Source organism: Jaculus jaculus, chromosome 8 (genome assembly GCF_020740685.1).
Source record: "Jaculus jaculus isolate mJacJac1 chromosome 8, mJacJac1.mat.Y.cur, whole genome shotgun sequence".
Lineage (NCBI taxonomy): Eukaryota > Metazoa > Chordata > Mammalia > Rodentia > Dipodidae > Jaculus > Jaculus jaculus.
The window spans coordinates 83,255,901-83,544,258 of NC_059109.1; the positions used below are offsets into that span (position 1 = coordinate 83,255,901).

Below are 288,358 nucleotides of genomic sequence, written 5' to 3' on the forward strand. Positions count from 1 at the left end.
CAGAATGAAGGCATTGCCCATCTCTCTCATCCGAGAGTCTGCAATTTAAGAAGATGGAATAGAAAAGACAGAGCCATGACAGAAGCCACCAGTGGAGCATCTGCAGATGACCTCATTAGCATTAGAATGCTCACTGCATAGCATTGCAAGGCATCTCTTAGGCCAAGGTTTCAAATCCTTCCACATTCCTCTTGAAAATCAGCTCCAAAGGGCCAAAGCCACATAGTCAGGTGTCTAGCCTCTTTTTCTTTTTTAATATTTTATTTGTTTATTTGTTTTGAGGGGGGGATTGGGTGTGCCAAGGCCTCTAGCCACTGCAAACAAACTCCAGATGCATGTGCCACCTTGTGCATTTGGCTTACGTGGCTACTGGGGAATTGAACCTAGATCCTTAGGCTTCACAGAAGTTTGAGAGACATTTTTATGGTACCCACTTAACTTGTCCAAAGAACAACAGGGCCATCTCTCTGCCCACAAGCTTTCAAGATTCTCCTATCTTTTATACCCATTCTGCCTTAGTGTGCTGGGACCTCTGGTGCATACACTATTGCATCCAGCTTTGCATGGGCTATGGGGATCTGAACTCTGGTCATCAGGTTTGCCCACAAGTGCTTTTCATCACTGAGCCATCTCCCCAACCCTTAAGCCTCTTGTTGGAGATTCACTGTGCCCTCCAAGAGCTTGTACTTAGCAGGGTGTGGTGGTGCATGTTTTTAATACCAGCATTCAGGAGGCAGAGATAGGAGGATCACTGTGAGTTCGAGGCTACCCTAAGACTACATAGTGAATTCTAGATCAGCCTGGGCTAGAGTAAAACTTGAAAAGCAAAAAAAAAAAGAGGTTGCACTTAACTTTCCCTTCCCTTCCCTTCCCTTCCCTTCCCTTCCCTTCCCTTCCCTTCCCTTCCCTTCCCTTCCCTTCCCTTCCCTTCCCTTCCCTTCCCTTCCCTTCCCTTCCCTTCCCTTCCCTTCCCTTCCCTTCCCTTCCCTTCCCTTCCCTTCCCTTCCCTTCCCTTCCCTTCCCTTCCCTTCCCTTCCCTTCCCTTCCCTTCCCTTCCCTTCCCTTCCCTTCCCTTCCCTTCCCTCCCCTCCCCTCCCCTCCCCTCCCCTCCCCCCCCCTCCCCTCCCCTCCCCTCCCCTCCCCTCCCTCCCTCCCTCCCTCCCTCCCTCCCTCCCTCCCTCCCTCTCTCTCTCTCTCTCTTTCTTTCTTCTCTCTTTTTCTTTTTGAGGTAGGGTCACTCTCTAGTCCAGGCTGACCTGGAATTCACTATGTAGTCTCAGGGTGGCCTTGAATTCATGGCGAGCCTCCTACTTCTCCAGAGTGCTGAGATTAAAGGGGTGTGCCATCATTCCTGGCTAAACCCATATTTAAAAAAAAATATTTATTTACTGGGCTGGAGAGATGTCTTTAGTAGTCAAGCCACTTGCCTGCAAAGCCAAAGGACCCAGGTTTGATTCCCCAGGACCCATGTAAGCCAGATGCAGAGGGTGGCACATGCATCTGGAGTTTGTTTGCAGTGGCTGGAAGCCCTGGGTGCCCACTCTTTCTCTCTCTCCCTCTTTTTTTCTCTCAAATAAATAAATAAAAATAAAATATTAAGAAAACAAAACAGAAAAACCAAAAAAAAATTATTTATATATATAGAGAGAGGGAATGGGCATGCCTGGGCCTCCAACCACTGCAAATGAACTCCAGACACATGCATCACCTTGTGCATCTGGCTTACATGGGTACTGGGAACGGAATCAAGCCTGGGTCCTTAGGCTTTACAGGCAGACACCTTAACTGCTAAGTCACCTCTCCAGCCCCTAAACTCATTTTGAGTTTTGTTCTCCTAAATTGTTACTTCTTTTTTTTTTTTTTTTTTGTGAAAGCAGTCAAGACTTTAATATTCCTGACTACCTGCACACTGTTGCAAGGTAATCAAAGAGATCAAATGTCATGTCTTCCTTTGACTCCCTTCTCTTCCCTGGCTTTAACCTTGGCTGTCCTCCCATGGTAGCAGTAGCCACAAGAACAGCAGCCACAAATGCAGATGGATCAGTCAAGGAGGCCTTGACCTTTTCAGCAAGTGGGAATGTCTGTCCACTTAGTCTCCTCAGAGTCAGGATTCAACTGGGTAATCCATCTGCAAACACCTTTCCAGAAGTGACAATGCAATCTCCTATGTGATAGGAAGCCCTTCAGGGTTGTGAATACTACTGTTGTAGAGCTATCAGCCATGAGAAGGGGAAAGAGATCCAGCATATTCAGCAACATGGTTCCCCTGTCTTTCATTTAGTCTCCAGTTGTTTTTTTTTTGTTGTTGTTGTTGTTTTTTTAAGGTAGGGTCTTACTCTAACCCAGGCTGACCTGGAATTCACTATGGAGTCTCAGGGTGGCCTTGAAATCACAGCGATCCTCCTACCTCTGCCTCCTGGGGTTAAGTGCTGGGATTAAAGGTGTGCGCCACCACGCCCGGCTCTAATCCACTGCACATCACTCGGAGTGATAACCCTGGAGATTTGAATGGTGATGCTAGAGCCTGGAAGAAGGTCTTCTGAGGCCTTGGACCAGGGATTTGGGCTGCTAGACTTGATGATAGGCAATGGCAAACAGCATGGGAAACACCTGGCACTATATTACTCAGCAGCAGGTCCCTGATCTGTGCCCTCCTTGGTGAACACAAAGCTCACAATTTCCCAAATGTGAGGACTAGTCTCTCAAGATGTGGGTTGTTTTCCACATAACCTTGTATGGCTTTGCACATAATGTTGCTCTTTTTTTGTATGTGGGGTATGTGTACATGTGTTGTTATGTATGTAGTGTGCATGCCCATATGTGTACATGAGGTTGGGTGTCTTCTTCAATGGTTCTCTGTATTTAAAAATTATTTGTGCATGTGTGTATATGATGTGTATGTATGCCACATGTGTGTGGAAGTCAGAGGACAACCTTGGGGGTATCAGTCTTTACTTTCTACCTTGTTTGAGACAAGGTTTTGTTTTTTGCTGCTGAAATGGCCAGACTAGCTGGTTTATGAGCATCAGGACTCTTATGACTCTGGCACCCATTGCCTTAGGCATGTTGCAATTACAGGTATATGCCCCACAGTGTCCAGATTTTTTACAGGTTTATGGATCTCTGGACCAAAGTCAACCCCTCAACCTCATTGTTTGAAACAGGTTTCCTTTTTCTTTTCTTTTTTTTTTAATTAGCTTTTTCCTGTGTTCTGTGTTTATTTTTTATTTTTTTATTTGCAAGGACAGGAGGAAGGGAGAGAATGTGTGCATCAGGGCCCATTGACACTGCAAGTGAACTCTAGATGCATGTGCCACTTTGTGTATTTGGCTTTATGTGGGTACTGTGGAATTGAATCCAGACCAGCAGGCTTTGCAAGCAAGCACCTTTAACTGCTGAGCCATCTCATCAGCCCATGTTTAACCTTTTGTTTTGTTTTGTTTTTCTGATGTGGGGTCTTGCTCTAGCTTAGGGTGACCTGGAATTTATTATGTAGTCTTAGGCTGGCCTTGAACTCATAGTGATCCTTCCATTTTTGTCTCCCAAGTGCTGGGATTAAAGGTGTGCATCACCACACCCAGCCTGTTTAAGTTTTTTTTTTTTTAAATTTTTTGTGTTTATTTTATTTATTTGAGAGCGACAGACAGAGAAAGAGGGAGATATAAAGAGAGGGAGAATGGGTGCACCAGGGCCTCCAGCCACTGCAAATGAACTCCAAATGCGTGTGCCCCCTTGTGCATCTGGCTAATGTGGGTCCTGGGGAATTGAGCCTCGAACTGGGGTCCTTAGGCTTCACAGGCAAGCGCTTAACCGCTAAGCCATCTCTCCAGCCCGCTGTTTAAGTTTTAAAAAAATATATTTATTTATTTGACAGAGAGAGAGAAAGAGGTAGATAGAAAGAGTGGGTTTGCCAGGGCCTCTAGCCACTGTAAACAAACTCCAGACACATATACCACCATGTGCATCTGGCTTATGTGGGTTCTGGGGAATCGAACCTGGGTTCTTAGGCATTTCAAGCAAGCACCTTAACCACTAAGCCATCTCTCCAGCCCCATGTCTAAATTTTTTTTTTTTTTTGAGGCAGGGTCTTGCTCTAGCCTAGGTTGACCTGAAATTCACTATGCAGTCTCAGAGTCTCAGGGTGGCCTTGAGCTCATGGTGATCCTCCTACCTCTGTTTCCTGAGTGCTGGGATTAAAGGCATGCACTACCGTACCCAGACCATGTTTAAGTTTTTTTAAATTTAATTTACTAGAGAGCGAGAAAGAGAATGAGAATGGGTGTGCCAGGACCTCCACCCACTGCATACAAACTCTGGACACATGTGCCACCTTGTGCATCTGGCTACGTGGGCACTGGGGAATCTAACCTGGGTCCTTAGGCTTTGCAGGCAAGTGTGCCTTAAGTGCTAAGCAATCTCTTTAGCCCCCATGTTTAACTTTAGAATGGGTGTGCCAGGACCTCCACCCACTGCATACAAACTCTGGACACATGTGCCACCTTGTGCATCTGGCTACGTGGGCACTGGGGAATCTAACCTGGGTCCTTAGGCTTTGCAGGCAAGTGTGCCTTAAGTGCTAAGCAATCTCTTTAGCCCCCATGTTTAACTTTAGAATGGGTGTGCCAGGACCTCCACCCACTGCATACAAACTCTGGACACATGTGCCACCTTGTGCATCTGGCTACGTGGGCACTGGGGAATCTAACCTGGGTCCTTAGGCTTTGCAGGCAAGTGTGCCTTAAGTGCTAAGCAATCTCTTTAGCCCCCATGTTTAACTTTAGAATAGGTGTGCCAGGACCTCCACCCACTGCATACAAACTCTGGACACATGTGCCACCTTGTGCATCTGGCTACGTGGGCACTGGGGAATCTAACCTGGGTCCTTAGGCTTTGCAGGCAAGTGTGCCTTAAGTGCTAAGCAATCTCTTTAGCCCCCATGTTTAACTTTTTATTGACAATTTTCATGTGTACATAATGTAATTTGATCATATCCCTTTCCATTATCTTATCAAGCCCCATCCTCCTTCAACTGAACTCCTCTTTTTCTTTTTTTTTTTAAATTCTTATTAGCATTTTCCATGATTATAAAAAAATATCCCATGGTAATTCCCTCCCTCACCCCCCCACTTTCCCCTTTGAAATTCCATTCTCCATCATATTACCTCCCCATCACAATCATTGTACTTATATATACACAATATCAACCTATTAAGTACCCTCCTCCCTTCCTTTCTCTTCCCTTTATGTCTCCTTTTTAACTTACTGGCCTCTACTACTAGGTATTTTCCTTCTCACGCAGAAGCCCAATCATCTGTAGCTAGGAACCACATATGAGAGAGAACATGTGGCGCTTGGCTTTCTGGGCCTGTGAACCCCTCTTTTTCCAACTAAGTCCCTCTTCTGTTTTTAGTTTTTTTGGTCCTTTTACACTGGCCATGACGGAATGTTGCTCAATATTGTGCAGGTCTTGTATAAGTAACAACAGTCTATGCAGTCATGAATACAATGGCCACTTCATGTGTGGAAAACAGTGTTCCATAGCACTCCTCCCCATCCTCTGGCTCTTACTCTTCCTATCCCCTCTTCTGCAATGTTCCTTCGACAGCATGCTTAAGATGTCTCATCTAGCACTAAACACTCCAGAATCACTTATTCTTAGCAACAACAAGTTTTGAGTAGCCCCTAATATCTGCAAAAAAGAAGCTTCCTTGACCAAAGGTGAGAGAGAGCAGTACTAATCTATGGGAAGCTCTTTTTTTTTTTTAAAGGATGGAGCAAGACTTGATGGACCATGCCTGTGATGCCAGCACTGGGGAGGATGAAGCAGGAAGATCATAAATTCCAGGCCAGACTGGGCAGGGTTTCTTATTGAACCTAGAGCTCACCAATTTGGCTCTACTAATTGGTCAGCAAGGCCGAGGGATCCTTCTGTCTCTGCTTCCTTTGGATTACAGGTATGCACTGCTGTGCCCCGCTTTTTACATGGGTGCTGGGGATATGAACACAGGTTCTCCTGCTTGTTTGACAAGCACATTGGTAAAGATGGAGCCTTCTCTCCAGCTGCCATCTTGGTGTTCTGCCCATAAGCACAAACGCCTTCCCTTGCAGGGATATGAGATCTTCCTAGAGTCTACATTGTCTGCTTCCACAGTGAGGCAGCTACAATTCAGGTTTTTTGCTTGCCTTATCTTCTGTGGGCATCATGGAAGTGTGTCAGAGATTGTTGTGCAGGGTTTGAAGTTGATGCCACCCTAATGAAGACACCTGGGGAGAGGAGAGCTCATCTTGCCTCTAGGACTAAGAGAGATGTAAAGGGGATGGAGAGATGGCTTAGTTGTTAAGGCGCTTGCCTGCAAAGCCAAAGAACCTCCTTTCTATTCCCCAGTACCTACGTAAGCCAGATGCACAAGGTGGTGCATGCATCTGGAATTCATTTGTAGTGGCTGGAAGCTCTGATGTGCCCATTCTCTCCTTTTTTTTCCCTCTCACTTTGCCTTTTTCCCACTCTCAAATAAACAAATAAAAATAAAATATATTTTTAAAAAATTATAAAAAGAGTGATGTAAAGGGTAAATTGTAACGACACTTAAAACAGACTCCTGACATCGCTTTGATGTTGGAGTGCTTCTTAGTAGCCATGAGATGATGATAATTCTTTCATTCTTCAAGATGATATATCAAGGTTCAGACATGGATGGAAATACCCTCAGGTCAAGAACCATATTTTTGTGGAGCACAAGCAGGAAGGCAGGCAATGCTGGACACTGAAATTTTGTAGAATAGCCCTAGGTATTCCTAGTTCTTGTTGGATCCCCCTGGGGTGACTTCCTGAAGGAGCTGGAATTTTGAGTTAGGAAATAGGGTTTTCAGTTATACATATATTGAGGGGTATTAGATTGGAGACAGCATGGAAATTCAATTTTTTTTTTTTTCAGTTTTTCAAGGTAGGGTCTCACTCTAGCCCAGGCTGACCTGAAGTCACTCTGTATTCATAGGGTGGTCTGGAACTCACGATAATCCTCCTACTTCTGCCTCTTGAGTGCTCGGATTAAAGGCCACCACGCCCTGCCGGCAATTTTTTTTTTTTTTGTCCGAGGTAGGGTTTCACTCTAGCTCAGGCTGACCTGGAATTCACTACTTAGTCTCAGGGTGACCTCGAAGTCATGGCTATTCTCCGACTTCTGCCAGAATTTTTTTTTTTTTTTAAGGCTAAAGGGCTGGAGAGATGGCTCAATGCTTAAGGCACTTGCCTGCAAAGCCTAACAACCTGGGATCATTTCTCCAGTATCCACATAAAGCCAGATGTACAGAGTGGCACACACATCTGGACTTCATTTGCGACTGCTAGAAGCCCTGGTGTGCCCATTCTCTGTCTCTCTCTCCTCTCTTTCACTACAAATAAAGATATAGGAATAAAAAAAAAAAAAAAGCTCAAGAGAAGCTCAACTTTCTTGTTTACCCTGCTACTATCTTTAAGTCATGATGGAATACTTAAAGAAGAGTGGTTATCACCCAAGGGACATTACAGTCTTCTGGGGAAGGTACTTATGACATCTGAGCAAGATAAGCCTACAGTCCATTTCAACTATGCCTTTGTGGTACACACCTGGGTGTGATACTCCCAGGCTCGGAAAGCCTTTGGTAGAGGGAGATGTATGGAAGGTTATCTGGTAGATGAGAACTATCAGGGTCTCATGGCTATTAGAAACCATTTTCTCTTTCCTCTAGGGAAGATGACGAAAAGAAAAAAAAAAAAAAAAACCATGAAGGCGGCTGCCAAATTCTTCGATGTCCTCCAACATTCTACACAAAAGAGGCTCTCAGTTTCCTTCAAAAAGCCAGCCCAATTTCGTGGCACCCATATCCCCTCTTTCACCACAGGAGGTGGATTTATAACCCATCTCCTTCTTTCAGTTACCATGGAGACTAACCCTAGTCCTTACATTCCTCCTGGTATCAGGAGCATCTTTTCAGCGCTTCCGGAATCTTTCCAGCTTAGCTCAAACGCACTAGGGAAGCCGGTGTGGGTACAAAACAGCTTGGGGCCTCGACCGCAGCTGCAGATCCAGGGCGAGGGGCAAAGACAAGGGTCAGGCGTGGTGGTCCAAAGCTTTCCGGTCTGCAAAAAACTGCAGGCAGCTGCTTTGGGGGCTCTGCGGGACCGGAGGAAAGCGCGAGCTAGGAGCTGACCCCACCATGCAACGGAATGGAGCTCGCGGGCGCGTTCTCGGGACCAGGAGCCCTGGATTTGGCAGTTTATGAGGTAGATGGACAGGGAAGAAGGGGCGCGTACTCCCCACCCACGCCATCATTCTTTGCTTACGGATGTTGCTTCCTCAACAGAGATCTGCCCCTCTCCGCCACGCTGCACCCCGCCCTGTCCTGGAAGCTTCTCATTGGATGGAGGTGCGGTCGATCCGTCTCGAGTCAGGAAGCCTATTGGGCAGGAGGCCGCGCGCCAGCTCGGATTGGCCGGATGCACGTTGGCGCAACGGAAGAGGCGGCCGCCCAGGGCCCGCCTCTGCTTCGGCTGCCGCCGCGGAGGAGGCGAGGAGTCCGGCGCTGGGGGGTTGGCTCGGGCGGCAGCGGGGGCTGCTGCGAATGGGAGCGAACCGGCCCGGCGCGCCCATGGAGCGCCACGGCAGGGCGGTCGCCACCTCAGCCTCGTCGGCCGCGGAGTCGGCGTCGGGGGACTCGGAAGGGCGGCAACGGGAGCCTCCGCGGCGCCGGGCAAGCAGCGCGTCGGCGCCGGCGGTCGGGGCGGCGGCGGAGGGTGTGAGGCGAGACCGGCCCGGCTCCTACAGCGGCCCCACGGTCTCCCGCCAGCGGCTCGAAAGCCTCCGGAAAAAGCGGCCGCGTAAGTGCCCGCAGGCGTCCTGCGGCACCCCCAGCCTCCTTCCGGCCCGACTGCCGTTTTTTTCCCGCGCGCGCGGACTGTGCTCTCACAAGGTGGTTCCACGTTGGTGCATGTTCGAACACCTGGCTGGAGATCGCTTTTGGAGTTCGGGTCCCGCTGGGTCCTTTTGACCTTTAGTTTGCGCTACCTGTAGTTGTAGAACCTGGACTGTTCCTCCCTCTACTGTAGCTCCTTAGGCTCCCCCCTCCCCGCCATGGATTTTCCTTGAGAAATTTTATCTTCCTGGAGAAAGCTCCTTTTGACTCATTTCCATAGGCTCACCTTCCCTTCCCCTTAGAAGCCCCCGGTTGCTTTCATACGTGTTAAGTCCTTTTTATCCGGCAATTTCGAGCTTAGTGGAAAATGGTTAATCGCCCCAGGCCTAAAATTCGATTCTGTGCTCCTCTAGAGCTTTGGTTCCTTTTTTTCCCCGTGAGAATTCAGGTCATCTCAAATCCAGATATTTCCCTCGTTTGTTTTTAGTCTCTAGGATTCTGTGCCTTTCTTTTTGAGAGAATGTTTCTGAATTTTGCATTGGAAGTTGGCTCTTCTCAGGAATCAGTTTCTCCATTTTCTTAGCTCCCCCCTACCCCTTGCATTGTATATTTTTTCTCCTTTAAGTTCTTCATTCAGGACTGCTAGTAGCAGCCATAGTTACTGTTGAAAGTATCAATTGTCTTACTGTAATATGAGCTTTACAGTGTACCTGCTTTTTTACACTTTAATTTGGGTAGACTTGGTGGTGGTAGTTGCCAGATTACTATACATATATATATTTATTTTTTCGATGTTTGGAGGTAGGGTCTCTTTCTAGCCCAGGCTGACCTGGAATTCACTATGTATCCTCAGGGTGGCTTTGAACTCAAGGCAGTCCTCCTTCCTCTGCCTCCCCAGTGCTGGGGTTAAAGGCATGCTCCACTACGCCCAGCTCACATTTCTGTTGGAGGAAGGTAAACGCTTAAGTGCACACTGAGAGTGAATGAAAATGGCAGGTGTGTATGAGGTCTGTTAAATGGTCTACCCTAGGCTAATCATCGAGTTGCTTCCATCTGTGATTTGAGCCATTAGATGTAACTATATTTTGCCCTGGGGAGTTTAGGAAAGTTCTTAGTTTTGTTCTTTCCCACTGTCTTCAAGAGATTTGGGAGGTAGAGGCAGAAGGATTTTGAGTTCAAGGCCAGCCTGGGTTACATAATAAGATCCTGCCTCAGAAACACCCCCCTCATTCTCAACCTATTCCATTTGCAGTCATACACCTGAACTGATTAAAAAAATTTTTCTTTATTTGAGAAAGAGATAATGAGAATATGGGCGAACCGAACCTTCTGCCACTGCAAACGAACTCCAGACACATGTGTCCCTATGTGCACCTTGCTTACTTGGGTACTGGGGTATCAAATCTGGGTCCTTAGGTTTTGCAGGCAAGCACTTTACTGCTAAGCCATCTCTCCAGCCCTTTATTTTTGTTTTATATGGAACAGGAACTTGACATGTAGCCCAGGCTGGTCTCATACTTATGGCAGGATTACAAGTGTGCCTGTTCAGGAACACCTTGCTCCCCACCAAGCCATGGGGATTGAACCAGAAGCCTTGCACATACTAGGTCCTTAAGTGCTCTTATATGAGCTATATCCTTGCCCAAGCATCAGGTTTTTGTTTTTGTTTGTGTGAGCCGCTCCTGCCAAGGTGTGCACATGCATATGGAGGTCAAATGACAACTCCGGTATGGATCATCTTCCACCTCATTTGTCACATTGTTTGCTACTCTGTTCCACATTGAGCTTCTAGGAAATTCTTCTGTCCTCCTAATCTTGCTGAAGGTGTGTGGTATTACAGACAACTGCCAGCTTCCAGCTTTTACATGGAGTCTGGGGATTGCACAGGAGCTTTATCCACTGCATCATCTCCCTTGTTCTGATATATATTTTATGTGTGTGTGTATGTATGTATATATATGTATTTATATATATACATACATACATATATATAATACATGTAATATAATGTATAATATATTATATATATGTGTGTGTGTGTATGTATGTATATATATATATATATATATATATATATATACATATATACATATACATATATAAAATTTTTTTGTTTGGTTTTTCAAGGTAGGGTCTCACTCTGGCCCAGGCTGACCTGGAATTCACTATGTAGTCTCAGGGTGGCCTTGAACTCATGGCGATCCTCCTACCTCTGCCTCCCAAGTGCTAGGATTAAAGGCTTGCACCAACACGCCTGGTTTGTCCTAATATTTTTACACCACTTTTTAATTTATTTTTATATTTTTATTTATGTGAGACAGAGAAAGCATAGGCATGCCAAGACCTCCTACCTCTGCAAACTCCAGACTGATGCACCACTTTGTGCATCTGGCTTTATATGGGTACTGGGTAATCAGATCTGGGCTGTCAGGCTTTACAAGCATGCACCTTAAGCCCTGAGTTCTCTCTTCATACCTTTTTTTAAAGGCACTTGAAGCTTTGTCTTATGGCTTGTAACCCTGGTTATTGAAATATCCCCATCCCAGACTTACTGCATGAGAAAATTAAGGTTGAGACTAGGAATGTGCATGTGTAAGAAGGTTTTCAAGGATTTTACATCAGGTGCTGTTGTATGTTACAGGGTGAGAGAAAATACCAAGTAAAGATTGGTTTAAAATGATGGGAAGGCTGACCTGCAGCTTAGTTGGTAGAGTGCTTGCCTAGCATAAAAAAAGCCTGGGTTCAATTCCCAGCACCACATAAGCTGGCGTAGATGTCCCAGCATTTAGCAGGAAGAGGCAGCAGCATCAGAAATTGAAGCTCATGGCCTAGGGAGATGGCTCAGTAGTTAGAACTTGCTTGCAAAGTCTGACAGCCTGGGTTTAATTCCCCAGTACCCACTTAAAGCCAGATGCACAGTGGTCCATGTATCTGGAGTTTGTTTGCAGTGGCAAGAGATCCCTGGCACACCCATTCATATTCTCTCTCTCTCTGCTTGAAAATAAATAAAAAAAAATAAATAATAAATTGAAGCTCATCCTTGGCTACACAGCAAGTGAAGGGCAGCTGGGAATATAAGAGATTCTGCTTCAGAATGTTTGCACGCATGCACGTGATGTTGGGGATGTAGCTCAATTGATACAGTTCTTGTTTGGTAAGGCCCAGATTGATTCCCAGCACTGTTACAAATAAAGTAAAAATTACAGCAACAAAGATGCTAATAATGGTTACAGTGGTGGTTTGATTCAGGTGTTCCCCCATAAACTTAGGTGTTCTGAATGCTAGGTTCCCAGCTGATAGAAATTAGTGCCTCTTGGAGTCAGTGTATTGGTGGGGGCATGCTTTTGGGTATTATAGCCAGTTTCCTCATGTTATTGTCCACCTGTTGTTGGCCAGGGGGTGATGTCCACCCTCTGCTCATGCCATCGTTTATCCTACCCTTCATGGTGCACTCCCCTTGAACCTGTAAGCCAAATAAGCCTCTTTTTCCCACAAGCTGCTCTTGGTTGGTTGATTTCTCCCAGCAATGCGAACCTGACTGACACAGTAAAGTATCTAGGAGTGGAATTGCTGCTAGACACCAGACTATGGTTGTGGCTTTTTGGAGCTGATTTTCAAGAGGAATGTGGAAGGATTTGAAACCGTGGCCTAAGAGATGCCTTGCAGTGCTGTAAGTACAACTTGATGGACTATTCTGGTCAGAGCTGCAAGACCTGAATGCAGTAAGAACTATGGACTGTGAGTTTTGGCTTATGAGGGTGAGAAAGCTTTGCCTGGGCTGGGCTAGCAGTTTGTGTGTGTGAGAAGCTTGCTGTTATGCCTGTGTCCTGAGCAGCTGTGTAGGGTTGCTTTGCATAGACATGAACTGGTGTGAGCAGAGGGATGTGGCACAGAAAGAAAAATCTTTGGGTGAACTGTTGCCCGTTCAGCTGCAGTTGAGAGATAATCTTTGAGATTGGGCCAGCTGACCTGCACTGGGGCAACAGGAAGAATGTATACTCTCTTGAAGGGCCCTGAGTGCTCAAGGAGTGTCCTGTTCTTCAAAGTCTGCTCTATTCCCCCCAGGATTAACAGATTGGCAACCTACTTGGTATTGTGGAGTATAAGAAATGCAGGAAAGAGAGGGTCATTGAGTTTGCAACATGGTCTTGTGTTTTGGAAATGGCCATGGGCAGTGTGAAGCAGGTTTTCTGGAAGCCTGCATGAAGACCCCATGGGGCCATGAGGATGAGCCATGGGTTTCAGTGGAGACCCAGTGGAGATGCCGGGACCATGAGATGGCTACTAAGGAAAGCTGCTGGCCCTGATGAAGTTTTCCAGGACTGTGAGTAGCTTAGCTGGAGGGTCGGAATTGGAACTCCAAAAACTTATTGCTGGTTAGAGTTATCAGAGTTGGAGAATTGTTCTGGCTAGAGTTGTTGGACTTACAGTTTGATGTTTGCCCTGTTTAAATCATGTATTGCTTGAGTGTTTCTTTGCTACACTCAGTGCCATCTTTTGCAGCGTGAATGTTTATGCCGTTAGGGGTTTTTTGAAGTTATTTTTTGGTATTATGGCTCAGTTAAAAGATCTTGGACTATGGGGATGCATGAATATCATCGGAATTGATAAAAACTATGGGGACTTTTAAAGTTGGATGAATGCATTGCATTTTAACGTCTTGGATGTTTATCAGTTTATGGGGGCCAGGGGCGGAATGTGGTAGTTTGATTCAGGGGTCCCCCATAAATTTAGGTTCCCAGCTGATGGAGATTTGGAAATTAGCGCCTCTTGGGTCAGTGTATTGTTGGGGGCAAGCTTATGGGTATTATAGCCAGTTTCCCCATGCCAGTGTTTAGCATACTCTCCTGGTGCTGTTGTCTACCGGATGTTGGCCAGGGGGTGATGTCCACCCTCTGCTCATGTCGTCATTTTCCCCTGCCATCGTGGAGCTTCCCCTCAAGCCTATAAACCAAAATAAACCTCTTTTTCCCACAAGATGCTCTTGGTTGGGTGATTTCTACCAGCAGTGTAAACCTGACTGCAACAGTTACATAGCTACCATCTTCTAAGTGCTTGCTTATTTGTTAGATACATTAATTTATTTTTTTAAAATATTTTTGTTCATTTTTATTTATTTATTTGAGAGTGACAGAGAGAGAGAGAGAGAGAATGGGTGCACCAGGGCCTCCAGCCACTGCAAACGAACTCCAGACTCGTGCGCCCCCTTGTGCATCTGGCTAACTTGGGTCCTGGGGAATTGAGCCTTGAACCGGGTCCTTAGGCTTCACAGGCAAGCGCTTAACCACTAAGCCATCTCTCCAGCCCATTAAATTTTTTTTACAATTAATTAATTTGAGAGAGCGAGAGAACAGGTGCTCCAGGGCCTTCAGCTGCTGCAAACGAACTTCCATTTGCATGTGCCTCTGGCTTATGTGAGTCCTGGGGAACTGAACCTGGTTCCTTTGACTTTGCATGCCTTAACTGTTAAGCCATGTCTACAACCTTGGACACATTTTTTTTTAAAATAAACATCTCATTTAGGATATCAGTATTACCCCATGAACTAAATATTTTCATGAAGTAGATAATTTTTATTTTAATTAATTTGTTTTTGAGGTAGGGTCTCACTGTAGCCCAGGTTGACTTGGAACTCACTTTGTAGTTCCAAGCTTGCCTCAGATCCTCCTACCTCTGTCTCCTGAGTGCTGGGGTTAAAGGCGTGCACCATGCCTGGTGATGTGTTTATTTTAAAATTTTGTTTTAAAGTGTTCTGTATGTGGTTTGTGTGCAGCTGCATATGTGTGTGCATGTGTCCAGAGGTGAGAGGAGTCTTGTGTTTTCCTCTGTCACCTTATTTCTCTGAGATGGAGTTTCTCACTGAACCTGGAATTGAAAGGTTTTGGTCACTGGGATTACATACATGCATGTGTGGCCATGCCTGTTTTTTTTTGTTTTTTTTTTTTTTTACATGAATGTTGGGCATCATACTCAGGTTCTCCTACTTGTGCAGCAAATGTTCTTTACCTCTTAGAGCCATCTTCTCAGTCTCAAGTGTTTTTATGTCCAGTTTGCAGACGAGGAAATGAGGCTCAGTAACATTGCTATTGCCCATCCCATCCCCCTTTAAAATTTTTCTTTTTTAAAAAATATTTAATTTTTATTTATTTGAGGGAGGGAGGGAGGAAACGGGGGGGAGAAAGAAAATGGGCATGCCAGGGCCTCTAGCCACTGCAAATTAACTCCAGATGCATGTGCCACCATGTGAATCTGGTTTATGTGGGACCTGGAGAATTGAATGTGGGTTCTTAGGCTTCGCAGTCAAGTGTCTTAACCACTAAGCCATCTCTCCAGCCCCGAATTTTTATTTTTAATATCATTTGTGTTTATGTGGTGCATGTGCCCACTTGTCCTGGTCAGAGAACAATCTTAGGGTCACAGAAGTTCTCTTGTTGCTGGGAAGGTCAGGCTACCTCCTAGTTCATAGGCATGTTGGGATTACAGATGCATGTGCCACTGTGTCTAGCATTACATGGGTGATGGCTATCCAAACTTGGGTTGACAGTCTTTTGGAACAAGCACTTTTATCTAACCGCTGAGCAATCTCTCCAGCCTCCAAAGAAAATTATTTAAAAATTTTTTATTGAGGTATAATGTATAGAACACACACTTAAAAATAGAACACACACTTAAAAAAAATTATTTGCTGGTGTGGTGGCACATGCCTTTAATCCCAGCACTTGGGAGGCAGAGGTAGGAGAATTGTGAGTTTGAGGCCATCCTGAGACTACATAGTGAATTCCAGGTCAGCCTGGGCTACAGCAAGAATTTCATGCCAGGGCCTCCAGCTGTATGCACCCCCTTGTGCATCTGGCTTTATGTTGATACTGGGGAATGGAATCTGGGTCCTTAGGCTTTACAGGCAAGCACCTTTACCACTAAGCATCTCCAGCCCACAACTGGATTTCTAAGTCATGAAAAATTAGCACAGATGAAGCCCTTTGTAGGGAAAAAAATGCCTTCTACCCCAGATTTGACACTATTCAGAAGATTCTGAGGAATGTTAAATTATCCAATATTAAAAAAAAGAAGAATGAATGAATAAATCCTGCTGGAAAGAACTGTGATAGTGTTATCGTCTGCTAGGCAATCTACAAAAGTGCATTATAATAGATAAACACCACTTAGTTCCATAAGGTGCTAGAACTCTGCAGCTTGTGCACGCTGGTGCTGCCCACCATACCCATGTGCAAAAGGAAACAGAGGGCTGATCCCCATCTTGCTGATCCTTGGTGTGGATGAATGAATATAGGACATCAGATACACAAAAGCTGGATTCAATTACTTGTAAAAATTAGGACAAGCTTTGTATGAATATTTAATCTGGCTTCATAAACTCCTTAACAGTAGTTTTCTGGGTAAACAAGAATGAGGAATGGGGCTGGAGAGATGGCTTAGTATTTAAGGTGCTTGCCTGCGAGACCTAAGGACCCACGTAAAGCCAGATGCACATGGTGGTGTACGCATCTGGAATTTGTTTGCAGTGGATAGAGGCATTGGCATGCCCATTCTCATTCTCTAATAAAGATAAAAGATTAAAAGAATGAGGAATGTGGGCTGGAGGGATAGCTTAGCAGTTACGGTGTTTGCCTGCAAAGCCAAAGGTCCCAGGTTCAATTCCCCAGGACCCATGAAAGCCAGATGCACAAAGGGGCGGATGCATTTGGAGTTCGTTTGCAGTGGCTGGAGGCCCTGATGTGCCCATTCTCTCTATCTCTGTCCCTCTTTCTGTCAAATAAATAAATAAATAAAAATATTTTTTAATTTTTTTGTTTATTTTTATTTATTTGAAAGTGAAGTGACAGAGAGAGAGAAAGAGGCAGATAGATAGATAGAGAGAATGGGTACGCCAGGGCCTCCAGCCACTGCAAACGAACTCCAGACACGTGCGCCCCCTTGTGCATCTGGGTAATGTGGGTTCTGGGGAATCGAGCCTCAAACCAGGGTCCTTAGGCTTCATAAGCAAGTGCTTAACTGCTAAGCCATCTCTCCAGCCTTAGTAAAATATTTTTAATAAAATAAAATTAAAGAATGAGGAATGGATAGGAAAGGCAATAAATCTATGTTACAAAGTCTGGGTTTAAAAAAACAAATGTTACTAAAATATGAAATATATGGAAGATTACTACTAATACCAGTAAGGGAGCTGTTTTCTTCCCTCTCCTCTTTAGTCTTAATTTTGACAGTCTTTTGACAACATACCCTAATAAGATAGTACAGCTCTAGATAATTCAGGGAAGAGATGGTGAGTCAACACATGCATGGGTTTCAAATACCTCTTCTACTTCTGTTTTTACAAACTGTCCTGGGATCTTAAATATAATTAAGAGAATAGCATAGAAGAGGAAAGTAATTCCATCACAGGACTTAAGAAAAGAGACAAATAATCCTCACTGCTAATCAATAGTTTATGTAGCTGTAGCTCTGGTTTTTACATATAGGTTCCCCAAAGGAAACAAACTTATCATATGAAAAACACAAGCAGTTCCTAGGTTTTTCCCAGGATTCAACTAATTTTCATTCCATAAAAACATAAAATAACATGCCTTTCCCTGCACAGTGAAGACTAAGGTCCAAGTGCGGCAAAGAAGAATACTTCCTGTGCTTTTAAATTAGAAATGATGTACTCAAGTCATGAAATATGCCTGGCCTTCAAAAGAGCCATCAATGTTTTTTTCAGGTTCCTGTGGCAGCTGGGCAACAGTACTAAAGAAACTGGCTTTAAGTGTTCCACGAACTCCAGCATATCAAATGGTGTCAATAGATACAGCCATCACAACTATGGCAGCTCTCTGCAATGTGCAACTAAAGCAGTGATCGTCACAAGGACAACAAAGTGTTGAGCTACAGGAAAATGAATAGACGGTTTACCAGAAGAACAAAGTAAACTTTGTATGTTTGTCTTATATCCTGAAAAGTCACCTTAGTGACCATCTGTAAAGTATAAAATGTCCTAAAAATGCTAGGCATGGCAGTGCACATCTATAACTTGTCCTCGGCAAGGATGTTCCTTTGGAACAAGCAGAGATAATACTGGTTCATATTTCTGACGCTCCTCTTTGACATCTATAGCGTTTTCATTCTCAAGATGATAATCTTAGCACTGGGGTGGGAGCATCATCATATCTTCAATGAGGGGCAAATGGAATACTGAAGAATGGGCTGCATGACCCCCTTTCCATGGGAATGCTTTGGGTCATTATGAAGCATGCTTCTCATAAGGTCTTATAGGTGATAGGCTGGAAACTTGGCACTCACCACTGCTTTACTGGCAAGTGTATGATCAATAATAGCAGAACTGCTTGCCTTCCATTCCTGAGATCTGATTGTATCAGTTTCATTCCTGATAATATTTTCAGTAAAATGATTCCAGAACAGCGCAGGTGTATTCTGTATCACTCTGCGGGCCATGTTGGGCCAAGCAATTTTGCAGTTCTACTTCCGGAGCCTGATACCCATCTGTCTGAATATACTTTACATCCTGATTGCCTTCTTATATACTTTTCATCCTGATTGCCTTCTTTGAAGTTAAGCCCAAAGTCAGTGAGTTTTAAAACAGTCATTCTCTGTATTCCACAATATGTTCCCTGGTTTGAGGTTTGCATGAACATAGCCCTCATGTACATAGCCTCCAGAACATCTCTGGCACACTGCTGTATCATACATGTGGAACAACCCTGGTGACTGAAATATAAAAGCAGTTCCAAAACACTGACACCCCTGTGTTCAAGTAACAGACAGCGTGATGGCACATTTGGAGAAAAGGGAGTGTAAAGACTCCATATAAAATCACCATGTTTCTGTGACTCTGCAACTGCTCCAACATTGCCTTCTTTGTGGAAACCATACTCAGTGGCTGACGCAGGGAGAGGCCTGCAGCTACCTCCCCCTAGACCTCAGGCCATCATGATACCAGAAACCAGAAATCTAAAAATATTTTTACTTGAGAGAGAGGCAGAGAGAGTATGGGTGTACCAGGGACTCCTGCCACTGCAAACTTATTCCAGATACATGTGCCACTTTGTGCATCTGGCTTTACGTCAGTGTTCAGGAAACAAACCTGAGTGGCTTTGTGAGCAAGTGCCTTTAATCACCAAGCCGTCTCTCTCATATAAAATTTTATAAAATATATTTGAGTGAAGCTGGGCATGGTGGTGCACGCCTTTAAACCCAGCACTTGGGAGGCAGAAGTAGGATTGCCATGAGTTTGAGGCCACCCTGAGACTACATAGTTAATTCCAGGTCAGCCTGGACTAGAGTGAGACCCTACCTCGGAAAAAAAAATTTGATTAAAAGAGGCAGAGCATGGGCATACCAAGGCCTCTAGCCACAGCAAATGAAATCCATATGCATGTGCCACCTTGTGCATCTGGCTCATGTGGGTACTGGGGAATTGAACCTAACCTGTGTTCTTAGGCTTTGTAGGCAAGCACCTTAATGCCTTAACTGCTAAGCCATCTCAGCCTGAGACAGAGAGAATGAGCACACCAGGTCCTCTAGCCACTACCAACAAACTCCAGATGCACCACCATGTATATATCTGGCTTACATGGGTTCTGGGGAATTGAACCTGGGTCTTTGGGATTTGCATACAAATGTCTTAATTGCTAGGCCATCTTTCCAGCCCTTAATTTAAAAAAAATATGTGTGTATGTATGGGCATATGGAGTGCATGTGGAGGTCATTATTCAAATTTGAAGTGTCTGTGCTCTACTTTCTTTGAGACTGTCTCTTGCCACCACTCCCAGTGAACTGACAGAGTAAATGAACATGAGACTAGCTGGCTCACAAGTGTTGGATTCTCCTGGCTGTGCCTCCCATTGTTGGCATGTTGGGATCACCAATGCATGCACCACTTTGCATTTGGCTTCACATGGGTTCTGGGGAATGAAATCTAGGCTGGAAAGCTTTTCAATTAAGTGCCTTTAACTGCTGAGCCATCTCCCCTGCCCCCTTAATTGGAATTTCTTTTTTATTTATTTGAGAGCGACAGAGAGAGGCAGAGAGAAAAAGAGAGAGAATGGGTGTGCCAGGGCCTCCAGCCACTGCAAATGAACTTCAGACGCATGTGCCCCTTGTGCATCTGGCTAACGTGAGTCCTGGGGAATCGAGCTTTGGACCAGGGTCCTTAGGCTTAACAGGCAAGTGCATAACCACTAAGCCATCTCTCCAGCCCTTAATTGGAATTTCTAATGTGAAGATCATCCTTGAATTCCTGAGTCCCTGTTTATCATGGTCCATTAGTATTATTACACAGCTTGATTCCATTGTTTGATAACTGCTTTTTGCATTTGTTTACAAGATGCTTTTTACTTTTTTTTTTTTTTTTTTTTGAGGTAGGGTCTCACTATCCCAGGCTCACCTAGTAGTCTCAGGGTGGCCTTGAACTCATGGCAATCCTCCTACCTCTGCCTCCTGAGTGCTGGAATTAAAGGTGTGCACCACCATGCCCAGCTATTGTATTTACTTTTATTTAGAATAGAGTCATTCTCTTTAGGCTGATCTGGAACTCACTCTATAATGTCAGGGTGGCCTACAACTCACAGTGATCCTCCTACCTCTGCCCACCAAGTGCTGGAATCAAAAGCATATGCTACCACATCCAGGTATTTTTATTTTATTTATTTTTTGGTTTTTCAAGGTAGGGTCTCATTCTAGTCTAGACTGACCTATAATTCACAATGGAGTCTCAGGATGACCTCGAACTCACGATGATCCTCCTGCCCCTGCCTCCTGCATGCTGGGATTAAAGGCGTGTGACACCAGGCCCAGTTTGGATATTTTTAGTTTTAAAAATACTTTGTTTGTGCTGGGTGTGGTGGTGCACACCTTTACTCCCAGCACTCGGGAGGCAGAGGTGGGATTGCTGTGAGTTCGAGGCTGCCCTGAGATTCCATAGTGAATTTCAGGTCAGCCTGGGCTAGAGTAAGACCCTACCTCGAAAAGCCAAAACAAAAACCTCAAAACTTTGTTTACTTAATTGGGCGTGGTGACTTGAGTGAGACCCTATTCTGAAAAACAAAAAGCAAAATAAAAATACTTCGTTTACTTGATGGAGGAAGAAGGAGAGGAGGGGGGAAGAGAGGGAGAATGAATATAAATGGGTGTGTAGGTGCCAGGGCCTTTTCCTGCTGCAAACAAACCCCAGGTGCATGTACCATGTGGTACATCTGTCTTTAGGATGTGGGTACTTGAGAATTGAACTTGGGCCAGTATGTTTTGCAAGCAAGCACACTGTTAACTGCTGATCTAGCTCCCCATCCCAAGATGCTTTTTTGGTGTGTGGTGGGCTTTGAGCATGTGTGTGTGCCCATGTAGTTCCCCTTGTGCTCACTTGGGGCATCAGAGGGGAATATCAGGTATCTTTCTGCCTGTTCTTGAGTTGTCTCTTGTTGATATTGGAACTTACTTTTTTTTTTTTTTTTTTTTGGTGAGCCCTGGTAATTCTCCAGTCACTGCTCCTCAGAGGACTGGGGTTATAGGCATGTGTGGCCACACCCAGGTGTTCATATGGATCCTGGGGATTGAACACAAGTGTCTCAGGCCTCCTCTGGCCGTCATGCTTGTACAGGAATATATTAACTATTGAGCCATTCCTCCAGTCCCCTTTTCTTGTGTTTTTCAATAGTTTTGATAGGAGATTATGCTAATCGAATGACTGGAGCTTTTTTGATGGTATGTGTCCTAGATATTGCTAAAAAGTTTGCCTGGAAACCAGAAGGGCATGAAATGTTTTCCCCAATAGTAAATTTTTGACCTTTGTTTTTGTTTTTGTTTTTTGAGTGTAGGGTCTCACTCTGGTCCAGGCTGACCTGGAATTAACTCTGTAGTCTTAGGGTGGCCTTGAACTCAGCGCGATCCTCCTACCTCTGCCTCCCCGACTGACTCATTTTTGACCTCTTTTTAAAAAGCTTTTGATTTCTATCTTTTTCATTTTGAGCTACTTTTTATATTGCCTTCTCCCTGCTTAATTCATGTTAATGTGTCTTTCAAACTTTTGTTACGTTGTATATATTATTGTTTTTGGGGAGATGATTCCATGAGTAAAGTATTTGCTATGCAAGCCTGATGACCTGAGTTTGACCCCAGAATCTATGTCAAGCTGGACATTTGATGCTAGTGCCCATAATCCCAGTGTGCCTACTCCTGAAGTGCCTATACCTGAAGGTATGCAGAAACAGCAGAATCCTTAAGCCCATGAGTCATCTAACTGGTGTTGGCAGGGGTAAACAGGAGACCCTGCCTTAAAAAACAAGGTGGAGAGCAAGAACTGACACTTGAGGTTGTTCTCTGACCTCCACACATGCACTATGGCATATGCATGCACCTCCTCCTACCCCAGATAAAAAGAGCAAAGTCCTTTGTCTTTTTCTTGAAAATAGTTATAAAAATCTTTTTTTAAAAGAAAAGCTTTTTAAAATTGTACTACCTATTTATATATGAGAGAGAGAAAGAGGCAGATATATAGAGAGGGCCTCTAGCCACTGCAATTGAACTTGACACATGTGCCACTTTGTGCATCTGGTTTTATGTAGGAACTGGGGAATCAAACCTGGGTCCTTAGGCTTTGCAGGTAAGTGCCTTAACCTCCAAGCCATCTCTTCAGCCCACAAAAATATTTCTTTTTTAAAATGACCTTCTCAAAATTTATTTGAGTGTGAGAATGTGGAGGTCACAGGTACATGTTGGATGTTCTCGTCAGTTATTCTTTGAGACCAGGTCTTTTGCTGGACCTGGAGCTCACCAGTTTAGGTGCCTAGCGAGCCAGCAAGTCCCTGGTATCCTGCTTTCTCCCACCTTCCTTGTGCTGGGATTATAGGTGTACACTGTTGTGCCTAGCAATTATGTAGTTTTGGGGATGTGAACTCAGGTCATTGTGTTTCCAGAGCAAGCACTTATGAACTGAGCCATCTTCCCAGCCCCAAACTTGGCTTTATTGATTGGCAGTATTGTAGCTTTGTACAGAATAGTTTCCTGTTTCCATTTATATTTTCCTTTTCCTTTTATTTTGTTGTGTGTATTTTTTTTTTTTTATAAGGTAGGGTATCACTACTGTAGCCCAGGCTCACTGGAATTCACTATGTAGTGTCAGGTTGGCCTCAAAAACTCACAGCGATTCTCCTACCTCAGCCTCCCATGGGCTGGGTTTAAAGGTGTGCCCCACCATGCCTGGCTCTCTTTTTTCTTCTTTTTTTTGTGAGGGGGTTTGAGGTAGGGTCTCACTCTAGTTCAGGCTGACCTGAAATTCACTATGTAGCCTCAGGGTGGCCTTGAACTCATGGTGATCCTCCTACCTCTGCCTCCTGAGTGCTGGGACTAAAGGCGTGTACAACCACGCCTGGTCTTTTTCTTCTACTTTTTGAAAAATTTTTTTGTTTTGTTTTGTTTTTGTTCTTTTGTTTTTGGAGGTAGGATCTCACTCCAGCTCAGGCTGACCTGGAATTCACTATGTAGTCTCAGGGTGGCCTAGAACTCATGGCAATCCTCATACTCTGCCTCCCAAGTGCTAGGATTAAAGGCATGCGCCACCATGCCCAGCTAAAATTTATTCATTTTTGAGAGAAAAAGAGAGGGAGAAAGGCAGAGAAGAGAAGGGGCGCACACCAGGGCCTCCAGCCACTGCAAATGAACTCCAGATGCTTGCACCCCCTTGTGTATCTGGTTTATGTTGGTACTGGGGAATCAAACCTGGGTCCTTAGGCTTCCTAGGCAAACACCTTAATCACTAAGCCATCTTTCCAGCCCTTTTCTTTTTGAAGGTTTTGCTATGTAGTCCTGGCTGGCCCATGTATCATCATGGCTCCTGCCTTAGTCTCCTGATTCTTGGGATTATAGGTAGGCACTACCATGACTGGCTTTCTTTTGCTTATTTTGAATCTATTTTTACTTTTCTAGTATTTCAAATTATATACGAGATCAAAGCATTATTTTTGTGTCCATGTAGCTGAGACTATCCTTGAACTCATAGTAATCCTCTAGCTTTATACTAAGTACTGCGATGACATGCTTGGGCCACAGCCCTGTTTAAATTTTTTTTTATCTGTACATAAAAATTTATGTATTTATGGGTATGTATGTGATGTTGTATCTGTTTATTAATATTTAATTCTATGTCACTAGATGTACTCAAACAACATTGCTCTGTGGTGAAAATTCACAAAATCAAGTGTATGCTTGCCATGTGTGAGGCCCTTGTAAGGTTTGATCCCCCAAGCCCTCACACAGTATACTGTTGTCACATGGGTCCAGTCATTTCTCTTCTGGAGTTACTGATTAAGTTGTCCCCCTACCCCTGAGGTAGGGTCTCACTCTAGCTCAGGCTGGCTTAGAATTCACTTGTAGTCTCAGGGTGGCCTTGAATTCATGGTGATTCTCCTACCTCTGCCTCCCAAGTGCTTGGATAAAAGGTATGGGATACCACTCCTGGCCTACTGATAGGTTTTTATATTTTGATCATATCCACCCCTCCCCCATTTCCCAGTTTTCAGTCCCATCCCTCTTTTGCTGAACTCCTTCTTCCGAAATAGTTCTCTTCCTACTTTGTGTGTGTGTGTGTTGTGGTGCCGTGTCATGCCAGTATCTCTTGTCACTGCAAAGGAATGCTGTCTGACTTTATTCATGTGGTTGGCTAGGGAGTTGAACTGGACTGACAGGCTTTTGCAAACAAGTGCTTTTAACTTCTGAATTGTTAAAGTGAGACCCAACTTGAAAGGAGAGAAAAGGGCTGGAGAGTTGGCTTAGTGGTTAAGGTATTTGCCTGCAAAGCCAAAGGACCCAGGTTTGATTCCCCAGGACCCATGTGAGCCAGATGCATAAGGTGACATGTATCTGGAGTTTGTTTGCAGTGGCTGAAGGCCCTTGTATGCCCATATTCTCTCTCTCTCTACCTACCTACCTACCTCTTTCTCTCTCAAGTAAATAAATAAATAAAATAAATGTTATAAAAGAAAAAGAGTAGAGGAATGGAGAGATGGCTTAGTGATTAAGATGCTTGCTTGCAAAGCCAAAGGACCCAGGTTTGATTTCCCAGGACCCATGTAAGTCAGATGCACAAGGTGGTGCATGTGTCTGGAGTTTGTTTGCAGTGGCTGAAGGCTCTGGTGCACCCATTCTTTCTCTCTGCCTCTTTGCTCTCTCTCAAATAAGCAAATAAAAAGAAAAAATATTTTTTTTTATATGAGAGTAGAAATGAGAGGTAGAAGAAAAGATCCCAAACTGAGACTCCCCCCCCCCAAACTGGCAGAGGGTCCCTAGAGAGAAAATCCAGGAAACCTGCATGACAGCTTGGATCAGGTTTTTTCATAGATTAGGCATACAAATGGGATGAGGCTCATTGCCAACGTCAAGTGTATCTAAAGGACCTTGGTTGGTGGTCCTGGGAGGAAAGCCAGACCCAAAAAAGGAATTCATTTTGACCCAGGAATTGGGACTGGAACCCCCTCAAATGGCTTAAAATTAAGGAAGCACAGAGATTATTAGGAAAAAAAAAAAAATGGAATGCTTCCCAAGTTTGCATGCCATCCTTGCACTCTTACATATTACTAGTCTTCTGTATTTCCAAAGTTACATGTGTTTTATTTATTTATTTGGTGATCCACTGAGTTAAATTAGGGCTGCTTGCATGATCATGGGTGGGAAGTTGTATACTCTGGAGTATGAGCAGCTGGCACTAGTGGCAGTGGCTACACTACTGAAGAACATGACTTCCCCTCCCCAGCAACCATTAATTGCCAACAACTTTGGGAGGAGCTGGGCTTCATGAGCCTCCCCTCCATCCATGATGGAATGTTGAAGGGCTCAACCTTATGTAGGAAACCATGGTTGCTGTGTGTTCATGAGTGTAACAACTGTGTCATGTCCAAAAGACAGTATCCACAGCACTCTCCCATCCTTCAGCTATTGCATTCTTTGCATTCCCTGTCTCTCTCTCTTCCATCCTATATTGTGTGTGTGTGTGAGAGAGAGCGAGAGCAAGCGAGCGAGTGAGTGAGCACACATGCGAGCATGTGTGCCACAGCCTACTTGTGAAGGTCGGAGGGCAACTTCAAGGTGTATGTGCTCCACCTTCTGTGACCTAGGGTCTCTTACTGCTTCAGAGGAACTCTTAGACTAGCTGGCTGTCTCTCCCAACTTTGGATTCTCCTGGCCCTGCCTCCCATTGTTGGCATGTTGGGATCACAGATGCATGTACCACTTTACATGGTGCTGGCGAATTGAACCCTGGCTGGCAGACTTTGCAAACAAACATCTAACCACTTAGTTATCTCCCCAGCCCAGTACTCATTTTTTTTTAAACTATTTATTTATGTGTGTGTGAGAGAGAGAAAGAGGCAGATTGAGAGAATGGACACACCAGGATCTCTAAGCCATTACAAACAAACTCGAGATGCATTCACTACCCTGTTACTTCTTACTTACGTGGGTACTGGGGAATCGAACCTGGGTCCTTAGGCTTCTCGGGTAAGTACATTAACCACTAAGTTATCTCTCCAGCTCCAAGCAGTCATTCTGTTTTGTGTATTTACATATTGCTTATTTATTTGCATGTGTGTGTATGTATATGGGCATGCTAGAGTCTGCTGCAAACTAATGCCTGTCTAGCTTTATGTGGGTGCCTGGGGAATGAAACGAGACTGGCAGGCTTTATATAAAAGCAAGAGCTTTTAACTTCAGAGCCATCTTCCCAGACCTTCCCAGTAGTTAGTTTCTCTCTCTCTCTCTCTCTCTCTCTCTTTTTTTTTTTTTTTTTTTTTTTGAGGTAGGGTCCCGTTTTAGCCCCGGCTGACCTGGAATTCACCATATAGTCTCAGGCTGGCCTGTCTTGGCCCCCTGTGTGCTGGGATTAAAAGGCATTTACCACCAACCACACTTAGCTGTTTTTACTTTTTATTGATAACCTCTGAACATATAGATAATATACCATGATCATAATCCCCTCCCACCACCTCTTCCCCCCTCCCAAATCCCTGCTCCAGCAAATCCCTTCTTTCCAATAACCTCTGTTTTTGATGTCATTTTCCCCCCTCCTGTTATTCTGGTCTTGTGTAGGTATAAGCTACTGTGAGGTCATCAATACCACAATCCCTTTGTGTCTGGAAGATAATAATGCAAAACATTCCTTCCCTTCTTTTGGCCCTTACTTACAGGGTGTGATAGAGGTGTCTCACTTAGTACTGAACACTCCACTGTTACTCCTTCTCAGTACTTTGTTGAGTTTTGAGTCTTCCCAGTGGTTATCATCATCTGAAGAGAGAAGCTTCTTTAGCCAAAAGTGGGAGTAGCATTAATATGCGGGCATAAACAAATGGAGAGCAGTTTGGTGGGCATAACATATCCATTTATCCAGACAACAGTAGGAGTTTTGCCCCTAGGGCTTAAGATTTCACTACCAGGCAGGAATTTCCTCTTGTAGAGCATGCCTTAAATCCAATCAGAGAGCATTTGGTTTTCCCAAATATAGACATGCCACCATCTCACCAGTTGGTATATTGGCCATGGCTGCCCAGCTGTAAAACTTTCAGGGTCTACTGCTGGTTGAGACCATTGATGACTTTTCTCCCTCAAGGGGCTGCATAGCTCTTTTCCAACATCCTGACAGCTAGTCAACAGGGATAGTGCTATAGGTGGGTCATATGGTAAATCTATTTTTAGCTGTCTCAAAAACCTCCACAGTGGCTGCACCACATTACATTCCCACTAACTGTAGAAACGTTCCTCTTTTTCCACATCCTCACCAACATTTATTGCCATTTGTTTTCTTGATGATAGCCATTCTGTCAGGAGTGAGATGGAATCTCAAAGTAGTTTTAATTTGCATTTCCCTGATGGCTAAGGATGAAGAATGTGTTTTTAGATGTTTATATTCCATCTGTATTTCTTCTTTTGAGAATTCTGTATTTAGTTCCATAGCCCCCCTTTTTAAAATTTTTTTTTAATTTTTTTTATTAACAACTTCCATGATTATAAAAAAACCCCATGGTGATAACCCCCTCCCCACTTACCTCTTGGAAACTCCACTCTCCATCATACCCCCCATCTCAATCAGTCTTTTACTTTTTTTTTTTTTCAGTCTTTTACTTTTGATGTCTTGAACTTTTCCTCCTCTTATGATGGTCTTATGCAGGTAGTATCAGGCACTGTGAAGCCATGGATATATCCAGGCCATTTTGTGTTTGGAGGGAGCATGTTGTATGGAGTCCTGCCCTTCCTTTGGCTCTTACATTCTTTCCACCACCTCTTCCGCATTAGACCCTGAGCCTTGGAAGGTGTGATACAGATTATTGCAGTACTGAGCACTGCGGTCATTTCTTTCCATCACCATGATACCTTCTGAGTCGTCCCAAGGTCACTGCCATCTGAAAAGAGAAGATTCTCAACCAAAAGTGAGAGTAGCATTAATATAATGGTGTGAATATTAATAGAAGTGCTTACTGGGCACTTTGATAAGCATAGTACATACATTTGGCCAGACAACAGCAGACGTTACACCCCTAGGGCTCATGACTACCCCTGTTTTAAGTTTTCTGTATTAGGAATGTATTCCCTTCCCATGCAGCGGGCCTCCAGTCCAATTAGAGGGCAGTTGGTTTCTACCATACCTGATGTGTCATTTGGCTCATTTGGCCTGGCTGGCCAATGATAAGGCTTGCAGGGTCCACTGATGAGTATCTTCACTGGTGATTTCTCTTTCTCCCATTGAACTGCATGCTGAATGGCTTCTTCCAGCTTTCTGTCAGCATAGCCCATTTTTTAAAATTGTGTTATTTTGATTTCTTACTTAGTTTTTTGAGTTCTTTGTATATTCTGGGTATTAATCGTCTGCCAGATGTATAGCTGGCAAAGATTTTCTCCCATTGTGTAGGTTGTCTCTGCTCTGTTCACAGTGTCCTTTGCTGTACAAAAGCTTTGTAATTTCATGAGAACCTAATCTTGATTTATGTTTTTATTTCCTGTGCAGCTGGAGTTCTGTTCAGAAAGCATTGTCTATGCCAATATGTTGAAGGGTTTCCCTACTTTTTCTTCTAGCAGTTTCAGACTTTCTGGTCTGATATTAAGGTCCCGATCCATTTGGACTTGATTCTTGTGCATGAATAGAGACAAGGGTCTATTTTCATCCTCTACATATAGATATCCAGTTTTCCCAGCACCACTTGTTGAAGGGGCTCTCTTTTCTCCAATGAATATTGTTGGCATTTTTGTCAAAACTCAGATGGCTGTTGCTTTCTGGATTAGCATCTAGGTCCTCTGTTCCATTGCTTTACGTGTCTTTGTGCCAATACCATGCTGTTTTTGTTAGTACACCTTGGTATAAGTACCGCGCGCTAACTGATTGCACCACTGGAGCTTCCTACTACGGCTTTGTAATATCACTTAAAATCAGCTATGGTGATACTGCAAGCCTTATTTTTGTTGCTCACAATTATATTGGCTATTTGAGTTTTTTTTTTTTTTTTTTGGTTTTTCGAGGTAGAGTCTCACTCTGGCCCAGGCTGACCTGGAATTCAATATGTCGTCTCAGGGTGGCCTCAAACTCATGGTGATCCTCCTACCTCTGCCTCCCGAGTGCTGCTCGGATTAAAGGCGTGCGTCACCACACCCGGTTTTGAGTTTTTTTTTTTAATTTTTTTAATTTTTATTAACATTTTCCATGATTATAAAATATATCCCATGGTAATTCCCTCCCTCCCCACCCCCACACTTTCCTGTTTGAAATTCCATTCTCCATCATATTACCTCCCCATTACAATCATTGTAATTACATATATACAATATCAACCTATTAAGTATCCTCCTCCCTTCCTTTCTCCACCCTTTATGTCTCCTTTTCAACTTACTGGCCTCTGCTACTAAGTATTTTCATTCTCACGTAGAAGCCCAGTCATCTGTAGCTAGGATCCACATATGAGAGAGAACATGTGGCGCTTGGCTTTCTGGGCCTGGGTTACCTGACTTAGTATAATACTTTCCAGGTCCATCCATTTTTCTGCAAATTTCATAACTTCATTTTTCTTTACCGCTGAGTAGAACTCCATTGTATAAATGTACCACAATTTCATTATCCACTCATCTGTTGAGGGACATCAAGGCTGGTTCCATTTCCCAGCTATTATAAATTGAGCAGCAATAAACATGGTTCAGCATGTACTTCTAAGGAAATGAGATGAGTCCTTTGGATATATGCCTAGGAGCGCTATAGCTGGGTCATATGGTAGATCAATCTCTAGCTGCTTTAGGAACCTCCTCACTGTTTTCCACAATGGCTGGACCAGATTGCATTCCCACCAGCAGTGCAGAAGGGTTCCTTTTTTTTCCACATCCCCGCCAACATTTATGATCATTTGTTTTCATGATGGTGGCCAATCTGACAGGAGTGAGATGGAATCTCAATGTAGTTTTAATCTGCATTTCCCTGATGACTAGTGACGTAGAACATTTTTTTAGATGCTTATATGCCATTCGTATTTCTTCCTTTGAGAACTCTCTATTTAGCTCCATAGCCCATTTTTTGATTGGCTTGTTTGATTCCTTATTATTTAACTTTTTGAGTTCTTTGTATATCCTAGATATTAATCCTCTATCAGATATATAGCTGGCGAAGATTTTTTCCCATTCTGTAGGTTGCCTCTTTGCTTTTTTCACTGTGTCCTTTGCGGTGCAAAATCTTTGTAATTTCATGAGGTCCCAGTGGTTAATCTGTGGTTTTATTGCCTGAGCAATTGGGGTTGTATTCAGAAAGTCTTTGCCAAGACCAATATGTTGAAGGGTTTCCCCTACTTTTTCCTCTAGCAGTTTCAGAGTTTCCGGTCTGATGTTAAGGTCTTTAATCCATTTGGACTTAATTCTTGTGCATGGCGAGAGAGAAGAATCTATTTTCATCCTTCTGCAGATATTTATCCAGTTTTCAAAACACCATTTGCTGAAGAGGCTGTCTCTTCTCCAATGAGTATTTTTGGCATTTTTATCGAATATCAGGTGGCTATAGCTACTTGGGCTTACATCTGGGTCCTCTATTCTGTTCCACTGATCTACATGTCTGTTTTTGTGCCAGTACCATGCTGTTTTTGTTACTATGGCTCTGTAGTATAGGTTAAAATCAGGTATGGTGATACCACCAGCCTCTTTTTTGTTGCTCAGTATTATTTTAGATATTCGAGGTTTTTTGTGATTCCAAATGAATTTTTGGATTGTTTTTTCTATTTCCATGAAGAAAGCCTTTGGAATTTTGATAGGGATTGCATTAAATGTGTAGGTTGCTTTAGGTAAGATTGCCATTTTCACGATATTGATTCTTCCAATCCAGGAACAAGGGATGTTTCTCCACGTTCTAGTGTCTTCTGCAATTTCTCGCTTGAGTGTTTTAAAGTTCTCATTGTATAGATTCTTTACTTCCTTGGTTAGGTTTATTCCAAGGTATTTTATTTTTTTTGATGCAATTGTGAATAGGAGTGATTCTCTGATTTCATCTTCTGTGTGTTTGTTGTTAGCATATATGAAGGCTACTGATTTCTGTGTATTTATTTTGTATCCTGCTACATTGCTGTAGGTTTTGATCAGCTCTAACAGCTTGCTAGTAGAGTCTCTAGGGTCCTTTATGTATAGAATCATGTCATCTGCAAATAATGATAACTTGATTTCTTCCTTTCCAATTTGTATCCCTTTTATGTGTGTCTCTTGCCTTATTGCTATGGCCAAGACTTCCAAAACTATATTAAATAGAAGTGGGGACAGTGGACACCCTTGTCTTGTTCCTGATTTTAGTGGAAAAGCTTCCAGTTTTTCCCCATTTAGTAATATGTTGGCTGTAGGCTTGTCATAAATAGCCTTTATTATATTGAGATATGTTCCTTCTATTCCCAGTCTCTGTAGGACTTTTATCATGAAGTGATGTTGGATTTTGTCAAATGCTTTCTCTGCATCTAATGAGATGATCATGTGATTTTTGTCCTTCAACCCGTTTATGTAATGTATTACATTTATAGATTTGCGTATGTTGAACCATCCCTGCATCTCTGGGATAAAGCCTACTTGGTCAGGGTGAATGATCTTTTTGATATACTCTTGTATTCTGTTTGCCAATATTTTGTTGAGAATTTTTGCATCTATGTTCATGAGGGAGATTGGTCTGTAATTTTCTTTTTTTGTTCTATCTTTGCCTGGTTTTGGTATCAGGGTGATGCTGGCCTCATAGAAGGAGTTTGGTAGAATTCCTTCTTTTTCTATTTCCTGGAAAAGCTTAAGAAGCAATGGTGTTAGCTCTTCCTTAAAAGTCTGGTAAAATTCAGCAGTGAATCCATCCGGGCCTGGGCTTTTTTTAGTTGGGAGATTATTGATAACTGTTCGGATCTCCATGTTTGTTATAGGTCTATTTAAGTGATTAATCTCATTTTGATTTAATTTAGGTAGGTCATATAGATCAAGGAAATCATCCATTTCTTTCAGATTTTCATACTTTGTGGAGTATATGCTTTTATAGTATGTCCCTATGATTTTTTGAATTTCTCTGGAATCTGTTGTGATGTTACCTTGTTCATCTGTGATTTTATTAATTTGTGTCTCTTCTCTCTTTCTTTTGGTCAGATTTGCTAAGGGTTTATCAATCTTGTTTATCCTTTCAAAGAACCAACTCTTTGTTTCATTGATACTTTGGATTTTTTTGTTTCTATTTCATTAATTTCTGCCCTGATCTTTATTATTTCTTCCCGTCTACTACTTTTTGGTTTGCCTTGTTCTTCTTTTTCCAAGGCTTTAAGGCGAAGCATTAGGTCGTTTACTTGCGACCTTTCTAATTTCTTAATATAGGCACTTAAGGCTATAAATTTACCTCTTAGAACTGCCTTCATTGTGTCCCAGAGATTTTGGTATGTTGTGTTCTCATTATTATTTGACTCTTTAAATTTTTTGATTTCCTTTTTGATTTCTTCATTGACCCACTCATCATTTAGTAGTGTATTGTTTAGTTTCCATGATTTTGTGTATGCTCTATAGCCTTTCTTGCTACTGATTTGTAGTTTAATTCCATTGTGGTCAGATAGAATGCAAGGAATTATTTCAATTTTACTGAATTTGTGAAGATTTGCTTTGTGTCCTAATATATGGTCTATTTTAGAGAATGTTCCATGTGCTGCTGAAAAGAATGTATATTCTGCAGCACTTGGATGAAATGTCCTGTAGATATCTGTTAGGTCCATTCCTTCTATGACCTCATTTAGTCCAGATGCCTCTCTGTTTATTCTTTCCCTGGATGACCTGTCAATTGATGAGAGTGGGGTGTTAAAGTCACCCACCACCACTGTGTTTGGTGTTATCTGTGACCTTAGTTCTAATAGTGTTTGTTTGACGAATTTGGGAGCCCCCATGTTAGGTGCATATATGTTTAGGATTGTAATGTCCTCCTGTTGGAGTGTGCCCTTATTCAATATAAAGTGACCTTCCTTATCTTTCTTGACTAACGTCGGACTAAAGTCTACCCTGTCTGATATTAGGATAGCGACCCCTGCTTGTTTTCTAGGCCCATTTGCTTGAAACACCGTCTTCCAACCTTTTACCCTAAGATAAATGTCTATCCTTTGTAGAAAGGTGAGTTTCTTGGAGACAACAAATTGTAGGATCCTGCTTTTTAACCCAGTCTGCAAATCTATGTCTTTTCGTTGGGGCATTGAGACCGTTGATATTAAGAGATATTATTGAAAGGTGTGTATTTATGTTTGCCATTTTTGTGTTTGTGTGTGTGTTACTGGTTCTACCTGTGCTCTCTTCTGTTAACTGGTATTTGAGTATAGTTTGTTTTTTCTAGGTTCCTTATATGTGTGCTTTTCCTTTTGTTCAGCATGGAGGATTCTGTCAAGTATTTTCTGTAGAGCTGGTTTTGTCTTCAAATACTCCTTTAACCTGCTTTTGTCATGGAATGTCTTTATTTCTCCATCTATTTGAATGGATAACTTTGCAGGATAAAGTAACCTTGCTTGACAGTTGTTATCTTTCAGAACTTGGAATATATCACTCCAAGCCCTTCTGGCTTTAAAAGCTTGTGTTGAATAATCTGCTGTAATCCTGATGGGCTTGCTTTTGTAGGTAACTTGATTTTTCTCTCTAACTGCTTTCAATATTTTTTCTTTGGTGTGTGTGTTTGGAAGTTTGATTATAATATGGCGAGGAGAGGTTCTTTCTGGGTTTTGTCTGGCTGGGGTTCTAAAGGCTTCCTGTATCTGCATTGGCACCTCTTTCCCAATTTGGGGGATATTTTCTTCTATGATTTTGTTGAAGACGCCTACTATGCCTCTGGAGTGGAGTTCTTCTCCTTCTACTATGCCCTGAATTCTTATATTGGATCTTTTCATAGTGTCCCGAATATCTTGAAATTCCCACTCATACTTTTCTATACGTTTGTCTTTCTCTTTGTTGGACTGCATTAGGTCTGCCACCTGGTCTTCTAGCTTAGATATTCTGTCCTCTCCCTCATCCATCCTACTGGTGAGATTTTCTACAGAGTTTTTTATTTCATTAACTGTGTTCTTCATTGCTAGTAATTCTGACTGGTTTTTTTTTAATTATTTCTATTTCCCTATTTATGTCTTGTATTGCCTTCTTTATTTCATTAAATTGGTATCCTGCCTCTTCTTTGATTCCTTTGATTTCCTCTTTGATTTCTTCTTTGATTGTTTTCATGTGTTCTTTGACCTCTTTGAACATATTTATAATTATTCTTTTGAACTCTTTCTCAGGCATTTCCTCTAACTCTTTCTCACTGGGGGACATTTCTGATGTATTAATACTTTTAGGTGGATTTATATCGTCTTTTTAGTGTTTCTTGTGTTATAATGTATATATTTTTGCATCTTGGATTAAGTTAATGCTTGGATTTTCTAGCTAGCTGTGTATTCTTAGCTGTATCAATTGATTTGATGTAATATGTTTTCAGGGTAGGACCTTAAGGTATTAGGTGTGGCTCTTAAGACTCTCAGAGTATCTACAAAGATGTTCTTAGGGGTTGAGATTCCCTGCTATAGGAGTATTCAGGCAGGCTGAGTGGAATAAAATACAGGTAGATTCTAAAATTTAACTAAACACTGTACACATTCAATCAAAAACAGCCCCGAGTATGTATGCAAGAGTAGTTATTATAATGACCAGATTTTCTATCAACAAAGAGGTTTAGATTTCTGGTCTGTTGAGGGATCCAAGTCAGCTTGTGACCAAGTGAGACCCTTCCCTGGTGCAATTCCAGTTACCTTGGGTGATTTTGGTCTCAGTCAAGTTGCTGCCTGGGTCGTCGGGCTGTTGTTCTGATTTCTGGAGCTGGGCACTTGCTTTTCCTACGGGGCAAACCGAGCCGCTGCTGCTGCCTCTACTGCTGCTGTAGCTGCCACCACCGCTGCTGAAGCTGCCGCTGCCGTGTCCACCGCCGCTGCTCCCCCCGAAGCCGCTGCTGCGGGATCTGCCGCTGCTGCCGCTCCTGGGTCCGCTGCTGCTGGGTCCGCTGGTACCGGTGCTGGAGCCGCTGAAGTTGCTGCCGAACTCTGTTCCTGCTTGGGTCCCGCTGTCAGCCCAAGTTGGCGTGGCCAGGTCCCGGGCCGCTGCTGTGTTCGCTGGAGCTGGGTCCAGGCGGTGGGGGAGGGGAGGGAGCCGCGGCTGCTCTGGTTGTCTCGCTGCTCCACGTGTTCTTCTATTTCGCGGTCTTCTCCTCCGCTGCTCGCTGCCGCTCTCCCCTCACGTTTCCCGAGTTGCGGAGAGCGCGGTGTGAGGGGAAAATCCCGCACCTGGCTTTTCCTGCAGCTGGAGCTGAGAGTCTGGCGGCTTTCTGCTGCGCCGCGGCTGCGGAGGTTGGCCGAGCTGCTGGAGCCGCTTTTCCCGCCTGTGCGGGCTCTGGATGCTCTATAACTCTTCTACTTCTCCGCTGCCGCCTCAGTTTCCTATACACCTCACTTTTTAGTAAAAGTGTGTATTTTGCTGAGTTTTTTTGGTCTTTTTCCCCCCTAGGCTGCTTTGGCGTGGTACCTACGCCGCCATCTTAACCGGAAGTCTCAGGGTGGCCTCAAACTCATGGTGATCCTCCTACCTCTGCCTCCCGAGTGCTGCTCGGATTAAAGGCGTGCACCACCACACCCGGTTTTATTTGAGTTTTTTTTTTTTAATGCTTCTAAATGAATTTAAGGATAACCTCTTTGATTTCTGTGAAGAATGCTATTGGAATTTTAATGGGGATTGCATTAAATGTGTAGATGTATTTTGGTAAGATTGATATTTTCCCAATATTGATTCTTCCATCTCAAAAACATGGGATGTCTTTCCATTTCCTAGTGTTTTCTGCAATTTCTTGCTTGAGTGTTTTAAAGCTTTCATTGTAGAGAACCTTTATTTCCTTGGCTAGGTTTATTCCAAGGTACTTTGTTATTGTTTTTTTGTTTTTTTTTTTAATATTTTTTGTTTATTTTTATTTTATTTATTTGATAGTGACAGAGAGAGAAAGAGGCAGATAGGGAGAGAAGAGAGAGAACGGGCGCGTCAGGGCCTCCAGCCACTGCAAACGAACTCCAGACGCATGCACCCCCTTGTGCATCTGGCTAACGTGGCTCCTGGGGAATCGAGCCTCGAACCGGGGTCCTTAGGCTTCACTGGCAAGCGCTTAACCGCTAAGCCATCTCTCCAGGCCCTTATTATTGTTTTTGAGGCAATTTTGAATGGGAGTGATTCCCTGATTTCATCCTCAGCCTGCTTGTTGTTAGTATACAGGAAAGCTACTGATTTCTGTGTGTTTATTTTGTATCCTGCTGTGTTGCTAAAAGTGTTTATCAGCTTTTAATACTTAGCTGGTAGAGTCTTTAAGGTCCTTTATGCATAGAATCATATCATCTGCAAATAATGATAATCTGATCTCTTTCTTCCCAATTTATATCCCTTTTATGTGTGTCTTTGTCCTTATTGCTATGGCATAGACTTCCAGTACTATATTAAATAAAAGTGGGGACAGTGGACACCCTTATCTTGTTCCTAAATTTAGTAGAAAAGTTTCAAGTTTTTCCCCATTTAGTATTATGTTGGCTGAAGGTTTTTCATAAATAACCTTTACTATGCTGAGATATGTTCCCCTTTTTTTTGTGGATTTTCGGGGTAGGGTCTCACTCTAGCCCAGGCTGACCTGGAGTTCACTATGAAGTCTCAGGGTGGCCTCAAACTCAAAGCACTCCTAACACCTCTTCCTCCCAAGTGCTGGGATTAAAGGCATGCGCCACCAGGCTGAGATATATTCCTTCTATTCCCAGTTTCTGTAGAACTTTTACCATGAAGAGATGTTGGATTTTGTCAAATGTCTTTTCTGCATCTATTGAGATTATCATGTAATTTTTGTCTTTCAGTCCATTTATATAGTGTATTATATCTATCGATTTGCATATATTGAACCATCTTTGCATCTCTGTGATAAAGCTTACTTGGTTGTTGTGAATGATCTTCCTGATATATTCTTGTATTCTGTTTGCCTATACTTTTGAATATCTTCCCATCTATATTCGTGAGGGAGATTGGTCTGTTAATTTTCTTTGTTTGGTTCTGTCTTTGTCTGGTTTTGGTATCAGGGTGATTCTGGCTTTATAGAAGGAGTTTGGTAGTATTCCTTCCTTTTCTATTTTTTAAAATATAATTTATTTATTTGAGACCTCCAGTCACTGCAAACCAACTCCAGATGCATGTGCCCTCTTGTGCACTGGCTTACATGGGTCCTGGAGAGTCAAATTGGGATCCTTTGGCTTTGTAGGCAAATGCCTTAACTGCTAAGCCATCTCTTCAGTCCACTTCCTTTTCTATTTTATAGAAAAGTTTGAGAAGCAGAAGTTAGTTCTTCCATGAAGGTCTGGTAAAATTCACCATTGAATCCATCTGGGCCTAGACTGTTTTCAGTTGGAAGATTTTATTTTTATATAACTGCTTGGATCTCTGTACTTGTAAAAAGGTCTATTTAAATGGTTTATCTCATCTTGATTTAATTTTAGTAGGTCATATAAATCTAGGAAATCATCCATTTCTTTCACATTTTCTAACTAAGTAGAGTATATGTTCTTAAAGTATGTCCTTATTATTTTCTGAATTTTTTTGGTATCTGTTGTTATGGTGCCTTTTTCATCTCTAATTTTATTAATTTGTGTCTCTTCTCTGTTTCTTCTGGTCAGATTTTTATCCATCTTATTTATCGTTTCAAAGAACCAACTCTTCATCTCATTGAGTCTTTGGACTGTTTTTTTTTTCTCCTGCCCTAATCTTTATTATTTCTTCCTATCTACTGATTTTCGGTTTGCCTTGTTCTTTTTTACCAACTCTTTGTTTCATTGAGTCTTTGGACTGTGTTTTTTTTTTTTTTTTTTTCCTGCCCTAATCTATTATTTCTTCCCATCTACTGATTTTTGATTTGCTTTGTTCTTTTTCCCAGGCCTTTAGGTGAAGCACTAAGTTGTTTATTTGAGACCTTTCTATTAATATAGGCACTTAATGCTAGAAATTTTCCTCTTAGGACTGCCTTCATTGTGTCCCAAAAGTTTTGGTATGTTGTGTTCTCATTATCATTTGATTCTATGAATTTATTGATTTGCTTTTTGATTTCTTCAGTGACCCATTCATCATTCAGTAGTATACTGTTTAGTCTATGATTTTTTTATATGCTCTGTTGTTTTTCTTGTTGAGATTTGTAGTTTAATCCCATTGTAAACAAATAGAGCACAGGGAATTATTTCAATTTTCCTGTATTTGTTGAGATTTGCTTTGTGTCTTTATATATGGTCTAGAGAATGTTCCATGTGCTACTGAGAAAAATGTGTATTCTTAATAGCATTTAGATGAAATGTTCTTTAGATAGCTGTTAGGTCCATTTGTTCTGTGACATTATTGAAGCCAGATGTGCCTCTGTTTATTTTGTGCTGGGATGACCTGTCAATAGATGAGAGTGGAATGTTGAAATTACCCACTATAATTGTGCTTGGTGTTATCTGTGACCTTAAGTCTTAACAGTGTGTGTGTGATGAAATTGAGAGCCCCCATGTTAGGTGCATATATGTTTAGCATTGTCTTCTTGTTGAATCAGTATAAAGTGACCTTTATCTTTCCTCATTAATGTTGGCTTTGATCTATTTATATTTAACAAATATTTAGCTAGCGAAGAAGTAGGTTTACATATGGGCTTGTTCATAACATTTTTACAATTGACCCTTCTACACCTTTCTTTCCATCCCCTCCCCTGACTCTACTTAGGCCATTTCACTCCCAATATTTTGCTCTCTGCTTACATAGTTTCTGTATCCTCTCCTTAAGGCCTCCCTACCTTCTGGGCTCTTTCTAGCTTCCTGGCTTTTACTACTGACTTCATTCCAATCTATATTTACTTACTCATTTGCAAGCAAAGAGAGAAGAGAGAATTGGTGCATACCAGGGCCTCCAACCATTGCAAATGAACTCTAGATGCATCTGGTATTATGTGGTTACTGGGGAATCAAACCTAGGCCATTAGGCTTTGCAGGCAAGTGCCTTAATAGCTAATACCTCTCTCCAACCTACCTTTTAACTTTATTGACAACTTGTTTGTTTGTTTGTTTTGAGGAAGGGTCTCTCTGTAGTCCAGGCTGACCTAGAATCTACTGTGTAGACTCAGGTTGGCCTCAAAATCACGGTGGTCCTTCTACCTCTGCTTCCTGAGTGCTGGAATTAAAGGTGTGTGCCATCACCCCCAGCTACAGTATTGATTATTTCAGTCCATGAACTTGGGCTGTCTTTCATTTCCTAGTGTCTTCTGTAATTTTCTCTTTTAGTGGTTTAAAGTTTTCATTGTAGAGGTCCTTCCTCCTTTGTTAGGTTTATTTCAAGGTGCTTTAGTTTTCTTGAGGCAATTGTGAATGAGAATGTTTCCCTGATCTCTCATCCTCAGCATGATTGTTGTTGGTATGCAGGAAGGCTACAGATTTCTGTGTTTATTTTGTATCCTGCTACTTGGCTGAAAGCATTTATCAGCTCTAACAATTTTCTGGTGGAGTCTTTTGGTTCCCTTATGTATAGACTCATACCATTGGCAAATAATGATAATTTGATTTCTTCCTTTCCTAATTGTATCCCTTTTATTTGTGTCTCTTGTCCTATTGCAATTACAAGACTTCAGTTTTACAATATTAAATAAATGTGAGGACAATGGACACCCTTGTCTTGTTTGTGATTTAACTTGATTGAATTTACCCCCATTTAGTATAATGTTGGCTATACGTTTGTCATAAATAGCCCATATATTATGTTGAGATATGTTCCTTGTATTCCTAGTTTCTTTAAAAAAAAAATTTTTTTTTTTTTGTTTTTTTGAGGTAGGATCACTAGCCCAGGCTGACCTGAAATTCACTATGTAGTTTGAGGATGACCTTGAACTCAGGTGATCTTCCTACCTCTGCTTCCTGAGTGTTGGTATTAAAGGCCTGTGCTACTGTTGCAGTCAGGTTCACATTGCTGGTAGAAATCACCCAACTAAGAGCAGCTTGTGGGAAAAAAGGTTTATTTTGGCTTATTAGCTCGAGGGGGCAGCTGAATCATACCATGACATTCCACCTCTGTCCCCATAAATTGATAACCATACACGATGTAAAATGCAATGCATACATTTAAAAGTCCCCATAGGTTTTTCTTTTTTTTTTTTAATCAATTCCAGTGATGTTAATACGTCCCCGTAGTCCAAGATCTTTTAACTGAACCATAATACCAAAAATTCCCCCCCCCAAACCCATAATGGCACAGAATGAACATTCACACTGCAAATTGTTTGCAAGAGAAAGAGTGACAGTAGGCATTCCAGGGCCTCTTACTGCTGCATGTGCCCATCACTTTGCGCATCTGTCTTTACATGGGTACTGGGGGATTGAAATACTCAATACATGATTTAAACAGGGCAAACCCCAAACTCTGTAGCTCCAAGTCCAACAACTCTCTCTAGTCAGTGACAAGTCTCCAAGTCTGATAATTCTAACCAGCAACAAGTCTCTGGATTCTCAATTCCGCCCCTCCAGCTAGGCTACTTACAGTCTTGGAAAGCTTCGTCCAGGACTGCAGCTGTTCTCAGCACCCATCTCGTGGTGCCAGCATCTCCACTGGGTCTCTACTGCAATCCATGGTTCATCCTCCTGGCTCCATTCGGTCTCCGTGCAGCCAGTTCTGCTTCACACTGCCCATGGCTGTTTCCAAAACACAAGATCGTGTTGCAAACTCAATGACCCTCTCTTTCTTGCATGTCTTATACTTCATAACACCAGGTACGGTACCAGTTTGTTAATCCAGGGGAGAATAAAGCAGACTTTGAAGAACAGGACACTCCTTGAGCATACAGACCCCTTCCAAAGAGTCTACATTCTTCTTGTCGCTCCAGTACAGGTCAGCTAGCCCAATCTCAAAAGTTGTCGTCTCAGTTTTTCACAATTTCAGGTGAACAGATAGCAGTTTAGGCCCAAAGATTTTTTTTTTTCTGTGCCATATCCCTCTGCTCACACCAGTCTGTTTCTACGCACTGCAACCCTGCACAAGTTCTCAGGACACAGGCATAACAGCAAGCTTCTCACACAGACTGTTAGCCCAGTCCAAGCAAAGCTCTTTCCCACCCTCACAAGCCAAACCTCACAGTCCATAGTTCTTACTGCATTCAGGTCTTTCAACTCTGACCAGAATAGTCCATCAAGCTGAACTTATGGCCCTGCAAGGTGTCTCTTAGGTCAAGGTTTCAAATCCTTCCACATTCTTCTTGAAAGTCAGCAACAAAAGCCCAAGCCGCATGGTCAGGTGTGTAGCAGCAATCCCACTCTTGGTATCATTTTACTGTTGCAGTCAGATTCACATTACTGGTAGAAATCACCCAGCCATGAGCAGTTTGTGGGGTGAAAAGGGTTTATTTTATTTTGGGTTATAGGTTCCAGGGGGAAGCTCCATGATGTCAGGGAAAACAATGGCATGAGCATTGGGTGGACATCACTCCCTGGCCAACATCAGGTGGACAACAGGAACAGGAGGATGTACCAAACAGTGGCATGGGGAAACTGGCTATAACACCCATAAACACCCCAACAATACACTACCTCCAGGAGGCTTTAATTTCCAATTGCTATCAGCTGGGGAACCTAGCATCCATAGCACCTAAGTTTATGGGGACACCTGAATCAAACCACCACAATCAATGTTTATCCTTTCAAAGAATGAACTCTCTAATTTATTCTTTGAATTGTTTTAGTTTCTATTGCACTGATCTTTGTTATTTCTGTCTAGTCATTTTTGTTTTCTTTGATTCTTTGATTTCTCTGAACATTTTTTGGTGGGGGGATTGAGGTAGGGTCTCACTTTAGCACAGGCTGACCTTTAATTCACTATGTAGTCCTATGGTGGCCTCGAACTCACAGCAATCCTCCTACCTCTGCCTCCCAAGTGCTGGGATCAAAGGCATGCGCCACTACACCTGGCTCTTAGCATTTTTAATATCATTCTTTTGAATTCTCTGGTATTTCATCAAATTCAGTCTCAGTGGAGGTTGTTACTGTTGGGTTTATAATTTTGGAGGACTTATTGACCTAATACTTTGTTTCTTGGATTATTGCATAGTAATACTTTCATCTTCATCTAAATGTCTTATGTTCTTTATTTTTTAAAATTTTAATTGTTATAATTATAACAGGCTATTTTCTTTTATCCCCTTGCCCCAGCTCCCATTACCCTGGGGGCCCTCCTCAGTCAGTCCCTGTGGAGTTTCCGGGGACCCATGCCTCAGGATATTCCTTTCCACTCTGTGGCTCTTAGGCATAGAGATTTTTGTATCTTGAGTTATGTAAATTTTTGTTTTTTACTTGTCAGCTGTATTCTTTGGCATGTAGATAATAAGTTGTTTCTTCAGGGTGTAAATAAGCATGTAGATAAGAAGTTGTTTCTTCAGGGCTCAGGTTGCCACTTGTGGCTTCTGTATTACTCCAGAGTAATGGAGTGACCCCAGCTGTTGAATATTGCTTGCTATGGAAATGTCTTAGTAGCAAACTAACATCAGTGTTCCTTTTGAGTTCTTTTCATAAGCTGGTGGCTAAATGAACCAGACTTGCAGAAGTATTGCTGGGGTTTTGGTTACTTAGAAGAGGGTGCAGTGTCAGGTGAGGTAGTGTGAGGACTACTATTTACTTAGAAAAAGATGGAGGTGACACCAATATCTAGGAGGGGCAGTTGGAGTACTGTTAGTTTGCATAGATTTCAGAGGTAGTTGAGACTAAGATTGTAGTTATGGAGAATAAAGTGGTAGGGATGAGATGAATAGAATGTGGAAAAGAGGTTGGAAATAGAGGGAAAGTAAGCAAGTTTTGCTTGGGAAGAGTACTAGAAAGATTTCAAAAGTAGGCTAAATGGAGAGAGATACAGAACAAATATAAAATCCAAGTGGGTAGTATACAAAGGTAAACAAAACTAACATGGTGTATTATTTGTAAATGAGGACTAAAACAAGTGGACAAACTAAGCAAACTCAAGGCCCTTCCATTACTTAGGAGGCTAGTGGGATCCAGGTCAGCCTGAGCCAGATTGAGAGAGACCCTATCCCCAAGAAAAAAAGAAGAAAGACCAAAAAAAAGAAAGCTATAAAACGAAGAAATATCAAAAGTTAGCCTCAGCACACAACTTAGTTAAGAATGGCAAAGTAAAATAAAAATATATAAATAAGATCTAACACATCAGTAATTTTGTCTTAGTGGGCCAGGTTTTGATTTTTTTTTTAAGGTGTAATCCAGAACCATGCAGAGCATTTTGTTATATCTTTTTTTTCTTTTTTAAAAATTTTTTATTATTTTATTATTTTTTAAAGTTTTTATTAGCATTTTCCATGATTATAAAAAAAAATCCCATGTTAATCCCCCCCCCCACTTTCTCCTTTGAGATTCCATTCTCCATCATATAGGTTTTGATTTTTTTATTTTTATTTTATTTTATTTTTTTATTTTTATTTTTCAAATTTTTATTAGCAACTTCAATGATTATAAAAAAATATCCCATGGTAATATCCCCCCTTTCCCCTTTGAAACCCCATTTTCCATCATATCCTCTCCTCCTCAATCAATCTCTCTTTTATTTTGATGTCATGATCTTTTCCTCCTGTCATGATGGTCTTGTGTAGGTATTGTCAGGCACTGTGAGGTCATGAATATCCAGGCCATTTTATTTTATTTTATTGCTTTGGTTTTTGGAGGTAGGCTGACCTGGAATTCACTGTGGAGTCTCAGGGTGGCCTTGAACTCATGGCAGTCCTTCCACCTCTGCCTCTCCAGTCCTGGGATTAAAGGCGTGAGCCACCACGCCCGGCTTTATCCAGGCCATTTTATGTCTGGAGGGAGCACGTTGTAAGGAATCCTACCCTTCCTTTTGCTCTTACATTCTTTCTGCCACCTCTTCTGCATTAGACCCTGAGCCTTGGAAGGTGTGATTCAGATGTTATTTGGTACTCTAGTCACTTCTTTCCAGCACCATGATACCTTCTGAGTCATCCCAAGGTCACTGCCATCTGAAAAGAGAAGATTCTCTACCCAAAGTGAGAGTAGCATTAATATAAGGGTATGAATATTAAGAGAAGTGCTTACTGGGCAGTTTGATAAGCATAGTATATACATTTATACAGACATCAGCCAATGTTACACCCCTAGGGCTCATGACTACCCTTGTTTTAAGTTTTCACTATCAGGTATGTATTCCCTCCTGTGGAGTGGGTCTCCAGTCCAATTGGAGGGCAGTTGGTTTCCACCATGATATACGTGCTACTATTGCATCCTTTGGCTCATTTGGCCTAGATGGCCAAATAGAAGGCTTGCAGTGTCCACTGTTGACTATCTTCACTGGTAGTATCTCTTTCTCCCATTGAACTGCTTGTAGAATGGCTTCTTTCAGCTTTCTGTCAGCTTGTCTACATGGAGGAGGTTATCAGCTCAGTTTCAGCAGAACTTCTCAGTGGCCTTGCAGCCCAAGTATGTGGAGTCTCCAGCAATAGGGTCTTACCATCGATTCCTGGTGGGAAACCAAGGGCCTCAGCAATGGCCTATAATGTTCTGGGGGCATCAGGGACCTCCCCAGTCAAAAACTCACTGGGTGTATCCCATCCCTGGCACTGAAAATTTTCTAACAATGATGTATGGCTCCTGAGTGTTCCATTGTCCAAAACTGGAGGATTCCATATGATTTATTTATATCCTCTTAGATTTTGATTAGCCCACCCTCCACCTTCCCTTTACTCACGCTCTTCCCCTCAGGGTTTGAATTTTTATTTGTGGGATTCTTCTGTTTAGCAACCTGCCATTATATGGAAAGGTGCAGTTAGCACTTTCAGTGCAGGCCTATATACTTGGCTTTGGTGTATGTATTGCCTCAGGGTAAAACAGTCCTGTTTCTTTTGGGGCTGGCTTTCTGTCTTACCTATATTTAGTGTGAAGCTGGTTCCCTCTTTGGTGTACTGTGGGCTTGGCTCTACTTATTTTTGGTTTGGCTTGTACTTTTTAAAAAAGCCTTGTATTTATTGATGACCTGTTTCCTTTTTTCCCTTTCCCTTTCCTTTTCTCCTCCCCTCCCCTCTTTGTTTGCATGGCAAGAGAGACAGAAAGAATGGGTGTGCTGGGGCCTCCAGCTGCTGCAAATGAACTCCAGACACATGGGCCACTTGGTGCATCTGGCTTTATGTGGGTACTGAGGAATCAAATTCAGGTCCTTAAGCTTTGTAGACAAATGCCTTAACTGCTGAACCATCTCTCCAGCCGTGTTTTCTTTCTCTCTCTCTCTCTCTCTCTTTTTTTTTTTTGTGTGTGTGGTTTTTCAAGGTAGGGTCTTACTAGCTCATGCTGACCTGGAATTCACTATGTAGTCTCAGGGTGGCCTCAAACTCAACCGCAATCCTCCTACCTTCTGCCTCCTGAGTGCTGGGATTAAAGGCGTGTACCACCACGTCTGGCTTCTAATTTCTTAATGTAGGCACTTAAAGCTATAAATATCCCTCTAAGAACTGCCTTTAATGTATCTTAAGAGTTTTGGTGTGTTGCATTTTATTTTTATTGACTTCAGTAATTGTAAATAATATCCCATGGTAATTCCCTCCCTCCCCCCATTTTCCCCTTTGATATTCCACTCTCTATCTCCCCTCCCATCAGTCTCTTTTATTTTGATATCATGATCTTTTCTTCCTATTATGATGGTCTTTTGTAGGTAATGTCAGGCACTATGAGGTCATGGATATCCAGGCCATTTTGTGTCTGGGGGGAGTATGTTGTAAGGAATCCTACCCTTCCTTTGGCTCTTACATTCTTTCCACCACCTCTTCCACAATGGACCCTGAGCTCTAGAAGGTGTGATAGAGATATTTCAGTGCTGAGCACTCCTCTGTCACATCTTCTCAGCACCATGGTGCCTTCTGAATCATCCTAAGGTTACTGTCATCTGAAAAGAGAAGCTTCTTGGCTAACCAAAAGTGAGAGTAGCATTAATATATGGGTATGAACATTAAGAGAATTGCTTATCGGGCAGTTTGATGAGCATAGTTTATACATTTAGCCAGATACCAGCAGACATTACACCCATAAGGGTCATGACTACCCCTGTTGTAGGTTTTCAGTATTGGATATTCCATTCCATTGAGTGGGCCTTCAGTCCAATTAGAAAGTGGTTGGTTTCCCCCATAACAGACATGCCACTGTTGGATCCACTGGCTCATTTGGCCTGACTGGCCAAATTTAAGGCTTGCAGGATCCACTGTTGAGTATCTCTACTGGTGATTTCTCTCTCTCCCGTTGAACTGCATGCAGTGTGGATTTTTCCATCTTTCTGTCAGCTGGCATACATGGAGGAGGTGTTCAGCTCAGCTTCAACAGGATTTCTCAGTGACCTTGTAGCCCAAGTATGTAGAGTCTTCAGCAGTAGGGTCTTACCATATATTCCTGGTGGGAAACCAAGGGCATTGGCAGTGGCCTGTAACGTTTTGATCAATAGCTCACTGGAAGGTATCCCATCCCTGGCACTGAAAATGTTCTAGTAACAATTTATGGCTTCTGAGTGTTCCATTGTCCAAAAAAGTAGGTTTCCATATGACTTATTTATATCCTCTTAGATTTTGATTAGTCCTCCCTCCACCTTTCTCAATCTCTTCCCCTGACCTCACTTAGGCCGTTTCACCCCATTGTGGTATGTTTTAATTTTTATTATCATTTGATTGTTGATTTTTTTTTTTTTTTGAGGCAAGGGTCTCACTGTAGCCTAGGGTGGCTTTGAACTCACATGATCCTCCTACCTCAGCTTTCCTAGTTCTGGGGTTAAAGGTGTGTGTCACCATGCTTTGCTTGATTCTGGACATTTTATTTCCTTTTTGATTTCTTCAGTGACCTATTCATCATTCAGTAGTGTATTGTTTAATTTCCATGAGTTTGTGAATGTTCTATAGTCTTTCTTGCTGTTGAGTTGTAGCTTTATCCCATTGCCATCAGAGTACAAGGGATATTTTTACTTTTCCTGAATTTGTTAAAATTTTCTTTGTGTCCTAATATATGGTTTATTTTAGGGAATGTTCTGTGTGCTGCTAAAAAGAGTGCATATTCTGCAGTTTTTGGATGGAATGCTTGGTTAGATGTCTGTTTGGTCCATTTGTTCTATGAAGTCATTAATACACATGCTTTTCTTTATTTTTTGCCAGATTACCTGTCAACTGTTATTAGTGGGATAGTGAACTCACCCACCAGTATTGTGCTTAGGGTTATCTGATTTTAAATCTAGTAGTGTTTGTGTCATGAAATTGGGTACACTTGTGCTCAGTGCATGCATGTTTAGAAATGTATTGTTGGATTGTTCCCTTAATCAGTATAAAGTGACCTTCTTTATTATTTGATGGGATGTGGTGGTTTGAATGTATGTCCTCCATAGACTCAGATGTTTATTAAGACTTCTAACTTGGGAGCCAGGTGTGGTGGCGCATGCCTTTAATCCCAGGACTTGGGAGGCAGAGGTAGGAGGATCACTGTGAGTTTGAGGCCACGTGGTCAGCCTGGCCTAGAGTGAGACCCTACTTTGAAAAATAAGCAAACAAACAAAACAACAAAACAAACAAAAACTTCTAACTTGGGTCTTCATCCACCTGGCTTGAGGAGGTGTCACTGGGGAGCTGATCTTTGGAGGAAGTGGATCTGAATTCAAGCCCAAAGGTAGGCAGTGAGATTTGAGTTCTGCTCAGTCCCTGCTTGCTGTTGGTTTTATGTTTGCTGGCAGGTGGTAGTTTTTCTCTGCTTGGATTTATGAATGGGAGCTGTCTTCTTTTGCCGTATATGGAACTTCCCTTAGATCTGTAAGCTTAAGATAAATTCCTTCCTCTCATAAACTGTCTGGTTTGGATATTCATCCCAGCATTGTAGAGCTGTCTATAACACCTTTTTCTCTTCTGACTAATGTTGGTTGGAAGTCTATTCTGTGAGATATTAGAATCCAACACCTGCTTGTTTCTTAGGCTCATTTGCTTGAAATACCATTTTCCATCCTTTCACCTGTAGGTAGTGTCTGTCTTTTAAGGAGAGGTGAGTTTCTTGGTGGCAACAAACAGAAGGATCCTGCCTTTTAATCCAGTCTGCAAGTCTGTGTCTTGGTTGGAGCATTGAGACCATTGATACTCAGTTATGGTTGAAAGATGTGTATCAATTCCTGTCATTCTTCTTGATTTTTGTAGTGCTTGCTGTGTGTGCATTTGCATGTGTGTGTGTGTGTGGCATGTGCATGTTATGATGCATATGTTGAAGTCAGAGGACAACTTTTGGGTCAGTCTTGGCCTCCCACCTCATTTTGAGGCAGTGCTTGCTGTTTTGCTTGCAGTGTAAGCTGAAGAGTCTTCTCCCATCTGCTTGTCATAGACACACAGGAAGTACAGAAGACTACTGCTTCTGGCTTTTACATGGGGCATAGGGATTTTAAACTCAGGTACTCATAGTTGCACAGCAAACACTTGATCCACTGAGATAGCTCTGCCCAGGTCTCAACATTTCTTCTTTAAGCCAGTAGGAAGGAAAAGTTTTTATCTTCAATTTTTGTTTTTTAAGGTTGAGACTTAATATGGGGAGTTCCCTCCCTTCCTCCCTCCCTCCCTCCTGTTTCCATCATTTCTTTTTCTTCTTCCTGCTTTTTTTTTTTTTTTTTTTTTTTTTTGCTTTTCTAGGTAGGATTTCACTCCAGTCCATGCTGATCTGAAATTCACTATGTAGTCTCAGGGTGGCCTCTAACTCACAGAGATCTTCCTGAGTGCTGGATTAAAGGCGTGCACCACCATGCCTGGCTTCTAAAAAAATGCATGTGTGTGGAGGCCAGAAGAAAGCCTTGGTTGTTACCTTCAGGAATGCTGTCCACTTTTTTTGAGATAGGGTCTTTCATTGGACTGGAGCTTGCCAAGGAAGGTGAGACTGGCTGGCTAGCAAGCCTCAGGGATCCTCTGTCTCTCCCTCTGCAGCACTGGGATCAAAAGTATGTGCCACACTATCTGCCATTTTTTTGTGGGTAATGGAGCTTGAACTGAAGTCCTTGTGCTTATAAGGCAAGCAGCTAACCGACTGAGCTGTCTCCAGAGGCCCCCTCCTCGCAGGTCTCTCTCCTACCCAGGTTGACTGGGAACATTTTGTTTCCAAAGTGTTTCATAGTTTAATTTTGGCTTGTCCTTACAGAAAGGACTTTTTTCCAAAAAAAAAAAAAATTTTTTTTTAAATATATGCACAAAGAGACAGAGAGAATGGGCCACTGCAAATGAACTGCAGATGCATGTGCCACTTTGTGCGTTGGCTTTTAACAGTGGTATTGGAGAATTGAACCAGGGTTATTAGGCTTTGCAGGCAAGTGCCTTAAACACTGGGGAATCTCTCCAACCCCAGAAAGGACTTTTTAATATTTTGATATAAGTCCTAGTATTTCCAAATCAGAGGGAATCACATTCCTCCAGAACCTTTTAGCTTAGAATTATATCCCTTGATGACCACTGTGTGAAAATAAGATGCTAGTCTAATAAGCTTAGATTTTAGACAAAAGTTATTCTTTTTTTTTTTTCTTTCCTATAGTTTTTCCATGGTTTGGCTTGGATATTGGTGGAACCCTGGTCAAGCTTGTTTATTTTGAACCCAAAGACATCACTGCTGAAGAAGAGGAGGAGGAAGTAGAGAGTCTTAAAAGCATTCGGAAGTACCTGACCTCCAATGTGGCTTATGGCACCACAGGAATCCGGGATGTGCACCTGGAGCTGAAGGACCTGACTCTGTGTGGACGCAAAGGCAATCTGCACTTTATACGCTTTCCCACTTATGACATGCCTGCTTTCATTCAAATGGGCAGAGATAAAAACTTCTCAAGTCTCCACAATGTCTTTTGTGCCACTGGAGGTGGAGCATACAAATTTGAGCAGGATTTTCTCACAGTATGCATTTTTAGCTTATATACAATTTACGGTAGTTTGATTGTTAAAATGATTTCAATTATAAGTGGTAGAATCATTTCCATTTATAATGGAACTTCAAGTTTCTTGAGTGAGATGAAGATTAAACATAAGTTAGTGGTAGGAGTTGTTATATAGTTTACTGTTTGTCTAATTGAGATGTTTGTATGAAAATCAGAACTACTTTTTAAAAAAATATTATTTTGTGTGTGTGCATGTGTCTATGCATGCATGTACCAGGGTCTCTTGATACAGACAAACATGCTTCTGGATGGGTGACTGGGGAATTGATTCTGGGCCAGCAGACTTCACAAGCAAATATATTTAACTACTGGGCCATCTCCTCAGCCCCAAGAACAGAACTTCTAAAAGATCATTTTATATTGTCCTTTCTTTTTATTATTTATTTATTTGTCATTTCTTAATGAATCTGGGATAAGCAAGAATAAAATACCTGCCTGTGAGGAAATGACATCATTAATTCTCATTAATGACATTGAAAATTAAAAATTGGGTTATAAAATTGTAAATTGTATCCTGTCATGTATTACACAGTTTCTTGTCCCCTCTCAATTGTTGTCTGCTATATCTACTAATAAAAAAAGAAGGGACTCTGGTTAAAAGTGGATTCAAGAGAGTTAGAGGTAATCCCAGCACTTGGGAGGAAGAGGTAAGAGGATCACCATGAATTTAAGGCCACCCTGAGATACATAGTGAATTCCAGGTCAGCCTGGGCTAGAGTGAAACTCTATCTCAAAAAACTAAAAAAACAAACAAATAAGATACACAGAGCTGGTCTGAGATCAGGCTGACAGAGCTATCTCAAAGTAAGCAAAGGTCTACCATTGAGCTCTGTCCCCTCCCTGGGCTATCCTTGCTTACCAAGCCCTCACCATACTGGCCTGTAGGGCTAGTAGTACTTGGTATTTGAATTTTGCTTTTGTTCTGTGGATAGTAAGAAAGGCCTTCAAGGCTAGGTAGGTCCTTTGAGGGTTAATTTGATAATAGGTGTGAAAATTAACACATGACTTGGCCTGGACCATGAAGTAACTTTCAAGGTGTAATTCAGATTTAAAAATACCTTCAGCGACTGTTTTTCTAAATTGTTTTGAGTGTTTTTTGAACCAGGGTTTCATTCTAGCCTAGGCTGACCTAGTACATACTCTATAGCTCAGGCTTGCCTCAAACTCATGTTAAATCTCCTACCTCAGCCTCCCGAGTGGGAGTAGGATTAAAGGCATGCACCATCACACCCGGCTCAGTAGTTTTTTCTTGCATGCATACACACACACAACCTTATTTCATTTTTTTTTTTTTTGCTCCCAGTTTTTGCCTGCAGCAAGGTTTTTTATTCTGTTCTTGGATTTTTCTTGGTTTTTGATTTTCAGTGGTTTCCTTTCTATTTGTGAACTCTGGGGAGGTAGCAGGATAGAAAGTTCTTATCCTTTGTGGGAGCTTCCCAAGGGACTCTAGATTATAACAGACACATACAGGTAAAGAAAGCCTCTCTGTTTCAAGGACCCTTTGCAACATACTCAAAAACTATTCAGGCCATTAACAGAGGCTCAGCAGAAGGTGTAAAATGGACTTTGTTATCTTAAGAATTGGTCTTAAGCTATTGAGGTTTTCCCTTTTAATGGTACCAGTGTTACAGTTAAAACTATATGAAGTAAAGTGTTTATTAAATCTTGTTTGTGCATTAAGAATGACTGATCTTTTGGCTGGGGAAATGGCTCAGCAGTTCTTGGTGCTTATGCACGAAGACCTTTCAGTCTAAAGACCGCCCAGTTGATTCCCCATAACTCAGATAAAAAGCTGTGTGTGGGCACGCATGTCTGTAACCCCTTTTGGGTGGGGGGGACTGGAGAATTGCTGGGACTCACTGGCAGCAGCTCCAGATTGTGGGGGAGACTGTCTCAAGGATGAGTGATAAATGTTCGTCTTGCCTCCACATGCATGCATGTGTGCATCATTACCCATAATACCACACACATCTTAATAAAAAAAAAAATTGAAGCAGGGTCTCCCTCTAGTTCAGGCTGATCTGGAACTCACTCTGTAGCCCCAGGCTGGCCCTGAAATCATGGTGATCCTCCTACCTCAGCCTCCCTAGTGCTGGGATTAAAGGCATGTTCCACTATGTCTAGCTTTAATTTTTTTCAAGTTTTTATTAACAACTTTGATGATTATAAAAAATATCCCATGGTAATAACTCCCCCCCCCCACTTTCCCCTATGAAATACTATTCTCCATCATATCCCCTCCCCATCTCAATCAGTCTCTGTTTTATTTTGATGTCATGATCTTTTCCTCCTCTTATGATGGTCTTGTGTAGGTAGTGTCAGGCACAGTGAGGTCATGGATATACAGGCCATTTTGTGTCTGGAGGAGCATGTTGTAAGGAGTCCTACCCTCCCTTTGGCTCTTACATTCTTTCTGCCACCTCTTCCACATTAGACCCTGAGTACTCCAATCACTTCTTTCCAGCACCTTCTAAGTCATCCCAAGGTTACTGCCATCTGAAAAGCGAAGATTCTCTACCCAAAGTGAGAGTAGCCTTAATGTAAGGGTATAAATATTAAGAGAAGAGCTTACTGGGCAGTTTGATAAGCATAGTATATACACTTATCCAGTCATCAGCAGATTTTACACCCCTAGGGCTCATGACTACCCTTGTTTTTAAGTTTTCAGTATCAGGGATGTATTCCCCCCCCATGGAGCGAGCCTCCAGTCCAATTAGAGGGCAGTTGGTTTCCACCATGACAGACATGCCATTATACCTTATATACATTATACCTGTTGGCTCATTTGGCCTGGCTGGTCAATTATAAGCCTCCAGTCCAATTAGAGGGCAACTGGTTTCCAACATGACAGACATGCCATATATAATATAAATATAAATATAAACATAATATAAACACATACACATTATACCTGTTGGTTCATTTGGCCTGGCTAGTCAATTATAAGGCTTGCAGTGTCCACTGTTGAGTATCTTCACTGGTGGTATCTCTTTCTCCCATTGAAATGCCTGTAGAATGGCTTCTTCCAGCTTTCTGTCAGCTGGTCTACATGGAGGAGGTTGCTCAGTTCCAGCAGGATTTCTCAGTGGCCTTGCAGCCCAAGTATGTGGAATCTTCAGCAATATGGTCTTACCATCAATTCTTGGTGGGAAACCAAGGGCCTTGGCAGTGGCCTATAATGTTTTGGGGGCATCAGGGACCTCCTTGGCCATCAACTCACTGGAGGTATCCCATCCCTGGCACTGAAAATTTTCTAACAATGATCTATGGCTCCTGAGTGTACCATTGTCCGAAACTGGAGGATTCCATATGATTTATTTGCATCCTCTTAGATTTTGATTAGCTGTCCCTCCACCTTTCTTTCACTCAGTCTCTTCCCCTGACCTCACTTTGGGCCTTTTCACCCCCGTTTATCTATTCTACTTACATATATACAATACCATCCTATTAAGTACCCTCCTCCCTTCCTTTCTCTTCCCTTTATATCTCCTTTTTAACTTACTGGTGTCTGCTACTGAGTTTTTTCTTTTCACACAGAAGCCCAACCATCTGTAGCTAGGATCCACATATGAGAGAGAACATATGGCGCTTGGCTTTCTGGGCCTGGGTTACCTCACTTAGTATAATCCTTTCCAGGTCCATCCATTTTCCTGAAAATTTTATAACTCCATTTTTCTTTACCGCTGAGTAGAACTCCATTGTATAAATGTGCCACATCTTCATTATCCACTCATCAGTTGAGGGACATCTAGGCTGGTTCCATTTCCCAGCTATTATGAATTGAGCAGCAATAAACATGGTTGAGCATGTACTTCTAAGGAAATGGGATGAATCCTTAGGATATATGCCTAGGAGTGCTATAGCTGGGTCATATGGTAGATCAATTTTTAGCTGTCTTAGCAACCTCCACACTGATATCCACAATGGCTGGACCAGATTGTATTCCCACCAACAGTGTAGAAGGGTTCCTCTTTTTCCATATCCATGATGAATTTGCCCCCCCCCCCATGTTAGATGCATATATGTTTAGGATTGTAATGTCCTCCTGTGTGCCTTTAATAAATATAAAGTGACCTTCCTTATGTTTCTTAAGTAATGTTGGACTGGAGTCTACCTTGTCAGATATTGGGATATCAACCCCCGCTTGTTTTCAAGGTCCATTTGCTTGGAACACCATTTTCCAACCTTTCACCCTAAGGTAGTTTCCATCCTTTGTAGAAAGGTGGGTTTCTTGGAGGCAACAAATTGAAGGATCCTGCTTTTTAACCCAGTCTGCGAACCTATGCCTTTTGGTTGGGGCATTGAGGCCGTTGATATTAAGAGATAATATTGAAAGGTTTGTATTCATTTTTGCCGTTTTTTTGTAGTTCTTCCAGTTTTACCTTTGCTTTCTTGTGTTAACTAATATTTGAGTATTGTTTTTTTTTTTTTTTTTTTTCCCCCAGTTACTTATATGTGTGCTTTTTTTCTTTGGCATGGAGGATTCTTTCTGGTATTTTCTGTAGAGCTGGTTTGTCTTCAAATATTCCCTTAGCTTGCTTTTGTTGTGGAATGTCCTTATTTCTCCATCTATTTGAATGGATGGTTGTGCAAGATAAAGTAACCTTGGTTGACAGTTGTTATCTTTCAGGACTTGGAATACATCACTCCACACCCTTCTGGCTTTTAAAGTTTGTGTTGAGTAATCTGCTATAATCCTGATAGGCTTGCCTTTGTAGGTAACTTGATTTTTCTCTGAACTCTTTCAATATTTTTTCTGTGGTTTGTGTGTTTGGTAGTTTGATTATAATACGACGAGGAGAGGTTCTTTCCAGGTTTTGTCTGGCTGGTGTTCTAAAGGATTCCTGTATTTGCATTGGCATCTCTTTCCCAATTTGGGGGAAGTTTTCTTCTATTATTTTGATGGAAACGCTTACTGTGCTTTTGGTGTGAAATTCCTTTTCTACTATGCCCTGAATTCTTATGTTTGATCTTTTCATAGTGTCCCGAATATTTTGAAATTCCCACTCATACTTTTCTGTTAGTTTGTCTTTCTTTTTGTTGGACTGTATTAGATCTGCTGTGTAGTCTTCTATCTTAGATATTCTGTCCTCTCCTTCATCCATTCTCCTGGTGATATTTTGTACAGTTTTAAATTTCATTAACTGTGTTCTTCATTGCTAGTAATTCTGACTGGTTTTTCTTTATTATTTCTATGTCTTTATTTATGTGTAGTATTGACCTCTGTATTTCATTAAATAGGTGTCCTGTGTTTTCTTTGATTTCCTCTTTCATTCCTTTGATTTCTTGTTTGAACATATTTATAATCATTCTTTTGAAATCTTTCTCAGGCATTTCCTCTAACTCATTCTCACTGAAGGTCATTACTGATGTATTAATAGTTTTTGTTGGGTTTATATTGTCTTGATTTTTGGTGTTTCTTGTGTTACAATGTATATATTTTTGCATTCTGGATTATTTAATGATTGGATTTTCTAGTTAGCTGGGTATTCATCAGACAGTGTGGCTCTCAAGACTCTCAGAGTATCTACAAAAGTGACCCTAGGTGTTGGGTTTGCCTGCTATGAAGAGTATTCAAGTAGACTGAGTGGAACAAAATACAGGCAGATTCTAAAACTTAACCAAACAATGTACACTTTCAAGGAAAAACAGCTCAGAGTATCTAAGAGTAGGTATTATGACAACTAGATCCTCTAACTGTCCCTTAGGGTGTGTGGTGCCCCGCCCACACCCTTAATCCTGACAACAAGGAGGTTGATTTCTGATCTGTTGAGGGTTCCAAGTCAGTTTGTGACCAGGTGAGACCCTTCCCTGGTTAATCCCAGTTACTTCTGCTGCTGCTTGGGTCTGGCTGTTGGTTCAAGTAGGCGTAGCTGGGTCCCTGGACCGAGCTATGTTCACTGGAGCTGGGCACTGGCGGTGGGGGAGGGGAGGCTGCTGATGCTGCTCTAGTTCTTTTGCTGCTCCACATGTTCTTCTACCTTGTGATCTGGTCCTCCATTGTTCACTGCTGCTCTCCCTTCATGTTTCTGAGTTCGTGTAGAGCTGTGTTGTGAGTGAAAGTGAGTTAAAACTCCCCTCACCTGGCTTTTCCTGCGGCTCAAGCAGAGCCTGGCGGCGTCGACAGATCTGCCCGAGCTGCTTTTGCCGCCCTGTGTGGGCTCTGGATCTCTCCTACTTCTCTGTTGCCATTTCAATTTCCTATACACCTCACTTTTTAGTAAAAGTGTGTATTTTGCTGAGATTTTTTTTGGCTTTTACCCCCCTGAGCTTCTTTGGCATGGTACCTACGCCGCCATCTTAACTGGAAGTCTTTTCCTCCTATTACGATGGTATTGTGTGGGTAGTGTCAGTCACTGTGAGGTCATGGATAGTCAGGCTATTTTATGTCTGGGGGAAGCACGTTGTAAGGAGTCCTACCCTTCCTTTGGCTCTTACATGCTTTCCGCCAACTCTTCTCTATTAGACCCTGAGCCTTGGAAGGTGTGATAGAGATTTGCAGTGCTGAGCATTCCTGTCACTTCTTTCAGCACCATGATACCTTTTGAGTCATCCCAATGTCACTGCCACTTGAAAAGTGAAGATTTTCTGCCAAAAGTGAGAGTAGCATTAATATATGGGTATGAACATTAAGAGAAGTGCTTCCTGGGCAGTTTGATAAGCATAGTATATACATTTAGCCAGACATCAGCAGTCGTTACACCAGCCTAGCAATTTTTAAAAAATGAGTTTCTATTTTAATGTGAATCAGATTTTCTTTATGTTGACTTTTCCTCTTGGTCCCAAACTTAGTGTTCTGAGTAATTTGGGCTAGTGAAATTACCTGTGGATTCAGTCATTATGTCAATTAGTGTGAAATTCATTAGGAATAATAACACAACAGAACGGTTTTGAATAACTTGAATTATAGGAAGGATAAAAGTAGAAATTAGTTTGATAAACAGTGTCAAAAACTTGGCTTCTAACAGCTACCAGTATGAAATTATATGGCTGAGAAATAAAAGTTTTGGTACACAGTATTCATCTTGACATGAGGCATTGGCCAGGTGAAATGACAGTGATGAACACTCCAGGGGGTTGGGAGGTGGCTCAGTGACGAAGAGTGCTTGCTGTACAAGCTCGAGGATCTTAAGTTTATCCTCAGTGTCAACATAAATAGCTAAACATGTCGGCACATGCCTGTTGCCCCAGTACAAAGGGGAGCAGGGGACAGGATGTTGCTGGGGCTTACTGGTCATGTAGTCTAACCAAATTAACAGCATTTCCAGGTTCAGTGAGCTTCTCTCTTGGGGAAATAAGGCAGAAGAGTTATAGAGGAGGACACCTGACATCCTCTGGACTTAATATGTGAAAATTATAGGCATGTGTCACGACGCCTGGCTAGAAATCTTTCTAGGTGGGCACATGATAGTCTTTGGCTTTAGCTAGTTTTCCTTTTCTTTTTTTCCTTTAAGAACTGAGACTTCAACACAGGTTTTTATTAAAAATTTTTAAACAACTTCCATAATTATAACAATAAACTATGGTAATCCCCTCCCACCCCCACTTTCCCTCCACTCCCCATCATATTCCTTCCCTCTCTCCATCAGTCTCTTTTATTTTGATGTCATCATCTTTTCCTCTTATTGTGATGGGTTTGTGTAGGTAGTGCCTGGCACTACGAGGTTCTGGCTATCCAGGACATCTTGTGTCTGGAGGGCATGTTGTAAGGAGTCCTACCCTTCCTTTGGCTCTTAACCTTCTTTCTGCCACCTCTTCCTCAGTGGACCCTGAGTCTTGGAAAATGTGATAGGGATGTTTCCGTGCTAAGTACTCCTCTGTCACTTCTCAGCACTATGGTGCCTTCTGAGTCATCCCAGTGGTCACCACCATTTGAAAAGAGAAACTTCGCTAATCAAAAGTGAGAATAGCATTAATATATGGATATAGACATTAAGAGAATTGCTTACTGGGTAGTTTGGTGAGCATAATAGATGCATTTAGGCAGACACCAGCAGACATTACACTCCTAGGGTTCATGACTTGTGTCTTAGGTTTATCAGTATCAGGCATGTATTCCCACCCCAGGTTCTTGTATATGCTAGTTGAGTGCTTTGCCACTGAGCTAGAGCTCCAGCTTTAGGCTGTTAAATAGTAAGACATGGTGTCTTTTGGTATGATCTTCTCCAAGTTAGATACCAGTCTTCATGGCTCCTGTTATTGTCACCAGGTGCTCTGGAAGTCATGGCCTTAGCTATGTTTCTGCCTCATTGTCCCTGCTGGTAGAGTTTCTGTTTTCTGTTTGATGATGATTCTTTTTTGGGGGGTTTTCAAGGTAGTGTCTTACTCTAGCCCAGCCTGACCTGGAATTCACTATGTAGTCTCAGGGTGGCCTTAAACTCAGTGGTGTTCCTCCTACCTCTGCCTGCAGAGTGTAGTGCTGGGATTAAAGCACCACACCCAGCTGTGTAACAGATCTTTTAAGTACTTAGTTGTTATTTTGGGAAAACTTCCTTACCTATTGCAGTGTTTTGTGTACAATGTATTTGGCTGTGTGAGAGCCAAGTCTGTTTTTGTTTTTGCTTTTGCTGTCCCCAGATCTGTTCTGCAAAGTACGCACATATGATACACATCTGTGGGCATGCTTTTATGCTGCATTGTTGAGATCTTTTTAAATGGAATTTTAAAATTTTCTATTCACCAGGCATGGTGGCTCACACCTGTAATCTTAGTACTTGGCAGATTGAGACAGAAGGATTGCTGTGAGTTTGATGCCTAGGCTTCAAAGTGAGGCTTTGTATCAAAACCCTTCCCCCCAATAAAATTCTGCCAGCCTATTAAAAAGTCTGAATACATTCTTATTTAATTACAGATAGGTGATCTTCAGCTTTGCAAATTGGATGAACTAGATTGCTTAATAAAAGGAATTTTGTACATTGACTCAGTTGGATTCAATGGACGGTCTCCGTGCTATTACTTTGAAAACCCTGCTGATTCTGAAAAGTGTCAGAAGTTGCCATTTGACTTGAAAAACCCATACCCTCTGCTTCTGGTGAATATTGGCTCAGGGGTTAGCATCTTGGCGGTATACTCCAAAGATAATTACAAGAGAGTCACAGGCACCAGGTAAATCTTTTATATTAAAAGTCTCTGTTTATTCTTTTTTTCATCATTATTATTTTTTGTTTGTTTTAGAGGTAGGGTCTCACTTTAGCCCATGCTGACCTGGAATTCACTATAGTCTCACTTCAGGGTGGTTTCTGAACTCAGTGATCCTCCTACCTCTGCTTCCCGAGAACGAGTGCTGAAATTAAAGACATGCACCACCACACCTGGCCTTAAAGTCTCTTATTTATTCTCAGTGTAATAGTTTGACTTTTCAGCTATCAAAATACACCTTCAGGAATCTATTCAAGTTGTGGAAGATTTTTATTTTTCCTGAGATTAAGTACATTTTTTTTCTCTTTGAAAATTCTGATATGACCTACTTTAGTAATCTCTTTTGCTTAGGGTGTTATTATAGTTTCATATTGTTGTATTAACACGCATTAAACCCATACGCCTTGCTCTTAGGTAGTTTATAGGGTGCATGTACAGAGTAGCTAGAGTTACTAGGTAGGCTCTTGAAAGAGAAGGTACTAGCTTTGAAACCTGTGGATTTTACACTATAGACACAGAGACCTTAGAGAATTATATAAGTCTAGCAGGGGATGGCTGGAGGCAAGAGACAGCTGTGGGATGGTACGAGATCTAGAAGTTTAGGTACTGATCAATGGAAAGTGACCTGCAGAGAGAGAAGAGCAGGTGGAGAATAAATGTGTTTTGGTTTATATGTTAAGATGTCAAACAAAGAAAAGGAATTGGGGATTGGGATAAACTTTATTTGAGAGCAACAGAGAAAGAGGGAGAGAGAATGGGTGCACCAGGGCCTCCAATTGCTGCAAATGAACTCCAGATGCATGTACTACCTTGTGCATCTGGCTTATGTGGATCTTGGGGAATCAAACCTGGGTCCTTTGGCAAGCCATTTTTAATCCACTCTATAAATCTTTGTATTCTAACTGGCCACTGCAAATGAACTCCAGATACATGCGCCACCTTATGTATTTGGCTTATGTGGGTACTGGGGAATCAAGCCCTGAACCGAGGTCCTTAGATAAACTTTTTTTAAAAACAAACTAAAAATGAATATTTTTTTGGGAAGGAAACAGATCAGTGGAGGAATCTGTGGGTCTAGGGTACAAAGATACTTGAATGACTTCATAGGAGGAAAGAGAGGAGGTGTTAACAAGGCCCTAGATATTTTGGGCTTGCTCATATATTCCTGGGATTTGATACTTAGCAAGCACTAGACTGTTCTAGGGGGATGGGCCTTACATGTGTTTTACTGCTTTGCTGTTGGTACACTTTGATGCGTTCATTTAAGGAGTATATGAGGCACCTTGTTTTTTGTTGTTATTGTTGTTTTTGTTTTTTGAGGCAGGGTCTCACTCCAGCTTGGGCTGATCTGGAATTTACTATGTATTCTCAGGGTGGCCTTGAACTCATGGTGATCCTCCTACCTCTACCTCCCAAATGTGTGTGTGTGTGTGTGTGTGTGTGTGTGTGTGTGTGTACATATATAAATTTGTTGGGGGGACGGCACACCAGGGTCTCCAGCAATTGCAAATGAACTCTAGATGCATGCGACCCCTTGTACGTCTGGCTTATGTGGGTCCTGGAGAATCAAACTGGGATCCTTTGGCTTTGCAGGCAAATGCCTTAACTGCTAAGCCATCTCTCCAGCCCCTGTTCCTGTTTTTAAAAAGTAACTATAATACTTTATTCTTTGCTTTTAATCACAGTCTTGGAGGAGGAACTTTTTTTGGTCTCTGCTGTCTTCTCACTGGTTGTACCACATTTGAAGAAGCTCTTGAAATGGCATCTCGTGGAGATAGCACCAAAGTAGATAAACTGGTGCGAGACATTTATGGAGGAGATTATGAAAGGTTTGGATTGCCTGGATGGGCTGTGGCTTCAAGGTAAGAGAATATGTGTGTTGTAAGAAATATTAAATATTACACATAAGTATTTTTTAAAAATATATATATATTTTTTAAATTTTTATTTATTTATTTGAGAGCGACAGACACAGAGAGAAGGACAGAGAGAGGGAGAGAGAGAGAGAATGGGCGCGCCAGGGCTTCCAGCCTCTGCAAACGAACTCCAGACGCGTGCACCCCTTGTGCATCTGGCTAACGTGGGACCTGGGGAACCGAGCCTCGAACCGGGGTCCTTAGGCTTCACAGGCAAGCGCTTAACCGCTAAGCCATCTCTCCAGCCCTAAAAATATTTTTATTTATTTGCAAGCAAGGAGAGGAGAGAGACAGAATGGGCATGCCAGGGTCTCCAGCCCTTGCAAAAGAACACCAGATGCATGAACCACTTTGTGCATCTGGCTTTACATGAGTACTGGGGAATTGAACCCTAGTCATTAGGCTTTGCAGGCAAGCACTTTAACTGCTAAACTATTTCTTCAGCCTGACATACATTTTCTTTTTAAAACTAGCTTTATTGAAATAATTATGTACCTTAAGCTGCCTGTTAGAAATGTGCAGTTTGAGTGTTGGGGATGTAGCATAGTTGGTAGAGTATTCACCTAGCATGCACAAAGTCCTGGGTTTAATCCCCAGCACTGTATTGTGGTGGTACAATCCTGTAATAATAGCACTTAGGAGGCGGGAACAGAATTCTTGTCATACTTGGCCATTACTGCCTACATAGTGAGTTATACATGAGACCCTGTCTCAAAAAAAAAATGTGTACAATTCAGTGACTTTCAGTGTATTTACAGAATTGTGCAGCTATTTTCATGTGTTTGTAGCATAGTCTGGCCTTGATCTTGGTATGTAGTGGAAGATGAACTACAATTCAACCATCTTAAGTACTAACCAGGCCTGACCCTGCTTAGCTTCTGAGATCAGACAAGATCAGGAATGTTCAGGGTAGTATGGCCAGAAGCATGACCTTCAGCTTCTGATTCTCTTGCTTCCATCTCTTAAGTGTTGGGAATAAAGGCATATGCCACCATGCCCAGTTTATTCAGAGCTGGGGATCCTATCTAAGGCCTCATGTATGCTAGGCAAGCACTCTACCAACTGAATTACATCCTCAGTCCCTTGGCCCCCCCCCCCCCCCGCCTTTTTTTAAAGACAGTCTCATTGTAAAGCCCTGGCTGGGATTACAGGCATGCACTACCATGCCCCACCAGAAGCTTGTAATTTTGGTGAAGCCCATTGCACTTTTTTTTTTTCTCTTAGGTTTTTGGTGGCACATGTAAGAAACTTGATTTTCTTCTAAGAGCTTTATAGTTTCAGTTTTTACATTTAGGTCTCTTACCCATTTTGAATTAAATTTTAAAAAAACTTTTTATTTTTATTTATTAGAGACAGAGAGAAAGAGGGAGGGAGGGAGAGGAGAGGAGAGGAGAGGGAGAATGAGCATGCCAAGGCCTCTAGCCACTGCAGATGAACTCCAGACACATGGATCACCCTGTACATCTGGCTTACATGGGAACTGGAGAATTGAACCTGGGTCAATTTGCAAGCAAGGATTTGCAAGCAAGCGCCTTAATCGCTAAGCCATCTCTCCAGCCCTTTTTTTTTTTTTTTTTTTTTGGTTTTTCGAGGTAGGGTCTCACTCTAGCCCAGGCTGACCTGGAATTCACTATGGAGTCTCAGGGTGGCCTTGAACTCATGGCAATCCTCCTGCCTCTGCCTCCCGAGTGCTGGGATTAAAGGTGTGCACCACCATGTCCGTCCCAAGTTAATTTTTGTGTGTGTTGAGAAGTAGACATCTTTAGCAGATGTTGTCCGGTTGTCCTGGCACTATTTATTGAAAAGAGTGTTTTTTTCCTTCTGAATAATTTTAAAAAAAATTAGTTATCTGAGACAGAGGGAAAGAAAGAAAGAGGCAGATAGAGAATGGGTGCACTATGGTCTCTAGCCATTGCAAACAAACTCCAGACACATGAACTACTTTGTATATCTGGCTTATGTGGGTACTGGGGAATTGAACTGTGGGTCCTTAGGCTTCATAGACAAGCAGGCACCTTAATCACTAAGCCATTTCTCCAGCCCTTAAATAATTTTCAAAAAATTTTTATTTATTCATTTGAGGTAGAGAGAGAGAGAATATGAATGAAATATGTCTGAGGATGATAGAGTCTTTTGTCACTGCAAATGAACTCCACACTCATGCCCCACTTGGTATATCTGGCTTTCTGTGGGTACTGGGGATTTGAACCAGGGCTTGCAGGCTTTGTGAGCAAGTGCCTTTAATCACTGAGCCATCTCTCCAGCCCTCCAATTGAATTCTTTCAGCCCATTTATCAACACTCAATTGCCCATAGATTTTAGGGTTCTTTTATATATGTACATATATTAATTCTATTACATATAATTTAATATACCATATAAAAATATAAATATTACATACATAATTTATTTATTAGAGAGAATGGGCATGAAAGGAAATTTGACTGTGTGTATGGTGTAATGTATCCCATATGCTTGCCTGCTGCAATGGGTACTCACCTATAGTGGCTGGAGTTTAACGTCTGAAATATAATGGTGAGTGTCCTACCCCATTACTCTTCTACCTGATCTTGTCTTTGAGCTGGAGTCTCTACTGATTCTGGAGCTTTTGGGATTAAGATGATTTTCAAGCCTCTTGTTTCTCTGTGGGACTGGGATTACAGTCATGTGTGGCCATGGTCAGCTGTTTACATGGGATCTGGGGATTTGAACTGGACAGTCTCAGGCCTCTTCAGGCCCTCATGCCTATACAGGAAGCTCACTTAACAGCTGAGCCATCTCTCCAGCCCCCAATTTTAGTGTATAATTGTATTTTGTTGAGAGGGAGAGAGAGAGTGTATGTGTGTATATGTATGTATGTGTGGGTGTGTTTTGAGATAGGGTCTTCTTTAGCTCAGGCTGATGTGGAATTCACTGTGTACTCTATGAAATCACAGCAGTCTTCATACCTTGGCTTCCCAAGTGTGTGCCACCATGCCTGGTAGTCCAATATATTCTTTAAAAATTTTTTTTATTTACTTACTTGAGAGAGGGAGAGAGCCAAAGAGAATGGACATGCTAGAACCTCTAGCCACTGCAAATGGACTCATGCATGCACCACCTTGTATATCTGGCTTATGTGGGTACCGGGGAATTGAACTTGGGTCCTTAGTCTTCGCAGGCAAGCGCCCTAACTGCTAAGCCATCTCCTCCTTCCTTCCTTCCTTCCTTCCTTCCTTCCTTCCTTCCTTCCTTCCTTCCTTCCTTCCTTCCTTCCTTCCTCCCTCCCTCCCTCCCTCCCTCCCTCCCTCCCTCCCTCCCTCTCTCTCTCTTTTTCTCTCTTTCTCTTTTTCTCTCTTTCTCTCTCTCTCTTTCTTTTTCTCTTCAAGGTAGGGTCTTAACTCTAGTGCTGGCTGACCACTATGTAGTTTCAGGGTACTCAGTGCCTCGAACTCAGTGGTGATCCTCCTACCTCAGCCTCTCAAGGCTGGGGTTAAAGGTGTATGCCATCACTCTTGGTTTGCTAAGCCATCTTTCCAGCCCCAGTATATTTGTAATTGTTTATTTCCATCAAAAATGGAAGTGTTGGGCTGGAAAGATGGCTCATCAATTAAAGATGCTTGCTTGAAAAGCCTGATAGCCCAAGTTCAGTTCCCCCGTATCTACGGAAAGCCAGATGCACAAGGTAGTAATGTGTCTGGAGTTTGTTGGCAGTGGGTGCATCCATACTTACACTCTCTCTGCCTTTTTCTTTTTCTTTCTCACAAACAAACATGAATATAAACAAGGGAAGTGTTGTGGCAAGGAGATTGCTCAGTGGTTAAAGGCACTTGCTTGCAAAACCTTGTTAAATTATTTATGTGTGTGCACATGCGCACATGTCCCAGGGCCTTTGCCACTGTGAATGAACATCAGATGTTTGTTGCACTCGGAAACTGAACCCTGCAGGTTCAACTCTGCAGCATCCATGTAAAGCTGGGCACAAAAATGTAGCAATAAGAGTTCTTGGCATGCCTATACATGCAAATAAATACATAAAATTTTGAAATGGAAGTATCTTCTGAATTGCCCTCTCCTTTTTCTGAGATAGGGTTTCTCTATATTTCAATTCTGCTTCAGCCTCTTGAGTGCTGGGATTATAGATATGTTCCATCAAGCCCAATTTGGGATTTTTTTTCTTACTTGAGAGGGAAGATGATAATGAGAATGAGAATGGACATGCCAGGGTCTCTAGCCACTGCAAACGAACTTCAGATGCATGCGTCACCTTGTGCATCTGGCTTACATGGCTTGGGGAATTGAGCCTGGGTCTTTTGGCTTTGCAGGCAAGCACCTTAACTGCTAAGCCATCTCATCAGCCATCGGCCCTTAATTTTTATTTTGAAATTATTGAGGAAAAACATTTTTATTTTGTATCTTGGAGCACATCATTTCTAATAACGGAAAGGGCACTCATGCACACACTTGTTTACCGACTTTAGTTAGGCATGGAGTCAATGCTAAGATTTTATTTTTTGTGGTGTCAGCATTTGTTCCTTAGCCATCACTTCCCTCTTCTGATTGCCTGGGTTTATTTACTGTAGCACTTCTGTTGGTGAAAGAAATTTTAAGTACTTAACCTTCTAGGGAAATCTTTTGCTGGATTTGCTGTTTGCACTTTGTTTTGCTCTGATAAATGAGTTCCCTAGATGTTGATGGGACTGTATGAGTGGGACATCAGTGCACTTGGACGAATTGTTCAAGAGATGTCTTTTTGGAATGGTACTTTGGTGGCTTCAGGGGCAATGTCACCTTCCAGTGGATCGAGGACTACCTAATATCAAAGGTGGATTTCAGCAGAAAGCACATTTAGAATGCTTTTGTTTGAAGATGATTTCTCTTTTTGTTTTAAGAGTAACTCAATGATTGTAATTAAAAACTTGGAAGACTTGAACAGGTTGTTATAAAAGTCAATTTTATCATAGTAAAGTAACACTGAAGTTCTGTTGGACTGTGTGGCCTTTGGTTTAGCAATACTTGTTATTCCCCTTCCCCCCAACAGCTTTGGAAACATGATGAGCAAGGAGAAGAGAGAGGCTGTTAGTAAAGAGGACCTTGCCAGAGCAACTTTGATCACCATCACCAACAACATTGGCTCCATAGCAAGAATGTGTGCCCTTAATGAAGTAAGGGGACATGGGTTTCTGTTGCTCTAAGAAAATTATTGAATTTCCTGAGTCTCACCTTGACATGGAATAATGTCTATCTTAGAATAGTGCCTGAAGGTAGTCATATGGGGTAGACTCTTTCAGTGTAAAGTTAACTCTTCAAATATAGGTTAGTTGTCAAGCACCTGCCAATTCCTACTGAAAGATAAGCATTTTTATTTATTTTTTGTTCATTTGTATTTATTTATTTGAGAGAGAGAGAGAGAGAATGGGCACGCCAGGGCTTCTGGCCACTGTAAACAAACTCCAGACGCGTGTGCTCCCTTGTGCATCTGGGTAATGTGGGTCCTGGGGAATTGAGCCTTGAACTGGCGTCCTTAGGCTTCACAGGCAAGTGCTTAACCACTAAGCCCTCTCTCCAGCCCAGCATTGTTTTTTGCAGAGCTAAAATAACCTCTTAAGGAAAACGTAGAGGAAGACTAGAAAGGAAGCCAGTGTACAGATGATAGGGTCCTGGAAGTAGGATGTGGGGATGGGTAACAATGCTGAATCTAGCCATGCTCATTGGGTGCTCTAGAGGTCTGAACAAGAATCCACAGGAAGCCACTGAAGCTGAGAGAAGACTGGGCAGTCAGAGGAAAGCCCACCCTGGCTCCCCTCCACCTCTGCAGAGCTATATCTTTGTGCTTTCAGCTTCTTTACAGTGCTGCCTTGTAGCATTCAGGTCAAGCAGCATTGTACAGGGCTATGAAAGAACCAAGAATGGGCTGCCCTTAGGGAAAGAGGATCTAGGATCCAGTTTACAGCTTCATGGTTGTCCCTACATTTTTGTTTAAAATTATTCATGTAGCTTATAAAGAAACTTCAAAAGGGACAAGAGGTTTTATTTTTAATTAAAAAGATACTGTATATCAAATAAATTTGTGTGTATGTGTGAGTCTGTGTGTGTGTGTATGTATGAGGGTGCACATGCCCATTTGTGTGCATTCATATGGAGGTTGGGGAACACCTTTGGGTGTTTCTTAGATAGGCTGTCTACTTTTTGAGACAGGATCTCTAATTGACCTTCAGCAAGCCTCAGTGACCTGACTCCACCCATCCAGTGCTGCCACACCTGGCGTTTTTACATGGATACTCCAGGCTAACCTCATTTCCTCATGCTTGCAAGGCACTTTATTGACTGAGCTAGTTTACCAGCCCCCAAACCAAATAATTTAAACTTTCTTCATTTCAAAATTAGAACACTACCTTTTTCTTGACTGCATTTCCCTTTCCTGGCATTTAGTTGGCATGCATACAGTTTTATGTTTTTTACTTAAATATTGTATGGTTCATGTCTGCATATTTGATCAGATTCTCTTGTGTCATAAATTATTCACATAGAGCTGGGTGTTGGTTGTTTGCAGTGGTAACTGTAGTAAGTCCACATCTTTAAGTGTGAAGTTGTCCTTTACTCTTGATACAAGGCTTATTTGTAAGTGACACTTTGACTTAGACTTTGACCATGCATCTTGTAGACTGCTGGATTCTGCATAGGATAGGACCATTCAGATCATGTTCAGCAATGGGGAAGGAATCAGCTTGTATCAGCTTTACTAATGTTGGGGAGGAAATCTCAGGTAGATTTATTGTTAAATAGATCTAAAATTTTTCTTGCTTAAAAAAATATTTTTATTTGCAAGGAGGGAGGAGAAAAAGAATATGAAAATGACTATGAATGAGGAATGAGAGCCACCATCATGAGGTCTTAAATGTTTTTTTTGCCTACTTGTATATATTTTCTTTTATAGTGCTTTTTAAAAATCATATTTAATACAAAAGTTTTTCTTAATCTATTTTCTGTACATTTTGGGGTATACTTGAAATAGGTTCAGAATTGTCTGGGTATTAAAGTTTCTTTGATCTGGACCAACTGGATTAAATTTAATTTAGTCAAGTTGCTGTTAAGCTCTGTGCATAATGCTATGCTAGGTGTAGCTTTTATGAAAAAAACAGACATTAAGATGCAAACTAATTGCCTTTTTTGGTGTGCTTAGAATATTAACCAGGTGGTATTTGTTGGAAATTTCTTGAGAATTAATACGATCGCCATGCGACTTTTGGCATATGCTTTGGATTACTGGTCCAAGGGGCAGCTGAAAGCACTTTTTTCAGAACATGAGGTAAGTGGACTTGTTTCTAGTGGTGGTCACATATACAAAGGGAGGACCTACTATTCATAATATAGTGGACCTTGAAGAACTGAACTAGTCTGTAATATTTCTGTTTTTATTATAATTATATGAGGTGACTTTTAAATTTGATTTTAATGGTTGAAAGCTGTTGCTTAATCTAATACAACACAAGGTAAGTTTTTCATTGATTTAAGCTTTCTTAAGTTTAATGTATAATCAATTAATTTATTTGAGAGAGAGAAAGGAAGAGGCACAAAGAGAGCGAAAGAAAGAGTGAGCGTCAGGGTCTCCAGCCACTGCAAATGAAAATGTTTGGAAACACATGTGCCCCCTTGTGCATCTGGCTTTTGTGGGACCTGGAGGATCAAACTGGGGTCCTTAAACTTCACAGGCAAACGCCTTAACTGCTAAGCCATTTCCCCAGCCTGCCTGCCCTCCCTTCCTCCCCCTCCCCCCTCTCTTTCTCTTCTCCCCTCCCTCCCTCCCCCCCTCGGAAGTCTTATTAGGTAGCCCTGGCTGGCCTGGAAGTTGCTGCATAGACCATCCTCCTGCTTCCACTGCCCAAGTGCTGGTTGTACTTAAAATATGAACCATAACCACGTTGGCAGTTATAAGCTCTTTTTCGTTTTTTTTGTTTGGGGGTAGAGGGCTTGCACATGCTAGGTAAGTATCTTTTTACTGAGATATTCTTCCAAATCCCCAAAGGAAGTTATCTTGGATGAGTATTTCTCTATATTTTTGATGCTGAATTCTTTTCTAAATAATCTATGTGTTTTTCTTCGCACTGTATTGATTTTGTAAGTGTAATTTACTTCCTTCATGTTTTTATTTATTTATTTTTTATTTGGGAGACAGAGGTTGGGGGAGGGGAAGAGGGGGAGAGGCAGAGTGCTCCAGGGCCTCCAGCTACTGCAAATCAACACCAGACACATGCACCACCTTGTGAATCTGGCTTATATGGATCGGTCCTAGGGAATCGAACTGGCATCCTTTGTCTTTGCAGGCCAGCACTTTAACTGCTAAGCCATCTCTGTAGCCCTCCTTCATGTTTTTGAGTCCAAATTTTATGTATGGATATAAATTATATATCAGCTAGGCGTGGTGGCGCACGCTTTTAATCCAGGTGCTTGGGAGGCAGAGGTAGGAGAATTGCCATGAGTTCAAGGCTACCCTGAGACTGCAGAGTGAATTCCAGGTCAGCCTGAGCTAGTGAGACCCTACCTCCAAAAACAAAACAAAAAAACCCATATCATTTATTTAAGATATATGCTCTAAACATGAATAGGTAAGTTAAAACAATAACAATATCCAAACAAGAACTATACTATCATGAGAATTTAGTGTATAGACAGGCTAGAAATTAAAAAATAAAAGGAGTCATGGAATTAATCTGTATGATACCCTATCTTGGAGAAGGTCCTATCTCCTTTTTCCTGTTTGGGGACAAAATGGAAACAAGTCTCATGAAGTGTAATTTTTCTTCCCTTTGGTTGCTGGGCAATTAATAATCTTGTGTTGCTGGGGTTTACATAATGTTGCCACAAATATTTTTCAGAATTAAATGTACATATTTTCTTTTTCTTAAAATTTATTTATTTATTTATTTGAGAGCGACAGACACAGAGAGAAAGACAGATAGAGGGAGAGAGAGAGAATGGGCGCGCCAGGGCTTCCAGCCTCTGCAAACGAACTCCAGACGCGTGCGCCCCCTTGTGCATCTGGCTAACGTGGGACCTGGGGAACCGAACCTCGAACCAGAGTCCTTAGGCTTCACAGGCAAGCACTTAACTGCTAAGCCCTCTCTCCAGCCCTAAATGTACATATTTTCTAAAAATATTTTTACTTGCTTGAAAATGAGGAGGTGGTGGGGGGAGGGAATGAGAGAGAGAGAGAGAGAGAGAGAGAGAGGGAGGGAGGGAGGGAGAGAATGGACATCCAGGACCTCCAGCTGCTGTATATAAACTCCAGATGCATGTGCCACCTTGTACATCTGGCTTAACACGGGTCCTGGGGAATTGAACCTGGGTCCTTTGACACATTGTAGGCAAGCACTTTAACCACTAAGCCTTCTCTCCAGCCCCATATTTGTTTTAGTGTTTTCTGACCTGATAGAAATCAAAGTAATGTTTGAAGTGCTACAAGCATTACTTTCCCCCTTAAAATTGCTGTTTTAAAAATATTTTTATTTACTTGACAGAGAAAGAGGGAGAGAGAGAGAATGGGCAAGCCAGGGCTTCCAGCCAGTGCTAATGAACTCCAGATGTGTGCGCCCCCTTGTGCTTCTGGCTAATGTTGGTCCTGGGGAATCAAACCTGGGTCCATTTGCAGGCAAATGCCTTAATCCATCCAGATTTACATGGGGGTAGGCTAGCAGGCTTTGTAAGCAAGTGGCTTTCACAGCTGATCCATTTTCCCAGTCCTGTCCCCTTTTTTTTCTGAGGCAGGGTTTCACTCTAGCCCAGGCTGACCTGAAAGTCATTTTGTTAGCCCCAAGCTGGGCTGGAACTCATGGCTACCTTAGCCTCCTGAGTGCCACCATGTTTGGCTACCAGTCCCTTTTTAACTTTTATGTTTTAAAAATACTGTTACTTATTTATGAGAAGTAGAAGGAAGGAGGGAGGGAGGGAGAGAAAGAATATGTATATATGTATGTGTATGCCAGGGCCTGTTGCCTATGCAAAACACATATGCATGCACCACTTCGTGGGGCTGGCATTACATGACTATTGGAGAATTGAACCCAGGCCAGCAGGCTTTGTACAAGTAAGAACCTTTAACAACAGCTCTCTTTCTAGTCCCCCTTTAAACTTTTAATATCACTGTATTCGTAAATCAGTATGGAATTGCCATTAAGTCTAATCTTTTGCACACCTCTTGCTTTAATGAGGAGAGAGCGAGAGAAAGGCAGATTGAGGAGCAAGAATAGTAACGCCAGGGCCTCCATCCATTGCAGACAAACTCCATACACATGTGCCACCTTACCCATCTGGCTTTACGTGGGTACTGGGAATTGAACCTAGGTCCTTAGGCTTTGCAGGTAAGTGCCTTCACTACTAAGCCATCTGTCTGTCCTTCTGTGATCTTTGACTTTCTCTTTTTTGTAAAAAAATATTTTCAAGGAGAAAGTGAGGATGGTTGTGCCAGGGCCTCTTGCCTCTACAAATGAACTGGACACATGCTCCACTTTGTGAATAATGGTTAACTTGATTGCTGCTGCTTTTAATATAAAGCAAAGCACAGACACAAGAAGCCACATAAAACAGCACTTAGAGCTTCTAGTGCCTCGGGTATGTGTTCTGGTATGACAACTCCTGAGCACTGCTGAGGCTATCTTATTTGTGCTAGCTACTCCTATAGCTTTAACTTCCTTATGATGCACATAGTGTGACTGCCTTTTGAAAAACTGAGAGAGGGAAAGAGCATGCTTTAGCTAGTCTGTCTGGTCACATTGCATATGATAGGACCTGGAATTCACTCTGAAGTCTGGGCTGGTCAAGGCAATCTTCCTACCTCAGTCTCTCCCACATGTTGAGATTACAGGTGTGAACTGGCATACCTGGCTGTTTTGTTTTCTGATTGGACCTGCTATTTATTTATTTTTAATTTTTTTTGTTTATTTTTATTTATTTGACAGTGACAGAGAGAGAAAGAGGCAGTGAGTGAGAGAGAGAGAATGGGCATGGCAGGGCTTCCAGCCACTGCACATGAACTCCAGACACGTGCACCCCTTGTGTATCTGGCTAATGTGGGTCCTGGGGAACCCAGCCTCGAACCGGGGTCCTTAGGCTTCACAGGCAAGCGCTTAACCGCTAAGCCATCTCTCCAGCCCTGGACCTGCTATTTAGTATTTAGTATGTTCTTCAGAATCTACTGCCTAGTCTTTCAGGATCATTTTGTGTTCCTTTCAGTTCTCCTTCCCTACCAGTGCTGGAGATGAACCTTGGGCCTAGCACATGCTGGGAAATGTGACCCCACTCACTGAGCCAGGCCCTAGCCCAGTGAACTCTTTCTTATAGTGCCCTTCTGTTTTGGAGACCTTGATGTATGTGATTCTCTATAGAAGTCTTCTGATTCCTGTTCCTCTTTTCTGTCGTCTTCTGATTTTTTTTTTTTTTTTGGTTTTTTGAGGTAGGGTTTTACTGTAGTCGGGAATTCACTATATTGTCTCAGGGTGGCCTCAAACTCAGAGATCCTCCTGAGTGCTGGGATTAAAGGTGTGTGCTATCACACCTGGCTGTCTTACTGTTTCTCATCCTGTGGTTTTTGGTTTGACACTTGTCCCCTTTTCAGCTGATGCTCTCTGTCTAGTGTCTCTGCCTTCCCCTCCTTAGATTTTTGTTCTTCCTCAGACTTTGTTTTCTAATATAAGTCAGCCCAATGCTGCTTCCCCTGGACCAGAGAACACTGCTGGATTCAGCCGCTCCTTCCCTGTCTAGTAGGCAACCTTCATCTTGGTCCTGTGTCCTTATTCTCAAACTTTTCCAGCTGCCTTTATCTTTGTTTAGCTTCCTATAGGGCAGTCTTTGATCCATGCCATATTTTGCTTTTCTTTCCTCCCAGCCCATTCAGTCCTTCACCCTCTGTGACACGTAAGTGTCCCTAATAACCTTCAATTCTTAGTTGTCATAAATGTACCAGACCTCTGTCAATGTTCCTTCCTCATTCCTCAGGACAGTCTAAGTATACTCTGTCTTCAGAACCAAGCCTTTCCCACTGCTAAACTGCTATGGTTCCCATTTGGCAGGTTGTACATCTAGCTCCCTCCTGATAATAGAGTTCCTTGGCTTTTACCTACTGTGCTCAGGAAGTGGGTCAGGAGTTAAGGACCATGTTGGCTTTAATACTTGTGAGAACTTAAAGAAAATTGCTCTTGTTTTTCAGGGTTATTTTGGAGCTGTTGGAGCGCTTCTTGAGCTGTTGAAGATACCCTGATTATTGTTACCCAGAGAGCTTCCTGGAACCTTTCACAATAGGATCTATGGACTTGTTTTTTAAGAGACTCAAGTTTTATGATCGTGTACTACCTGAATCAGAATGTGAAGCAACAAGTGTATTTTTCCAAGCTATCAAGATAAATTCTTAAAAATTCTGTATAATCTAACAGCCAGTAAGGAAAGATGCATTAAGAACAAGTAACAGTGGATATTGTCCAGGCCATATGAAGATTTGTTGTCTAAGTTGATCTTCACTTAAACTTGCAGTGTTTTGAAATCTCCACATCACTCGCTGGAGATGCTCTGGGAGAGCTGGCCTGCATTCCCGTCTTCAGCTGGCTGGTTGTGTGTTCTGGTCAAACTTAACCATATACATCGCAGACTGCTGTATGTTGTTAGGATCTTACTACAGTTTTGTCAGTATGCCCTTGAAGATATTTGTATGTTGCTTTGATTTGCATTTAGTCTTTGTTAACATTCTGGAACATGGTTTATTTCAAGGTTCTATATAAACTTAACTGGGCAGGTTTATGCTATACCTGACACTTGGTAAGTGGTTTTGCAAGTGCAGTTCCCCTTACTTTGTACTGTTAATCCTTGGGGAGCTTGTGTGGAAATATATAATTTCTGGTAGAATTGCTTGGGTTTAGGGGGATTAGGGGCTTGAGAGAAGTAGGTACTAGGTGAAAGCACAGTACAGACAACTAGCGTAGCACATGGAGCTGTTTAGAGTTGACATCTTTTCAGAGGGTTGGATGACAGTTACTCCTTCAGACTGGATAGTACAGGAGCGACGAGTATCCACTGAAGAACTTGAGGGAAGCCTGCATTTAGGGTTCCTTTGGAGCAGCGGCATCTGGCATGCTTGTGGAAACATGTTTTAGGAGACTACTTGAGACCGATAGGTTGTTGGTAGGGCTGAGCGTCCTTTCTGCTCTGCAGAGTAATTTCATCTCTTAGGTCTAAATAGATACCTATGTTGCAGTTGGAAGGAAGACCCTAAGCTCTGTGGCTACAAGCCTTTTAGCTGTGGGCTTGGATGCTGTGGTCTACACAGTATGGAGCTTAGGACCTAGCTGGCCAGCCTGAGCCTGCCTGCAGGATTCCCAATAACCAGAGGGACAGCTGCCTTCTAATATGAGCTTTGTCATTTAGTATGGGTGCTATTGGGCTGGGGTCTTGTGCAGTGCAAAGTACAAAGGGCACTACACCTTTTGGCTGCTGCCACTCCAGACTCACCCTTCTCAGATGACTCAAAACTTGCCTTCCTTTTGGCTCCCAGTTGTCTGCTTGGTGCCAGTTTATTCCTCAGAGATGCCCCTACCATTCAACCATTTTGTCTGTGCCAGAGGCGTTCCTATTCCCCTGGACAGGTAATTTCTGTAAACTTAGTACTGGCCTGGAGCTCTGCGCTATGCTGCCTGTCCCCTAGCTTTCTGAGGGTTGTAACCCATGCTCTACATGGGTTGTCTCTTATCTCAAAGTTCCCAGTTCCCACAGTATATAACAAGGAAATAAGCATAGGACAGCAAACTTGCCTAGATCACCCAACTGGGCATGAATCAGACACCCTTCTGGGGCCATTTGGCTCCAGAGTTTACCTGGGAATCCCTACCTGCCTTTACATTTGTTCCATGTACACTCTGAAAAGCCACTCCATTTCCTCTTCCATTTTATACCCAACTTATCCTGTCAGCCCTTGGGAGAGTTTCTTTTTCTTTCCCCTTTCCCTCTCTGTACAGTCTCGTAGCCCAGACTGGCCTTGAATGCCTGATCCTTCTGCCTCTACCTCCCAAGTGTTAGAATTATAGGTGTATGCCAGCATATGTGGCTATGAGAGGGGCTTTTAACAGGCTACCAGCAAATCCCATTATAAAGGGCATCTCAGGGGTCTCATCTTACTCTGGTTTAACATGCTGTTTCTGTTGGCCAGAAGTGATAGTTCTACCCTCAGGCTTAGTCATGGATTTTTCCCCAACTTTCAGTAATGTTCACCTGGACACAGTTCTAGCCAGATACTGTCGTCTCCTCTGTCATCTGTTTTATCTACATGGGTTGTCCCTCTGTACCTCAAATTTCCCACAGTATAACAAGGAAACAAGCCCAGAGCAGCCCTCTTGTCTGGATGAAGTTTATAACATTGCCCAGGTTCAGCTACAAAGATTATGTGGTTAGTCTTGGGAAGTTTCCCTGAAGCCACAGGCTTGAAGCTGAGCAGCAACAATGGTCCTGTGAGAGGTAAGGTGAGGAAAGCAGCAATAGTTATGTTTATAGGATTCGGGACCAAGATTCTTGACCTCCCCCTCACTGATGTCTGATGTTACCAGCATAGCCTGTTTCACCTGTACCACACACAACAGGCCAGAAGCACTCCATCACACTCGACCTGTCCTGATGAATTGTTTCATTTAATGAGGACCACTCAAGTTTTGCATCAGGTGTTTAAGTTGAAAGGTACATGCTTGATACAAAAGTATTTTCAAAGTCTGCTTTCTATTTACATGTATTTGAGTCAGTTACATGCATATTTTTATTAAACAAGTGATTAGCAAAAAAATGCATTAAAGTTATAAAATAGCAATTAAATATACAAAAATATAGCTTACAAAAACAAATGTTTAAAAATATTCTGCTGCAGAATTCTTAGTATACAAACATGTCTATGAAACCTGAGACTCAGAATTTCATAAACTTTATTTTGAGATATATATATATATATATATCTCTAGTGGATAAGCCCCATTGGGCTTCACCTCAAGACTAAAGTGCCTCTTCCTGGCCATGACCTGTCAAGAGACTGAGAAACAACAGTTCTAGGGCACTTTTGGAAGACCTTGCTGTCACCAGGAGGACTCACTAACACTGGCCACCCTGTTCTTCCATACAAGCTGGGCCTGACGGGGTAGAATGGAAGAGCTTTAGTAGAGCACAAATCCCTTGATGCTGGCAGAGCATTATGTGTTCTAAGCTATCAATGTAGCAGTAGCATTCTCTCTGACCCTGTGGCTGTAGAAGCAAGCACTGGGTTAATCAAGTAAGTGTTGAAGCTTGGTTTAAATATGGAATAAAAACTTACCTTGCAACTTGTGTCTTGACACTTAATTGGAAAAGTAGCAATAGATTTATAGAACAGCCCCTTTTCTACTAATGCGTCCAGTAAACAGAAGTACATGGAATCCTTTGTTAACTTGCTAAGGAGCCATGACCGAGCATTTCTCAATCATCAGTTCCGAATGTAGGTATTGGACATCTCTATCTCCTTAAGAATTTCCTAAGTGCTCAAGGGAAGACTAGTCCAGGCCAGAGCCTGTGTAAGTCTCAGAAGGGTCAGCATTCCCACAGTTTAGGTTGGGGTGCATGCAGGTTGGCTGTACCAGGGAGACAAGTGAGCAAGGAGAGTCAGTAGCTTTGATTTTCGTTTTTTAAGAAAGCAAAAAGGAGTTTACTGGGGAGGGGGTGGGGGTTGCTAGCAAGAGTGATTTCTGTTAACCAGAGAAAGGTGGGGAAACTTTATAGGAAGCACTTACTTCTGGAAGTGCCCAGGATGGATGGACTCATGTGGACACTCAGGTTTAACCACAGTTAGCCTTGGAGACTTAAGAAATGTCCACAAAAGCCTTCATTTGCTATTGCTCTAAATCCTGCTTCAAAAAGCAGCCAGACATCCCCCATCCCCATTGGACTTTGACTGGAGTGGTCAAGATGAGGATGACATCTTGTCCAGGTACCTGTCTAGACTGTCTAGACTGCTTATGCCTATCACATCAAGGTTGGAAAACTGGTTGTTCCTTTACTTGGGGGTGTGGGGGGGGGTATAGTTTATGATTTGTATCATTCCAGCAGGTTGAAATCAAGCAAAAACACACCTTAATCAAAAGGAATGCGATTTCAGAAACAACCTGCAATTCTGCTCACTGTTTTACCAATATTCCTACATAAATGAAAGACTACATACACACGAATCTGTGCAAATCCCTGAAAGGAGACAAGGAACAGACTGACTGTTCATTGGAGTAGAGTACAAGGAAGACTTGTGATTGGAGTCTTGTGAACTGCCTGTTGAAACAGCTTTAGCAATGAGCAGGTCAAGATGCATGGTAGCAAAGCAGAGCATGAGAGGAAAGGACAGGAGCAGGCTAACCCGCCCTCAGCCCTGCCCCCCACCCCCACCCAGGCGCTGGGCTGGAGAGTCCTCTGATGAGGTAGCAGGACTACTATTGCAATCCCTGGTAAGGAAATGAGGCTAACCTATAGAGAACCACAGGAGAGTGGTGAGGAAGCAATTCCATTACTCCAAGCACTCCTGTTAGAGCTCTGGGAGGCCTCAGAACAAGTGTCATAGCCATTTAAAGTAACTTAAGAGTCCAATCAAAGCCTGTTGACAGGCTTTGGGGCGAGGCTGTGAAGGCTCTTCTTCAAGGATGGTGTTTGGCAATGATGGGAGGTCCTCTGGGCCCTCAGTCCACTTCCCAGAGACTACCTGTCGCTACTTAGCTGTTTGTTTTGTTCTCTCTGGCTAGTAAACCAAAGCTGCAAGAGACTTAACCACCAGAGACAGGTCAAACCAAATTATCCTTGGCAGAGAAGCAGTAGACACCAACTTGTTATGTTTTTGGCTGACCCAAAGTCAAAGGCTAGGTTTGGTCTGTTTCTAAGGCCAGCTGAATTCATTGTACTTAGGGCAGGGAACATTGAGTCCAGCTGGGGCTGACTAACCCACTGCCCACAAGTGACATCCAGTTGTTGAGCTGTTTACGACAATGGCCAGTGGTCTAAGAGCAGACCAGACAGAATTCCCATGTATCCAGGATGTGGAAAGGGTGTCTTAACTGTAGGTTTGGGCCTGAACTAAAACAGTAAATTCCTAACTTAACCTGATGCACAGCTATCAGGGACAAAGTATTGGGGTTGTGTAGCTAACAGGTGCAGAATACTGGGAGTGGTGCTGTCCTGCTGCAGCAGGAAGTGTCCACCTCATCAGAAACTCCATGATAACTAGAGGCAGGAGGAAGACTTGCACAGCTCTAACTTCCAACTCAGCTTGAAAAAATCAAGGAAGCCTTTGTAGTTGTCACAGGTGCTGAGCAGTCAGAGGCCCAGCAGACCCAGACCTTAGTAGTCACTCTTGGGCTTTCCTCCGACAGCCCTGACTACAGACTGCACACCAATCTCTAGCCTGCCTGGAGCTCTTAACAGATGAATTACTTTGCCTCTGTACAAATACAGCTTCTGTGAGGCAGGTTAAGTACTAAAGACTGAAAAGCGCTACAGCTCAAAGGCTAGGATTTTACAAACACCGTCAGTGCAGTATAGATCATATGGAATTCCTCCTTTCAAAAGAAAAAAAAAAAAAAACACTTTCCATCTGAGCCCCATAACATGCCATGGGAAGTATAGATACAAGGATAGGCCAGGGGCAAACCCACTTCTGACTATCTGAAAACATTTCACTGTAAACTGGATGTTTTTAACATTCAACTTATCATGCTGTGTATAGAACACAGGAGTAGGACATAGATGTGTATAGAGTTCTCAGTGGGCCCATCAGGCTAAGGCATTTATATAAAATAAATGGTTCACACACTCTTCTTACTCCATGTAGGAAGGAGTCCAGTTGACATGCCACATGTTGGAAACAGCCAACTGGATTTGTAATTTTCCAAACTAGATTCTACCCAGAACTTTACTTCCTTTCTCCTTTTATTTGTTTTTGTATTTTCCAGACAGGATCTTACTATGTATCTCAGGCTGACCTCAAATTTGTGATCTTCTCTGCCTTAGCTTCCCATGCTGGCATTACAGGCATGCACTATCATACCTGGCTTCCATAGCAAGTTTTAGGCAAATAGGATTTTTTTCATCCTTATGTGACTCCAACTACTTGAGGCAAGGACAGATTCCCTCTTGTTTTAAGATAGGAGAGGCCAGATTCCAGGGGGAAAAAAAAAAATTATGGAGGCATGAGCAGACCAGCACAACACTTGCCATCCTCCATGTCATGCAGACTGTCCTGTGCAAACCTCTTGCCTGAGGGGTGCAGCAAGGCAGAGTAGTTGACGAGGTGATGTGGCAGTACTCTTGTGATGAGGGGAGAGCAAGCTGTGGAAAAGAATGTTCTGGCTCACCAATGGTGCTTTTCATGGCTAGTTTACACAGTGTTCACAGATCCCAGTGAACTCAGTCATTTCTAGAAAAGTTGGACAGAAAGAGTCAAAGAGCAGCATGCATTTCTTTCCTATAAAGACATTTTCAATTAACAATCTCAAGTCAAATACTGAGGCACACACCAATAGAAGGGACAATTTTGTAGGCGCTTCCTGAAACTATTTGCAACTCCAAGTGGATCACCAGCTTTGGGCTTCAGAATCACAAAGGGAACTTACTTGAGACAAACTGTTAAAAAGGTAAGGATAGATTTTTCTTATTTAGAAACAGATAGTAGGTAAGAGGGAAGCAGGAAAAGGCAAGATGGGGAAGAGGAAGACTGGGAGAGGCAAAGGGGTCAGCATCCTCTTCAACTGGGACAGGTGGATTGGCTCTTTGAGGGGCTCCTCCTCAGCTCGTGGGTTCAGGCCAGCAGCTCTCAAGGAACCAACTGTATGAGCAGCACCCTGAGTTACACAGGGATAGTGTGGGACCAAGCCCCTAGTGGGCTCCTGGTAGGTTTTACTAGTGAATAGGAGGAGGAATGATAAATAGCTCTGACCAAGCCTTTCCAAGTGTACCTAATGTTTCCAGCTTATATGATTTGATAGAAAGTGTTATATACTGGGGTGTGTGTGGATATGAAGAGGCACTGCTGATATTGGACCCAAAGCCTTAGAGGTTCCAATGTGGCCTCCAATGATCATAATGTGAAAAGCCTTGCAGGCACTGCCTCACCAAGTGCTGGCAGCTGGTTGTGCTTCGGCTAACACGAGGGCCAGTTGCACTTGGCTCAGGAAGGTTTGTGGCTACAAAGGCATGTGAGGTCTGCACAGCAGCTAATCAATCCATTCACAGGTGGATGTGGCTTTCAAGACCTACCTCAGTTCCCTTTTCTAACACCTGTATTTGTCTTCCCTTCTGCTTGACATGGAGGTAAAGTATCTGGGAGCTAGCAAGAGATGCTCAGGAAGTTTCTGGAACCAAACCTGCAGGCTCATCCACTTCTCTTGGCATGGGGTAGTGTCAGAGTGCTTTGGTTGTCACAAGATCTAGATGCCTAGGTTCTCAATCCAGCTGGTCTGAGTTCTTGAAGCAAACGAAGTGGCAGCAGGTACCCCAGGCAGAGAGCAGCCAACAGTCTGCTTCTGTTCCTCCTGGCTCCATGTCACATTCAGGAACAGTCTGATTCTTGCAGTGAGCTATACAATGTTCTCTGCTCCAGGAAGGGGGCCCTGGGGTGGCCCATGGTCCTGCTTACTGTGTAATTGGGCCAACTGCAAAACTGGCATGTTGCACAGAGGACACACTTTTCGAACTTCCAGCCACTTAATAAGGCACCTGCAGAATAAGATGCCCCAGAGGGAAGACTTTAGTCCCAAACTAATGCCAGCCCCTGCCCTGATCTGTTACCATAGATTGTGAGCACATTTGTCACAGAGCCAGTACGAGGAGTCTGGTGTGTAGTCCCAAGAAATTCCATTATAGATATAGAACCCACTTCAGTCTTGGAAGAACCAAAGATTTCTATTCCACAGATGACATGAAGAAGCCACAGTCAGCAAGTTATACTCTTAGTCACCATGACTTCTTACAAAGTACACTAAAGAGGGAGATGAGAAGTAGAAAATAAAATTTTCTAATAAAAGTAAGGTTCACAGAGAAGGGGACTTAGAAGGTCTGCAGGAAGAAGGAGGTGGCCCCACAGTACCATTTATATCCAGACTATTGTGATTAAAAAGAAAAACTATGGTTTTGAATAAAATACTGTTTTAGGAGATGGAAACTAATGGAAAGTTCCAGCTAAAAAGCTGTTTATCTCCTGGGCTCCAAATAGATGTCAGCTGGTTGGCTGTCTGCCTGAGCATGCTTTGGTGCTCATGTTCCAGTTCCCTGGTCCCTCCTAATGTCATGTACGTACGTACACACACACACACACACACACACACACACACACACACACACACACACACAGTCTCACCCTGCAGGGTGCTGTCAGCTTTCTGCATTACAGTCATGCATGAAGCCATCAAGCTGGTCTGGTAAATTGGCTGATGTGCCCCAAAGTTGGGTCTCATTAAGCAATTCCAAACCAATACTCACTTTCTGTGGAAGGCATGCTTACATGGACAAATTCCCAACTCGTCTCGAGGTTTGAAGTCTTCGAGACACACTGCACAGAGCTGAAAGGCAAAGTCACAGGTAAGGACAAGTGTTGGCTAGGTACTTGTCTAGGCCACAAAGCCAAGTGCAGGCTCCTGAGGCCTAGCAATACAAGGGGACTTATATGGTGTCCCACAACTCCTTAAGTGAGAAATCAGCAGTCCTGGATGAGGCCTTGTGAAGAAGACTTAAGCTTTTTGTGTTGCATGCCTTAAAGGTGGTGGGTAGCAGGAGACAGAAAACAGGCAGATTTTTTACTTCAGTGCATTAGAGGAATGTGGCAAGGTCACTCACATGCAGGCTTCCTTTTCCATGCACGCAGGAACCAACTGTGTCCAGGAAATACTCTGTCCACCCAGTGTGCAGTACTGACTCTTGTGCACTCCCTAAAAGATGCACTCCCACCTTGAGTGATACCTGGTCCAGCTTTTATGGTGCAACTTGCAGTGATGTACCATTTATAGTTCCTAGGTTTCTCACTGGGCCACTGCCTTTCTTTCAGTCTTTGTCATATTAAAAGATACAAATGGGGCTGGAGAGATGGCTCAGTGGTTAAAGACACTTGTTTATAAAACCTGAAGGCCTGGGTTTGATTCCCCAGTACCCACGTCAAGCCAGGTGCACAAAGTGGCACATGTGTCGAGTTCATTAGCAGGAGCACTAGGGCCTGGCATACCCATTCTCATTCTGTGTCTACTTGCAAACAAACTATTGAAAAGTAAATAAAAGATGCTGATGGAGAGAGAACTACTCCTTGACAGGGGACTAGTTGTCAACTTGGAAGGAGGCTTCTGTTTCAAACAGTAGGTTCTGACACTCCTCCCAAGCAAATCCAAGTGTCCTGGCTATCACACACTGTTACAATTGCCCATTTTATAGATGAAGAAAACAAATTCAGAGCAATAATAAGGAGTGTCCAGGCCTGGCTGGAGAACCAGGTCCCTTGCAATGATGGGCAGTGATGCCACTTGTGTCTCTTGCCAATGGCTGCCCTCCTCTCTGCTTGCTTGCTCGCATATCCCCAAGGGTCCCAGCTGAGCCCATCACTATTTGTTGCCCTAACTGCTGACATGATTAACATATAGTATGTAATGCAGTCTGCATAGGCTACAAGTGCACATGGCCAGTGCCTTGAATGGTGGTCTTGCTGCACTCTGGCTGACCCTGCTCTTGAAGCTTTGTCTTTATAGAAGAAAGTCTCTCCCCAGGAGGAAGAGTGTAGACAATGAGGTCCTGTGAGACTCAGCAGCCATGTTCACAGGAATGGAGAAGAGCAGGGCAAATAGCTGGCCTTAGCTCAGACATGTAAGAAAGCAGGTTCAATTTTGGGGCATTTCTGAGACCTCAGCTTCTTGTCTGTAAAAATGGAAGATGCTGCTCCCTTCTAGACTGTGTGGACAGGCCCTGTGGCTTTTCAGAACTGGCATCCCTCAGTCTCATCTTCTGAAATGCCTGGGCCTTTGGAGGTTCAGTTCTGACCTTATCTAAGGCTGGGGGGGCTGGGGAGATAGATACTCAGTGGCTAAAGGTGCTTGCTTACAAAGTCTGTGAGTTGGGGTTTGATTCCCCCCTATTCATTTAAAAGCCAGATGTATCAAGTGGCACGCATGTCTGGAGTTCGTTTACAGTGGAAAGAGGCCCTGACTCACTCACAGTCTCTCTCTCAAATAAATCAAGATATTTTAAAAAGAGCCAGCAGGGCAATCACTCTTTTTTTTTTTTTCTCTTCCTTTTTTGAGGAAGGGTCTCACTCTAGCCCAGGCCAACCTGGAACTCACCCTAGTTCCAGGCTGGCCTCAACCTCACAGCAATCCTATCTCTGCCACCTGAATGCTTGGATTAATGGCATGCACCACCACACTGGGCTCGTTTGCTTTAAAAGTAAAATTTAGCCAGGTGTAGTGGTGCACACCTTTAATCTCAGCACATGGGAGACAGAGGTAGGAGGACTGCCAGAGGTTGAGGCCATGGTGATACTACATAGTGAATTCCAGGTCAGCCTGGGCTACAGTGAGACCCTTCCTCAAAACAACAACAACAAAAATATTTATTTGAAAACAGAGAGGTATGTGTGCACCAGGGTCTCTTACCATTACAAGTGCACTCCAGATGCATGTGCCACTTTGTTCGTCTGGCTTTATATGGATTCTGAGGAATAGAACACAGGACTGGCAATCAAGCGTCTTTAAACTCTGAGTCATCTCCTTAGTTCCATTCATTTTTTTAAATATCTACTGATTCATTAAAGGGAGGGGGGAGAGAGGGAGAGAATGGGCGTGCTAAAATGTCACCTGCTTCTGCAAAGCAACTCCAGATGCATAGACCACTTTGTGCATCTAGCTTTATGTGGGTACTGAGGAATCAAACCTGGGGTATCAGGCTTTTTTCAAACAAGTGCCTTTAACTGCTGAGCCATCTTTCCTGCACATTTTTAACTTAAAATATTAAATAAATTATTTAAAATAATATTAAAAATAAAATATTAAAATATTTTATTTACTTACTTGCTTGTGTATGTGTGTATGCATGTATAGGCATGTGAGACCTCTTGCTGCTGCAAATAAATGCCAGACACACGTGCTACTCTTTGCATCCGGCTTTCCATGTGCTAGGGTACTGGACCTGGGATGACAGGCTTTGCAAACTAGCTGCTTTAACTGCTTAACCATCACTACAACCCTGACTCATGTTTATAGTTGAATAATACTTCATTGTATAGAGAGATCTAACATGTTTTACTTATTCATTCATCTGCTGGTAGCTATGTGGGTTGTTTTTGCCTTTAGGTTATTGAGAACAATGCCACTATAAATAAATAATCCTTTAGTCCTTTTCAATTCATTTGGCTATGTATGAAGAAGTGGAATTACTGGGTCACAGACTAACTCCACAGGTGCCAAAAGCACATGGACACCTAAACTTCAAACAGCCAAGGGGAATGGATAAAGTGGACATCAAATTGAAGAGCTGTTTTACAAAAGACTCTGCTAGTATGACAAGACTGGGAAAAAATTGCAGACCTTTTCGCTTATAGGCTTTTGTTTGTGTTTTTCAAGGCAGGGTCTAACTTTTGCCCAAGCTGACCTGGAACTCTATAGCTCTAAACTGGCCTCAAGCTCACAGCAATCTTCCTACCTCTGTCTACCAAGTGCTGGAATTAAAGGTATGTACCACCATGCCTTCCGTACTTTATAGACTTTTAAAAAGATTTGAGACAGTGAGAAATAGAGGGAAAGAGACAGACACAGGAAGAGTGGGTATGGGTGTGCCAGGGCCTCCTGCCACTGCAAACAAATGCCAGAAACATGTGCCACTTTGTGCATGTAAACATGGGTACTGGGGAATTGAACCTGGGCTGTTAACTGCTGAGCCATCTCTCTAGGTCCTGTAGGCATTTATTTATTTGTTCATTTATGTATTTCTCAGAGAGAAAAAGAGGGAGGGAGGGAGAGAAAGAGACAGGGGGAGAGAATGGGCATGCCGGGCCTGTAGCCATGGCAAACAAACTCCATATGCATGTGCCACCTTGTGATTCTGGCTTATGTGGGTACTAGGGAATCAAGCCTGAGTTCTTAGGTTTTGCAGGCAAGCACTTTATTTATTTATTTTTATTTTTATTTTTTTGTTTTTCGAGGTAGGGTCTCACTGTAGCCCAGGATGACTTGGAATTCACTATGGAGTCTCAGGGTGGCCTCGAACTCACGGCAATCCTCCTACCTCTGCCTCATGAGTGCTGGGATTAAAGGTGTGTGCCACCACGCCTGGCTCAAGCAAGCACTTTAAATGCTAAGCCATTTCTCCATTTCCCCTATAGGCTTTAAAAATATTATTTATTAGAGAGAAAGAGAGAGAGAGAGAGAGAATGGGGTGCCAGGGCCTCTAGCCACTATTAATGAACTCCAGATGCATGTACCACCTTGTACATCTGGCTTCAGGTGGGTACTGGGCAACTGAACCTTGGTCCTTTAGCTTTGCCAGCAAGTGCCTTAACCACTAAGTCATTTCTCCAGCCCCCATAAGCTTTTTATTACTGGATTCTAAGAGCTCTTTGTATATTCTGAATACTGGACATCAGATGTAAGAGCTGCAAATATTTTCTCCCTTTTTATTTTACTTTTTGCTTCTAAGGATTACACCTTGGGCCTTGCACATTTAGATGCAAGTGTTCTACCACTGGCCTACACTGCCAGCCTTGATATTTTTAGGGCAAGAACTTATCATGTAGCTTAGGTAGGTCTCAAACACTGTCTTCCTGCCTTGGTCTCTCCAGTGCTGGGATTGCAGGTGTGTGCCACTACACCTGACTCTTCATTTGTATTATTGGTGTGGTGTGGTGTGGTGTAAGTTCATGTGGCACCCCATATATTTGCCCATGGTGGAGAATGGTCACCTACAGAAGCCTGAATGGAACATTAGGTTCCATCCCTCATCGCTCTTCCACTAGGTCTTGTTTGGAGCAGGGAGTCTCTTACTGACCTCAGATCCTGACATGTTTTTATGGACTTTGATGATTTTCAGGTCTCTGCTCCTGAGAGACTGGAGTTACAGGCACACATAGCCATGCCCAGCTGCTTATGTGGGTCCTGGAGATTCAAACTTTGACAGTTTCAGGCCCCCTCAGGCTTGCTTAGTAAGTGCGCTTAACCCCTGAGCCACCTCTTCAGCCCTTGTTTTTTTTTTTTTAAGTATTTTATTTATTTATTTGAGAAAGAGACAGATAGAATGGATGTGCCAAGGCCTCCAAGCAATGCAGTTTGAACTGCAGACACATGCACTGCCTTGTACAACTGGCTTACATGGATACTAGGGAATTGAAGCTGGGTCCTTTAGCTTCGCAGGCAAGTGCCTTAAGCACTAAGCCATCTCTCCAGCCCCAGCCCTAGTTTTCAATTTTTAAAAAACATTTTTGATTTATTTTTATTTATTAGAGAGAGAGAAAGAGAGTGAAAGAGGGAGGGAGGGAGGGAGAGGGGCAGGCAGATAGATAAACAGAACAGGCATGCCAGGGCCTCTAGCCACTACAAACTTCGGACACATGTGCATCTGACTTACATGGATACTGGGGAATTAAATCCAGGTCCTTAGGTTTTGCAGACAAGTGCCTAAACTGCTAAGCCTTCTCTCTAGTCCCCTAAGTTTTCAATTTTGATAACTCCAATTGATTTTTTTTTTTTTTTTTTGTGCTTCAGGTGTCATACCTATGAATCCATTGCCTATTCTAAGGCCATGAAAATATATACACCTATCTCATTTCAAATGTAAATATGTAGGAAGAGTAAAAATACAGGGCTAGAGAGAGAGTTCAGTGGCCAAAGGCACTTGCTTGTAAAGCCTGTTAGCCAAGGTTCAATTCTCCAGCACCCATGTAAAGCTGGATGCAGAGGGGCACATGCTTGGCACATGAGTTCCCCCCTCCTGCCACATAAATACACAATGCTTGGCAAACATGTGCCTCCATGTAAATATAGAAATAAGTAAATGTGGTAGTTTGAGTAGATGGTGCCCAATATATTCAGTGTTTATTAGTTTGTAGTTTGCATCTGTAGCCACCTGGCTGGAGGCAGTGTCACTGGGCAGATCTTAAGGTGTGGTGGTGGGTTTGAGATTTCAATATGATCTGCAAAGTGTGCCTGGCTGGAGTTCCTGAAGTGTGCTGTGCTGCGTGGTTTTGGCTTTTAGGCTTGTGCTTCTCTCTGTGTATTTGGTCCTGTGAAAGTGGGCCAGCTTCTTTTGCCATTATGGAACTTCCCCTGGATCTGTAAGCTTCAATAAATCCCTTCCTCCATAACTGTGCCTGGTTTGGACATTCATCTCACCAAACCTGAAGCTGTCTACTACAGAAGTTGGTACTGAGGAGTGGGCTGATATATACCTGACCATGTGGATGTTGATCTTTTCGAACTATTGTTTTGGAGGAATGGGCATGGACTTGGTGCTTGCAACTGAAGATGCCTACTGGAGTGGTAAGCCAAGTTTTATGGACTATTCTGTTATGAGTTTGAGAATGCTAAGTACAGACAGTATTGAACTTTGAGGCTTGGCTTCAAAGGGGAAGGAAAGACATCAAAGGACTTTGTTGGAACTGAGCTACTGGCATAAGGGCTGGCTGCGTTCTGGTGCTCAGGCCCAGTGAGTTTGATCAAGGTTAAATTTGTAATGGTCTAATATGCTCGGCTAAAGATACTGGACTTAAGATTTTAAGTTGGAAAACCTCAAGTAAGCCAAAATTACAGGCACTGAGACTGGTCTTATGTTATTGAAGCTGCTACTGTCAACACATAAGTAATCTTAAGGAAGATGGCCCACCTGCTTTACATTAAAACAATGGAGAGGATGCCTGAGGAAAGATTATCATAAAAATGCAAACTCTTGGAAAGAGATGACTGGAAAAGGAACCTACATTTCAAGGTTACAATTTATTTTGTCCCTGCATTAAGAATATGGCTATGTCCTGCACACCTGGTATTGGCTTTGGAAGCATGAAAAATGCAAGGAGTGGTTATGAATTACACAGCTCCAGGAGCCACTGCTGAGATGTGGCATGAGGTAGGGACTGATGCCCTTGAGGGCTGCCATACAGCACACGGTTGGCCTAGGACGTAAGTGTAAACTGGTCACTCTGCCAAGCTGGAGGGGCAGAATTGGAAAATCTAGAGACTGTCAGTCTCTGGTTATATTGAACTTGAACTGCAGAAGTTTGATGTTTGATGGTGGTTGAGTTTGCATTAGTTTAGCCTCTCCTTGCTATGCATTTACCAGTTGAAAATGTTTACTCTGTGCCTTTATATGTTGGAAGTATTTAATTTGTTTGATTTTATAGGACTCACTATCTTAAACTAGTCAAGACTGTAGGGACTTCTGAAATTGTACTGAGTACAATTCACAATGTGTGATGGTTATGAATCTATTGGAAGCCAGGGGCAAAATGTGGTAGTTTGAGTTAAATATATATACTCAGTGTTTTACTAGTTTGTAGTTTGCATCTACAGCCACCTGAATGGAGACATTGTCACTGGGCAGATCTTAAAGTGTGGTGGTGGGTTTGAGATTTCAATATAATGATCTGTAAAGTGTGCCTAGCTGGAGTTCCTGAAGTGTGCTGTGCTGTGTGGCTTTTGGCTTTTAGGCTTGTGCTTCTCTCTGTGTTTGGTCCTATGAAAGTAGGCCAGCTTCTTCAGCCATTATGGAACTTCCCCTGGATCTATAAGCTTCAAAAAATCCCTTCCTCCATAACTGTGACTGGTCTGGAAGTTCATCTTAGTGAACCTGAAGCTGTCTGCTACAGTAAATAACTAAATAAAAATTACCATTTTTTGGTTTATGTTTTTTCTTTATCTATAAGAGAGACAGAGAGGGGGGGTAGGGAGGGAGGGAAGGGGCAGGTAGGCAGATGCATACTGTAGCAGACCATTCAGGTTCACTGAGATGAACTTCCAGACCAGGCACAGTTATGGAGGAAGGCATCTTTATTGAAGCTTACAGATCCAGGGGAAGTTCCATAATGGCAGAAGAAGCTGGACTGCTTTCACAGGTCCAAGCAGAGAGAGAGAAGTACAAGCCAAAAGATCAAAAGCCATAGCACACTTCAGGAACTCCAGCTAGGCACACTTTGCATATCTTTAGACTGAAATCTAAAACCCACCACCACACCTTAAGATCCTCTCGGTGACACTGCCTCCAGCCAGGTGGCTAAAGATGCAAACTCCAAACAGATAAACAACTGAATATATTGGGGGCTATCTATTCTATTCAAACCACCACACATACATAGAGAGAATGGGTACACCAGGACCTTTAACCACTGCAAATGAACTCCAGATGCATGTGCCACCTTGTGCATTTGGTTTATGTGGCTACTGGGGAATCAAGCCTGGGTCCTTAGGCTTCATAGGAAAGTGACTTAACCATCTCTCCAGCCCCAGTTTTTTTTTTTTTTTTAATATTTTATTTATTTGAGAGTGGGGAAGAGGGAATGAGCACATCAGAGCCTCTAGTCACTGCAAATAAACTTCAGGCACATGTGCCATCTTGTGCATCTGGCTTATGTGGGTATTGGGGAGTTGAACCTGGATACTTAGGCTTCACAGGCAAGGACCTTAACCTCTAAGCCATGTCTCCAACCCTCAGTGTTCTCTTTGTGTCATCGGTAAGAGGGTATACTGAAAACATTTTCAAGTAAAATAAGTGCAAATTCATCTTGAGTAGAACTCATATCCATTTCCTTTTCATATAGCATAGACAGCAAGCAGAATCCCCACTGCTGTGGAATCTTATATTAAAGCTGTTTGTATTTAAAACATGAGATAAAGCAGGGCATGATGGTGTACAATTGTAATCCCAGTACTCAGGAAGCTGATAGCCTGAAATACACAGACAGACCCCTGTTTTACAAAAAGGGAGGTGCTGAGAGATGGCTCAGCAGTTAAGAGCATTTCCCTTGCAAGCATAAAGGCCTGATAAATTGCTGGAGTTTGATCACCAGGACCCATATAAATAGCTGGGCTTGTACTATGGGGAGCAAAGAGCAGATAATTGCTGGGGTACATGAAAAAAGGGCAAGTTCTGGAACCAGTGAGAGACTGGCTCAAATTATGACTGAGTGGAAGAGCGACAGCAGGACACATATTCCCCTCCAGACCCCACAGGCGAGCACACCTTGCTGTAGGTGAGCATATGGGGCCCTGGTGTATACTCCACACATACATACCATACCACACTCATACATATTCCACATCACACACACATGAGAACAGCCAGAAGAACTGAGCTGTGGTATATAGTTCAGTAGAAAAACATTTGCCTAACATGGACAAGGCTCAGGACTCAATTCCCTTTACTGCAAAAGTAAATAAGAGCCAGCTGGGTGGAGCATGCCTTTAATCCCAGCACTTGGGAGGCAGAGGTAGGAGGATCATCATGAATTAAGGCCACCCTGAGACTACCAAGTGAATTTCAAATCAGCCTAGGCTACAGTGAGATCCTACCTCAAAAAACAAAACAAAAAAAAGTTACTGTCTTCAAACCCTCATGTAATTGATTTGTATGTAACTTCCTCCTAGAAGAGTCTATTAGCTGATCAAATAAGCCTAATTTCTTTAAACTTCTGAAAATAGTTAACTGCAGCACTTGTATTAGAAAATGTCTGATATGTTGGAGAATGGAATTTCAAAGGGGAAAGTGTGTGTGGGGGAGGGGGGAATTACCATGGGATATTTTTTTATAATCATGGAAAATTCTAATAAAAATTAAAAAGAAAAAGAAAATGTCTGAAGGAGAGATCAAAATACAAGCAACTTACCTCATGTAAATTCAGTTCTTTTACTTTCTCTTTTAATATAACCTGGAAGATTAAAAAAAAAAAAAGTAAACAGGTAACAACAGGGTTGTAGCTTAGCATGTGCAAGACCTGGATTCAATCTTTAGCACATGCACGCGTGCATACACACACACACACATGCACCTACAAATATTTTATATTCTACTAACAAGTATTTTCTTTCCCACACACATGCAAATATAAGTATTTTATTTTCTTGGCAGTCAATATTAGAGACAATCTTACAGTTCAAGACAGAACATTTTAACAACATTCTTCTATTTTTGGTGGTTATGTAGTATGTTGTGGTGCTTGTGGTGTGCAATGTGTGGTTCCTGAGTGCACTTGTGCAGAAGGCCTCTGCTGCTCTTCTGCCTTATTTCCCTGAGGCAGTCTTATACTTAACCTGGAGATCCTGTTTTACCGGTTAGAATGGCTGACTAGCAAACCCTGGTGATCCTCATGTTTTGCCCCATTCAAAATGGGGGTCACAGTGGCCATGCCTGGCGTTTTTTTTGTTGTTGTTGTTGTTGTTTTGTTTTTTTGAGGTAGAGTCTCATTGTAGCCCAGGCTGGTTTTGAACTCACAGTGATCTTTCTCTCTTTGCCTCCCAAGTGCTGGGATTAAAGATGTGTGCAACCATGGCTGGCAACATTATTTTTAACTCAAATAATGAAATACTTTTTGAAAGCATTTAAAAATCTTTTTAACTTTAATTTTTTGCTTTGTATGGTATGTAGTATGTATGGAATGTGTATGCACACAGATGCTCTTCCACTATATTTCTTTGAGACAGTCTCTCAGTGACCTTGGAGTTTGCCATTTCTCAATTAGTCTGGTAAGTCTCAGCAATCCTGTCTCTGCCCACCTCAGGGCTAGCATTACAGGCATGTGTGGCCACAAGCAGGTTTTTATGTGGGTGCTTGGGATTGAACTCAAATCCTCATGTTTGCAATAAAAGCACTGTTACCCACTAAGTCACTGTCCTAGCCCCTTTCTTTCTTTTCTTTTGATAGAGTTTCATGTAGCCCAGGCTGGCCTTAAACTTCTGATCCTCCCATCTCCATGTTCCGAGTGCTGGGACTACAGGTGTGTACCACCGTGTCCAATTTCAGTGAGGCTTGGGATTGGACTCAGAGCGTCATGCGTATGCACTCTACCAACTGAGCTATATCCTTAGCCCAAATTTGAGAGTAAATTCAATCTTGGAAAAGGTCTTAACACATTCTCATCTAGACTGTGATAAAATGGGTGGAAAGTAATAACTCATTCAGCAAAACAGCATTAGCTGATGAGACTGACTGCTTAGTAATTAAAAAAATTAAAATGTTAAAGTCAGTCTTTTCTATTGCATATGTAGTATGTGGGGTGTGCATGTGCATGAATGTGAATACGTAGAGATGTGTGTGCCTTGTGTGTATAGGTGTGGAGGCCAGAGGAGGACTTCGGGTGTTCTCTTTTCTCTTTTCTGCCTCCTTTCTTTTCTTTCTTTCTTTTTTTTTTTTTTTTTTTTTGTTTTGTTTTATGTTTTTTCAAGTAGGGTCTCACTCTAGTCCACGTTGACCTAAAATTCACTATGTAGTCTCAGGGTGGCGTTGAACTCACAGTGACCCTCCTACCTCTGCCTCCCAAGTGCTAGGATTAAAGATGTGCGTCACCACTCCTGGCTTCTTTCTTTTTTTAAAACTCATTTGTTTATTTATTTGAGAGAGATGTGGGTTCTTGGAATGAAACTCAGGGCCTCTCAGATGTTCATGCTTATGCAGCATGTGCTCTTAACTACTGAGACCTCTTCCCAGCCCTCATTTTTAATTTTGGAAGTTTGCTCAATATAATAATACATCAATGACCATGAAAACTTTAGCTCCATTTTGAGTTATGTTAATGGGTTAAAAATTCAACCAGGTTTGTCTTGAGTCTGTGGTAAACAAACATCAGTTAAAGCAAGTAAGAAATTATAAGAAGACAAAATTCTATTCAAAAGGAAATTTCCTGAGAATTTAACTTAATAGAGTATTTTATCTTAAAGTGGAAAAAAATAGGAAAGTTAACTTTGGAAGAAATATCTAAATTTTTAGTGTTTTATATCTGAATCAAAACCAGTTCTGAAGGCAAATCACATTTTTAGAAATCACAAACAGAAGCTATCATCCATCTATATATTGGGGTTTACTAAATCGCCTGTTCAATTTAGAGATCAAGTTTACCTTCTACCTTACTTACCTGATTCGTTTTCAGTCAAATGCACCTATTAAATGACTACCATGGTCAATTTTACTTTCTAGTTAGCCTACATACAAACATCTTGTATGTCTTTCAAGATTATGACAGAATGAGACAAAAAACAAACACACAAACAAAAAAACTAACTAAAACATTCAACTGTATGAGTCCCACATGAGACCTATGAGAGAAAGCCAGGGGTTAATCATGGACATCAGCGTGTATATACAGAATACATGTGGTGATCTCAAATTTCAAAGTTACCTGGTTAAAAGATGGACAGAAAGGTACATAATCATAAAATGGTGACATGGTCCTGTAACATCAGTGGTCAGCAAGGTTAAAGACCAAATAAGCAGAAGCTGCTTTTTAATCCTATCTCAAAACAAAATAAATCAAATCATCGCCACCACCACCAAAAGCCAAAAGCAACAAGCATCTTATGCTTAGAGCCAAAGAAAACTAAGGGAAATCTAGGCCCAGTGTTTGATGCCAGTAATAAAATGTTAGTTGGATGAATAAATACTTTTATCTAGCCTTCAAGAAAAGACATAGGTCATAAGCAGTTGGGAAGCTAAGGTGGAGGGTAAGGCAGGGAGGACTACAGAGCAAGTTCTAAATCAGCCTAGGGCACATAGCAAGATACTGTTAAAAACTACAAAAAAACTAACAAAAGAAAGCTGGGGTTGGTTATAAAAGCATTAATGAGTGAAAGGCTATTGAAGGCTTCACAACTGTGCTCCAAGTTTTCAGATTTCTACTATGTAACATGAGCAAAAATAACATCTAAAGTACACGGGAGTACAGGAGATCACAACACAGCATGTCTCCTCTGAGGAACTGCTATGTCCACAATGGAGGGACAAAAGTGTACTTCATGGAATCTCTGAACTCTATTAATAGACAAGAGTCACTTGAAGAATCACACACTAAAGCATCTCTTCAGCCAAATATTGGTTATTATTTATCACCTAAACTTTTAAGAGTTTAAAAGGGAAAAGTTTATTTTAAAAGCAAAGGTAAAGAAAGTGGAGAACATAGGCTCTCAGAGGAGGCGATCCGAGCCCAGAGCTTCAAATACTACTACTGAAAGAATGAATGAAAAAGTCAAGTTGAACCATTTTGTGCTGCAAACTGGCACATGAAATGCTAAAAACAAGCTTAAGTTAATCTGATCCCAATGTAAAATATGAGTAGAAATCATAGTTCTCAAAGTTTTAGAGGAAAATATAATCAAGGCCAAATCGAGTTAAGTTTCTCACCTGTTTATAGGCATAAAATTCTTTGTGGGCTTGATGTCTTAGCCTGAAAGACACAAATGAGCAACACAATACTGAGATTTCTCAAGTGACATCTGACCACGCTATGAGAAAGGGTACCGTGAACCAACCATATCATGCTATGTAATGTTACCCAAATGTAAGTTCTAGTGAAATGTCACTGAAACAAAAATCTCAATACAACATATATATAATATATATAATATATATATATATATATATATATATATATATATATACACTTTTTTTTTTTTTTTTTTTTTTGGTTTTTTGAGGTAGGGTCTCACTCTGGCCCAGACTGACCGGGAATTCACTATGGAGTCTCAGGGTGGCCTTGAACTCACAGTGATCCTCCTACCTCTGCTTTCTGAGTGCTGGGATTAAAGGCATGCACCACCACGCCCAGCTTACAACAAATATTTTAATAATGATGACAATTATTTTTCATATTGATGAAAAAGTCTACTTGTTTTAATATTTAATATATCACATTTTAAAGAAAGTTTTGATTATTTTATTTGAGAGGGAGGGAGAGAAAGAGAGACAGAGAGACAGAATGGGCATGCCAGGACCTCTAGCCACTGCAAACAAACTCTAGACTCATCTGCCACCTTGTACATCTGGCTTTATGTCGTTACTGGGGAACTAAACCTGGGTCCTTAGCCTTCGTAGGAAAGCATCTTAACTACTAAGCAATCTCTGTAGCCCTGTATTTTTTCTTTTTTTTCTTTCTTTTATTTGTTTTCAAGGTAGGGTCTCACTCTAGCCCAGACTGACTTGGAATTCACTATGTGGTCTCAGGGGGGCCTCAAACTCATGGCAGTCCTCCTACCTCTGCCTCCTGAGTGCTGGGATTAAAGGCATGTGTCACCACACCCAGCTTCATTCAGCAAAGTCTATGGCCTGGGTTTGATTCTCCAACACACATATAAAATCAGATGGAAAAAGGAGCACAAACATCTTGTGTTCATTTGCAGTGAGCAGTAAGACTGGTACATCTCCCCAAGAAATAAATAATTAAAAAATCAGAATACAGGGCTGTGCCCTATGGGAGACAGAAGTTATCAGTGGAGACACTGCAAGCCCTTAAGTTTGGTCAGCCAGGCCAAATGATCCTGTGGGTGAGATACTGGCATATCTGTTATGGAAGAAACCAACTGCTCTCTAATTGGACTGGAGGCCCACTCTATGGGGGAATACATGTCTGGTACTGAAAACCTAGTTCAAAGCCTAGGGTGGGAAAGGTCATGAGCCCTAGGAGTATAATGCCTGCTGGTGTCTGGCTAAATGCTTACGTAAATGCTACTCTCACTTTTGGTTAGAGAAGCTTGTCTTTTCAGATGGCAGTGACCTTTGGGATGATTCAAAAGACACCAAAGTACTGAGAAGTGTCAGAGGAGTGCTTAGCACTGAAACATCTCTATCACACCTTCCAAGGCTCAGGGTCTATTGTGGAAGAGGTGGCAGAAAGAATGTAAGAGCCAAAGAAGGGTAGGATTGCTTACAATGCAATCTTCCAGACACAAGATGACCTAGATGTCCATGACCTTGCAATGTCTGGTATTACCTATACAAGACTCATAATAGGAGAAAAGATGATGACATCAAAATAGAAGAGAGACTAATTGAGAGGGGGAGGAGGTATGATGGAAAGTGGATTGTCAAGGGGAGGGGGGGGGGTCGGTTAAGGGAGGGAATCATCATGGTTTGTTGTCTATAATTATGGAAGTTGTCAATAAGAATGTTTAAAAAAATACAGGACTGGAGAGATGGCTCAGCAGTTAAGGTGCCTGTTTGCAAAGCCTAACGACCTGTGTTCAACTTTCCAGTACACATGTAAAGCCAGGTGCACAAAATGGCACATACATCTGGAGTTTGATGGCAGCGGCTAGAGGCCCTGGTGTACCCATTCTCTCTGTCTCTCTCTCTCTCTGCTTGCAAATAAATAAAAATATTTTAAAAATTAAAATACATATCTAATAAAGTACAAAAACTGTTAAGTATCCAGCTCAAAAATTTAAAAAAGCATATGCTGGTCTAGTTGTTATACATATTAAGATTTATTTCTAGAACCTCTGAAATGACCTCTCTCAAATACCACCCGGGAGCCTCTGAAATGGCCTCTCTCAAATATCTGCCCACTCCCCCCACCCCACACACCTGACATTGTGTTTGGTTTCTTTCAGTCTAGAATTCATTGTTGGGATTCATACATGCCTTTTAAAAATATTTTATTTTTAAAAAATATTTTGATTTATGAGAAAGAGAGAGAGAGAGAGATTTAGAGAGAATGGGCACGCCAGGGCTTCCAGCCACTGCAAACAAACTCTAGATGCATGTGCCACCTTGTGCATCTGGCTTACGTGGGTCTTGGAGAATCCTTAAGTCCTTCGCCTTAAGCACTAAGCCATCTCTCTAGCCCTAAAAATATTTTATTTATTTGCAAAGGAGGCAGGAGAGGGAGGGAGGGAAAGAGAGAATGGGCATGCCAGGACCTCCAGCCACTGCAAATGAACTCCAGATACTGTGCCCCATTGTGCATCTGGTTTCACGTGGGTACTAGGGAACTGAACCCAGGTGATTAGGCTTTATAGGCAAGTGCCTTGACTGCTGAGCCATCTCTCCAGCCTCTAACACATGCTTTATTTTTTAAAATTTATTTATTTATCCATTTTGAGTGTGTGAGAGAGGCAGAGATAGAGAATGGGCACACCAGGGCGTCCAGCCACTGCAAATGAACTCCAGACACATGCGTCCTCTTGTGCACCTAGCTTATGTGGGTCCTGGGGAATTGAACCTGGTCCTTAGGTTTCACAGGCAAACATCTTAACTGCCAAGCAATCCCTCTATCCCTGATGCATGCCTTTTTGACTTAGAATTAGAATTTTGACTTAGAATTTTACTGTATGAATATAATTTATTCATTAATTGTAGACCAAAGCTGTTATACAAATTCTTCTACAAACTTTTTAGTAGACACATAGATTCATTTTTGTTAAGGATATAACAAGATTTTTTTTTAGTCCAAAGGACTTCTACTAATTTCTACTCCCACAGGTGGTGAATGAGTATTCTAGATCCCACATCTTTGCTACTGCTTTATAGCTTCCGTTTAAAAAGTTTTAAATTTCAAGCTGGGCGTGATGGCCCATACCTTTAATCCCAGCATTTGGTAAGCAGAGGTAGGAGGATCACTATGAGTTTGAGGCCACTCTGAGACTACATAGTGAATTCCAGGTCAGCCTGGGTTAGAGCAAGCTCCTACCTTGAAAAATCAAAAGTTTGAAATTTCATTGTAGTCTAACTTATCAACTTTCTTCAACTAGGTTTGTTCTTTTTGTTGTTGTTGTAAACCTAACAGACTGCCTTTTTTTTTTTAATGTGGGAGTGAGAAAATTGGCTCACCAGGGCCTCCAGCCACTGCAATTGAACTCCACACATGTGTGCCTCCCTGTGTGTATCTCTGACCTTGTGCGCTTGCATCAGTGTGCGCCTGGCTTTTATGGGACTGAGAGAGTTGAACACGAGTCCTTAGGCTTCACAGGCAAGCACCTTCACCACTAAGCCATCTCTCCAGCCCAGTTTTTTCTTTTTGTATCCAGTTAAATAAATTTCTGCCCCATGAAAGACTATGAAGATATTTTTCTGAAGCCAGGTATGGTGGCACATTCCTGTAATCCTAGCCCTTAGGAGGTAGGGGCAGAAGGATCAAGGAGTTCAAAGTCATGCTTGGCTACATAGGAAATTCAAGGCTAAGGCTACCCTCAGCTACATAAAACTGTCTCAAAAAATGTCAAAAGTTAAAAGAAATATAACTCATGATTATTGTGAAAACTATTATTTTACCCATCACATCAATGCCTGAGATCCATCTGAAACTGGGCTTCATGTATGCTGTAAGATTAGGAATCTAGATTCTTTTTGTTCTTATGCAAATTTCTGCTAGCCTCACCATCACTTATTGAAAAGACTCTCCATTCCTCACTTAATAGTAGTACCATGTTTGTTATAAATCAGGTGTATGCAATATGTGGATTTGTTTCTAGTTTCTATTCTTGTTGTAATGGTCTATTTTCCTATCCTTGTATTCTACTTTAAATAGCGTACCTCAAAAGATTCATATTCAATTGAAACCTCAGCATGTAACTTTATTTAGATATAGAATTAGTTCAGATTAACTTGCTGAGGTCCTAATTAGGCTGGATCTAACTCAATGTGAGTGGTGTCCTTAGAAGAGGTTAGGCAGAGACAGGAAACAAAGCTATGTGCTTAGAAAGGCAGAGAATGAACCAGCAGTCATAAGCCAAGGAATTTCTGGTAATTACGAGAAGCAAGGAAGAGGCCTTCCTAGGGAACATGGCCCTAACAACAGCTTTAGAACTTCAGAGATGGAATTTCTGTTGTTTTAACTCACTTATTTATGATACTTTGTTTCAATAACAAAGCTTACAAGACAATATACTATGTGTCAATATTGTGCTATTTTTTTTAAAGCCCTTTTGTTTTAGAGAGGGGAGGGAAGGAAGGAGGAAGGGAGGAAGGGAAAGTGAGAGAGAGAGAGAGAGAGAGAGGGAGAGGGAGGGAGGGAGAGAGAATTGGCTCACTAAGCCTCACTAAAATTGAACTCCAGATGCTTGTACCACCTAGTGGGCATATGTGGACTTATGCTTGCCTCACCTTTGTACATCTGGCTTATGTGGGATCTGGACAGTCAAACATGGGTTCTTAGGATTCACAGGCAAGTGCCTTAACTGGTAAGCCATCTCTCCTGTCCCCTTTTATTTTTGAAATAAAAAATACAAAAAAGTACAAAACATGGTAAATGGGTCACACGTATTTATTTTGTTCTGTTCTGATACAAAGTCCCATGATGAGGCCCAGCCTAGCCTTGAACTTGAGATGTTCCTGCCCCAACCTCCCAAATCACACATTTTTTTTCCATTTTGTTTTGTTGTTTTGTATTTTCAAGTTAGAGTCACATTCTAGGTCAGGCTCACCTGGTACTCACTCAGTAGCCCAGGCTGGCCTCAAACTCAGGTGATCCTCCTACAGAATGCTAGAACTGAAAGCATGTGCCACTACACCTGCTCACACATAAACTTTTAAAAATATATTTTATTTATATATTTATTAACAACTTCCATGATTATAAACAATATCCCATGGTAATGCTGTCCCTCCCCCCACTTTCCCCTTTGAAACTCTATTCTCCATCATATCCCCTCCTCCTCTCAATCAGTCTCTCTTTTATTTTGATGTCATGATCTTTTCCTCCTATTATGATGGACTTGTGTAGGTAGTGTCAGACACTGAGGTCATGGATATCCAGGCTATTTTGTGTCTGGAGATTCATGTTGTAAGGAGTCCTACCCTTCCTTTGGCTCTTACATTTTTATCACCACCTCTTCTGCAATGGACCCTAATCCTTGCAAGGTGAGATAGAGATATTGCAGTGCTGAGAACTTCTGCCACTTCTTCCCAGCACCATGACCCCATCCCAAGGTCACTTCCATCTGAAAAGAGGAGGTTTTCTACCAAAAGTGAGAGTGGCATTAATATAAGGGTATGAACATTAAGAGAAATGCTTACTGGGCAGTTTGATGAGCATAGTATATACACTTAGCCAGACAGCAGCAGACATTACAGCCCTAGGGCTCATGACTAACCCTGTTTTAAGTTTTCAATATCAGGGATGTATTCCCTCCCATGGAGTGGGCCTCCAGTCCAACCACAGGGGCAGTTGGTTTCCAGCATGAAAGACGTGCCACTATTGCACCTGTTGGCTCATTTGGCCTGGATTGCCAAATAGAAGGCTTGCAGTGTCTACTGATGAGTATTTTCACTGGTGGTATCTCTCTCTTCCATTGAAATGCATGCAGAATGGCTTCTTCCAGCTTCCTGTCAGCTGGCCTACATGGAGGAGGTTAAAGCTCAGTTCCAGCAGGATTTTTCAGTGGCTTTGCAGCCCAAGTATGTGGAATCTTCAGCAATAGGGTCTTACCATCTATTCCTGGTAGGAAACCAAGGGCCTCAGCAACAGCCTGTAATGTTTTGGGGGAATCAGATACCTCCCTGGCCAACAACTCACTGGAAGGTATCCCATCCCTCACATTGAAAATTTTCTAGTAACAATCTACAGCTCCTGAGTGTTCAATTGTCCAAAAAAGGAGATTTCCATATGATTTATTTATATCCTCTTAGAGTTTGATTAGCCCTCCCTCCATCTTTCCTTTACTCAATCACTTTCCTGACTTCACTTGGTCTGTTTCACCCCCATTAATCTATTCTTCTACTTACATACAATACCATCCTATTAAGTACCCTCTCTCTTCCATTCTCTTCCCTTTATGTCTCTTTTATAGCTTACTGGCCTTTGCTACTGAATTTTCTTCCTACTCACACAGAAGTCCAATCATCTGTAGCTAGGAGCCACATGAGATAGAACATGCGATGCTTGGCTTTCTGGGCCTGGGTTATCTCACTTAGTATAATCCTTTCCAGATTCATTCAATTTCAAGAAAATTTCATAACTTCATTTTTTTACAGCTGATTTATACCATTGTATGTAAGTCTGCCATATCTTCATTATTCACTCATCAGTTGAGGGACATCTAGGCTGGTTCCATTTCCCAGCTATTGTGAATTGAGCTGCAATAAACATGGTTGAGCAAGTATCTCTAAGGTAATGAGATGAGTCCTTAGAATATATGCCTAGGAGTGCTATAGCTGGGTCATATGGTAGATCTATTTTTAGTTGTCTTGGGAACCTCCACACTGATTTCCACAATGGCTGGACCAGACTGTATTCCCACCAACAATGTAGAAGGGTTCCTCTTTTTCCACATCCTCACCAGCATTTATGGTCATTTGTTTTCATGATGGTAGCCAATCTGGCAGGAGTGAGATAGAATCTCTCAACATAGTTTTAATCTGCATTTCCTGATGACTAGGGATGTAGAATATTTTTTTGATGCTTATATGTCATCTGTATTTCTTTTGAGAATTCTATTTAGTTCCATATCCCATTTTTTAATTGGGTTAATTTCTTTTTTTTTAATTTATTTTTATTTTTAAAAATTTTTATTAACATTTTCCATGATTATAAAATATATCCCATGGTAATTCCCTCCCTCCCCACCCCCACACTCACACACTTTCCCATTTGAAATGGGTTAATTTCTTAATATTTAATTTTTCGAGTTCTTTGTATATACTAGATATTAATCCTCTATCAGATATATAGCTGGCAAAGATTTTCTCCCATTTTGTAGGTTGCCTCTTTGCTTTATTCACATTGTCCTTTACCGTACAAAATCTCAGTAATTTCATGAGGTCCCAATGGTTAATCTGTGGTTTTATTGCCTGAGCAATTGGGGTTATATTCAGAAAATCGTTGCCAAGACCAATTATGTTGACAGGTTTCCCCTACTTTTTCCTCTAGCAGTTTCAGAGTTTCAGGTCTGATGTTAAGGTCTTTAATTCTTGTGCATGGAGAGAGAGAAGGATCTACTTTCATCCTTCTACAGATACATATCTCGTTTTCCCAGCACCTTTTGCTGAAGAGACTGTCTTTTCTCCAATGAGTATTTTTGGGATTTTTGTCAAATATCAGGTGGCTGTAGCTACCCGGACTTACACCTGGATCCTCTATTCTGTTCCACTGATCTACATGTCTGCTTTTATGCCAGTTCCATGCTGTTTTTGTTACTATGGCTCTGTAGTATAGGTTAAAATCAGTTATGGTGATACCACCAGCCTTATTTTTGTTGCTCAAAATTGTTTTAGATATTTGAGATTTTTTGTGCTTCCAAATGAATTTTTTGATTGTTTTTTCTATTTCTATGAAGAATAATATTGGAATTTTGATGGAGATTGCATTAAATGTATAGATTGCTTTTGGTAAGATTGCCATTTTCACAATATTGATTCTTCTGATCGAAGAACAAGGGATGTTTCTCCATTTTCTAGTGTCTTCTACAAGTTTTCGCTCAAGTGTTTTAAAGTTTGTATTATACAGATCCTCACTTCCTAAGTTTATTCCAAGGTACTTTATTTATTTATTTGATGCAATTGTGAATGGGAGTGATTCTCTGATTCATCCTCTATGTGTTTGTTATTAGCATACAGGAAGGCTACTGATTTCTGAGTGCTTATTTTCTATCTTGCTACATGGCTATAGGTGTATATCAGGTCTAACAGCTTGCTGGTAGAGTCTTTAGGGTCCTTTATGTATAGAATCATGTCATCTGCAAACAATAACTTGATCTCTTCCTTTCCAACTTGTATCCCTTTAATGTCTGTCTCTTGCCTTATTGCTATGGCTAAGACTTCCAGTACTATATTAAATAAAAGTGGGGACAGTGGACACCCATGTTTTGTTCCTGATTTTAGTGGAAAAGTTTCCAGCTTTTCCCCATTTAGTAATATGTTGGCTGTAGGCTTGTCATAAATAGCCTTTATTATATTGAGATATGTTCCTTCTATTCCCAGTCTCTGTAGGACTTTTATGATGAAGGGATGGATTTTGTCAAATGCTTTCTCTGCATCTAATGAGATGATCATGTGATTTATATAATGTATTACATTTATCAATTTGGTGAAGTTTGGTCATTTTACTTGAGACCTTTCTAATTTTTTTAAAATATTTATTTATTTGAGAGAAAGAAGTAGAGGAGAGAGAGAGAAAATGGGCACACCAGGGCCTCCAGCTGCTGCAAATGAACTCCAGATGCATGTGCCCCCTTGTGCATCTGGCTTATATGGGTTCTGGGGAATCAAACCTGGGTCCTTTGGCTTTGCAGGAAGGGCCTTAACTGCGAGGCCATCTCCCCAGCCCTCTAATTTCTTAATATAGGCAATTAAAGCTATAAATTTCCCTCTTAGGACTGCCTACATTGTGTCTCAAATGTTTTGGTACATTGTGTTCTCATTATCTTTAGACTTATGAATTTTTTGATTTCCTTCTTGATTTCTTCATTGACCCATTCATCATTTAGTAGTGTATTGTTTAGTGTCCATAATTTTGTGTATAGCTTTTCTTGCTATTGATTTGTAGTTTGATTCCATTGTGGTTAGATAGAATGCAAGGAATTATTTCAGTTTTCCTGTATTTGTTAAGATTTCCTTTGTGTCGTAATATATGGTCTATTTTAGAGAATGTTCCATGTGCTGCTGAAAAGAATGTGTATTCTGCAGCATTTGGATGAAATGTCCTGTATATATCTGTTAGGTTCATTTGTTTTATGACCACAGTTAATCCAGATGCCTGTTTATTTTTTCCTGGAATGACCTGTCAATTGATGAGAGTGGGGTGTTGAAGTCCCCCACTACCACTGTGTTTGGTGTTATCTGTGACCTTAGTTCTTTTTTTTTAAAAAATTTTTATTTATTTATTTATTTGAGAGCAACAGAGAGAGAGAAAGAGCCAGACAGACAGAGAGAGAATGGGCACGCCAGGGCCTTCAGCCATTGCAAACAAACTCCAGATGCGTGTACCCCCTTGTGCATCTGGCTAACATGGGTCCTGGGGAATTGAGCCTTGAACCGGGGTCCTTAGGCTCTGTGACCTTAGTTCTAATAGCGTCTGTTTGATGAATTTGGGAGCCCCCATCTTAGGTGCATATATGTTTAGGATTGTAATGTCCTCCTGCTATTTGAGTGTGCCTTTAATAAATATAAAGTGACCTTATCTTTCCTAACTAATGTAGGACTGAAGTCTACCTTGTCAGATATTAGGACAGCAACCCGTTTGTTTTCTAGGCCCATTTTCTTGAAGCATCGTTTTCCAACCTTTCACCCTAAGATAGTGTCCATCCTTTGTAGAAAGGTGAATTTCTTGGAGGCAAAAAATTGAAGTATCCCATTTAACCCAGTCTGCAAACCTGTGTCTTTTGGTTGGGGCCTTGAGGCCACTGATATTAAGAGATATTATTGAAAGATGTGTGTGTTTATTTGGCCATTTTTTTTTTGTAGTTCTAATGATTTTATCTTTGCTCTCTTTATTACCTAGTATTTGAGCATGGTTTGTTTTTATCCAGGTTCCTTATATGTGTGCTTTTCTTTCTCTTCAGCATGGAGGATTCTTTCAAGTATTTTTTTAGAGCTGATTTTGTCTTCATATATTCCTTTAGCCTGCTTTTGCTGTGGAATCTCCTTATTTCTCCATCTATTTGAATGGACAGCTTTGTAGGATAACATAACCTTGGTTGACAATTGTTATCTTTCAGGACTTGGAATACATCACTCCAAGTCCTTCTGGCCTTTAAAGTTTGTGTTGAGTAATCTGCTGTGATCCTGATGGGCTTGCCTTCATAGGTAACTTGATTTTTATCTCTCACTGCTTTCAGTATATTTTCTTTGGTTTGTATGTTTGGTAGTTAAATATAATAGGGCAAAAAGAGGTTCTTTCCAGGTTTTGTCTGGTTGGTGTTCTAAAGGATTCCTGCATCTACATTGGCATCTCTTTCCCAATTTGGGGGACATTTTCTTCTATGATTTTGTTGAAAATGCCTATTATGCCTTTGGAGTGAAATTCTTCTTTTATAGACCCTGAATTCTTTTTTTTAACAAACTTTTATTAACATTTTCCATGATTATAAAAAAATATCCCATGGTAATTCCCTCCCTCCCCCCCAACACTTTCCCCATTGAAATTCCATTCTCCATCATATTACCTCCCCATCTCAATCATTGTACTTACATATATGCAATATCAACCTATTAAGTACTTTCCTCCCTTCCTTTCTCTTCCCTTTATGTCTCCTTTTTAACTTACTGGTCTCTGCTACTAAGTATTTTCCTTCTCACGCAGAAGCCCAGTCATCTGTAGCTAGGATCCATATATGAGAGAGAACATGTGGCGCTTGGCTTTCTGGGCCTGGGTTACCTCACTTAGTCTAATCCTTTCCAGGTCCATCCATCTTTCTGCAAATTTCATAACTTCATTTTTCTTTACCGCTGAGTTGAACTCCATTGTATAAATGTGCCACATCTTCATTATCCACTCATCAGTTGAGGGACATCTAAGCTGGTTCCATTTCCCAGCTCTTATAAATTGAGCAGCAATAAACATGGTTGAGCACATACTTCTAAGGAAATGAGTCCTTTGGTATATGCCTAGGAGTGCTATAGCTGGGTCATATGTTAGATCAATCTTTAGCTGTTTTAGGAACCTCCACACTGTTTTCCATAATGGCTGGATCAGATTGCATTCCCACCAGCAGTGTAGAAGGGTTCCTTTTTTTCCACATCCCCGCCAACATTTAAGATCATTTGTTTTCATGATGGTGGCCAATCTGACAGGAGTGAGATGGAATCTCAATGTAGTTTTAATCTGCATTTCCCTGATGACTAGTGACGTAGAACATTTTTTTAGATGCTTATATGCCATTCGTATTTCTTCCTTTGAGAATGCTCTATTTAGCTCCATAGCCCATTTTTTGATTGGCTTGTTTGACTCCTTATTATTTAACTTTTTGAGTTCTTTGTATATCTTAGATATTAATCCTCTATCAGATATATAGCTGGCAAAGATTTTTTTCCCCATTCTGTAGGTTGCCTCTTTGCTTTTTTCACTGTGTCCTTTGCAGTGCAAAATCTTTGTAATTTCATGAGGTCCCAGTGATTGATCTGTGGTTTCATTGCCTGAGCAATTGGGGCTGTATTCAGAAAGTTTTTGCCAAGACCAATATGTTGAAGGGTTTCCCCTACTTTTTCCTCTAGCAGTTTCAGAGTTTCGGGTCTGATGTTAAGGTCTTTAATCCATTTGGACTTAATTCTTGTGCATGGCGAGAGAGAAGAATCTATTTTCATCATTCTGCAGATATATATCCAGTTTTCCCAACAACATTTGTTGAAGAGGCTGTCTTTTCTCCAATGAGTATTTTTGGCATTTTTATCGAATATCAGGCGGCTATAGCTACTTGGGCTTACATCTGGGTCCTCTATTCTGTTCCATTGATCTACATGTCTGTTTTTGTGCCAGTACCACACTGTTTTTGTTACTATGGCTCTGTAGTATAGGTTAAAATCAGGTATGGTGATACCACCAGCCTTATTTTTGTTGCTCAGTATTATTTTAGATATTCGAGGTTTTTGTGATTCCAAATGAATTTTTGGATTGTTTTTTCTATTTCCATGAAGAAAGCCTTTGGAATTTTGATAGGGATTGCATTAAATGTGTACATTGCTTTTGGTAAGATTGTCATTTTCACAATATTGATTCTTCCAATCCAGGAACAAGGGATGTTTCTCCACTTTCCAGTGTCTTCTGCAATTTCTCACTTGACTGTTTTAAAGTTCTCATTGTAGAGATTCTTTACTTCCTTGGTTAGGTTTATTCCAAGGTACTTTATTTATTTATTTTTTTGATGCAATTGTGAATGGGAGTGATTCTCTGATTTCATCCTCTGTGTGTTTGTTGTTAGCATATATGAAGGCTACTGATTTCTGTGTATTTATTTTGTATCTTGCTACATGGCTGTAGGTTTTGATCAGCTCTAACAGTTTGCTAGTAGAGTCTTTCGGGTCCTTTATGTATAGAATCATGTCATCTGCAAATAATGATAACTTGATCTCTTCCTTTCCAATTTGTATCCCTTTTATGTGTGTCTCTTGCCTTATTGCTATGGCTAAGACTTCCAAAACTATATTAAATAAAAGTGGGTACAGTGGACACCCTTGTCTTGTTCCTGATTTTAGTGGAAAAGCTTCCAGTTATTCCCCATTTAGTAATATGTTGGCTGTAGGCTTGTCATAAATAGCCTTTATTTTTTTGAGATATGTTCCTTCTATTCCCAGTCTCTGTAGGACTTTTATCATGAAGGGATGTTGGATTTTGTCAAATGCTTTCTCTGCCTCTAATGAGATGATCATGTGATTTTTGTCCTTCAACCCATTTATGTAACGTATTACATTTATAGATTTGCGTATGTTGAACCATCCCTGCATCTCTGGGATAAAGCCTACTTGGTCAGAGTGAATGATCTTTTTGATATATTCTTGTATTCTGTTTGCCAGTATTTTGTTGAGAATTTTTGCATCTATGTTCATGAGGGTAGACCCTGAATTCTTATGTTTGATCTTTACATAGTGTCCCAAATATCTTGAAATCCCCTTTCATACTTTCCTATGAGTTTGTCTTTCTCTCTGCCACATGGTCTTACAGTTTCTGTCCTCTCCTCCATCTATTCTACTGGTGAGCTTTTCTTTTTTCTCAAGTTTTTATTAACACCTTCCATGATTATAAAAAGTATCTCATGGTAATACCCCCTCTCCCCCGACTTTCCCTTTGAAACTCCATTCTCCATCATATCCCCTCCCCATCTCAATCAGTCTCTCTTTTTATTTTGATGTCATCATCTTTCCCTCCGATTATGATGGTCTTGTGTAGGTAGTGTCAGGCACTGTGAAGTCATGGACATCCAGGCCATTTTATGTCTGAGGGAGCACGTTGTAAGGAGTCCTACCCTTCCTTTGGCTTTTACATTCTTTCCACCACCTCTTCTGCATTAGACCCTGAGCCTTGGAAGGTGTGATAGAGATAATGCAGTACAGAGCACTCTGGTCAGTTCTTTCCAGCACCATGATACCTCTGAGTCATCCCAAGGTCACTGCCATCTGAAAAGAGAAGATTCTCTACCAAGAGTGAGGGTACCATTAATATATGGGTATGAACATCAAGAGAAGTGCTTAGTGGGCAGTTGGATAAGCACAGTACATACATTTAGCCAGATAGCAGCAGCTGGTGAGATTTTCTAGAGTTTTTTCTTTCATTGTGTTCTTCATTGCTAGTAATTCTGACTTGTTTTTCTTTATTATTTCCATTTCCTTATTTGTGTCTTATATTGACCTTCTCATTTCATTAAATTGGTTTCCTGTGTCTTCTTTTACTTCTTTGATTTCCTCCTTCATTCATTTGATTTTCTCCCTGATTTCTTTGAACATATTTATAATTGTTCTGTTGAAATCTTTCTGAGGCATTTCCTCTAAATTAGTCTCAGTGGAGGTCATTTTTGACACATTAATACTTTTTGTTGGATTTATACTGTCTTGATTTTTGGTGTTTCTTTTGTTATAATGTACATACTTTTGCATCTTGGATTAATTTTATGCTTGGATTTTCTAATCTGCTACAGTATCTTTAGATATATCAATCAATATGATGTTATATATCATCAAGGTAGGAGCTTAAGTGCTAGGTGTGGCTCTTAAGACTCTCAGAGTAACTAGAAAAGTGACCCTGGATGTTGGGTTTGCCTGCTATGACAATATTCAAGTAGGCTATGTAGAACAAAATACAGGCACATTGTAAAACTTAAGTAAACAATGTAGGCATTCAGTGAAAAGCAGCACAGATTATTTATGCAAGAGTAGGTATTATGACAACCAGATCCTCTAACAAAGTATCAATCTCTTAGGGTGTATGTTGCCCCATACCCTTAGTCCTGTCAACTAGGAAGTTAAGATTTCTGGTCTGTTGAGGGTTCCAAATCAGCTTGTGACCAAGTGAGACCCTTCCCTAATGAACAACAGAAGAGGAAACAAAACTACTATAAATCAGGAAGCAACAAATAACAAGCCCAAAATACAGCTTATTTAAGGATGGCAAATTTGACCTGCTATCAGATTTAGCGTATAATTTATCCTGATATGAAAGGCACAATTAGCACTTCCAATTCAAGCCTATATACTAAGCTTATTTGGGGTGCTGACCTGGTGTAATCCTAGTTACCTTTTGGGATGATTTTGGTCTCAGTTATGCTTCACTCCTTCTTGGGTTCCCCTTTGGTGTGCTGTGAGTTCAAGCAAGCTGGCTGGGTTGCTGCTCTGGTTGCCGCTGCTGGGTGTTGTAATTTCCCTTTCCCGGGTCTCTGGTGCTTGCTGGTGCTTGTGCAGGCAGTGGGGGAGGAGAGGCTGTGGATGGTGGCTCTAGTTCTCCCACTCATCCACGAGATCCTCTACCTTGTGATCTAGTCCTCCACTGGTCACTGTGGTCCTACCTTTACGTTTCTTGAGTTTGCGAGGTGCTCTGGTGTGAGTGTAAAATTTTCTCACCTGCTTTTCCTGTGGCTCAAGCCAAGCCATGCAGCTGTAGCTGCCGCAGACCTGCTTGCTGCTGCTGCTGGAGCCAGTCCTGCCTGTGGGCTCTGGATGCCCTGGATCTCTCCTACTTCTCTGCTGCCATTGGTAATTTCTTATACCCTCAGTTTTTAGTAGAAGAGTATATTTTGCTGGTTTTTTTTTGGGGGGGGGGCTTTTTCTCCCCTAGGCCGCTTTGGCATGGTTCTGACGTCACTATCTTAACTGGAATTCCTTCACACATAAACTTTTAAGACAGTTTCTTAATGTTCATACTTCAGAACCATAATATAATTATCATAACTTTGAAATTAGCATCAACACAATATCAGTACTGACATTATTATAATTGTAACTATAATTAATACTGATACATTATTTAAAAAGTACAAATCTATTTGAATTTTACGATTTTTCACTTGTGTTCTTTTCTGATCTATAATCTAATCTAGGGTTCTACTTTACATCTGGAAGTCTCCTTAGCCTCCCTTAGTCTGTAATGGTTCCTTATTCTTTCAAAGATACATATATATATACACACACACACATATGAAACTATGCAGTCTCAGTGTGGTCTTGAACTCATGGTGATCCTGCTACCTCTGCCTCCCAAGTGCTGGGATTAAAGGCGTGTGCCACCATGCCCAGCTTTTAAAAAATATTTTATTTACTTAAAATTATTTGAGAGAGAGAATGGCCACACCAGGGCCTCTAGCCACTGCAAATGAACTCCAGATGCATGTGGCACCTTGTATCTCTGGCCTAAGTGGATACAGGGGAATTAATTGAACCTAGGTCCTTTAGCTTTGCTGGAAAGTTGCCTTAAGTATTAAGTCATCTCTCCAGCCCCAAACTTTTGATGTATTTAATGACCATCAACTGATTCAGGTTGTGTCTAGATCTCTTACTATAGTTACCACTTCATCCTTTGTAATTGACACATTTCTTGGGGAACATTAAGTTGAAATGATATACCTATCGTTTTTTTTTTTAAGTTTTGTTCACTAACTGTTAGGACCTACCTCATTTGCAGCAATTACTATGACTGCCCAATGGATGTTACATCGTTTTTAGTTCCAAATTATTTGTATATTTATTAATTAGGATTCATATGTAAGAGTCTTTCTTCACTTGTTTACACATCTATTCACTTAGGCAAGTATGGAGTCAAGAATATTTGTTTCAGGGGACTGGGGTGATGGTTCTGGGGTTAAAAGTAATTGCTTGCAAAGCCTGCCTGCTTAGGTTCAATTGCCCATTCACCCACATAAAGCCAGATGGGCATTGTTTGTAGTGGCAAGAGACCCTTGCTTGTGCAAATAAATAATCTTTTAAAATTAAAAGAGAAATCATGTGTTGGTGCATGTCTTTAATTTCAGCACTTGGGAGGCTGAGTTAAGAGGATTGCTGTGAGTCTGATGCCAGCCAGAGCTACCAAGGGTGTTCCAGATCAACCTGAGCTACATGAGACTCTACCTAAAGAAACACAAAACAACAAAATAATGTTCATTTTAGTCTATGGGTTGTAATGCAATATGATCACTACCTGTTGTGCAAACTGATTTAGGCTTGGTCATCAGACACCTTTGTGTGACTTTTCAACATGTCATCATCCTTTTCTATGTGTTGCCTTATTGGCATCAAAAGGTGTTATAAACAGGGCATGGTAGCACACGCCTTTAATCCCAGAACTCAGGAGGCAGAGGTAGGTGGATTGCCTTGTGTCCATGGCCACCCTGAGACTACATGGTGAATTCCAGATCAGCCTGGGCTAAAGTGAGACCCTATCTCAAAGAAACTCTGATAGCTTTTATTGGAGAACAACATTAAAAAAAAAAAAAGCCAGGAGTGGTGGCACACGCCTTTGATCACAGCACTTGGGAGGCAGAGGTAGGAGGATCACCGTGAGTTCAAGGCCACCCTGAGATTACACAGTGAATTCCAGGTCAGCTTGGACTATAGTGAAACCCTACCTTAAAAAGACAAAAAAAAAAAAAAAAAAAAAAAAAAAAGGAAAAGAAAAAGAAAAAGAAAAAGAAAATCCCACTGAGATCTAGCTGTACTCAAAGTGGGTGACGGGGACTCCAGATAGCAGTGAGAATTGAGGACAAACAAAATCTATCAAGACAAGAAAAGACAGCTGATTTCCTGTCAGCAGATGAATCATCCCTAGCACAGCAGCTGTGGCCCAGGTGAAACCACTGGGGAATTGACAAGATGAGCAAGTGTGCTACTTCTACTCAGAGCCTGACAACCTGCACCAGGATGATGGAGACAGACACTGAGGAGACTCAAAATGCACCAAAGAAGAAAGCTGCCAAGAGCTCAACACTAAAGCAGACTTAAAGCACACCCAACCCAAGGCTCAGGGAATTTTGCAGAAGGGGGTGCAGAAAGACTGTAAGAGTCACAGGGAAAGAGGGAATATCCAGAGACATTGCCACCCATCCCATGACTGACTGCTGCTCTCACAACTCATAACCCACAACTCCATGGTCCAGCAATCCCACTAAGGAGGTCCCTGTGGGGGTGAATCATGCTGTGGTTGCAGTCATGGACTGTTAAAAGAACATTTTAGTGCCAGGGTGGGATACTTTTGAGTTGTTGGTCAGAATGGAAAAAAAGTAAATAAAGGTTGGGCAGTGGTGGCACATCCCAGAACTCAAGAGGCCGAGGTAGTAGGATTGCAATGAATTCCAGCTGGAGGCTACAAAGTGAGTTCCAGGTCAGCCTGAGTTAGAGATCCTTCCTCAGAAAAAAAAAAAAAACACCCCAAAAGAGAAATGTCTACCTACTATGCTCGTAAATAAAAGTATCTTTTGGGGATGGGAAGATGACTTAGTGGTTAAAGGCACTTGCTTGCAAAAACCTGCTGGCCTTCGTCTGATTCTCTGGCAACCATGTAAAGCCTGATGGCAAAAGGCTGTAGTGCACCCACACTTACTTTCTGTGTGCAATCTCGCTCTTGCTCTCTCTCTCTCTCTCACTCACACACACACACACACCCCTTTATAGTTTGCTGAGCCAAAAAAAAAAAAAATTGTGACTAGGTATTATGTCTTATCAAATATTTTTTTCTTCCTTTTAATTATGAATATAGGATGGTATGTTGATTTTTACATGTTAAACCATCTTTATCCATGGAACAATGTTTATGATGTTGTGATGCGCTAACCTTGTAATTTTTTTTTTTTTTTTTTTTTTTGGTTCTTCTGAGGTAGGGTTTCACTCTACCCCAGGCTGACCTGGAATTCACTATATAGTCTCAGGGTAGCCTTGAACTCTATGATTCTCCTATGTCTGCCTCCTGAGTGTTGGGATTAAAGGCATGTGCCACCATGCCCGGCTACAATTCATTTTTTAAAAAAGTATTTTATTTTTTATTTGAGAGAGAGAAAGACGCAGAAAGAGATAGACAGACAGACAAAATGGGCACACATGGGCCTCCAGCCTCTACAAATGAACTCAAGATGCATGTGTCATCTTGTACATCTGGCTTATGTGAGTCCTTAGGTTTTGCAGGCAAGCGCCTTAGCTGCTAAGCCATCTCTCCAGCCCTCAGTTTATTATTAGATATGTTATTCTTGTTTTCTATTCCTTTTCCTTCCTTCCCTTCCTCTTCTTTTTTTCTTCCTTCCTTCCCTTCCCTCCCCTCCTTCCTTCTTCTCCCTCTTTCTCCCTTCCCTTCCTTTCTTTCTTTTTCTTTCTCCCTCCTCCTTTCTCCTTCCTTCTTTCCTTCCTTTTGTCTTGAGTATATACCAAAGAGTGAAAATATTGGATCACATAATTTTTATGTTAATATATTAATTTTATATTTTTATTGATTTTATTATAAATCTATTATTTGATATAATTCTATATTATTATTCTGAGCATAAAATTTGCCTCTTCAACTAGACAGTTTTTTAAAAAAATATTTTTAAGCCGGCATGGTGGCGCAGGTCTTTAATCCGTTTAATCAGGAGGCAGAGGTAGGAGGATTGCCATGAGTTCAAGGCCACACTGAGTCTACATAGTGAATTCCAGGTCAGCCTGGGCCAGATGAGACCCTACCTTGAAAAACCAACAAAAACAAAACAAAATAAAAAAGAAAACAAAATCAATCTATCTATCTACACACAAACATGTGCACACCAGCACCTCTTGCCACTGTAAATGAACTCCAAACTCCAAATGCATGCGCCATATTGTGTATCAAGCTTTTTGTAGGTCCTGGGGAAATAAGCCAAAGCTGACAGACTTTGCAAGGAGCACCTTTAACCAGTGAGCAATCTCTGAAGCCCCTCCTTTTGTTTTCCAGCTTCACTAATTGCCATTTTATATCCCCATCCCCCAACAATTATTTTGAGACAGGTCTTGCTTGTCACCCCAAATCATCTAGAACTCACTTACAGAGGGCAGCCTGGTCTTAAAAACTCAAGATCCTCCGTGCCTCAGACTCCCAAGTTTCACCGTTTTAATTTGCATCTCTTTAATGACTAATGATGTAAAAGATCTTTTCATGAGCTACTACACAAGAGGCTGAGGTAGGAGAATTGCTATGAACTTGAGGCCAGCCTGGGCTATAGAGTAAGTTCCAAGTCATTCTGGGCAAGAATGACCCTACCTCCAAAATAAAAAATAAAAATAAAAATAAAGGAAGAAAGAAAATAAAAACAAAAATGAAAAAAGAAAAGAACATGTGTTCTTTGGGGCATTTTTATATCTTGGACAGTTTTTGTTTTTAATTGGTTTACCTATGTGTTCTTGTACTGTAAGAGTTTTCAATGCTTTGAATATTGAACATTTACAGATATATGATTTACAAATATTTTTCTTCCATTGTGCAGCTTTCCTTCCCTTCTTCTTTCTCTCACTCTCTCTCTCTTTGGAACAGGAGCTTGAACTCAGGGTTTCATACATGCTGAGCATATGCTGCACCACTGAGCTATACACCAGCCTTCTACCTTGTCATCTGGCACACAAATATCAAATTAAATTTTAATTAATTTAAGGAGATGAAGTCTTACTATATTGTTCAGGATATCTTGAATGCCTTGGGCTTAGTCTCCTGAGTTACTGGGACTACAAGGACTCACCATTGCTTTTTTTAAAAAAAAAATTATTTGTTTATTTTGTGCATGTAAGAGAGAGAGGGGGGAGAGAGAGAATGAGGCATCTGGCTTATCTGGGTACTGAGGAATTGGACTTGGGTCCTTAGGCTTTGCAAGCAAATGTCATAACTGCTAAGCCATCTCTCTAGCCCATTTTAAATTTTTTATAAGTGCAACTTATTTTTTCTTTGTTTACTTGTGCTTTTCATACCAAACATGTAAGTTAAGGTCTTGAAGATTTGTCTCATATTTTCTTCTTAGAATTATAATTTTAGTTCTTAATATCTAGGCTGGTAATCCATTCTGAGTTAATTTTATTATTGTGTGAAGCACAATTTTATTATTTCCCAGATGAATAAGTTAATGTCTTGGGATCACTAAAGAAATAAGTCTTTCCTCATGTCTGGACTCTTAATTCTAATCTTTTGGTTTTTATTTCTATCAACTTTATGCTAGTACCATCATTGTAGTAAATTTTGAAATCAGATAATAGGAGTCCTTCAATTTTTTTTTGATAAGTGTGTATATTTGTGTGTGTGCATGTTCATAGGTGTGAATGCAGGCATGAGTGTGCCACAATGTGTGTGGAAGTTGGAGGACAACTTCTATTGTTGGTCCTTGCCTTCCGCCTCATTTGAAGCAGGGTCTCTTAATCTTTATCACTTTATTTGCCAGACTGGCTGGCCCATAAGCTTCAGGGGATCCTCTATCTTTACCTCTTTTCTTGCCACAGATGTGCTTTTGTTTCAGCATTCAGCTGTCACATGGATTCTGGCATTCATGCTTCTAAGGCAAATGCTTTTATCCACTGAGCTATCTCCCTAGTACTTAAAAAAAAAAATTAGTTATTTGAGAGAAAGAATGGGTATGCCAGAGCCTCTAGCCACTGAAAACGAACTCCAGACACATGTGCTGCTTTGTGCATCTGGCTTATTTAGGCACTGGGGAATTGAACCTGGGTCCTTAGGCTTCACAGGCAAGTGCCCTAACTGCTAAGCCATCTTTCCAGCCCCCAGCCCTTGTTTTTAACTTTAGTTATTTGGGCCACTGTACAATTCCAAATGAATGTGAGGACAGATTTTTCCATTTCTGTTACAAACAAAAAGTCACTGAAATTTTGATAGGAACTACATTGAAATTTTAGATTGTCTTAAAGAATATTAACATTTTAGAAATAGTAAGTCTTCTAATTCATAAACATGGGAACACAGGTTATCTTTCTATTTTAGTCTTAATTTCTTTTCTTCTCTTTTTTCTTTTTTGAGAGTGAGAGTGAACTGATATATAGAGAGAATTGTCATGCCAGAGCCTCAGACACTGCAGTTGAACTCCAGATGCTCATGTCACCTAGTGGGCATGTGTAACCTTGTGCTTGTGTCACCTTTGTGCATCTGGCATAAAACTGCTAAGCCATCTCTCCAGCCTCTTAACTTTTTTTTGAAGACTTTTGCCTTTCTTTTAAAATATTTTATTTATTATTTTTTTTGAGGCAAGCCCAACAGACTGGCCTTTTTGTTTTTAAGTGACAGTGAGAGAATCAGTGCACTAGAGCCTCCAGCCACATGCATTCCCTTGCACATTTACGTCACTTTATGTGTCTGGCTTACACGGGACCTGGAGAGTCAAACATGAGTCTTTAGGCTTGGCAGGCAAGCACCTTAACTGGTAAGCCATCTCTCCAGCCCTTTTAAAAAAATATTTGTATTTATTTGAGAAAGAGAAAGAGAAGCACGGGGGGGGGGGGGCGGGGAAGGCAAAGAGAGAAAGAATGGGTGTAGCAGGGCCTCTAACCACTGCAAATGAACTCTAGACACATGTGCCTACAGGTGCATCTGGCTTATGTGGGTACTGGGGAATTGAACCTGGGTTGTTAGGCTTGCACCTTAACCACTAAGCCATCTCTCCTGCCCTTCCTTAATTTCTTTTTGCAGAATTTTTTTTTTCAGCATAAAAGTTATTTTTTACTTCCTTGATTAGCTTTGTCCCTAGGAATATTAGTCTTCTGGATGCTACTATAAATGGAGTTGCTTCTTTTTAAAAGAAATATTTTATTTTACATTTATTTATTTAATTTATGAGAGAGAGAATGAGAATGGGCACAGCAGGGCCTCTAGCTACTGCAAATGAATTCCAGATGCATGTGCCACCATGTGCAGCTGGCTTTTATGGGTTTTGGGGAATTGAATCTGGGTCCTTAGACTTTGCAGGTAAGTGCCTTAACCATTAAGATATATCTCCAACCCAGAATGCTTTTTAAAAATATTTTTGTTTATGAGAGAGGGGGGGAGAGGAGGGGGAGGGGGGATGGAGGAATGGGCACACCAGGGCTTTCTGCCACCGTAATGAACTCCAGGTGCATGTGCCACTTTGCATCTTGCTTCAAGTGGGTTCTAGGAATTAAACCTGGTGACCAGGTTTACAAGCAAGCACTTTTGACCACTGAGCCATCTCCAACCCCAGAATTGTTTCTCTATTCCCTTTTCATAGGTAATTATAGAAATATAACTAATTCATGTATTATAGTATGAGATTTGTTGAATTTAATTTATTTTTGTAAACTTTGGTAGTAGGACACTGAGAAATCAAGTTCAGACTGAGCTTAAAAGCTTCCTCCTGCTGACTAGCTGTCATAATATTGGAAAGTTCTATGCAGACAATTTGGGGAGAAAAAATCATCAACAGTCTTAGTCTTATCTATGAGCCGCACAAATGGCCAGACAGGCAAAATATGCTCACTAGTGCCAATAGTTCTATGACCATTATGGGGGTAACAAACTGCTCTGTGACGGAAAGGAATTCATGCCTACTACTGAAAACTATGGCTGGGAGGTCATAGGCCCTAGGGGGAAAGCTTCCACTGTTGTTTAACTAAATAGATATTTTGTGCTTATCAATTTTCCCTCTAAATATTTACTTATGATCATATATTAGTGCTACTCTCACTTGTGGTCAGAGAAGCTTCTTTCTGTAAGTGTTGGTAGCTGCTGGGGAGACTTAAAACTCATCAAAGTGCTGAGAAGTGAAAGTTAAGTACTCAGCACCAAATGAGACATCTTTATCACAGCTGCCATGGCTCAGGGAACATTGCAGAAGGGGTGGCAGGAAGAGATGCTTTGGAATGCTGTCTTCTGGACATGAAGTAGCTGTTGCATTCATGAGCTCACAGTGGCTGTTGTTACCTACACAGTATTAAGTCCATCAACATGTCGTGGATGACAGAGGAAGGTAGCAATGAAACAAGACATCAAAATAGAAGAGGAATAGTTGGAAAGAAGTGGTTCAGTGTGTACGTGGCAAGAGAAGTAATGGGAGGGGATTATGATCAAAATACATTATATACATGTACAGAAATTACCAATAAAAAGTTTAAAAGCCTTAAATTTGTATTTGCCTTAGTCATTCCTTTTATTTATTTATTTATTAATTTTAGGATCCCATGGGACTTTCTTTACAGTGCTGGAGATTAAAGCCAGGACTTAGCACACACTAAGCATGCATTCTATCACTAGGATACAGTTTTAGTCCTCTATGGAATTTTCCACACATAAATCATGTCCTCTGCAAATAGTTTTTCTAAGTGGATGCCTTCTACTTCTACTTCTTTCCCTTGCTTAGTTGTTCGGGCTAAGACATTGCCTTATGGTAAACGTAAAGTAGGTATCCTACTTTTGTTCCTCATCTGAGGTAGTAAGCCTTCACTCCCTCATCACTGAATGATAGCTGTGGGTTGTTTTTAGTACCAGGTGTTTCTTTGTCTGTCTGTCTGTCTTTGACAGTCTCATGTAGCCCAGGCTGGTCTCAAACTTGATATATACTGCTGAGGGTATCTCTAAATTTATTCTCTTGTCTCTGCTTCCCAGGGCTGGAGTTACACACATACATCACCATGCCCAGTTTCTACAGTACTATGGATGGCACCCAGAACTGTGTGCATGCTAGTCGCCTATAGTGACTATCTTGATATACTTTTTTTTCCCACAGGAAAATTCATAATTGTTTTTAAATATATTCATTCATTTGTTACAGAGAGATTGGGAGAGGCATACATATATAGAGAGAATGGGCACCCCCAGAGCCTCTAGCCACTGCAAACGGACTCTAGATGCATGTGCCACTATGTGAAGCTGGCTTATGTGGTTCTGGGGAGTCAAATTTGGGTCCTTAGACTTCACAGGCAAGTGCCTTAACTGCTAAGCCATCTCTGCAGCTCCATAATTGCTTCTTAAACTCCATAAAAGTAAAGCTTATACCACTGAATTTTACTTACTTGCCTAATATATAAATTTAATACAGTTCATTTCTGTATGCTTAACAATTTTTCTGCTATTTTACTAAAAAATATACATAATACATTCTTTTTTCTTGAGACAGGGTCTCACTTTGTAGCTCAGGTTGGCTTGAGTCTCCTCAGTACTGGCAAAATGCATAGTTTTACATTGTCTTTTGGTGGTGCCATATATTGTACTCATGGCCTCTGAGCTACAACCCCAGCCTTACAATATATTTTCATATATATAAGATAAACGTCTTCAGAATTCATTAAATTAAAGCTTGAGCTGGAGAGATTGCTCAGAGGTTAAAGGTGCTTGTTTGCAAAGCATGATGGCAGACCTGGGTTCAACTACCCAGTACCCACATAAAGCCAGATGTACAAAGTGGTGCATACATATGGAGATTGTTTGGAGTGGCAAGAGGCCCTGGTGCACTCATACTCATTCTCTCTGTCTCTCTCTCTACCTCTTTGTCTCTTCTTTCAAATAAACAAATAGTTTTTCTGGGGTGGGGGGGTTCAAGGTAGAGTCTTACTCTTGCCCAGGCTGACCTAGAATTCACTCTGTATTCTCAAGCTGGCCTCAAACTCACAGCGATCCTCCTACCTCTGCCTCTCTAGTGCTGGGATTAAAGGTGTGTGCCACCATGCCCAGCAAATACAGTTATTTTTTAAAAATTAAAAATGCAAAGGCAATACCAAAAACAGGGCCAAGCCTTAAGGCAAAGGTTTTGTGGCCTGTTGAGATCTTAAGCACCTGTTTATTGTCAAACTAGTTGGATATTCAGTGATTATCTGTATTAAATACTAATTATTCCACATTACCAACATTAAGTATACACAGAGGTAGATGACAAAGGAAATACCTCATTTAAAGGGGTAATAGATTTCACCAGAAAAAATTTATAGTTGACTGATCCATAACTTTTTGGTTTTGGTTTTTTGAGGTAGGGTCTTACTCTAGCCCAGGTTGACCTGGAATTCACTATGTAGTCTCAGACTGGCCTTAAACTCACAGTGATCCCTCCCTACCTCTGCCTTCTTAGTGCTGGGATTAAAGGCATGCGCCATCACACCTACCTTGATCCATAACTTTTATTTAATCACTTTTAAAGTTTTTAAAGCAATCAATCAATCTATCTATCTATCTATCAATCATCTATCTATCTATCATCTATCTATCTAAGAGAGAGAGAGAGAGAATGGGCACATCAGGGCCTCTAGCCACCAGAAATGAACTCCATATGCATGCACTACTTTATGCACGTGGCTTTATGTGGGTACTGGGGAACTGAACCTGGGTCCTTTGGTTTTGCAGGCAAGTAAGTGCCTTAACCACTAAGCTATCTCTCCAGCCCATGGACACCTTTTTCTGAGAATGGTCTCTCACTGGCCTGGAGCTTTCCAATGAGGCTAGACTAGATGGCCAGCAGGGTCCAGACATCTCTGACTCTGTCTCCCCAGTGGCTAGAATTACAGATCTGCTCCACCATGCCAAGTATTTTTACATGGGTATTTAGGATCAAGCTCAAGTCAACTGAGCTATCTCCCTAGCCTCCTAAACATTGTTCTCTGATCCTTAATGACTTCAGATAACACTGATGCAAAATTCCCTCTGGAACAGCAATTCTGTGAAAGATTAAATCTTGAGGACAAGCAATGATATAAGTCTATCTGGATCAGGTTCTAATGTGTTGAAAAAATAATGAACACAATTGTTTTCTTACAGTGTAAAACATCTCATCAGCAGAGAGGATTAAAGTCTGCATGAAAGTGGATCGCTGATTATTAACTCCCAGAAGATTAAAATGCTAAGCTGCAATTGACTTAGAAAGTTGGTTATGACTTTTTTAAATTTGAGGGTATAAAATTGAATGTTTAACATGTATGGAAATAAAAGGAAGAAAGAATTGATTACCTAATCAAGTAGCAACAGAAGAGTAAACTAAGAATGAAGACAAATATTGCAGTACCAAAAACCACAATATATATGTTGAGAGGCAGATTCTGGAATCCAATGTTAGGCATCCTGAAGTTGTAATGTGGGAAATCCAAGCTCATGGATGAACTGTAAGGAAAGAAAAGAATGGAAAAGTATTAGGTATGGCTGGGATTAGTAATGTGTGCCTGTAATTCTAGCTGAAGTAGGGGTATGGCCATTAGTTTGAGGCCAGCCTGGATTACATAGTGAGCACGAGGCCAGCCTGGACTACACAGAAAGACCCTGTCTCAAAATATGTAAGTATACATCCACAGATCTAAAGACTCAGACCCAAGATAACATACACAGGTAAAAAGTTCTCTCTTCCTTTTTCTTTTCTGAGGCAGTGTCTCACTCTAGCTGATTTGGAACTCACTCTGTAGCCCAGTCTGCCTCAAACTCACCTCCATTATTCTTCTTTAACCTCCTGGGTGCTGAGATTAAAGATGTGAGCCACATGCCTGGCTGAAGCAAAAGATTTCTAATATGTGATGTCATTTGAAACAAGTAAACTAAAGTATTAAATTCTTGTCATTCATGTATTCATCACACCAAATACTTACTGAGTACTTATTATTAGAGATTTTATATAAGAATTTCAATTTGCATGTGTCCATGGGCACTTCAATGAACATTAAAATATTTACTCAAAATACAAAAAAGAAAGAAAAATACACTAAGACTTCTTTATTTTTTTTAATTTTTATTTATTTTTTTTGAGAGCGACAGACACAGAGAGAAAGAGAGAGGGAGAGAGAGAGAATAGGCGCGCCAGGGCTTCCAGCCTCTGCAAATGAACTCCAGACGCGAACACCCCCTTGTGTATCTGGCTAACGTGGGACCTGGGGAACCAAGCCTCGAACCGGGGTCCTTAGGCTTCACAGGCATCCGCTTAACCGTTAAGCCATCTCTCCAGCCCCACTAAGACTTCTTAAGACTCTTTAACTTTTAACATACTAACCCTTACACTAGCCATATATATATTATTATTTTTTATTATTATTATTTTGGTTTTTCATGGTAGAGTCTCACTCTAGCCCAGGCTCAGGCTGACCTGGAATTCACTATGTAGTCTCAGGGTAGCCTTTAACTTACAGCAATGTGAGTGCTTAAAGGTGTTAAAGGTGTGTACCACCATGCCTAGCTACTAACCATATTTGTAATGGTAAAATACTGGAAACAACTTAGCTATCTGTCACAAGGAGATGGTTATTATAGAGCATCAAATGCTACTTTATGGGATCATAAAAAAACCCATGTTTTAAGTACATTTTAATGTAAAAAGAAATAGAGGGATGGGGAGATGATTCAGCAGTTAAAGGCGCTTGCTTTCAAAGCCTTCCAGCTTGGTTGTAATTCCCCATTCACATAAAGTGGGATGGGTATTCAATTGTAGTAGTCAGAGACCCTGGTGTGGGCGTGTGCCCAAGTAAATAAAATAAAATTAAGAAAAAGATACATGGGAAAAATGAAAGAAGATATAACTGCATATAAAACAGGGGCTAGGTGTAGCTCAGTGGCACAGTGGTTGCCTAGCATGCAAAAGGCTCTTGGTTCATGGAGCATTGCAAAAATAGAACCCAAAACAAACAAAATACAAAATAAATTTTGAAAATATACATGTGTGTGTGAATTATTGGTGTAAAAAAAAAAGCCTGACACCAAAATAGTGATTCATGGTTTTAATGTTTTCCATTTTTCCCACTTTTGGGGGATGATTTTAAGTTAGGGTTTTACTCTAGCCCAAGTTAACCTGGAACTTACTCTGTAGCCCAGGCTGGCCTACAATTTATGGCAATCCTCCTACTTCAGCAATAACACTTCCAGTTTTTTTTTTTTTTTTCTTTGCTTTGGTTTTTTCAAGTCAGAGTGTCATTCTAGCCCAGGTTGATCTGTAGTCTCAGGCTAGCCTACAATTTATGGCAATCCTCCTACCTCAGCAATACCACTTCCAGGTTTTTTTTTTTTTTTTGGTTTGGTTTCTCCAAGTCAGAGTCTCACTCTAGCCCAGGTTGATCTGTATGTAGTCCCAGGCTGGCTTCGAAATCACAGTGAACCTTCTACCTCTGCTTCCCTAGTGCTGGATTAAAGGCATGTGCCACCACTCTCCACCCCCTCCTAGCTTTTGGTTTTCTTTTATTATGTCAGATGCTGGTCTAGCCATTTTATTAGCACTGTTTTATTTTATTTTGGTTTTTCAAGGTAGGGTCTCACTCTAGCTCAGGTTGACCTGGAATTCACTAGGGTAGTCTCAGGGTGGCCTCGAACTCATGGCAATCCTCCTTCCTCTGCCTCCCGAGTGCTGGGATTAAAGACATGCACCACCACTCCCAGCTCTTAGCATTGTTTTATTTAATCCTCACATTAACCTTCCATGGCAGATAAGTCTCTGTAAAATATCCCACATTTCTTTCTCATTTCCACATGCCCTGCTGAGCTTCTGTATGAAGTAACCTGGGCCCCAGGGGCAGGAACTATAAACTTCCATTCAATTCTCATTAACAGTGCTAGAAATTGGCAAAGGACATGCTGATGCAGAATACATTCGAGATAGTTTCCTCTCTTGTTTTGGTAAATAAGATGGTATAGCTACAATTAGTATGTTAAAATGCTAATCTATTTTTTTTTTTTTTTTTGGAGACAGGGTCTTGGTCTAGCCCAGGCTGACCCGGAATTCTCTATGCAGTCTCAGGGTAGCCTTGAACTCATAGCAATTGATCCTCCTACCCCTGCCTCCTGAGCACTGACATTAAAAGCATGCACCAACCATGCCTGGTGAACTTTAGTTTTCTTCAAAAAATATTTTATGTATTTATTTGAGAGACAGAGAGAGAATGAGAATAGGCGCCAGGGCCTCTAGCCACTGCAAACAAACTCCAGATGTGTGTGCCACCTTATGCATCTGGCTTTATGTAGGTATTGGGAATCGAACTTGGGTCCTTTGACTTTGCAGGCAACTGCCTTAACCACTGAGCAATCTCTACACCCTGAACTTTAGTTTTTATAAAAACTTTCACTATTTATATCCAGCTTACAGCATGAAAACTATAATTATTTTTTTTGAGATAGGATCTCTGTAGCCCAGCCTGACCTGGAATTCACTATGGAGTCTCAGGGTGGCCTCGAACTCACAGTGGTCCTCCTACTTCTGCCTCCCAGGTGCTGGGATTAAAGGCATGTGCCACCATGCCCAGCTTGAAAAAACTATAATTTTTTTAAAGTGTTAGGTAGCTAGATAGGCAGGGGTTCGTTAGCAAGTGTGGAGGTCATTGTGGATGGACTCAGTTCTTTATAATCCATTTCAGACCTCACTTCCTATTTTCCTAGTAACACCAATCTTAAGTTTATTATTATTATTATTTATTTGAGGGAGGGAGACAGAATATGAGTAGGCATGCCAGGGCCTCTAGCCACCGCAAAGGAACTCCAGACACATGTGCCATCACTAAGCCATCTCTGCAGCCCTAGTAACACTAATTTTAAGTTGCTCCTCCTTATATTTTAAAATATAAATTTTGAGAGTTGTTGAAAATTGAACATTGACTGATTAGATGATGTTAAGGAATGTTTTACTATTTCCTTAGGAGTATTAGTGGTATTCTGGTTGTTTAAAAAAAAAAAGGATGAGACTTCCAGATTAAGATGGCTGATTAGGAGCCTCACCAAATGAAAACCTGGGGAACAACAGAAAGAAGACAATCCACAATATGTAAGACAAGATTTGTAAACAAACTTGTTAAGCAAGCCAGGTGAGATCTCTGTGGAGAAACACGAGTACTGCTGCTAATGAGAGTGGACTGGCTTGCATATATATATATATGCACAAGCAAATAATAAAAAATAAAAACGAAGGCTGGAGAGATGGCTTAGCGGTTAAGTGGTTAGGCGCCTGCCTAAGGATACTGGTTCGAGGCTCGATTCCCCAGGACCCAAGTTAACCAGATGCACAAAGGGGTGGGGGCACGTGTCTGGAGTTCGTTTGCAGTGGTTAGAGGCCATGGTACACCCATTCTCTCTCTCTCTCTCTCTCTGTAGCTCTCAAATAAACAAATGGAAATGAACAACAACAACAAAAAATAAAAACAAGAAGATATGAGCACAGTATCAACAAGACTGTCAGCAAAAGATATAAAGACAAGACTGCATGAGATTCGGGTCCTTATAGACCCTGAGTCACAGCCAGACATGTGGCAGCAACATTTCTCAAGCCTGCTTGGTAGCCACATTCTTCTTAGCTCAGTTCCTGTTTTAGACAATACCACATCTTCTTCCCAGTAGTTTCTTTCACTTCAAAAATCCTTAGATCGGGCTGGAGAGATGGCTTAGCGGTTAAGCGCTTGCCTGTGAAGCCTAAGGACCCCAGTTCGAGGCTCAGTTCCCCAGGTCCCACGTTAGCCAGATGCACAAGGGGGCGCACGCGTCTGGAGTTCGTTTGCAGAGGCTGGAAGCCCTGGCGCGCCCATTCTCTATCTCTCCCTCCCTCTATCTGTCTTTCTCTCTGTGTCTGTCGCTCTCAAATAAATAAATAAATAAAATTTAAAAAATTCTTTAAAAAAAAAAATCCTTAGATAGGGACACAAACTATTAAATGCCCCATGTTTGTTTCTCACAAAGAATCCAAGAAAAACTGGGACAAAACTACTTTAAGGTTTGTTAATCTTTTCAAAAATTCAAATATGATTTACAACTTTAAAATGTATCCATGTTACTAACTATATTAATAGATCAGCTAATACACATGAATACAGCCTTGTTAATATGACATGAGGATGTGGAGAGAGACATCAAGATTAACACATAAAAGAAGCCAAGTGGCAGAGGACTGAAAACCCTTCCTTAATGTAACAATAGAACAAGTATCCAAAAAATAGGTGGGTGCTATGTAAATGACCAATAAAAGGATCAAGAAACTTGTGGCCCAGAACTTTCAAAAAGTATATACCTTGGGGGCTGGGCAGATGACTCAGCTGTTAAAAATGCTTGCTTGCAAAGCCTGCTGGCCTTGGTTCAATTCCTAAACCACTCATTTAAGCCAGACATAAAAAGTAGTACAAAAATATGGTGCTCCTACACAGGGGTCGGAGGCCCTAGTATGCATGGGTGCAGGCACACAAAAGTATATTCCTGCTGGGCATGGTGGCACCTGACTTTAATCCCAGCACTAGGGAGGCAGAGGTAGGAGGATCGCCATGAGTTCGAGGCCACCCTGAGACTACATAGTGAATTCCAGGTCAGCCTGGGCTACAGTGAGATCCTACCTCGACAAAACCAAAAAGAAAAAAATATATTCCTTATCCCAGCTCACTAGCCCATTCCCTATCTCAGGAGTGCTTCTTTCTAAATTGTCCCTATTTTTATTACTCTACCACGTGTTTCTGGTACAAATCTTTGTCTTGGAACACAAGAACCTGGGAATGTGGGTGGGTGATCTAGAATTATTGTAACAGCTGGAAATCTAGCTAGGAGGTAATCTTACGCTATTGTTCCCTTCTGTACTTCTCTTACCTTTCTTTTCCCAGGGAACTTGAAAATCTTATGTAATGGTGCTCATATCTTCTCTTTCCCTTCTCTCCCACTGTCCCTTCCTTTCTGTGGTCACTTATGGGGTGCCAGGGGCCCAGGGTGTGCCTGGACCATATCTCTTGCCCTCCTGGACCATAATCTGGGGCAAAGACACTCACTCACGCACGCACGCACGCAGCCTCCTCAGAGGAACCAGCACTTTAAATTGGCCAAACTGGGGAGATGCAGGAGCTGCCCACCCACTATGTGGGTGATCACTATGGGGTAACCATGTTCAAGATAGCCCAGATGTCTGCCATATGGCTGTTCTGGGGGCCTCAGTGCATTAAGCACTGATTTCCCCAGCACCACCACACTCCCAGACTTTCCCACGCTGTTGGCATCTGCTCATCCACCCCCACTCTTTCTCCCTTTCACTTTCTGGGATGTCTGTTGAGATGATGGAAATGGCAGACTCAAATAGGCTCTGAAGCAGGCATTGCAGTAGCTCCCCCTGCCCTCCTCACACCCCATATATAATTTTTCTAGGGACCTACCTCTGCCTAGGAGCTTGAGGAAGGGGAGCAAGAAGTGCAAGGTAGATGTTGACTCTGATGCTTGCAGGGTCCTAATGCCCACTGGCTTTGTATATTGATTCTTCCTGGTTATTTCCAAGCTTTTGTTTTTGTTTCTGTGTGGGTGCATGTGTGGTGTATACACATGTACATGACCTTGCCCCATTCACTCACCCATAGTGGCTGGAGTGGAATGTGGGGTGTTCCACTCCATTATTCTTCCACTTGGTCATATTTGGAGTTTGAGTCAGTGTCCTCTCCCTCTCCTCTACCTCCTCCCACTTCCTCTTTCTCCTTACTCCTAAATTTCTCCTCTCTCTTCCTCTCTCTCTCACTGTCTCCCAGCTATTAATATTGGATCTGGAGATTTGAACTCTGAGGCCCCCTCAGGCTCTCAAGATTACGTAGAGCCATCTCTCCAGCCCCAAGCTTATGTTTTTGTTTTCTCTACAGGGCTAATCCCTGGCACTGACAGGGATTTGAAGTTTGGGGTTCCATCTCAATGGCCCAAAGGTTAAAAGAGTGAAACAGGAGCAATGGCACAGTCCAGAAGAACTGTGAGCCAAAGTGAACACTGTCCAAAGATGGAAAACAAAGTGCAAATCAGGCTGAGACAAAGGAAGTTTTATTTATTTCTTTTCCTCTCAGAACTTACAGACCACTATGTTCTTGTTCTATCACACCCCAACTGCCCTCAAATTCTGTGTTCCTATACTGTAGGCAGCACTATCAATGAAGAGATGGATTTGATTGTCCAAGTAACAGGACATGAGTATGAATTCCAAAGAGGAAAAACAAAAAAACCCAAACCCAAACGTTTGCACTTTTAACTTGAATGACAACAAAAACAAAGTCGAAGCCATTTATATAAGCAAGGCTCTTCTGCACATCTAGCAGCCTAATAGCTAAAATCTTAAGGGGCTGGAGAGATGGCTTAGTAGTTGAGGCCTACGAAGCCTAAGGACCCAGGTTTGATTCTCTAGGTACCATGTAAGCCAAATGCACATGTGTCTAAAGTTCATTTGCAGTAGCTAGAGGCCTGGCACATCCATTCTCACTCTCTGTCTCAAATAAATAAAGAAAAATGAATCTTAAAAACAAAATCTTCTTAGGAAAGAAATCGTATTCTACTAAGGTAAAAGAAATAAACTCAGAGATACTCACAGCAGAGAATAATGTTTGATGTAATTCTGGAAAAGAGACAACATAGACCACTGGGTTAAATCCTGCCTGGATAGGAGTAAACACGGAATAATTTGAAATGCAAACCAGTGTCTCTGGTTCTTCTGTAGCTATTTTCAGACAAGCTCAAGGGCACTTGGATTGGGCTAATGGAAAAGAGAGCTCTAACACATCAGACCCTCTGGAGGAATGAAAATATATGAGGAGTGATGTGTTTTTCTATTATAAAAAGCCTGATACTTGTTTCTCCATTTTTTTCTACCTATTATTTTTCAAGTCATCAGTAGAAAAAAATATTAATCTTGATTCATCTTCTGTATTTTGTCCTAGTCATAAGCCTAAATGAAGAGGTACTTAGGAACACAGTACTTTTGTTTCTGTACTGAGGATGAAACCCAGGGCCTTCAACATGCTAGGCTAGACAAGTGCTTACATCTGGTCTATACCTGCAGCTTGTTATTTTTCTTTTTAATAATTTTTTTAAGGTGTGGACAAGCACACCCAGCATAAACTTTTGTTTTTTAAAAATGTTTTTATTGATTTGCAAGGAGGGATGGAGAGAGGGAGAGAGAATGAGAATGGGTGTATTACGGCCTCCAGCCACTGCAAATGAACTCCAAATACATGCACCACTTTGTGCACCTGGCTTGCATGGGGACTGGGGAATTGAACCCAGGTTGTTAGGCTTTGCAGAAAGGGCCTTAACATCTGAGCCATCTTTTCAGCCATTTATTTATTTGACAGAGAAAGAAAGAGAGAGGGAGACACAGACAGAATGGGCATGCCAGGGCCTCTTGCCACTGCAAATAAACTCCAGACTCATGAACCATCTTGTGCATCTATCTGGTTTTATGTGGGTACTGGAGAATGGAACCTGGGTCCTTTGGCTTTACAAGCAAGCACCTTAATAGATAAGTAATTTCTCCAGCCTGAACCTCCCCGCCTTTTTTACAATTTCATACATTTATATAATGCATTTTAGTCATATTCTCCCCTCCCCCATTACCCTCTCTGCTTCTGCAACCAGGTGTATTTAGGGTGGGATGGCCATAGACTCCATTATCCACCCCAGTCCACTGAATGTCTTCCTCTTCCTATTCAGTCCCCTTCTGTTTTGATTTTTTTTTTTTTTTTTTTTTTTTTTTTTGTGATTCAGTGAGTTTTATTTATATTTTTTGTTTCTCGAGGTAGGGTCTCACTCTAGCCCAGGCTGACCTGGAATTCACTGTGTTGCCTCAGGCTGGCCTTGAACTCATGTCGATCTTCCTATTTCTGCCTCCCCAGAGTGCTGGGATTAAAGGTGTGTGCCACCATGCCCAGCTCCAATGTGTTTTATTATGGTTGCTTCCATATGCATGGGTAGGGTTATTGACCAGAGCATGGCCAACTTATCAGTGGCTAAACCAATGAAAGAAATGTCTCCCTCTTCTCCAGCAACCATTAATGGCCACAAGAAGGGATGGGGCCTTGTGAGCCCCTCCCACACCCATGATGGCGACTCAATTTTATGCAGGTAATCACAGCTGTTGTGAGTTCCTGAGTGCAATGGTCATGTGTTGTCAACTTGACAGGATTTAGAATCACTGTGAACACAATTATCTATCTATACATATCTGTGAGAGATTAGGTTAGCTGAGGTGGGAGAACCCACCCAATCTGGAAGCCACCATCTCATGGGCTGGGTTTATACATGGATTGCATAAAAAGGTAAAGACCCTATACCCTATAGATGCCCAAGTATCTTAAATAAGATAGTGCATTTGCACAGAAGCTATACAATTCTCTCATATAATTTAAACCATCTCCAGATTACTTGCATCCAATGTAGTGGTTGTTATACTGTATTGTTTTGGAAACAATGACAAGCAAAAAGCCTATTCATGTGCAGAATAGGTACAATCTATTTTTTCCCCAACAGTTTTGATCAATGGTTGTTTGAATCTAAAGATATAGAAACTACATATGAAGGGCTGAGAGTATCTATTTTCTCTTTAATTAGTCTTCAGCTTTGAAATTCTGACCCTCTTGTGTCTACCTCCCAAGTGGTAGTGTGTGTGTGCCACCACACTTATTATATACAGTGTTAGGGATCAAACCCGGTGTGTAAGCATTCTACCAACTAAGCTACATTACCAGCCCCCTCCTTTTTTTCATATCTGCATTGCCAACCTCTGCCTTTAACTGGAGTGCTCCTACCACTAGGTTTGTATTTATATGCTGTTTTCTATGTCTATGTCCTTTTTCTGGCTTTCTCTCCAGTCCCGATTTAAATTTGCACTCTTTCCCTCCCTCACTTCCTTTCTTTTTCTTTTCTTTTTTTTCCAAGGTAGGGTCTTGCTCTAGCCCAAACTGACCTGGAATTCACTCTGTAGTCTCAGGGTGGCCTCAAACTCTTGGTGATCCTCCTGCCCCTGCCTCCCGAGTGCTGGGATTAAAGGTTAGTGTTAAGAATAAGGTGTGCACCATTATTGCCGGCTTTCAATTCTTTTCAAATTTTACTTTATGTTTTCACTGTGATAAGCTCTTTTTATTATCTGTGTGTGTCATTTTGAATTTTAAAACATATTTTCATTAGTGAAATTTTATTAAGGCAATTGTAGCTCACAGGTAGTTGCAAGAAGTAACAGAGATTCTTTGTACATTTTGCCCAGTTTCCCAGGATAATAACAATTCACCATATATCACAACTACTTATCAGCTACATATAAGTATATCATACCATAAATGGTATGAATGTTGATAGAATTTACAAATCTTACTCAAATTTCTTTACTTATACTTGTGCCAATTTGTTGTATGTGCTTACCATGATAATTAAAACACTGGATTGAAATATCTCCAGCACTACCCTTTTATAGTCAAACACATTTCCAACCTTCACTTTCACTTTTACCTTTATCTTTAGTATCTAACTTCAAGTAACAATCACTGTGTCATTTCTAAAACATTATCATTTCAAAATTGATATATTTAGGGCTTGAGAGATGGCTTAGTGGTTAAGGCGCTTGCCTACGAAGCCTAAGGAAGGACCCGTTTGACTCTCCAGGTCCCATGTAAGCCAGATGCACAAGGTGACACACGCATCTGGCATTTAAATGCAGTGGCTGGAGACGCTGGCATGTCAATTCTCTCATTCTCTGTCTCATAAAACATGCAAAATGAGAGAGATTGTACATACATACATACGTACGTACGTACATACATACATACATGGCTGAGCATTGTGTTGTACACCTACGCGCTCAGCAACTGGGAGGCTGATACAGGAGGATAAGTTTGAGGCAGCCTGAGATACATAGTAGGATGCTGTTTCAAAAAAAGATTTTTAAATAGAATCATAAACTATGTAACTTTCTGGAGTTAACTTTTATCATTCAGCATAAATTTCTGGTTATTTACTCAAGCCATGCATACATTAATAGTGTATACCTTTCATCACTGTAGTATTTTGTGGTATGAATATATCATACTTTAACTACTCATCTCTTGGGAACATCTGGGTTGCTCCTAAATTTTGGCTATTACAAATGAAGTTGCTATGAGAATCCAGGTAGTGTGATATTGAATTCCAGGGTAGAAAAACAATCATACTTCCTGACAGAAAATTCAAGTTGCTACAAGGAAAACGAAAGAACTGTTGGAATTTTGTGTTAGGCCAGAAGTAATATAGTAGGTTTATTATCAGAGAGCCTGGAGTCTACACTTGATCTTGGCAAAAAGTCTGAGAAGCGACTGGGGTCTAAACATCATAAATTTGCCAGAACTTTGAACATGCTATTTATCTTTTCTATGCATTAATTAAAAAATCTCCATAGGGCTTCACAGTAATTAAAGGACTTAATATATGGAAATCATTTACCTGGACACATAGTGTGTAGCTGATAAATGTTAGTTATCATTACTAAACAGAACATTGACTGGTAAAAGATAGTAAAGCTGCTGTCTACTATACCTCAATCAAAAGACAGCCAGGTACATTTTTGACTCCAGAAAGATTGAGTAGACATACTATAGTTCCCTACTTCTTTTATTCTCAACAAAACCCCTGGATATTACAAATAAAACCAATATAGAAAGGCTCTAAAAGGTTGAATGAAGGTGGCACACTGTCTAGGGACATAGAGTCTCAAGGAATAGCATGATAGTGAGCTCCTTTTTTTTTTTTTTTTTTGGTCTAACATTTGGAGCTGGAAAAACTGGCAAACCAGAAATGCCAACAGGTGAAGACCACAAAAAGCACCAATATACCCGTCTTTCTAGCAAATGGCCATAAAAGCACTATCATAGAGCAACAGAAAAATTTTAGGCAGTAACTGCTTTACATCACACTAAACATCTGAGGAAGCTGTGGTTATAGCCCTGTGTAGCCAAAGCCAAATGGAGAGTCTATGGAGAGCATGTGGGGTGCTTTCCTACTGGGAAAGCATTAGAAATGATCAAGTAGGGGGCTAGAAATTGGCTTAATGGATAAAGTTGCTTGCTTACAAAGTCTGTTGGTCCATCAGCAGCCATGTAAAGCCAGATACAAAAAGTGGTATAAGTATCTGGTGTTCACTGTTAGTGGCAAGAGACCCAGGTGCACCCACCCACTCATATACATACATGTGCATGTATGCGTGTACACACACACACACACACACAAACACACACTTGCAACAGTTAAAAATGTCTCAACTAGCGATTATGAATTTTCTTGAAACATGTGAAAACATTGAGAGTTTCAGCAAATAAATAAAAGATAAAAAAAGAACATAGAAATTATAGACACATAGTAATTAGAAGCTTGGTGGATAGACCTAATAGCAGAATGAAGAGGAAACAGGAAAGCATCACTGAACTGGAAGAACAGAAACTGTAGAATGGAAGCAACACAGCAAAAATAGAAGGAAAAAAATGAGCCTCGGGGATATGTAAGACTGGAATAAAATTTAACATTCTGCCCCTAGCAAGCAGACTCCTTCTACAGGGGGTGGATCTGAATTCCAGCCTGAAATATACAGAGTGAATTCTGCCTTGGTCCCTGTTGCTTGCTGCAGTTCCTAGTTTGCTGCCAGTTTTTTTTTTTTAATATATCTTTTACTTTATTTATTTGAAAGAGGAGGGAGAGAAAGAGGTAGATGAAGAATGGGTACACCAGGGCCTCTAGGGAACTGCAAACTCCAGGCGCATGTACCGCCTTGTACATCTGGCTTTACATGGATACTAGGGAACTGAACCTGGGTCCTTTGGCTTTGCAGGCAAGTACCTTAACTGCTAAGCCATCTCTCCAGCTCTGCTGCCAGTCTTTGCTTGATTGCTTGTGGTGCTGGTGTTTTGGTTGTGTCTCTCAGCTTGGATCTGTGAAAGGGAGCCAGCTTCTTCTGCCATCAATGGAGCTCCCCCTCTGGATCTGTAAACTTCAAATAAACTCCTTCCTCCCATAAACTGTCTGGTTTGGAAGTTCATCCTAGTAGCATGAGCACATGAGTATTGCATGAATCTTTATTACCAGAAAAGTTCCTAGCTTTTCTAAATTCCTACAGGAATTTAGAACATCACTGAAAAGGAGAAGACTGAGAAGTATAAACTACATACATTAGCAACAAATCAAAGTTTAGTAAACTATAAACCCTTGTAGAGTAGTGAAAACGAGCAAGTAAATGAAAAAAACTGAAGACTCTATCATACAGTCTTTAAAATAACAGAAAAGAATGTCACCAATGCATTAGAAAATCATCAGCAGAAGCTGGGCGTCGTGGCATACTCCTTCAATGCCAGCACTTGGGAGGCAGAAGTAGGAGGATCCCAGTGAGTTCAAGGCCACCCTGAGACTACATAATGAATTCCAGGGCAGCCTGAGCTACAGTGAGACCCTACCTTAGGGAGAAAAGAAAGAAAGAAAAGAAAAGAAATTTATAGTCCTAAGGGGCTCTAAGCAAGATGCCACAATAGAGGCATTACCTCTGCAGGCTCCAGCTTAATCCCTCCTTACTAGAAATATAGGCAAGTCTCAATTTTCTATCTACAGAATGAGGATAGCTACATCTCTTACTGGTGTGTCTGGCATATAGCAACTGTTCATTACTGCTAACAATGTCTCTTGGTTTTCAGGTGCAAGGCTGGCTTTGGGGGATGTTTGAATTTTCTTGGGTTAGCAACCATTTCAGCCTGATCCACATCTTCCTGGCTCACAAATGGACTTTTTTTAAGGTAACTGACATGGAGTATGGAATTTTGAGAAACAGGCATTAGTTGAGTGACTTTTTTTCAATAACACCTTCTAGATGGCTAATCTGTATAAATTAAAAATCGATGTCTTTTTAGATCTTACTTTTGTACAAGGGAAATCTATGGTCATAAAACAGCATCTAATAGTACTGATTAACTCAACAATTCTCAAATAGTTATGAATCAAGCAAAGTATGCAGTCTGCCTTGTATGTACTTTTACACTTGTGATAATTCCCCTAAATTTCTAGATATTATAACCCTAGGCAGAGCCAGGTGTGGTGGTGCAGTGCATGCCTTTAATCTCAGCACTTGGGAGGCAGAGGTAAGAGGACTGCCACAAGTTCGAGGCCACCCTGAGACTACATACTGAATTCCAGGTCAGCTTGAGCTAGAGTGAAACTCTGCCTTGAAAACCAAAAAAGTAAAACACAAACAAAAACCCTAGGTACTGTCTCAAATTCCTCCTTCTGTCTTCCAGAATCACTTTGTTAATTCATGAAAAATATAGGAAAACTTCATCTGTGTGTGTGTGTGTGTAGGGATCAAACTCAGGGGCTACATGCATGTTAGGTAGGCACTCTGCTACTGAGTCATAGTCAACTTTATGCTTAAGATCATTTCAAGGCTGGAGAGATGGCTTAGCAGTTAAGGCACTTGCCTGCGAAGCCTAAGGACCCATGTTCAACTCTCCAGATCCCACATAAACCAGAGGCATGCAGGTGAAGCAAAGCACAAGGTTGAACATACCCACTAGGTGGTGCAAGTATCCAGAGTTTGATTTCAGTGGCTGAGGCCCTGGCATGCCAATTCTCTCTCTGTCTCTGTCTCTCTAAAATAAAATAACATTGGCCAGCTAGTGCTCTATCTAAGTTAGGCCTGGGCCTTTTTTTTAAAAATGATGATATTTGGTCTCACAAGATAAACTCCAGATATGCATGCCATTTTGTGCATCTGGCTATGCATGGCTACTGGGGAATCAAACCCAAGTCGTTAGGCTTTGTAGGCAAGTCCCTTAACCAGTAAGCCATCTCTCCCACCCCAGATTTTCTGTATTCTAAATAGTTATCTGTGGTACCATAACAGAGCATTCATAGTTATGTATATTACTAGCAAAAAAAAAAAAAAATTCTGAACTAGAATCTGATCTGATCTCCTTAATGTCTGTGAAAACAAAACAATATAAAAATAGTACTGACCTAGATGATCAGTGCATGAGATGGGTTTGGCAATGAGTCACAGAAAACCTAAAACAAGTGGATTAAGAAAAGATAGAGGGGGCTAGAGAGATGGCTTAGTGGTTAAGGCGTTTGCCTGCAAAGCCTAAGGATCCAGATTCAATTCCCCAGTACCCATGTAAGCAAGATGCTCAAGGTAGCACATCCATCTGGAGTTCATTTACAGTGGCTAATGGTCCTGGCATGCCCATTCTCTCTCTTCCTATCTGCCTCTTTCTCTTTCTCTCTCTTTGTCTTTCTCTCTCAAATATATAAAAATATTTTTTTATTTTTTAAAAAAAGAAAGAGGATTGGAGCCCAGGCCTAGGCTTGCAATAAAGACACCTGTTGCTTTTGCATTCGAGTGTCTCGGTTTCTGTGGCAGTTCTCTGGGTGACTCCTGGATGACTGGGAGACTTGGCTCATGGTCAGGGGTCTTGGCACAACATCTTGGGGGCTTGTCCTGGATCCCCAGAGACTCCAACGAACCCGAGACCCTGAAGGTTTCTTCTCCTACCGGTCTGTACATTTTCCACCTGAGTGCTCTCTTTTTCCTTTCACTCTGTAGGCTAGCCGCATCTGTTTTCTGATCAGGTCATATGTCCCAGTGGACACACCATAAGGACAGACCTGGAGGAGGCAAGAGACGTCCTGCCCCTTCATCTGAGTGGGGGCTCTGTCCCTGACAGAGCAAACCTGCTGGGGAGACCTGCTCCCATCTGTACCGTGTTTGGCATTATTGAGCTGTCCCCTAAGGACTCAGACTCTTCTGGCCACCAGGGATCTGAATCTGTAGCGCGCATCTGTTTTTTTTGGGCCCTGTGTGTCTGTAATACTTGTGTGTCTTGTCATTGCCCTAATCCTACGGACGTTCCTCCCCTGACTCAATAACATGGGACAGATTCCTTCCTCCCCTTTAGGACACCCTGATCAAATCCCTTATATTGTAAACTGGAGGAACCTGATAGAAGAGCCTCTCCCCTGGGTGAAGTCTTTCCTCCCTCGCCCCCTCCTTTACAGGTGCTGGCAGTTACACCCAGAAGAGACACCAAGCCCACTGCTGAAGCCTCAGCCCCAATTCTTGTGGGAGCACTGATAAGATGGACAGAGTGGATGAGTGCTCTCCCAGAGGGACTGGGAGACATCGGCCCATGTGGCCTTGCCTCCATGTTGAGGGCTGGCAGGTTTCTCTTCCTCCTCCTTTATTTCTGGTTCACGCCATTGCGTGGGACCAGACACGACAAACTGGCAACTGATGTCTCTTGGCCGAGGCCACTCTTCGGTATTGACTGAAGGCCAGCCGTCCTCTGCCTGGACCCTGACAGCCCGTTGGGTGTTGGCAAAAACCCTCTATCTATTTCTCTCTGACACACACACACACACACACACACACACACACACACACACACACCAGTAACACAATGACCTCTTAAAAGCCTGTAGGGCAGGTCGCCGGCCTCTTAAACTTGTGGACAGGCTCACGCCCGGAGCTCTGGGGAATCCCTGGGGTGCTAATCAGCCCTTGGGAACGTTGCCCTCTGGTCTTGGCATTTCTAATCTTTCTCTGTCATGGGTAACATTGCCTCCCATCAACATATAAATATATATATCTCAGATTCATGGAATAAGAGCTCTTCTGAACGTTAAGGGAATTAGCTCTCCCAGAGGGAGGCAGGCTCCTTTTGGGAAGAAGTCGTCCAGGTCATTTCTGGATTTCTGGGCATCCATGTGGACCCTCATAGCTTATTCTGGCTAGGAAATGAAAAGTTCAGGAAGGAAATTTCCCCTCACTCCCTTTAAGCAGCAAAACTACAAGCCAGTTTTGCATGCGCTCCAAAGTGGCTTAGGTCAGAGTCAGATGGCAGACAGACAATGGCCCCTCTGCCCATGCAGGTGCCATGTCTCCGCCTCCTCCCCCAGGGGGCCCACTCCTTCAGTAGCCTCCCAGTGGGCCGCCTTCATCAGAGGCCTCCTGGCAGTCCTGGAGGTCCCCCCTTATCCCCTCAGGTAGTCAGAATCCTTGGCCCTCACCTCCATGTGTACTAGACCGGACCCCTGGGGAGTGCCGGGAGCAAAGCAGGGCTTATCTAAGGTGATACAAGCCCCACCCAGCGGCAACAGCGCGCCAAAAAGTGGCAAGAAAAAAAGTCACATTTAACTGCAGCCTATAAAGAACTAAAGTTTTATATGTCAATTTTGTTACATGATATCATGAATATAATTACTGAATTTATGTTCTAGGTCAACTTCAACTTTCATAGAGGAGTATTAAAAACAACAGAATTATTTCTAAAGTGGTAATTTAACAGGTATTTAAAAAAAATTGTAATGTACTTAAAAGGAGGAGGCAACAGACCTGACTTCTAGGCCAGCCTTCCTCAAGATAGCAACAATATTTGCCTTAGTTTAATGTCTTATTGGTATTAATGATATAACATTGTCTTTAGACTACTCACTTGTTAGTGAGTAATGAGATTAATTAATTTGGTGTAGTTTTCATAATAGCCTTATAAGAAAGGTGGTTAATAATGGGATAAGATGAATTGATTATAGGAACTGGGAAAAAAATTTTCAATGTTGGGACATAGAATGCTCATTAAAAATGCCTTTTGAGTGGTACTTAGATAAAAATGTTAAAGTAGGTAAATAAAGATGTGCGTATACAGGAAAGAATTTTCAGGCTAAACCTAAACACCATGCCTAAAGTTAGAGATTTTTCAACTGTTTACAGACTCTTAAGGATACCTTAATCTAACTTCATTTTATATTAGACACAGGTGCTGCCTATACTAGGTGGGTCACAAAGTTGTAAGTACAGATGTAATTGGAGGCTTAACCAAGTTAAACATAGACAAGAGTCTATCACCTTGTGTTTTGCAAATGGGTGAATTTTCTATGTAAAAACAACTTCAGAATAGGATAAGGAATGTCAGGATGTTTATCTCTCTGTAACTTCATTTTATCTTGCTTTCCAACATATGCTACTTAAATTCATGGAAAGCTGGACTCTGAATAAAAACAGATGGAACCCCCTTTTATCTCAGACCCCATGCAAGTTTAAGCCATGTGTCCCCCAGACTCTGACTAGAGACAAAATGGCCAATTGTCTCTGACAAAGAAAAAGGAGTACAACATATAACTGTGGTTCTCTTTAGTTCTTCTCTTTTAAACACCTAAAGTCACATCTGTTAGATAAAGTTTCTCACTAGGCAAAATGTTAAATAGGTAAACTGAATCAAGGTATTTGATCAGCTTACAAACTCCTTACATAAGACAAGCATCAGGCTTATCTAATGTGTATATCAGGGTAAGGGCCCTTCACTGAAACATTTAATTGGATTAAATCTAATGTTCACCTGATGCCAAGGTTTTAGTCAGTGGAGAAACTGAGTCTTATGATAAGGCCTCACTTATTAACAGGTCACTGATGCTAATTTGTTATGATTTAAGGGTTATAAAACTGGCTTTAAGACTTGCTCAGTAAATAAATTAGATTCCTCTTTTCATCAAGGTTTTAACTATTCTTAAGATAAAGGCTCACATAGAAGTGATTAATTTCCAAAGGTGAAGTACTCATACCTAAAGACATTGTGACTTTAAAGATAGCTGCTGTCTTATTTATGCTAATTATATTAAATGGTCATAACTAGGTTTAATCACTTAGGTTTGATTTAATTTCAGTAATGATAACCTTCATCTTCCTGGGATATGTTGGGACAGCGTGCTTAAGCTTTATCAAATTTAAGTCATGGGTAAAACATAAAATTGTTTTACGTTAGCCGGGCGTGGTGGTGCACGCCTTTAATCTCAGCACTTGGGAGGCAGAAGTAGGAGGATTGCCATGAGTTCAAGGCCACCCTGAGATGATAGAGTTAATTCCAGGTCAGCCTGGACCAGAATGAGACCCTACCTCGAAAAACAAAAAAAAAAAAAAAAAAAAAAAAATTGTTTTATGTTAATAAAATTTCTGTGGTGCCAAAGTCAATAGCTATCAAGTTTAAGCCAAAATCATGGGTTGTCAAATAATGTTCTTTTTTTTTCTTTCAAAAAGATTTATCAAGGGTTATATTAGAATTTAGATAGCAGTTTGGGTTTTAAATTTTTTTTTTTTCAAGTTCTGTGGTTCTGTTTCCAATGTTCTCTGAGAAATTTGTTCCAACACAGGTATCTGAACTAATCAAAGATGTTTTCAAACACAGGTGCCTTACTTTTCTTTTCTGAAAATTTCTAGGTTAAATGAGTTAGTCTGTAAATCAATTGGTACTGTTTCCAAGACTGGTAGCAGGTTCTGCCTATATTTATAAATGTTAAATATTTAAAATATAAGATATTTATAAATATTAGATATTTAAAATATAAGCTGTGTCTACTCTCTATACCTCATATATAAGACTTATGCTGCCATAGTACAACCAAAATTTTAAAGATAGGGCAAAATGATTTTAAAAGTCCTTGTGCCATTCTTTAAGTCTATTTCAGTAACCAAATGTGCTCTATATGTAGATACATCCAGGGTGGTATAACTTCCTTTCTAAGTGTGTTAATTGCCTACGTAGAAGCCAAAAGCCAATTGGAACCATCAAAGCAAGAGGTGCCAATATTTTGGCCTGTGCTCCCAGGTCATGAGGCCACTGGAGATGATGGGACACTTCTACACTGGCACCCTGGTAAGTCACCTGTCTTCCTAAGCAGGGAGGATATGGAGACCCAAACAAAATTGGTATATAATCTAAAACAGGAAAGTCACAATTGAGGAACAATCAGTCCTCCAGACTTCCCAAAGAAGGGAAAACTACTTGGCCAGCATGGCCCTGACTCATCTTGACAGAAGACACCAATAAGCTATAGGGCTACTCCTGGGTCCCTAAAGTCTCTTTGGAGAGCCATTAATGACCTCCAAAATTAATCCTTAATTAAATTTGGCTATCTACATGGTCTTAAACACTCAGAGAGAAATGTATACCTTACACATATGAATGGCCTATTATTCCAAGAGGGGAAACAAACATTAAGACATACTTTCCCCATAGTTTTAATTCTATAATAATAATAAAAAAAGGTGTCCAAAGGGTTATTTTCAAACCTAAAATATGTAAATAATCCGGGACACTGGGTGTTGCCATCACAGCAAGACACTGGAACCCCGCTGGGAGGGACCCTACACTGGAACGGACCCTAAGTCTTCATCCTGACCACACCTACCGCTGTGAAGATGGACGGAACTGCCACTTGGATTCATCACACCCACCTACTAAGGTGGACTATATGTGGCCTTAGGAAAAAATGTTTTTATATAAACCAATCAGGTATAATTAGAGACTCAATAGTAAAGACAGGAGAAAATTTGGAAAAAAAAAAACTGATAGGGGATGGTTTAAGTCATGGTTCAGTCATACCCCCTGGTTAACAACTCTGCTGTCTGCTTTAGCAGGGCCATTACTTTTATTTTTGTTGCTAATCACAATAGGACCTTGCATCATTAATGGATTAGTTGCTTCTGTTAGGAAACACATTAATACAGTACAGCTTATGGTTTTAAGATCACAGTATATACCATTAGACTCCACTCGCTAACTCAATTGGGATCCAAGATTGGTTCCTCATGATACATAGAGAGGGGGAAATGTGAGACCAAATATAACCATTTAAAAAGAAAGGCCCAGGCCTGACTTAGATAGAGCACTAGCTGGCCAATGTGCTGACCTTTTGCTTCTGTAAACTTTGCTTGCTTAATTGCTACCTTTCCCCCTAACGTTTCTGAGGAATCTCCACTTCAAGGACATTGCAGCAACACTCCAATGCGGTGGGGGGTGGGGGGCTCCGACCACCTGCTTAGATAAGAAACTGAGGAATCTCCACTTCAAGGACAATGGAGATGACTTCATCTGCCTGGAGTGCCCCTAGCTCCTGCCCCCAACTTTGCCCACTGAAACCCCAAGCCAATCAGAACTGTTTAAATCAACCAATCATCTATCTATCCCCTACTTCTTTGTTCGAATATGAACCCCTTCCCCCAAAAGAAAGGTGCTCTCTCCCTCACTACCGCTGTGCCGGACTGTGGGGATGGAGCCCAGGCCTAGGCTTGCAATAAAGAAACCTGTTGCTTTTGCATTCAAGTGTCTCGGCTTCTGTGGCAGTTCTCTGGGTGACTCCTGGATGACTGGGGGACTTGGCTCCTGGTCAGGGGTCTTGGCACAACAATCTGTACTGGCTAGAGGGCCTGGCATGGCCATTCCCTCTGTGTCTTTTCTTGATTTCTCTCTGCTTGCAAAAATAAAAATACTTTAGAAAAATAGAGAAAAGTTGACATTCCAATGTAATCTTAATGTGACAAAGGAAGCAGTATGGGACAAACAGCAATACATTTACTAATTACCTTCAGAGAATCAGGGTTATGACCTTCAGTACTAATTAAATATCACTGTTGGTGCAGACAGATTCAGGTTCACTGAGATGAACTTCCAGAACAGCCACAGTTATGTAGGAAGAGTTATGTAGGAAGCTTACAGATCTAGGGGAAATTCCATAATGGCAACTCTTACCAAAAGAGTTTGCATTTCTATGATAGTCTTTCCTCAGGCATCCTTTCCATTGTCTTAATGTAAAGCAGTTGGGCCATCTACCTTAAGATTACTAATGTGTTTGATAACAGTAGCTTCAGTAACCTAAGAGCAGTCTCAGAGCCTGTACATTTTAAACTTGTTTGAGGTTTTTCAGCTTAAAAATCTTAAATCTCTCAGTCCAATTATCTTTAGCCAAACACATCAGTCCATAACAAATGTAACCTTGATCAAACTCTGGGCCTGGGCAGCAGGACGCAGCCAGCCCTTATGCCAGTAGCCCAGTTCCAACAAAAGTCCTCTGTAGTCTTTCCTTCCTCTTAGAAAGTTCATAAATCAAGCCTTGAAGTTCAATACTGTCTGTACTTGGCATTCTCATGCTCTCATCAGAATAGTCCATAAAACTTGGCTTACCACTCCAGAGAGCATCTTCAGTTGCAAGCACCAAGTCCATGCCCATTCCTCCAAAACAATAGTTCCAAACATCCATATGATTAGGTTCATCTCAGCCCACTTCTTAGTACCAACTTCTGTAGCAGACAGCTTCAGATTCGCTGAAATGAACTTCTAGACCAGGCACAATTGTGAAGGAAGAGATATTTATTGAAGCTCACAGATCTGGAGGAAGTTCCTTAAAGGCAGAAGAAGCTGGCCTTGCCTTCACAGGTCCAAGAAGAGAGAGAGAAGCACAACCAAAAGCCACACAGCACAGCACATTCCAGGAACTCTGCTAGGCACACTTTTGCATATTTTTTGATTGAAATATCAAACCCATCACACATTAAGATCCACCCAGTGACACCACCTCCAGCCACGTGGCTGTAGCTGCAAACTACAAACTAATAAAACACTGAATATTTTGGGGACCATATACTCAAACTACCACACTGTCTAACCAACCACCTCACTATATCCAATATAACATTTATGCTGCAGGTTGAATCTCTTATCTAAAATGTTTGTGGACATAAATGTATCAAGGTTTGGATTTTTTTCAGATTCTTAAATGTGTGTGTATAATGTGAAACACTGGGGATGTGACAAAAGTCTAAACACGAAAATCACTTATGTTTCATGCAACCGAATACACATAGCCTAAAGCTAACTTTATGCATTTTCTGTGTTTTAAATATGACCTGTCCCAAGAGGTACAGTATGTAATTTTCTACTTTATGGCATCATGTTGGTACTTAAAACTTCTCAAGTTATTGGACATCTTAAGGATTTTAGGTTTTTACACTAGGGATGCTCAACCTGTAGTATATAATAGCTGGTTATCTCAAAAGAAAATGTCTAGCTTTTAGCTCATAAAGTCACTTAATAATTAAAAATGTAGCAAGTAAGCTGAGAAATTATATAATGCCTCAGTTATACAAAAAAAGGTCAGCAGAAAAATCAGTTACAGAGAAAACAGCAAATAAAAATGACAGTGGTACAACAGTCTTGTTTACAACTGTCCCATAGAGTTGCATGTTATTTGCTCTATATTGAAAGACATGCCAACAATTAGGACATTCATTATTCATGTACATAAAAGGCGGCTAAAAAGAGTAAAGGGCATGAATCTTCCTAAACTCTATTCTTTAGTCTGCAGCTGTGGTAACAAAGAGCTTTTCTCATCATTTGTAACTGACAATGATCCATAGGACAGAACTGAATTTTCTTTATTAAAAAGAAAAAGTTGGGTGGGGGAGATGGCTTAGTAGTTAAACGCACTTGCTTGCAAAGCCTAATGGCATGGCTTCAATTTCCCAGTACCTACATACTAAGCCAGTTGCATAGAGTGGCACATATATCTGGTGTTCCTTTGCAATGGCAAGAGGCCCTGGTGTACCCATTTTCTCTCTCTTTCCTTACAAATGAAAAAAATAAAAAAGCTGCGCCAGACATGGTGGCATACACCTTTAATCCCAGCACTTGGGAGGCAGAGATAGATAGGAGGATCACCATGAGTTCGAGGCCACCCTGAGATTACACAGTAAATTCCAGGTCAGCCTGGGCTAGAGTGAGACCATATCTGGGGAAAAAAAAAAAGAAAGAAAAGCCAACGCCAGGTCCTGAGAGATGATTTCAGTGACTAAAGGTGCTCAGCTGCAAAGCTTGCTGGCCTGAGTTCAGCTCTCTAACACCCAGAGAAAAGCCAGATATACAAAGTGGCATATTTGTCTGGAGTTTCCTTGCATCAACAAAAGGCCCTGACATGGCCCCCTTTTTTCCTCTCTCTCAAATAAATAAAAAGAAATTCACTATTACAAAAAGATAACAGGGATGAACCTTGAAAACATGTTCCTAAGTAAAAGAAGTCAGTCCCAAATGCCACATATTATCTGATTTCATTTATATAAAAGGCCCAGAATAGAAATAGATGGAAGACTAGTGGTTACTTCAGGTGGGTAGTGAGAATAAGAGGAAGTGGTGGCTTTTTCTTAGGATAATGAAGATGTTCAAAAATTATGGTAAACTTCTGACCAGGTATATCCTGACAACCAGTTAAAGATGTTGCCATAACTGGTTTGATATTCATGAAAAGGAAAGAAATGAGATGTACCAAAGATTATCCGTTTGTGTTTTGCTCCTTCTATTGTTCTATCCTTTGCATAGCAAAACTACTTTATTAAAGGAACTTCCATTTGATGCTAAGACTACAGCTAATAAGTAAGGTCATAACTTGCTCAAGGGGGCTAAAGAAAGATGGCTTAGTGGCTAAGGTGCTTGCCTGCAAAGCCAAAGGCCTCAGGTTTGATTCCCCAGGACCCATGTAAACCAGATGCACAAGGTGGCACATGCATTTGGAGTTCGTTTGTTGTGGCTGGAGGCCCTGGCATGCCCATTCTCTCTCTCTTTCTCTCTATCTCAAATAAACAAATAAAATATATTTTACAAAAGAAAAAAAAAGAACTTGCTTTGGGGACACAACCTGACAGTGTGATCAGGACCTGACTGGGACCAACACCAGGATTCCTTCTGGAATCCTCCTTAATTCACCCAGAGTAGGTATAGACAACCATTGTGATTGGGAACAGCATGGAAGTTTATAGCACCTGGATTCTCTTTAGATTCTTCGTCCCTTCACACTGTGCTTGGTGATCAGGATCTGAGTGGAACTGAGGCTTAAGTTCTAGTATCCAAATTCCCTTCAGCAATCATATCCCTTCACTGTAGGGGCACAGACAATCTCCCATTTGGGTTTAGACCCAAGTTTAAGTTTGCAATTGCAATTGAATTGTGACCACCTTGCCTATCTCACCCACGAAGCAATGCTAAGTACCTCCAAGACTGAACTCTAAGAACTACAGAGCACAGCAAAGGGAACACAAACATTAAGAATCATTGCAAGTACCCAGAAAGACCTAACCAATGCACTATCTCCAGATGGGTCTCAGTGCACAAAACACCAAGAACCTAGTCTCCCCCAGGAAATACCAACTCCTTTCCAAGCAAAAACAAAACAAAAGAAATACCAATCCTATAGTCAAGTACTCCCATGAGAGTGACCAAGAGGAAACACCTGCTAAAAAGCTCAAAAGAATGGTTTTTATGTACAAAGAACTCAGAGAAGACAAATGGATGAATGAAATCATGGATAAATTCAAAGACAATACAAATGCCTGAATGAATTCCAAGAAAACACATACAGCTATATGAAATAAGGAAGTCAAATCAGGATATTCAAAATGGAATTCAATAAAGATAGAAAACATGAAGAAATGTCAAACTGAAAAGCTACACTTATTTCTGATAGAATATAGAAGCTTTGTGAACTCCAAATTACTTTAAGACTATTACATGTCAAGGTGTACCACTTTATAGGTCCCCTTACCCCAAACATACCAACAGTAAAAAAGAAAAAGCCTAGATGGTATGGTCAATACAGAGTGGGCTCTAGCTTTATTAAGAGGATCAGGGCGAGATGGCAACAAAGTGGAGACACAATTTCCTAGAAGGGCTCTTTACAGAAAGATGAGTACAGTCTTTATCTGAATGATGAGACCTATCCTTCTGGTCAGTACTTACAACAATAATCTGCCCATAATAGCTATTCTATAAGCATGTGTTAAACTCAACAAGTAGAAAATGTAATTTTCTGCATGATGCTAGTCATTTGTTTATGATGCTAATCTTTTTGGGAGATGTTTTGTTGTTGGGATGGAACCCCAAGCCTCTTCACGCAAAGCAAACACTCTACCACTGAGCAACACTCCAAGCTTTTGTCTACAGTCTTTTAAGACATACCTTTAAAATGGAATGCTTCATTTTTCAGAGAAGAGACAGTCATATTATTTTAAGTATGCAGAATATTCATATCAGAATATTCATATCAAAGATTCACCTATGGAGAAATCATACTAGCATGTACTTTTTTGAGTGTGTATGAGGTATATGTGTGTGTGTGCATATATACATAAAAGTATATGTGCAAGCAGAGGCTACAGGTGAACATCAGGAATCTTCTTCAGTAAGAGTTTAAGAGCTGTGAATTCTTCTCCCCCCCGCCTCTCTCCTTTTCCACCTGGCCATGCCCAGACTAAGTCTGAGATTGTGGAACTACTTCCTGTTATGGTAATTAAGTACACCTGGGATGAGAAGCGGGCCGGCTACCTTCTCCCAGTTCCCATCTCAGTCATATCATGCAAAGGCCCTTTATCATAGGCCAGTTTCCTTCCCTCCCTTCTCTGGCTATTAAAATACTCCTCTTTCCCTTTACCAAGATTCCAGAGCTCTCTCCTCCCTGTGTAAGTTTCTCCTGGCATGAAATAAAAGCCTTGGAACCATTCAGAAACAGCGTGTCTTCAGTTCCTTCTATCCTGAAACTTGAACCTGACACTCTATCTTATTTGTTGAAACAAGGGCTCTCAGTGATCCCAGGGTTCACTGATTTGGCTAGTTTAGCTACCTAGTAAATCCTAGGGATTTCCTGTGATTGCCTCCCCAGCACTGGTACTGCCATGCTCACTATTTATATAGGCTCTGGGGATCCAAATGCAGATCCTCATGCTTGCATGGCAAGTGCTTTACCAACTGAGCCCTCTAGCCCCCTAGCACATACTTTTTTGGCACATTTTTAATATTAATATTTCTCAAATAATATTAGGTTGTCTAGTGATGGTTACCAAGCTAAGAACTTTTCTCAGAACTCAAGGGTGTAGTAAACAAATAAAAACATGTTAAAGTTGGGTTGGAGAGATGGCTTAGTGGTTAAGGTGCATGCCTGCAAAGCTAAAGGACCCAGGTTCAATTCCCTAGGATCCACATAAGCCAGATGCACAAGGTGGCAGATGTGTCTGGAGTTTTCAGTGGCTGAAGGCCCTGGCATGCCCAGCTTTTCTTCCTCTCTTGCTCTCTATTTACCTGCCTCTTTCTCTCTCTCAAATAAATAAATAAAAATAAAATATTTAGCCAGGTGAGGTGGCACACACCTTTAATCCCAGCACTCAGGAGGCAGAGGTAGGAGGATAACTGTGGGTTTGAGGCTACCCCGAGACTACATAGTAAATTCCAGGTCAGTCTGGACTACAGTGAAACCCTACCCTAAAAAAAAAAATTAAAACATGTTAAAGTGGAGCAAAATAAACAAGGCTTTATTCAGTATTATTTAGTAAAGGAAGGTGAAATTAATCAAGAAATATTAGGAGGCTGTCCGGATGATCTAGCTACGACATCTGTCCCCCCCACTGATACTGATCACCAGGGTTGATTTGGCTGATCTTACTAGGCAGGTGTCTCCTTCCTCTCTCACTACTCCATGAATATCCCTTCTATAGCTGTGTGCTCATTTGAAGAGGACAACCTTCTACAAATAGAGGAGGACTGGTCTTCAGTCAAGGATGTACAAGCAGTACCCAGTGGCAGTCTCTGATATAAACTGTATTTTAGGGTAAACCCAAATTGCCCTAGGTGATGAACTAAAGGCTTTCTTTACAGAATTCTTACTAACAAATATGGAAGAGATGACATAATAACAAAAGTCATCATTTTGCAATCACAGATGAAATAGCTTAAACTGATGTGACTATCAGTGTGATCTTTTAGCAACATAGTAATAAAGATTAGGAGCAAGGTAGCCTTCTTTTTAAAAAATATTTTTTGTTTATTTATTTATTTGAGAGTGATAGAAAGAGAAAGAGGCAGATAGGGAGAGAGAGAATGGGCGCGCCAGGGCCTCCAGCCATTGCAAACAAACTCCAGAAGTGTGCGACCCCTTGTGCATCTGGCTAACATGGGTCCTGGGGAATTGAGCCTCAAACCAGGGTCCTTAGCCCTCAGAGGAAAGCGCTTAACTGCTAAGCCATCTCTCCAGCCCCAGGATAGCCTTCTTATGTAGGTAGTTAGGGACACAGGCCCAAAAGAACATAGATGTCAATTAGCCTTGGTGAGACTAGAAGGCAACTCCAGTCTGGACCTAAACTTGCTTCATCACTAAGATGGCAATCAGACGCAGCTCCCTGTTTTACAGTGGTTCTTTTCATGGGCATTTTTTTCCTACTGAGGGACCCATTCTGAATCTGTGTTCCTTTTCCTGACCCATCAACCAATCAAGGTCCTTCATAGACATTTAAATGTTAGCAGAAAAACTCATCCCAACTCAATGCCTAATTTATATCCCTAAGGCTGTAACAAACCTCCACAGGGAATACCTACTCAGGAGACCTCTCCCAACTTGGGAGCTCTCTGTTTAGTTTCTTGTTCAACTTGCCCTTCTGCCATGCCTGCACTTATCAACTCTTTTTGCATTGAAAGACAACAAACTTGAGGCAGTGGTGTGAGAAGCTCTCAAAACCACAGAAGCTGGGGATAAAGAAAACACACACACATGACTTTAACAAGTTTCTAGAGTTAATACCCATTCATAGGAAACACAAGAAATAGCAACAGAGCATCATGTTTAAGGAAGTAGACAAATCCCAAATGTTGAGTCACAAAACAATGGTCCCAAGTCCCACAGTGAATCAAGGACACAAAACAAAGGGGGATGAAATGCATAGATTAAAGTAGACATATATGAAAAACAAAATGACCAGTGTTTACAATGTACTTCAAAAATACATCAGCAGGGATGAAGAAATGGCTTAGCAGTTAAGGTGCTTGCCTAAGGACCCAGGTTTGATTCCCCACTACCCATGCAAACTAGATGCTCAAGGTGGTGCATGCATCTGGAATTTGTTTGCAGTGGCTACAGGCCCTAGTGTGTCCATTCTCTCTCTTTCTCTCAAATGAATAATATTTTTTTTTAAATAAAACCTTAGCAGCCAGGTATGGGGGCACATATCTTTAATATCAGCACTCAGGAAGAAGGTAGGATCACCATGAGTTTGAGGTCACCCTGAGACTATATAGTGAATTCCAGGTTAGCAGGGACTAGAGAGAGACCCTACCTCAAAAAACAAACAAACAAACAAAATCCAACCTCAGCAAAGGAAGTTAAAAAAGGATAAAAGAAACAAATGTGACAAAAAATGGCATTTAAAAGTTTTTTTTTTAAGTATTTAATTTATTTATTTTGAAGGAAAAAGAGAGGGGGAGAGGGAGCAAGCAAAGCACCAGGGCTTCTAGCTGCTGCAAATGAACTCCAGATGCATGCACCACTTTGTGCATCTGACTTTACATGGGTAATGGGGATTCGAACTTAGGCTGTCAGGCTTGCAAGCAAGCACTTTAACCACTAAGCCATCTTCTCTCTAGCTCTTTTGGCAATTTAAAAAAAAATTTTTTTTGTTTATTTTTACTTATTTGAGAGCAACAGAGAAAGAGGCAGATAGAGAGAGAGAGAATGGGTGCACCAGGGCCTCCAGCCACTGCAAACCAAACTCCAGACGCGTGTGTCCTCTTGTGCATCTGGCTAATGTGGGTCCTGGAGAATCTAGCCTTGAACCGGGGTCCTCAGGCTTCACAGGCAAGCATTTAACCACTAAGCCATCTCTCCAGCCTTCTTTTGGCAATTTTTTAATCTGAGTGAATAGCATATGAAAATATGTTGTACTACTCTCTGCTTTTGAATATATTTATACTTTTTCCTAATAAAGTTTAAAAAGAAAAACCTTACTAATAGAGAAGTGTGAAAGGAAGTATAGTTGTTGGGTAGACCCTGGGCTTAGAGGTCATTGAAGAATATATCCCATTTTCTGGTTCCCTGGTTACATTAGAATGGGAAACGATTATCCTTCCATGGGATTTAAAATGTCATGAGGGCTGGAGAGATGGCTTAGCAGTTAAGTGCTTGCCTATGAAGCCTAAGGATGCTGGTTCTCAAGGCTCGATTCCCCAGGATCCATGTTAGCCAGGTGCACAAGGGGGCCCACATGTCTGGAGTTTGTTTGAAGTGGCCGGAGGCCCTGGCATGCCCATTCTCTCTCTATCTGCCTCTTTCTCTGTCTGTCACTCTCAAATAAATAAATAAAAATAAACAAAAAAAATGAAGGAAGTCTATTTATAAAAAAAATGTCATATGAAAGGGAAGAGCCACTTTCTACTGACCTTTGTTTGTCTGGCTTATGTGGGATCTGGAGGGAGATCAAACAAAGGTTCTTAGGCTTCACAGGCAAGTGCCTCAACTGCTAACCCATCTCTCCAGCCAAAAGCTAGCTTTTCAAGGTAGGGACTTGCTCTAGCTCAGGCTGACAGGCTGACCTGGAATTCACTATGTGGTCTCAGGTGGCCTTGAACTCAGGGCAATCCTCCTACCTCTGCCTCCCAAGTAGTAGGATTAAAGGCATGTGCCACCATACCTAGTGCAAAGCTACCTTTTTAAAAAGCAGTTTTAGGGCTGGAGGGAAAGCTTAGTGGTTAAGGTGTTTGCCTGCAAAGCCAAAGGACACTAGTTCGATTCCCCAGGATACATGTTAGCCAGATACACAAGGAGGCACATGTGTCTGGAGTTTATTTGCAGTGGCTGGAGGTCCTGGAGCACCCATTCTCTCTTTCTCCTTCTCTTTCTCTCTCTCCCTCTTTCTCTGTCAAACAAACAAATAAATATTTAAAACCAGTTTTAGTCAGGGACAAGAGCCTCAGAAGAAAACCAGGTGTTACTCCACCTTATCAGGAATGGAACTCCTCTCTGATCCAGTTTCATCCACAAAAACTATAGCACCTCCTGTTGCCTCCACAGTCTAGCATACTACCTAGGTGGGCTCAGTTTAGCGTACTACCTAGGTGTGCTACCCTTTGGGTCAACTCCCTGAATCTGCGAATCAATCAGGCCTTCCCCTTACATACCTGAGTCTGAAGACAAAATATATATTTTTTGTTTTGTTTTGTTTTTCAGAGTTGGGTCTCACTGTAGCCCAGGCTTTCCTGGATTTCACTATGTAATCTCAGGGTGGCCTTGAACTCATGGTGCTCCTCCTACCTCTGCTTCCCCAGTGCTGGGATTAAAGGCGTGCACCATCACACCTGGCTTCAATAAATCTCAATTTATTCTTCTCAAATTCATTTTTATCAATTCTTTGTTAAAAATGGGGTAAGGACCCAAAATTGAGGTTCATAAGTCTGGAAGGCCCTTCCAGAACTCCAAAATCCTACATCAATACTGAGTCAAGAAAAAAATACAACTGTAGTACATTAATCTCAGAATACTAAGGGATCAAAGAACAAAAACTTACATGGTTGTTATGTAGAAGAGGAGTGAAATAGATGGAAAATATCTGTTTTCTCTTTGTATAAAATCAGAAAAGTAGTGTAATTTTTATTTTTTTATTTTTATTTATTTATATATTTGAGAGCGACAGACACAGAGAGAAAGACAGATAGAGGGAGAGAGAGAATGGGCGCACCAGGGCTTCCAGCCTCTGCAAACGAACTCCAGACGCGTGTGCCCCCTTGTGCATCTGGCTAACGTGGGACCTGGGGAACCGAGCCTCGAACCGGGGTCCTTAGGCTTCACAGGCAAGCGCTTAACCGCTAAGCCATCTCTCCAGCCCTAATTTTTATTTTTTAAAGTAGGTTATTTCTTTTGAAATCAGTAGCACAAAAGAAATTTTATAGAACACACACACACTTTTGTGGATGCAACTATCCCTTTTTTTCCTTCAGAGCTGTGTCATGCTCTTACGTAATTCTGTAGTTCTACATGTATGATGGTAGTAAATTAAAATGGAGAAAATGCAGACACACAACATAGAAGTCATAGCGGTGGTCTGACCTGAACGTGTTTTTCCTTTTTAAAAATCATTTTGATTATTTTATATCGTTTCTGAAATAGTACTTTAAATATTCATCATTCACAATGTATTACACATATAGTGCCAAGACTTCTTGGAGCTCACTTTTCAAACTGTCTTCCCAAATAGTTCAAAGAAATTCAACAGCCTTCCAGAAGCATCTTCAAAGCATAAAAGAAATTCACTCTAATAAGAGCAATGGTTCTTACAGCCCTGGAGATTGAACTCAGGGCCTCCCACATTCAAGGCAAATGCTGTACTAACCAGCTATGCCTCTAGCTCTAGGGCAGTGATTCTTAATCTTTTGAAAAAGAGCTAAATCCTGAAATTTTTTCTATAGGAAAAAAAAAAAAAATCTATGCCAGGAGTGGTATACCGCTCATGCCTATTACTCCAGCACTTGAGAGGTCAAAGAAGGAGGAGTACCATGATGAGACTCTATAGAAGCTAAATAGTTTTCTTTCAGGCAGGCATATTCTAAAATACTCCAAGATGATGACCTAAGACAGCAAGGAGGGTGGCTCACTTCCTAATTATCCTTCCCCTGTGTAAGTGAATTTTCCCACCAGCAGGCTCAGTTGGAGGGCTTTCTTGGATAGGCCCATTGTATGATGCAACACATCAATCAACACCCTCATCTTTGTTTAAGCTGACCAATCATAGACTCCAAACAGGAAAGCTACCCTCATTCAATAAAAAGTCTAGCTTCCACTGGGGCAACAGATTTCCAGCTCTGGAATCCCATCCCCCATGATGAGACTGTGTCCTTTCTGCTTCCTTTACTTTTACTTTAAAATAAACTTTATTCTTCTAAACACTTTCCTGCCTTTTAATTACTTAATTGGCAGAGAAAACAATCCCTCAAAACACTAGGACAATAACATCTTTGGGGAGGCTTTGTCTGTGATTTGCTTTCTGAAAACCACTGACTCACTCAGACTTATCTCAAGGTCAGTAAGAACCTAGCTAAATTGGGAAGAAAGCAGGGAGAGTAACTGTTGAGCTTCCTGGCACCTCCCTTGTTCTCTGAACAGAAGCCTCCAGCCACAGCTAGCAAGGCTGAACTCCCAAGCTGGTTTTCTTTCCCTGTTCATTAAGGCTCCCTTTTCCCTGGGTACAAGTGGCAGGCCTCAATCTCCTGGCAGAAATGGGCAAAGTTCCTCAGAGATCTAGATAGATAGAATGTACTCAGGCAGTGCCAAGGCAACTAATGTGCCTGGTGCAATTCTCTAGGATTCATGGAGTGTGTGCACACTGGACCTCACAGCAGAAATCTGCCCAAGGGCGTGGGGGTGACAACTCCATGGAGCACCCAGACCCTGTAAGGCTGCAACCCACAAGGCAGCATATGGTGGTGGGGTGATGGCAGAGAACTCTCCCTCCACACACACAACAGCCAAACACCACAGGCAAAGACAGCATGGCTACAACCTGTGTATGTTCCCAAATAGCAAGAGCAACAGTATAGTGGGGTGGAAAGCTTTAACAGTGGATATTGGGTCCCCAAGTCTGTCTCTAAGGGCTGAAAGTCCACCACTTAGGAGCTGAAAGGATGGTTAGAAATACTTGCTAGTGACAGTCAGTTTTCTTGTTTCAGATGAAATATAATATTTTGCCTAAAACCACTTTTTGAGTTGTGTATGCATGTGGAAGTTATAGTATGGCTCTCTTAATCCAGGCAGCCCAATAGACTTAAAGTAGACTATTCACCCTAAGTGCTACTGTGCTTACATTCCATCTACTCCAGAGGGTTTTATTTTGGTGGGGGGACGGTCGGGGAGTTATTTTGTTTTTTACCTGCTTGCCAGTACTGCTTTAATGTTTGGCTAATCTACCAGGCAAAATGCAAGATTGTAAGGTACTATTTAAAGTCACATTGATAAGAAGCTAAAACTGTAGGCTCTAGGCTTATTCAGGGTCATATAGGGAAGGGACTAAAATCCTTACACTCCAGGCTTCCCCAATAGTATGATGTGGAAAAAGCCTGCCTTATGTCCAGGCTCTCTTTGGTCTAAAATGCTATGCCATTCAGCACTCTTGGCTGCCATGGGACCACATGTGATGATGACCTCTGGATGGGGGAATTATACTGAGGCCCCAGGGACTTGCTTTTCTAACTAAAAGTGTCACACAAGGCTATTGAGACTTTAAATTAGGGTCAACATATTGAGATTTTGACTCTATTTCCCTTGCTTTCTCTACTGCACTGTAATGTAAATTGTACAATCATCATATGCTGTTTAAATTCATAGGAGGTTGGATTCTGCAAAGGGTTGGTGCCCCTCATCTCAGACCCCAATCAGGTTTAACTATGTGAGCTATAGAACTTGTACTGAGACAGGCTTGACTACCTAGCTCATTGACAAGGGAAAGGATAACAAACAACACATAAGGTGAGATGGTTCTGTATATTTTCTCTCTCACCTTCAGTTACTTAAAAGGCAGCTCTCTGTAAGGGCAATAGAGTTCTGATATATTTTTGCTGGAATACTTTTTATTTATTTTTTACTATTTTTTTGCTTATTTTTTAACTTAGTTATCTGAGAGTGACAGAGAGAGAAAGAGGCAGATAGATAGAGAATGGGCACGCCAGGGCCTCCAGTCACTGCAAATGAACTCCAGATGCATGCCCCACCATTTGCCTTACGTGGGTCCTGGGGAATCGAGCCTCAAATCGGGGTCACAGGTAAGTGCTTAACCACTAAGCCATCTCTCCAGTCCTAGAACACTTCTTTAAACCTTATTTTATTTGAGAGAGAGAGAGAGAATGAATGAGAATGAGAATGGGCACACCAGGGCCTTTAGCCACTGCAAATGAATTCCAAAAGCATGCACTACCATGTGCATCTGGTATTACATGGGTCCTGGGGAAATCAAACCTGGGTCCCTTGGCTTTGCAGTAAGCACCTTAACCTCTAAGCCATCTCTCCAGCCCACAAGAATACTTTTGACATGTAAACTAGAATTTTATAATTTATAATTTTGTAACATCTAAACAGGTAGTTTTAATTTGTTACATGATGTCATAAAAATAATTCAAATTCACTTTCTTTTTGATAGAGAAAAAGGGAGGAAGGGAAGGGGGATGAGAGAGAGAGAGAGAGAGAGAGAGAGAGAGAGAGAATGGGCACGCCAAGGCCTTTAGCCACTGCAAACGAACTCCAGATGCATGTGCTACCTTGTGCATCTGGCTAACATAGGTTCTGGGGAATCGATCCTGGGTCCTTTGGCTTTGCAAGCAAAAGCCTTAACCACTAAGCCATCACTCTTTTTAATAAATTAACAGATTTATGTTACTATATCTCATTATGTTAAGGTTAAATTTCAGTCCACTGATATCGGTCTTCTCATGATTACCAGTTGTAAAAATGGGCTTTAACATGCTCAAACAACATAGCTTTTTTTTTAAGTATCTGTCAGGCTTTTAGCTACAGGGAAACTGAGTCTTACACTCTAGAATTTTCACCCCAAGACTTCCTCCTTTTGCTCAGACACCTTGTTGCTCACTCCTTTATTATGCCCCCCAAAATACACAGCCTATTAATAACCTCATAGTTGGAAAGAAAAACAAAACAAAACAGTTTCTCAGCCAGGTGTGGTGGCACAAACCTTTAATACTAGCACTCAGGAGGCAGAGGTAGGAGGATCACAGTGAATTCAAGGCCAGCCTGGGATTACAGAGTGAGTTCTAGGTCGGCCTGGGCTAGAGTAAGACCCTACCTCAAAAAACAATAACTTTCCCCCGAAACAAACAGCAGCAAATCCCCCAGTTTCTTATGTAGTCTTTATCACCTGATACAAGGTTCGAGGATGTTTTTTTTTTTTCTTTTGCCTCAGCTAAAGTAGGGATTTGCATTCTAGACTCCAATTGGTACTTGTCTCACATACATGAGGAAAAGGTCCCTCCTCAAAGAAAAGTCCTTTTGTCAGCCTACTGGCTTTGTGTCCAACTTGTTTTAGGCTTTCAGCCACTGAAAGTACCAGAGATGACAGGGAGGAGGAAAGCAGAGAAACAAGGAAATACACTGCAAGGTCACACTGGTACGGTGGCCCCAAACCCAGACACACCTTTTAAGGTCCCGTTCCCAGGCCCTGGGAACAGGCACAGAGCATGAAGGGGAGACATCCTCTTGCACAGGAGCCAAGACCCTGCCAGAGATGTTTGACCAGGGTATCTTAGGCTTGTATTTCTCTCTTATCTTATAGATGGGAGCAGTTTTCTCCAAGGTCCCATGAGGAAACCCCCTGGTTTGTCTGCTAAAGCACTGGTAAGAAATGGATCCCCACAGCTTATGAAAATTAAAAAAAAAACTAATTTTCTATTGTAATAAACTATGGCCCAAGTAGCCCTTGGAGAATAGAGAGGAATGGTCTGAGGATGGCATCCTCAAATATAACACCATTCTGCAGCTAGATTTTGTTTGCAAATGTGTATGGGAGGAGGTGGGGAGTAAGCCAAAATACTCTATGTACAGCTTTTTTTCCACTCTTTAGAAGAATGTTCTGATTTGATTAAAGACTGTAAAATAGATAGCCAGATTTTGGCACTGGTTCAGTAAGAAGCCTCAGGGAGTTCTTCTAACCAATCCCAACAGGGGAAGAAAAGGGTATCATGGGTTTAAGCTTTCATCTGCTCCCCCTGTGACTCTTTCCACTCAAGTTCAGTTTAAAAAGCTTAACTCCTCCACAAGAGGTCCCAATGTATGGTCCCCTATAGACTGACCTTTGTCATGCTTATCCATAGGCACAAGTGGTTCCCTAGAATGAAAATAACAACATATCACATTTTGTATCATTCAGGCACCCAAGAGGGCCAATACCAAACCTCTCAACTACTCCTCGCTGTCTACTTTAACTCGGAGAAAATAAGACCCCTGTTGCCTTTCTCCAGTGGCTCTGAGATGTTATAAGAAAACATATTAATATAAAACCAGGGCCACAGGAGGAAAAGATTCTCCTAAAAGATAAACTCCTGCCTCAGTTAGCCTCTGATATTCATAGGAAGCTTCAGAAGCTGGCAGTCAAACCAGGCAAGTTATTGGCCAATTTAATTCAGACGGCTACTGCAGTTTACTGTGACTGATATCAAGAGAAAAAGAAACTGGTTCTAGAGAGGAAGAAGGAAAGAGAAAAATGAAAAGATAAACATTATAAAAATTTGGTGGTGGCCATCAAAGTCACATTTCAGTCTAAGATAGGGCAAACCTTCATATGCGGAAAAGGCAGTTCCCAACAGGAGTGCCCGCAGAGGTACGACCTCCTCTGGGACTTGGCCCTATATGCAGAGGAGCTCAGTGGATGACTCAATGCTCTCAGAAACTACAAGGACCAAGGTTGTTTCCTTATCCTGATCAATGACAGGTACTGGGCCTCCATTAAAGGTTCCTGCTATGCTAGCTCATCTCAAGGAGCTGTGTGCAATCTTGACTATGGAAAAATGCCATAGTTTCCTGGTTGACACAGAGTCTGATTCTCATGCCTTCATTTTCCCCCGGTTCCATATCCAAAAATAAGACTTCATTCATGCCACACTGAGCCAGTCCCATGAATGTTATTTTACCCAGCTGCTTGCCTGATCTTGGAGCAATCTCCACTTCTGCCATTCTTTCTTAATGATTCCTGAGACTTCTATTCCACTACTACAGATTGCTTATCCAAACTTCAGGTCAAACTACTCTTTTCTTCTCTAAGTTGCTTCAATAGAAAGTTTTAAAGTCTCTTCACTAGCCATATCATTTGGGTCAGGAAAATATTTTAACTAAAAGAATGTTTAGGGGCTGGAGGGATGGCTTAGTGGTTAAGGTGTTTGCCTGCTAGGCCAAAGGATCCAGGGTTGATTCCCCAGCACCCACATTAGCCAGATGCACAAGGGGGCGCACAAGTCTGGAGTTCGTTTGCACTAGCTGGAAGCCTTGGCATGCCCATTCTCTCACTCTCCCTTTTTCTCTGTCAAATAAATAAATAAATAAATAAATAAATAAATAAAGAAAGAAAGAAAGAAAGAAAGAAAGAAAGAAAGAAAGAAAGAAAGAAAGAAAGAAAGAAAGTTAGTTAGTTAGTTTATAGGACAAGGCCTTAAAGTCATGGTTCACCAGGAAGTAAAAGGATATGAGGTATGCCAAAAATTAATCCCTTCATCAGTGGCTGCAGCCACCAGAAACCTAGAGACAGAGTATCTAGCCTGGGGATGACTGGCAATTAAATTTCATTCACAGGCTAAAGAGATGGTTCAGCAGCAGTTAAAGGCACTTGCCCATAAAACCTGATGGCCTAAGTTCAATTCCCTAGTACCCACATACAGCCAGATGAACAAAGTGGAGCATGTATCTAGAGTTTGTTTACAGGGCAAGAAGCCCTGGCATGCCCATTCATATTCTCTCTCTCTTCCTCCCCTTGCACGTAAATAAAAATAAATATTAAAATAATTCGCTGGGCATGGTGGCACACACCTTTAATCCCAATACTTGGGAGGCAGAGGTAGGAGGATCACTGTGAGTTCGAGGCCACCCTGAGACTACATAGTGAATTCTAGGTCAGCCTGGGCTAGAGGGAGACCCTACCTTGAAACCCCCCCCCAAAAAAAATCATTCACATGCCTAGAGGTGAGGGGGGCCAACTCAAAGCTCCTAGTCTTGGTAGATACTTAATAGATAAAGGCTTTCCCTTGTAAGACTAGGAAAACCTCAAGATGATTAAGATATTATTCACTGAAATAATCCCTCAATTTGGTTTATCCAAGTCTTCTGAGGTGCAATAGACCTGCCTTTTAAGGCAGGCCATACAGGGAATGTTCCTGCTAGCTTCAGTCCTCAGGAAAAGTAGAAAAAGCTAATGAGCTCTTAAAGAGACATTTAAAAAAGCTCATCCAAGAGACATGATGCTCCTGGACTAAGTTGCTACTGCCAGCCTTAATTAGGCTTAGAAACACCCCAAATTGCCAGGGTTTGACCCTTTTTGAACTTTTATATGGCAAACACTTTCTCACCAATAACTTGATAGTGGAGTTTGAGATGGCTAGATTAGTTAGTGGTCCATGTAACTCAACTAGAAAAATTCCAACAAATACTGTCAGAGATATAAACTGGGTTTTCCTAGGAAGAACAAAAGGGGCTCCCATTTTTTGTCCAGTTGACTTGGTACTGGTTAAGGGCCTTGGTCACCCTCTCTGAGAAGGTCCATATCCTGTTATTTCTCTACTCCTATGGCAATGTGAGTGGCAGGACTGGACTCGTGGATATACCACACTCACCAGCTCTGGTCTGCTCCAGACTCTCCCAATGTCTCCACTGACTCTCTAGACCAAAGAGCCGAAGGTCCCAACTACACCTGTGAAACTCTACAGGACCTCAAGCTTCTTTTCAGATACCAGCCAGCTCAAACATAAGGTAAGTTTATGGTATTCAAGGTGTTTGAGAATGAGCAATCCTAGCCCTTACTCGGTGGCACCATATTTTGGCATAGTGCTGGCCTTTGTCTTTCTAATTTTTAAAATATTAAAAATATTACTTTCATGCTTGTCTTAATAAGCTGATCCCTTGCCACCATAGTGGGGTATAGACCATCCTTACTTCACAATATTAAACACCCTAAGCCTTGAGATGAACATCAAACATGATACTCCCTATCTTATACTAAGGTTCCTGTACCTGGTGAGTCTTTGTCCTCTACCATGATGTCCAGTCCAAGACCCTGATTTCTTTGAAGGAAGCTCACAAGAATCAACTGAGACATGGCAGTCTTCCTCAGGAGAAAGTTTCTCTGTCACCCATTTTGAGCCAGAGACAAAAAGCCTTATTTTACCAAATAGAGAGGGTCCATTCTAGATCTCCCCCAAATACATCTCAAGATTCCTCTTTAATCCCTCTCCTTACAGAAACCCAATAAAGAACCTCAAAACTCTCTCCTCCAGCTACCAGAGGGGAAAAATAATATTAATACAAGTTAAATAGGCCTCTACAAAAGAGAGACACACTTTAAAGATTCCCTAAGAGTGCTCGCTTCGGCAGCACATATACTAAAATTGGAACGATACAGAGAAGATTAGCATGGCCCCTGCGCAAGGATGACACGCAAATTCGTGAAGCGTTCCATATTAAAAAAAAAAAAAAAAAAAAAGATTCCCTAAGATAAGACGACTGGCATGTTTGGGCTACAGAGAGGGCTCACTGGTAAAAGGCCCTTGCTTGCAAAGCCTAATGACACAGGTTCAATTCTCCAGTACCCATGTAAAGCTAGATGTACAAAGTAGTCTGGAGTTCATCTGTAGTGGCAGAAAGCCGTGGGGCAGGAGCGCACGCGCACACACACACACACACACACACACACACACACACACACACACACACACATTCTCTCTTGTCTCCATCTCTCCCTTAAACAGAGAGCGAGAGAGAGACCAACGCCTGGTATGTCTATGGACTCATACTACTTTATATATACTTTAGGTACATTTCCAAATGCCAAAGATATAAAGAAACAATCCAGTACCAAAAGCTGACCACCAGGCCAAAACCTGCTTTTCAAGGTTACTATTTATTTTGTCCCTGAATTAAAAATATGACTGTGTCCTACACACCTGGTATTGGTTTCAAAAACATGAAAAACGCACGGAGTGATCATGAACTGCACACAGTTCCAGGAGCCACTACTGAGATGTGGCATGAGACAAGGCCTGATGCCCTGATAGGCTGAAAGAGCCTTTGGAAGGTGGACCATAGTATGGATGAAGACTTAAAGATGTTTTGGATATACCAGGACTATGCAAGGGCTACCATAGAGCACACTGTTAGCCTAGGATGGAAGTGTTCCCTGGCTACTCTGCTCAGCTGAAGGGGTGGAATTGGAAAATCTGGAGACTGTCATTCTCTGGTTGTTTTGGGCTTGAACTGCAGAAGTTTGATGTTTGTTTGATGGTGATTGAGTTTGCATTGTTTTAGTCTCTCTTTGCTATGCATTTTAACAGTTGAAAATGTTTACTCTGTGCCTTTACATGTTGGAAGTATTTAACTTGTTTGATTTTATAGGACTTACTATCTTAAATTGGTCAACACTGTGGGGACCTTTGAAATTGAACTGAGTACAATTTACAATGTGTGATGGTTATAAATCTATTGGGGGCCAGGGGCAGAATGTGGTAGTTTGAATATATATTCAGTGTTTTATTAGTTTGTAGCTTACATCTGCAGCCACGTGGCTGGAGGCCATGTCACTGGGCGGATCTTAAGGTGTGGTGGTGGGTTTGAGAATTCAAACTATAAGTAATGCAAAGTGTACCTAGCTGGATCTCCTGAAGTGTGCTGTGGTGTGTGGCTTTTGGCTTTTTGGCTTGTGCTTCTTTGGACCTGTGAAAGAAGACCAGCTTCTTCTGTCATTATGGAACTTCCCCTGGATCTGTAAGCTTCAATAAATATCCCTTCCTCCATAACTGTGCCTGGTCTGAAAGTTCATCTCAGCTAACCTGAAGCTGTCTGCTACAAGCAGTTAGAGTGGCTTCTGAGAGGTGAGAATGAGAGACTATAGGAGCCAAACAGTTTCCTTGGCTAACAGACAGATAGGGAAAAGAACCCTCGTTATTTAGGCAGCTATATTCTTGAGTACCCCAAGATGGTACCAACTGGTTTGGCTTGGCGGGCTTTCTGTGACCTGTGAAGTACAAAATGCACTACAGACAAATTAACACTCTGCTTAAGCTGACCAATTATAGACTCCAGCCAGGAAAGATTCCTTCATCCAATTAAAAGCCTGCTCCCCCTCTCCCCCGCCCCCGGGGAGGGGGGCAGATTTCCAGCTCTGGAATCTCCTCCTCCATAGGGAATCTGTGTTCTCTCTGCTTCCTTGAAACAAAAGTTAAGGATTTGGAGATTGGACTGTTATCATCCAATGACAAGTGTCTTTAAAAAAAGAGAAATAGGTTGGGTGTGGTGGTGCATGCCTTTAATCCTAGCACTAGGGAGTTAGAGGTAGGAGGACTGCCTTGATTGAGTTTGAGGCTACCCTGACTTCATAGTGAATTCCAGGTCAACCTGGGCTAGAGTGAGACCCTACCTTGAAAAAAAAAAAAAAGAAAAATAGGAGAAAGTCATATGAAAATAGATTCCTTGGCTTCCAGATTTTGGATCCCAGGCTTGTGAGAATAAAATTCTGTTATAAGTCACGAACTTTGTGGTAATATTACTGGCTTTAAGAGTGATGGTGCCCTCCAGCCAGTAGCTCTGGAGTTCATTATCTTGTAACTTCCAAAGAATTGACAAGTACAGACACAGCAAAGGGGCAAGTTAAGAAAGATTTATTTTAGTAAATAAAATTAAGCAGAAAGTTCTGAAGTTGGGAGGGTATTGAGTTAGATCATGTTTTTCTATAACTTTGGGGATGTAAATTAGGCATCAAGCTGTGATGAGCCTTATTGGTTAATTTTTGATACATACAGAGGCCTTGACTTGTTGGATATAGTAGTTGCCTTCTTGTTGTTGGGAATATAGCACCTAACCAAAAGCAGCTGATGGAAAGAAAGTTCATGCTTACAGATTACGGGGGAAGCTTCATCATGGCAGAAGCTGGTTCCCTTCATGATACATCCATAGCAGAAAGGAAAAATAAAGAGCAGCAAGCTCTGTGGACACACACCTAGGGATGGACTCCAGATCCACCTTCAGTGACACACCTCTTCAAGAAGGGCTCCAAGACCTGTTGGAGACTAAGTAGAAAGCTTAATCAAGAATACCAGAGACAATGGGGCCATTTACATTAAACCCACCACAGAGGGCCAGGTAGAAGAGTGTAGACTCAGAATGAGCCTGACAATGGGGAAAAAAGTCCATGAAAAATCTCTAGAAGGAGGAAGAACCGGGAAGCTGTCCCTGATCGCCATCTTGATGAGTCAAGTTTGGGTCTGGATTGGAGTTGTGATCTTGTCTTGCCATGGTAGATTGATTCCTATGTTCTTTTGAGCCTGTGCCTCTAAGTAACTATAAAAAAAGATTACCTTACTCCTAATCTCTATCAGTATGTTCTGGTAACTCTAGGAAACTAATACCATCACCTTTGCCTCATTCTACTTTTAACAAGATAGTTAGGCTAGGAAGTTAAAAGTACTTGCTTGCAAATTTTACGTCTGGTATTTGTTAGTAAGAGCAAGAGGCCATGGCATACCCATGCCCACATTTGTGCATGCATAGATACACACACAGAATTTTTTTTAAATTAGGACTATCTTTTTTTTTCTTCTTAATTTTTATTAACATTTTCCATGATTATAAAAAGTATTCTATAGTACAGAATTCTTTTAACAATTAAACTAAACAAAAATAAATTTTCTTATTAGAAAAGGCTAATTGAGTAAGTTAAAATGTCAGTTATGCCCCTTTTGCTCATATATTGAATAAGTACTTGTTTTATGGACAGATTAGGTTCTTGCTTTCCTGTATCTGGCATTCCAGTGGTTCTAAGAGATAAGAAGATGTGAATAAAATTTCAAAGTGATAAGTACTATACAGGTAAACAGGAAGGGATGGATGGGAGGCAGGGAAAGTTGTTTGTTATAATTTATTACTCTGTTTTTAAAGATGGACATGAGAACATGCTTGATGTTAACATGGATAGACCTATACACTGCAAATGATGTAAAAAGAGAGGGCACAAATACAGGAACTATGAATAATGGGAGGATATGAGGCAGAGAAGAAAGATGATAGGAGGGGAAGCTGGTCTCGGACAGAAAACATAGGTCCTAAAGAGGACAGATTTCAGATTTGGCAAGGTGAAAGGACACGCTCATGTGAGATCTTCCAAACCTTCACTGAAGAATAAGGGCAGCTTGTCTGAGTGGGGAAGAGTGTGCTGATGATGAGATTAAGAGTTGAGGAGTTTTGGCTTGGAGAGATGGCTTAGCAGTTAAGGCATTTGCCTGCAAAGCCAAAGGACCTCAGTTTGATTCCCCAGGACCCATGTAAACCAGATGCACAAGGGGGCACATGCATCTGGAGTTTGTTTGCAGTGGCTGGAGGCCCTGGCGTGTCCCTTCTCATTCATTCATTCATTCATTCATTCTCTCTCTCTGTGTTTATGTGTGTGTGTCTATGCTACTGCCTCTTTCCCTTTCTCAAATAAATAAATAAATAAATTTTTTTTTTTTAAAAAAAGAGTTGAGTTTAGAGGCAGGGGCAAAAATATATTATTAGGAATCTGTGGTAGCTTTGATTCTTGGTGTTGGGTGGCCAATTCAGATATTTGGTAACAAATCTGAAGCTCACTATTAATAAAGCTAGATGAAATATAAAGGCAAATAAACAGAAGAAGTATGGTTTAAAAAAGATATAGAGGTAGGAGGATCGCTGTGAGTTCAAGGCCACCCCAAGACTATATAGTGATTTCTAGGTCAGCCTGAGCTGCAGTGAAATCCTACCTTAAAAAAATGTATCCATGAATACAAACACAAAGAATGGTGACATTGTCCAATCAAGCTGAGGTCTATTTGGCCCATTTGTGCCCATCTCAAAGAAATTCTTACAATCTATTTGTTATATCTGGTCATAACATATTTAAGCATAAAGCTTAGATAGTTTCTTGTTGGACATAAATGATTCTGTCATTTTCAAAAAGTACTCCTGATACCCTTCACATTCATTCTAGAGGCAAGGTCACACCACTGTTTGAAGAAACTCAGTGTTAACTATATTTTATATTTTAGCTAATTTCACTTAAAAGCAACTTAGGACTACCATAAAAATAGACCTTTGATGAGTCTGTAAGGGTGTTTCCAAAAACATTTAACTCAAGAGGAAAGATACATCCTGAGTATGAGTGGCACCATCTCATAAACTGAGCTCCCAGACTGAATAAAAAGGAGAAGGTGACCTGAGCCATCAACGTTCATCTCTCTCTGCTTCCACACTGCAGACACAATGTGACCAATTGCCTCATGGTCCTGCTGTCATGACTGCCACTGAAGCAAAATAGAGCACTTGATAGAGTGCTTGCCTAGCACGCACGAAGCTCTGGGTTCAATCCTCAGTTCCACATAAACTAGATGTGGTAGCACATGTTTGTAATCCCAGCACTTAAAAAAAAAAAAAAAACAGGGCAGGAGAGAAGGAGAGATGGCAAAGTGGTTAAGGCATTTGCCTGAGAAGTCAAAGGACCCAGGTTCAATTCCCCAGGACACACGTAAGCCAGATGGTCAACAGGCACATGCGCTGGAGTTCGTCTGCTGGAGTGCTCATTCTCTCTCTGTCCGTCTCTCCTCTTTATCTCTCTCTGCTTGCAAATAAATAAATAAAATTTAAAAATTAAAAAGAAAAGCAAATAGGGGCTGGGGAGTTGGCTCAGTGGTTAAAGGTGTTTGCTTGCCAAGCTTGTCAGATTGGGTTCAATTCCCCAGCACGCATGTAAAGCAAATGCAAAAAGTGGCATGTGCATTTGGCATTCATTTACAGTGGCAAGAGACCCTGGCATGCAGCCCCTAACACATGTGGGAAAATAAAATTTTAAAAAATTTCTTTTGTTTTTTCATGGTAGAGTCTCACTTTAACCCAAGCTGGCTTGGAATTCATTATGTAGTCTTAGGCTAGCATTGAACTCACAGGGATCCTCCTACCTCTGCCTCCTGAGTGCTGGGATCAAAAGCATGTACAACCATGCTGGGGTAAAAAATAATTTCTTAAAGCACATAGTCCCTTTTTTTCCTTAAGTTTCTTTTATTAGGTATTTTGTCACAGCAAGAAAAGTAACTAATATATGGCCTTTACAGAAGTTGTTGGAAATTCTGTCCTAATCCCAGGACAAAATTCACTTAATGATTTTTTTGTGTGTGTATCCTTGTGTTCCTGGATCATAGAAAATATGTTATTTATTTTTATTTTACTTTATTTTATTTTTTCGAGGTAGAGTCTCACTCTAGCCCAGTGTGACCTGGAATTCACTATGTAGTCTCAGCGTGGCTTCGAACTCACGGCGATCCTCCTACCTCTGCCTCCCAAGTGCTGGGATTAAAGGCATGTGCCACCAAGCCTGACTTTATTTTTATATTTTTATTTGTTTATTTGCAAGGAATGAGAATAAATGAATGAATAAGAATGACTGTGCCAGGGCCTCTTGCCAAATTAACTGCAGACACATGCCACTTTATGCATCTGGCTTTACATAGGTGTTAGGGAATTGAACCCAGCCCTTTAGGTTTTCAAGCAAGTACTGTAACTGCTGAACCATCATCTCTCCAGCCCCTTAATGATTTTATTTGTGTGCACGAAACTCAAACAGCAATGTTTAAAATCAAACATTCTAACAACATAATCCAAAGACACAATAATACATGCTGAGGAATGGTGGTAGGAAAATATTAAATTCTCTATGCTTTCCCTAAATTAAACCACTGTGGTTTTTTTTTTTTATAAGAGCATAAAATGTTGTATGTGCAGTAAAAGTGAATGATTACAATGACAGCCTCAAATCTGAGCCAAGGTGTTTTAGGTAGCATTTGTTGGTATTGTGTGGTATGATGGCATTTGCAGTGCCAAGTGCACAGGCTGTGTTTAGAACCAAGGCTGTAGTGAAGCTGTATGATGCAATACATGTAAGCATTGCCAGAAACATCTCAGATTCATTATTTGAGTTTTGAATCAATTTTATTTTATTTTATTTTTTGAGAAAGTGACTCAAACCCTGGCTGGCCCAGAACCTGCTATGCAGCCATAACTTGGATTTGAACTCATGATTTTATCGCTTCCACCTCTCATGCAATGGGGGGTGGCAGATGAGACAGATAGAATGGGTGCATCAGGGCCTTCAGCTGCTGCAAATGAACTCCAGAAGCATGTGCCACCTTGTGCATCTGGCTTACATGGGTCCTGGGGACTCAAACCTGGGTCCTATGTCTTTGCAGACTAGCACCTTTAACCGCTAAGCCACCCCTCCAGCCTCCATGTTGTCATTTCTTTTGTGACTTCCCATTCTATTATAACCCGCAGTTTAAGAAAAAAGTGTAAGAATTTTACCTAGATAATAATGCATCATGATCCAACCAGTGAAAGCTTTCATGCAAATGAAAAGCAAATGTTTTAAACAGTGAAAATATACATAAAAAGATACTAGACTTTTACATTTCATTTTGTCCTGAATACTTACTACACATAAATATATACATGACTCAAAAAATAATCTTAAAGAAAACTGAACCTACACAATTATCATATTAACTCTTCTCAATTTCTTTACTACCAGCATCTTGTGTCAAAATATCATAATAGCATTGTTTTGGAAAACTATGTTTTTATAAAATTCAAAGGGCAAAAAGATACTGAAAAATCATCATCCAACCAAAGTAACCGCTACCTTCTAAATTTTGAATAAGTTTGTTTGAAAATAAAATAGCAAGGCATAGTATCTAATGCTATCCCAGTGACCTTTCTTTAAATGGCTCGTCACATGAACTGTAAGTTCTCATAATTTTACCTAAACAACAAAGTCAAGCAAGCTTTCCTACCATGCCAGCCTGTGGTTATCATCAGGGCTTCCTTCTCACTCAGGGGATTAGGACAATGAAAAAAAAAAAAGTGTTCTGTTTTCTAGTCGTCCTGTAAGAGGAGCCATTGAGCTGAGCTGTACAACTAAACAACAGAACACAGGAAAATTCAGATCAAAGCCAGGGCACATGCCAGGGTAATATGCAATAAAATCCTTTGCCAAAACATTAAGGAGGCCGGAGACGGTGAATAACAAAGCAAGAGGATGGAGAGAACCTGCTGGACCACCTTCTTATTTAAGGCAGGGAGGCAAGAAAAAACACAATCTGCCTATATTCAGAAGCCAAGAAAACAGTGTCCTAGATATACTGGGGGTATTCCAACAGACACGTATACAAGCACAAAGGCAAATTATCCATCAAAGAACTAAAACCCAAAGCAATGTCCTGAATGTTGGCGCATCCTCATGCACGTAAATATAAGATCATTAAATCTCTAAATACAGGCATGTGAGAATACAGACACAAAACTCACTGGTTTTACAGTGACAAAAAAGAAAAATAAGAACACCAACGAAGCAAACAAAAAACCCTTGCTGTTTGAAATAACACCAGAGACAGAATGAGGTGAAGGTGTAAGGAAGTTATCGTTTCATTTCTTTTTCTTATTCCCGTTAGAAGATCTTAAATTGTCTTATTACTTACACTTACACACACACACACACACACACACACACACACGAAACAAAGGAGGATCCTTAATTCCCTGGCCTGTGGGAGCACACACGCCGCCCCTACACACCTACAGGTGACGAGGACATCATGCTGATGACTCTCATTAACAAGCTAAGACGAGAGGTCTCGAGCAGACCGCCGCCTCGCAGTGTGACAAGCAGGCACGAGACAAGCACCACAAAGGAAGGAGTGGCTCAGGACCAGGAAAACACGGCCACGCCGCCGCGCCCCCACGTCGCGTCCCACCGCCACCGCCACCGCCGCGGCAGCCGGCCCCGCCACCCTCCTCCTCGCGGCTGGTGCCCGGCGTCTCCCACGCCCGGGACACGACGCCGGGCTCAGAGCCAGCTAGACTGCGGAGGCCACGAACCTGCCCTGGGGGACGTCCAGGTGACAGCCCGTGCCCCCCTTTGCGCAGGGCTCACCCCCGCCCCGGGCGCGTCACTGCCTCCTCCGAGAGCCGCGGTCCCCGCCCGCCGCCTCCGCCTCGGCCCTGCGCGGGCCCGCCGAGGACACCCGGAGCGCTGCTGGGAGGCTGGCGCGGGCCCGCGGTCCCCTCAGCATCTCGGACCCCGACCCGCCGGCTCCCAGAGCCTCGGCCCGGGGGCCGCTTGCCCTCGACCGCAAGGTCCCCGCTCGCTCACTTACTCGGCGCGCCAGCGGCGGAGTGTGGGAGGGTCGGCGCCCGACGGCTGGGGGCGGCGGCAGACCGCAGGCCAGCAGTGTTCTGGAGAGCGGCTAGCGGCCGAGGTGGCGGAGGCTGACTGCGTGCCGCGGCCCCCGGCGAGGGGAGGGGCGGGCCCGCAGGGGGAGGGCGGGCGCCGCGCCTCTCATTCATGCAGCAGGGGCGGGGTGTGGGACCCGGATGCCCGGGCAGCCTCGCCCAGCCCCACTGAGGGCGCGCGGCTTCAGTGTCCACGGTGCGCAGCCGTGGTGTTCCTGGGTGGGTCCTGAACATGCGCTGCCCACTGGGATTCTCTCTGCTTTACTGTTTGCAAGGTTCAGGTTTCAACTTGACTGTTCAGTGTTTTTTGTTTTTTCCCGTGCCCTGTAAACATTATTAACTATGAAAGAGTGGAATTTCACCTTCATCTCTGCATCCCGCCTACAAGTCCTCAAGAGTGTGGTACCCCTGGTTGATGGGGGTACGTTGCACACCTCTCACCTCTTCCGTTCTTCTAGATGCAGGACCGTGGTGATTGCTGAGGTCCAGACTCTGCTCAAATAATGGAGGGAAAGTTTATTCAAGAAATAGTGTGTTCTCTAAGTCAGGCAAGAAACTAACTTCAGAATTTGGGGGTGACAGCCCTTCCTGTAACACCAAGGCCTAGGTTCTAGCGGCTCCAAGAATGGGTGGCCTGTACTGTCTGTAGCAGGCAGAATGTTCCCGTTCCTAGTTCCTTGGCTTTGTCTATCTGCAAGCAGCAGTCATAGTGATCTCTAAGGTTCCCAAGCAGTGTGTGGAGGTGCTGCAGCTCAGATATATCGCCGTGTACCTCTCTAATGTTCCTCCTCCTCCCCTCTCAGACCCTTCACATGAACCATAACTGGTTCAATGGCTTCACTTCAGGAAGCAATTCATTATGGAAAGTGCCTACTAGACCATTCCTCCTGCTTTGGCAAACCATAAGCCTCCAAGGCAAGAGAAAGAGGAAACATCATTGAATGTCTCAACAAGTAACCTGCTACACAGTGCTTACCGTTCCCCAAGGTGAGTGGCACGTGAGAGTGTGTGCAGCAATTCCAGTGGAGCTGCCTGTTCCAGGCCTCTGGATGCCCATTCTCCCTGCTTCTCAATCCAGGAAGCTAGGGACTTAACCATCTTTCCTTGCTGTAATTTACAGCAGATACTAGGAGGCCCTTCTCAACCCAGGCTTGCTGATGATACTTCTCACTCTGTCTAAACCAGGCCTTTTCATTTCTTCCCTGGTTGTGCAGACTTCTCAACCCATTGCCATGCAAATCTATTCTGTTTAAATATATATATATATATATATATATATATATATATATATATATATATATGATTTATTTATTTGAGAGGGAGGGAGAGAGAGAGATTGAGAGAATGGGCACACTAGGGCATCTAGCTGCTGTAAATGAGCTCCAGATGCATGCACCCCTTGTGCATCTGGCTTACATGGGTCCTGGAGAATTGAACCAGGATCCTTTGGCTTTGCAGACAAACGACTTCACCACTAAGCCACAAATCGGTATTTCTGCCTTTTTCTCTCATTTGAGACCATGAGCCTTATTTTCCAGCTGTTTCCAAAACAGCACCATATTGCTTCACCCTCTTCAAGTATTTCCTGCTGATCTCTCTATTAGAAAAGCAACATTAAAAAGTATGTATTATAGTTACCTTCTCGTTGCTGGGACAATACATCTGACCAGAAGCAGCTTATGGGAAGAAAGGGTTTATTTAAAGCTTACAGGTTCTAGGGGAATCTTCACTGTGGTGGAGGAAGCTGGCTCACTTCCTTATGCATCCACAGCAGACAGAAAGACAATAGTGGCTCAGAACACACCTTAGGGATGGGCTCCATTCCATGATCTGCCTTTGTGACATACTTTTTCCAGCAGGGTTCCACCTCCCAAAGACTCCCCCAGGTGGGAACCAAGAAGAAAGCTCAAACATGAAGTTATGGGAACACTACCTTCAAACCACCACAACTGTTGCACAATGGTCATGCAGTCATTTGCTGTGGAAGAGATGTTTGCTTGTGGCTCTGAAAGGCTCCCCAGAGGAGAGAAAGACTGAGTTCCTTTTCTTTCTCTTCCCTTCTTGTGGTTTCCCTTCCCTGGCCTGGGTTTGAAGACTTGCTTTGTCTGTTTATAAAACTTGGCTAGTAATCACTAGGCCAAAAAGGTTGTAGGATAAAAGGTGGAGTGGACCCAGTAATCATATTGTTTGTCCTTATGAGAATTAGGATAGTGGAGGGAGGGGAGAGAGGAAAGAGGAGAGAAGAGGAAAAGGAAGGGAGGGAGGGGGAGACAGAGACAGAGAAAGAGAGAGAGAGAGAGAGAGAGACAGACAGACAGACAGACAGACAGACAGAGGGAGGGAAGGAGGGAGGGAGGATATGAATGTGAGTCAAGGAGAAAGTCTCTATGGGACTGGTATGGGACAGGTAGAAACTAGCACAGTTTCCATGACATACGATATGTCTCCAGTAGTGAGTTGTTTGTTATTCACCTTGGAGGAGAAATGAAAGATTTTGGATTTGTAGTATCTCCAATTGGAGATTAACCTGCTAATAAATGATCCTGTTTGCTTAGTGATACTTAAAAGTCTATTCACTTTCTCTACCACTCCAGACTGCCTGCACTTCTCTAGGAAAAAAGGTATGTGGTAATTAATAGTGGGAAGGTATACTGGTATATGAAAGGAAAGTCTGGGTAGTTCTTTTTCTGGGGGGTTTAGGTGAGTTCCCAGACATCCCTGACTTCAAGAAGTGGCTTTCCCAGCTAACATGCTCATCTCTTCTTCTGTATTTTACAGAGATGAGATAGGGAGGATTTCATTGTTTAGGACTCCAGACAATTTCTATTGCCTTTCTGTGGCTTGGATTTGTCTTCCAAAGTTCATGTGTTAGCAGTTAATGGAACATTGTTAAGAGGTAGGAGCTCTAAAAGGTAATTAGGCGAATGGCTTAATGTCTTTATTACAGGACTGGGTTCCTGATAAAAGGAAGAGTTTGTTTTCCTTTCCTTTTCTCTTTTTATATGTGCAGTGTTGTCTTCCTACCTTCCACCATGTACAATGAAGCAAGAAGACACACACAAGCCCCTTGATCTTAGACTTTTTTTTTCCCCAATTGTCTGAAATTTCTGAAACCTTGTTCTGGAGAGAGCAGAACAAAGCTGCAAACTATCTCAAGAGCTTCTCTGGTAAGCATTATAGGAGTGCACAGGGTGGCTGTAGACCCAGGAACACTGGAGGCTTACTAGATCTGGGACATTTTTAATTTTTTTTTTTGTTCATGTTTATTTATTTGAGAGTGACAGACAGAGGAAGAGCGAGAGAGAGAGAGAGAGAGGGGCAGGGGGGGAGAATGGGCGTACCAGGGTTTCCAGCCACTGCAAACAAACTCCAGACACATGCACCCCTTGTGCATCTGGCTAACGTGGGTCCTGGAGAATTGAGCCTCGAACCGGGGTCCTTAGGCTTCACAGGCAAGCACTTAACCACTAAGCCATCTCTCCAGCCCTAGCTCTGGGACTTTTAAGCCTCCAGAACCATAATAAATACATTTTTTTCTTTATCAATTATCCATTTCTAATTATTACAAAAAGAACTGAGAGACTCCTTCCTCCATTGTATGCTCTTAATATAGCATTTTCCTCATCCTCAACCCATCTCAGAAATCTCTGCCCTACCCATGTGGTCAAAAGTCCTTTAAGGAAAACCAGCCATCTCCTGGCGGTGGGTCTGATTTGTCTCAGGACAAAATTCCACATTGTTCACTCAAGGGAAGTGTTGCATTTATATGGAGACCATTCAGCTTCCACAAGATGGTTGCTTAGAAAATGATTCCCTGAGATCATCAGGAGGTCCTTCTCCAAAAGAGCCCCTAGTGGAGTGGAGCCAGTGTAGGTCTAGTTACTGAACATACAGAGAACTGTCTGTTTTTATAGTAAGTATATGCTTTGTATGGACACACCATACATTTGTAACATCCTTTCCCTCCTCCCTGCCCCCATTTTTCTGAGAGTCCTAAGTGGAATTGCTGTTATTTCTCATAGGGATGTGGGTTATGCACTGTGACATCAACAGTCATTATTGGGGGGGGCAATGCCTCTAGATATGCCTCCCAACCTGGGGCTCTTATAATCTTTCTGACCCGTCTTCTGCAAAATTCCTTGAGCTGTGGTGGGTGTGTTTTAAGTCTACTTTAGTGTTGAACTCTCAAGAGCTTCTGGATTTCTGCTGTGGTATGTGCTGAGTATCCTGTCCGTTTCCTTCATCCAAGCACAGGTTGTCAGGCTTATCATGGAAGCAGCACTCTTGTTCATCTCACCAATTCCTCTGGTTTCACCTGGGTCCTAGGTGATAAGCATTCAGTGGTTTATCTCCTTGATTCTCACTACCTTCTGAAAAAGAAAAACAGTTTCTGCAGTGAAGAATGAGATCAGTATAGGTCAAATGGGATAATTATTGTCAATTTAGAGAGATTTTGATGGATGTAGCCCCTCATTTGACCAAAGACTAGTGGGAGCTTGACATTGGAGACCATAATCTTGGTCTCCACAGGATTCTGACCTGGTTCCCAGTTCTAGCCATGGGATCCTTTCCACTGAGTGAAAAAAGAAAGACATTGCTTACCCACCAAGGCTGGGTGCCACCATTGCACAGGTGTATACATCTTGTCAGGCTGGTTGCTTTTGAATAACAGTGGAGGACTTTCATCATCTGAATCAAATCCAAAGAGTGTCTGACATTTCTTTTGTGCAAGGTCTTCTTAATATTTGAAATAAAAAGTAGAAGGTTCTGCAGGATCTCTTTCTTTTCTATGGCAAGATTCAATGTAGAATTATTAGCAAGTGAACCAAAAAAAAAAAAAAAAAAAAGCTTGATTTGGGTCTATCATTAAAAAACAGCTTAGAGCTAGGTGTGGTGGTACTCACCTTTAATCCCAGCACCTGACAGGCTGAGCAAGGATGAGTTCCATAAGCACAACACCTGTTTGTATCACAGAGTGAATTTCAGATCAGCCTGAGCTAGAGTGAGACCCCTGCTTCAAAAACAACAACAATAACAAAGCAGGTTGGTGGCAGTTCTGGTTGAGTCAGAGACTCTGTCTCAAAAAAACACAACTGTGAGCAAAAGGAAAATATCTGGCCTCTATGTACATGCACATGTGCACACACCATATGCATGTCATATGATACACTACATGACATATCCCTATGCACAACTCTCCGTTCCAAAAGAAGAGAAAAAGTCAGCTTGGAGCTTAGCTGAGCAGAAAGCCCTGCCCAAATGAGCCAGCAGAGACAAGTTAAGTATACACCTCAATGGTGTATTCACCAGATTTGGTTATTCCTGCTGTTAGTGTTCTACTTGGGAGTGATAAAAAGGCCACATTAAGCACCTTAAGTTCCTAGACTGAGAGCATAACTTCCAAGTTACATGCCTCACACTACAGCTGGTAAAACAAATAGAAAATCCAAGCAATGAAATAACCTGAAATGCAAAAATCCCAGTGCAAAAATATATGAAACATGAAAAATGAACACAAAATAACTCTAAAAATTATGAATCCAACAGTAATGTCCTCCAGTGAAAGTAGATGAAATGCCAGACAGAAAATTCAAAGAATGATTACAAGTGTATTCAAAGGAATCAAAGAAGAAACAAATTTCTAAAGGAATTTCAAGAGAACATAATATCAGCTAACAAAATAAGGAGGTAAATACAAGACCTGAGTAAGAAAATAGAAGCACTGAGGAGTAAACAACCTGAAATACTGGAAATGAAAAATACGAGAGATCAAATAGAAACCTCTCTGGAAAGTTTCACCAATAGAATGGGTACAGGACATGACAGAATATCTTGGTTTAAAAGACAAGGAGAGGGCTGGAGAGATGGCTTAGCAGTTAAGCACTTGCCTGTGAAGCCTAAGGACCCCAGTTCGAGGCTCGGTTCCCCAGGTCCCACGTTAGCCAGATGCACAAGGGGGCGCACGCATCTGGAGTTCGTTTACAGAGGGGGGAAGCCCTGGCGTGCCCATTCCCTCTCTCTCCCTCTATCTATCTTTCTCTCTGTGTCTGTTGCTCTCAAATAAACGAATAAATAAATAAATAAATAAAAAGACAAGGTGAAGGAACTAGAATACTTCAGCAAGGAAATAGATGAATTAATAAGAACATTTAGGTGAGACTTTGAAGACATTCAGGAAACTGATCAAATATCCTGAATGAAACAGGAGGAGATCACATTTAAGAGTTCTGGGCATAGACAAAAGAAGAATTTCAGGCTAAGGCATAGTATTTTCCACAAAATCATAAAAGAAAATTCTCCCAAATTAGGGGGGGAAATGCCAACATTGATATAGGAAGCATTTAGTACCAAATAGTAAGACCAGAAAAGAACCTCCCTCATCATATAAACTACTAAATATACATACCATAGAAAGTATATTGAAGCAGAAAGAGTAGCACCAAGTCATTTATAAAGGCAAGCTCATCAGAATATCAACAGATCTCTCAAAAGAAACTCTAAAAGCCGGAGAACTTAGAATGATTATTTCAAGTTCTGAAAGGCAACAACTGCTAACCCAGACTACTTTATCCAGCAAAGTTATCTGTCATAATTTGGAGGAGAAAGAATGTTGTATGATAAAAAAAAACAAAAAAACAAAAAAACAGGCTAAAGGAGCTCATGACCACTTAACCAGATCTACAGGAAATACTTTGCACTGAGGAGAAGAAAAAGCATGCACGTAGGTCACAGGAAAGAATAAACCAGACTTGAACAATAGTAATGCAAGAGATGAATAGAAAAATACCAAGGACTACAAAATCAAGAATGACAGGAATTAAATACACCTTTTCAATAAAAACTCTGTATACAAATTAGATTAATCCCCCAAAGACCTAGAATGGATAAAAATGCAGGATCCTTCTGCTTGTTGCCAACAAGAAATATACCTTTCCATACAAGGCACCATATTAGTGTGAAAAGATGAAGACTGGTATTACAAACAAAGGAGGTTAGGAAACTAGCAGGTGTTGCTGTGTGAGTACCTGACAAGATACTTCTAAACAAAATAAGAGACATTGAGGGTCACTTTACACTTATTAAGGGAACAATCTAATAAGAAGACATTACAAATCTAAATATATGCATTATACACACAGGTGCATCCAATTTCATTATACAAACAATAGTAGTTGTAAGGTCATAATGGCAGTTGGCAAACTTCAATACTCCACTATCAACAATTGACAGGTCATCCCAGCAAAAAATAGAGAAGCATCTACATTACATGAAACTGGGGGTGGGGTAGTCAGTGTCTCAGAATACACTTTCCTACCCTGTGGCTCTTACATTCTTTTCACCTCCTGCAGTGTTCCCTGAGCCTTGGTTTGTTATAAGTCTCCTTTAGTGTTGAGTTCTTGGCAGCCTCTGGTTTTCTGTTTTGATGAGTTTTAAGTCTCTTCAATGTCTATTGCTGTCTCTCTAGAGGAGGTTCTCAGGCTAGCAGTGAAAACAGAACTCTTACTTAATTTGCCACTTCCTCTGTAATATTTCCTGGGCCTTGGTGGTGTGATCTCATTCTAGGCACTTGGCTTTCTTTCTTTTTCTTTTTCTTTTTTTTTGTCATTCAGATGGGTCTTGGGTCTCCCTGGTATTTGCTACCATTTGTAATGGGAGTCCACTTCTAGGAATCTATTTCCTATCATTCCTGCCATATATCTTTCCCTCAACAAGGGTTGTCTCCCTACCTGTAATTCCTAGAGGGCTACTGGGGCAGCTATAGAATCTGGAGTTTGTGATTCCTCGTGAGATATATCATTCTGATCCTTATTCTTAGTGACATCTGTCACTGGTTTAAGTACTGTTTGTAACATTTGGGATAATGGGTTAGAGGGGGAAAAAAAGTCTATTGGTTTAAGTAGATACTCCACTTAGTCAAAGCAAAGATTTGTGTAACTCCTGAATGAGGTTTCATCACCCATGTTCAGACCCACCCCTCTGTTGGATAGCTGGTCTGTACCTGTACAGGTTGGTGCCTAGTGATAGGCTCTGTAGCATGCAAGGCTACATAGGCCACAGCCAGGTGCTTCTTAATAAGGAAATACCAGTCTTAGGGTGCCTTCCACAGTTGAGACCAAAATCCTATAGGGACTCATTTCCTTTCTTAGAACCTCCTGCAGCCTCCCAATGCCCCCAACTATACCCTTCAAGGTTACATAAATATTCAGCTGAAAGGGGGCATGTGGATCCACTAACATTAAGGTCTGCAACTGGACCACCAGGTGTTTGGCCACCTTGAAAGCAGCCTGTATGTCTGAGGTCCAATCCTTAGTTTCCCCCTTCATTAGGTGGTATAAGGCTGTACCCTCTGAGCTAAAGGGGGTATGAAGGTACTCTAGTACTCTAGCAAACCCCAAAAATCCTGTAATTGCTTCACAGTTTCCAGCCATGGGTATGCCCATACTTTGTCTATAACAGCCACAGGCAATGTCCAATAACACCCAAGAGTTTGACAGACAATCTACATCCTTGTTGTCCTTCATTGCACTCCCCCATTTGCCTAACAACCACATAGGTTGGTTGTACTGGTCTCCAAATCTGCAAGAGAATCATAAGTAAGCATTATGTCATCAATATAGTGACACCCAGCAACAGATGTAGGGTACTCCCACCTGGCCAAGTCCTGGACCACCAGGCCATGGCATATTGTGGGGCTATTTAAATAGCCTTGGGGAAGGATGATGAAAATCCACTGCTGGACTTACCATGTAAAAGCAAATTGATCTTGGCTTTTAGGTGCAATGCCAATGAAAAGAAGGCATTAGCTAAATCAAGGACATAATGATAAGTTCCCAGTTCATGGGTCAAGTGGTCCATGAGGCTTTATTCAGTGCTTGATAGTCCACAGTCAGTGGTGCTGACTGTGGGCTGGCCTGATGATACCTGCTTCTTCTAATTTCAAAATAGTAGCCCACAATCTCTGCATGTCCTCCTGTAGATCAATATTGCTTCATAGTCACTGTTCAGAAGACCTGTGACATCTGTACTTTGGCATGGTGTGGATGCCCCCAAACCATCATTTTCACATATGGAGGCAAAGTCCCCTCCCACTGTAGAAACTTGCAAGCCCCAGGATGTAGTCATTTATGGGACACACACACACACACACACACACACACACACACACACACACAATGTAACAATGAGAATGGAAGTCGTCTTATCCCCACAGTCAAAGGGACTTGTCTGGCCATTATCTGCTATTTCTTTGGGGGTTAGCTGTGTGTTGTTAGCCCCATCATCCCATAAATAAAACAGCTAGGCAGGAATCATCTCCTCTATCCACTGTTTGCATTGTTTGTCCAGCTCCCACAATTCCATGGCAGTATGCCAGAAGGTGTACAAGAGTTGGACTCAATGACTGTGGAGTTCCATCTTCAAGCTCCTCTTTGGAGGCCGAGACACACAATTACTGCTCTGTTGCCATTAGGTATCCTTCAATTTCTGGCTCCTTGATTCTCAGTGCCAGCAACTACTCTTGCAAGTCTTGACTATCCTGGAAATTTCTTGATACACTCAGTATCCAAGTTTCTGTAAATCATGGTTGTCTAGCTGAACAGTACAGACATAAACAGTCAAGCCCTCAGTCTGGCTACCTCCCAATGAGTAGTGGGATTCTTCCCTTTCTGTTTTTCCAGGGCCTTTTTCATTTCAGCTGGACTGGGACTAATCACTCCCCAATCCTCAGGGGAAGTCCAGTCCATCAAGGAGCTACCACTGTATAACATTCACTTGGGGCCACATGTCTGGTGTAGGATCACCACAGGGTGTTATTTAAAGGATAGAAGGCTCATTTATCCTCATCCTGCTAGGAGGGAGGAAGGGAGGGAGAGAGAGAGAGAATTTGGCAAGGAGGAGCTAGCTATTACACCTGTAAGCCTGCTCCCAGAAACACACCTACTCTAGCAAAGCACCACCTCCCAAATTGCTACCAGCTGGTGATCAAGCATTCATAACACATGAGTTCATGGGGCATCCAATTCAAACCATCACAAGTTGTTTCTACCATGGCCCCCAGCTGTAGCCTTCTGGGCTACTTATGATTTCTAACCTGGCAGGACACTGGGGTATTGGAGCTTGGAGCTGATTAGCCAGAGTTACAAGTATCTGAGCTTTTCCCAAAGCTTCTTAAGCCTTTCTGCTCCAATCTCACATGACACCTCTTTATCAAATCATACCAGTTGTTTTTTCAATAACCTTATTGAGTTTCATACCTGTCTTAGCCAACAACAATAACCTCAAAAATTTTACTTCTGTATCTGGCTGGTCCTTGTGAGGATAAATTTTCCATCCTTGTTCCTTCAGGTGCACTTATATAGCTCTCACATGGGTTTCCAAATCTGTAAAACACTCAATACCATCCATGTAACAAAATGGTTTTACAGAAGTTGGGCAGGATCTCTGAAGGCCCACCACTGTCAGTTACAAGCAGGTGTCAATTGGTCTCCAGAGACAGCAGCTAAGGGAATACCAAGAAAAAAAACGGTTTTTTGCAAGGTCCAATGTATCATGTAAAGATTTCATTACTGGTATTGTTTTCCTAAGAGAGAAATGCTGGGGGCAGCTGTGTGGGCTGGAGGCATTACTTTACCTAGCTCTCTATAATCCACAATCATGTTGCATGAGCCATTCTTCTTATCCTGGACACTTCCCAGGGGCTGTCAGGCATCTCCCCACTCTAAAGCAGCTTGGTGTGGCTGATTTAAACTGTAATGTATGCCAAGCTGAGGGCCAAAGGGGACTGGGGCTGCACTTTTGCCTGCTGCACCCACTGCTCAGTTTGTCTCTCCTGGTCTGACAGGCTCAGGACTGGCAGTACTATTGCCTCTCCACTGGCTGCTGAGAGGGCCCCAGCCCATGAAAAAATATCTCCCTCCCCATCATACTTATTTTATAGGGGATCAATGTGCACAGCTTACTTTGGGTGTGGGGGATAATTGCCACCCCTAGGTCAGGCTTAACTATTTCACCAGCACTGTTTTGTCCTCATATCCACCTACTGCTCTCCATTGTCCCTGGTGCCTTGGGATTGCCAGGCATTAAAGTGCACTTGACTTCAGTATTCACCAAAGTCTAATTTAACATGAGGCCTCTTGTTAACATGCCCCAACCTACAAGCAACCTTGCACATCCCACTAAAGGAGTAGCAGAGGTGGTTCCCACTCCTGTAGACCTTCTTTCTTCATAGTAAGTATCCTCCTCCCTTCCTTTCTCTTCCCTTTATGTCTCCTTGTTAACTTACTGGCCTCTGCTACCAAGTATTTTCATTCTCACGCAGGAGCCCAATCATCTGTAGCTAGGATCCACATATGAGAGAGAACATGTGGCGCTTGGCTTTCTGGGCCTGGGTTACCTCACTTAGTATAATCCTTTCCAGGTCCATCCATTTTTCTGCAAATTTCATAACTTCATTTTTCTTTACCGCTGAGTAGAACTCCATTGTATAAATGTGCCACATCTTCATTATCCACTCATCAGTTGAGGGACATCTAGGCTGGTTCCATTTCCCAGCTATTATAAATTGAGCAGCAATAAACATGGTTGAGCATGTACTTCTAAGGAAATGAGATGAGTCCTTTGGTATATGCCTAGGAGTGCTATAGCTGGGTCATATGGTAGATCAATCTTTAGCTGTTTTAGGAACCTCCACAATATGTTGGCTGTAGGCTTGTCATAAATAGCCTTTATTTTTTTGAGATATGTTCCTTCTATTCCCAGTCTCTGTAGGACTTTTATCATGAAGGGATGTTGGATTTTGTCAAATGCTTTCTCTGCATCTAATGAGATGATCATGTGATTTTTGTCCTTCAACCCGTTTATGTAATGTATTACATTTATAGATTTGCGTATGTTGAACCATCCCTGCATCTCTGGGATAAAGCCTACTTGGTCAGGGTGAATGATCTTTTTGATATACTCTTGTATTCTGTTTGCCAATATTTTGTTGAGAATTTTTGCATCTATGTTCATGAGGGGGATTGGTCTGTAATTTTCTTTTTTTGTTCTATCTTTGCCTGGTTTTGGTATCAGGGTGATGCTGGCCTCATAGAAGGAGTTTGGTAGAATTCCTTCTTTTTCTATTTCCTGGAAAAGCTTAAGAAGCAATGGTGTTAGCTCTTCCTTAAAAGTCTGGTAAAATTCAGCAGTGAATCCATTCGGGCCTGGGCTTTTTTTAGTTGGGAGATTATTGATAACTGTTCAGATCTCCATGTTTGTTATAGGTCTATTTAAGTGATTAATCTCATTTTGATTTAATTTAGGTAGGTCATATAGATCAAGGAAATCATCCATTTCTTTCAAATTTTCATACCTTGAGGAGTATATGCTTTTATAGTATGTCCCTATGATTTTTTGAATTTCTCTGGAATCTGTTGTGATGTTACCTTGTTCATCTCTGATTTTATTAATTTGTGTCTCTTCTCTCTTTCTTTTGGTCAGATTTGCTAAGGGTTTATCAATCTTGTTTATCCTTTCAAAGAACCAACTCTTTGTTTCATTAATTCTTTGGATTGTTCTTTTGTTTCTATTTCATTAATTTCTGCCCTAATCTTTATTATTTCTTCCTGTCTACTGATTTTTGGTTTGCCTTGTTCTTCTTTTTCCAAGGCTTTAAGGTGAAGCATTAGGTCGTTTACTGGCGACCTTTCTAATTTCTTAATATAGGCACTTAAGGCTATAAATTTCCCTCTTAGAACTGCCTTCATTGTGTCCCAGAGATTTTGGTATGTTGTGTTCTCATTATCATTTGACTCTATAAATTTTTTTTTAATTTTTTTTGTTTATTTTTATTTATTTCTTTGACAGTGACAGACAGAGAGAGAAAGAGGCAGAGAGTGAGAGAGAGAGAGAATGGGCGTGCCAGGGCTTCCAGCCACTGCAAACAAACTCCAGACACGTGCACCCCCTTGTGTATCTGGTTAATGTGGGTCCTGGGGAACCAAGCCTCGAACTGGGGTCCTTAGGCTTCACAGGCAAGCGCTTAACTGCTAAGCCATCTCTCCAGCCCTTGACTCTATAAATTTTTTGATTTCCTTCTTGATTTCTTCATTGACCCATTCATCATTTAGTAGTATATTGTTTAGTTTCCATGATTTTGTGTATGCTCTATAGCCTTTCTTGCTACTGATTTGTAGTTTAATTCCATTGTGGTCAGATAGAATGCAAGGAATTATTTCAATTTTACTGAATTTGTTAAGATTTGCTTTGTGTCCTAATATATGGTCTATTTTAGAGAATGTTCCATGTGCTGCTGAAAAGAATGTATATTCTGCAGCCTTTGGATGAAATGTCCTGTATATATCTGTTAAGTCCATTCCTTCTATGACCTCATTTAGTCCAGTTGCCTCTCTGTTTATTTTTTCCCAGGATGACCTGTCAATTGATGAGAGTGGGGTGTTAAAGTCACCCACCACCACTGTGTTTGATGTTATCTGTGACCTTAGTTCTAGTAGTGTTTGTTTGATGAATTTTGGAGCCCCCATGTTAGGTGCATATATGTTTAGGATTGTAATGTCCTCCTGTTGGAGTGTGCCCTTAATCAATATAAAGTGACCTTCCTTATCTTTCTTGACTAATGTTGGACTAAAGTCTACCTTGTCTGACATTAGGATAGCAACCCCTGCTTGTTTTCTAGGCCCATTTGCTTGAAACACCGTCTTCCAACCTTTCACCCTAAGATAATGTCTATCCTTTGTAGAAAGGGGAGTTTCTTGGAGACAACAAATTGTAGGATCCTGCTTTTTAACCCAGTCTGCAAACCTATGTCTTTTCGTTGGGGCATTGAGGCCATTGATATTAAGAGATATTATTGAAAGGTGTGTATTTATGTTTGCCATTTTTTTTTTTTTTTTTTGTGGTTCCGGTTCTACCTGTGCTCTCTTCTGTTAACTAGTATTTGAGTATTGCTTGTTTTTTCTAGGTTCCTTATATGTGTGCTTTTCCTTTTCTTCAGCATGGAGGATTCTATCAAGTATTTTCTGTAGAGCTGGTTTTGTCTTCAAATACTCCTTTAACCTGCTTTTGTCATGGAATGCCCTTATTCTCCGTCTATTTGAATGGATAACTTTTCAGGATAAAGTAACCTTGGTTGACAGTTGTTATCTTTCAGATCTTGGAATATATTACTCCAAGCCCTTCTGGCTTTAAAAGTTTGTGTTGAATAATCTGCTGTAATCCTGATGGGCTTGCCTTTGTAGGTAACTTGATTTTTCTCTCTAACTGCTTTCAATATTTTTTCTTTGGTGTGTGTGTTTTGAAGTTTGATTATAATATGGCGAGGAGAGGTTCTTTCCAGGTTTTGTCTGGCTGGGGTTCTAAAGGCTTCCTGTATCTGCATTGGCACCTCTTTCCCAATTTGGGGGAAATTTTCTTCTGTGATTTTGTTGAAGACACCTACTATGCCTCTGGAGTGGAATTCTTCACCTTCTACTATGCCCTGAATTCTTATATTGGATCTTTTCATAGTGTCCTGAATATCTTGAAATTCCCACTCATACTTTTCTATAAGTTTGTCTTTCTCTTTGTTGGACTGTATTAGATCTGCCACCTGGTCTTCTAGCTTAGATATTCTGTCCTCTCCCTCATCCATCCTACTGGTGAGATTTTCTACAGAGTTTTTTTTTTCATTAACTGTGTTCTTCATTGCTAGTAATTCTGACTGGTTTTTCTTTATTATTTCTATTTCCTTATTTATGTTTTGTATTGCCTTCTTTATTTCATTAAATTGGTGTCCTGCATCTTCTTTGATTCCTTTGATTTCCTCTTTGATTTCTTCTTTGATTCTTTTGATTTGTTCTTTGACCTTTTTGAACATATTTATAATCATTCTTTTGAACTCTTTCTCAGGCATTTCCTCTAACTCGTTCTCACTGGAGGACATTTCTGATGCATTAATACTTTTAGGTGGGTTTATATCATCTTGCTTTTTAGTGTTTCTTGTGTTATAATGTATATATTTTTGCAACTTGGATTAAGTTAATGCTTGGATTTTCTAGCTAGCTAGGTATTCTTAGCTGTATCAATTGATTTGGTGTAATATATTTTCAGGGTAGGAGCTTAAGGTTTTAGGTGTGGCTCTTAAGATTCTCAGAGTATCTACAAAGATGTTCTTAGGGGTTGAGTTTCCCTGCTATAGGAGTATTCAAGCCGGCTGAGTGGAATAAAATACAGGTAGATTCTAAAATTTAACTAAACACTGTACTCATTCAATCAAAAACAGCCCCGAGTATGTATGCAAGAGTAGTTATTATAACGACCAGATCCTCTGTCAACAAAGAGGTTAAGATTTCTGGTCTGTTGAGGGATCCAAGTCAGCTTGCGACCAAGTGAGACCCTTCCCAGGTGCAATCCCAGTTACCTTGGATGATTTTGGTCTCATTCAAGTTGTTGTCTGGGTCGTCGGGCTGCTGTTCTGATTTCTGGAGCTGGGCACTGGGCTTTTCCTGCGGGGCAAACCGAGCCTGGCAAGTTTGGCCCTGCAGATCAGCACCCCTGCTGCTGGAACTGCTACTGCTCAAGCTGCCGTCGCTGCTGCTGAAGGTGCTGCTGCTGGACCCACTGCTCCTGCTGCCTCTGCTGCTGCTGTAGCTGCCACTGCTGGAACCACCACTGCTGCTGAAGCTGCTGCTGCTGGGTCCACTGCTGCTGCTCCCACTGAATCTGCTGCTGCTGGCTCTGCCACTGCTGCCGCTCCTAGGTCTGCTCCTGCTGGGGCTGCTGTTACAGGTGCCGGAGCCACCGATGTTGCTGCCAAACTCTGCTCCTGCTTGGGTCCCACTGTGGGCTGAAGTTGGCATGGCCGGGTCCCGGGACTGCTGCTCTGTTCGCCGGATCTGGGCTCAGGCAGTGGGGGAGGGGAGGGAGCCGCAGCTGCTCTGGTTCTCTCACTGCTTCACGTGTCTGTTACCTCATGGTCTGCTCCTCTGTTGCTCACTGCTGCTCTCCCTTCACGTTTCCTGAGTTGCGGAGAGCGTGGTGTGAGGGGGAAATCCCGCACCTGGCTTTTCCTGCAGCTGGAACCGAGCCTGGCGGCTTTCTGGTGCACTGCAGCGGTTGGCCCAGCTGCTGGAGCCGCTTTTGCTGGCCTGTGCGGGCTCTGGATGCTCTGGATCTCTTCTACTTCTCTGCTGCCACTTCAATTTCCTATACACCTCACTTTTTAGTAAAAGTTTGTATTTTGCTCAGTTTTTTTTTTGGTCTCCCCCCCCCACCCAGGCTGCTTTGGCGTGGTGCCTACACCGCCATCTTAACTGGAAGTCCAACTGCTTTTTTTGTGTATTTTTATTTATTTGAGAGCAACAGACAGAGAAAGAGGCAGAAAGAGAGAATGGGCACACCAGGGCCTCAAGGCACTGCAAATGAACTCCAGATGTGTGTGCCCCCTTCTTCATCTGGCTAATGTGGATCCTGGGGAATCAAGCCTCAAACTGGGTCCTCAGGCTTCACAGGCAAACGCTTAACTGTTAAGCCATCTCTCCAGCCCAGCTACAACAGCTTTGAGTCAGTTTACTAACACTTTATTCCCTTACTTGTCACTTTAAGGAACTGAAATATATGCTCTAGAGATTAACCATTTTCAGGACTCACATGGTAGATCCTATTTGGCACTCCATACCACTTAGAGGAAGACTGCCACCTTGGGATTCTTCCCATGGACACTTCACCTTCAGATGGATCCACCTTAGTTACACATCTCACTATGTAACCAAGTATGAAGTAGGGCCCATGCAACTGCCACCATTATAAGAAGGCACAAATGCTCTCCCCTTGAATAGTTCTTTAGTTTTTTTTTTTTGTTCATTTTTTATTATTTATTTGAGAGTGACAGACATAGAGAGAAAGACAGATAGAGGGAGAGAGAGAATGGGCACGCCAGGGCCTCCAGCCACTGCAAACGAACTCCAGACGCGTGCGCCCCCTTGTGCATCTGGCTAACGTGGGACCTGGGGAACCGAGCCTCGAACCGGGGTCCTTAGGCTTCACAGGCAAGCACTTAACCGCTAAGCCATCTCTCCAGCCCAGTTCTTTAGTTTTATACCCTACTATCCAAAGCAAGGACCATGTAATCACTCTTTCCAAACTCATCTTTAATTTTTCCAGGTACCTGCTTAGGCCACAAGTATTGCATGAACTCTTTTCTGGGAGGAAGCCAATGGGCACTTGTTCTCCACAGGCAGTGTACCTCCAACAGACTACAGGCCAGTTCCACCAATGCTCAACCAGGTGAACCCATGTGTTTATTTGGCTTCCAACAAAATATGGTTGAAGGGTTTCTTACAGGAGCATGCAGACTGCAAAGCAGCCATAACATCAAAATGTTTCATCTAGCATAAATAATGACCTTCTCATAGCTGCATAGATGGAGTTCTTTATCCCTTGATCTCCCAGGCTGTCTATATTCTACATCTCCTTAAGACTTCATGCATCAATAACTGCATACACCATGCACAGGGGATGCCTGAGATCTCAGGTGAGGGTCTGATGATCCTTCCTGGGCCTCTCCTTTCATGAGGGAATGTCTACAAGCCTAATTTTGAGAGTCTTCTGTTTCTGATAAAGATGGCAAATAGTTGTTTTTCTCAGAGGTCCTCATCACACAGCAACTGCCCAGCAGAACTAAATAGTAAGATCCTATTTTTGAAGACAACACATGCTTCAGTTGCAGGGCACCGAGAAATCAAGTTGGAACTGAGCTGGAAGCCTCCTTTCAGTTAGGTATTGTGAGGGTTTGATTCAGGTGTCCCCCATAAATTTAGGTGTTCTGAATACTAGGTACCCAGCTGATGGAGATTTGGGAATTAATGCCTCCTAGAGGCAGTGTATTGTTGGGGGCAGGCTTATGGGTGTAATAGCCAGTGTCCCCTTGCCAGTGTTTGGCATACTCTCCTGTTCCTGTTGTCTACCTAATGTTGACCAGGGGGTGATGTCCACCCTCTGCTCATGGCATCCTTTCCCTCTGCCATCATGGAGTTTCCCCTTGAGTCTGTGGGCCAAAGTGAACCATTTTCCCCATAAGCTGTTCTTGGTTGGATGGTTTCTGCCAGTAATGCGAATCTGACTGCAACATGTATCATACTGCTATACAGGCTGCTGGGGAAGAAAAGCCATTAGAAGTCTTAGCCAGCAGTGAAGCTACCCAACTGACCATCTTGGCAAGATATGCCTACCAGTGTAATACTTGCATGATGGTTATGGGGGTAACCAACTCCCTCTGATTGAATTTGAGGGCCACTCCATGAGAGGAAATTCATACCTAGTGCTGAAAGCCTAGACAAAAGTCTTTGACTGGGAAGGTCATTGGTCCCAGGAGGGAAGCTACTACTCTTGTATGGCTAAATGAATATGTTATACTCATCAAAATGCCCTCAAAATATTTATATTTATACCCACTTATTAGTGCTTCTGTCACCTTTGGTCAGAGAAACTTCTTTTTGCAGTTGGCAATGACTCCTAGGAAAACTCAAAACACAGTAGAGGAAAAAAAAAAAAAAAGAAAAAAAGTACTGAGAATAAGTGATAGTTGAGTGCTCAGAGCTAAATTAGACATCTATATCACATCCACTGCAGAAGAGGGGCAGGAATCAGAGGCTGGAGAGGAGTGCTTTGGAACACTTTTCTGGACATGAAATGGCCACTGAGTTTATTACCTCACAATGACTTGTTTTATATACAAGACCCACACAGCACTGGCCCCATCAACATTCTGTTGGAGGAGATAGAGGAGGAAAAACAAACCCACAAAAACAAACAAACAAACAAACAAAAAACCCAAAAAAAACCCCAGTGTTAAAGTAAAAGAGGGACTTGTTAGAAAGAAGTTGATCAGTGGAAAGGGAACATAGGGGTGAAAAGGCAAGGGGAGGGAAATATGATCAAAATATATCATACACATGTATGCAAGTTGTCAATAATTTTCTAAAACAACAGAAACAAGAAAAAAGGGCTTTTGGTAAAGAAATGACATCAAATTTTAAATGTCTGTAACTAATTTTGGAACAGAGCTCTCTGGGTGGTGACTAGCGTGGGAGTACAGGAGCTGGTTTTAGTTATCTTTGGATCTGGACTCCATACAAGTTTGTTGAATAACTGCCTGACTGGTGAAGAGAAAAATCCCTCTTTCAAATGGAGGCCATAAATCAAGGGTTTTCTGCATTCCACTATCTCTGCCCTCTTGGTGAATGGTGGTCAGTAGTTTAAAAACATCCTCCTTACTGATAGTCACTTGACTGCTAATTACCAGAGTTTTGAGTGATTCCTTCAAGGGTCATAAAATGCTTTGTGAGAACAAGAGGTATCCTCCTATATTCCCTGAGTTTCTGCATTCCATGAATTCCAAAGAGATTCCTCCTGATGGTCCTTTCCTCTTCACAGTCCTTGTGAACCTCTTGCTAGGGTATAATCCTGTCTAGGAAGAGGAATTGCTTCTTAATGAAGGATGTATATGCAAGACCAAAGCAGTAGAGTGGGGAGGGAGCATAGGTCTTATGTATGTATGATAACTTTGGGACTGGATATGTGTCCATCTGCAGACCAACAAAAAAGGGAGGATCAAGGATTCTGTTTCTCCCAAAACACATTGCCTTCCTGGTACACACACAGTTCTGGTCATCCCAAAAGAACTCAGAGGTTTTGAAACATAAATGTGCTCAGAATCTGTGTGGGACCAGGTACAGATGCAGGTGAGCAACAATGCAATTTTCCCAGGGGTGGTGCAACATGCTCAGACTCACTTTTGGCCTGAGGACAATTAGTGTAGATTCTTCCAAAAGCTGACCCTGAAACAGGGACTTGTAATGTTGATAATTTATCTGATAGGTGATTCTAGGACATAGGAATGAAGAAATGGGGGAAGGAAGAAATGGAAGGGGGAGAAGGTGTGTGTGCATGGGTCAGTTACTGCTGTGGAAAACAGGCTTATTCCTGCTGGAAAGCCACTAATCAACCTGTGGAACAATGCTGAGCATTGTCTTCCTGAATGGTGGTGAGGCAGAGTATTTGTCCATTCACTTCAATTTCTTCATTGCATATACAGCCCATCAAGAAGTCTTCAGCTTCCATCTCTGGAACCAAGTAAACTGTTTAGCGCAGCTCCTCCAGCTATTGGTTAAGCTGCTCCTACTACTGCCACCATCCTTAAAACACAACCATCACCACAATTTCTGCCTCTCCTGATTTTCCCCCTCAATCACTGACTCTTCTGTTTGCTAAGTTCTTAGATTTGCACTTGAAAGAGGAAGCGAAGTGGATGCTATCTTTGCCCACATCTCACACTAGGAAAAAGAACTGTACTAGTTTTCTTCTTCCTCTATTTCAATCTATCCAAGTAGTTCTCAGCCACCATCACCTCATTTCAGAGCAAGGGAAAGGAGAGATAGAAAAATCTCTAGAATGCTTTCTAGAATGTTCTGCAGTGCTTCTTCTAGGCTTCCCTTGTTATTTTGGCTTTTTGCCCTTCTGGTTTAAATGATCAAAACTGGAAGTAAGTCCTTTATGTTCTCAGAGGCTGGTTTAGGCAGTGACTGAGGGAAGAAACTTGGCCTCTATAGGGCAGCATGGGTTTACATCCCAGGCCTTTGCCTCTGTTTTCTTGGTGCTTGGCATTGTTTACTTGCCTGTCTGTCATCTATGGGACTCAGAGGGAATCCTAGGAGTATACTCTATTTTTTTTTTTTTTTTGATTTTTCAAGGTAGGGTTTCACTCTAGCCCAGGCTGACCTGGAATTCACTATGTAGTCTCAGGGTGGCCTTGAATTCATGGTGATCCTCCTACCTCTGCCTCCCAACTGCTGGGATTAAAGGTGTGTACTACTGTGCCCAGCTATACATCTTCTTAGTAGCACTGGAGTCTCCCTTCTTCGTGGCTATGATAAGTAGTCATTGAATCTACACATCTGTTTTTGCCACTTCACAAACTGCTATAATGAGGGTGGGGGAGGAGGCTGATTTATGAGGGAAAAAAAAGCCAGAGGAGACACAAACAAGTTTGGTAGTTGGAAAACAGAGGGACATATAGCAATTGACTTAGAAGCCTGAGAAACCCAGGAAAAGCTAAGAACAATCTTATTTTCATGGAAAAGAAAAGAGAATAAAGAATTGGAATATGCAGTGTTAGATGACTTTGTAACTGAATAAGCCAAAATCAGGAGAACGGGGTGAACAGAGACTGGGAAATAGTTAAAGTCTTTGTTACCATCTCTTATCCTTCATGCTGCAGACCTTTGCCTGCTGAGCAGGGAGCTGGAGATTTACGCTCTGGAGGAGGCAAAACTTAGAAAATCCCTGGACAGGGGCATCAAGCACAGTTTAGGATAAAGGTACCATGTGAACAATAGGGATATTAATTAAGTACTTATTTCCTCATTGTATGCTGGGAATGTCAAGTTGGGCTCCATTTATTTTCCAAATCGCTATCAAGTCAGCTGAAGAAGATAAAACTATAGATATGAACATTAGAGATCCCAGGAAAAGACAGCCCCTTCAGTGAAACTCTGTACTGACAAGTCGGACTTTTGCCTCCAGGGTGTTGTGGTTTGAATCATATGTCCCTGTAAACTTTTGAATGCATGGTCTCCAGCTGGTGGCAGTTTGGGAGATTGAGTCCTTCTAGAGGAGGTGTGTCACTGGGGTGGGATGGACCTTGAGGGTTATTAGCCCCTAGCTTGCTGGTTTAGCTCAGCTCATGCTCTTGCTGCCATTCTCCACCTGCTGTAGCAGGAGTTTATGTCCAGCCTCTACACTACCATCTTTTGCCTGCCATCATGAAGCTTCCCCTCAAGACCATAAACCAAAATAAACCGTTTCCTCCCATTAGCCACTTTAAGTCAGGTGTTTGTTCCAGCAATGTGAAGGTAAGAACAACACAGGGGTTTTTCAAAAAGTATTTAAGGCCTTTATTTTTATTTATTTATTTATTTTTGGTTATTTGAGGTAGGGTCTAACTGTAGCCCAAGCCAACCTGGAATTCACTATGTAGTTTCAGGGTGGCCTTGAACTCATGGCGATCCTCCTACCTCTGCCTCCCAAGTGCTGGGATAAAAGACGTGTGCCACCACATCTGGCTTTTCATTTTTATTTTTATTTTTAGTGATGCTGAAAGGTAAGTTCTAGACCTTGTACATACTAGGTGAGTGCTCTACCACTGACCTACATCCATAGTCTCTTTTCTAAAATTTTTATTTATTTATTTGAAAGCAAGGAAAGAGAGAGGGAGAAAGAAAATATGGGAACACCATGTCAGAGCCTCTTGCCACTGCAAATGAACTCCAGATGTACCATGTACCATCTTGTGCATCTGGCTTTATGTGGGTACTGGGGAACTGAACCCAGGTTGGCAGACTTTGCAAGTATGTAATTTTAATCACTGAAATATCTCTTCAGCACCTCCCCCTTAAAAAATATTTTTTATTGGGCTGGAGAGATGGCTCAGCAGTTAAGGTACTTGCCCATAAGGTCTAATGACATGGGTCCAGTTCCCCATTACCCATGTAAAAGCCAGATGCACAAAGTGGCACATGTCTGGAGTTCATTTGTCATGGTTAGAAGCCCTAGTGTGCCAATTCTCTCTCCTTCTGCCAGGCGTGGTGGAACATGCCTTTAATCCCAGCACTTGGGAGACTAAGGTAGGAGGATCCCTGGGAGTTTATGGCCAGTCTGAGACTACATAGTGAATTCCAGGCCAGCTTGGGCTACAGTGAGACCCTACCTCAAAAACAAAACATATATATACACACACACAAGGGTGGGGAGGATGTATGGGAGCAAATGAACTCCAGACATATGTGTCACTTTCTGTATCTGGCTTTACTTGGAGGTTCCAGTACAGGTAACCAGGCTTTGCAAGCCAGAGCTGTTCACCACTTAGACATCTTTCCAGCTCCCTCTTGTTTGCTTTTTAAACAGAATCTCACCATAAAGCTCAGGCTAATGAAGCTGGCTATGTAGCTCAGGGCTAAGTGTGAGCTTGCTATGTTCAGGCTGATCTCAAACTCATAATTCTCATGTCTCAGTCTCCTGCTGGGATTATACATGTGTACTGCCTGACCAGGCTTGTGATTTTAATCAACAAGAGACAACCAGCAATGACTACATTAGTTGTTTTTCTCATTGCTGTAACAAAATGCCTACCAAGAGGCAACTGAAAGGAAAAAGAATCTATTTTGCCTCATAGTTATGGAGAATACAGTCCATCATGGTAAGGTGAAGGCAAGGCCACAGAAGAATGAGGCAACTAAGCCAGGCATGGTGGCGCATGCCTTTAATCCCAGCACTCGGGAGGCAGAGGTAGGAGGATTACTGTGAGTTTGTGACCACCCTGAGACTCCATAGTGAATTCCAGGTCAGCTGGGCTAGAGTGAGACCTTACCTCAAAAAAAAAAAAAAAAAAAAGAGGCAACTGGTCACTTGTGTGTTCATAGTCAGGAAGCAGAGAATGATAAAAGCTGGTTGTCAACTCACTTTTTCTTTATCCTTTCTTATTCATCCCACAGCCCAGTCCATGGGCTGGTATCATCTATAGTCACAATATGTTTTTCCTTCTGAGTTAAATCTCTCTGCAAACACCCTCACTGACATACTCAGAGGCATATCTCCTACACGATTGTCAAACTGACAATGAAAAATAACCATCATAACAATTTCTTGGGTTACCTAGAGACAGAGGCTTAGATGGGGTTTCCCATGTGGATGATTTGCAGAGGGCAGCTCTCAGAACAAACTTCCCTTTTAGTCTAAGAAGCAGCAAGGAAAGGAGAAAGGACACAGAGGTGGCCTCAGCTAGAATTTATCCTCAGTTTAGTTCCACAGGGAGTCCTGGAGTAGAAATTGCACCACAGAGTAGATCTCGGAGCAAGAGGGCTGGTTTCTTGCATACAGGTATTCAGTCTTTGGCCATGGATGGTTGGGAAGGGAGTCATGACCGCTCAGGCAGGGCAGTGCCTGACAATTCTCTAGAGAAAGAACAACCTGTTGACAACCAGATTCATAGTGGCTGGAGTATAGACAGGACACCAATAATATCTAGTATAGATTACTAGTTAGAAGATATCTGAACCAGCTAAAATACAGAACAAATAATAAAACAAATTAAAATAGAGTAATAATTGAGAAAATATGAAGGTTTATGTAGTATTAATCCATCAACCAAAAATATACTATTTTAGGATGGGAATAAAAAACAGCTTTAAAATAAGTCTACACATTCATGTGCATAATAGTAGAAATGAAAAACTCACTAGGTTTGTAGGAAAAGTCAGATTATTTCACAGAATAGATTCAAAAGATAATCAATTAAAAATAGGGAAAGACAAGCATGGTAGGTTACAACGTATGTAATCCTATTACTCAGAAAGCTGAGATAGGAATGCCATGACTTTGAGGTCAGTCTGGAGTAAAGTAAGATCCTCAAAACTAAAAAATCAAACAAACAAAAAAGAACAACAAAAAATAAAAATAGGGAAGAAAAGATGAAGAATGTAAGAGGAATCATCTGAAAGCTTAGCATCTGAATAATAGGTCTTCTAGAAGGGAAGGAAAGGAAATCATGAATGAGATAATTCAAGAAAAATTTCCCAAGTGGGGAAACAAGATTTGCCAAGTTTTAAGGACTCATCACGTTAAATGGACAAAAATAGGCACAATCAAGAAACATAATTGTGAAATTCTAGAATCCTGGAGAAAAAAAGATTACACAAACTTCAGTGAAGACAAAAAAGGGGCCAAGGGGCTGCCAAGTGGGTAATAGCACTTGCTTCACAAGCATGAGTTTGATCCCTAGCACTTGTGTGGAAAGCTGAGTGTGGCTGCATATACCTGTAACCTCAGTATTGACAGGAGCAGAGAGAGGCTCACTGGTCAGACAGTCTAACCAAAAAACATACACTGGAGAAAAAGCAATTTTTTCTCTCTTTCCTCCCTCCTTCCCTCCCTCCCTTCCTTCCTTTCTCTTATTTTCTTAAAATGGGCACGCCAGGCCCTCCAGCCATTACAAATGAAGTCTAGACACATGCACCACCTTGTGCATCTGGCTTACGTGGGTACTGGGGAATTGAACCTCAGACCTTAGGCTTCACAAGCAAGTGCCTTAACCACTAAGCCATCTCTCCAGCCCAAGAGAAAAAAACATTTCAACAAGTGGTGCCAGAGAAACTGGAAAACTACACATGGAAAAATGTTTTGAGACCCCTCTCTCTTACCTTGTACAAAAAAAAAAAAAAAAAAAAAGTCAAGTCCTGAAACCATGAAACAGCTAGAGGAAAATGTAGGGAGAACACTCCAAGACATATTCAGCAGTGACTTTCTGAATAAGACACCAGTAGCCAGGGAATAAGACAAATATTCAACCATTGGGATCCATGAAGCTAAAAAACTATTGTATAGCTAAACAAACCATCGAGAGTCAATATACAACCTACAGAACGGGAGCAAATCTTCACCAGCTATGCATCTGACAGAGGTTTAATGTCTAGAATATATAAAGAAGTGAAAAAACAAAATAAGCAATAAAATACCCCAGTCATAAATGGGGTAAGGAACTGAGCACAGATTTCCAAAGGAAGGCATACAAATTTCCAATAAACATCTAAAAAAGATGTTTGGCATCTTTAGCCATCAGGAAAATTCAAATTAAAACTACTTTAAGATTGCATCTCACTCTGGTTAAAATGGCTATCATCCAAAAATTAGATGACAACAAATGATGGTGAGGGTATGGGGAAAAAGGAATCTTTATCCACTGTTGGTAAGAGTGCAAACTTGTACAACTACTATGAAAGTAAGTACAAAGATTCCTCAAAAATCTGAAAATAGATCTACCATTTGACTTGGCTATATCATTTCTGGCCATATATCCTAAAGACTCTACACTTTACTATAAAGATACTTGCTCAGTCATGTTTGTTGATGCTCCATTCACAATAGCTAGGAAATGGAATCAGCCTACATGCTCATCAACAGATGAATGGATAATGAAGATGTGGTACATATACCCAATAGAGTTCTATTTGGTGGCAAGGAAAAATGAACTTATGAAAGTCATAAGCAAATGAAAGGACCTGGAAAAAATTACACTAAGTGAGGTTACTCAGGCTTAGAAAGACAAACACCACACATTCTTTCTCATATGCAGATCCTAACATGGAACAGTTTAATTTGGGTATAAATTGTAGTTAGAATCAGTAGCCCTTGTTCAGAAGCAGGAATGAGGCTTGAGAGAGAAGAAATGGGGAAGGATTAGAGGAGGGGATAGTAGCCACAGAGGTGGACAGAATATAGGGAGTGGAAAGGTCCAGGGGAGTACAGAGCTAAGGAAGGGAAGGAGGGGGATTCATAAAAATAGAGATAGCATAAATTAGTATTATAGAAACTTTTCATTAGAAGATATAAATCTCTTAAAAAGAGAGAGAAAGAGAAAGAAGGAGGTATAATTTGGGTGGAAGCACCCCAAAGGGTGGAGAAACCACCTTTACTCTAAAACCACAGATAGTTGCAGGTGAATCCTAGTGCCAGAATTAGGTCATGTCCACAGTGAGGTGTTGGTCAGAGAGGCTTATGAAGTCCTCAAAACAATGCAGGGCATTGCCAAAGCACTTGGTTATTCACCAGCACTAGACAGTATGGGCTGCAGTCACAGGATAATGAGAAATCAAGCTGGAACTAAAATGGCCAGTTCCATGCCAGCTGGAGAACACTATGCAAGCTGCTGAGGGATAAAAGTTACCAACAGTGTGTACAAGCAGTGGATCTGGCAAACTACAAAATCATCCAGCAAGATTACTCACCAGTGCAATAGTCGTTGTGGTGGTTTGAATTAGGTGTCCCCCATAAACTCACTTGTTCTGAATGCTTGGTCCCCAGCTGGTAGTAATTTAGGAGGTGGAATCTTGCTGGAGGAGGTGTGTTATTGGGATTGGCTTAGGGGTGTTATAGGTAGATGATCTTACTAGTGCTCACTCTCCTGCTACTGTTTTCCATCTGCTGTGGCAGAGGTGATATCCAGCCTCTGCTCATACCATGCTTTCCTTGTCACTTGAGACTATAAGCCATGAATTACTTTTGGTCAGGTGTTTTTTTTGCCAACAACAAGAAGATAACTGAAACATATTAAATCTCAAAATAATCAGAATGGCTTTAACATCTCTTCACTGGAACTGTTTCCAGCAGCAGGAAATGCAAGTCAATGTTGCTGTCAGTACAGCCTGAGAAATCCTTCTCAGAGCCTTGTTGGACCTCTACTCAGGCATGTAGGTTGATTCTATTTCCTAGATATTCTGAATAGAGCAGCAATAAACATGGATCTACAGGTATCTCTTATGATAGGATATAGAGTCCTTGAAGTATATTCCTAGGAGTGATATAGCTAGGTCATATGTTAGTTCAATTGTTAGGTTTTTGAGAAACTTCCACACTAATTTCCATAATGGCCAGTTTGCACTCCCACTAATAGTAAATAAGAGTTTTCCTTTTCCTGCAACCTTACCAGCATTAATTTTCATTACTTTATTTAGTTTAATTATTTATTTGTGAAAGAGAAAGAGGGAGAGAGAAAGAGAGAATGGGCATGCCAGGGCCTCCAGCCACTGCAAACGAACTCCAGATGCATGCACCTCCTTGTGCATCTGGCTTATGTGGGTCCTGGGGAATAGAACCAGTGTCTTTTGTATTTGCAGGCAAACGTGTTAGCCATTAAGCCATCTTATTCAGCCCTAGGGTTTTTTTTTTTTTTTTCATGATGGCCATTCTGACAGGGATGAAATGAAATCTCAAAGTGGTTTTAATTTGGATTTCCCTGGTGGTTACAGATGTTGAATATTTTTTTATATGTCTGCTGACCATTTGTGTTTCTTCTATTGTAAATCATCTGTTCATTTAATTGGCCCATTTATTGACTTTCAGGGTTTTTTTGTGGTATTTCATTTTTGCAGTCCTGTAAGCAGTCTAGATATAAGGCCCCTGTTAGAGGAATATCTGGAAAAGATTTTCTCTCATTCTGTAGGCTTTCTGTTTACTTGGTTGATGGTTTCCTTTGCTGGACAGAACTTTTTAATTTCACATAGTCTCACTTGTTGATTACTGGGACTATTTCCTGTGCTGTTGGAGTTCTGTTCAGAAAATTCTTACCATACTTTAACTTCCAGTGTATTGCTTATGTTTTCTTCTAGTATTTCTAGCATTTCTGGTTTTACATTAGGGTCTTTGATCTATTTTAAATAGATCTTTATAATGATTAGAGATGTGGATCTAATTTCACCTTTCTATAGGTAGGGGTCCATTTTTGCCAGCACCATCTATGGAATAGGCTGTCTTTTTTCCAGTGTATAATTTTCATGTCTTTGTCAAAAAAAAAATTAGGTGACTATAGCTGTGTGGGTATTTTCTGGCCCTCTATTCTATTTCATTGTTCATTTTTGTGTCTATGCTATCTTTGTGAGTATTATTCTGCACTATAACTTTAGATCGGGAGTCACAATACCTCTAGCAGTGCTTTTTCTGATTAAGTCCACTTTGGCAATGCATGGTCTTTTGTGTTTCTATATGAATTGCTGGATTGTTTGTTCTAGGCCTAAGAATAATGTAATTGGAATTTTGCTGGAAATTGTATTGAATCTATAGTTTGCTTTTGGTAATATAGCTATTTTTCTAATATTTATTCTGACAACCAAGAACATGGAAGATCTTTATAACATCTGGTATCTTCTTTTATTTCTTTTTGTTAGTGACTTAAAGTTTTCTTTTTAGAGGCCTTTCACTTCCTTTATAAAGTTTCTAGATACTTTATTAGTTTTTGAAGTTATTGCAAATAGGATACTTTACCTCATTTCATTTTCAATAAGTTCATTATTGAAATACATGAAAGCTACTGATTTTTTTTAAATAAACTCTAACGTACAGTTTTATTGCTTAAAGTGGTGACTTAGAAGAGGTTGATGGAAACACTTCTATGTTTAAATCACTGCAACATTTACAGTCCAGTTTTCAGTCTGTCTGTCTATCTGAAAACTTAATGTAAGAGCCTGATTAGGGGCCGGCAGAATTCAAGAGATTTCATATGTATATACATATGTATTTTATTATTTTATTGACAACTTCTATACTTACAGACAACAGTGGTATTTCATTCCCCTCCCCCCTCCCCTACTTTCCCCTTCATAACTCTGCTCTCCATCATATCCCCTCCCTCTTTCCATTAGTCTTTCTTTTTAATTTGATGTCATCATCTTTTTCTCCTATTATGAGGATCTTGTGTGGGTATTGCTAGGCACTGCAAGGTCTTGGATATCAAGGCCAAATTTGGTCTGGACAGTAGTATGTAAAGAGTGGTATCCTTCCTTTGGTGGTTACATTATTTCCGCCACCTCTTCCACAATGGGCCCTGAGCCTTGGAGGGTGAGATGTTTCAGTGCTGGACACTCTTCCATCCCTTCTTCTCAGCACTATGTTGCCTTTTGGGTCATTCCAGTGGTCATCACCATCTGAAAAGAAAAGCTTCTCTAACCAGAAGTGAGAGTAGAATTAATATATGAGCATGAATACTAAGTGTAGTGCTTTCAGGGCAATTTGGTGAAAGTAATATATGCATTTATCCAGACAAGAGCAGGCTTTATACCCCTAAGGCTCATGACCTCCCCTGCCATAGGCTTTTGATTAGGTTTTCAGTACCAAGCATGTATTCCCTCCCACTGAGTGGGCCTTCAGTCCAATTACAGAACAGTCGGTTTCCCCCAGAGCAGACATGCCACTATTGCACTCATTCAGACATTTGGCCTGTCTGGCCAAACTTGAGGCTTCTAGCATCTACTGTTTTCACCGATGATGACTTCTGTCTCCTATAAGACTGCATACAGTGCAGCTTTTTCCAGCTTTCAGTTGTCTGGGCTACAGCGAGAAGGTTTTCTGGTCAGCACCAGCTTGCTTTCTCAGTGACTTTGCTGTTCAGGCATGTGATATCTTCAGCAATAGGGTCTTACCATCTCTTTCTCATGGGAAACCAAGGGCCTTGACAATAGCCTATAATGTTTTGGAAGCAACAGGGACCTCCATGGCCAACAATTCGTTGGACGGTATCCCATCCCTGACACTGAAAATTTTCTAGTAATAATCTATGGCTTCTGGATGCGCCATTATTTAAGAAAGTAGATTTTCATATGTCTTATTTAGAATGTCTTGATTTTGATTGACCCTCCCCCCACTTTCTTTTATACAATCTCTTCCTCTGACCTTGCTTAGGCCTTTCCCCTCCCTGAAATCTGTTCTTCTAACATATATACAATACCATTCCCTTAAGACCTTTCCTCTCCTCCCTCCCATATAGCCTTTTTCTAACTTATGGGCCTTTGCTACTGATTTTTGGTTCTAGATCATACACAAGTCTATACATTTGTAGCTAGGATCCACATATAAGAGAGAACATGTGATGTCTGGCTTTCTGAGTCTGGGTTACCTCACTTAGTATAATCCTTTCCAGATCCATTCAGTTCCCTGCAAATTTCATAATTTCATTTTTCTTTACTGCTGAATAGAACTCCATTGTGTAGATGTACCACATCTTTATTATCCATTCTTCTGTGGATGGACATGGAGGCTGGTTCCATTTCCTAGCTATTGTGAATAGAGCAGCAATAAAAATGGTTGTGCAAGTATCTGTAAAGTAGTAAGAAGAGTCATTAGGATATATACCTAGGAATTCTATAGCTGGATCATATGGTAAATCTATTTTTAGCTGTCTTAAGAACCTCCACACTGATTTCCATAATGGCTATACCAGATTACATTCCCACCAGCAGTGCAGAAGGGTTCCTCTCTTACCACATCCTAGTCAACATTTATTGTCATCTGTTTTTTTGATAGTAGCCATTCTGACAGGAGAGAGATGGAATCTCAAAGTAGCCTTAATTTGCATTACCCTGATTGCTAACGATATAGAATACTTTTTTAGATGTTTATATGCTACCTGTATTGCTTCTGATGAGAGCTCTCTATTTAGTTCCATAGCCCATTTTTTGATTGGGTTGTTTGATTTCTTATTGTTCTTTTTTTGGAGTTCTTTGTATATTCTGTATATTAATCCTGTCAGATGAGTACCTGGCAAAGATTTTCTCCCATTTTGTAGGTTGTCTCTTTGCTCTAGTCATAGTGTCCTTTGCTGTACAAAAGCCTTCTAATTTTATGAGATCCCAGTAGTTGATCAGTGGTTTTATTTTCTGAGCAATTGGGGCTATATTCAGGAAGTCATTACCTATGCCAATATGTTGAAGGGTTTCCCCTACCTTTTCCTCTAGCAGTCTCAGAGTTTCAGGTCTGATATTAAGGTCCCTGGCCAATTTGGACTTGATTCTTGTGCATGAGAAAGACAAGGATCTATTTTCATCTTTCTACATATAGATATCCAGTTTTCCCAGCACCACATGCTGAAGAGACTGTCTTTTCTCCAATGAATATTTTTGTCAAAAATCAGATGGCTATATCTGGCTAGATTAACATCTGGGTTCTCTATTCTGTTCCATTGATCTACATGTCTGTCTTTGTGCCAATGCCATGCTGTTTTTGTTACTATGGCTTTGTAATATAGCTTAAAATCAGGTATGGTAATACTACCAGTCTTATTTTTGTTGTTCAAAATCGTTTTGGCTATTTGAGGTTTTTTGTGCTTCCAGATGAATTTTAGGATTATTTTTTTCTATTCCTGTGAAGAATGATATTGGAATTTTAATGGAGATTGCATTAAATGTATAGATTGCTTTTGGTAATATTGACATTTCACAATATTGATTCTTCCAATCCAAGAACATGGGATGTCTTTTCATTTCCTTGTGTCTTCTATAATTTCTTGCTTGAGTGTTTTAAATTTCTCATTGTAGAGATCCTTCACTTCCTTAGTTAAGTTTATTCCAAGGTACTTTATTTGTTTATTTATTTTTGAGGCAATTGTGAATAGGAGAGATTCTCTGATTTCATTCTCCGCATGTTTGTTGTTAGTATATGGGAAAGCTACTGATTTCTGTGTAGTTTTGTATCCTGCTACATTGCTAAAAGTGTTTATCAGCTCTAACAGTTTGCTGGTAGAGTTTTTAGGGTCTTTTATGTATGGTATCATATTATCTGCAAATAATGATAATTGATCTCTTCCTTTCCAATTTGTATCCCTTTTATGTGTGTCTCTTGCCTTATTGCTATGGCTAAAACTTCCAGTACTATATTAAATAAAAGTGGGGACAATGGACACCCTTATTTTGTTCCTGAATTTAGTGGAAAAGGAAAAGCTTCGAGTTTTTCACCACTTAGTAGTATGTTGGCTGTAGGCTTGTCATAAATAGCTCTTATTATGTTGAGATATATTCTTTTTATTCCCATTTTCTGTAATACTTTTACCATGAAAGGATGTTGGATTTTGTCGAATGCCTTTTCTGCATCTATTGAGATCATGTGGGTGATATTAAGACTGGCTTCTTTCTTGTGCTGGCTGTCCTCTCTCAAGGGGACTAGGTAGGTGGAGTCAGATCTGGCTCCCTCTGGGTGCTGGTTGTCCTTTACCATGAAAACCAGGTAGAATGAGTTGAAACCAGGTTTCTCTGTACACTGGCTTGCCTCTCCCTTGCAGACTAGGTGGGTGGAGTTGGAACTCACTTGGCTGAGGGCTAGCTTGGCCTCTCCTGTGCAGTTTGTGTGGATGAAATTGGACCAGCTCCCTTCTGGTGTTGACAGGCCTTTCCCTCAAGGATCAGGTAGACAGAGTTTGGACCTGCTCCTTCTGGGCACTGGCTGACCTTTCTCACATGGACTGGGTAGGCAAAAGAGTCTAGCTCTAGTATACTTCTTTGTTCTTATCCACAGAGTTCTTCCCTTGAATAAGAGATGTTTTGGAGTACATGGTATAAGCTTGTGGCTAGAAAAAGGAGGGCTAGTAGAGATAGAATACCAATTAAAGAGATACATATTTATATATAGGTCACATGGAGGTTGGATTTAAAGGTATGACTCATTAGTCATTTATAACAATCTTGTTTATGATGTTTCTCAGAAAGAAGACTTATGATGTTTCTCAGTTATTTTGTAGGTCATTGGTTATATCACAACCTTTTTGTGGGCTGGAGAGATTGCTTAGTGGTCAAGGTGCTTGTCTGCAAAGCCTAAGGACCCATGTTCAACTCTCTAGGTCCCACTTGAGCCAGGCGCACAAAGTGACACAAGTGGGTAAGGTTGCACGTGCACGCAAGGTGGCCCACAGGGTCTGGAGTTTGATTGCAGGAGCTGGAGACCCTGGCACACTAATGTGCGCTCTCTCTCTCTCTCTCTCTCTGCTTCTCTCACATATAAAAAGGGTCAGTCTATTGATTGGGCTTGCCTCAAAAAACAAGATAAAACAAAAAACCCAAAAACCTTATTGTTGCTGTCTAGGTGTTGGAACTTGTTTTCTTTGCCAGTTAAAGGCTTAAGAGGCAGAGAAAAGTTTAAAAGAGTAAAGTTCATTTAAAAAAATGTAGAAGTGGAGTCAGGCATGGTGGTGCACACCTTTAATCCCAGCACTTGGGAGGCAGAGGTAGGAGGATCACCGTGAGTTCAAGGCCACCCTGAGACTACATAGTGAATTCCAGGTCAGCCTGGGCTAGAGTGAAACTCTACCTTGAAAAACTGAAAGAAAAAAAAAAAATGTAAAAGGGGGAAGACAGAACACAAAATCATCAGGGAAGAGGGGATTCCAGAGCTGGAGATCCGCCACCCCAGTGAAAGCTGTGATTTTCTTGAATGAGGGAAGTCTGTGATTAGTCAGCTTAAACAAAAATTAGGTCATTGATTGGTCTACAATGCATCTTGTACTGTGTAGTTCTCAGAAAGCTCTCTGGTGGGGAAATTCACTTCATAGGGAAGAAGATTTAGGATAAGAACTGCCCTCTCTGTGATCTTAGGTCACCATCTTGGGTACTGCAGAATATAGCCACCTACCAAGGGCCTCTCTCCCTATCTGTGTGCCTAGCTAAGGAAACTATCTAGCTCCTACAGTGCCTCACTCACTATGACTGTCAGCCTATGAAAAATGAAAATCAGAACCAGAATTGTGGGTGGACAGGCTTTCCTTTATCTTGTGCTTTCTATTTCCTAACTAGTTATCTTGCCTTAGAACTATAGCAGCAACACTAGAAGTTAGAGTACTATCTTCACAGTTCTGAAGGGAAGTTGCTTAAATCTAAAATTCTATACCAGCTATAAATCAAAAATTTAGCAATGTGAAGAAAATTTCACATATGCACAACGTTATGTTTCCTTTTCAAGGAAGTAACAGAAAGTTATGTCTTGCAAAACCAAAAGAATAAATTGGAGGAAAACTCAGAATGTAGGAATTGTAGGATCCAATATAGGGAAGAAGAATGTGGAATCCTTTAAGGGTGAACCTTGGAGGACTGAGGAAGACAGACTCAAGAGACAAATATAGTAAAGACATGTAGACTTTGGAGAAGTAAATAGTCTAAAAGACAGAGGCCACAGTTATTACTGGCAAGAGCATTTGCCTAATACATTTGAGGCTTAGCTTCTGGTTCTGGCTTTGTTTTGAAGTAGCTATAGGACTAGAGAAAGTCATTTTTGGATCTTAGAATCATCCTTTCTAGGTGCTTGCTTACAAAGCTTGCCAGCCCAGGTCTGATTCCCCAGGACCCACATGAAGCCAGATGCACAAAATAGTGCATGCATCTGAAATTTGTTTGCAGTGTTAACAGATCGTGGCATGCCCATACATTCTCATGCCCCTCTCTCTACTTATAAATAAATAAGAATACACAAAAAAATCATCTTTTCTAAATGCTCAGATGGACTTAATGAATTCCATGTGTCTTCAAAGATGTCTGTACCTTTGTAAAATTTATTCTCTGTACTCTAAAATTCCATGGTTTTTAAAAAAGCATAGCTATATAATCACCCCCAAAGTCATGCTACAAAATAGTTCCATCACCCCAAAATATACTTTCATTCTGCCTCTTTGTAATCTCCTCCTGATACTACCCTTAACTCCTATCACTGTTTTTTTTCCTCTATCCCCACTGTTTTACCTTTTCTAGAATACCGTATTAATATAATTATATTGTATGAAGCCTTTGGGTTTGTTTTCTTTCATTTAACACAGTTGTGTTTGGTCAGCAATTAGCTCTGCTCTTGTTTTCAGCTAAAATGGGTGCTGAGACAAGAATTTAAATGCAAGTAGGTTACATCGGAGGTGATTCTAGGAAGCACTAGCCAGCAGGACAAAGAAGTGAGGCAGGGAAGGGGAAGAAGCCCATGCAGATATGTTAGAAAGTGAGTTACTATTGCATAAAATAAGCTTAGTGCAGAACATGTTCTATCTGGCCTAAGGGATGAAGAAGCTGGAATATCTTCTTACCAATTCCCTGTTCATCTGTGGTTGAAGGCTATTTTGGGGGCCTTTACTCTCTAGCACTCCCAGCTTGCCTGTACATGGACCAAGAATGTTCCTATAGCTAGAAATAAAAGCCTTTAGGTAGAATGGTACAGGTGCTTGCGTTGCAGTAAGAAGCTTTCTATGTGCAGAGGTTAGTGCTAAAGGCTATGAGTGAGGCAATGACAACACCAGCTACGTCTTATCTTCTAGTGACAGTGAAGTTGGCATATACCACAAAGCAGCTACAAGAAGGAGCCTTTGGGGCTTCAGGGGTGGCAACCTGAGAAGTCAGCCAAGACAATAAACCTCCTTAGAAGAATTCTCTTTGTGTTGGGGTAGGCAGGCCCTATCTGCAAGGGGTGGGGATCACCAGAAAACCAAGCTTTGTTCTCTGCTGAATCCTTCCTGTATCACCTGCCTCCTTCCCCATTAGTCAATCTTGTGATATAAACAGTAGCATTTTTTTTTTTCTGTATACAAGCAAAACAGGTTTGTAGTAGTTGGAAGAAATTTCAGCTCTTTTTTTTTTTTTTTTTTTTTTTTTGGCTTTTCAAGGTAGGTTGTCACTCTAGCTCAGGCTGACCTGGAATGCTCAGCTCTCTTTTTATAGCAAATTGTTGAGGCAGTCAGTGGCTGTGCTTTTTATCAGAAAAAATGCAAATAATTAGAAAATATCTTTTAATTTATAAAATTTAAATTGAACTCAACTTCTCTTTGTCAGCCTTATTCTGAGTTGTTCTTCCCTTAGCCTCAGTTCAGGGCATTCTTTGAAGCTGGGAGCCTCCAGGAATCCAAAACATTGTTAGATGATAGCCTCTGTTCTGTGCCACTGGCCACATTAGCATCATATTATATCTGTTCTTTGTAGCTCATCTTTGGTGGTTAGTTCATACAAGTCCTTGCTGACCTAACCCTTATTTCTTATTAAAAGATTCCTTGGAGGCCTGACATCTCTACCTCCTGTGTTGCTCTTGATGCATAGTGCATATTAAGGGTCTGTCACAGGCCCAGGGGATTTCAGTTGTTCAAGGTACTTCACATTTTGAGGGCTATTCTCAGGTGTGCACAACTTATTCTATTACCTCCACACATTATTGGCTCTTTGGAGCCTAGGCAAAGCTACTTCAACCTGCTACCTGTGTATATAGCCACCATTGTTGGAAGGTTTTACTAAGCTCTAACTAGGGTTTTTCTCTGTACTCAAATCCTTCAAATCTCTATGAATTTAATCAAGGAGAGAAAATAACCCACAGAGCTCCTTTTTTTAAAAAAAGCTTTTAACCATTATGTAGTTCTTATCATGAAGTCTGGGGGTTTATTCTAGTGAAGACATGCATTGTGGAACACTGTCCTCCAGGCATGACATGGTTGGTACCACCTTGATATCAGAGCAGCTCTGATTACTTTCAGGAGATCCTCCCATGAGTGGGCCTTTTAACATGTCCTACTAGAAATGGTGGGTGAATTTCAGCCACACAGTCCCTCCTGCTTCCTACTAGCTGCATATTGTCTTGGGAGGTATATAGAGCTTATACAGGGCTATATAGACTGAGCTGGAACTCTATCTCTACAGCTTTTGGAAAGCTGTTACCCATGTCAGGGTGGGGTTTTCAGTGATGTGAGTGTTTTAGGGGTCACCCACACTTCTCTAACTCATTACCCAAGCTCCTTAAGTAAGTCAAGTAAAGTCATTGATTCACCAAGCTAGACTTGGGTGGAATCATTTCTTTGGTCTGTTTTTGGTGTCCTATGTCCTGTCTGGGGTAAATAGGTATTTGTTCACATCTGCCCATGTGTTGTATGGCAAAATTCCTCCACACTGAAAGCAGTGAACAACTATTGGCAGCTTTATCAAAAGCAGCTGGGACAATTCATGGTAGAAGGCATGGGTAGGGGGCTGGAGAGATGGCTTAGTGATTAAGGCACTTGCCTGCAAAGCCTAAGAACTTATGTGTGAATCTCCAGGTCCCATGTAACCAGACACACAGTGATGCAAGTGTGCAGTGTTGCACATGTGCACAAGGCAGTGCACATGTCTAGATTTTAAACACAGTAGCTAAAGGCCCTGGCAGACACATGTGCTATCTCTCTCCCTCTCCCTCTCTCTCTCTCTCTCTCTCTCTCTCTCTCTCTCTCTCTCTCTCTCTCTCCTTTCTCTGTATCTTACTCTCTCTCTCAAAATAAATAATAAAAAATTTTTTTTTAAAAAGACGGCATGGGGAGAGTCATCTGAGAGCTCAGGTGCCTCTGAGCCAGCTGTATAAATAACGCATGAGATCTTGTGACCTAAGGGGGAGATAGAGAGTATATAGAGGGTTAAGATTAAGGAACAATGAGCTTCATCTAAGGTGGGTTCTGTGGCGTTTCCATGTTCTGTAAGTAAGCCGTCATCCCCAAGATGAGGGAGGAGCACTGGCAGGGATAATTGAACTCCATTGACATACTGCTCTGGGGTCTCACATTCCTGGACAGGGCCAAGGAGCTTCCAGAAGTGGCCACAGTGAAGTCATCATTCAGGGTGGGATGAGACTTGTCAGTAGTGTTGGCTGCTCTGGGGTCCCTGTTCTCTGTAAGTAAGCCCTCATCCTGAGGCTGAGGGAGAAGCATTTGAGGGATAATCTTGACATAGGAAGTCCCATCCAAGTGGCTGCTTTGGGGATTTCACATCCCTATAAGTATCCCTCTCCATGCTCTGTAAGTGATCCCTAATAAACTCATTGCTCACCAAACTGGGATTGGTGTAATTGTACTTTGGTCTGCCATCTGAGCCCGTGAATGAGTGTTCACATCTCTCCAAGGGATATGTTTCCTGTGACACCATGTAACACTTGGCCCCTAACAGGAACATGACAGAACCAAATATGACTTGCATTGGTCCTGCTGTGGGTGATAAGACATACAACTAAAGCTAACCCATCCGAGGGTGGAGGGTTTGTGAGGGCAATTCTGGTATGGCTGTCCTTCTGCTTATGTAATGGAATGGCATGTCTTCTTGCTGCAGCAGCAGTTGTACTACTTCAGCTGTGGGTGATAAGACAGGCAACTAAGGCTGGGTTGTGTATGAATGTAAAATGCCCCTCCCTATAGCCTATGTGTCTAAATATTTGGTGCCCGGTTGGTGGCACTGTTTGGGAAGGTTATGGAATCTTTAGGAGAAAGGGACATGCTGGAGGAAGTGGGTCACTAGGGTGGGCATGAGGGGTGATAGCCTGGCCTCACTTCCGATTTTCCTTTTGCTTCCTGCCTGCCAATGTAACCATGTGAAGAGCTGGCAACCACTCCAACAACTATGCCATCCCTACCTTGAAACTTCTCCTCAAAACTGTAAGCAAAAAATAAACCTTTTTTCCTCAAGTGGTTAGGTATGTGCTCACAGCAATGAGAAAGTAACTGATACAGGTGTGTATGCAGAGGAAAAGCCATGGTTGAAAGCCCACGGGTAATCTTAGTAGGTCCATCTTTGTGTCTTACAGGGAGACATGCCTCTTTGATGAATGTAGTCCACCAAGAGACTTGATGTATTCTACCTCAAAAATGGCTGACAGACCAGAGAACATATTGCAATCCCTGAAAGCCACATGTATAGAAAGGGGTTGTGTGGAAGTTGTGTCAGAAACTGCTTTGCCCCTGGTATCATTGATAAAACATGCAACTGAGGCTCAACTGTTTGACCAGAAAGAACTTTCCTATGTAAGGGACAAATTACAGTGACAAAAAGAGTTGTGTGTGGCAAAGCTCCATGTTCATTTATGATTTGGCTAGTAAATTACAAAAAGGAAAGGAAGAAATGAAGGTACTGGCTTGCCATTTCTTAGGCTGGGAGTAGGGAAGGAAAAATTAGTACAAATTAGATCTGTACTAAATAGCCCCTCCTGAGACCAAAAACCTTGAACCCATGGGAAGAATCTAACAGTGTAGAGGGAAAAGAGGTTGACATGCTAATGAATGAACTGCACATGAGAAAGGTGGCTGTGTGATGTTCAGTTCAGGCAAAGAAAGAATTTTCCACTGGAGAGTTAGGAAGGAAGGAAGTTAATTCAGCAGGGACCTTGGTCCTGGTAGGGGGCTTCAATGGCTTTGCTGAGCCCTCTGGTGGGCCATGATTTTTTTTTTTTAATTTAATTTATTAGTTTTCATTTCAGTGAATACAGGCAGTTTGGTACCATTATTTAGGCTCATCTGTGATCTACCCCCTCCCATTAGACCCTCCTTGTTAATGAAAATGGGTCGTGCATTGTGGAGTTAGCCCCCAGTTATTAGTATGATAAATGTCTCTGCAAATCATGACCCAACATGTAACTCTGACATTCTTTCCGCCCCCTCTTCCGCAAGATTTCCCTGAGCCATGTTGGGTTCATTTTTGGTCTGCTTCAGTGCTGAGGTGTTGGGGGCCTCTGAGGCTTTGGCTCTCTGATTTGGTAGGAGTTGATTTTTCTCAGCGTTGATCTCCTTCCCCTTTGTGCTGGTATCCGGTTCACAGGAAAACATCACCCTTGCTTATTTCGCCAGTTGTCCTTAGTTTCAGTTGGGCCCCTTTTGAGGTATGTTGGGGCAGCTCTCTTCTTAGGATCTGCATCTATCTGGAAAAGAGAAGCAGATTCTCCAACGGAGAGTAAGTTAGCACCTGGAAAATTGAGATAACACTTACTTTTTTGATAGACGGTTTGATAGGTGTAGGCCCTCTTATACCCCGTGATTGATGGTAGCTTGATATTGTAGAGTGGGCTTGTGTTTGGGTATGGTTCTGACTTGTTTCTCAGCTCCAGCTAAGGGTCTAGTACCACTGAGTGGATCAGTTAGCCAAATCAAGAGCAATTGATTCCTCACCATGGCTGTGTACCACTATTGCACTTGTGTGGGCATCACATCCGGTTATCTGTTGCTAATTAGGTTAAACAATGTGTTGCTTGGACAGATCTTGGTCGTTTCCCCCAGTCGCCTATGTAGCGCCTTCTGGCACTAGACACGCTGACTGTCTGGGGACTGACTCTCTCCTGGCTTCCAGCCATGTCATTCCATTTTACGCGTCAGCTGCGTATGGAGTCTTCAGCAATAGGGTCTTACCACTGGCCTTTGGTGGGTCATCAAGTACTCTGACAGAAGTCTGTCATTGTTTTGGGAAACCTTGTAGGTTTCTCTGATCAAAAGCTCATTGTGGATGGTAGGCCCAAGCTGGAAGTGGGGGTTACAGGTCAGTGTCCACTAAGAAATTGAGGAAAAAGATAACTAATATACAAGAGTTAGAGAGGAGAGAGATAGAGGGGAGAGGGGGAGAGGGAGGGAGGGAAGATGTAGGAGATTTAGGTTAGTCTTGATCCTACCCTCTCCAGTGTCTTGTGGTTCAGGTGTTTCCTGTAAGGGTCTAGTGAAGGTTCAGCCATTTGGTCTGTCTTTTAGGAAGTAGAATTTTATGGTACCATTGCCGTTTGGGTCTGGATTACTGTTTTCCACCCTTTGATTCCCTCCCCGCCCTCCCATCCACCTTATTGTCTAGTCCATGAGGTGCTTTGTGGGTATGTAAGGCATCTTGGGCAAATTCAGGTTAGGTGTTGCAGATGAGTGAGACTATGTGTCAATTTTTTTTCTGTGATTGGGTAAGTTCGCTGAGAATGATCTGTTCCAGGTTCAACCATTTTCCCTCAAATTTCTTTATGTTGTTTTTTCTTACTGCTGTATAGAATTCCATTGTGTAGATATACCACATCTTTGTTATCCATTCTTCTAATGATGGACATCTGGGTTGATTCCAGCTTTTAGCTATTAAGAATTGAGCTGCTACAAACATGGTTGAGCAAATCTCTCTGGCTTTTGGTTTGAAGGTTTTAGGGTACATGCCCAGCAATGGTATAACTGGGTCTGTTGGTATTTCTATAGTCAGCTTTTTCAGAAGTCTCCATATTGCTTTCCAATCCTGCATTCCCACCAACAGTGAATGAGTGTCCCTGCTTCTCCACATCCTCGCCAGCATTTATTTTCATCTGACCTTTTGATGTCGGCCATCCTTATTGGGGTAAGGTGGAATCTCATAGTTGTTTTAATTTGCATTTCTCTGATGATTAGGGATGATGAACATTTTCTTAGGTGTGTGTTTGCCATTTGTGTCTCTTCCTCTGTGAATTGCCTGTTTAACTCTGTGCCCCATTTTGTGAGTGGGGTATTTGTCTTCTTATTGTTTAGACTTTTGAGTTCTTTGTAAATTCTAGAGATAAGGCCTCTATCAGTTGGATAACCTGCAAATATTTTCTCCCATTCTGTGGGTATTCTATTGGCTTTGCTTATTATATGCTTGTCTGTAAAGAAACTCTTCAGCTTCATATGATCCCAATGGTTGAGTGACTGTTTAAGAACTTGAGCCACTGGGGTTTTATTCAGGAAGTCTTTTTCCATTCCTATATCATGGAAGGTACTTCCTAAATTTTCTTCCAGTAGTTTTCGAGTTTCTGGTCTTATGTTGAGGTCTTTGATCCATTTGGATTTGAGTGTTGTGCATGGTGAAATGTGTGGATCAAGTTTTAGTTTCCTGCATGTGGTTATCCAGTTTGTCCAGCACCATTTGTTGAAGATGCTATCTTTTTTCCAGCCTATATTGTTCAGGCCTTTGTTGAATATCAAGTAGCTATATTTTCTTGACCCAAAATCCAGGTCCTCAAGTCTATTCCATTGGTCTATACTCCTGTTTTTATGCCAGTACCATGCTGTTTTTATTACTATGGCTTTGTAGTATAACTTTATATTGGGTATGGTGATGCCACCAGAGGTATTTCTTTTGCTGAGGATATTTTTTTTTTTGATACATAACTTACTATCTTTAATAAGGCCTTAAACTTGCCAGCACTCCTCAATGAGAATTGTTTAAATATGAAGATGATTCATTTTGAGACACAGTAACCACTGGTGCTCCTCTCGGCCTTTTGTTTTCATGCCTAAACATACCACACAGTTGATTTTTTTTTTATACAGTATATTTTCAAAGATGATTACAGGGGTTTGAAATTTGTGTGTTATAGCATACAGAGAATTTTTGTTCTGTGTTTAAAATGTGACAGTATATTGTGAAAAGTGAATTTTAAAACTCTTTACATGGAATGCTTTTCAACAAGAAATAATGATGTGGATGCAAGCTAATCTGATATATATGAGTGCAGTCCAGGCTTGCAATATGGGCAAGTATTTTTACAAGGTAGGAAAGGCTCTGAGGAGTCTTAGTGATCTAGAATGCATGTAAACTGGGTTCATAAAGTGCTAAAGAAATTAAGAGGTATGAAAAAAGGAAAGGGCAGATAATGGGACCTATTCAGGTCATTTCAAAACAAATGTGATAGCAGGGCATGATGGTGCACGCCTTTAATCCCACCACTTGCGAGGCAGAAGTAGGTGGATCTCTATGAGTTTGAGACCATCCTGAGAATACATAGTGAATTCCAGGTCAGCCTGGGCTAGAGCAAGACCCTACTTTGATAAGCAAAACAAAATGAAAACCCCAAAACAAAACAAAAAAAAAATGTGGCAAGATTTGTGCTAAGCCAGAATTCCTAGGGGAAAAAATGGACAAATGTCAAAATGCTATGGTAATAGGTATGTCAAACTCATGGCCTGAGAGTTTAAAAAAATTTTTTTTTGTTCATTTTTGTTTTTCTTTTTTTTAAAAATATTTTATTTTATTTATTTGAGAGAAAAAGAGGAGGAGAGAGAGAGAGAGAATGGGCACGCCAGGGCCTCCAGCCACTGCAAACGAACTCCAGACACATGCGCCCCCTTGTGCATCTGGCTAACGTGGATCCTGGAGAATCGAGCCTCGAACCGGGGTACTTCGGCTTCACAGGCAAGTGCTTAACTGCTAAGCCATCTCTCCAGCCCTCATTTTTATTTATTTATTTGAGAGTGACAGAGACAGAAAGAGGTCAATAGAGAGAAAGAGAGAGAGAGAGAGAGAGAGAGAAAGAGAGAGAGAGAGAGAGAGAGAGAGAGAGAGAGAGAGAGAGAGAGAGAGAATGGGTGCACCAGGGCTTCCAGCCACTGCAAACGATCTCCAGATGCGTGTGCCCCCTTGTGCATCTGGCTAATGTGGGTCCTGGAGAATTGAGCCTTGAACCGGGGTCCTTAGGCTTCACAGGCAAGCACTTAACCGCTAAGCCATCTCTCCAGTCCAGCCTGAGAGTTTTATCCAACCTAAGATAAAGCTACAAATTTACTTAGAATAATAATAATAATAATAATAATAATAATAATAACAACAACAACATCAGTTGAGTGTCTGGTCCTCAAACATAAACTTTGTAGATGAAAGCTTTGTGTTGTAATGTCAAAAGGCTGGCCATGCCTGCGAGCCTGAATAATTCTTTACTGAAGGTGAAGTTGGCCCCAGGGTGCTCACGTCTGTGAAGGAAGGAGATCTGGGGCGAGAGTCATCCCAGTTGTTTCCCTAGCACAGTGGCCAAAGTTGCCTGCAGGTGAGAACTGTACAGGGTGACTAGAGTCCCTATATCGAATTGTTGATTTATTGGTGCCTGACTAATGGACATGCTATTTGGGCTTGGGCTCAGGTTGGATGCTGGGGACAGGTGTGCCTTGGTTTCTGGTTTCCTCAAGAGGAATGGGAGCAATGGGCATCAGCAGATGGATATTGAGATACAGAAGTGTAAGTAGAAAGGATTGAGTTTGTCCTAGAATGGCAGTTATCTCCTCAGAGTGTGCTGTGTACATTTCTCCCCTGCAAGAGGCACATTGAGGTTGGAGACTGTGCTCCCAGCCCGGAAACCCATTCAGCTGCAAGCATCAGGTGCAGCAGGGGAGAGCACCTGTTCTTGGCCCCAGGTTGAGCTGAACAGCATCAACCAGCCCCATGGAGCCCTTGGAACTTATGGAAGTGTGCAGCACCCTGTGAGGAGGCACAGGGCCCACAGTGAATGATTATAGATAACAGAGAGCTAAATAAGGTTAGTGTCTCCCATCTAGAATCAAACCTGAGTTCTTTAGCTTTGCAGGCAAGCACCTTAATTGCTAAGCAATCCCTCCAGTCCTTAGATTATTATTATTGTTTATTTATTTGAGAAAGAGAAAGAGAAAAAGGCAGAGGGTTAACATAGTGCTTTAAAAATTATTTCTATTTATTATTTGAAAGAGAGAGAGAGAGAAAGAGAGAGAGTGACAATGGGTACACCAGGGCCTCCAGCAACTGCAAATGAACTCCAGACACATGCACCACCTTATGCATCTGGCTTATGTGGGTCCTGGGGAATCATACCTAGGTCCTTTGGCTTTGCAGGCAAGCACCTTAACATTAAGCCATCTCTCCAGCCCCTGACATAATTTTTTGATTATCCTATTAGCCCCTGAATTCCAAGATCAATTGGCACTTGCTTGGAGTAGACTGTGGTGGACCTTCGGAAACTCTGCCCACCCACTCCACAAAGGTTTTATTTTATAATCATGCTAATTTCTGAGTGTTTCGCAGATCTAGAAAGCATAAAAAATGTGAAAACTCACTGATGCAAAATCAGTCTAATAGGGTGCAATGGCTGGGAAATTCTTGTGAATCTCATTATTGGGCAAGGCACATATGTTATGCAATGAGGTTATTGAGAAAAATACTACAATAGCTTGTGCTTGTAAATGACCCTATGAAGCTTTTGGGAGGCAATCATTGATTCTGGGGGTAGGATGTTCCATTGGTTTTGGAATAGCTCTATAATTCTTTAACCCTTTACTCTTGTCCTGTAAGTAAGTCCAATAACTCATTCACTGGTTCCTCAAGCTAGACTTGGGTGGAATTGTTTGGTCTGTCATGTGCTCTATCTATGGTGAATAGATGTCTGTTCACTTCTCAGGAAGTTAGGCAACAGCATGGATGAATGATTGCTCTGAAATGTGTTTCCTCAAACAAGCTGTCTACACCTATATTCCTCTCCTTCCTTCCCTTCTCTCTCTTTCTCTCAGTAGTACAAGAATAGATTTATTGCCGGGCATGGTGGCACATGCCTTTAATCCCAGCACTTGGGAGGCAGAGGTAGGAGGATCACTGTGAGTTTGAGACCACCCTGAGAATACATAGTGAATTCCAGGTCAGCCTGAGCTAGAGTGAGACCCTACCTAAAAAAAAAAAAAAAAAAAGGAATAGATTTATCAAAAGTGAGAGTAAAAGCACAGACTATACTCCACAGGATGGGAGTGGGCTTTGAGTAAGCATGCAACTCAAAAAGCAGTGCATTATTTTTAGTGGTTCCTTTCCTGGGTTTTGGAGGAGGAGGAGTTGACTGTTATAGGCAGGATATGGGTGGTCTTATGTTCTGATTGGTAGGCTTGGGTTATGTAAGCCTTTGCTCACTACTCATGTACTTTCCCAATTATGTGCTAGCATAAGATGGTAAATAGGGGTTTGAGAAATCACTCCACGACACATAGAAGTAGTAGTAGAAGGATAGTTTTTCATTTCTTTCTGCATGTGTATGTATATGTAATGTGTTCATGCATGTATGTGTGTTCATCTGTATGTAGGTGCACAGGTATGTGTATATGCATGTGAAAGTCAGAGGTTGATGTTAGGTGTCTTAGTTGATCACTCTTCACCCTATTTTGTGAGGCAGGGTCTCTCAAAGAGTAGACCAATTGGGCTAGGTAAAGTGTCCAGCAAGCCCCAAGGGTCCTCTTGTCTCTGTCTCCCTAGCACGAGGGTTACAGACATGTACTGCCCTGCCTGGCATTTTGTGTAGGTTCTAGGGATCTAAACTTAGTTCCTCATGTTTTCATGGCAAATAATTTACCTACTGATGCATCTCACCAGCCCAGGATAGATTTATTAAAAATGAGAGCAAAAACATAGAATATACTCCACAAGATAGGAACAGGCTTTGAGCGAGCAGGTAGCTCAGAAAGTCTCATCTAGGTTTCTTTCTAATGATCTTTCTTTAAAACCAGCTTTTAGTTTGAGATGATTATAGATTCACATGAAGTTGTAAGAAATAATATATAACAATCCTGTGTACATTTTACCTAGTTTCCCCTTATAGTAACATCTTCTGTAAGTGTAGCATAGTACTGTAGCCAGGAAGTTGACATTGATAGAATACACAAATCTTATTTCATCATCACTAGAGTGTGTGTTTAGTTTATCACTAGTGTAGATCTGTGTAATCACCATCATAACTAATATACAGAATAATTCACTCACCCTGGGGATCCCTGGACTATCTTTTCAATAATATACCTGCATTCTCTCATCCCACCTCCATATCCCAAACCTCTAGCAAGTATGTAGTAGGTTCCAATATCTATAATTTTGCCATTTCAAGGGTATCATGTGAGTAAAACCTTACAGTATGTAATCCTTTAAAAAATTTATTTATTTTGCAAGTAGAGAAAGACAGAGAGAAGAGAGTCACATAGACAGAATGGGCATGCATGGCCTCCAGCTGCTGCAGATGAACTCCAGATACATGTGCCACTTTGTACATCTGGCTTTACGTGGGTACTAAGGAATTGAACCCAGGTCATTAGGCTTTGCAGGCAAGTGCCTTAACTGCTTATCCATCTCTCCAGCCCAAATGTATAGTATTTAGTGCCTAGCTATATTTATTTAGCACACTTTCCTAGAGATTTATGCAAATTAGGCATGAGTCAATAGTTGTTTCTGTTTTTCTTTTTAAAAATATTTTTACTGGGCTGGAGAGATGGCTTAGCAGTTAAGCACTGCCTGTGAAACCTAAGGACCCCAGTTCAAGGCTCGATTTCCCAGGACCCATGTAAGCCAGATGCACAAGTTGGCACATACATCTGGAGTTCGTTTGCAGTGGTTAGAGGCCATGGTACGCCCATTCTCTATCTGCCTCTTTCTCTTTCTGTCTGTCACTCTCAAATAAATAAATAACAATAAGCAGAAATGTTTTTATTGGACATGGAGATGGCCCAGTAGTTTAAACACTTGCCTGCAAAGCCAGAGGATTCAGGTTCAAATCCCTAGGACCCACATAAGTCAGGTGTACAAAGTGGTGCATGTGTCTGGAGTTATTTCGCAGTGGCTGAAGGCCCTGGTGTGCCCATTCTCTCTCTCTCTCTCTCTCTCTCTTTTTCTTTTTTTTTTGGTTTCTCGAGGTAGGGTCTCACTCTAGCCCAGGCTGACCTGAAATTCACTATGGAGTCTCAGGGTGGCCTCGAACTCACGGCGATCCCCCTACCTCTGCCTCCCATGGGCTGGGATTAAAGGCGTGCCATTCTCTTTCTCTATATCTGCCTCTGTCTCTTTCTCCTCCTCCCTCTCAAATAAACAAACAAATAAATAAAAATGTAAAAAAAAATTATTTATTTGAAAGAGAGGGATAGAGAGAATGGGTATACCAGGTCCTCTTGCCACTGCAAATGAACTCCAGCTGCATGGGCCACATTGTGCATTTGGCTTTACATTGGGATGTCAGAATCAATACCAGGCCAGCAGGTTTCACAAGCAAGTGCTTTTAACTACTGACCAATCTCCTCAGCCCAGTTGTTCCTTTTTTTTTTTTTTTTTTTTTTTGCCAAATAGTGTTCCATGGTGTAGACATCTTATTATTTCTTTAACCATTCATCTGTTGAAGGGTATACAGATTGTTTTTAATTTCAGTACCATAGTCAGCATAGCACAAGAGTAAACATTTGTATAGTTTTTTGTGTGAAGTTAAATTTCTCTTGAAAAAAATGTCCAGGAGTACAGTTGCTGAGTAACATGTTTAGTTTTATAAGAAATCACCAAATTGTTTTCCAGAGTGGCTTACTATTCCCATCAGCAATGTATGAGTGATCTAGTTTCTCTGAATTCTCTGGAGTATTTGATGTCATAGCTTTTGCTTTTGTTTTGCTTTTGCTAACAATTTTTTTTTTTTTTCTTTTTGGTTTTTCAAGGCAGGGTCTCGCTGTAGCCCAGGCTGACCTGTAATTCACTACGTATTCTCAGGGTGGCCTCGAACTCATAGTGATCCTCCTACTTCTGCCTCCTGAGTGCTAGGATTAAAGGCGTATACCATCATGTAAGGCTAGAATTCTGGATTTTATCTGAACGTAGGATTCTGAGTTGAAATTTCTTTTCTTTTAGCACTTAAAAATATTATGTTGAGCTGGGCGTGGTGGCGCACGCCTTTAATCCCAGTCCTTAGGAGGCGGAGGTGGGAGGATTGTCGTGAGTTTGAGGACACCCTGAGACTCCATAGTGAATTCCAGGTCAGCCTGGGCTTGAGTGAGACCCTACCTCAAAAAACAAAAAATAAAAAATTATGTTGAAGCTGGGGTGATGGCTCAGCAGTTAAAGGTATTGCTTGCAAATCCTCTGACTCTGGTTCCATTCCCTAGCATTCACTTAGAGCCAGATGCAAAACATGGCACCACTTGTGTTCCTTTGCGGCAACAAGAGACCCTGACCTGCCCATGTGCACACATATAAATAAGCTTATTAAAAAAGTTAAAAAGATTGCTACTTTCTTCTAGAGTTTCTGAAGGAAAATTTACTTTCAATTCTAATACCTTCTAGTTAATCATTTCTTTCTGCTTTATAGATATTTTTGTCATTAGTTTTTAGTAGCACAACTGTGGTATGTCTTGGTGTTCATTACTTTGGATTTAATAAGTTTGGACCTTGCTGTTTCTTTAATCTACAGGTTCTTATGGGGTGGGGGTTAGGGTATGTGCCAAATTTGAGAAGTTTAACCATATTTCTTTGAAGACTTTTCAGGCCCATCCTTTGTTCTTGAACTCATATAATATAAATGCTAGAACATTTGTTATATTCTCACAGATCTCTCAAGCCCTTCCCCCTTTTCTTTCCTTTCCTTCCTTCCTTGTTCTTTCCCTCCCTTCCTTCCTTCCTTCTGCCTTTCTTTTCTGCTTCTCCAAAATATTCATTTGTTATTCATCACTACATTGACTTCATCTATTATTTATCCCTTTCCTTTTGGTAAAGACCTGCTATAGTGTGAATGAATTTTTCCCAAAGGCCCATGTGTTAAATGCTTGTTTGTTACCCTATGTTACCATTGAGAGTTGCTGGAGCTTTTAAGAGGTGAAGTCTAGTGGGAAGAAGTGAGATTACTGAAGGCATTCCCTTGAAGTGGCTAGAGGGATCCTGTGTCCTTCCTGACTCATACTCTTTCCTTTCTCTCTTCTCTCTCTCTCTCCCACTTGCTCTCCCTCTTTGTTTCCTCAACTGTGAGTCAAAAATCAACCTTTCCTTCTCCTTGTAAATTAATTACTAAAAGTATTTTGTAATAGTACCAGAAAGGTGACTAATACAAGATCTCATAGTTATATGGGAATGAACTTGATATAATATAAAATAAAATAAACTTCCCCTTTCAAGCCCCTTAGTCATATCACATCATATAGTCCCTCTACTATGTAAGGTAGTGTATCCTGGAGATTAGTATATAAATGGATTGAGGGATTATTACTTTTTTTAAAATTATTTATTTATTTATTTGAGAGAGACAGACACAGAGAGAAAGACAGATAGAGGGAGAGAGAGAGAATGGGCGTGCCAGGGCTTCCAGCCTCTGCAAACGAACTCCAGACGCGTGCGCCGCCTTGTGCATCTGGCTCACGTGGGTCCTGGGGAACCGATCCTCGAACCGGGGTCCTTAGGCTTCACAGGCAAGCGCTTAACCACTAAGCCATCTCTCCAGCCCTATTACTTTTTTTTTTTTTTGCCACAGTCCCCAGGGTTCAATTTCTTTCTTTCTTTCCTTTTTTTTTTTTTTCAGGTAGGGAAGTCTTACTCTAGCCCAGGCTGATCTGGAATTCACTTGATATTCTCAGGGTGGCCTTGTTTTCATGGCTATCCTCCTATCTTGGCATCCCAAGTGCTGGGATTAAAGGCATGTATCACTCTGTCTGGCTCAAGGGTCCAATTTCTTGAGGAAACTGGTGCTAGAAGAGGGAGGGTGGTGATATAAGGGGCTAAGATAAAATGGAGACAGATGTACAGAGGAAGAAATATATATAATTTGGTGTTTATTTAGAGTGTGGGCATGTGAGTGTTGGAGAAGGTGCCATTCATATGTATAGGATGAAGGAGACAGAGACAATGGGATGAGGGTGACAGTGACAGCAGCCTGGAAGAAGTGCAAGGAACTGTAAGAAGACAGGTAGGGTGGATCTACTTCTGAAAAAGCAGACTTAGATGTCAGGCTGCAGAGAGACACATTAAAGGTGTAACTCAGTAGTTTTTTTTATTTGTGTTTGAACATTGTTTATTGAGGATTGAATGAGGGAGTACTACCAGACATACTAATGACATTTCACATTCAACAACTGGAATCAGAAAGCAGAATCACTCACTGTGTAAGCCTTTTGAGGATAAGAAACCAAATGACACCAAATATGGCATTCTTGTGCTTGCTATTTGTCATCAGTTTTCAACTGGTTTGCTAGATCAAGAGGCTTCTTTTTATCTCATAAAGGGGTCACAATCTAATTTATAGAATGAACACTAGGTTGTAAAGCAGTTTGTTTTAATACTCATATACATAGATTAAATGACCATAAGGATATTTTAAAATATTATTTATTTGCAATCAGAGGAAAACAGAAAGAGAGAAAGAGAGAGAGAATGGGTGCACCAGGACCTCCAGCTGCTGCAAACTAACTCCAGATGCATGTGCCACCTTGTGCATCTGGCTTATGTGTGTCCTGGGGAATTGAACCTGGGTCCTGTGGCTTTACAGACAAGCATTTTAACCACTAAGCAAGCTCTCCAGCCCACCTTAAGTCTATTTTTATTAAATTTTCTTAAATCTACTAATAAAGATTAATTTTATTTTCCTTTAGTTTCACATGGGTGGTATATACTAATAGAAAAATACTCTTCAGTATTATTGTGGGGCTTATGAGGGCCTCCTCTGATGGCCTGATAGAACTCATTGTAGTTCCACTCTACAAAAATAGACTCTGCTTCCAGCATGTGACTTTCCAGAAGAATGGTATACACACAACACTACTGCTGTCTTTCCCCAAAACAAAACAAAAAAACCCAAACAAAAGGGTAAATGTTTCTTTGTAGTTCATTTTCTGGCAGGTGGTATTAAGGCCCTTTGAGCAGAGTTCAGAAGCTCCTGTCTGGATGCCTGCTGCTCAAGGCTGAGCTGTGCTATGCACACAGCCCATAATTCTTCAGAAGCCTGTACTTGGTGAGGTACATTAGCCAGATGTTTGGCACAGGGGTCTTCATGTTTCATGTCCTCATGCATTTCTCCTTCTGTAATTGTACTATTTTGGGCAGATTGGTATTGTTTGGGCCAAGAATGATTGAATGACTGCATTTGATCAAATCATACAAATAACTGAAGTTCTGGACTTTTAGCTGCTTCTTTAACCTCATGAAATCCAGACAACTAGTGTGGCAGGACTTCAACACTTACAGTCAGGCTTGAATTTCAGAATTTTCTCCACTACCAAGATAAAGTTCTCTGACATTTCCTTTGGTCTTCAAATCCTCATACAATAACTCTTTGTTTAAAAGCTTTATTTTTTTTTCTGTTTGATTATTTGTTTAAACGTTTATCATTTATTAATTTGGGAGGGGAGAGAATGGGTGCACCAGGGCCTCCCACTGCTGCACATGAATTTTAGATGCATGTACCACATTGTACATCTGGCTTACATGGATCCTGGGGAATTGAACCTGGGTTCTTTGGCTTTGCAGGCTAGTGCTTTAACTGCTAAGACATCTCTCCAGCCCCAACAATAACTCTTTTTTTTAAAAAATATTTTTTGTTCAATTTTTATTTATTTATTTGAGAGTGACAGACAGAGAGAAAGACAGATAGAGGGAGAGAGAGAGAATGGGCGAGCCAGGGCTTCCAGCCACTGCAAACGAACTCCAGACACGTGCGCCCCCTTGTGCATCTGGCTAACATGGGACCTGGGGAACCAAGCCTCGAACCGGGGTCCTTAGGCTTCACAGGCAAGCGTTTAACCGCTAAGCCATCTCTCCAGCCCCCCAACAATAACTCTTAAGAGCAGTGTTTCTGTACAAAAAGGGTGATTCTTTTCCACATTGTGTCATGATTCCTAGGCCATACACTGCTACTGGCCTGACTTCTGGGATGTTATCACACACTCACTGGCCTTAAGAAATATTCTAAATACTTAAATAAGGTTGGTTCACAGTGTTCAATAACATCATCAAAGATGCCAATCCTGGAGCTGAGCAGATGGATTAGTGTCTGAAAGTACTTGCTGTGCAAGTCTGGCAACTGGAGTTCAGATTCCTAGAGCCCATGTAAAAGCTGAGTGCAGTAGTGCAGGTCGATGGAAATCCAGCATGCCTATGACAAGGTGCGAGGCAAGTCGGAAGAATCCTGGCAGCTCCTAGGTCAGCTGACATGGTGTGTACAACAGTAAATAACAGGAAATACCCTGGCTCAAACAAAATGGGATGTGAAGGGCTGACACTGAGGTTGTCTTCTGGCTTCCACATGTATGTCGTGGCGCATGTGTACACACATATGTGCACACAAACACATGTATGCACACACAAAGACGAACAGCCTCTATTGTCTATCTGGCCATGGCCTATGTGGACAAATTAGGTTGACAGTTAATGGAAGCATCTGTTTAACCCATAACACCTTTTTCTTTTAGCTACTAAATATTGAGTATAAAATACAATGACACTTTACTCAGAATGCAAACATCATTATCTTCATCTTGTTATGATTCTTCAACCTGTTCATCACATCTTGTCTTTTGACTTGAGACATTTAAAATGTTCAAGTTTTGCTTTCACTGTACTTCCTAGTCCTTCAAAGTGTTAATTATTAAGGCATACATCTCCCATTACATCAGTGCACTTTGAAGAACAAAGCATTAGTCCTGGGGGGATGCTGAATCTGATGGTGTGCTGATGGCCTTGATGAGAGCATCACCCATGAAATGCTGTCTGTGTAACACACTCAGGTACTCCCAGAGAAAATGCATGAATTCTGCTGTTGCTACTTAAATATCATGGAGCTGAAGTTTCAGTAGAGGGACCATCAGTTTGACAATATGCTCAGCATGTTCCACAAAGCCTTCCTTTAATGTTTCTGTGTAGCAAAGCAACATCTGGCAAGTAGTTGATTTTCCTTCTATTCTGCAGTTTTTTTCCCCCAAAATTTATTTATTTATTTATTTGAGAGCGACGGACACAGAGAGAAAGACAGATAGAGGGAGAGAGAGAGAATGGGTGCGCCAGGGCTTCCAGCCTCTGCAAACGAACTCCAGACATGTGCTCCCCCTTGTGCATCTGGCTAACGTGGGACCTGGGGAACTGAGCCTTGAACCGGGGTCCTTAGGCTTCACAGGCAAGCACTTAACTGCTAAGCCATCTCTCCAGCCCATATTCTGCAGTTTTAATACCACAACTCTGCTGATCTCCAAGGCTTACATATTCCCAGCAGTCACCATATAATTCATACTTTCTTTGTCTTTTTTTTTTTTTTTTTGAGGTGAGTCTCACTCTATCTTAGGCTAAGCTGAACTCACTCTGTAGGTCCAGGCTAGCCTTGAACTCATAGCAGTCCTCTTCCGTTAGCTTCTCTAGTGCTGGGATTAAAGGTGTGAACCACCATGCCTGGCTACTCTCCAAGTCTTGAGTGTCTAAAGGAGCTACTTCTGGCTTAGTTGAAGCTGTCTCCATCCAAGAATTTTGTACCTTGGATTTGAGAGATGGCTTAGTGGTTAAGTGCTTGCCCGTGAAGCCTAAGGACTCCAGTTCAAGGCTCGGTTCCCCAGGACCCGTATAAGCCAGATACACAAGGGGGCGCATGCCCCTGGAGTTTGTTTGCAGTGGCTGGAGGCCCTGATGCAACCACTTGCTCTCTCTCTGCCTCTTTCTCTCTCTGTCTGCCAGTTACTCTCAAATAAATAAAAACAAACAAACAAACAAAAAAGGAATTTTGTACCTTCTGGCCCATGCATATTTATGTAAGAGGTCTGAGGCCTGTCATCTTCCATTCTTGAAGTCTGAGTTGTTAATAATTGTTACATCAGTTCCTTCCCAACTGACAGACCAATGATGCTGATGTATTCAATAATTTTTCCTCTCACAAGTCTGATTCCTTCTGGACTTCATTCTCAACAATGTGTTTTAGTGATAACATAAACAAGTCGTAGGAAACAAATTTTCCTTCTGCAATATCTGCCACTGATACAGTGGATGTCATAACTTGTTCCAAAACTAACCTGGTGGCTTTCTGAATCAGCTTCTGAATGTTAAGTTACCATAATGGAATGCAGATGCTTTACCAGATTACCTAAATATGCAATAAGCAGGTACTAGGGACAGTCTTCAGAGGAATTTCTGAGAGCAGCTATTGTGTGAGCCTGAACCTGTTGGTTGTCTTGGTCTTCCATGGTCTGGAGCAGAGGTTCAATCACCTGCTGATGACATTTTTGGAATTCAGGTATAAGAACTGTAGCTCTCTCACCCATAACCTTGCAGGCTGCATAGCTTACTATGGGATATGGATCCTGAAGGAAAAGCAAAACAAACTTGACTATATGACTTAGAATTTCTTTCATTTGCTGGTGCCAATGGGCAGATAAGGCCATTAATTCTGCATGTTGGTATTTCCCATCAGGATTTGGAAGCATTTGCATAATGAGTTCTTTGATTATCAGCAGAGCAAGCTTACCAGCAAATCCACAATCTGTCTATGCTAAAGCACTCTCACTATTACTTCATTACTGTCAAAATCCTCACCTTCAGGCTGGAGAGATGGCTTAGTGATTAAGGCGCTTGCCTGTGAAGCCTAAGTACCCATGTCTGACTCCCCAGATCCCATGTAAACCATATGCACAAAGGTGAGGCAAGCACAAGGTCTCACATGCCCACTAGGTAGCATAACCATCTGGAGTTTGATTGCAGTGGCTGAGGCCCTGGCACGCCAATTCTCTCTACCTCCTCCCTCACCTTTGATTTTATCAACGTCTGGCCAGTTCTAATCTTCTTTCAGATCAACCAGCATTGCTGACTTCTGAGGTATAGTCTGTGTGACAATTAGTATGCTTTCTCAAGAAAGAAGGTACAGTCTTGAAGGGGGTCACAATCACTTAGCAGGCAAGCTGGCTATAGTGGTTTAAATAAGATGCCACCCATAAACTCATGTGTTTTAGATTCTTGGTTCCCAGATGATGGCAATTTTAGAGGTGAAGCCTTGCTGGAGGAAGTTATTGAAGTCAGGCTTATGAATGTTATAGCCAGCTCCCCCTTGCCAAAGATTGGCTTACTCTTTTGTTGCTATTTTCCACCTGCTGTGGCAGAGGTGATATCCAGCCTCTGCTCATGCCATGCTTTGCCCTGCCACCATGAAGCTTCCCCTTGAGATTGTAAGCCAAAATAAAAAACATTCCTCCCATCAGCTGCTTTTGATTGGGTGCTTTATCCTAGCAATGCAAAGGTAATGACAACAGACAATTGGTACCAGAGAGGTGGGTTGTTACTGCTAGAAACTTGACTCTGTGGTTTTGGGCCTTTTGGAACTGATTTATGGGAGGAATGTGGAAGGATTTGAAACCTTGTCCTAAGAGATACTTTGCAGAGCTATAAGCAGAGTTTGATGTACCATTCTGGTCAGAGATGCAAGACCTAAATGCAGAAAGAGCTGTGAACTGTGACGGAAAGAGAGAGCTTTGCCAGGTCTAGGCTAGAAGCACTTTGTATAAGAGGTTAGATTTGTTCTTCCTGTGTCACAAGAACTTGATCAGGGTTGAATTTAAGAGAAATGGACTGGTGTGAGTGGAAGGATTGGGCACAGAAAGAAATAAAAGTTTCAGGCTAGAGACAATAGCTCAGTTATCACAACTAAGACTGGGCTAGCTGTTCTGCATTGAGATAGCAGGGAAATGCTGACTCTTCAAAGTAGGGGACCAGAATATTGACAGTTTTCCTGTTTTTCAGTCAGCTTTATTCCTTCCTTTATTAACAAATTTGGTAGCCTACCTGGTACTATGGAGTATAACAAATGCAGGCAAGAAAGGGTCATTGGATTTGCAATACAGGTTTTTTTTTTTTTTTTTTTTTTAAATGGCCACTTGGTGATGTGAGGTAGGGTTGTCGGAGTCCCTGCTTGTAGACCCGATGGAGCCAAGACGTGGATGAACCATGAGTTGCAATGGAAACCCTAAGAGTATGAAGATACTGGGACTATGAGATGGCTGCCAAGGAGAGCATCCATCTAAAGATGGATTATTCCCTGGTCTGTAAGGCCAGCTCAAGGGTTGGAATTGGAACCCCAGAGACTTCATTATGAATCCCAGATGGACATGGAACTGGAGGATTTGATTTTTGCCCTGTTTGTTTTAGACTTTGCATTGGTCATGCCCATTCTCTCTCTTTCTGTAATAAGCATATAAAAATAAAATAAAGTTTAAAAAAAGAATCTCAAACCTTGGTTATTTCCACCCTCATCTATTAAATGCTGGTCAATTCTGCAGCAGTATCACATTTTTTCCTTTTGTGCTTCAGATTTATTTGTCTAGCCTCCTCACTATCAGTATTTCTCTTTTAATTTTTTTTTTTTTTTTTTTTTTTTTGATTTAGGGCCTCACTGTAGCTCAGGCTGACCTGGAACTCAGTATGTAGTCTCAGGGTGGCCTTGAACTAATGGTGATCCTCCTACCTCTGACTCCCAAGTGCTAGGATTAAAGGAGTGAGCCACCATGCCCAGATCATTTAAATTTTTAAAAAGTTTATTTTTATTTATGTTTTTTTTTTTGAGAGAGAGAGAGAATAAGAGGCTGGTAGAGAGAATGGGCATGCCAGGGCCTTAAGCCACTGCACATGAACTCCAGATGTGTGCATCTCCTTGTGCATCTGGCTTATGTGGATCCTGGGAAAGCAAACCTTGGTTTTTTGGCTTTGCAGGTAAGCATCTTAACTGTTAAGTCACCTTTCCAGCCCACTATCAGTATTTCTGATGGCTTATAAAAGGAATGTGATCTTTGGCCTGGAATATTCCTTAGCTCATTTCCTTACCAGGTAGTATCCAAGCGGGGGGGGGGGGGGGGCGGGGGCAAGGGATAGAGAAAGGAGGAGGGGCAGGAGCTAGAGGGAAGGATGGGGGCAGGCACAGCGCAGGCAGCAAGAACGCAGTCGGGTACTCAGGCTAGCTTTGAATTTCTGATTCTCTTGACTCTACTTTTCCAGTGCTGGGATCCGTTTATGTAGTATTGGGGATCAAACCCAGGGCTAGGCATATTCTTTACCAAATGAGCTACATCTACATTCCCAGTCTCTACAGAGAAGAACTTTAAAGGCTCTCAAGAATGTGCATATGAAATAAACAGACAGGAAGGTAATATGACCCAGATACAGAGTGGGTGGTGCCTTTCTGGTGTGTGAACATTGCAATAAGAGAGAGGAGGACCCAGGGTTCTGTGAAAAGGGAAAAGAAAGAGAAACTAGGTTTGTTTCAGGGAAGTGGGGCTATGGCTTCATACTTGGCAGTAAGTGGATTGGGTAAGAAATATAAACGCAGAGCTTCTTTAAAAGCCTGCTGTGTCTTATTAAAAATTCTGTGTATAGCTGGGTGTGGTGACACAAGCCTTTAATCCCAGGGGAGGCAGAGATAGGAGGATCGCTGTGAGTTCAAGGCCACCCTGAGATAACACAGTGAATTCCAGGCCAGCCTGGGCTAGAGCAAGACACTACTTTGAAAAAACAAATTATCTATCTATCTATCTAGATATAGATATGTGTACATATGTATTTTTTTTTTCTGAGACTACATAGTGAATTCTAGGTCAGCTTGGGACCGTACCTCAAAAAACAAACAAACATAAATCCTGTATGTAGCAATGAGATTCATCCATTTATCCATTTATTCAATGAATATGTGTATATTCTGCATTGGGCAGTGTTCTCCACACTAAATTAACAAGATGTGTTATGAAACTGAGGAGTTAGATGAGATTGAAATGAATACATGAAGGAGCAAGTGGAGAAGTGGCTGACTGAAGCTGAGCATACTTTCCTTCAGGGGATGATGTGGAGCTTTCACTATTTTTTCATCTGCTAGGGAGGCTTACCCAAATCCCATCCTCTAGCACTTCCCTAGAAAGGAGGTTTGAAGTTTGTCTTTCTGACTCTCCTCTTCCTTGGAGCTCTTCTCTTTTTTATTTCTTTTTCTCCTTCCTCCTTCCATGTCTCTCTATGCCATTGAAATTATGAGAGGGTCAAGGTTAGAGAACATGGGGACTGTGCCTTCTTCTTCTTCTTCTTCTTTTTTTCTTCTCAATTTCTCTTCCTATTCCTTGGACTCAATAGAGAATAATGAAGATGAATGGTGGCCTACTATAGGCCTGGAATTCATCAGTGGACAGATAGGAGAACTCTCCATGCCAAAGGCAATTCTCTAGCAAGGGAGTATCTGGGAGTCTTAAGGAACCAACACACACCACAGCTGAATTAAGGCTATGCGTACCTAAAAGGGCCTGTGTGAACACTAACATTGCTCTCTACAGCAAGGACTTCGAGAAGCAGGTACCTTGTACCATGCTGATGATCTTACTCACCCTGCTGGTGAATCTCACACCCTGATGCACATTGATATAAAAGTTTGTAAAGGAGTTGGGGAGGTAGCTCAATGGTAGAGAGCTTGCCTAGCATGTGCGAGGCCCTGGGTTGTATCCCCAGTAGCTAAAAGAAAAATAAGTGAAAAAATAAAGCTGTGGAAAACAACTTCATAATGTAGAGCAGAGGACATATATGCCCTATGACCCAGCAATTCTACTTCCAGACATACACCCTAGAGAAACGTAATATATGTGAGGAGACAAGTATGAATGTTCATTGCAGCACAGTTTTAGTTAGTAAAAGCTGAAAATAAATAAAATGTTCATTTTATAAGAAGTTGGATACATTCACATGATGAAACATATCAGGTAAAATAAATAAGTTACAAATAATATTAGAGACATCTAAAAGCAAACTATTGAGTGACAGCATGGTTGAGAATGGTATGTATACAGCTGACAGAAAGCTGGAAGAAGCCATTCTACATGCAGTTCAATAGGAGAAAGAGAAATCGCCAGTGAAGATACTCAACAGTGGACACTGCAAAGCTTATATTTGGCCAGCCAGGCCAGATGAGCCAATGGATGCAATAGTGGCATGTCTGTCATGGTGGAAACCAACTGCCCTCTAATTAAACTGGAGACCCATTCCATAGGAGGTAATACATCCCTGATACTGAAAACTTAAAACAGGGGTAGTCATGAGCTCTAGGGGTGTAACATCTGCTGCTGTCTGGCTAAATGTATATACTATGCTTATCAAATTGCCCAGTAAGCATTTCTCTTAATGTTCATACCCATATATTAATGCTACTCTCACTTTTGGGAGAGAATCTTCTCTTTTCATATGGCAGTGACCTTGGGATGACTCAGAAGGCATCATGGTGCTGGAAAGAAGTGACAGGAGTGCTCAGCGCTGCAATATCTCTATCATACCTTCCAAGGCTCAGGGTCTATTGCAGAAGAGATGACAGAAAGAATGTAAGAGTCAAAGGAAGGGTAGGACTCCTTACAACATGCTCCCCCCAGACACAAAGTGGCCTGGATATCCATGACCTCACAGGGCCTGACACTACCTACACAAGACCATCATAATAGGAGGAAAAGATCATGACATCAAAGTAAAAGAGAGACTGATTGAGAGGGGGAGGAGATATGATGGAGAATGGAGTTTCAAAGGGGAAAGTGGGTGGAGGGAGGGCATTACCATGGGATATTTTTATAATCATGGAAGTTCTTAATAACAAAAAATTGGAAAAAAAAAAGACTGGTATGTATAATGTATAGCACTTAAAGGTATGCTGCAAAATATGTAATGTTTAGATATGTATATATGCATGCATACATTATATATTTACATATAGTAAAATAGTAAGGACATGCTAATCTCTATGTGAGAGTAAATGCAGAAAGTGGGTCTGCAGCCAGATTGCTTGCATTTCATCCTAGTTCCATCCCTTAGCAGTGCCAGAGTCTAGGAAACTTAGCCCCTGCATGCCCAGTTTTCTTGTGTAAAGTGTAAAATGACAATTTATCAGCAGTTACTGTCTGTATTAATCAGGGTTTCCTAGAGGAACAGAACCAGTAGAATGAATTGTATTAAAAGGGAATTTATTGGATTAGTTTATGACAGTTCAATAACAGCAGATTATAAACCTGAGAGTCAAGGAACCTGGTAGCTGCTCAGTCCATGAGGCTGGATGCCTCAGCCATCCCAATCCTGCACTGAAGGCCTGGAGGTGTCCTGGAGAGACACTGCTCTTCAGTCCATGCTGGTCTTCAGTCCACACTGGAAAGCAGCAAAACAGCAAACAGCAAGCAGCACCAGCAGCCAGGTGGGAGGGGAGAATAATACCTTTCTTCCCAGAGCTTCTTTTGATAAAGCCTCCCCTCTGTCAGGGACCGCCCACTCTGGAGGAAGGGCTCACCATGGGGGAAGGATTCATCCTTTAGTTAATCCTTCCTGGAAGCAACCTCAGAGACCCACTTATAAGGAATGTCTGTGGATTCTTAAACAGATCAAAGTGACACAAACTTAACCATCATACTGCCATAATGCTGAACAACAAACAATCCTTGGGCTCAGTGGCTTCCAATCCTAAACCCTCAGTTTTCCTTCACAAGCCTGAAGATTGGCTTGTGGTTCTGCTGGGCTGGGCTCCAAAATGTGGTCTGCTCCATCTGTCTCTACCAACAGCCATCTAGGGCATATTCTTTTCATGGCAAGAGTCTCACACGTTAGAGTAGCAAGTGGAAAAACATGATGCTTTCTGAAGATTCGGGCTCAGAACTAGCACATAGCTTCCACCCAAATTCCATTGGCAAGAACAAGTCACAAGGCTGAAGTCGGTGGGGTAGAACAGCTTCCAACTCAATGCAAAGCAGGACAAGAGCAGGAGAAAAAACCAGCATGATAGTAGTGACCTCCTAGAGCTGTTGGGGTGGTTCAATCAATGAATATATGTAAGGGTGTAGGGCAGAGCACGGCATATGGCAAGTTCTGTATTCTTTTTTTTTGAGGTAGGGTCTTGCTCTAGCCCAGGCTGACCTGGCATTCACTATTTAGTCTTAGGGTGGCCTTGAACTCATGGCAATCCTCCTACCTCTGCCTCCCGACTGCTGGGATTAAAGCTGTGCACCACCACACCCAGAAAGTTCTATATTACTATATAGAACTTATATATATTCTTATAGTTCAGGAGAATAATGAAACGTGAGAGAAAGTGAAAGGATTTAGCTTATCTGTTAAACTTTTTTTAAAAAAATTCATAGCAAAGGGAAACTATTTTCAGGAAATAGTTTTCGAGTTGGACAGGAACTGGCTAGTTCCAGAGGGAGGCACAAAGTCTTGGGAGCAGATGAAATCATTGTGACAGAGGAGCTGGAAGGGTAGCTCAGTGGTACAATTGCACAGCATGCAGGAAGCCTTGTGTGTGAGTGTCAACACTGAAAAAAATAAGAATGAGAAGAAAAAGAGAAGAGAGACTTGGAGAGAGAGAGGAGAGGGGAAAATGCTGCAGACTGAGCTTAGGAAGAAGATATGTAAGTCTGTATTCCAGTCTCCAAGAGGCAGCAACTGTGTGGCATTACTCATTTCTTCGTCCCCAGCACCATGGCTGGCACATAATAAATGCTCCTAACAGGTACAGGGAGGTAAAGAAGAAAGAAGCAGAGATGGAAATAGAGGTCAGAGAGAAAATCAGAGAGAAGCAAGGAGCCCTCTCACCCTAAAGGAGAGGACTAGTTGGCAGAGGAGGTTTTCCCACTGTTGACTGAAGGGCACCTGTTGTAGGGCAGAGGGTAGACTTCTTATGTCATGTGCATTTTGCCTTAGCCCCAGCTTCTGAGCAGCAAGGCTGAATGGCCCTGTCCCTCCAGACTGTCTCACCCTCTCCTCTCCCTTCCCTTCCCTCTTTGTCTCTGCTTCCCCCATCAAGTCTTCTGCCCACCATTCTCTGCCTAGGTGGCTTGGAGGAGCACACAGAGGCCAAAGCAGGCACAGAAGGGGTTCTCTGGTGCCAGGAGGGAGAGTCCTGCTATGTCTGAAAAGTTCCGCTGAGTCTCCATGACCAGCAGCAGGCCAAAAGCTAGGGAGAAGGCAGGCTTATCTCTTTCTCTCTCTCTCTCTCTCTCTCTCTCTCTCTCTCTCTCTCTCTCTCTCTCTCTGTCTTTCTCTCTCTCTCTCTCTTTTTTCGAGGTAGGGTCTCACTCTAACCCAGGCTGACCTGGAATTCACTATGTAGTCTCAGGGTGGCCTCAAACTCATGGCAATCCTCCTACCTCTGCCTCCCAAGTGCTGGGATTAATGACGTGCGCCACCACGCCAGGCTAGGCTTATTTCTTTATAAATGATGTAGTTATTAGGGTGGTAGTTTCACATGTGGCTTTTTGTTTCATCAGGTTATCAGGTAGCTAGCCCATTAGAGAGCTCATAAAGTCTGACTCACAGCATTAAGCTTCAGGTGAGCCAGCAAGGAGGTGGTTACCAGAAGGAGCCCAAAGCTACCTGCCTAAGTGGTGTTGGATATTTTTTGGGGCTCATGTAGCACAAAAATCATTTTGGTGTTTAAGTCTTGGTCCACACTAACTGTGTAACCTCTAGCAAGTTACTAACACCTCTCTGCACTCCCCTTATGATGGAAATTCAGGGGAGTTCTCCTCTCTAGCTTATTGTTGGATAGATTCCCGAGGAGCAGTCTGTGGGCATGGCCACCAGCTTCCAGAATCAAATCCTCAGATTTCCCTCAGAAATCTTGTACCTGGCCTGCCATCAGGCTGCAGGGCTGACGTCACAAACATTAGTTTCCTAGGGCTGTCATGTGAAGAAGTACACGCCAGGGCCTGCAAACACAGAACCTTGTCCTTGACCCTTTCATGGAGACTGGAAGTCTAATCAAGATGTTGATGGGGATGTGTTCTCTAAGGCTCTATAAGAGAATCTACCCTGTGTTTTTTGCTGTTTCTATTGCCACCAGAAATCTTCCACAGTGCTAGCTTGCAGCTGGGTACTCTAGTCTCTGCCTCTGTAGTCACATAGCACTCTCGTTTGTGTATGTATGTCCAGATTTCTCTTTTAGAAAGGATTAGGACAGACACTAATGACTCCTCTTATCTTGATTACATCTATGAAGATCCTATTTCCAATAAGGTCATGTTACAGGTACCAAGGACTGGGGCTTTAAGATCTCTTTGAGGGACACAATTCATTCTGTAATGTTCACTCTGCTCACAACTAATAATTCTACTCCTAGGAATATAACCCAAAGAAAGAACTGTTTTGTCCCTACAGAGCATGTACTCTAGTCTACCTTTCCTAGCAACTTTATTTTTAATAGTGCCAAACTGGGCACAACTCAAAGGTCCATCAACAGGAGATTCAATAAATTGTATCATATTCACACATGCACTAGTATTCAGCAACAGACCAACTGCCAAATACAAGTCACAACATGAGTGAACAAGTACTTGATTCTTTATGCAAAGTTCAAGAAGAGGCAAACTAAATTGACGGCAGAATAGCAGGGAAGGTACTGAATCAATGACCATGAGTAAATATTTGGGGGTGGTTTGGAAATGTTATGTATCTGAAAAGAAGTGTGCATTGTATATTCATGCTTTTATATAAATAGAGTAACTGAGCCATACACTTAAGCTCTATAGATTATAAACAAATTTTAAAAATTAGAACTGTAAAAAGACCTCCATGATTTGCTTTCTACTTTCTAGTCATAGGAATTTGATTTTTGAGGCTGGGTAAGTCATCATAGACTCTACAGTGTCAGAAGCCCAGTGCCTGCCTGGCCTGGTCAGTGCTGGAGGCAAACTGTCCAGTGAGGTCCTTAAGATACCCTCTGATGTGCTTTTGTTGATAATTCTTCCTTTTTGGACAAGATTCCACATATCAGGTCATTTATTCTAACTTTAATCCAGTGCCCTGTGTCCTTGTGGAAATGACTGAGCTCCCAGTACTTTTTTTTCTGATCTATAAAGTGACTTTACTCACTCATCCTCCTAGGGTGGTCTGAGAATCATGAGACAAGATACTGTTTAATGTGTGTGCTGATGGTGGATGGAAAGGCTAGGAGGGTTCAGAGCAGGAGGAAAGTAGAGAGCATTATGGATCCTGAGCTACTTGATGGAAAGATCCTTGGAGACTATATATTTCCTCTTGAGATAGCTCTGGGTTCTTAGAGCCCACTGAGGTCACCAGAAATGGGTAGGAGCAGTGGGCACTGGCAACTGCTATCCGTTTTGGTTTGTTTTTCTCCTGTTCTGGGCACTCAAAACCCAAGTTCCTACACTTTAGGCTTGAGGGACGTAGAAAAGCAGTGGGGGCTGGTGGGAACTCACAGGAGGTGCTGTGGAGGTGACGACAGCTTGAAAGGACTGATTGGGAGCACACTCTGGTTGCCACCATGATTCCCAAGAATTCAGCCTTAGTAGGGATTTGAAGTGTACCATAAGTATAGTTGGGAGAAACATAATGTCATGCTGTTGAACTAATGTCATTGAGACCTGAATTACCCACTTCCTGCTGTCCTTTCTCTGTATTAATCATAGTTCTCCAAAGAAACAAGAAGCAACAGAACCAATATAACAACATAGTATTTTTAAAAAAATTTATTTATTTATTTGAGAAAGAGGCAAGGAAAGAGAGAGAGAGAGAGAGAGAGAGAGAGAGAGAGAGAAAGAATAGGCATGCCAGTGCTTCTAGTCACTGCAAATGAACTACAGATGCATTTGTCACCTTGTACATCTGGCTTATGTGGGTACTGGGGAATTGAACCTGGGTCCTTCGGCTTTGCAGGCAAGTGCCTTAACTGCTGAGCCATCTCTCCAGTTCCAAAGTATTATTTTAAAAAGTATTTTATTTATTTACTTGCAAGGAGAGAGAGAGAGAGGGAGAGAGAGAAAGGGTGCACCAGGGCCTCCAGCTGTTGTAGATGGACTCCAGATGCATGTGTCACTTTGTGCTTCTAGCTTTATGGAGGTACTGGGGAATTGAACCTGGGTCATTAAGCTTTGCAGTCAAGCACATAAACCACTGAGCTATCTCTACAGCCTATAACATAGTATTTTTAAGTACATAGACCTCTTTCTGCTCCTGTCTCTCTGTGCCTCTGTTTGTTTCTGTGGCTTTCTTTCCCTCCCTCCTTCCCCCACCCTCCTCTCTCTCACACACACACAATTGGATCACATAATTAATTATAAAGACTGGCAAACTTAAACTCTGCGGTAGGCTGGCAGATTGGAGATTTAGGGAATAGCTGATGCTGCAATGTCAACCAGAAAGTGATTGCTGGTAGAATTCTCTCTTGCTGGAAGTCAGACTTGATCTATTCAGTGGATGAGGCCCATACACCTCTGGAGGTGTGTTAGCTGTGTGTGTGTGTGTGTGTGTGTGTGTGTGTGTGTGTGAAAATATCTAACATAAAAGGAAGATTTGTGTTGGTGTTTGTTTTGTTTTGGTGTACAGTTTCCAGAGGCTTCAGTCTGTGGTTGTTGGCTCCCTTGTTTCTGCGTCTGTGTCAAGGCACTGCACCATGCCAAAAAGGATAAAGTGGAGCAGGGGTGTTCACCTCATAATGGACAGGAAGCAAAGAGTGCTTGAGAGGAAAGAACAGGGACAATATACATTTGTTTCAAAGGCCCACAACTAGGCCCCGCTTCCTAATGTTTCCATTACCTTCTAATGATCCCATCAAATTACTGAACCATCAGTGGATTAATCTATAGATTAGGTCAGTGTCCTAATGATCTAATCCTCTGTCAATGATTGGGTCTAAGATTTGGGAACCAAGCTTTCAATGCATGAGTATTTGGGCATAGGGGAACATTTCATATTCAAATCATACATGAAGACAATAAAGGTCATTGATTTAAATGTTGATCTCATTAAGAAAACACCCTCACAGATACTTTTAGAGTATGGTTTGATCACATATCTGAGCACTGTGACCAGCTTCATTCCACAAAACAGCACCAGACTACCTCTATCTGAGCCAGAAGAGGAAAGCTGAGGGCTATCCTTGTGAGAAGGAGAGATGGGGGCAAGGGGTCCAGGGTAGCCTGAGCCACACCCAAAAACTTCTTGAGCAGGAAATTGTCACTTTCATGAGCAGGGTCCCAGTTACATAGCAGTAAGAATGTACCTGAAGTCCTAAGCTGTTCCTTTAGAGAGTGTATGAGCCAAAGTCAAGCAGGATGGCTGCCTGGTCAGCGGGCCCCGGGCCGGGCTGCGGTCTGCAGTCCCACTATGACTTCTGCCTGTGCAGCACTGAGTCACCACCCGGAAGGTTTTTCCATAACTTTGAGGTTTGGAAGTGCCCCAGTCATGCCTACTCTAGTTACAATTCTATCTCTTGCTTTCTCAGGAAGCTTCCAGCCCTTTCTGAGAAACAGTCACTCAAGGACAGAAAATAAACCAGAGCCAGGGGCCAGGTGCAATGAGCAAGGGTAGAGAGCAGGGCTGGCAAAGGAATTGCTGAAGAAAGGCTCCTTGTTGGCTTCCAGAGAACCTGCATTCCACCTGGCTGGACAAGATAACCAAGAATGCAGGGCATCAGTTGGCATGAGGCTTCTTCTTAAAAACATAAAATGGAGCTGGGCATGGTGGTGCATGCCTTTAATCCTGGAGCTCGGGAGGCAGAGGTAGGAGGATCACTGTGAGCTCAAGGCTACGCTGAGACTACAGAGTGAATTCCAGGTCAGCCTGGGCTGGAGTGAGACCCTGGCTTGAAAGACCAAAATAATAATAATAAATAAATAAAAATAAGAAAATAAATAAAGGGGCTAGAGGGATGGCTTAGCAGTTACGGCATTTGCCTGCAAAGCCAAAGGGCCCAAGTTTGATTTCCCAGGACCCATGACCCATGTTAGCCAGATGTACAAGGGGGCACATGCACCTGGCATCTGGAGCTTGTTTGCAGTGAGTACACCATTCTCTTTCCCTCTGTCAAATAAATAAATAAATAAATAAATAAATATAAAATGTAAAAAAAATAGAAAGGTGAAAATAGAAAGAAAAAAAGAAAGAAAAGCAGTGGAGTATGGTGGTACATGCCTTTAATCCCAGCACTGGGGAGGCAGAGGTAGGAGGATGGCTGTGAGTTCATGGCTACCCTGAGACTACATAGTGAATTCCGGGTCAGCCTGGGCTAGAGCGAGGCCCTATCTTGAAAAAACAAATAAACAAACAACAAAAACACAACAACAACAACGAAAAGATGTTGGTCTATTTTCCTCAGTGAAAGGCATTTATTACTCCCTTCTATAAGAAGGATATAAGGTGAGGGCTTTGGTGGTGTTGGATCAATGTGACTGAAAACCTGTTTTGTCCTTATACATTGTCTGATGCTTGGAAAGTCACTCCCGAGCTTAGAGCCAGGTTTCCTCATCTACAACATAGATAGGCATGACCCCTTTTCTTTTTGGGATGGGTCAAGTCAGATGAAGAAAATAGCTTAGCCAGAGGCAGAAAAAGAAAGTTAGCCAACTTCACCACCAGTTTTCTTCTATAGCCATAGCGGCAGATAAAAGTTTCACTCCAAACTCACTCCAGTGCTCAAGACAGACTCCACTAATTAAATCCATACTGTTTCAGCATAGATGGAACCTCTGCTAGTTTTTAAGTGATCAGAGGTGGCATTTGTGATAGACTGCATACTTTTTTATTTTTATTTTTTTAATTTTTTTGTTTGTATTTTATTTATTTATTTGAGAGCGACAGACACACAGAGAAAGACAGATAGAGGGAGAGAGAGAGAATGGGCGCGCCAGGGCTTCCAGCCTCTGCAAACGAACTCCAGACGCGTGCGCCCCCTTGTGCGTCTGGCTAACGTGGGACCTGGGGAACCGAGCCTTGAACTGGGGTCCTTAGGCTTCACAGGCAAGCGCTTAACCGCTAAGCCATCTCTCCAGCCCGACTGCATACTTTTTCTCTCTCTCTGGTTCAAGAAGTCTTGTGGAAGAGTTCCTACATATGTGAGGAGGATTTACATGAAAGATACTTTGCCTTTTATGTGTCTTCTGGCTTGAATGTCTCGAAATGGAAGTGGCTTCTAAATGAGCAACCCAAAGGCTCTGTCATGGTCAGGTAGATTGACCCACTGAACAGAGGTGAGGCTTGGTATGGGCTTTGAGATGACTATTAGCTTGGTGGGGCTGGCCTCACCAAAGGCAGACTCTTAGGCAGCTCCCCTCAAGAGCATATTATGAGACAAGAATTCTAGTGCAAGTAGGTAATGTGTCTTCAGATCTCAGACACTATTAGTAAAAGGGCGAGGGAGTGAGATGGGAAAGAAGGCAGCATGGGAGCGGGATACTGTGCTATTCAGCTTTGTGTTACCATAACAAACCATTTACCTGAGACAAATCAGCTCAAAAGAATGAAATATTTGTTTTGGATCCCATGATTGGGGGTTTCAGTCCACGATCACTTAACCCTATTGCTTTGGAATTGTGCTGAGGTGTGATATCATAGTAGAAGGCTGTGGTAGAGCCATCTGCTCACCTCATGGTGGCTGGGAATAGAAAAGGACAAAGGAACAGACTATGTCCCATAATCCTCTTCAAGGGCAGCTCACCCCAGTGACTAGGAGATCTTATTAGACCCCATGTATTATAGGTTCTACCATTTTCTCATAACACCAAAATAAGGACCAAACCTTTAGCCCATAGTCCTTGGGAGAATGGTTTAGATCAAAATTGTAAAAGGTACTTAGACAATCATCCATCAATCATTTATTAAGCAGGATAGTGGGATAGAATGTTAACTCCTCACTACCAATGAACAGAAAAGGGTCAAATTGTTGCAGAAATCTCTCAGGCAGAGAATCATAAGTGCTGGCAGTTGGAAATGGGAAAGCCCAAAGCAGTACTTGCTATGCATGTGGTCATAAGGATCTCAAGGTCTAGTCATTGAAAATTAGAGCCTTTTAACCATTCCCAGTGTGGATTTATCTTTAAAGTACTGGCAGCTGCACCCTGTTCTATTCTTATTCTTATTTTCCTCAGTGAAAGGCATTTATTACTCCCTTCTATAAGAAGGATATAAGGTGAGGGCTTTGGTGGTGTGTGACTTTCCAAGCATCATCTTATTCTTCTTACCCACAATACCCACACAGCAGCCATGTCTGCTTCCAGCCCCTTCTCTACCTATAACAATGACAGCTTGGTGGCAAAACTCCTTAGTCAAGGTTTCATCATCGGGAGTGAATGATCTAATTAGCAATAATAGATAACCTGAAAGGAAAAAGTCCAGAATACTCTCCGAGAAGAACACAGTAGGTTCTCACTAAGTGGAAGCTGTTGGTAAGTACCATTACTGTTGGTGCCTAGAGATAAAACCTATTGCCAAGCTTACCATGATCCTAGGGAAGAAACTGTCAGATTCTTTTTGGCAGTAGGGAACAAGAGGAGAATTATTAAGAATTAGGAAAAGTTTGGGTAACTTGGGAGTTTGGGTGCAGAGAATCCTGCCCTGAGGGAGGTGTGGCTGTTGTGAGTCAGGTGGTTGGTGAGAGGTTGGTGCCCAGGGTTGGCTAACAAGGGGGAGAGGTGAGAGGCGCTGACACTGCTCTTCCACTTGCAGATGGTCCTCCTCACCAGAAAGGGCATGCTCAGCCTCCCACTCTCCTCATCCGGCCTTCCACCTCCCCTTCCCTTCAGTACCCATTCAGAATCAGAGATGAGGACTGGCTGGAAGTAATGCTGACTTCTTTCTGAGCTTAGTCCTCAAGAGGAGGTGTCTACTTTTGCATGGTCTGTTGAATGTTGCCATGTGAACAGGCTCAGGCGAGTCTATTGGAGAATAAGAGACCGCATGGGACTAGACAGAGGTCTCCTCATTCAGGTCTTAGTAGAGAGCCCCAGCCCCACCCCCGTGAGTGTTAAACCATGCTAGAGATCAGCAGATGCCTTCTAAGCCATAGCTGACCATAGATACGTCATTCTCTTGGACAATGAAATTACTGCTCAGCTGAACTAGATTCATACGCAAGTGCTTATTATTTCAAGCCTTTGTATTTGGAGGGATTTTTTCTAGCTAGTGATAAACTGGATACTCAGTCTGGGTGGGTCACACTGAAGGCAACTTCTAGCCTGACCAAGGTTTCTGCGAAAACCTCCCATACAATGGTGGCTAGCTTGCCCTTCAGCTTCCTCCTTGTTGCTGGGGCTACCTAGGCCCTCTCCTGTCTCTTTCCTGTGCCCTTCTTCAAGGAGGCTAATCTCTATGTGTATGTGTATACATGTGTTCACATACCCTGACCTCCACACACTCTTGACCTCCAAAGTTATCTCATACATCCTTTTTTGTTCCTTTGTGCAATGCTGAGAATAGAACCCTGGGTGTGCACGTGCTAGGCAAGCGTGCTACTACTGAGCCACATTCCCTGGCTTGCATCTCTCATGTTAAGGTCAGTCTACTCTTGTTGAGGCCACCCTGAAGCCCAGGTTGCACTTTATTCTCAGGATCCTGGGCCCTTCATCCCTTGAAAGCTGTTTTTTCTCAAGGCTCAGTCCAGGTTATGAGGAACCAGCTCTGTACATTTCCTTTAATCTCATAAACTTCCTGCCTTGGCTCTAAACTATTCATGGCTGGGTCAGCTTGCCTTCCAACTGTCTGCCACACCTCTCCTTGTCTTTTCAGAGCCTCAGTGGCTCTCCTTTGTAACTTGGGCAGGTCGTGGAATCATCTCCCTCTCACTATTAGGACCTGACGAGCCAAATGACTTAGAACACCACCCAGATCTCTGGACTCTTGGAACACAGCCTTTTTAGCTGTAACATTTGCTCACAAGCTATAGAAAGTGACTCTAGCCTAAGCAGAAAGGAATTTATTAGGTAATTACAGGTGCCTTATAGGATTTATTAGGACTTACTGCATGAAGAGTGTGGCTAGATGCTGCTGCCATTGACACCACTATCTTTGTGGTTGTGTTCTCAATAGTCCCTGCTTTTCTGTGACTCCAGACTCAGAGCTCTGGGAAGTGTGACCAAGAGCAAGCTGGACTTGGTTCTAAGCCTGCATCCTTATCACTGCAGAAATCAAATCACAATATTGGACTTCTCCGAATAAAAGGATGGATTTCAGACATTGAAAAAAGTATGATATGACACTCTCCTTTCCCCCTGACACACACAGCCATACATCCTTTTAGATCTGTTATGAGGAGCTGGGTGCTATAAACAGAGCCCAGCCCAGTGGTCATTTTAATTTTGCCATTCTTTAATAGAAATTGTAGTTTAATTCACCAGTAAAGTGCATATATCTTACTGATTTAGTTTATGTACCCATTTGTGTATTTGTATAGTCACTATATAGATAAAAATTTTTTAAACGTTATTTTATTTTGAGAGAGAGAGAGAGAAAGACATATAGAAAGAGAGAATGGGCGTGCCAGGGCCTTCAGCCTCTGCAGAGGAACTCAAGACACATGCTCCACCTTGCACATCTGGCTTACATGGGTCCTGGGGAATTGAACTTGGGTCCTTTGGCTTTGCAGGCAGGTGCCTTAACTGCTAAGCCATATCTCCAGCCACCTCTAGATAAAATTTTATAGGATCATTCCAGCACCCTGGAAGGCCCCTCTCTGCTTCTCCTGGTCAATTCAATCTCTTTCTTCAGTAGAAATGGCTCTTCTCACCATAGCTTAGTTGTGCCTGTTCTTGAACTTCATTCACATTTTACTGTTTGGTACATTATGCTTGACACACTTGACATTTATCTGCATTGTTACATGGCCTATTTGTTTTCCTTGATGAGTAGCGTTCCATTGTACAGATAAGTCATACTTTGCTTATTCTCTTGTTGGTAGGCGTTTGGGTTGTCTCTTGTTTTGGATTCATATAAGTAAAGCGGCAACCATTCATGTATAAGTCTACTTGCAGCTGAATATCACTTTTATGCAGGGGTTTGATTGTTCTGCTGCATTGGAAATTTCCCTGCTGAATTGATTGATTATTGATCTCAGCTAGTGAGGCAGGTGAATTAGTTTTCCCATGAAGCTACAGTTCATATCGCAAACCGAACTTCTCATCTATGTCCCTAAATCTTCCCTTTCTAAAGTCCTCCCTGTTCTGCCATTTCTGGATTAGATGTTCAGATTAGAAACTTTGACTCTCATAGCCTTCAGGGAGCCATCAGTCTCCTGTTGGAAGGTGTGTGAGTCTAGCCGAGCTGACCACCTCTTTCTCTTTCTATAACCTGATTTGGACCATAGAACCCTTTGACAGACTGGTGGAGTCCATGGAGCCCTTTTTCACAATTTCATAATGCTTTTGAGTGCATAACATGAAGACAATTATAATAAAGATAATAATGAAAACTAGTTATATTGAACTTCAGATCTCAACATATTTAAAATGTGATGTAGTATTGTATGGGTTTCTTTTTAACATATTAAAGAAGAAAATCTAGCAGTAGGCCTAATTCCCATCATACTTCTGTATAACTAGTATATTAGGGAAAAATCTGTGATTTTTGTTGGTGACAAATTTTTGGGAACACTGACATTGCTGTGGTTTGTTCCCTACACTCACAGTACACACAGATGTTATATATTTAGTGAGAGCCTAGTGAAAGTAATGGTCTTACTTTTTTGAGACCCAAGTACTGACCTTGCCTTTGACCTTCTTTACCTTAAATGCCTTTTGAGTCTAGATTGAGAAAATCATGAAGGAGCCTGGTATCCTGACTTCTCATTTGCAAAATATACTGATTTAAAAACTTTATTATTTATTTATTTATTTGAGAGAGAGAGAGAAACAAAGCGGCAGAGAGGGGGAGAGAGAGAATGGGTGGACCAGGGCCTCCAGCCACTGCAAATGAACTCCAGATGCATGCACCCCCTTGTGCATCTGGCTTACGTGGGTCCTGGGGAATTGAATTGAGGTCCTTTGGCTTTGCAGGTAAATGTCTTAACTGCTAAGCCATCTCTCCAGCCCCAAAATATACTGATTTTAAGTGGGATAAGAAAACAGTGGTATTTATAAAAAATCCAGGTAACATAGATAAAGGAATTTCTCACTTTATCTCCCAAATCCTCTTCCCTTTTCAACAAGAATACTTGCTATCTATGTGTTATGTATTTAAGTTTTTATTGGCATGTATTAACTTACATAATCACAGATTTTATTATGATATTTCCACACATGTATATAATGTATTTTGATCATATTAATTTCCCACTTTCCTTTCAAGTCCTCCTACCATTCCCACTGATTCCCTTTTCCCAACGAGTCCACCTTCCACTTTAATTTTTTTTGTGGCCCAGTGAATTTAATTAGGGTTACTTATAGTAGCATGGGTTAGGGGTTATTTACAGGAGCATGCACTACTTATCAGTGACTACACCACTGAAGAAAATGTCTCTCTTACCTCCAGCAACCATTAAACTGCTCTAAAGCTCTAGGTATGGGTGGATACTCTTGAATTCCTCTGCCTTTCATGACTTGAATGTTGACAGGTCCAATCTTGTGCAGATCTTATGTATGCAATCAGAGCTGCTGAGAGTTCAAGAGTACAATGGCTATGTCCTGGCTGGAAGATAATGTTCCACAGCACTCCACCCCTTCCTCTGGCTCTTATATTCTCTCCTGTCTCTCTTCTGTAATGTTCCCTGAGTCTTGGGGGGGAGGGAACTGATGACATAAGATGTCCCATTTAGGACTGAGCCCTCAATAGTAAATTCTCAGCCCTTTGATCAGTGATTAGTCTCTGCAGTTACCACTGCCCACAATAGAAACAAGTTGAAAACAGCACTAATCTATGGGTATACACACAAATAGAAGACAATATGATTTACATATATACACATATTTAAGTATTTTATTTATTTATTTTTGAAGCAGAGAGAGAGAGAGAGAGAGAGAGAGAGAGAGAGAGAGAGAGAAGTATGGGTATGCCAGAGTCTCTAGACACTGCAAATGAACTCCACATGCATTTGTAAATATGGTTTTACATGGGTACTAGGTATTGAACTTGGGCCAACAGGCTTTGCTAAGCAAGCACCTTTGGCCACTGTTAAAGTGGTGTGTGTGTGTGTGTGTGTGTGTGTGTGTGTGTGTGTATGTACATGTGTATATGTACATATAATCATATATACATATATATATAATTTTTTTCTTCTGTGTGGGATGGTTGATCTTGAGTCTGCAAGAAGCACATTGACCCCAGATTTCTTCAAATTCACACTTCTTTGGCTCTGATTCTTATGTCCCTATATACTTTTTAATTGTAAAAGTTGTACTTGAGTTTGTTTGCTTTGGAAAAATAGCTTTGAAATAACAACAGTTATAATTTTACTATTTAGTTTTAAATATTTAAATATAATAAAATTATTTAATTTATTCATAAAATTATAATTTAAAACTAAAGTCAAATTTAAGATTTATTTTTGTTTTTATTTATTTACTTGAGAGAGAGGAAAGCAGATAGAGACAAAGAGAGAGAGAGAGAGAGAGAGAGAGAGAGAGAGAGAAGGAGAATGGGCACACCAGGGCCTTCAGCTGCTGCAAACAAACTCCAAATGCATGTACTACCTTGTGCATCTGGCTTATGTGGGTCCTAGAGAATTGAACCATGGTCCTTTGGCTTTGCAGGTAAGCACCTTAACCACTAAGCCATTTCTCCAGCTCAAATTAAAGATTTTTAATCTTGTTTTTTGGGGGGATAAGGTGTGTGCCACCATACCTGGCTACTTTTTCCTTCTTTCTTTTTTTAATATATATATATATTTTTACTTATTTATTCATTTGAGAGAGACAGGCAGATAGAGAGATAGATAGACAGAGAGAGGTAGTTTTCAAAGAGTCTCTACTATGCCCATTTTTCCACATGAGTAGTGGGCTTCATTTTCCAGGGATAGGGCAAGGATTGGGGTGAGTCTCCCACCTATATAACAAGGTGCAGTAACAGCATGGGCAACTGCAGAGTGCTTAGATAGGGAGTCAGGTATTTAAGGAAGGTTGATTTTGAGATATGGAAAAATAAGAGTGAATGGTATTTAGGGTGGGGACAGAGGCCAGGCTGAGGAGTGGGGGAAGGCTTGAAAAAACAAGGAATAAGAGCAAGAGTTGTCTAAGGACACAATGGAGACCACACTTTGGAGGATCCACAGAAAATGAGCTTCATTAGAAAGGTTTATGTACCTGGAATCCAGATGGGTTTGGAAAGTCTTTGAGAGCCAGTAGCAGAGGACAAGGGGTTTATTAATTTCCTTTAACCACACAAAAAAACCATCTCAGAATTCAATGACTTAAGACCCTAATAATTTTCTATTTATCTTTACTTTTTAATTTTCTGGGTGATTCTTCTGGTCTGAGCTAGTATGTCTGATCTTAGTTGTCACTTCACACATCTGTGGTCAGCAGTCAGGTCGGCTGGAGGCTAGCTGATTCTGGATGGTCACCTCATGTGGTTGACATTCGACTGGGTCAATGGGAGGGAGAGGGGAGTCTATCTGGTTGACATGGTTTCTCATCCTCCAAAAGGCTATAAAGGGATTATTCATGGCGACTGTACAGATTTCTAAGAGGAGTGGGAGTGCATGTAGCCTTTTGAAGCCTAGATTCAGATTTGGCACCTTGTTTCTTTTGCCATGTTGTAGTAACCAAAGCCGTCACAAAGCCAGGCTGGATTTAAGAGACAGGGAAATACTCTCGGCCTCCTGATGGGCAGTGATACAAGGTCACATTACAAAGGGTATGGACACAGGAAGAAGACCTAACTGGCCACTTTTTTTTTTAAATTTTTATTAACATTTTCCATGATTATAAAATATATTCCATGGTAATTCCCTCCCTCCCCACCCCCACACTTTCCCATTTGAAATTCCATTCTCCATCATATTACCTCCCATTACAATCATTGTAATTACATATATACAATATCAACCTATTAAGTATCCTCCTCCCTTCCTTTCTCTACCCTTTATGTCTCCTTTTTACCTTACTGGCCTCTGCTACTAAGTATTTTCATTCTCACGCAGAAGCCCAGTCATCTGTAGCTAGGATCCACATATGAGAGAGAACATGTGGTGCTTGGCTTTCTGGGCCTGGGTTACCTCACTTAGTATAATCCTTTCCAGCTCCATCCATTTTTCTGCAAATTTCATAACTTCATTTTTCTTTACCTTAACTGGCCACTTTTGCAGTTAATCTCTCACAAGGGTTTAAGGGCAGCTTGAGGGTTTAAGAGCAGCTTGTAGACGTGAGATAGGAGAAAGACCTTGGGGACCAGAGTACTGGTTGGGAATCAATCTTAGTTGTGGCTGGAAGAAAGAGATCAGGGTTGCCTGATTCCAATATGAGTAAACCAGGGTTGAGAGATGACTGAGGGGATAGGGAGAAAGTAGATCTCTGACTTTGAGGCTTGTTGGGCCAATCAGGGATGTAACCATTCACAGGACACAGGGGTGTCAGCAGGTAGCTGCTGGGTAAAAGACCAGTCTGATAGCCTGCGTGGTTTGGTGCCTGGTACTGGGAATGCTTGAGACCCTGGTGGATAGATGTTCAGGGCAGCTTTTGAGCTCTGAGGTCTCTGCTGCTACAGGCTTAGAGAGCTTGTCCAGCTTTTTTCTAGGCTTGGTGATTGCTGTCCAATAGTAGTAGCAATTCTAACCTTGCAAGATCTAGAGGCCAGCTAAGGTTTCCTAAGAGAAAACATCTAACAAGCTCTTTGGGGCTGTACATTTTTTCATGATTTTATGGCATAGTTTGGTTTTCAATTTAGGAGACATTAGCTACCCAGAGAAGGGAATCTAGGAGGGAATGAGAAAGAAAAAGAGTGGGCCTCAGGGTTCTGTTTAGGGAAGGGCGGAACTCAGGAGCGGGGGTGGGGGTAGGGGGTGGGTGAATAGCATGACTCAGATGGTGTTGGGTCTCTCAGCTTGAATAGAGTCCTTCCAGCTTGGGATAGTATCAGTGTAGGGTATTGGGCTATGGCTGGTTCTGTCCTCATCAGATGTTGGGGTCAGAGAGTTGAGGGTATATGTATATGAAGGGGGATTTGTCTCCCTGCTATATCCTCTGAGTACAAGCTCCTGGGTGGTCTGGACCAATGTCAGCACAGCTCCTTCCCTCTCCCTCCCACCTCCTCCTTTCTGCTCTGAAAAGTCCAGCAGCATCATGGCTTCCAGATGTTGCCTCCAGATGTGGTCTGGAGCACTTCCAGGATCAACGATACAGAGGCTGTAGCCAAATTCCTGGCTATTCTTCATCTCCCCTTCTTCTCCAATGGCTATCCCTTCTCTGACTTCTCTTCTACCACTAGGTCAGCATCTCAGATATCCTGATGCCCTGGTGTGTGGATAAATAAGTACCAGTTCTGAACAAACCTGAGCCAGACAGATGCATCTTTGTTCTTGTTGGAAAGGGTTTACTTCTGGGGAAGTGGAGACCTCTCAAATGTTTCCATTCTGAGCAGTCCCAGCAGCTTGAGGAGGAGGAAGTGAGCTGTCTCTTCTGCTAGGGACTTGCCAGGGCACCAGGCAAGGGGCCAGCCTGGGCCTGGGAGGAGCTGCTGGAAGTTTCCCCTAATGGGAACAGCCTGAGCTCTGGTGTCTTATATGGATGGAGCCTCAGTTACTGGGAAAAGATCAGATGGGATTGTTGAGTGGCAGCTTTCTGATGACTGGGCCAGAGTCTCAAACTATCACACTCCTATTTCCTAGTGCTCTTGTTAAAGTGTAGACTCTGACTTGGTACATCTGGGTTGGGGTCTGGGATTCTGCATTTTTAACTAGTTTTCAGCTGATGTTGATGCTGATGCTGCTGGTCTGTGGACCACACTGAGCTGGTATCTGAAACACATCTGTGTATCTCTGTTTTTGGTGTACTTATATGGGTCTTCTTGTATTTTTCCACCCTCTCTCTATCTTTCCCTTTCTCTCTTTTTATTTTAAATTGAAACAGTACTAGGGAAGACAGGCTGTGCTGTACATGCACCATTCTTTCTAGACTCTGCTTTGAGTCCTGACCCGCCATGATATTGATGTCCCCAAATAACTGGTATGGTGGTTAAAATCAGATGTCCCCCATAAATTCATGTGTTCTGAATACTTGGCCCCTAGCTGGCGGCAGATTGGGAGGTGGAGCCTTGCTGGAGGAGGTGTGTTGCTAGGGGTGGGCTTTAGGGTGTTATAGCCAGCTCTCTCTTGCCATAGCTCAACTCATTTCATTGCTGCTGTTTCCCACCTGCTGTGGCAGAGGTGATGTCCAGCCTCTGTTCATGCCATGCTTTCCCCTACCTTCATGAAGCCTAGCCTTCAGACTGTAAGCCAAAATAAAAACTTTCCTCCCACCAGCTGCTTTTGGTTGGGTGCTTTGTCCCAGCAATGAGAGGGTAACTACAACTGGATTGTCATATAAGAACTCCTTTTCAAGAAGCAGTGGTAGTGGCCTCAAAGGATGTCTATATGCTGAAACACCTGGTTCTGGCACACAAGAAAATGTCCAATATTCATGTCATGAAGACCATGCAGTCCCTCAAATTTCAAGGCTATTTGAAGGAACAGGCCTGAGTTATTTCCACTGACACCATGAGTTCCTCCATTTTTCTCCTTGGGGTCATGTCTGTCCTTAGCCACTCCAAGACTTATAAGTCTTTGCTCAAAGATCTTGAAGTAAGTGATATAAGATTGGAAGATGGAAGCTGACAGAGCCACCTATAGACCAAGTGCGGTGTCCTCTGGTGCCAGTAAGAAGGCCACGGCTAGAGCTGGGATAAACATTTTAATTCCAGTTTAGAGGTACATTTGGTCATGGATGTGGTCAGCCAATGCAGTGTAAAGTGGAATAAACCTGTAGTCAGAAACAAAACCCAAAAGGCACCAAAAGGCAGACAGACAGCCAAAAGCCTTCTATCTATCTTCAGCAATTTAACCACCAGGGGTTTTATCTCATACCTTAAGAGGTACTTATGAATCTCAAGCAAATCCATGTTTTCCCTTCTTTTCTCTGTCCATTTTAGTTACTACCTGTTATGTGCCGTTTGGCATCTTGCTTCTGATTTCACAACACATCTTGGAGATTATGTTAGCATTTTCTTCCGTCCTTCCTTCCTTCCTTCCTCCTTTCCTTCCTTCCTTCCTTCCTTCCTTCCTTCCTTCCTTCCTTCCTTCCTTCCTTCCTTCCTTCCTTCTTCCCTCCCTCCCTCCCTCCCTCCCTCCCTCCCTCTTTCTTTCTTTCTTTCTTTCTTTCTTTCTTTCTTTCTTTCTTTCTTTCTTTCTTTCTTTCTTTCTTTCTTTTTGTGCAGTGTCTTGCTCTAGCCTAGGCTGACCTGGAATTCACTATGTAGTCTCAGACTGGCTTTGAACTCACATCTTCCTACCTCAGCCTCCTGAGTGCTGGGATTAAAGGCATGTGTTACCACACTAGGCTCTTATTTTTAATTAATTAATTATTATTTTGTTTTGTTTTGAAATCCAAGGTCTAAGGGTACCCTCAAACCTTCCTGAGCTCAACAGTTATCCTGCAGGGGTGTGCTAACATGCCGGGCCTGTGTTTCTTTTCTTTTCTTTTTTTTTTTTTTAATATTTGTATTCATTTTACTTGAGAGAGAGAGAGAGAGAGAGAGAGAATGAATATGGACATTCCAGGGCCTCTTGCCACTGCAACCTAACTCTAGACACATGTGCCACTTTGTGCATCTGGCTTTACATGGGTGCTGGGAAACTGAACCCTGGCTGTCAGGCTTTACAGACAAATGCCTTTAACCACTGAGCCTTTAACTCCCCAGCTCCTTCTTCCTTCCTTTCTTCCTTCCCTTCTTCCCTCCTTTCCTCTCTCTCCTTCCTCTCTTTCTTTCTTGCCTTCCTTTTGCCCTTACTTCTTTCTTCTTCCCTTCATCCTTCCTTCTTTTTTTTCTTCTCCTTCTCTCTCTAGGGGTCTATGCAGACTAGGCTGTCCTAGAATTCCTCCAGCCTCAGCCGCCCAAATACTGGGATTACAAGTGTGAGCCACAAGGCCCAGCTTCTTGCTATGCTATGCTTTCTTTTCTAAGTTCACAGTTTCATGATAAGCCTTCACTCACTGAGCATTCCCCTTGTTGATGAACACTTGTTTATATTCACCTTCTGCTCTTGGACAGGAAATATCTCAGCTGCCTGTCCTCTCCTAGGTATGAGTCAGGATAATAAAAGCCTACAAATGGAGGTGCAGGGTCAAAGGACACATACATTTGTAATTTTGTTGAGTACTGCTGAATTGAACTCCGCAAAGAGGTTATGTGAATAAGGAGAGAGCTTTCTTTTCTACTTTCCCAAAGCATGTGCTATACTTTTTGATCTTTGCCAATCTATTAAAAGCTAGTAACTGTTCTTTTATAACTTCCTCAGCCTTTGACTTCTGTGATTCTGTTACCAGTTTTGATTGCACTGCACCCTCTAGACTCTGGCTGGCTGTAGTTTGGGGTTAAAATGCTCTCTAATCCTTTGAGCCAGCCGTCACCACGTGTGTGTGTCTTACAACTCTCAAAGAATTGGCAGGTGTATATATGCAGAAGGGTAAGTTAAGAAGGAGTTATTTTAGGAAATAAAGCAGAAATTCAAGCAGAAAAGTTCCCAAGCTGGGAAGGGTCCTATGTGGATAGTCCGAATGATGACTTAAGTGGGGTCTTCTTACAATTTTGGAGATGGAAATCAGGCATCAAGATGTGATGAGCTTCATGATTAAGTTTAAATACATGTGGAGGACCTTGATTGGCTAGTGGGTCAGGAAGGAGCACCCAGATTCCAAAAGACCCCATGGGGTAGGTGTGGGGAGGTCCACAACAGCATTCTTATAGGGAAGAAGAACCAGGAAGCTGTCACTGATCATAATCTTGAGTCAGGTTTAGGTTTGTTCTTATCTTGCCAGGACAGGTTGACATCTATATTTTTTTGGCATGCATGCCTAACTACCTACAAAAGAAGACTACCTTGATCCTAATCTTTTTGTTGTTGCTGGAGAGTTATTCCCTGGGCTAGCTAACTCAGGTGCTGGGAATTCAAAAAGGACTAATACACTCTCTTGCTCTTTTCTCTGGCAGAATGGTCAACAACAGTCACTAATGACTGATGAAGGGGATGGAGGCTGTGATCAGGGACGAAGTCTTAAGACAGCATTCTCAAACTTTAATATGCACATGCATTACCTGAGAACTTGTTAAAATGCAGATTTGGATTTTAGCAGGTCTAGGTGGAGCATCTACGTTGGCAACAACAAGCTCCCAAGTGAATCTGTGACTACATTTTGACTTCTTAGAACAAGGGTTGGTAAACTTATTTTTTTTGAAAAGGACCAGATAGTAAATATTTTAGGATTTGAGGTCCACTTCTGTAGCTATTGAGCTCTGCTTTTGAAAGCAGCCAGTGTTGGCTTGTTCTCTCTCTCTCTCTCTCTCTCTCTCTCTCTCACCCCTACCTATACCCAGCTGAGTGAGAAAAAACAAAAGGCAAACAAAGTAGACAGAGGCCATATTTAAATAAATCGGTGTGGCTGTGGGTTGTTGACCCCTGGCCTTGAAGACCGTAGGCATCCAATTGCATACTGAAGTCAAGTGAAAGCTGCTAATTGAGTAGCAACAGGGGACTCAGCGCATGTTGGGGGTGGGGGGAACAAATGCTTAGGAGAATAGTGTATTAGAGTCTTAGAAGTAAAACAGAAACCAGTGTTGAAATGGATGTCATTAAACACAAGAAATTGGTTATAGAGGTAATAGAAGAGCTGTAAAGTTGGTCAAGGGAAGCATGCAGAGTAACAACAGCAAGAAAGTTGTTGCCATTATCCTGAGGAGGAGGGAGGGGATCAGAAGCTCAGGTCACCTACTAGAAGCCTGTATCATGGTGGGCATAGCTACTGAGAGGGAAACTGGGAGCCACAGGCAAGACCCAACTGCAGTGAAAAAGCCTAGAAAAAAAAAAAAGTCCTTCAATCTCTCTTCTGCCTGCCCCTCCCTCTGTTACCTACTAGTCAACTAGCTGTGTGAGCCAGCCAATACAGGAGCTTACAGGGGACAGCCATTGGACACAACAGAGTTAAGATGAAGTCTGTTCTGCAGCTAACAGAATTATACCCAGCCAAAGGGAGATCAAGAGTGAGTCTTGAGATGAGGTAGCTGATTTAACAAAGGAGGGAAGGTGAGTGTTCTGGGCACAGGCTTAGGATGTATAGATCTGAGTGATGTGGGAGGAGGCTGGTAGGGAGGCCCTTCCCTTAAGCCAGATGAAATATGTGCTTTCTAATAGAGTTTGGCAAATATCTCTGCCACATAGTTTTCTTTGTTTTGTCTAAAAATAAAATGTTAAAACCATTTGTACCCCACAGGCTATACAAAAATAGGCTCTAGGTAACAGTAGTTGGTCCACAGGCTATAATTATTGAACTGCTTTTGAAAAACATTTGTCATGTATATCTAGCTATCTATCGTCTATGTATGTATGTATGTATGTATGTATGTATGTATGTATGTATGTATTTATCTATTCATCTATCTATCTATCTATTATCTATCTATCTATCTATCTATCTATCTATCTATCTATCTATCTATCTATTTATCTATCATCAATTACAAGGTCTGCTATGTTACCTTGACTGGTCTTGAATTCCTGGGCTCAAGCGAAGCTCCTACTTCAGTTTCCCAAGTAGCTGGGACTACCAATGTGCACCACTCTACCTGGCTCATTTTTATTTTGTTTTATTTTTGGTGGTACAAGGTTCTAGGGCCTTACACATGTGAGGTAAGCACTTTACCACTGAGCTACACTCCCTGTCCAAAAGATCCACTTTGAAAGGATGGATTGGAGTAGACAGAGGACCAAGGACAGAGACTGAAAGACTGAAATGGTCTCTAATCCATTGATTGTCATGACAGAGAGAAGGGGGTGAATTAGAGATGTAAACCGGGCAGGCTATAGAATAACTTCTGAACAAAAGATCTAAGGTGGGTCTGGAAAGATTTTCCAGCTGATAGATTGAATAGTTCCATGATAGGCTTGGAACTCCCATTCCCTTGCTTCATAGAGCTAAATGGAACTCCTGCCATCCTGGATATGACTCTCACCACAGTCTCCCTGCCCCACCTCAGTTCTTTTTTCAGGCAGAATGAGTGGAGGAGCAGGTTTTAACACTTTCAGGAAGCCATTAGTGACTCATTGTAGACTCTTTCTCGAATATGACTACTGAGCACCTCTTATTCTCAGTTTCAGGCCTTAGCTACTGTTCTGCAACAAAGGAGAAACTCCACCAGCATCCTCTGACAACATCCTGTGGGGTTTGTTTCAGTGTAAAGATGATGGCTGGAAAGCTCCTCACTGAGCCCTGACCTGTGACACCTGCCACTAGCTGCTGCCATCATCTTGATCACAGGTTACCTGTGTCAGACAGGGCTAGATGGTGTTTTCTTTTGTGCTTCTTTAGATAAGCAAACCCCTCAGATGAGCAGATGAGGGCTTAATGAGACAGGGAGGTAACAGCCATAGAGTGCATTGCTAAGCCAGTTACCATTGTGGTAACTGGAGTTGAGAAACTGTAATTGATAACTTGAGGGTTATCTTGCTTGAAGAGCAAAGAAGCTGAGTTGCAGATGGAGGGTTATTATATGGTCTGCTCATTCCCTGGCATTTCAAACCTACCCTGTGGCCTTCTGCATTTCAGGAAAGAAAGCTCTCATGCAGATTTGCAAGGGCCAATGCAAAACTGGAGCTTCCTAAAGTGGTAAGATACCAAAGAAATGAGCAGAGTACCTTTGGCATCTTGTTTAGATGCTTTCCTCTTCACTTGACACAGTGGCAAACTGAGAAGCAAAGTGACAGCCCCTAGCCACGGGATGGACTTGTGACATATGGAGAGCTGGAGCTTGGACCCTGTGAGCCCAGGACTTCCCATGTTTTAGGTTTCTGCATGGGTCTTCTGGTCTGAGCGGACCTGCCTTCGGTGTCTCATAGGTTGGCCCTGCCCATTTCCGTCCCACATGCCTGCTGCATTTTCTCTTCTGACTACGTCCCACTTGCTGTAGCTGCTTGGAGTACAGAAGTAGGAAAGCCTGTAGGACATGCACCTGTTCAAGGCCAAATGGCAGGTAGGGTGTCTACAGGAGATCAAGTGAGGCCTGGAGTTGAGAGGTGCCAGTTGGTCAAGCCATTAGGGCAGGGTGTATTATGTCTAGATGGAGGTACAGGAAAAGGCAGCGTGGAAGTTGTCATTTGCCCCTTATCCTGGTTGTTTAGGATTTCGACCCCTTTGTGTAGCTGGAAGAAGATATCCCAGGTCTCAGTACTGAAGGCTCTGTGAGTTCCACATCAGGCAAATCAACCACTCAGTTATTTGTTCATTCAAGGATCACTTAAGTATGTTGCGGCTGACTACCTTCAAGGATACATGGAAGAATCAGACTATTAGTCACTCTCAGAGCCCAGCAGATGCTGCAGGGGGAATAGTGTAGCTTTTCCATTCTCCACTAAATTTGTAATCAGTGGGGGAAGATGGCACAGATCTCAGGAGGTCTAAGTGGGGATTATGGGACACATGCATCTGAATCTAGTGATGGAGTCCCTTCCTACTCAGAGGCTTGTGAACCAGCATGGGGTAGGAGTGACTGGAAGCACCACTTAACTGACCAAGCAGAACTTTGCTGCTCAAGGGTTAACACCAAAGGTTGCAGATTCTAAGCCTTACTTACTGCCACTCCATTCTCCCACCTGTCCTGTGGTGGCACATTAGTGAGGGTGATTGTCCTAGCCTCTTTCTGTGCCCTTGTTCTTTGCAATGTGACTTTGCTATCCCTCTGAGCAGGAGGTGGAATCTATTCTGCACCCCTTGAATCTGGGCTAGGGCATTAGTCACAATTCTCCACAGAAACAGGATGAACAGGATATGTTGATGGTGGAGAGATTTATTTTAAGGAATTGGTTCTCACAATCACAATTGCAGGAGAGGTTGGCAAGCTGGAGACCAATGAAGAGTTGTAGATTTTGTCTGAAGGTATTGTGCTAAAGAATTTCCTCTTGCTAGGGAGAAGTCAGTCTTTGTCCACTTAAGGCCTTTAACTGATTAGATGAAGTCCACATACACTATAAATTACATACTAATTTAATGTTACATCTTACTCAAAACCCTGGCAGAAATATCCCAGTAATGTTTGAGACATAACTGGATACCGTGCCCAGTCAATCAACCACCACGTTCGGCCTATAACGTGCTTTGGGCCATGGAATGTGGTGAAAGTAATTCTGTGTAAGCGCTGAGTGGAGGCCTGAAAAGGTCTCACTCAGTTCTACTTGCTGTTGTGAAATTCTGCCAGCCATCATGTGAGCAGTTGTGCGCTACCCATTGGAGGATGAGTGAGTCCCAGTGAACCTGGCAGCTGATTGAATACGTATGAGGGAACCAGGCCAAGGTAAACTGCATAGCCCCAATTTGTATCCTAGGACACTATGTTTTGGCATGGTTCTCACTGCAAAAGCTAACTGACACAAATTGTTTGAGCCTGTCACCTGAGCTGGGGAAGAGGACATAAGCAAACAGAGGGTGATTTCAAGTTCTAGAACGTGGGTGACATGCATGTAGGTACCCTTAAGATTTAAATATAGCTCTGCCCAAGCACATTCTGGTCTGGCAAGCTCCCACAATAATGTGCCAGAGCAATGGGAGGGGCTGGTGGCTGCTAGCTAGGACGGCTGCATGTTTTGGGTTGAGGAATGCCAAGGGCTGGGTCCTGGAGGCTGCTTCTGTGGGTCTGTCTGAGTTTTGGGATGGTCATAGGATGTAGGAGAGGAGAAGAAGTTGGGAGGCAGAAAATCCAGGTCATGTTCTGTTTCTGGTCCCACCAGCCTGTGTCCTTCCCATTGGAAGCAAGTTATCTCTTCATTCAGAGCCTCAGTTTCTTCAAGAGCAGAATTGGTTTTGTGGGGTCTGAATTGTTGCAATTTGGGAGCCACTTTCAAGCAGAAAAATAAAAGCTGTGATTATAAAGTTGCAGGGCCTTAGAAAGATTGCCTGCAAGTGATCTTAAGCTTCATTAGCTTGGCAGTAAATTGCTTTTGGATTTTTCACTAGAACAATAAGAGTGGTAATAACATTGATGGAGCAGGGTTGTTTTGAATACACTGTACATAGTGGGATTTCCATGGGTTGCAAGGCAGCTTGGCATGGGGGAAAGGGCTCATGTGGTGGTGTGGTGGGTAGGCTCTTGGGAGAAAGATGGGATGGAACAAGGAGAGAATGGAGCAGGGTTGGGGAGGTTTGGTATTCAGGTTCCCATCCAGTCTCACAACACCTCCACCCTAGGCTTGCAGGCAGAGGCTATCAGCAGAAGTAGGCCTGATATTCTGGGGATTGGTACAGGGTTTGAGGCACACATTGGGAGGACGAATGTTTTCTTCCTGAGAGTGATGCAATGCGGCTTCTGGAGCAAGTGACTTACAGAGGGAGCGCACTTCGATGAACACAGAGAAAAGGAACAGAGCAGGCCAAAGTGGGGTAGGATACTTACCAGATGTAAAAGTTAATTTCTATTGTCAATTTGGGAGGACATTAGGGATTATACCTTCCCAGGGTCACTTATCAGCCCAGGGTAAATCTCTGGAGGAGGGAGAGGTATTTGCAGCAGCTGCACAGAATCTACCATAAGGTTAACCCCTCTCATTTCTGCAGCATACACAGACCTACTGTAGCCTAGGGCTGAAAACTGTAGGAGGGTTTTGGATGCTTGCCCTTGGGGTAGACTAACGGGGGCAATGGTGAGATGCTGTCCTCAAGTGGCTTTAAGGACTTGTCTCTCTAGAAGAAAACCTGTGCTAAGCTAATATGAGACACTCTCAGGACTTCTGGTAATAATTGGGATAAATCAAGAGGCCTGGAGTACCTGTCTGAAGATGGGAGCAAAAGCCTGCAAAGTGTATGTTTTTCCTGGAAGTGTGTTTGTGGACTGGGTTGGTGGGGCCTGGAGGAACTCTGGACTTTGTCAGCTCTAAAGTGCAGGATGATCTCCAAGGCCAAGCATGCGATAGTTCTCTGCTCTATGGAAGGACCATCCTGGTCCTGGCCATGAACCATTGGTTGTTAGCTGAGTCACAAAGAAGGGGAATTGGCCACTGTGGCACACGTCTGTAATCTCAGAATTCAGGAAGCTTCAGAAAGGAGGGCTATAAATTCAAGGTCAGCTTGAGCTACTAAGTGACATCCTATCTCAAAAAGTAAAAAGGAAAGGAAGATAGATAGAGAGAGGTAAGAGGAGAAAGAAAGGATGAAAGTTTAGTGCATCAAGGATCCTTCATCTTGTACTCAATGCCCTTTGGTCAATGAAATATTTGTTTTTGGTGAGATGAGAATTTATTTTATTATTATTATCTTTTTTTTGTTTTTCCAGGTAGGGTCTCACTGTAGTCCAGGCTGACCTGGGATTCACTATGGAGTCTCAGGGTGGCCTCGAACTCACGGTGATCTGCCTACCTCTGCCTCCTGAGTGCTGGGGTTACAGGCGTGTGCCACCACACCTGGCTTGAGATGAGAATTTTAAAAAAGTAACTGATAATTGATTATAGCATACATAGAAGAAATGGAGAACTACTTTGGAAAGCTTCTTGGCAACTTTTTATTAAGCTTACTATAAATCATCTGATCTAGCCACTTTACCACCTAGGTTTTTCCTAGAGAAATTAAAAAAAAATTAGAATGGGAGAAAGAGAAATCACCAGTGAAGATACTCAACAGTGGACACTGCAAGCCTTATATTTGGCCATCCAGGCCAAATGAAACAACGGGTGCAATAGCGGCATGTCTATCATGGTGGAAACCAACTGCCCTCTAATTGAACCGGAGGCCCGCTCCATGGAGGGAATACATCCCTGATACTGAAAACTTAAAACAGGGGTAGTCATAAGTCATAGGGGTGTAACATCTGCTGCTATCTGGCTAAATGTGTATACTATGCTTATCAAACTACCCAGTAAATGTTCATACCCTTATATTAATGCTACTCTCACTTTTTGTAGAGAATATTCTCTTTTCAGATGGCAGTGACCTTGAGATGACTCAGAAGGCATCATGGTGCTGGAAAGAAGTGACAGGAGTGTGCAGTACTGTAATATCTCTATCACACCTTCCAAGGCTCAGGGTCTAATGTGGAAGAGGTGGTGGAACGAACATAAGAGCCAAAGAAAGGGTAGGACTCCTTACAATGTGCTCCCCGCAGACACAAAATGGCCTGGATACCCGTGGCCTCACAGTGCCTGACACTACCTACACAAGACCATCATAAGAGGAGGAAAAGATCATGACATCAAAATAGAGACTGATTGAGATGGGGAGGGGATATGATGAGAATGGAATTTCAAAGGGGAAAGCAGGGGGGGGGAGGATATTACTGTGGGGTATTTTTAAAATTTTTTTTTTTTTTTTATTTGAGAGCGACAGACACAGAGAGAAAGACAGAGAGAGGGAGAGAGAGAGAATGGGCGCGCCAGGGCTTCCAGCCGCTGCAAACGAACTCCAGACGCGTGCGCCCCCTTGTGCATCTGGCTAACGTGGGACCTGGGGAACCGAGCCTCGAACCTGGGTCTTTAGGCTTCACAGGCAAGCGCTTAACTGCTAAGCCATCTCTCCAGCCCTGGGGTATTTTTTTTTTAATTTTTTATTTACTTATTTGAGAGTGATAGACACAGAGAGAAAGACAGATAGAGGGAGAGAGAGAGAATGGGCGCTCCAGGGCTTCCAGCCTCTGCAAACGAACTCCAGACGCGTGCGCCCCCTTGTGCATCTGGCTAACGTGGGACCTGGGGAACCGAGCCTCGAACCGGGGTCCTTAGGCTTCACAGGCAAGCACTTAATCGCTAAGCCATCTCTCCAGCCCTGGGGTATTTTTTATAATCATAGAAGTTGTTAATAAAAATATGAAAAAATTGGGCATTTACTACTGTGTAAAAAATTACACAAATTAATTGCAGAAGCTTAAAATAAACATTTCTGTTTCTGACGCAAAAGTTTAAAATGTTTTTTACATTTTATTTCAATTTACTTATTTGAGAGTGACAAAGAAAAAGAGAGAAAGAGAGAGAGAGAGGCTGCACCAGGACCTCTAGCCACTGCAAATAAACTCCAGATGTATGAACCACTATGTACATATGGCCTATGTAGGTACTGGGGAGTTGAACTTGGGTCCTTGGACTTTGATGACAAGTTCTCCAGCTATGTATGATAGAGAGGAGGAGAGTGGAGGAAGAAGAGGAAGAAAAAGAAGAAAAGAAAGAAAAGAAGAAGGATGAGGAGAAGAAAAAGGAGAAGGAGGAGGAGGAGAGGGAGGAAGAGGAGAAGATGACAATCATGATGAAGAAATGGACACACTAGGGCCTCTGGCCACTGCAAATGAACTCTAGACACATGCACCACTTTGTGTATTTAGCTTTATGTGTGTACTAGGGAATTCAACCTTGGGCCAGCAGGTTTTGCAAGCAAGTACATTTACCCACTAAGCCATTTCCCCAGCCCTAGGCATGTGCTTTATATTAAATCACTACAGTTGGCCTGGCAAGAAGTTCTGATTGCTGGGCTCTTCCTCCAAGGAACTGGGTCCTTGGCTGAGTGCATCTATCAGCAGACCCCACTTCTCTCCACCTGACCAGCTCAGTTTTCAGTCTGGGAGCCTTACAGGGTAGCAATGTACCACCTTCCTTCTCTATGTGTTAAGGGATGGAGGCAGGGAAGAAGATGTACTTCAGTCCTAAACGGCAGCCTGAGCTTCTATTGGAGTTTGGACTCCAATATAAGTGGGTTTCGAATAAATGCAGAAACTTAAAGGCTCCTCTTTTTCACCCATAAAACCCATGTTTCTTAGGAGTATGGATAAAGAAAGGCACTTTAAAGGAGAAGCCAGGGTTTGTGGAGCAATGCAAATTGCATGCAAATGAATCTATAAAAGTGGACTTGGGACTCAGAGGCAGTGGATTTGGATGAGCCAAATGATTTTCATGCCAGCTTGCCCAGCCCTGCTTCACAGCTCCCTGCAGGAAGCGAGAAGAGTGGCGACAGCTCTAGAATTTCTATGACAGAGGTGCTTGGCCAGTGGCTTCAATCTGGCTATGTGGGAAGTTGTGGAGAATCACCAAGCTGACCTGGGATCCACACACTTTGTGCCCATTGTACATTTGTTAGAAGATGGCTTGGGCCCTCAGTTTTCTCTCTACAGTCCATTAATGTGACAGCTGGGATTAATTCACTTTAACAACCCTCCTGTATGATTACTTGAGTATCTTTCTGGAAATTTGTAAACTTCTCCTCCCTTCCTGTTCCAGCAGGATTCAGCTGTTCTTTTTATGTCTCATTGGATTTACATTCTTTCCATGTACCAACTAGTCCAAAGGTTAGTCCAGTACCTAAATGCAGCCTCGTTCTGGAAAGCTCTAGATTCATGCAGTCCACTAACTTCTAAACAACTCCCCAAGATGAACCTCCGACTGATCAGACTTGACTTAGGTTTGTCCAAACCCTATTTCTCAGCAGCATCTTCATCACAGTAAAGAGGAGGCCCCATCCAGCAGAAAGAAACCAGAAGGTCTGCCTGGATACTTCCCATGCACTTATGCCTCCCATGAAGTCTTTCTCCAAGTTCCAAGTCCTCTTATCTCAAAGTTCTTGTCTGCTGTCTTGTCCATTTCAGGGGTGCTGAACTGCTCTGCCTAGACTCTGCACTCCATTATTTGCCTCTCTATACACTAGCCCCACACTCTTCCAATCCACCCAGAAGTCAGGGTTATTCATGTTCCCACACTGACTTAATAACCTAGCTACTCATTGGTCAAAGGAGAAATGGTTAAGGGATCTGTCAAGGGCAAGCACAGACTAGTTTTGGAGTCTGTAGGGAGAAGTCTACAGTGGGTGGGCAATGTTGGGTCTAGGAACTGCAATGTAAGCAGTGCCAATAGTTCTGCTCCTCCTCAGAGCCCTTCTTCCACAGTTTTGTAGCCTGTCTGCCAATTCCTGCCACCTAAAGAGAAGTGTGTGAGCTAAGGCTGAGGCTCACATGATGGTACTGGCTCCTCTTTCACTTTCCTACACATTAAAGCACGACTTCACTCCCTTTCCATTCCAGAACTGAAAATCCAATCCAGTGCAACCCTCATTCTCATCAGCAGAAGATTCCACATAGTGACAATTTTTATTTTTTGAGGTAGGGCCTTGAACTATCCCAGGCTGACCTAGAATTCTGTAGTCTCATGCTGGCCTCTAATTCACAACAATCCTCCTACCTCAGCCTCCCAAGAGCTGGGATTAAAGGTGTGCACTACCATGCCCAAGGTTTTTTTGCATTTTTAAATTTTTTTTATTTGAGAGGAGAGAGAGAGAGAGAATTGGCACACCAGGGCCTCAGCCACTGGAATTGAACTCCAGATGCTTATACCGCCCTCACCTTTGTGCATCTGGCTAACATGGGATCTGGAGAGCAGAACATGGGTTGTTAGGCTTCGCAGGCAAGCACCTTAACTGTTAAGCCATCTCTCCAGCCCTTGTTTTATTTTTGAGACAGGATATCTAGCCTTAAACTTGCTATGTAACCCAGGCTGACCTCACACTCATATTCCTTCTGTTCCAGCCTCCCAGTACTGAGATTATAGGTGTGCACATTATGCCTGGCGTCATATCTTGATATTTACAAATGTTTTTATTTATTATTTGTTGAGGTCGTGGGGAAGGAATGGGCACAACAGGTCTTTTGTCACTGCAAACTCCAGATGCATGTGCCACTTTGTACCCCTGGCTTTATGTGGGTACTGGGGAATCAAACACAGGCCAGCAGGCTTAGCATGCAAGTTCCTTTAACCATTGAGACATCTTCCCAGCCCACGATGTTTTATTTTTTTCATTTTAAGAATTTTATTTAAATAAAAGCATATGACCTTTTGAAAAACTTTTCTGCACACATAATTATACCCTTGCCATCTCTTTGGATTGATGGATATGGATGTATCACCAATTTCTTTCTTTCTTTTTTTTTTTTTTTTTGGTTTTCCGAGGTAGAGCCTAGCTCAGGCTGACCTGGAATTCACTTTGTAGCCTCAGGGTGGCCTTGAACTCACAGTGATCCTCCTACTTCTGCCTCCCAAGTGCTGGGATTAAAGGTGTGTGCCACCATGCCTGGCTTAATTTCATTTTTTACATTTATCTATTTGTGTGTGTGTGTGTGTGTGTGTGTTTTGTGTGAGTATGGGCACATATGAGCCATGGTCGTGTAAAGTCAGAGGAAAACATCAAGTGTTTGTTCCCATACCACACCTTCTTTGAAACAGGATTTCTTGTTCTTCACTGCCAGGCTGGCTGTCCTGTAAACTTGCAGGAGATTCTCCTGACTCTGCCTCCCACCTGACCATAGGTCACAGGGATTACAGATGCATGTTACTGCATCCAGTTTTGTTGTGCATGCTGGGGATCCAAACACAGTTTAGGAGCCTCACCAGTTCCATTTTTGAGTAGCAACAGCAGCAGTAGTATAGGTACTCAAGTGTGCATGACACCACCAGTTTCATTTTTCAGTAGCAACAGAAGTAGTAAAGGTACTCATGGTTGTGTAACATTACCAGTTTCATTTTGCTTAATCGTAGTATACCATATTTGTGTAACATCCAGTTTCAATTTTGTTTTAGAGAGAGTGAGAGAAAGAAATTGGCACACCAGGGCTTCAGCCACTGAAGTCGAACTCCAGATGCTTGCACCACCTGGTGGACATGTACAATCTTGCGCTTGCCTTACCTTTATGCATCTGGCTTACCTGGGACATCTTTGCTTTATTCTTGATCTTAGCAATGGTCCTGTCCTACCTTGATACAGAGTGTTTGTACATATATTCACCAATATTACTAGCAAATTGTTGCTGAATTTATACTAGACCTATTATATTAGAGACTAAGCATTCCTCAAGGAACCTTGCTTTGTGTTGGGGGAAGATGTTACATTTCTAGTTATAGGTGGGATAGTTATACCATGTTAGGCAGAATTATGAGCTCAACCATGTTTATTGCTGCTCAATTCATAATAGCTGGGAAATGGAACCAGCCTAGATGTCCCTCAACTGATGAGTGGATAAGGAAGATGTGGCACATTTATACAATGGAATTCTACTCAGTGGAAAAGAAAAATGAAATTATGAAATTTGCAGGAAAATGGATGGATCTGGAAAGGATTATACTAAGGGAGGTAACCCAGGCCCAGAAAGCCAAGCACCGCATGTTGTCCCTTATATGTGGATCCTAGCTATAGATGATTGGGCTTCTGTGTGAGAAGGAAAAAAACTCAGTAGCAGAGGCCAGTAAGTTAAAAAGGAGATATAAAGGGAAGAGAAAAGAAGGGAGGAGGGGACTTAATAGGTTAGTATTGTATATATGTAAGTAGAAGACTAGATTAACAGGGGTGAAAAGGCCCAAAATTAGGTCAGGGGAAGAGATTGAGTAAGAGAAAGGTGGAGGGAGGGCTAATCAAAATCTAAGAGGATGTAAATAAATCATATGAAATCCTCCGGTTTCAGACAATGGAACACTCAGGAGCCATAGATCGTTGTTAGAAAAATTTCAGTGCCAGGGATGGGATACCTCCAGTGAGTTGTTGGCCAGGGAGGTCCCTGATGCCCCCAAAACATTATAGGCCATTGCCAAGGCCCTTGGTTTCCCACTGGGAATAGATGGTGAGACCCTACTGCTGAAGACTCCACATACTGGGGCTGCAAGGCCACTGAGAAATCCTGCTGGAATTGAGCTGATAACCTCCTCCATGTAGACCAGCTGACAGAAAGCTGGAAGAAGCCATTCTACATGCAGTTCAATGGGAGAAAGAGATACCACCAGTGAAGATACTCAACAGTGGACACTGCAAGCCTTATAATTGGCTATCCAGGCCAAATGAGCCAATGGGTGCAATAGTGGCACGTCTGTCATGGACATTAAGTATGATGTAAGGCAATATGGTTTGGTATCAAGTTGACAAAGGGAGGACTAATGATGGTTAAGGTGTTGTCAATTTGATCTGTTTAGTAATCCACAGAAATCCCTTTTGGGTGGGTCTCTGAGGTTGCTTCCAGGAAGGATTAACTGAAGGAGGAAGTCCTTTCCCCAGAGTGAGCCCTTCCCCCAGAGCAGGCAGCCCCTCTCAGAGGGGGACTTTATATAAGGAAGCTCTGGGTGAAAAGAGCCCCTTCCTTCCTTCCATTTGGCTGCCAGAGCTGCTTCCTGCCTTCCAGTGTGATTGAAGACCAGCGCCAACTGAAGACCCATGTGGATCAAAAACCAAAGGCTCCTCAGAAAGCCTGCAGGCTTTCAGTGCCAGATTGGGACTGCTGAGGCATTTGGCCCTGTTGACTGAGCAGCGACTGGGTTCCTTGATTCTCTGGCCTACAACTGCTAATAGACTACTGTAAGCTAGTCCAATAAATTCCCCTTTTAATATAATTCATTCTAGCAGTTCTGCTCCTCTAGAGAACCCTCACTGATACTAATACCAATAATAATGGGTGGCACCATTCCATAGGTGGGGTAGCCTACAGTGTATTTAAATGAGAAGCTAGACGAGCATCAGCATTCATCTCTTACTTCCTCCCTGCTAATGTGACACTGGATGTGTGATCTTGCTTTCCCTGCCATGATAAACTTCCCATTGAAACAGTAAGCTGAAAATAAGCCTTGACTGGGTATTTTGTTTTGAAAGTGAGGAAAAAGACTAAAACACTAGGGGCAGAAGAGTTTATTTCTTTTTTAAAAACTTTTTTATTGCTAGGCATGGTGGTGCACGCCTTTAATCCCAGCACTCTGGAAGCAGAGGTAGGAGGATCACCATGAGTTTGAGGCCACCTGGAGACTACACAGTGAATTTCAGGTCAGCCTGGGCCACAGTGAGACTCTACCTCAAAATACAAAACACAACAACAACAACAACAACAACAACAACAAAACAAAAACAAAAAACAAACAAAAAAACCTTTTTATTGACAACCTCCACACATATATACAATATACCTACAATATACTAATGATCATTCTCCTTTGTTCTAGCTCCCATTTCCCTACTCCACTGAATTCTTTCTTCTCAACTTGTCCCTGTTCTGTTTTGATGTCATCATTTTTCCCTCCTATTATTCAGGTCTCATGTAGGTAGCATTAACCACTGTGAGGTCATGAGTCTTTGGTCAGGAAGGAGAGCAAGATAAATGGCTTATTTTATTTTATTTTAAATTCAGCCCACGATGCCAGTTCATGGAATGATGTTATCCACAGTTAGGGTGGGTATTTCCACTTCAATTAACCTAATTTAGAAGTTCCTTTACAGCTATGTCCATAAATTTGTCCCCTACAGGATACTAGATCAAGTCAAGTTGATGATTGATATTAACCATTACAGTTGTCTTGAATTCCTTTAGCCTGTTTTTATCATGGAAAGTTTTACTTTGTCTTTCAACCATCATATACATTTTTGATGTGTATAGTAGTCTGAATTGGCAGTTGGTATATTTTAGAGTGTGAAATACATCATTCCAAGTCCTCCTGGATTTATTTTATTTTTGCTGTTGTTTATTTTTATTTATTTATTTGAAAGTGACAGAGAAAGAGGCAGAGAGAGAGAGAGAGAGAGAATGGGTGCGCCAGGGCCTCCAGTCACTGCAAATGAACTCCAGATGCGTGCACCCCCTTGTGCATCTGGCTAACGTGGGTCCTGGGGAATTGAGCCTCAAACCGGGTCCTTAGGCTTCACAGGCAAGAGCTCAACTGCTAAGCCATCTCTCCAGCCCTCTTCCTGGATTTAAAAGTTTCTGTTGAGAAATCTGCTATTCTTCTGATGGCTTTTCCTTTGTATATAATTTGGCATTTTTCTTTTGCAAATTTAATATACTTTATTTTTCTGCATATTTAGTGTTTTGACTATGTCTATACAGTAATGTGGAAAGATTCTTTTCTGGTCTTCAGGCTGAGAACACAACTAAACTATGGGTTTAGGCATAAGTGTTTAGATATGTTTAGTTTGATAACTTGCCCATTTATCATAACAACTATAGTAAGTTTAACCTCTAGGACCTAAGTTCTCCCTATTCACAGGTTTTTGACCAAGTTTTAAGTGCCAGCCATGAATTTCCTCCTGTGGAGCAGATTTCAAATCCAATCAGAAAGTGGTTGGTTACCTCCATAAGGCTTTTAATATTTCTTGTGTTTTGGATAGGGACTTGTACATCTGGAGTAGGTCATTGGTTGATCTTTTAAAAAATCATGTTTAAAAAGCCAGGTGTGGTGGTGCATGCCTTTAATCCCAGCACTTGGGAGGCAGAGATAAGGAGGATCGCCATGAGTTTGAGGCTACCCTGAGACTACATAGTTAATTCCAGGTCAGCCTGTGCTAGAGTGAGATGCTACCTTGGGGAAAAAAAAAAATATTCTTTCAGTAGCAGTGTTTTCAATGTTTAAGAGGCAGTAGGTTATAGTAAGGTTGTGGTGTTTATTTTTTTTCATATATTTTATTTATTTATTTGAGAGAGAGAAAGAGGCAGAGAATGGGAGACAGAATGGATACAACAGGGCCTCTAGCCACTGCAAAAGAATTCCAGACACATGAGCCCCCTTGGGCATTTGGCTTATGTGGGTCCTGGAGAATTGAACAGGGATCCTTTGGCTTTGCTGGCAAATGCCTTAACCACTAAGGCATCTCTCCAGACCTCTTGTTTTTTTTGAGGTTGGGTCTTGCTCTAGGCTAGGCTGACCTGGAACTCACTCTTTAGTTTCAGGCTGGCCTCAACATCATGGTGATCCTTTTACCTCTGCCTTCCAAGTGCTAGGATTAAAGTTGTGTGCCACCATGCCCAACGAGGTGTCATTTTTCTCAGATAGACTAATATATAGAGCGCCAGGCTCAATTCCCCAAACTCCCTTGAGAGTAGAGTACTGTTCACAGAGATAACCATGGTCAAAGGATAGAACCAGTATGAATGTACAGTTACAGTCAAATAACAATTACCTCTTAAACTCCAATAATTTTGGAAAGTAAAGGTTTGCTAGTACAGTGTGTACTAAGGTAATTGTTACTGTGAATATGAGGTGAAAGGAAAAACAGAAGATATAATGATTGGCATTGTGTAATAGAGAAGTAGAGAGGGGAACAGTAAATAAAATGGGGAAACAATAGGTACAAGGTACTTTGACAAAAGTAGAATGAAAAGAGTGACGTAAGAAATGTAATCATAAGCTTGGAAAGTGGACCAGAAGTTAACAGCACTTGCTGTGTATTGCAGTCCGGTTCGCATTGCTGGTAGAAATCACCCAACCAAGAGCAGCTTGTGGGAAAAAGAGGTTTATTTGGCTTACAGGTTCAAGCGGGAAGCTCCACAATGGCAGGGGAAAACGATGGCATGAGCACAGGGTAGACATCGCCCCCTGGCCAACAGAAGGTGGACCACAGCAACAGGAGGGTGTGCCAAACACTGGCATGGGGAAACTGGCTATAATACCCATAAGCTCTCCCCCAACAATACACTACCTCCAGGAGGCTTTAATTTCCAATTGCCATCAGCTGGGGAACCTAGCATTCAGAACACCTAAGTTTATGGGGGACACCTGAATCAAACCACCACATTCCACCCCTGGCCCCCATAAACTCATATCCATACGTGGTGTAAAATGCAATGCATTCAGTCCAAATTTAAAAGTCCCCATAGTTTTTATCAATCCCAATGATGTTCAAACATCCCCATAGTCCAAGATCTTTCAATTGAGCCATAATATAATAAAAAAATCCCCCCCAAAGCCCATAATGGCATGGAATAAGTATTCACACTGCAAAAGATGACATTGGGCATAGCAAAGAAATATTCAGCTAATATAAGATTTAAAATAACCAGGGAAAACATCAAACTCTGTAGCTCCAAGTCCAACAACTCTAGCCAGTGACAAATCTCCAAGTCTGATAATTCTAACCAGCACCAAGTCTCTGGACTTCCAATTCCACCCCTCCAGCTAGGCTACTCACAGTCCTGGAAACTTCATCAGGGCTGGCAGCTTTCCTTAGCAGCCATCTTGTGGTCCCAGCATCTATACTGGGTCTCCACTGCAATTCACAGTTCATCCCCATGGCTCCATGGGGTCTCTATGCAGGCAACCAGCAAACCTGTTTCACACTGCCCTTGGCTATTTCCAAAACACAAGACTGTGTTGTAAACTCAATGACCTTCTCTTTCCTGCATTTTTTTTTTTTTTTTTTCGAGGTAGGGTCTCAATGTAGCCCAGGCTGACCTGGAATTCACTATGGAGTCTCAGGGTGGCCTCAAACTCATGGCAGTCCTCCTACCTCTGCCTCCCGAGTGCTGGGATTAAAGGTGTGCACCACCACACGTAGCTTTTACCTGCCTTTTTTATACTCCACCAATTTGTTAATCCTGGGGTGAGGGGCAATAAAGCAGACTTTGAAGAATAGGACACTGTTTGAGCACTCAGGCCCCCTCAAAAGACTTTAAATTCTTCCTGTTGCCCCAGTGCAGGTCAGCTGGCCCAATCTCAAAGATTATTATCTCTCAATTGCAGCTGAATGGGCAACAGTTCACCCAAAGATTTTTCTTTCTGTGCCATATCCCTTTGCTCACACCAGTTCATGTCTACACAAAGCAACCCTGCACAACTTCTCAGGACATGGGCATAACAGCAAGCTTCCCATACAAACTGTTAGCCCAGTCCAGGCAAAGCTCTTTTTCATCCTCATAAGCCAAACCTCACAGTCCATAGTTCTTACTGCATTCAGATCTTTCAACTTTGACCAGAATAGTCCATCAAGCTGTATCTACAGGACTGCAAGGCGTCTCTTAGACCAAGGTTTCAAATCCTTGACATTCCTCTTGAAAATCAGCTCCAAAAGTTCAAAGCCATACAGTCAGATGTCTCTCAGCAATCCCACTGCTTGGTACCACTTTACTGTTGCAATCAGGTTCGTATTGCTGGTAGAAATCACCCAACTAAGAGCAGCTTCTGGGTAAAAGAGGTTTATTTTGGCTTATAGGCTCAAGGGGGAAGCTCCACAATGGCAGGGGAAAACGGATGGCATGAGCAGAAGGTGGACATCACTCCCTGGCCAACATAAGGTGGGCAATATCAACAGGAGGGTGTGCCAAACACTGACATGGGGAAACTGGCTATAACACCCATAAGCCCGCTCCCAACAATACACTGCTTCCAGGAGGCTTTAATTTCCAATTGCCATTAGCTGGGGAACCTTGCCTTCAGAATACCTAAGTTTATGGGGAACACCTGAATCAAACCACCATCCTGCGTAAACACGAGGACTTGAGTTCATCCCCAGCAACCAGGTAAAGAGCTAAGCATGGCTATGCATGCCTGTAACCTCAGCACTGAGGTGAACAGGGAGGATTGCCGGGGCTCCCTGGTCAACCAGTCTAACTGAAACAGCAAGTTCAAGGTTTCAGAGAGACTATTAGAAAAATAAGGCAAAAGAGTGACTGAGGAGGACATTTGACAGCCTCCTCTGACCTCTGCATACATACATACATGCACACAGGCACAGGCATTACACACACACACACACACACACACACACACACACATACATGTGTGTGCCACACTATACACAACAAATTAAGATTAGAAATGCAATCAGAAAACCTAAGAGTCCAGTGTCTCAGGAGGTTGCGACACAGAAACCTTGAAAGCCAGGCCAGACTGTATTCTTTGGAAAATCCTATATATAAAACAAAGAATAGTAAAAAAAAAAAAAAACCAAAAAAACAAAACAAAACAAAAAAAAACACACAATGAAAATGACAAATAAGGAAAAGGAAGAAGAGGAGAAAGAGAGAGGGAGAGAATGATAACAGAACAGGACACAGTTGGCTTGTCAAGTTGACACAGAGTATTGAATAAAGGAGGATAGATATGAAGGTGAGAGCACAGAATGGGATGTATGGAGTGAGTACAGTCTTGTCTGGTTGCTGATTGCAGTCTCAACTGTCTTGGCTTCCTTCCCAGGCTCCCAGATGCCTTTCATCCACCTGGGTGGTCCTCTGTGAGGTCAAGCCACTGATGCTGGTCATACCTCTTGGTGGCCTTTCAAAAGTTTGCTCGTGAGAAAAAACAAACAAACAAGCAAACAAAAACAATATGGAAAAGAATCTGGTTGTGAATGCTGGCTCTGCCCCTGGCTGTCTTTCCCAGTGTTGAGTGCTTGGCTTGGAACTTGTCTCTATGTTTTCCTGCACACTCTGCAACCAGTTTCCCACCTTGCTGAGCACTGAAGGATTCTGATGCAGTTTTGTCCCCACAGTCTACAGGGATTCTGCTCATGTTCATGTATACACCCATGGCACTTGATCTGGGTTTCCTGAGAGTGTGGTTCAGAGATGGTTTAGATTCACCAAGCCACCAACTCAGCAGGAATCTTTTAAAAATGGCATCTTGCGACTGCCCTGGTAGAATTCTGAGAGGAGGTTTCCCTAGCAGCTCTTCTCCCTCTGCTGTGGCACTAGAAAACTTTTGCTTCCTTTCATTCCTCTTTTTTTCTTTTCTTTCTTTCTTTTTTTTTTTTTGCTTTAAAATATCTGGGGCTGGAGGGATGGCTCAGCAGTTAAGGTGCTTGCCTGCAAAGCCTAATGACCTAGGTTTGATTCCCCAGTACCCACATAAAGCCAGATGCACAAAGTGGTATGTGCATCTGAAGTTTGTTTGCAGAGGCTGGAGACCCTCACATGCCAATCTTTATCTCTCTCTCCATGCAAATAAATAAATAAATAAATGAATAAACATTTTAAAAACCTTTTACCAACAATACAGTACAACTTTTCTAGGTACTTCTGTCCTGAATATGGCTCTTGTCATTCCCTCTTACTGACAGTGGGGTAGGGACCTGGCATTCTCCCCAGGATGGGTCCTATAATTCCTTTGCTCTGCTTTTTATATTTTATTTATTTATCTGGGGGGGGGGCAGATAGAGAATGGGCATGCCAGGGCCTCTAGCTACTGCAGATGAACTCCAGATGTGTGTGTCACCTAGTGCATCTGGCTTTATGTGGATATTGGGGAATTGGCTTTGCAGTCAAGTGTCTTAACTGCTAAGCCATCTCTCCAGCCCAGTACTCTGCTTTATAAAGCCTCCTTTGTAACTTTGCTAGAGATTTTGGGCTGTCACCCACTTCTGATGCCATCATCCATCTTTTTTCTTGTTTATTCTTTAAATATTCTATCACACCGTATCGTTGTGTCATCTGTCACTTTGGATCTCTTGCCCATGCTTTTGATTTTTGCATTGTTCTATCTTTCCCATTGTCCTAAGATTCTTTCTTTTATCATCTATTTTCTGTTTAGACAACTTCTTTGTGATAGTTGATTTTGATTATCAAGTTGGTTACATGGAAAAGAGCCCAGGAGATTAATAAACCACACATCTGGGATCATCTGTGAGGTTTTTCAAGTAAGAATAATAGGAGACAACTAGCCTTGAATATGGGTAGCTCCATTTCATAGGCTTAGGATAGAATAAAGGAGGAAAAAGAAGAAAGATCATTAGTGTGGGCATTCTCCCTGTTCAAGGTCACCATGACCTGAAATGCTGTGCTCTTCCATGCCCCTCTGCCATGGACTGAGCCCTCCAAAATTAGGAGTGAAATAAATCCTTCTTTAAGTTGTTTTCATAGGCTTTTTGTCATAAAAAATTGAAAACTCTGACTAACATACAAATTGGCACCAGGAATGTCTTTTATTTTACTGTGACTCTACTTGATGATGTGTTTTGAATTGCAGTTGGTTAGTGGGGAGAACTTAGAAAAGCTGGGAGATGAAGCCATGATGACACACACCCTTTACCCTGGAACTTGGGAGACTGAGGTAGGAGGATCACAGTGAGTCTGAAGCCAGCATGGGGCTACAGAGTGGACTGCAGGTCATTCTGTGCTAGAGAGAGACAAAAAAAAAAAAAAAACAAAACAAACAAACAAAAAAAACAAAACAAAACAAAACAAAAAAAACCCTAAAGGGAAGAAGAAAAAGAAAGTAAAGTTAGAAAATAATGGACTATGAAAGTTTTAGAGTGCCATAAGCAAAGCTTAATGGATGATTCTGGTCAGAAGTCGAGAGACCAGAATGCTGATAGAATTGTGGAGAGTAGACTGTTCTCATGAAGTTTCAGATGGGAATGAGGGAATTTATTGGCAATTGGTGTAGAGGACAATGTGTTACATTTATCCATATTTTGTCCATGTTTCAAGACTTTGAGGCCAAGTTTAAAGGTAATGAGCCAGTTAATATGGTGGAGGAAATTCCAAGACAGCCCACCAATGCCCACCTATGGTGTGGGCATAACCACCAGTTCTTAGCCAGGTTAACAGTGAGAATCATAAGCATAAAGCAGAGCAGAAAAACAGACAAAACTTTCAGCTTCTCCGAAAAACAAGTGTAAAGTTCAGGCTAAGGATGATGTGGTTTCTGAAGAGATTAGTATAATTAAAAGAAGTACCATCAAATTATTACCATTACAAGGAAGCTGTATCTGGACAGTTGGAAAGATGCCTTGAGAGTATCTCAGAAATTGGTCTGGTCAAGGATATAAGAACATAAACCCATTTGATTGCTTTCTCTTGAGAAGAGAGTTCTTCCAAATGCTCTCCTGGAAAAGGGCAGCCACAGAAACTTGTGCTTGAGTCTTCTACGTTGGCATTGATCCTTTGTAGACTCAGAGTTCTGAATGTTTTGAAATTCCCCCTAACTTTGTAGTTAACTGCCGGACCACCTCTCCATCCCCATTCTTGTTCCTTTGTTGTGTTTGTCACATCTGTTCCAGGTTTAACTTTCCCCTTTTTGAGCAGGGAAAGGTGGCACAGAGGAGCCTAGTCACAGGGCACAGTGAATGGTGGTGCAGGCTCAGGGCCTGGGGCTCAGGGAAAGGTGGCAGTCTCATCCTCCTCACCACAGGGTGGTGGATGGTGGTGAGGGCACACCTGCTAGTGCTGAGGTTCAGTGAATGGTGGGCAGGCTCAGGGCCTCCTTTCTACAGGGCATGGTGAGAGGTAGAACTGGTTGGTACAAGTCCTGCTAGACCCAGGGTGTGGTGAGGCATGGCCGAGGTACATGACCTCCTGAACTGAGAGCGCTGCAGACATGGGATGAGCCTAGTGCCTCCTTCTCCTGGGACTTGGTTAGAGGTTAGTGGTGGCACAGGGGCCTCTAGTCTCAGAGTGTGGTGCACAGTTGTGTGGGTGAAGGACCCCTTTATCAGGGGCATGTGGAGAGTGGGGCAGACATAGGACCTGCTGGTCCTGGGGTACAGAGAATAGTAGGTGGGCTCAGGGCTTGCTGAACCAGGGAGCTGTGATGATTGGTATGGGCCAGGCCCTCCTAAACCCAGGAGGCTACTAATAGTGGGCTGGTACAGAATGTCCTTTATAACAGAATCCAGGAAGTCATGGCACAGGACCCAGTGATAGTGAACAATGGTGCAGGTGCTGCGCCTTCAGGCCAGTGGCACAGGAGAAGTGGACTCAGGGCAAGGGTGCAGGCAAAGACCTCCTAAACTACTGACAGTGACTCCTTACCTGGGGGGAGTGGGAAGGTGAACAGGCTCAGGGCCTGCAGGACCCTAGGGCATAACGGGCTCAGATACAGCCTATGTTTTCTTTTGAGCTTTGTACTTAGCATCTGTAACAGTGATACAAACAGTAACAGAATTTTCTTATATCAGTTTTCTGTGTTAGATTTCTGTAGTTGTGACCAAAATACCCAGGAGAGAAACTTATGGAGTTATTTATTTCGGCTCACGGATTTAGAGGCTCAAGTCCACAGATCTGCTTCATTGATTTTGAGACAGCTGTGAGGCCAGCCTATGGCAGTGGACACATGTGGCTGAGGCTACTCATTTTATGGTGGACAGGAAACAGAGGGAAGGGACCAGTGTCCATGTATAGCCTTCAATGGCACAACTACTTCTTTTTTTTTTTTTTTGTGGTAGGGTCTCACTCTAGTCCAAGCTGACCTGGAATTCACTATGTAGTCTCAGGGTGGCCTCGAACTCATGGCGATCCTCCTACCTCAGCCTCCCAAGTGCTGGGATTAAAGGCGTGTGCCACCACGCCCGGCTCAACCCAACTTCTTCTTGAAGCTAGACTCACCTCTTAAAATTCCCCCACCTTCCACAATAGTACCCCCAGCTGGGTCCCAAGTGTCCAACCATGAGTCTTCCTGCTGGACATTCATATCCAAGTGTCCAACCATGAGCCTACAGGAAGTTCTTGTCCAAGTGTACAACCATGAGCCTGCGGGACATTCTTGTCCAAGTGTTCAACCATTGACAACGTATGTTAGTTTTCCTTATCTGAGACTATGAATTTCTCCTTCAATTAAGAAAAATATTTTAAAAATATTTATTTGCAAGCAAAGAGAGAAAGAGGAGGAAGGGGGGCAGGGAGAGAATGGGCACACAAGGGCCTCTAGCCATTGCAAATGAGCTCCAAGTGCATGTGCCACTTTGTGCATCTGACTTTTCATGGGTACTGGGGAATCGAGCCAGGGTTACCAGGCTTTGTGGCAAGTGCCTCAACTGCTGAACAATCTCTCCAGCCCCAAGAAAGATATTTTTATAAAACAGAGCTGGGGTTTATTGAAAGATTTTTAAAAATTTAATTATTTATTTGATAGAGAGAGAGAGAGAGAGAGAGTGAGTGAGTATGGGCACGCCAGGGCCTCCAGCCACTGCAAATGAGCTCTAGACACATGTGCTACCTTATGCATCTGGCTTATGTGGGTCCTTTGGCTTTGCAGGCAAACACCTTAACTGCTAAGGCATCTCTCCAACCCCTGTTGAAAGATTTTTAATACTACTTTTAAGCATGAAATTTAAGAGAAAGAGAAATGCTTTTGGTAAGACATACCTCAGAGCATGAGTGCTGGCTTCTCAGAAAAGAATCGTTGGGTCTTTTTATCAGATGAAGAATTCTGGGTGGATAGTTATTTTCTTTCAGCCTTGAACAAGCATGTACTGCCTTTCTCTCACCTGTCTGATTTTTGTGCTGAGACTTTCTCGTTTTTGTTTTTGTAATTTTTCTTGAGTATGTGTGTGTACATGCATACATGCATGCACAGGTGTGTAGAGCTCAGAGGATATCTTTCAAGTCAGTCTTCCTTGCCTTTCACCTTATTTGAGTCAGGGTCTCACTTTGTCCACTGCTCCATTTTGGGCTAGCTTCTGGGAAATTCTCTTGTTTCTGCTTCCCTTCTCTCCATAAGTGCACTAGGATTGCAGAAGGCTGCCTGCCACAGCATCAGGCTGTTAGCTAGGGTCTGGAGATCCAAACTCAAGGACTCAGAGTTGCTCGTTGAGTGCTCTCTTCACTGAGCATATCCACCCAGCCCAAACATTTTTTTTTTTTTTTTTTTGAGAGCGACAGACACAGAGAGAAAGACAGATAGAGGGAGAGAGAGAGAATGGGCGCGCCAGGGCTTCCAGCCTCTGCAAACGAACTCCAGATGCGTGCGCCCCCTTGTGCATCTGACTAACGTGGGACCTGGGGAACCGAGCCTCGAACCGGGGTCCTTAGGCTTCACAGGCAAGTTCTAAACCGCTAAGCCATCTCTCCAGCCCCCGAAACATTTTTTAATGATGATTGCTTTTTAAAATTCTTGTCAGATACTTCTGGTATTAGCATCACCTTGGAGTTAGCATCTGTTGGTTGCCTTTTCTCATTCAAGTTAATCTTTCTCTGTTCTTGGTTTGAGGAGCCATTTTCAACTGGAACCTGAATATGTTGGGTGTTATGTTATGAGGGCTTGGGTTTATTAACTCTGTTTTGGCAGACCTCCTCTGAATACTGCCTCAGGGGAGGGGGCTGCTGCCTTGTTACTGCTGTGTATGGGGATAGAAGTCCAGTTCTTCAGGCTACTGTTGCTGACTCCAGGGTCAGGAGGACTTCATCACTGTTGGACATGGTGACCCCCTTCTGGACTTCCACTGATGCCATCCTAGCTGGAAAGGGCAGGGCTGCCTTGTTACTCCTCCTCACAGGACTGCCATAGACATGGTGGATGAGACGGCTGACGTTGTTAACATTTGGCAGTGTTGAAAGTCCTAAGTCTACTACATGTCCTCTGAGACCACCTTATCACGAATGGGGAGGGGCATAGTACAGTCTTCCCATATGACCTCCACTGGCACCTTTGGAAAATGGATTCTTATTGCTGTCTGATGGTATAAAAGTCCTGACTTCCTGCTAGCTTTACCTGACCCATGAATGACAGGGAGAGAGGCTGAGGCACCCCATTATAGCATGGAGAAGGCAGAATTTTGTCTAGGAACCCCACATAGTCTTTTATGAGGTGAGTGGGGATAACATTACAGTTTCATTTATTCATCTTTTTCTTTCATTCATTGATTGGTTTTTGCCTAGAATAGAACAACTATTGTCTAAAAGTTTTATGGTCTTGCTAGGCTTTCATATTTTGTTCCTTCAGAAAGAAAGAAGGAAGACTTTTCTTGGGCTGACTTTTAGTTTATTCCACTGATGTCTGTAGGTTGCTATTTTCTTCAGAATCCTGTTCATGATATACAAGGCAAGCAGATACATCCATGTTACTCACTACCATGTCACCCCTGGTCTCAGAGTCCCTAGTTGGTCTGCTTTCTTCTCCACTTTCAATATCTTATTTTCCTTGTGTTTAGAAGTTTTAACTGCACCTTATCTGGTATCTGCTCAATATTCTGGGAGTTGATACATCATCTATGGTGTCATTGCTGCATTTAATGCTATCTACCTTGAAGTCACAACTTTACTTTTATCCTTCAATAGAGATCAAGCACTTTGTTGAATCCAAAGAGGAGCCAAAATTAACTCTGACTTTTGGAGCTTGTAGCCTTGCTCAGGGACACATGGCCTTGTCTCAGGTAATCTCCCATAATAAGGGGCAGGAGGCCATGAAGGGTGGTTTGGTTGGGGGAAGACTTTTCTGGGAGAGTGGAAGTGGAGCCAGATAAAATGAAGCTGGGCAGGTTTCAGAGAAGAGCAGCAGTGCCAGGAGCAGAGGTCCTGAGAGCAGTAGGGATGGGGAGGCCGTGGTGTGAGAGTGGCCTGGTGGCATCCTAGGGAGAAGTAAGTGTTGAAAGTATACCTCAGGAAAAGAGGAATCTGGGGGTGGGGGCCAAAGCAAGAATCAATGCTGACTTACACATTACATGATAATGAGTGCCTGGCCAGAGCGGTGGCTATGGAATGAAGAGGAGAGGACAGGATCCAGAGGTGTATAGGAGACAGAACTGACGGTGCCAGGGTGGACACGAGGGAAAACAGAGGGAAGAATTGGATGTGTCTCAAGATGTCCAGTCAGTCTCTGGAGGAGAATGGGGCCATGTGTGGGTAAGTGGGAGGAAGGGAAAGGAAGAAGAAGGCAAAAGGAGAAGGACAATAGCAGGGGAGGGGCGCCAACCTTTAGAAGTACCCAGTTTTTTTTCTCTAGATAATGATAAAATATGACCCAGGGGAGCACGTTTCTTCTGAGCCCTGTAATTCAATAGATGGCTGTTAAACAAAAGCATTTGGGACAAATGACAGCACAATGCAATTTTCAATTATCTATTTGTACACACGTGTGTGTGTGTGTGTGTGTGTGTGTGTGTGTGTGTGTATGCGTGTATACACACTAAGGTCTGTTGCTGTTGCAAACACTTACTTGTCCTTGTCTCACTTTTTTTTTTGCACCTAACTTATATGGGCGGCTTGGAAATTGAATCCGGCCTGGGAAGTTTTGCAAACAAGTGCTTTGGTGCTGAAACCTGGTTGAGTTAGGTAAGGGTCAGTCTACTGGGACAAGTAGATAGGGAATTGTACTCTTCTCTGTGCACGATTGCACCAGAATCTGGTTTGCTTTCTTTGAAGTGGAAGTGTAGGGAGCAAGCACCTGGCTATGGGCTCAGAGCTGCCCCCTGGTGACAAGCTGCAGCCTGCCCAGCTCACGGTCCCAAGCATCTTTTCAGATTGAAACTAGGCCACAAAGGCACATCCCTACCCAGAGTCCCTTTGTTTTCTAGGCCCCAGATGGCAAGGGAATAGGTAGATATGAGGGTACATAATCAGTGTTTTTCCTTTACACACCTTTATGTTATGTGTTCACCAGAGAAGACCTCTGGGGAGTACCTGAACTGTGTCTCCCTCAAGCATTCATGAAAATACTTGTCCCATTCCTTGCTCTCCAGGGCCACTTCTATCTGTGCAGTACAAATTACAAAGACATGAATCATGGAATAACTCCCTCAGGTAGCCTTGATTTGATCACACCCTCTTGCCTCTTCATCCTGCATGCTCTTACCAGTGTGTAGATCCTGTGGGGATTCCGACCTGCCACTTACCTGTTCCTGGTTTCTGACTCTCACAGAGCTGTGACTACAGTCTGTACTGGGACCTCGAGTTGTCCCACACACTGCTTCTCTCCTTCCACAAAGCCCTGCGGCCCTCCTCAAGATTTCCTCAGAACAGCTAGCACTCTGCACAGCATCTCTCAGGACAGCTGTAGACGTACTGGTTCTACTTCTAGGACAGCTATCATAGACAGGGCAGCGCCTCTGGCCATAGGTCTTCAATATTGTAGGTCAATGGTAAGGGTTTATCACAACATGATCTGGCATGGCCTGCACACCTGGGGAAAATAAGGATAGACAAGGATGGGTAGAGACCACTCCTTTCATGCTAGGCAGGGAGAGCATTCCTGGGTAGCTGGGCTGCAGAACCAGTTCTTTATGCTTCTGCTCATATGGGGCATATGCTCATATCTGCTTGGTTTTTAGCCCCGTTACTGACCCAGTGCTGGGAAAGAAGACACAGGGCAGCTCTTGTGAGAAGCTTCTCTTTTCTTTTCCTCTGCCCTTCCTTCCCTCTTGTGTTCCCATGTAATCCATGTGCCTGCTTTACTATGCTTTGGCCCTGGAAAGGAGTGGTTCTTACAAGAAAGAGAATACAGATAATTTTAGTGCCAGGGGTGGGATACCTTCTAAGAAGGTGTTGCCCAGGGAGGCCCCTGATGCCCCCCAAAACATTATAGGTTATTGCCAAGGCTTTTAGTTGTCTACGAGAGCTAGATGGTAAAATGCTATTCTTAAAAAACCCAGGTGCCGGGGGGAGGGAGGGAATTACCATGGGATATTTTTTTATAATCATGGGAAATGCTAATAAAAATTTTAAAATAAATAAAATATTAAAAAAAAACCCAGGTGCCTGGGCTGCAGGTCGCTGTGAAAGCAAGCTGGAGCTGAGCTGGAAGCCCCCCTGGAAGCCCTCCATGTTGGCTAGCTGTCAGGCTGCTGGGAAGAGCTATGCAGCCTGTTGGGGAAGAAACAGTCATCAACAGTCTTAATGAGCAGCTATCTGCAAATTTTATGGCTGGCTAGCCAGGCCAAATGCACCAATGGGTGCAATAGTGCATATCAGTTTTGGAGGAAACCAACTACTCTCTGATTGGATTTGAGGCCCACTCCATGGGAGGAAATTCTTACCTGGTCTGAAAACCTAATAAAAAATATCAAAGGTCATAAGCCCTAGAGGGAAAACTACTACTGTTGTCTGGCTAAATGAATATATTATGCTCACTAAACTGCCCTCTCAATACTTATGTTTATACCCATATATTAATACTACTCTCACTTTTTGTTTTTGTTTTTGTTTTTTTTGAGGTAGGGTCTCACTCTAGCCCAGCTGACCTGGAATTCACTATGGAGTCTCAGGGTGGCCTCCAACTCATGGCAATCCTCCTACCTCTGCCTCCTGAGTGCTGGGATTAAAGGCGCGCACCACCACGCTTGGATTACTCTCACTTTTTAAAAAGATTTTTTATTTTTATTTCTTCATTTATTAGAGAAAGAGAGTGGAAGAGGGAGAAAGTGGCCTCTGGCCGCTTCAAATGAACTCCAGATGCATGTATCACCTTGTGCATCTGGCTTATGTAGGTTCTAGGGAATTGAACCTGGGTCCTTAGGCTTTGCAGGCAAGTGCCTTAACTGCTAAGCTGTCTCTCCAGCTCTACTCTTACTTTTGATTAGAGAAACTTCTCTTTTCAGATGGTGATGACCACTTGGGTGACTCAAAACTCAACAAAGTGCTGAGAAGAAATGACAGTGGAGTGTTCAGCACTATCACATGCCCCCAAGAATCAGGATCCATTGCAGAAGACATGGCAGAAGAATCTAAGAGCCCAGAGGAAGGAAGGAGTGCTTACAATGCTGTTTTCCAGGCACAAAGTGGCCTCGATATTCATGACCTCACAGTGGTAGTTGATGCTACCTACAGAAGACCTGCATAATAGTAGGGAAAAAAATGATATCAAAATAAAAGACAGACTAGTTGACAGAAGAAGGGCTTCAGTGGAGGGGGATTTGGAAGGGGGTTAGAGAGGTGATGGGAGGGTATTATGATTATGGCATATTATCTATATTTGTGGAAGTTGTCAACATTTTTTTTTAAAAAGAGTGGTTGGGTAGATGACTCACTGGTTAAGGGCACTTAGATGTAAAGCCTGCCAGTCCAGGTACAGTTCCCTAGCACCTACATAAAGGCAGATGCAAGCAGTGGCACAAGCAACATCAATCCTTTGCTGTAGCAAGTGACCCTGGTGCGAGTGTGCGCATGCACACACACACACGTGTGAATCAGTTTAAAAAAATAAAGAGAAAATTATATCTGCAGCATGTCTCTTGCCTTCGAAGGAAAGATGTACAACTAAGATATGAAAATCGTCTGTCAGTGATAAGGAGTTTTACCGAATATGATGTTTTTACTGTCTTCTGGAGTGTATTTATTTAGAGAGGGCAAAGCAGAGACCCTCGGGCAGTCCTCAGCCTACAACTTCCAGCCTTCACTGCCTGGGAGCCTTGGAGTCAGTGGGAGGAGATGGTTTCTGCTCTTGAGAAACTGTATAAGTCGGGGTTCTTTAGAGGAATGGAACCAATAGAATATGTAAAATGGGGACTTATTAATAATTTATTTATTATTATTAAATTGTATTTATTAAGTTAACTCATGAGATATGGGCTGGGAAGTCCAACAATCGCTGTCTGCAGACCAGAAAGTTGGATAACCCTATAGCTACTCAGTCCAGGGGGCTGGGTGCAGGGTGAAGAGTCGTAGGATCTGGTAGCTGCTCAGTTCATGAGACTGAGTGCAAGCTAGGAATCACAGAACTAAACAGTCACTCAGCCCACGAGGGTAGATGCAGCGAAGGGGTCATAGGATCTGGTAGCTGCTCAGTCCACGAGGCCAGGTGAATGGCAGAAGCATGCACAAGTGAGCAGCAAGGGGAGCCAGGCAGACAGTGCTCACCAGCAAGTAGTATGTGGACAAAGACGAAGAGCCCTGGTGTTTTCCTGTAGCTTCCTTATGTCAGTCTACCAGCAGCAAGGCCACCCATTTGGGAGCAAAGACTTTCTGGATTTATTTGCTCAGTTAATCTGGCTTGGGAAACACCCTCCCAGACCCACCAAGGAGGTGTGTCTCTCACTCCATTCCTATTTTGGTCAAGTTAACAAACTTAATCGATCTTCACAGAAACCCACGTGGATTGAGCCTTGGAACACTGGTATTCCATAGGGCCCAACACTGAGTGTAGATGGAGTGTTAGCTACGTTGTGTAACTGTGACCAAGATACCTGAGAGAACATCTTAAAGAAGGAAAATTCTGACTCAGTTGCAGAGGAGTCAGTGGGTTCTTGGGCAGAATATTATGGCAGTGAGAACTTGAAGAACGTGAAGAAGGGGAGCTTCTTCACTTCCTGGTGTACAGGAAGCAGAGAAGGGAAAGGGGGCCTGGGACAAGGTATAGCCCCCAAACACATGTGCCCAGTTATTACTTCTTCTAGATAGGCCTCACCTCCTAAAGCTTCCAGAATATCCCCTAATAGTTCCACTAGCTGGGGATCTACTGTTCAATATACAAGCCTGTGGGAGACATTTCACATTCAAACCATAACAGGTGGAGCAAAACAGGGAGGCTCCTATGAGAGGAAGTAAGTAGACTTGTTACTTACAGCCCCTAACTACCAAAAGAACTGCCTTGCTCCTAATCCATGCCAACATATTTTCATCAAGTAAGAAATGATAGTATAACTAGCAAATCATACCAGCATCTTAAAGTGTTCCTTACTAAGAAAACTCTGAGTTTTATGAAATGAAAATGCAATATATCTTTAACTTTTCATGATCCTCAATAGACCCAATGTTTAGCCTTAGGATTTTAAAATATTTTTATTTATTTATTTAATTCTAAGCATAGATAGAATAACAACAGAGGCAGAGTGTGAGAGAGTGAACAAGAGGCAGAGAATTTGGTACACCAGGGCCTTTAGCTGCTGCAAAAGAATACCAGATGCACGAGCCACTGTGCATCTGGCTTTATGTGTGTACTGAGGAAACAAACTCTGGTTGTTAGGGTTTGCAGGCAAGTGCCTTAGCCACTGAGCAACCTCTCCAGCCCAGCCTTAGGAGTTTTAATAACCTTTAGTTGTACTTAACTTTTGCCCATGTTAACTGTTATCCCTCTTGAAGTCCTTGCTCTCACAACCATTTAAAAATTTGTGTATACATACACACACACACACACGCACACACGCATGTGTATACCAGAGCATCTTGCTACTGCAAACCAAATGCACTTTAACCTTTGTGATTTGTACTCATTAGTTAATTTTAGTTTTTTTTTTTTTTGGCAGCAATCTTTTACCTTAGAACAGAATTTCCACACTAAACACCCGTTCTTCTAAAAGCCTTCCCTTTTTCTTTAAAGCTACAAGTACAAAGATGAGTTACAGTTACAGCAAAGCGGAGAACTCTCTTATAGACCTCAAATGCTGATCTGATGACATTCCTAGCCTTTGAGTTGATGAAGCATTGGGGGAGGGTGGTATTGGGGGCTGTGATTCCCCCTCACAGACACAGGGATCTCTTAGGAGGGAGTCATCTACATTCTCTGTTTCTCCTTGGTTTTTATAGAAAGAGTTGAAGAAAGTTCTTATAGTTGAGGCTGCCATTCTGAGACCATTCCTTTCCACTTCTCAGTTTGTATCAGTTTGTTACTGTGAAGTATGATATTTCCTTTCCCGAGGTCATCTGGATCATGATTGAGGATATACCAGGGATTGGGAGTGGGTGGGTCTCGTGTGCAATGGTGAAGAAAGAAGAAAATGGAGGACCACTGGCCTCTTTTCCTCAAAAGGTCATTCCTAGAGAAGATGAGTGGGGGTTCTGGAGCGTCCTCCTGTGGAATCTCTCCTCAGGATGCTCCAGCTTTACTTTAGGTGGACATCATGATGCTTCTTTTCCTTAGTCCTAGAACTGAGTTTCTTCATAACCTATGCCCTCTTTCTAGCTGTGGTGCTCCTGGTGCAAGCAAAGGCTTTTGGCACCTTCCTGTCAGAGAACTTGAGCTTGTTGGGAAAGTGATGACACAGGTATTGGTTACTGCCTGAATTAAGGTTGGGAGAGAAGTTGTACCTATGATTCAGAGTGGTGGCTTCCTAAGGCATTGTAAGAGTAGGGTCCTGGCATACCATGTGCCCATTTGAATAAGCCAAGGAAATGACATGATCTGAAAGTGCCTGTTTACTCAGCATTTAGGGATAATGAGTAAGATGTTTAATAGGTTTGATCTAATTAAGAGGCGATTCTTCCCTAATTAGAGGGAAGTAATTATGCCAGTTTTTAAATAGACAACCTTACTATATGAATTTGATCATGTTCCCATCCCATTATCCTCCTTTGTTTCCTCTCCCCTCCCCATTCCACTGAGGATCCTCCTCTTTCAGGGCAGTCCCTCCTCTGCTTTTTGTGTCATCACTTTTATCCTTCTCCCTCCTTCAAGTCAAAGTGTTGATAGAGTGCAAACAGTGAAGGTTTTGTGGGAGTACCAGTAGCCACTGTGAGGTCATGAACGTACCAGTTGCTTCATGTCAGGAAGACAGTGCCCCACAGTATGCTTTCTCAATCTCTGGTTCTGACATTCTTTCTACCCACTCTTCTACAGTGTTCCCTAAACCTTGGAGGGCGAGTTAGGAATCTTCTTTAATGTTGAACTCTTGACAACCTCTTATTTTCTGCCTTGATGAGTTTTGAGTTCTCCATGTCTATTGCCATCTCCCTGGAGGATGTTCTCTGGCTAGCAGAGAGAGTAGCACTCATCTTCATTCTTCCACTTCCTCTGCAATGTTCCTGAGCTAGGGGTGGGAGGAATGGGGGTGGGTGGGTGATAGAGATGACTGGTCCAGTACTGAGCACTGGGCTTTCTCTTGTCATTGTGATGAGTCTTGGGACTTCCTGATATTCACCATCATCTGTAAACAGAAGGCTCTCTAATCAAAAGTGAGAATAGCACTAATCAAAGAGCATAAACATATACATTTAGAAGGCTTTTGGATGAACAAAACATTTACATTTTGTCAAAGAGCAGTGGATGCTTCCTTGTAAGGACTATGACTGTCTAAGCCATAGGCTTTTGTTTCAGTTCTCAGTTCCTGATGTGGATTCTGAGCAGGCCTCACCTGTGCACCTGTCTTTATGGGGGCACTGGGGAGTTAAACATGGGTGGTAGGCTTTGCAGGCAAGTGTCTTAACCACTAGGCAATTTCTCCAGCCCCTGATTAACTTTTTTATTGCTTAGTTTTTTGAGTTATTAGTACATTCTATATATTAAAAATCTGTTAGGTGTATAGTAAGTGAAGACTTTCTCTTGTTATAACTCTATTTAAGTTATTCACCTTTCTGGGTTTAACTTTGGTAGATCATGTGTGTCAAGAAATCCATGTACTTATTCCAAATTTTCCAGTTTAGTGGAATACAGATCTTTGAAGTATGTTTTTCTGATTCCTTCAACTTGATTAAAATCTATTATAATATCGCTTGTCATCTCTGATCTTACTGATTAGGGTCTTCTCTCTCTTTTGCTTAATTTGGCTAGGGGTTTATTAGTATTACTTATCTTTTTGAAGAACCAACTCCTTGATTCATCATTTTAAAAAGAGATTTATTATTCATTTATTAGAGACAGAGAATAGGGTGTTGGGGAGAGAGAGAGAATGAGAATGGGCACACAAGGGCCTCTAGCCACTGCAAATGAACTTCAGACACATGGGCCTCCATGTGCATCTGGCTTACATGGGACTTGGAGAATTGAACCTGGGTTCTTAGGTTTCACAGGCAGGTGCCTTAACTGCTAAGCCATCTCTCTAGCCCTGCTTCATCAATTTTTAAAATTCCTTTTTTCATTTCTAACTCATTAATTTCTGCCCTGATATTGATTATTCATTTCATCCAGCACTTTGGGACTGGATTATTCTTGTTTTTTTTCTTCCAAAGCCTTCAGATGGATCATTAAGATATTTAATTGAGATCTCCCTATTTTTGGAATATAGGCCTTCAGAGCTATAAACATCCCTCTTAGAACTGCTTTCACTGTGTCCCATAACTTTTGGCATGCTGTGTTATTATTGTCATTCAGTTCTGGGAATTTTTTGATTTCTTCTTGATTTATTCAATGATACACTCATTGTTGAATAGTGTGTTGTTCAAGCTCCAGGAATTTGTATACTTTCTGTTGTTTCCTTTTTTGACTTCTAGTTTTGTTGCACTGTGATTAGATATAATACAAAGGTTATTTCAATTTTCCTAAATTTGTAAAGAGTTTCTTTCTTTGTGCTCTAATTTGTGATACATTTTAGAGAAGGTTCCATTAGCTGCTGAGGAGAATATGTACTCTGAAAAGTTTGGATGGAAGTTCTGTAGATGTGTATTAAGACAATTTGATTTATGGTGTTTTTTAACGCTCCATTATTTTTCTATTTTCTGTTTAGATGATCTATCTGTTGGTAATGGTGGGGCATTGAAGTCACTCACTTGTGTTGGGATTTATGTCTGACTTTGTCTAGTAGATACTGTCTTATAAAATTTGGTATAATTATTTTTTGTGTGTATATGTTTAGGGTTATAATATCTTATTGTTGGCCTTCTTTATGTCTTTTGATTACTTTTGATTAAAATCTCTTTTGTTAAAAATTAGTATAGCCACCACTGTTTCTAATTTAATTTGTTTAGAATGTATTTTTCCATCCTTTCACCCTAAGGTGGTGTTTGTCTTGGAAGGTAAGATGGGTTTCTTGAAGATAGCAAAAAGATGGATCTTGTTTTCTGATGCAGCCTGTTAATTTGTGTCTTTTGATTCAGGAGTTGAGTCCATTGATGTTCAGAGTTATCACTGAGAAGTGTGAATTAATCTCTGTCATGTTGATAATTTTGTAGAGTTTGATGTTTTCTTGATATTAATTTGCTTTAAGAATTGTTCTAGCATTAATTTTTATTATCTTTTTCCTTCTGTAGCCTCTTGAATATGTTTATTTTCCTCCTTAGCCAGTATTCTATCCAGCAATCTTTGTAGGGATGGCTTAGTGCTCCTATATTAATATAGTCAGTTTTTATATTGGAAAGTTCCCCCCCGCCCCCGCTATTATGAATGGATAATTTAGCTGGGCATAGTACTTTGGGTTTGCAGCTGTGGTCTTTCAACATTTGCAATACTCCATTCCAAGCCCTTCTGGCTTTTATAGTGTCCATTGATAAATCAGATGTTATTCTGATGGTCTCACCTTTATAGATGATGAATTGTTTTTCTCTTGCAGCTTTTTAAGTACTCTTTCTTTGTTTTATGTGTTTAATTTTTAACTATAGTGTGACATGGGAAATTTCTTTCCTGGTCTATTCAGTCTTTTCTGTGCCTTTTATATCTGGAGGGCCTCTCTTTCATAAGATTTGAAAATTGTTCTTCTATAATTTTATTTAAAATATTTGCTATGGCATTGACTTGAAGTTCTTCCCCTTGTATGTCCATGATTTGAACATTTGATCTTTTTAAGGTGTCCCAGATTTCCCTCATGTTCTGCTTATATTTTTTTGAACCTGTCATTGATTTTAGCCTCCTGATCTATTTTTTATGTCTTGTACTCAAGTCCTGATATTCTTTCCTCAACATGATTTATTCTATTGTTATGGCTTTTCTGGGAGATTTTAAAAAAAATACAGAATGCTCTGTAGTGTTTCTTGTTGCTGATTTGTAGTTTAATCCCATTGTGATTAGATACAAAAGTACAAGGAATTATTTCAGTTTCCTGTATTTGTTAAGATTTGCTTTGTGTCCTAATATATAGTGTATTTTTGAAAATGTTTCATGTGCTGCTGAGAAGAATATGCATTCTACAGCATTTCTATGGAATGTTCTGTAGATATTAGATTCATTTGTCCCTATGTCTCTGTTTATTTTTTTGCTGGGATGACCTGTCAGTTGATGAGAGTGGGGTTTGTAGTCACCAACTACAGTTGTGCTTGGTGTTATCTGTGACTTTAAGTTAATAGTGTTTGATGAAATTGTGACCACCCATGTTAGGTACATATACATTTAGAATTGTAATGTCTTCCTGTTGAATTGTTCCTTTCATCAACATATAATAACCTTTTTTTTTTTTTTATCTTTCCTCACTAATGTTGGTTTGAAATCTATCCTGTCAGATATTAGAATAGCAACACCTACTTGTTTCCTAGGCTCATTTGCTTGAAATTCAATTTTCTATCCTTTCACCTTCAGGTAGTGTCTGTCTTTTATGGAGAGGTGAGTTTCTTGGAGCAACAAAGAGAAGAATCCTGCCTTTTAATCTAGTCTGCAAGCCTGTGTATTTTGGTTAGGGCATTGAAGCCAATGATATTAAGAGTTATTACTGTAAGGTATGCATTTATTTTTGCCATTTTTCTTGTTTTATAGTGCTTCTTGTTTTCCCTTTACTCTCTGTGTCAAGTATTATTTGCATATGGTTTATTTTTTTTTTTGTTTCCTTATGTGTGTGATTTTCTTTCTCTTCAGTGTAAAGTATCCCTCCCCTCAAGTATTTTCTGTAGAACTGGCTTAGTGGTCATACATTCCTTTAGCCTGTTTTTGTTATGAAATATCCTTATTTCTCCATCAATTTGGATGGATAGCTTTGCTGGATAAAGTAATCATGGTTGACAGTTGTTATCTTTCAGAACTTGGAGTACATCATTCCAAGCCTGTCTGGCTTTTAAAGTTTGTGTTGAGTAATCTGCTGTTATTTTGATGGGCTTGCCTTTATATGTGACTTGCTTTTTCTCTCTAGCTGCTTTCAATATATTTTCTTTGGTTTGTGTATTTAGTAGTTTAATCATAACATGACGAGGAGAGGTTCTTTCCAGGCTTTGTATGTTTAGTGTTCTAAAAGCTTCTTGTATCTGCATTGGCTTCTCTTTCCTATTTGGGGAAAATTTTCTTCTATGACTTTTGTTGCTAATACCCACTGTGGTGGTTTGATTCAGGTGTCCCCCATAAACTTAGGTGTTCTGAATACTAGGTTCCCAGCTGATGGATATTTGGGAATTAATGCCTC

The 288,358-nt window shown here is 41.9% G+C and overlaps 3 protein-coding genes, 3 non-coding genes and 2 pseudogenes across 12 annotated transcripts; 3 read left to right on the forward strand and 5 right to left on the reverse strand.

Moving 5' to 3' along the window:
- Nucleotides 1-8,267: 8,267 nt before the first annotated feature.
- On the forward strand, nt 8,268-51,459 carry LOC101610050 (pantothenate kinase 2, mitochondrial). The gene is given in 3 exon segments (XM_045157033.1): nt 8,268-8,452; nt 8,454-8,857; nt 50,004-51,459. Coding segments are annotated over 3 exon segments (1,098 nt in total). The 3' UTR covers nt 50,513-51,459.
- Nucleotides 8,785-76,768, forward strand: LOC123453226 (pantothenate kinase 2, mitochondrial). Of its 2 annotated transcripts, none has more exons than XM_045157426.1 (5): nt 8,785-8,857; nt 61,221-61,397; nt 66,472-66,595; nt 68,614-68,739; nt 73,633-76,768. In XM_045157426.1, exons 2-5 carry the CDS (start codon nt 61,294-61,296, stop codon nt 73,681-73,683), a joined length of 405 nt encoding a protein of 134 aa, XP_045013361.1. In that variant the 5' UTR covers nt 8,785-8,857; nt 61,221-61,293; the 3' UTR covers nt 73,684-76,768. The 2 variants fall into 2 exon arrangements, with proteins under 2 accessions (XP_045013361.1, XP_045013360.1); XM_045157425.1 differs by lacking the exon at nt 8,785-8,857 and adding an exon at nt 50,082-50,213.
- Nucleotides 17,894-27,427, reverse strand: LOC105944228 (annotated as a pseudogene).
- Rnf24 (ring finger protein 24) lies at nt 76,075-169,585 on the reverse strand. 6 transcript variants are annotated; one of them, XR_006638578.1, is made up of 7 exons: nt 169,467-169,585; nt 121,171-121,320; nt 94,794-94,836; nt 91,291-91,332; nt 81,933-82,012; nt 80,712-81,170; nt 76,075-79,784 (listed from the first exon to the last, which is right to left on the reverse strand). XR_006638578.1 is itself a non-coding variant. In XM_004661487.2 (6 exons), exons 2-6 carry the CDS (start codon nt 121,311-121,313, stop codon nt 81,032-81,034), a joined length of 447 nt encoding a protein of 148 aa, XP_004661544.1. In that variant the 5' UTR covers nt 121,314-121,320; nt 169,467-169,585; the 3' UTR covers nt 76,075-81,031. The 6 variants fall into 6 exon arrangements, 4 of the variants coding, with proteins under 4 accessions (XP_004661544.1, XP_045013357.1, XP_045013358.1 ...); XR_006638577.1 differs by having other exon boundaries at nt 76,075-79,872; XM_004661487.2 differs by having other exon boundaries at nt 76,075-81,170.
- LOC123463053 lies at nt 160,620-160,726 on the forward strand. The gene has a single exon (XR_006638665.1). It is a non-coding gene; the product is annotated as a U6 spliceosomal RNA (small nuclear RNA).
- Nucleotides 169,586-172,634: 3,049 nt separating the features above from the next.
- LOC123463221 lies at nt 172,635-172,768 on the reverse strand. The gene has a single exon (XR_006638812.1). It is a non-coding gene; the product is annotated as a small nucleolar RNA SNORA9 (small nucleolar RNA).
- A 48,206-nt stretch (nt 172,769-220,974) lies between these two features.
- Nucleotides 220,975-225,061, reverse strand: LOC101615264 (annotated as a pseudogene).
- Nucleotides 225,062-244,099: 19,038 nt separating this feature from the next.
- LOC123463226 lies at nt 244,100-244,217 on the reverse strand. Its single transcript, XR_006638817.1, has one exon. It is a non-coding gene; the product is annotated as a small nucleolar RNA SNORA38 (small nucleolar RNA).
- Between the last annotated feature and the right edge of the window lie 44,141 nt (nt 244,218-288,358).

Bases quoted from the DNA above. Each gene is read 5' to 3' on its own strand.
- LOC123453226 (XM_045157426.1), top strand. From the start codon at position 61,294: ATGGCATCTCGTGGAGATAGCACCAAAGTAGATAAACTGGTGCGAGAC. The intron at 61,398-66,471 runs GTAAGAGAATAT...TCCCCCCAACAG, and splicing joins GGATGGGCTGTGGCTTCAAG to CTTTGGAAACATGATGAGCA. The intron at 66,596-68,613 runs GTAAGGGGACAT...TGGTGTGCTTAG, and splicing joins GAATGTGTGCCCTTAATGAA to AATATTAACCAGGTGGTATT.
- Rnf24 (XM_004661487.2), bottom strand. From the start codon at position 121,313: ATGAGCTTGGATTTCCCACATTACAACTTCAGGATGCCTAACATTGGA. The intron at 91,333-94,793 runs GTGAGAAACTTA...TTAATCTTCCAG, and splicing joins AATTTTATGCCTATAAACAG to GTTATATTAAAAGAGAAAGT. The intron at 81,171-81,932 runs GTGAGTATTGGT...CTTATTCTGCAG, and splicing joins AAGCATGCCTTCCACAGAAA to GTGCCTTATTAAGTGGCTGG.